General features: G+C 36.9%; 3 protein-coding genes and 1 long non-coding RNA gene across 5 annotated transcripts; 2 read left to right on the forward strand and 2 right to left on the reverse strand.

The window, feature by feature from the left end:
• The first annotated feature begins 11365 nt into the window (after positions 1–11365).
• On the forward strand, positions 11366–61597 carry LOC134733455 (uncharacterized). 2 transcript variants are annotated; one of them, XR_010116914.1, is made up of 4 exons: positions 11366–11652; positions 37612–37699; positions 49712–49875; positions 58780–61597. It is a non-coding gene; the product is annotated as an uncharacterized lncRNA (long non-coding RNA). The 2 variants fall into 2 exon arrangements; XR_010116913.1 differs by lacking the exon at positions 11366–11652 and adding an exon at positions 34882–34977.
• Positions 41612–232236, reverse strand: PARP8 (poly(ADP-ribose) polymerase family member 8). Its single transcript, XM_055254311.2, is given in 28 exon segments — positions 41612–46124; positions 53023–53107; positions 53981–54050; positions 55177–55250; positions 58067–58136; positions 59659–59731; positions 59970–60082; positions 61204–61252; positions 63021–63088; positions 65594–65659; positions 66660–66785; positions 72591–72683; positions 97242–97337; positions 97443–97493; positions 99054–99618; positions 100124–100249; positions 106973–107039; positions 116800–116890; positions 117316–117376; positions 130517–130611; positions 131857–131934; positions 133396–133466; positions 134026–134115; positions 143937–143974; positions 230805–230859; positions 231779–231880; positions 231968–232023; positions 232025–232236. Coding segments are annotated over 28 exon segments (2673 nt in total). The 5' UTR covers positions 232066–232236; the 3' UTR covers positions 41612–46021.
• LOC129468573 (basic proline-rich protein) lies at positions 232131–235085 on the forward strand. The gene is made up of 2 exons (XM_063622656.1): positions 232131–232521; positions 235024–235085. Exons 1-2 carry the CDS (start codon positions 232131–232133, stop codon positions 235047–235049), a joined length of 417 nt encoding a protein of 138 aa, XP_063478726.1. The 3' UTR covers positions 235050–235085.
• Positions 235086–269932: 34847 nt separating this feature from the next.
• On the reverse strand, positions 269933–270442 carry LOC134733624 (peptidyl-prolyl cis-trans isomerase A-like 4C). Its single transcript, XM_063624005.1, has one exon. It carries the CDS (start codon positions 270440–270442, stop codon positions 269948–269950), a length of 495 nt encoding a protein of 164 aa, XP_063480075.1. The 3' UTR covers positions 269933–269947.
• Between the last annotated feature and the right edge of the window lie 17916 nt (positions 270443–288358).

Consider the following 288358-nt stretch of genomic DNA (forward strand, 5'->3'; position numbering starts at 1 on the left):
TATGTAGTCTGATGCCTGTCAGTTTAGGGGATATTTCACAGGCCAGTGGTGGGGCCTTTGGCCCTTGGTCCTTCCCTGCTGTGGAGCCCAAAGTCACCCCCTCCAACTTGCAGAGACCTGAAACTTCAGTAAAGACCAGAGATTGCAGCAACAGCCTAGTCTACCCACCTGCCATAACAATTAAAATTAATATATTTCTAGGAGAGGGGGCCCAGAAGCTCAAGGTTCCAGCTAAAAGAAACATAGGTATATAATTTCTCACACATTATGCTTCATTTATTTTAGATAAAAGAATACTAGGATTCAGAGAGGTCAAGTGACTCATCTAAGACTGTACAACTACTTATGAGTGGATCAAACACTAGAATATACGTGTTATGTTTTAAGTTATGGTTTCAGTGACGAGCCTTTTAAAATTCTGCTTGTTCTGTCTGTTAGCAGGTTTGGAAGGCTAGAAAGCAAATTCAAACTCATTCTTTATTGATGCCTTATATTTTCCTCTGTTTAATAGCATTCTGTGTTGCTGCAATATCTACAATTTGCTTGAATCAGTTCTATAGGTTAAAAACTAGTTGAAAGAGAGCAACAAGCAGTCATTATGGTTGGAAATAATCAATTCACCCCCTACCCTCCACCCCAACCTTCATTTGGGAACTCTATATAAAGTCCTTTATCTCAAGATAATGGCTTCTTAATGTTTTTCTGGTACCTTAATGATGAGTTTATAGGGGATAATAAATACTAATTGACTGAGGAGGAGAAAACCACTCTGAAAACCCAGTGCTGGAAAACAGTTATAAATAGGAGTCCAGCCTGGCCCAAAGGCCTGCTTCCCAGGCTCACGTGCCTCAAGCAGATAATAGCAGCAGCAAATATGGTGTCAGTTAACTATGCCTCTTGATTGACTGTGTGGGTTGAAGAATAACCTTGTGTGTGGAAAATAAGGAGCAAAGCTTGGGAGATTTCAAGAACTTCTGAATTTATTTTGAATCATTGCCATGGCCTGAGATGAGGCTATTATTATAGGATAGTGTTGTGACATGAAGTCCCACCTCCGGTTTGCCACAATAGACAGCACATGCTCAGGGACTAGCTCACAGGTCAATTTGAATGGAGTGGCAAGAAGAGGAAGGCCTCACTCAAGGGCCTCTATTTCCTGACATAATACTACCAGCTCCGAGAGGACACCTGGGCCCTGAAGAACATGGCAGTGGCATGCCACTTTCATTCTGCCTGTTTTTGTTCTGACTTCTCTGGTCAAAATCCCAGGTAAGTCAAGGTGCTCTAGACTTGGAGTCATAAAACCTGGGTTTCCTGCCACTGGCCAGCTGTTACTTTTAGCAAGAGGTGCCTCTTCGGCAAAATGGGCATAACAATATCTACCCCAGATGTCAATTGTAAGGATAAAATGAGATAATGGATAAAGAATGCTTACTCTGGGACCAGCAGCCTATAAAAACTAGATGTCACTAGGGTCACTTTGATGACAACGAAACTGATGCTTTGAGTGACTAGCAAGTGCAGCATCTTGAATTCAAACCCACACCTCCCAGACACCTACATCCATGGCCTTCACTGATACGCTATATTGCCTCCCCTGACATTTAATAACATTGTTTAAAAACCTCCACTCTTCTCCCAAAGAAATAACATTTATTCCATTTTATTATCAGCATTCAATGTAGTCTTTTTTAATGGGAAAAAAATTAAATAACATTTATAAATGTTTCCAGCAGCATTCCTGATGCCTTTTTAGTATTCTAAAATTTTCCTTCTTTCCCCTTCTCTTTCCTTTCTCTGTCTCCCTGTCTTCCATCACCTACTAACCTAGTACACTTAGTGCTTAAGCTGTCATTACGTCTCCATATTTCTACAGAATGTATAGAGATTGTGGTGCTAGCAAAAAGAGTAATTCAAAAATATTGAACAACTCTGATTCTATAGTAGAGGTTGTAATTTCACAATTCATTTTCAAGCCTCATTCATGCCTTCAGATGGCACTCTAATACGCACAAATTATATCGCAGAAAATAAGTTGTCTAGTTTTTAAAGCATAATGGAGATAATCTCAAACACACTTTGTCTCCTTCAAGGTTTTCCTAGGGCTAGTCCTAGACTGTCCTCCTAATGCCTTATAGGATAGCCTATAAGGAATTTTGTTTCTCCAGTAGAAATCTTGTGTCTGCATTTCTGTGCGTCCACTTTTTTTCTTTCGACTCCTCTACCACACTCAGATTTATGAAAACATAATGTTCCATTACCTGTCAAAGATTTAGGTGCATTAATTATCCTCCTTCTTCCACTGCTCTCACCAGCTTTTCACTTTCCAGGCCTCTATCGGTGCAATGCTGCTGCTGGTCAGAGCTTCAGGAAGGTTTCCATACACGGGGCACCTGGAATACTTCAACAAACACAAATCAGATTTTTGACAATAGCTAAATTGCTTCTTTCCAATGCTGAGCCACTGACGTGTACCAGAGACATGTTTATAATGACTTTTGGGTCCCATACTTCATAGGGGAAAGATTCATTTCAGCACACTTCTTTTTAAATTCTTGCAAAAAAAAACAAAAAAAACCCTGCTCTTTTGAAATTTTGTCTTAAGAAAGTTGCTCATTTGTACTTCAGGTTATAAGAAAGATTGAAACAAATGTTGATTTATAATAAAATACATATAGACAAAAACTCTAAGCATAGGGAAAAACGAAATGAATTATCTACTCCAAAATATTGTTTGGGAATGTTTTTGAAGGAGGAGGAGAACAAATGAAACATAGTCATAGCTTAACAAAATACTGATTTCAGACCAAGAAAAAAAATCACATGAATCAAATCAACTTGCTCAGATGCTTCACTTTATAAATGAGCAAATGAGGTCCCAAGAAGGTGACTAATTTAGCCAAGGCCACCTGGCCATTGAGTGACACTTATTTCTTTTTTTTTTAATTTTTATTTTTATTTATTATTATTATTATTATACTTTAGGTTTTAGGGTACATGTGCACAATGTGCAGGTTTGTTACATATGTATCCATGTGCCATGTTGATTTCCTGCACCCATTAACTCGTCATTTAGCATTAGGTATATCTCCTAATGCTGTCCCTCCCCCCTCCCCCAACCCCACAACAGTCCCCGGAGTGTGATGTTCCCCTTCCTGTGTCCATGAGTTCTCATTGTTCAATTCCCACCTATGAGTGAGAACATGCGGTGTTTGGTTTTTTGTCCTTGCGATAGTTTACTGAGAATGATGTTTTCCAGTTTCATCCATGGCCCCACAAAGGACATGAACTCATCATTTTTTATGGCTGCATAGTATTCCATGGCATATATGTGCCACATTTTCTTAATCTAGTCTATCGTTGTTGGACGTTTGGGTTGGTTCCAAGTCTTTGCTATTGTGAATAGTGCTGCAATAAACATACGTGTGCATGTGTCTTTACAGCAGCATGATTTATAGTCCTTTGGGTATATACCCCTTCATGTCTAAAACACCAAAACCAATGGCAACGAAAGCCAAAACTGACAAATGGGATCTAATTAAACTAAAGAGCTTCTGCACAGCAAAAGAAACTACCATCAGAGTGAACAAGCAACCTACAGAATGGGAGAAAATTTTTGCAACCTACTCATCTGACAAAGGGCTAATATCCAGAATCTACAATGAACTCAAACAAATTTACAAGAAAAAAAACAAACAACCCCATCAAAAAGTGGGCAAAGGACATGAACAGACACTTCTCAAAAGAAGACATTTATGCAGCCAAAAAACACATGAAGAAATACTCATCATCACTGGCCATCAGAGAAATGCAAATCAAAACCACAGTGAGATACCATCTCACACCAGTTAGAATGGCGATCATTAAAAAATCAGAAAACAACAGGTGCTGGAGAGAATGTGGAGAAATAGGAACACTTTTACACTGTTGGTGGGACTGTAAACTAGTTCAACCATTGTGGAAGTCAGTGTGGCGATTCCTCAGGGATCTAGAACTAGCAATACCATTTGACCCAGACACTTATTTCAGAATAGTGCATCTGAATGTAAAGCTACCACTGTGCTGTATTCTTTTGCTACTATTTGAAAGCAATTGCCCTGGAATACAGTCCTTTTCTCTTACATGACTGCAAGGTTCCTTAAGCCTAACTAATTATTAGTACTAAAGGGATCACTATAATACTGTAAGAGTTAGCTAATGTTCAGGGGCTCACTACCATCCTCATCTCGTGGATGCAAATCTTTTTGTTTGTTTTTGTTTTTGTTTTTGAGACAGAGTTTCATTCTTGTTGCACAGGCTGGAGTGCAGTGGTGCAATTTTGGCTCACTGCAACCTCTGCCTTCTGGTTTCAAGTGACCCTCCTGCCTCAGCCTCCTGAGTAGCTGGGACTACAGGTGCCTGCCACCACACCTGGCTAATTTTTGTATTTTTAGTAGAGACGGGGTTTCATCATGTTGGCCAGGCTGGTCTCAAACTCCTGACCTCGTGATCCACCTGCCTTGGCCTCCCCAAGTGCAGGGATTACAGGTGTGAGCCACCGCACCCGGCCGGATCCAAATCTTATCCAGTTGTATCTTGAGGTCTCTAGGTGATACTCATCCATCAGTCTGTCAGCACCATTTTCCTTTTGTTATCTACTGACCTGATCCTCAGTCACTTCCAGGTGTTCTTGAACAGTGCCACCACTCACTGTGCCCTCCGTTAGAGTACTGGTGTCTCCTCATGGTGGTTCCACATTAAATACAAAACTACCTTCCTCCTCTCTAGGTTACCCTTTGTCACCGGCAACCATAGGTGTACCTCCTGTGACCTCAGGTTTCTAGTGTATCAGTATCACTCTTCTTTATCCCTCTCCTGACCCAGCTTTTCCTGCTTTCCTTTTACTTGGCAGACTCTATTGCTGTGACTACAGTGTAACTGTTTATATGATTGAGTTCCATGCAGAGACTTCCTGAGTGTTCTGGAATTTCTTCAATTCCAGATTAACAGGAAAGAAAATCAAAATGACCCATCTTAAGTAGGATGTCTACTCCAGGTTCAAAGGGATTCTATTATACAAAATATCTACAGGACATCTACCTCCAGGGGAAGAGTAGATTTCAAAGAAGGGGAAATGGACAGTGCGACTTGTTATCCGTGGCAACCTCAATTCTGCGGCAACCTCAATTCTTGCCTCCTCAGAAGAAAGAATTTGACTGAAAGGCATACGGCAGAAGGAGAGATCAAGGCAAGTTTTAGAGCAGGAATGAAAGTTTATTAAAAAAAAACTTTAGGTCAGGAAGGAAAGTACACTTGGAAGAGGGCCAAGTGGGCAACTTGAAAGACAAGTGCGCAGTTGGACCTTTTAACTTGGGGTTTTGTACCTCGGCATACTTCCGGGGTCTTGCTTTACTTCTCCCCTGATTCTTCCTTTGGGGCGGGCCATCTGTATGCACATACTTGAGCACACTTTCCCAACTCCTGAGATCTTATCAGGAAGGTGCTGATCACCGGTTTCAGGTGTTTCATCTGTTAGGAGCCTGCCTTTCCCTAGAACCAGCTGTGACCAATTATTATCTTACAGAGACAGTTAACAACAGCCTGACCATCACCTGATAGTCGCCCGACATTCCTGATGTGTGCCTGTGGGCCGGGGGCAGCCCTCTTCTGCCCTGCTCATGTCTGACCTGCTACTTAACCGTAACAGACTCATTGTGAGACACATATCTGGGTCAGATATTATGATGCCCATCCCAATTCCCTCCCTTTCTTTTTTGCTGCACAAAAACTTGCTCCTGTGATAATCAACAAATGTAAATGAATAGATGCCACCCATTTTTTCAACTTGTCAGATAATCCTGAATATCCACCAATGAGCTGAACATGAGTTCAAGCTCACACGCATAAATTAGCCTCTCAATATTTAAAATAATAATTGTACAGTTCACCCAGAAAACCTCATCCATTTAATAATTTGAATTTATAATAATAGAATAGTTTGATGGTTTAGATCTCTTGCATATCAGAGAAAATACCGCAAGCCCATACTGACTGAAAGTCAGGTAATAAAAGTGTCTTCTGCCACACCTTCTCCACTGTGCAAAACCTACCTTAGAATTCTTGTCTTTGAACAACACATTTGAGCCATAGCTCTTCTTCCTGTCCAAATACTTCAAATATCCAAGTGTAATTTTATACACCAATGTGTAATTTCCTATAAATTAATTCTCTCATTTATTTACTGACAAAACACGGTAACTCATTTTCATAGTTCTAGAAAAGAGAAAATCTTCCCTTGATCTCCAAATTAGTTATTCATATAAATGGCATATTCCATTTATTAATCGAATCAGACCTCTTTCGGTCCCCCCAACCCAGAAGACACATGCAGGGCCGTGCTGCTACAGAACAGCAAAGCTCTCATCTGAGGTGCCTGGCTCTGGCCTTGGGGATAGGCTTTCTCAAGCCAAGTAGTTTCTCCAAGAGAAGAACAATTTGGAGAGAAATTCAACTCATTTGTTGTAAAACATGAAAATGCAATTATGTAATTTGCAATGAAAATGAGGCTTTCAATCTTTAAATTTAAATTGCTGAATCTCTTAACTTGGTGCTTACATCTGGCCTTATATATTTTGTATTTCCTGAGATTATATCTCCTTTTCCAAGTGATGGCAGAGACCATGCATTAAACTCTTTACATCCTCCACAGCTATTTTTATGTTACCTTCTGCATAATGACATCAATTGCCTATTGACTTAAACTGGGCATAAAGCACTTACATTTTAATTGCATTTTTTAGATTAAATTGAATCCTCCAACTGAACACTGAAGGGCATAAACACAATGCTATTTACCATTCTTTATTTTGTGGAGAGTCTATTTTGAATTTTGGATGATCTTTATAAAATATTAAACCTTCAGCTTTCTACTAAATCTAAAGTATTTTAAGTAAAATAGAAGACAAAATTGTATCAGACCTAAAGTAAAAGTTGCAATCAGCAGTCCTAGGTTCTGTTGCCAGCTTCACTTGAATTTATCCCTTCCTCTGAAACAATTTTCCCTAATCGGAACAATCTTCTCAAAGGATAAGTGGGAGTACCCACCAAAAGATGCTGATCCAAGATTCTTCTGGGTAAAGCTGTTAAGGTAAACACTTGGTCGATACTGTGTCCCTGAAACTCTGGTTATCTGCTCAGGGACATTCTCTTCCTGGGACTTTACTCATCACAGAGCAACCTGGACCAGGCCAATAGTCTATCAGCAAGAGGCAGAGGGAAAAGCCAATGTCTTCCCTACTGAATCTTTTATGTCGAAGAAGTTATTAAGATGCATCCATTTGCTCCTTTTATTCTGAGTGGGAGAGTGTCAGATAAGGGCTCAGTGTTGTTCTGCTGAGCAGGAGTGGGAAAAATGAGGGGGCCATGACCACCAGGGCATCATTACACCAAATGTATCCCTGATGTTTGAGGTGGATGTCAGTTGCAGATAAAGGGTCATTATTTGGACCATCCTCCAGCTTAGGCCACTAATAGAGACCTCTAAAATTTGCTTCTTGTCTTCATCCATTTGTAATATTTTCCAAGGATAGCTCTGATTCTTGGCACATTCCTTCTCTATAGAATACTTTTTTTTTTTTAATTCTACGTATCGAGAAATCTACTCTTCAATGACTAGTAAGCATCCCATATTTTCCGTGGCATTTTCATTAATTAAAAGAATTAAAAGACCTTCCTTCCTTCCTTCCTTCCTTCCTTCCTTCCTTCCCTCCTTCCTTCCTTCCCTCCCTCCCTCCCTCCTTCCTTCCCTCCCTCCCTCCTTCCTTCCTTTCTTTCTTTTCCCTCCGTGGCCCAGGCTGCAATCTACTCGGCTCCCTGCTGCCCCGCACCACGGACTGCCTGGGACTGCCCGCGCGCGCCACCACCGCTGCCTGCTTTTTCTCTGCCTGCTTTTTCTCCTTTGGCTGCAGGCGCGGTTTTGCCATGTTGGCCACGCTGGTCTCCAGCTCCTGACCCCGAGTGCTCTGCCTGCCTCAGCCTCCCGAGGTGCTGGGACTGCAGACGGAGTCTCGCTCACTCGGTGCTCGGTGTTGCCCGGGCTGGAGTGCGGTGGCGTGGTCTTGGCTCGCAGCAGTCTCCGCCTCCCAGCCGCCTGCCTTGGCCTACCAGGGTGCTGGGATTGCAGCCCCTGCCCGGCCGCCACCCCGTCTGGGAGGTGGGGAGCGTCTCTGCTCGGCCTCCCTTCTGCCCGGCCTCCCCATCTGGGAAGTGAGGAGCGCCTCTGCCCGGCCGCCCCGTCCGGGAAGAAGTGAGGAGCGCCTCTGCCCGGCCGCCCCGTCCGGGAAGAAGTGAGGAGCGCCTCTGCCCGGCCGCCCTGTCTGGAAAGTGAGGAGCGCCTCTGCCCGGCCACCCATCGTCTGGGAAGTGAGGAGCGCCTCTGCCCGGCCACCCATCGTCTGGGAAGTGAGGAGCGCCTCTGCCCGGCCACCCATCGTCTGGGAAGTGAGGAGCGCCTCTGCCCGGCCACCCATCGTCTGGGATGTGAGGAGCGCCTCTGCCCGGCCGCCCCGTCTGGGAAGTTAGGAGCGCCTCTGCCCGGCCGCCCCGTCTGGGAAGAAGTTAGGAGTGCCTCTGCCCGGCCATCCTGTCTGGGAAGAAGTGAGGAGCGCCTCTGCCCGGCCGCCCCGTCTGGGATGTGGGGAGCGCCTCTGCCCGACCGCCCCATCTGGGAGGTCTACCACGGAGGCCAGAAGCAATGTGGGGGCTGGACGTGGTGGCTCACGCCTGTGGTCCCGGCACTCTGGGAGGCCCAGGCGGGTTGATCACTTCGGGCTAGGAGTTCGAGACCAGTCTGGCCAACATGGCGAAACATGAAAAATACAACGGACAAACCAACCAACCAACTCAGTGACGACAAAACAGGTCTACCATGGAGTCATACTCTAATTTTTTCTATTTTCCTCCCTTTCTGATCCTTTATCCCACTTTCTTTTTCTTCCTCTTCCTTCTCCTTCTTCTTTGTCAAATAGAGGATTGAGTTATTATCACTGATCCATATAAAGTCCCTCTCTCATTTATTTTAATTCCCACCCCCCATTTCTATTCCCCGACTTCCCATGTGCAACCTTCCTAATATGTTTGATACGCATCTCTTTGTTTGTATGTATTTTTAGAAAATGTTTATTGTTTTTGTGTGCAAAAAAAAAAATTAATAAAACCTCCTACATGGAAAAAAAGAAAAAAAAAGAATTAAAAGAAACCCCTCCTATCTCAGCATTGCTTATTATGTGTTCTGTGAGAATAAATTATATTCCAAAGGACATCATAGTATAGCTGTGTATATACATGTCTAACCTTCCCAGTTAGAGTGTAAACTCTCAGCAGGTGGGAACCAGGTCTTAGGTGGTTTTGGTTTTTTTTTGGTGTTTACTATAGAGTCTGACCCCCTTGTATTTAATAAATAAATATTTCGTACTTGCAAAATGTTAAACTGATGTAACATACACAAATTTCACTAAGATTTTTAAAAATTAAAAGGAATAACAAACATGCAGGGCAAATTAGTGTTCTTTCAAAATTCCTTTCTGACTGTTAAAATGCATTTATGTACAAATTTCTTATTTTCAGGAACCAAATACAGTTCTTTCCCTGGATTTTGAACCATAATAACATTTTTAATAGAGTAGATGGTTGGAAGATAAGATTTATTTTCAGAAAACTGAAATATTGCTTTGCAACATCTTCCATGCTGTATGTAGCAGATAGCATGAGAAATCTTGCTCTTATTTCATTCACGTGAACATTATTGCCACAAATTCTATAAATAGAAAGGCCAGGATATAATTTTTAACATAGGAAAAAGAGTTGCTCAGGAAATCTTATATAAAAGGTAAATATTCAAATCATTTAGGAAGTATTAAAATAGCCATATTCTTAGGACAGGAAAAAGAGTAATCCAAGGAAAACAATCTGAAACCTTAACGTATTATGTACTCAAAAAGTTAGGGGATTTGGAGAGTTATTCAGAGGGGGAAGAAAAAGTACTGTGCTTCCTTATCTGTGTCCTTAAATTCAACTTAATCTTACAGCCATATTGGGTTACTTTAAAATTCTATTCTGCTGACAAAGGGCTAATATCCAGAATCTACAATGAACTCAAACAAATTTACAAGAAAAAAACAACTCCATCAACAAGTGGGTGAAGGATATGAACAGACACTTCTCAAAAGAAGACATTTATGCAGCCAAAAGACACATGAAAAAATGCTCATCATCACTGGTCATCAGAGAAATGCAAATCAAAACCACAATGAGATACCATCTCACACCAGTTAGAATGGCAATCATTAAAAAGTCAAGAAACAACAGGTGCTGGAGAGGATGTGGAAAAACAGGAACACTTTTACACTGTTGGTGGAACTGTAAACTACTTCAACCATTGTGGAAGTCAGTGTGGCGATTCCTCGGGGATCTAGAAGTAGAAATACCATTTGACCCAGCCATCCCATTACTGGGTATATACACAAAGGATTATAAATCATGCTATTATAAAGACACATGCACACGTATGTTTATTGCAGCACTATTCACAATAGCAAAGAGTTGGAACCAACCCAAATGTCCAACAACGATAGACTGGATTAAGAAAATATGGCACATATACACCATAGAATACTATGCAGCCATAAAAAAGGATGAGTTCATGTCCTTTGTAGGGACATGGATGAAGCTGGAAACCATTCTCAGCAAACTGTCGCAAGGACAAAAAACCAAACACCACACGTTCTCACTCATAGGTGGGAATTGAACAATGAGAACACATGGACACAGGAAGGGGAACATCACACTCCGGGGCCTGTTGTGGGGTGGGCGGATGGGGGAGGGATAGCATTAGGAGATATACCTAATGTTAAATGATGAGTTACTGGGTGCAGCACACCAACATGACACATGTATACATATGTAACTAACCTGCACGTTGTGCACATGAACCCTAAAACTTAAAGTATAATAAAAATAAAATAAAATAAAAAATAAAATAAAATAAAATTCCATTCTGCAGGTGATCTGGGGGCAAAGACCAGGAACCCAGGCTAGATAAAATAGCCAGTATATATCAAATGGGTATATATCAAGTGACAACTCCTACACCCCAACCCACACATCTGATGGAGGAGGTGCCTCTCCCATTTCCTCATTCATTTATAATGCCAGAGATACTGTGAAAGACACTGCTAGATACTGGGTATACACTGCTGAATGCAAAGACCCACCACCTACCTTAGTAGAGCATTCCAGTTTTAGTGGAGCCAGACAAGCAATAAAAAAGCAAATGAACAACTATAAATAAAAACTGTGACTAGTTCAGGCCAGGAGAGTATTTCTGCTTAAGAATATATGGAGGGGTTCTATGTAAGGCAGTGTGGTCAGAGGGAGTTTTGTTGAGGAAGGCACAGTTAAGTTGCTGCCTGAAGAATTAAAGAAGTCAGACACATTGATGATGATGGTTAGATGTGTTCCAGAAAGAGGTATAAAAACTGGGAGACGAGCACAGTGTCTTTGAGAAACTGAAAGAAGACAGTGGGCTGATGCATGGAATCTGAGGATGTGATGCAGATCTAGGTGAAGTCACAGAGATAGAGAAGAAGAAATTACGTAGGATTTGTCTAAGCCATGGTAAGTAGCTTAGATTTTCTTTTTTTTAGCATAAGATGAAATGAGAAGTTACCAAAGATTTCAAGTAAGGGAATAACCTGATTGTTTATATTTTCAAAAGATTATTTGAGGCTGTTTTGCTGAGAACAGAAAGAGGGGAAGGAAGGATGCAGAAAGACATGTGGGAGGCTGTTGAGGTCGTCAAGGTCTAGGGGAGGAAGGAGGGTGGTTTGGGCAAAGAGCCATGGGGTCAGAGAAAAATGGATGAACTTGAGATATATGTTGAAGGCAGAAGCAACAAGACTTAGTGGTAAGTTCACTGTGAAGGGTAACAAAGAGATAAGAATAAAGGATTATGCTTAGGTTTCTGATTTGATAGCAAAATCATTTCTACCAGGGTAGGACAAACTAGATAAGGAAAGAGAAGGAGATTTTGAAGTGAGATTAAATGTCACTATGCTTTTAAAACTTAAATGTTCTTTTTTTTAAATAGGAATGTTATACAGTCAAAATGCATGCAAAACTCCTATTTCTCTCTCTTTCATGCATTCACTTTCTCTTTCCTACACAGACACTTGAAACAACTACAGATTTAGCACATTTTGAAACTCATTCTTCAACTGGTAGCAGGTAGTAAATGCAGTCATGATCTCTTGGATAGAAATTTGCACACTTTCTCAGTTCATGGTTTCTGCTATGTTCTGAATGTTTGAGTCTCCCCAAAATGTATATATTGAAACCCTTATTGTAAAAGTGATGGTATGGGAGACAAGTGATTATTCTGTGAGGGAAGAGCTGTCAGGAATGGGATTAGTGCCCTCACAAAGCAAGCCCCAGAGAGTTTGTTCCCCCTTCTATCATATGAGCACACAGGAAGAAGGTGCCATCTATGAACTAGAAAGCACACCCTCACCAGGTACTTGATCTGCTGGTGCCTTCTTGATCTTGGACTTCTCAGTTTTCAGAACTGTGAGAAATAAAGTTCTGTTGTTTAGAAGCCACCCAATCTATGTTATTTTGTTATAGCAGCCCAAACAGACTAAGATGGTACCCTTTGGTGTCTCAAAAAATATTTTCATATGTGTGCACACATATACTGGAGACAATTTTACTTTATTTCATCCTTAACCAATACCATTTACTAATGGGTTGCATGTGTGCACCTCTTGGGCACTTCACAGCTTCTCAAACCTTGTAAGCAGATTGGACACCGCCACCTTTATTTCCTCTTTTAAATTGAATTCTGCATGCTGCTTGCTTTTTATCACAATGTCCTTAAGAAAAGTCAACTTTTCGAAGATATGATATTAAGAGGAATATAGTACAATTCAGTGATGCAACTGTGAATGTTTTTAAGCTAATAATTTGCTTGCATCTGATAGATATGGTCTTGCTTCCCTTGAAAATTTAAAGTATTCGCTGTTCCCCTGTGAATTTCCTGAGACGCCCTGGGACCCCTTGGTGATGGTACGGGAAATGCACCTCACTGAGCTGCTAGGAAAGCATGTAAACCTTAACCTGTGTTCTTCGGCAAACAGCATTCGGGGACAACATTAGCATAGTCCAAATCTTTCCTCATATCAACTTCTCCTCACTCTATGGTACCAACTTTCCAAAATTATTTATTTCTCCCGAGTCATTTCCATTATAAACTTCTCATACTCATGAGCCTCCAGTGGATTCCATTCGTCCTATTGGATTTCAGTGTCAAGTTTGGACTCTTGACTGGAGATCCTGCCTCAACTGACCGTCTCTATCATCATTCTCCCAACTCCTTGCTGTAACGCCCTATGAACACCTCAATTCAGCCCAGGAAGTCTTTTCTCCACTCTTTCTCGCACCTTTCTCCTTGAGGGCTTTTGCTATTTCTCATTGTGTAATCCTTCTTACCTTTCTACAACCTGTCCATGCTCCCTCAGTGACTAAGAACCATTTCATCCACAGGCTTCACTGAGAAAACATGGGGTGCAGCATACTCCATGCCATCGAGTGCCTGAGCATGGAGTTTCTTGCCAGACTGGCTGCATGTTCATCCTGTCTCTCCATGTATCAGCAATACAGTCTTAAACTACCAAACTTCCTATGCTTCTGTTTCTTGAGCTGCAAAATGGGGAAGAATATTATGTACCTCAGAGGGTTGTGGGAGGGTTAAATAATTCATTACTGTGAAATACTTAGATCAGTCCCTGACCCAGAGGAAGCACTTGGTAACTGTTAAATAATGACTATTATAGTTGTTGTCTTCTTTATTTTAGTTACAAATTAAATGTGCTTGTTTTTCTGTAACTACAGTAAAAGGTCCTCCTCAAAGATGAACAGCACAGTGTTTCAAGTTCTGAAATTGAACTTGACTGGAAAAATAAATCATTCTTCTAGATGATTGTAAAATGATCATGTAAATAAGTGCATTATTTATATGTACTTGTTTTTCCATAACCACAATAAAAGGTCCCCTGAAAAATAAACATCACAGTGTTTCAAGTTCTGAAATTGAGCTTGAACTGGAAAAATAAATCATTTTTCGAGATGATCGTAAAATGATCACATAAATAAGTGCATTATTTAATTAGCAATTTGAGTTTTATGTAAATGAAGTTTTCTCAAACTGACTTTTGCCCGTACTGTACACTAAAAACTTTTTTTTAAAATGTTAACTCATCTACTTGGAAGCTTTCTAGTATACTCCTTTGCTCTCTTAAAGAGAGGCTACTGACTGTAAATTAAACTAGTTTTGAGTCATTATTTTCAACACAAACAACCATCACCATGCAGTGACTCTGTCTAGTGAACTCCCCACCTGTGTCTCCTCTGCCATTTCTCTTCTCATCATGTTTCCCTGAAACTATCGCTTCCTTTTAGTCAGAGAGTGGAAGACCCAAGAGGCTACTTCATTTGTAGCCTTACTTTCCAAGTAAGAGGTTTGTTTACCACCACAACATGTGATGGCCTGAGAAGGCACCTAATTGGGCTTGGTGAAGGATAGAAGAATAAATTGTGACCAGTGAGGCCACACATGATGGCTGAAACAATGACGTGTGGGTTTATAAAGCAGTTTTACAATAATGGTTTCAAATTATCAGAGAAAAGTTTGCTTTTTTGTGTATGGTTTGGTTCTGAAGATTTGATATTGCCAATATGTGAAGTACAGGAAAACAAGGTCTTTCCCTGTTTTTACAGTATGGTGTTTTAAAATGGTGGGGAGGTAGGCCCAGTTGTGAAGAATCCACTTGCACCAGGGCATGGTTGGTGCTCCATTTCATTGCTATACTTCCAAACATTTCATTTGAAGGAAGGGTTCAGAAGCCCCCTATTTTGAAAATGTGAATCCACTACTTTAAAATGATGATGTGGCAGAAATCACGTCTTCAGTGATACACAATGGATTCAAAAAGCCAGACTAATGCAGGAGGCTGTGTTGTGTGGTTCTGTGCCTACAAGAAGCGAGCATTTAGTATGCATATCCATTCTTTGTGTATCCTTCCTGGATGCATTATGTAGCTAGTGCATGTAGAAGAGATCATTATGGTACCAATTATTTCCACATTAACATGTCAGACAACAGATTGTCTGACATTGCTACCTTTATTAGATGCTTAGCAGTGGTTAACTTACAGCAAGAACATGAGTGATGCCCTTGGACAGAGTGTCACAATGAGTTGCCACCACTGTATTGTAAAATCCACTTTTGATGGCTAATGTTATATTTATGTCAACTTGGCTAGGCTATGACGCCCAGTCGTTTGGTCAAATGCCAGTCTAGATGTTGCTGTGAAGGTATATTTTAGACGTGCCTAAAATTTACATCAGTAGACTTTCAGTAAAGTCCTCCAATCAATTGAAGGCCTTAAGAGGTCCTTTGAAGAGAGAAGGATTTCTGCCTCAGTCTGTCTTTGGACTCAGGACTACAATATCAGTTCTTCTTGAGGTCTCCAGCCTGCCAGCCTGCCAGCCTGCCTCGTACGTTTTGGACTTGCCAGCCCTCACATTCATGTGAGCCAATTTCTTAAAAGAAATCAATCTCTCTCTCTCCCTTTCTGTACACACACACACACACACACACACACCCCTTATTGATTCTGTTTCTCTGTAAAGCCCTGACTTATATAACACCAAACCTAACGGATAGCTACTTTTGATCTAGCTTCTTCCTCTGATTAAGAGTGAATGTTTCTTTCCAAATATAGAAGCCAATAAGCTGATGTGTTGTCAATGGCTTCCACTTGAGTTACTTCATTCCAAAATATTATTATTATTATTACATAAATCAAAACAAATCAGAACAGTAGCACAGAATACACGGTGCCCTCCAGGATACAGAAAAGTGCTACTTCATCCTAGGACAAAGGGAAAAGCTCTTCCAGGTTCCTGTGATAACACCACTCTTGCTACATCCCAGATTTAACATCCCAGTGTTTATATGGAGAGAAAAATGAGACCCCACTGGACAACATCCATTGTTGCTACCAAGTGAAGATTTCACCAAAAACATAGGAAAGCAAAAGTCTTATTTAAAACTCTACTTCTCTAAAGCAAGAAACATTTTTCTTGTGACCTTTTCAACTGATGGAATATTCAGTTGGATGCACCTCATCTTTTCATTCTCTAGACTGCATTTCCTTAGAACAATGAGGAAGAGGAGCAATGTGGAAAGAAAGGGTGATGCCTGACATAAAGCAGCAGATTGGCCAAAGGAAGGTAGGAATTTTGTGAAGGAGAGGAGTGAAAAGAGAAAATAAAACTGGGAAATCAAGATAAAGCTGTAAAAGGGAAGCAGTAATTCATTTCCATCCCAAATCTAGACACTTCTAAGAATTTGCAACACTTGAAGTAGTTTTGTTTTGTTTTGTGTCCGATCAGCAATTGAGACCATATTTTTTCCTTTCAAAATAGAACCATCAGTGTTGTTATAATCTCCAAACTATGCAAATAAATGGTTGGATGAATTTCATTTCACCAAGTAAGGGTTTATGCTGAAATTTACTTCAGGAAGAGAAGTTAGATGCATAAAGATATGTCAAATTCTCCAGGGGCTTGTGATGAATTCTTAGAGTGTGAAACTGCTCCCCACTGTTGTTTGTAGATAAGGACTTTTCAAAGTGGTCTGTGGATTTGAGAAATAAAGTAAATGGAAAATTTCTCCAAGTAGGGCATATTTCTGATGACTAAGATGAGTACATTATATCTGTTCCAAGCTAAGTGAATAATGAATTGTTCCCAGATAAGCATACAAAAATGGATTATATGTAACTTAGAGCAGAAAGAGCTGACATTAATTAATTAATTTAGTTCACTATAGAACTGGTCCAAAGAAACAAACAAAAAACTCCCAAAATACCTTCAAAATAACTGACTGTGGTAACATGAGTTTCATCAAGTGATTTCATTAAGGTCATCAGTAAATGCAGGACATGACAAACTCATTCCAGTTTCTGTGGAACAGCAAACAGTGTGGATTCTGAATTCCATAGTGCTGTTGCTCTTTCATGTTTTCTTGTTTTCATGATCCAAGTGAAAAAACTGAGCACTCATTGAATGATAGGAGAATCAGACTATAGAGTAGGTCATAAATTTGGACAGAACTGGATTAGAAAGCACATTTTGAAAGAGGCATCACTGTGACTGATGAGAAAAATCTTTTAAAATCTTTGTAAATCATTTTCCATTGAAGATTTTTAAACCTTATGATTTTGTTTTTAACAAAATAGTGACTTGTTTTAAAAGGGTCTCAAAAGCTAGGTGTTTAAATGATAGCTTTCCTAATTCCAGAGAAATTGAATTCAAACAATAATTTACGTGGAATTGAAATCAGCATAGAATGTCCCTGTTTTGCCTCCTTCCATGGTAAACTTATGACAATAGGATCACGCATTTTTCTTTACATTTTAAAATTATAAATATTTGAAAATGCTAGAGCTTTTCAAAGTATAATCAAACCTATAAAATTGAAGTGAAAATGGATAGCTTTTCTCTCATGAAAATGGTAATTATAGCTTACTTGAAGCTTATTTCACATGGAATATATAAAATGCTTATACAAGAAAAGAGAGGGAGGAGGGAGATAGATTCCTGGAGAAGAAGATGAAAAGTGGGCCAGAGATGAAAACTGACATGTTCTACCTAAGAGAATTGTTTCTCCAGGAAATACTTCCTTTTGTAAAAATATATTCCTAGAACACTTCCTAGAAGTGGAAAGAAATCCACTCTCCTGACTGTAAAACAAGGAACCCAGGTGGTGAGTCAAAATCCTTGCATTAGGACTTCATGTCTAAAACACCAAAAGCAACGGCAACAAAAGCCAACATTGACAAATGGGATCTAATTAAACTCAAGAGCTTCTGCACAGCAAAAGAAACTACCATCAGAGTGAACAGGCAACCTACAGAATGGGAGAAAATTTTTGCAACCTACTCATCTGACAAAGGGCTAATATCCAGAATCTACAATGAACTCAAACAAATTTACAAGAAAAAAACAACCCCATCAAAAAGTGGGTGAAGGACATGAACAGACACTTCTCAAAAGAAGACATTTATGCAGCCAAAAAACACATGAAAAAATGCTCATCATCACTGGCCATCAGAGAAATGCAAATCAAAACCACAGTGAGATACCATCTCACACCAGTTAGAATGGCCATCATTAAAAAGTCAGGAAACAACAGGTGCTGGAGAGGATGTGGAGAAATAGGAACACTTTTACACTGTTGGTGGGACTGTAAACTAGTTCAACCACTGTGGAAGTCAGTGTGGCAATTCCTCAGGGATCTAGAACTAGAAATACCATTTGACCCAGCCATCCCACTACTGGGTATATACCCAAAGGACTATAAATCATGCTGCTATAAAGACACATGCACACGTATGTTTATTGCGGCACTATTCACAATAGCAAAGACTTGGAACCAACCCAAATGTCCAACAACGATAGACTGGATTAAGAAAATGTGGCACATATACACCATGGAATACTATGCAGCCATAAAAAATGATGAGTTCATGTCCTTTGTAGGGACATGGATGAAACTGGAAAACATCATTCTCAGTAAACTATCGCAAGGACAAAAAACCAAACACCCCGCATGTTCTCACTCATAGGTGGGAATTGAACAATGAGAACTCATGGACACAGGAAGGGGAACATCACACTCGGGGGACTGTTGTGGGGTGGGGGGAGGGGGGAGGGACAGCATTCGGAGATATACCTAATGCTAAATGACGAGTTAATGGGTGCAGCAAAACAACATGGCACATGGATACATATGTAACAAACCTGCACATTGTGCACATGTACCCTAAAACCTAAAGTATAATAATAAAAAATAAAAAAAGTCCTTGCAATATGGCTCTTTATTGCTAGTGAATCTACACGGGTTGTTCCACATCTCTATGCCTCAGTTTTTTAAGTTGTCAAATGGAGAGAACATCTTGTCTAAATATTTTATTGAGTCGAGGAAAAGAAAACTGAAATGCTATACACGAAAGACTCCTTAAAGTAAAAATAAAAAAACTGCTTGACTGCAATATTTTATTGCTTTGATTCCTCTACTTCAATAGCTTTTTTAGATCTTACAGTTTTCTTTTTTTCATTCCCAATCTCAACAGCAAAGCAAACGTTTCATAAACTCCAGTGGAGAAAAGAAACCACTTCTGACAAGCTCCTGAATTTGTTACTCAATCATGTTCTATCACATCAAAGTAAAATTGCTTTTGGAAATTAGTGGTCCCATTAAAGAGAGTACAGCCAAGTGCTGGAGAGAGATTCAGGTTAGAGGGCTGTATTCAAATGTTGAAGAAACACTGATCACAAATAGAGCACAAGAAAATTCTCTCTGAGTCCTTTTCACATAAGATCTGTGCATGGCTTCCATCTCAAATTCATTTGAGGTCCTTCCTTAACTCACAAAGTACAGAACAGCAACAAAAAAAAATCACATTGTCTTAGTAGGAATAACACATTTTCTTATGAGGAGCCAATGCTCTCTGTCAAGTTATGGCCGAAAGGGCCCTCAGGAATCACCTGAACAGGTGGTTTCCAAACTTTTTAATGCAAACTTTCTTTCATCAAATGAGGTCTTACTCTGAACACAGGTACATAAGATGGCATAGAAGTGGCTCTGCTTAGTTGAATTGGGGGAGGATGGAGTTACCCACTCAGTCACTTCACTTACCCACTGGAATGTCACATTTTCAGAGTCCTAAAGCTCTGTGGTATGCAGTTTTAAAATAACTCATCTTTTCTCTCATTTTACAGAAAAGGGACATTAATTTGTGTCTCTGGTGGAGGGACCAGAGCCCACACTTGCTAACTACGTCTAGTGCTCTTTCTATTACACTAGCCCTTTTCCTTCATTTTCTTCCAGTGTCATATTCTGCTGAGCATAAATGAGTTGGTTAAACCCCTGTGGGTGCGCTCTATGAGGGAGCCTGTGGGTGGTGGTGGGGGGGGACGTATCTGGGTCTGTGAACAAAACAAAAGAAAAAGACATAACGTGTGCCTCATAAATAAGATTCAGTCACTCAGAGGCAAAATAGAGAAATAAGGAATTAAATGAGGGTAGAGGAAACAGCAACAGTTCACCAACTTTTGGTTGCACTTTAACGTGTTCCAAATTATTGATGATTCAAAAAAGCTTTGGCTCTTGTGGGTTTTATTTTTTTATGTTTACCTAAGAAGAACATGACTGAAAATTGTAAAATATTTATTAATTTATTCATTTAAAAATCATGTCAATAAACTGTTATATATTAACATAAATAAGATAGTTTAAAGAAAAATAGCTATTTTCCAAATAAAAGATAGTGAGAAGAGTGGCATTGTTTTACCTATTTGCAAATTTCTTTAATGCCTGACTGAGAAGAACACAGCTGGATTTTCATATCTGCTCTGCTTTTGAGCTGATATGAATGAAATCAGTTGATCTGAGTTATCACACACCTTTCAGCCTCTGGGCAATGCCACAGTAGGTTCAAAAGAGCATGAGAGTACAAAAGGCAAATGACACCTTAGTAGTATTATGTAAATAATTTTGACCCTACAGACTCCTGAAAGGTGTTCAGGGACCCAGACGGGTGCTTGGATCACACTTTGAGGACTGTTGGTTTAGAGAGACCAGATATATCATGGAGATAAGCCAAATTAGATAAGAAAGAAGACAAAGATAGCACTTTTCAGTTGATCTTTCAGCAGTGATGTCTCTACTTGGAAACTGATAAGAAGTATGAATCAAAGCCAACAACAACAAACACTAAAGTGGTATTCGAAACCCAAGGTAGCCCAGTTGATTTGCTCTGGGAACTAAAAATATGTAAGTTGGACATTTACTTTTAGACTGTGTAAGGAGAGTGAGGAGTAAATATAAACATTGTTTCAATTAATTAAACAGAAACTAAACAAAGGGCAGAGTTTATTGCCACCACTCTACATGAAATGTAGAAAGAACCTGCAGTTCTAAGACAGGCAAAATTTCTAGAATTTCAACATGCAGTTTCTGGGTACAATATTGTAAGAAATGTATTCTATGTGGAGAGAAACTAAACTCTTTAAGAACCTTTGTAATTTGTTATAATATCTGGTCATTTTTATGTACTCCGTGCCAAGCTTGTAGAGTTTAAGATCATCTTTAGAGTGACTTGTAAGTGTTTCCATAGGGACGCTCTGAACTGAATGTTAAACCTTCTACCACTGTTCTCTTTCCTTTCAAATATTTGCTGCATGCTGAGCCAATCCACTTGTCACCATTATCTCAAGTTTCTTTTGTATGCTCCCCACATCCAAATTCTCAAAACTGTACAAAGCCATGTGCCCACGAGACAATCTGAGGAAGTCCCCACAGGGGCACATGTTGTGAATGACTCAACCTGAAAGTGCTGGCTCCACCCTTAAGCTGCTCCAGGCTTGGCCTCAGGCTCTTGATTCAGGAGAACACCTATGAGGCATTTTTAAATCTGAAAATGTAGCCTTTATTTCTCTTTTTTTCTGAGCGAATGGCCGAGAGAATGATAAGAGGAACGGTGCTGCGTTAGAAATTCAACTCATGGAAGCCTAGGCAAGAAAAAAATCAATCTTACGAAAGCAAACATATTTGTCAACTTTGCCTTTTCAATATACTGCAAATGATACATTCAAAGTATTACAAATAATACCTTGTTGAGAGAAAATTGATAAAAAGAAATAAAAAGGAAAGAAGAATGAAATAAAAGTAGAAATTGGAGAAACTGCATGGACAAAAACTTCCCTAAATGCAATCATTTCTTTTGCTTCTATCCACTCTCTGTGAAACTCACTTCAGGCCAAAAGAAATATGAATGTATTTGAAGGGGAAAACAGATTATAATAGAAGTATCTCTTTGATTACTTTTAGAGCTTCAAGCCTCCACTATTTATTTTTATTATTTGAATGTTATTGTAGCAGATACAACATTAACACTTGCAGAATCTGATAGAGACACCAACAGTGGAATAATGCAATTGCATGCAAATAGAACGTCCCAACAAGAAGAAAGTGTCAGGTGAATAATGACACATACTAGAATCCTGCTGGCATTTAGGGATTACTTTAATATGGAAAAATAATGAGGCAAGCAGAAAAAAAAATACATAGGTGAATGTTTCCTAGATAAATACTGGTCTGGAAAATTTATGTCAGCCTTTTCATTTTTCTAAACTAAAAATACATTGTGTAGCCTTACTGGAAAAAATTGTGTGCATATTTTTAATAAGAGCCTCTGGTTTGCCATGTAAATTACCCATCAGGGAACATAAGAAGAAAGGACTGGCTATAGAATTAAAATGACCTCAGTGGAAGCTGACACAACACAGAGGTGAGAATTTGTTGTGTTCTGTCATTGGTGTCCAATGATCGGTACCAGAGGACTGTCCCCCTTTGGGGTAGAGACTGGAGCAATGAAACCAGAGTGGTTTTTCCGTATGGTATTTATGCAACTAAGTGTAAATACATTAAACCTTACTTGAGCTCAAGGAAGCAGAGAACTTGTGTTCTAATTCCTAGCTCAGTTGTTTTAGCCTGTGGCCTTGGGCAAGTCTGTGTGACTCCTTATCTTAACAGTGACATATGATGACAATAATAATGCACTCAGGAGCACCAAGTAAGACACGGGGATGTGAAGTCTTTCTTTTTGAGTTGCTGCCAATCTTTTGTCTTCTCTTTCTTCTGGAAGGATCGGGTGTTCTGTAGGCATCAGTTCAGTGCCATCAGTTCACACACCAATATTCACAAGTCTTTTTAAAGAACTTCAAGACTTTTGCCTAACAAAGACTTGTAACAAATAGGGTATTTGCTCGATAAATACTAAATAAACATATAGCCTTCATATTTAAGATTCTGTCCACATATACATACAGATTCTTCAAGAGGTACTAGAAAAGTCTGCATTAGTTGATTTTCAGAGAGAGTGGATCAATGTCTATCCAGAGACCTGGGGACATGACTGGGACTTTATGTCAAACATTTTTTCTCCCATTCCTTCACCTCTACTCTTTCAGCTTCTGTTCTTTTTTTATACATTGTTTAACCTTCCTTTGGTTCCAGGAGGCTTTTCCCTTCTGTTTGCCAAATATGTTTATAACCCCCACCCACCCTGCCTTGAGGGTGTGTGTGTATGTGTGTGTGTGTGTGTGTGTGTTGTGTGTGTGTGTGTTGGGGCAGCACCTGTGTTCATCTTCATTTTTATGTACTACTTATGAAGTTTCTTTATTTCTTTTGCAACTATTTATATAGTTTCTGTTTCCAACTTGCAAACAATACTTGTGCTTGCTGTTTCTTCTGTGAAGCATGAAACTCTCTTGCCCCGGAGATACACAGTGGCCATAGATTTGCCTTTGGTCTGCACCAAAATTTGCCTTCTAGAGAATAGAATCCTTCTGGAGTTTTCTTCCCAACTAATTCTTGGCATGGTTGAAGGCCAAGAAATTGGCCCCAAAGAAATTCTGTCTACTGAGTTTCCTGGCAATTGCCTCTGTGAAAAGGACACCCCAAGGAAACAAATCTCCCCTGCTGATACTTTCTTTTTTTTTTTTTTTAAGAGACAAATATTTAATGTTGTAAAAAACTTAAACAACATGATTTGCAAACTTGACCTTATTGAGTTATTTGAACGCTGTATACAGATATACATATATACTTAGCTGTATCTGTATATACATACATACTTATCTGTATATACATACAAACTTTTTTTTTTTTTGAGACGGAGTCTTACTCACTCTGTTGCCCAGGCTGGAGTGCAGTGACGCAATCACGGCTCACTGCAACCTCCACCTCCTGGGTTCAAGCGATTCTTCTGCCTCAGCCTCCCGAGTAGTTGGGACTACAGGCATGCGCCACGATGCTTGGCTAATTTTGTTTTTTGTAATTTTAGTAGAGATGGGATTTCACCATATTGGCCAGGCTGCTCTCGAACTCCTGACCTCATGATCGCCTGCCTCAGCCTCCCAAAGTGCCGGGATTACAGGTGTGAGCCACCAAGCCCGGCCTACATTCTTATCTGTATATACGCACATATATACATTCTTTTTTTTTTTTTTTTATGCTTTAGGTTTTAGGGTACATGTGCACAATATGGATACTTTCTTGTTTCATTGGTTTTAAACATCTTTCACACAGCTCAGAGACAGCAGCAGAGGGGCTGCTTTGGGAAGTAGCCGAAGCTCTTTTATCTTGTAGTCTCCTCAATCTGGGCTTTGCTTATAAAATAACACTGAAATTTATAAAGCCGTATAACATTTGATTTATTTTTAATCCACTCTTGGGTTGTGTAGCGATAAAAATCCAGGCAATGATGAGGCAACCTTCAATAAAACAATATTTTATTGCCAGAGAACTAGCTCACGTAAGCCCTGCTCTAAAATCAGCTGGTGTGTAACTCCGGGGAACAACAACAAAGAACAGACACCGAGGTAACTCTCTCCTTTGTAACATTCCCCTTCCTTAATTAATAAAAATTGTAAAAATGAAATTTTAGGATATCTTCTAAATACTCAATATTACATAAGGTATAGAAACAAATAGAAACAAAAATCACTTGCAAGTTACTACTACCATACTTTGAGTTTATTTCCTAATATGGTGAGCACATTATTTTGCATCTTGATTTTTTTTTACATATTGTATCCCAGAAATCTCTTCCATATTTCTACGAAGTCTTTATATCTGTCATAATTAATATTAATATAGCTTTTTATCTTACTTCAACAATGAGATTTCCTTTTGTGACTCCATTTCTGAGTTACTCTAGTTGATACAGAGTTATGAGTTCTCTCTTCTTTACTTGATGCATTAAGCACAGAAGAATTGCTGTTTTACTCAGTCTGTGGCTTTAGTGAAGGCTTAGAAGCACAAAAGGTGGGGTGAGGCCTGTAATCCCAGCACTTCGGGAGGCCGAAGCGGGCAGATCACAAGGTCGGGAGATCGAGACCATCCTGGCTAACTCGGTGAAATCCTGTCTCTACTAAAAGTACATAAAATTAGCCAGGCGTGGTGGCGGGCGCCTGTAGTTCCAGCTACTCGGGAGGCTGAGGCAGGAGAATGGCATGAACCCAGGAGGCAGAGCTTGCAGTGAGCCGAGATCATGCCACTGCACCCCAGCCTGGGCAACAGTGCAAGACTCTGTCTCAGAAAAAAAAAAAAAAAAAAAAAAGGGTGGGGTGAGGGGCCAGGGAAGAAGCCATGGCAGGGAGCTCTAAAAGGTTTATTTCAGTGCTATGCCTGCTACTAGGAATCTCTTCCTGGTGTTTCAAGATGACAGCACCACACTAGTCCATTGGCATCTGGGAAATGGTCATAGAGTCCCCTGGCTTCCAAATAAGTGGCAATGACCTTGGTTCAGGCCCAATACAGACTAATACAGACTACTGTTCTTAATACAGACTAACACTTGTCAGAGAAACCAAAGGAGCCATAATATGCACCTGTCTTCCAAATCTTGCTTGAAATTGAATCAAGGTGCTTGAAACAAACCACTTTGTTAATATTTCAGCAGAGCTAACTTCTGTTGATGAGCTTGGAATGGCATGTCGAATAACAGGTGATGTGGCACGATGCCTTAACCAATATCCTCAAATGGTCCAGATCACAACATCACTCATCATTTACCATTCACACAGGCTTCTCAGCTTGCCCATTTTCCTATGGTGCTAAAGCACATTATTGAAAGCTCAGGCAAGTCTACTTCCCTATCATCCCCATCATGATCTGAGGTGAATGCAGATGCATGTTTAGAAAGTACTGATGTTAGTCCATGTGGGAAGTAAATGTCATGGTCTCTTGTTATTGCATCAAGATCTTGTACTGGATTTAGGATATTGGGAAACATTGTCAAGTCTTTAATGCAGTCAGGAATTCCTTTCCTAAAATCATAGTCAAAAAATTTTCACTCCTGAGACGACATGCCAAAATTAATTTTAGATAGATGAAATGGTGAAGAGTAAAAGAAAATGATAAAGTCATTTTTAAAATCTAGAAGAAAATGTGGACAACTGTTTATCTGATATTTGGAGGAGAGACTTTTGAAGCTTTATGTAAGGGAAAAATCACAAAGGATTTGACTACATAAATATTAAAACTTTTATATATCAACATTATAATTGAAATTCAGGTGCATCAAAAAGCTGGTAAAATATTTGCACCAATATGGCATTGTTAATAGTCTTAAACAATAAATAGGTAATGAAATAAAAAATAGCAATGATAATTCAATAGTTAGAAACATAAAGATCTTAAGGAGAACATTCATGAAAGAATAAACACAAAAATCTTTTTTGTTTTTTTGAGACGGAGTCTCGCTCTGTCGCCCAGGCTGGAGTGCAGTGGCGTGATCTCGGCTCACTGCAAGCTCCACCTCCCAGGTTCACGCCATTCTCCTGCCTCAGCCTCTCCGAGTAGGTGGGACTACAGGCGCCCACCACTACGCCCGGCTAATTTTTTTGTATTTTTAGTAGAGACGGGGTTTCACCGTGGTCTCGATCTCCTGACCTCGTGATCTGCCAGCCTCGGCCTCCCAAAGTGCTGGGATTACAAGCGTGAGCCACCGCGCCCGGCCCAAAAATCTTAAAAAAATGAGAAATCAGTGGACTTCCACTTCTAGGAAGATGAAGTAGAACTATTTTTCCTATTTCTCTGCTAAGTACAGCTAAAAACCATTATCCATAAAACAAACATAAGAAGTCTATGAAAGGTGGACAAAAGATGGCAGACTGGCTAGTGACCTGGGAACTCAAGTGACAAAATAGTGGTGAGTTCTCTAGGATTTGTTTTTTTCTTGTCTATTCTGGTTTGGGAGCTGAAAAAGCTAGTAACCTGGAAACATCAACAGACACAGACAAATGAAGCCCAAACAAAAGCCTGTTCTCTGTAGTCAAAGGACCAAGAAAAAGGCAGCTTAGCATGAAAGAGAAGTTTTAGATAATAATCACTCTATCCTTGACAGGCACATGCCACAGACCTTGTGGGGAGCCTATACTTCATTCTCATCTGGCAGACATGAAGTACCCTTTCTACTTCATGTCTGAAAGGGTACTTTCAGACATGAGTGGCATCCAAGGACACATAGTAGAGTCAGGGCTTCCATTATGGCCCAGTAATGGTGAGGAAAACACCCCTCCATGGTGGTTTCACTGAAGGTTATATGGAAAGCAGTAGCAAGGCACTATTGTCCCTCTCAGCCAGGGAGGCATCTGTGGAGGCCTAGTGAGAGCCAGAACTACCTGCCTATCCAACAGTAGCTAGAAGTCCAGCTGCTCAAGTCTCTATGGAGACTGAGTGGGCAACCTGAATTTCTATCAGACCTGGCACTAAATAGGTAGCACCCCTCATTCTCCAGCCAAAGATGTGGTGGTGGGGGGGTAGGGGGAGGGGCAGAAACAGCTAAAAGTAAAATAGAAGCTTTAGCTAAATCCAGAACCTTATGACTTAACACCCAAAATATCTATGTTTCAATTAAAAATCATTTCTCATACAAGAACCAGGAATATCTCAAACTGAATGAAAAAAGACAGATGTCAACATCTAGACGGCAGAGAGAGTAGAATTTTAAATAAGCAATTATAAAAATGCTTCACTGAGTACTTATGAACATGTTTGAAACAAATGAAGAAGTAGAAACTGTCACAAAGAAATAGAAAGTCTTAGCACAGAAATAGAAGATATTTAAAAAAGAACCAAAAGGAAATTTTAGACCTGAAATACAAAACTGAAATAAAAATCTTAACAGCAGAATGGAGGGCACAGAGGAAAGGATCAGTGAACTGAAAGATAGAACAATAGGAAAGATCCAATCTGAATAACAGAGAAAATAAAATGGAAAAATGAACAGTGCCTCAGGGACCCAAGAGACTATAAAAAAGATTTCACGTTCATGTCATTGTGGGTCTCTGAAGAGAGAAAGAAGATGGCAGGGTTGAAAAAGTACTCAAAGAAATAATGGCTGAAAATCTCTCAAATTTGGCAAATGACATAAACCTATATAGACATCAGAAGTGAAGTAAACCCAAAGAAATCAGTACAAGATATATCACAATTGAACTTCCGAAAAGCAAAGGCAAAAAGTCTTAAAAGTAGCTCAAGAGAAATGACACCGGATCTGTAGGGAAAAGCAATTTGAACGACAATGGACTTCTTATCAGGAGTCGTGAAGCCACATGGAAGTAGCAAACATTTTCAAGTGCTGAAAAAAGGGAACTCTTAACCCAGAATCCTTAGATATCCACTGGAAACAATTCATGAACGACATTCTCAGATAAAGGAATACTAAGAGAGTTTGTCACCAGCAAACGTATCCTTCATTTTGTATTAATGCTTTTGCGCAAGCATTTCCAGATAGCATAGCAACCAAGTGGGGTTAGGGTGATGGTGGACACTCCTTCTGGAGTAGCAGTGCAAGTTTCCTATCCAACATGGATCCATGGACCTCACAAAGTTGGTTTATGGTTGGACTTTAGAAAGGTCCATAACTTCCCAATATTGTATGCACAATTTGTTCCCCATGTGGATTTCTTTGAAGTGACAGTCAAATGCTTTCATCAGATTCTCAAGAGATCCAGGACCTAAAGATATTTAAACCATGGTAATATCCCCAATGATACAGTGACTTACGTTGATGCCATATGCTGAATTAACTCCTTTGAGAAGTTTTGTCCTCATTTAAGATGGGACATGGTAGATAAGCTAGAATAAAGATACATTCATTTAAGAAGCTGGAAGTTGTATTATTTAAATTCCTTATTAAGTATTCTAATGAGGAAGCTGAAATATAGTGGCATGTATAGCTGATCAGGAGCCAGTGAGGAGACCCCAGGGACAGGTGGCTGAAAGGATTTAACAGCACAGAAATTGTATACATCAGGGTCCAGGAGGTGAAGGAGATCTCTTTACATGAACAGTCTACAGAAGTCTTGAGTAAGGCTTTGGATTTCCACAACGCATTGACCTAGGCATTTAAGCCAATCATATCTAAAATTCAAATGGTAATAAAGTATTTTTAAAAATCTTTCGAAGTAGGTAGTGCTACAATCTCTGTGCTTCACAAATCCAAGTTACCATTATTGGCTGCCACTCCTCCATATGCACAGGCAATAAGTCAGGTATTCCTTCCAGTAATTGGGGCTATAAGGTAAACTTAACAAAGCTTCCAGATTAACACAGTTGTAAAAACAAGGCTTCCTAATAACCTGTCATCTGCTTTCCCAATTTCTCTATAATTTTAGTCTGTAGATGACATTCTTGTGGAGTTTTAGGTGACCGTCATATTGCAGCCATCTGGCAGCCTGCTTAAGAAGCACAACTCTGACATTATAAGATGATGCATCAGTGGTTAAAAACAAAACAAAAGGTGGTTGATGTTTATTGTAATAGAACCTTATAAAATCTGAGAGTATTAACTAATTAGTATTTATAAAAGCATCTTCAAACTGAAATATCCATTACCATTGAAAATCGTTTTAACTAGATAAGATATTTCCCCAAGTTGTTTTTTTGTGACACAAAATAAAATAGTGGACATTCAATGATTATAAAATGCTTGTTTTGCTTTTAGAATGGGCATATGATGGATATCAGGGTTTTTTGTGTGTGCTTATGTAATTTCCTTGTTAGTAATTTTTCAATAATTCTGCATGATAAATCTAAACTCCTTAGGTTGACATGAATTCTTTTGTAGTCTAAACCTGATCAACTTTTAATTTAACTCCCATAATACTCAGACAGTAATTATATATCCTACTTGTGAGGAAATACTGAGTAGGGTCCCGAGCTCTCATACCTTTCTCTTTTTTGTCTTTTTGCTCTGATTCATGTTTTCTGATACTTGAAAAGCATTGCTTGTTGTTCACCTGAAAATTTCTTCTTCAAAATTCAGATTTTCCTAAGTTCTCAAACACACCAAGAATTTTTTTCTTCTGTGTTCCTGTAGTGCCTATCCATTTAATCATGTATAATGTATATATATTATAATAATCTGTACAACTATTTCACCCCATTTATCTATTTGTTCATTTAAATATGTGTTAGGGCAGGGTGTGGTGGCTCACACCTGTAATCCTAGCACTTTGGGAGGCAGAGGCAGATGGATCACTTGAGGTCAGGAGTTTGAGACCAGCCTGGCCAACATGGCAAATCCCCATCTCTAATAAAAATACAAAAATTAGCCGGGCATGGTTGGCTGCACCTGTAATCCCAGCTACTCGAGAGACTGAGGCAGGAGACTCGCTTGAACCTGGGAGGCAGAGGTTGCAGTGAGCCAAGATTGCACCCCTGCACTCCAGCCTGGGTGACAGAGTGAGACTGTCTCAAAAAGAAAAAAAAATTATATATGTGTGTGTGTGTGGTAGACTCACAAAAAAACATGTGGTAGACTCTGTTCTAGGCACAGGAAATACAGCAGTTATCTTAATCAGGGTCTAAAATAGAAAGTATTTTGAATATTTACAACAGAGGGGGTTTAAAGTGGAGTATTGGTAATTCAGGTGATGGAGGAGACTAGAATCCAAACAGGGCCCATGGAAGCAGCCAGAAGTTAATAATAGGAAACCAGCAGCATTCCAACTGGAGAAGCTGAAAGAGGTGATGCTGCGAGAACCCAGGAACTGTGGTCGCCCTTCATAAACTGGAACCATGACTACCTGCCTGTGAAGGCTACTAGCCCTTGAAAGCCACCTGAAACCATGTGGGAGAAAGAGCTTCTATCGGAGAGGCCATCACAGGAGCAAACTGAGGGAGAAACACGCTGGCTGCTCCTTTCTCCTGTTCTTCAATCAATTAGTCCTTTCTATTGTTATTAGTTAATTTGGAAGCCTGCAATTAAAAAAGCCTGAGAAGTGTCATCTGTAGGTTTGTATCTCGCAGTGGCACAGAGCACAGCAGAGGAAGAGTGCAGAATGGATTTTAAGGCAAAAATGCCCAGGATTGGAACCGTGGTGAAAAATCAGAAACATTTTCTCGGCCTTCACAAAACAGTCTGAGCATTTCATTCTATCTCATTTCTGTATTCCTAACTCCTTTTGTGGCAATTGCACATGATAAGTGGCCAGTATACATCTTATTACCTTAATAGAGAAATGAAACAGGTAGAAAATAAATAATCATTTTGATCTCACGGTTCTTTCCACAACTCTGACAAACTGCTTCACAGGAAGACACTTTGAATGGCAGTTTTATCACATGATATCAAATAAGCAGAACATAGCTTTCACTTCCCTCGTGGGCATTTGAGTTCTCTATACATATTGAATTTTCTCTGGTGTTTTGCTTTAGGCCCCATAAATCTGATATCATTCCAAAGCTTCAAAGTCTTGAGGATTATCAGTGTCACTGTATTCCAGGTGATGTAAATTGTTGTGACAATTTCCAGGTTTCATTCTGTTGTATTTTGCAGGACAGAGCCTGTCCCAACAGCCCTTCTTGCAGATGTTGCATTCAACATTCTGTGAGAAGATCATTGGATTTCCCTTGTGCAATCTGGGCATGAGATGGGCATTGGAATTGATCGCAACCTTTTCTGGAGCAGACATTTCCAAGATTCTGTTGAACTTGTTGGCAAACTCTCTAAGTGTTATGAGTAGCATTTAGATTAGCAGCTGTTTCTCTTACTCCTATAAGGATTTTCTCCCCGGCCAATGTCTTTTTCTGAGCCATTCTAAATGCCGAAATTAGTTCAAAAAACATGGATGGGGAGATTGTATGAACACTGCATACAAAATGATTCAGTTCAGTAAACATTTTGGCATGTGGATTCTGTGCTTGGAACTGTGCTGAGCAGAGGGTGAGGGAGACAAAATCACAGAGCAGTTAAAAATGTGAGCTAGAATTAGATGGCTTTGATTCCACTGTTCACTGAATATGTAACCTAGGGCAAATTGCTGTCTTTTTGCATTGGTCTTCTAATACATAAAAAGGGGATAATAATGGTATACACCTAAAAGATCATTTTAAATATTAAATGAACTAAGGCATGTGGAATGGTGAGAACAATGCCTTGTACATAGTGTTGGTCATCATCATCATCATCCTTATTTAAAAGCACTGCAGAGTTTGCACACTGCTGAAGGGCAAGGATTGAGGCGCCTCCACCTTTGCATCCCCCCAGTGCCTAGCGCAGTACCTGGGCCACAGTAGCTATTCCCATTTTTAAAAATTATTCAGATGCAGTGAAATGCTTCAAATTGCTTATTATATCCTATTAGAACATGCCCTAATTTTCATCCCTGATTCATTCAGTCAGGAGAAATGAGCCTTTCGCCCAGCATCCTGGCCTTTAGGCTGACTCTCATTCTCTGTCCACCTTCAGTTTGCATTTCGAGATAATTGGAGTTCAAGAAGAGAGTGGAGACAACAAGGGAAGCCACCAGTGATGAGAAAGGCAAATACAAAGTAAACACAGTGCACTACAGTAAGATGACACAAATCCTGGCACCAAAAAGGAATAGAATGAATGGAAACTATACCCTTTCCAAAAGCTTGCGCACTTTAAAGGTTTCCACTCTCTTGAAGGCTTTCAGGTAGGTCTCATTACTTAGAACACCTGCCCCCTCCTTCCTCCAAGCATCCACATCCTAACTATCCTTTTTAGTCCAAGGATGTATTTCTCCTGGGGCCCACAGGAGTAATTTCAATACATGACATAACCTCCTTATAGACGTGAGTAGGTATTGCTTAGAGGCCTCCAAATTTGATCTTGTTTTCACTTAATTTATTTTTTCACTGGGTAACTAGCTCATTTATCAAGGTATATTGAGTGCCTTGTCTGTATCAGGCCCTGGGCTAAAGCACAAGACACAGGTGAATAACTCCAGTGCTTTGATCTCACAAAACACAAAGAGACATCATTGTATGAACAGTTACATTTGTGAGAAAACTTTAAGCAGAAGTATACATGAGTGCTGTGTGGGCAGAGAAGTAGGAATGACTAAATGTTTTTATTATAGACATTTTTTGGCTACATATCCAGTCTTCCTCAAATCCTAACTTTCTCATTCTCTTAACATTCAATTAGCTGGTCAATTCAGTTTGCTCATTCAATAATTATTTATTGAGTTCTTGCTGTATGCTGACCTTTGCAGAAATCTAAACTATAAATGATATTTCTTTCCATGTAGGACTTTATAAAATATTAGGGAGAGAAAATAAAAACTCACAATGCCTCTCTAAACAATAGAGGTTATAGTTTAAAAAGAATACACGGAGGGGGCGGACCTTAGCTTGGGCCTGCAGGTATTTACAGAAACCTGGTACCTGGAGGACAGAGGAAGAGGACCCTCTAAGCAAGGAAGATGACTCGGAAGCCTCCTGAGAGTGAATGGGCCCATGTTGTGTTGAGAAGACATATAGAAAAAAGGAAAATGATTCAATTCAGGGAGTTGAGAGGGAGAGGTGATAGGAGATAAGGTTGGATTGATGAGAGGGATCAAATCATGTAGGGCTGAAAAATCTTAGAAAAAAACTGTATAATTAATTAGAGTATCTCATGCATACTCTGTGCCCAGCACCCCATTCTACACCTTCCAGGAAAACAGAAGGCGAATAAATGAATTACAAGTTTTCTTTGACAAACTGAATACACTAGATAGTTCCATTGTGAAGAGAAGTTGCTGTCTTGTAGCCTGAACTTAATATTTAACTTCTTGTCTTTGCCACCTTTATTAAACGTCAGCCGCCGTCACTGCCTTTAAACCTTTTCACTTTGATTTCTCGGCTGTTGTGGGGTCTATTGGTGGTCACGTAGAAAATCACGCTGGTTGCTAGATTCCTAAGCTGTGCTCACACTGCTTGCCTTTTGTCTGCAACTCCTGAGATGGTGACACCTTGTCAACAGTGTCACAATCCAATATGGGCCAACCTTTTACCTTGTCACCTTCCAGACTGATGTTTTTGAAAATGTGTCAACAACACAGATGCTTGCAGGGCAGTTGTGGAGGTGAGGGTGTGGGTAGATGTGTGGTTATAGTCATGCTGAGGAAAAAGCTTATTTATACAGATAAATAAAATGAAACATCACAGAAAAATAAATATGTAATTTTTTTTGACTTGAATAACTAGACAATTTCAAAGGAATAAAAGCAGCAGAGCTTTGAAGACAACCAAGCAAGTTACTAAGCATTTAAACAAAAATTGAATATTTATACAAAGTAGCATGAAAAATAAGCATGGAATAGAGTCAGGGTTCCTATGGGGCTTCTAAGTAGAGGGCTGAGAAATGAATTTCTCTTGATACTCTTCTTGGTTTCAAAGGGTGCCCAGATTATCCCAGAGGCCTCCATGTGCTCCGTCTCTGTCCCTCTCACTGCTGTTTTTGACCTGGGCTTTCCTCCTCTGTTGCCTGTGTGACGAATAAAATTCAGGCTTCTACCCTCCCTCAGCTTCTCCCCTCACATCAGCAAAGGAAAATACATGGCTGCTCTTCTAGGGATTTCCAAGGGCTTCTCCAATCATGCCCTCAGAAAACTCCAAAAGTTTTATTCTCCAAGAAAACTTCAGCCTCTTGGGTTGGGGACCCCATCACAAGACTCTTTCTTTATTCACCTGCAGAAGAAAAAGTAGCCACACACGGACTGAAATATCCATTTTGGTGAGTCTCTTGAGGCTTTCATAAAGGAAGCTAAAACAGGAAGTTTGTGCCAGTGCAGATGAGGACAGGAGTCAGCAGAGACTGCAGGCCATACAGCTCTCCAGAAAAGGAGTCTCAGGGTTTAGCTTCTCCTTTTGACTCTCACTTTCTGTAGCCAACAAACATGTTAATTTCAACCAGGCCAGGCCAAGCTTTGCTGTGAGGAAGGCATCAGACAGCTGTATGTCCAAGGCAAAATAGGAAACATGAAGAACAATCAGGATCTCGGGTTGAGGTTCGACGTTTTTCCTTTTTTCTGTACAAAAGGCAGCCATTTTCCTGTATTCAATTTGTAAAACAGAGTTTAGATATATTATCTGTCCTCAGATTAGTTTGGTACCGTTGGTGTGGAAGGGCAGAAACCACATAAGAATGTGATGATGGCATGCAATAATACTACTTTGCCTACAGAGTTTTCAGATTACGTTTTTAAAGTTTATTCACTCCAACATACTTGCTGATAACATACTACTTATCTGGGGTGGTGGAGGACACCAGGAAAACAAAAATATACAGTTTCTTACCCATAGGAGCTTACAGGCTTGTGGAAGAAATGCTGGTGCTGTTACTCACAGCAGATGTCCCCCAGACCCAAGATACATTTGCATTAATAGCTATGAGATTGCAAGGAAGAAAGATTGTGCCTGGTGAGGGGCTTCAGACAGGAAGTTGGATTTCCTTTGAGATTTTAAGGAAGGAGAAGTAAAATCAACTCTTCTGACAGTGAGAATGGGTAGAATGATTCAAATAAAAGGGAAACGGAGTGAGGAAAGGCGTAGAATTAAGAGAGTCTATAGTTTGTAGATTTGGAATTAGTGGGAACTCTGGCTTGACTGAAAATAAAAGGTATATGAAGTGATTTTGTCACACATTTTAAAAAAGATGGAGAACAGTTTAGTTTCTTCATAAAGGGCTTACATACAAGGATGTGTAGTCTTTATAGCAGTGACAGCCACAGGATTTATTGCACAGGATGGTACCTTGACAAGGTCTTTAAGGCTCAGTGAGAGGTTTCCTTCCATGTACCTACCCTACAACATCATGCATCATACTGGATTGTAACTGCTTCTCATATATATACTCTTTTATAGACTAAAGATTCTTTTTAAGGCAAGAACTACTTTTTGAAAGATGAGCTTTTAGAGAATACTAGTTAGAGCTTCGTACATATCATGGACTAAAAAAGTCTTTTGAATAAATAACTGAGGAATATCAGAGCTGACAAATATTGTACCAGTCCAGGGAAGTCAGGGGTATCTTGGATAAATACTTCACAGTTCCTGGGGGCTGAGTGGATGGGGAAGGCAAGGAAATGGTTTTCAACCTTGTGACTTTGGATGGTGGTCCTTGGACAGAAATAAAATAGTAAGAAATTGTCACTGCTATTTTGATGGGAAAATGTGCTGGCACACTCTTCCAAACCCTCAAAATACAAGCTAAAATAGCATGCCCAATCTCTATAAATGGATGACATCAATTATAAAACTAAATCAATATGCTTATGAAATTTAATGTTTGCTTGCACATATATTTTTTAAACTTCCATATATTAAAAGGTAACCTGTGCATCTGTCAGATGTTTTCTGAGTGTCAATATGCAACTTAATATCTTGCCTCAGGTCCAATGAGAAACCAGACGATTTTACCCCCCAAAATTTAAGAAAACTCCCATAGAAAGGATGAAACAAAAGTGGTGGATCTGTTATTCATTAAATTGTTATAGTATGGGGCTCAATGGTAGCTCTGCCCTGTTACTCCGTACAAATCATCCTGGTGGTGTAGAAGTGGAGATATTATCAAAGAAGTGAAGAGACTGTGGTTGCCTTCAGTTCAGTGTCTGGACTCACTGTGTCACTTCCTTCAATACTACTAACTGAAATGTAAAATGCTATTTAATTACAAGGTTTTAAAAAGTTAAACGCTGAATATTTAACAGGTTAAACTTACAGAATTAAGCATAACATTAACAGAGAGAAATTGTTAGTGGTGGTAGGGCGTTATGTTCAGGAACGCAATTTTTTACAAAAAGAGCCCTAGAAATAGTGATAGCTATAAATCAGTGCTCCAGGAGAGCTACAAAATGTTTCAGGTATTTGGAGCAGAGAGAGATCTTTTATAGCTAGATGAAAAGTACAAGGATTCATGTACTCAGGAGTACATGAACTTGACCTTGAATTATGGGTAGATTTGCAACAGGCAGCAACTCGAAGAAAAAGAATCCAAATAATACACTACAGAAAACTATTCCACTCCTGAGCTGCTGTTATTAGAACTAGAAAATTGACTATGCTGTAAGCCTACAACTATTAAGAAATGTGTATCCCAGAAGTTAACCAGGAAACACATAAAGAATAGAAATGTTCCCAATTTCAGGGCTGCAAAAATTAAGTTGGATGTTGACAGAGAAAAATGTGTAATAAAATTCAGATTAGTTACAATTTATACTATGTTAGAAGAATGCAATTCCCTTGGAAGAAACTTTATTTTCCCATTGACTTATAGTTATAGATGTGATTAATTCCATCACTGATTTATTATTACTGGTAATGAATACTAGTACTATAGCTTAAAGTAGCTCTCTTTCTTGTACGTCAAGTAGTTAATGACCTGTAAATGAACTCAAGTATGTTAGGGAAGCTCATTATTTAAGGTAATTATTTAGCAAAGCAATGATCCTTTGGTTATGCAAATTACTGACATTAAATTATAAATTTGTAAGTATCTAGTTTTATGTTTCATTCTGGGCCCTCAAAGCGACCTTCCAATCCAGGTATTGCTTGCTCTAAAGTTAAAATGAAAATATATACTTCAAGAGTAAGAGAGAGTGTAGATGTTGCCAACATTATGAGATTCCTACATTTTCCTGCAGGTGATACAGCTGGAAATGATGCCCAGGATGATAGTGATGATGGTGATCAGAACAGTGATGGCCTTGGCTTGACATGTACCCACCACAGGTATTTATTTAGATGTATGAATCTAGTATATACCAATAGAAGACATATCTAAGATTTTCAGCTTTAATGCCACTTTATTTGAAGACTGTTTTTCTCAGATAGACATTTGTAATATTGTGTATGTGTACACCCACTTAAGTCCCAAACATTTAGTTGCTACTGGAAATAATCTGTGCATGGTGGCATGGAGGAAGGGTAGCCGGGGGGGAAAAAGCAGGCAAATCAATAAACCTTTTCAACACTGTGTGCTAAGTGAAATAGATGAACTATGGCCAGATACTTGGAAAAGATCCAGAAGGACCATTTGGTCTAGACTGGGAATAAGTTGAGAGTCAAAAGAAGTATAAATTGGAAATGGTGACTGGGGCAGAAAGAAAAAGCAAGTGAGAGGTGGGAGGCAATGGGCTGTTCTTGGAACTGCCAAGAATTCAGTGGGGTTGCAATGCTGAGTATAAGGTGGTGGTGGAAAATGAGGCTGGAGAGGGATGAGAGGGAAGCAGGGGCTTGACCATGAAGGGTCATGTGTGAAAGGTTTGGTAAGAAATTTTTACTGAGTGAGAAATTGGGAGATATTGAAGGGATTTTAAGCAAAGGAATTATAAAATTGGATTTTCATTTCAGTAAGATCACTTTAGCTTCAGCATTAAGAGAGGGCGAAGGGTCAGGAAGGAGGTAGAGCCAGTCATAGCCTATTTAGCAGGGGGCAAAGTACAGGAGAAAGGTCCTCTGTGTGTTAAGCTAACATTTTTGTTGCTGCATCTGGGCAATATGGGACTGGATGTCTATTTACTAACATACAGAGGCATTCAGTATTTTACCAATCATAAGTGTACTATGTGCTAGCTGAATTTGTTGCCAGTAAAGGGTACTGGATTCAGTCAAGGAAAGCTGCCTGAAGGATATTGCTATAACCTACATGAATGTTAGCAAAAGAAGTCACAGGAGAGAACGAGATTGTCGAACACAAGACACTCAACAAGAAAAATTAACAAGGCTTAGCTATTTATTGGAGGATGGGACTGGGTGAAAGGGAGGGGGATAGGGGATAATTTATCTTCTCACTTGGCCAAACCGGTGGAAGGTGTGGCCATTCTTTGGTTCAATGATAACAGTGCAAGAAGAGGAGTAGAATGGTGGGGGGTGGGGACATTGGTTAGAGTTTGTTTGAGGTGTCCTGGGAACATTGAGGAAGAGATGTTTGTTTGGAGGTATTTGATCATGTAATTTTGAAGCTCAAGGGAAAGATACAAACGAGCTGCAGATTTAAATGTCATCAGACTCATCAGACTACGGGTCGGATTTGGAGCCATTCACAGTGGGTTGTGTCTTTCAAGTTGAGTGTAAAGAATAGGATGCCACCATTCTGGGTGGTGAGTCCTAAGTGTTCCCCAGGCTAAAACGCATCTCTCTCTCTCTCTCACACAGACACACACACACACACACACACACACACACGGATAGATCTTGGAAATAATAAAGCACATTAAAACAGACATGAGATTTACTGCACTACTGCAACCATTCTCTTACAGATCTCAGTATTTAGTAAGCCTGGTTTTACAGGTGTAGGGGAGATTTGTTCTCAAACATGTCTCCATGTGATTCAGAATACTCCTCTCTTCTTTCCCTTCACATGGCTGAATATGTGCTCACAGACTTCTTAGTGTAGAGCCAGCATAGCCAAGTCATTTGTCTTCAGTCAGTCCTTCTTAGAATACTAAATGCTATGGGAGAATCTTAATCGATCTCCAATAAAAAATTAAGAAGGAAATTATTCTCAATTTATATTATAAATTGGATCTCTTGTTTCCTACAGCTTTTTCCTATTCTTAGTTTCTTATATCCATCCTTTTTCTCAGTTCTTCTCTAAGCCTTCATTCCTGTCAGAATTACTACAAGAGATATATAATATTTCTTCTTGCTTTCTGTCTCCCTCTCAGAAATCCTTTCTGCATACAGATGCCAACATGCTTCTAAACCCCCCCTTTCATGTCACTCACCCAAGGGCTGACAATGATTTTTCCATTGCCAATTACATCCAGTGCAGACTTCTTTCCTTCCAAGCTCTCCAGAATAAAATCCCACCCAGCCTATACAATGGTATTTCAGGTTTCCCTGATACAGCTTTTGAAGGCAGTCAGCACTCTCTCTTCATTGACTCTTCTCACTAGTCTCCTATAATTCTTACCTTTGCTATGAGTTTCGCCATGATGGGATCTCAGCAGTAACAAACCTGGTTTATTAGAAAGCTCAGGGATGAGACTCAGAATCCCTGACGCTAGCTTTGGAGCGTAGTGACCTCTTTGGAAAGTGATTAGCTTCTCATCCGTGATACCAGGATACCTACTAAGGACATTCTACATTGTCTTATTTTTGAAGAGAAAATAAGACAATCTATGTGAAAGTGTTTTCTAAATTATAAAGTGCTATATAAAGTAAAAACTGTTTAATCAAAACTTTTAACTATCTGAAAATGAAGAATACACGATTTTTTAAACTATATATATGTTGGATATCTTTGAAAAGATCAGTCTTATTAGATCCATATTACAAGTCACCGTTATTTGAAATAATTAAAAAGAGCGACCCAGAAGTTGGGAACAGAAAGAGAGGCCAAATAAATTCAGACACTTTAAGTAATTCTTAACATTGGCTTTCCAATAAAGCAGCCTGTATGGTTTTTAAAAGCACAGGTGATTTTATCAGGCTAGCTAGTGGTCATTAAAAGTGGGGGGACTAGGAAAGGTAAATTAAGTTAACTGGAGAGTTAGAACTGTGCTCTGGCCAGCTTCCATGAGGAGGACAGATAAGTGTCACAGGAGTAACAAACATCATTAAAAATTTAAAAAATCAACAAAAAATTAAGTGCTAATATATGTATTATCAACAACAAAGTATATGTCTTGATTCCAATCACTCTAGAAATACTTGTTAAGAGCCTAGGATGCATCTTGACAGTCAGTACAAGGGCCAAGAGAATATTAGATTTTGTTTTAGAGTTGTGAAGTGTCTGGTGAATAAGTAAATGAAAATTAATAATATTAACAACATTACTCATTAGTACTAATTTAAAGATTCAAGATATTAAGGGTGCAGTTTTCATTTCAGTGAATGCAATGGTTTGTTCTTTCCCCCAAGTTTTGCTTGCATTTGTCTTTTCCATTCTGCGTTGTTCATCTTGTACTATTCTAGAATTATTTCCAAATGTGTTTGCTTTCTTTTCACAAAAAAATTGAAGGTTCCTTAAGGGCAAGACAAAATCTAATGTTCTCTACTCCTTATACTTACTGTCAAAAATGCATACTAGACTCCCAACAAGTATTTCTAGAGTAACTGAAATCAAGTCTAACAAAAGAAGTTTGCTATCTAAAACTTCTCAGTTATGAATATATCATGAATAAAAAATTATTTTACTTATTGTAAGAATATACAGTAAGCTCATAATTTTTTACTATTAATGGGTTTACTATTTATTTATGGACTAAGATCTTATTCAGTTAATAAGATGTATTTTATTGGTGCTTTAAAAATCATTTTCTGATTACTTATCAGGTCAAAAATGCTTAGACAATTCAGGACATTTCATTTGAAATACTCCTTTAGATATTATGGCCAGATGTTACAAACTGACACACGTACAAACATACAAGAATCTTTTGTTTCAATGCTATACTTCTTGACAGAATTTGAAATTAAAACGGCACTCATACAATCAATTTAAATCTGTTGAAAGTACATGGGGGAATACTGAAAAGACTTTCTTTTTTTCCCTCACTTTAAAAACAAAAAAGGCAACATCATTTTTAGAGTTTCTTGAGACCTTCAAATACATAGTCCCTAGAAGCAAGATTCATCAAGAGGAGAATCTAAAGCCTAACTGAGTTTTCAAAATACTGCCCACATATACCGTACTTGTTGAACAAATTCAGATTTATTGAAAGTAAACATTTACATTGGCTACAATGTTGGAACTATTACAAAGCTGGATAAAAGAGGCTTGAGTAGCAATAGAAAGCAGGAGCAATAAAAAGTGAATAGAGAAAATATTTGGCCTTACTCATCTCTTGGCAGTATTTACATTATGTACATATTGTTAAATATTTATAATAATTCTAAGGCACCAAAGGCTAAATAGCAGGTTGCAATACTATTCTGTGCACAAAAATCAAGAAATGTATTGTAAAGAGGCTGTATAGTTAAAGAAACATAGGCATATCTTAATGTTTACATAAAGGAGTGGCTGCATTTTTAAAAATCTCAAATGATACATTAAATATTGGGCAGATCAAAGATATTATTTTTAGAACATCAAATTATATTGACTATGTAAATAAGCACTATTTTTTACTGACTTGCTGGTAAATGTGAAATGTAATCTATTCGTCAACACAGCTTTTTTCACACTCATGGATATGTTTTGTCTAAAAACTACTTGAAATTCTTCTGACCTACAAAAACTTATCCTAATATTCCATAATGTATACAAAATTCCCAAGAAGAATTTACTGGGTAATAATATACATCAAATCTATATATAATCACACAAAAATTTAGCAGGCATTAAATGCCAAAATGCTTGAATATTCAGTCTGCCATTCCAGTGTAGCAGTTGGGTGGTTTCATCCAGTTGGGTGGCTTTAGGTAATGGACATAAAATTGGCCCATGTAGAAAATCGATCTCAAAATAGACTAATTAATTTCAAATTTTGCAACCTAAATTGTTTCAAATAACTCATTGGGTGTTAATCCTGACATTGTTACCAGTGACTGAAATATCCATGTTACCACATTGTCCAGAAGTAACTGACAACATCTGTGTCCAGTATGGTCTTCCTGTTGAATTATTTCATGACTTCTATTTGCAAAATTTTATTTGTTCCTGACATTGAGAACCCAATTTACCTTACCAACAGTTTATCATTTGTCTTGAGGTAGTGTTATAATAAAGAATACAGCAAGACAATAGAACATCATAATGTTTGCAAAATGTGCTTCAAATGCCACCATGAAATCCATATTTATTTAGATGGTAGATGACCCAATGCTGAGTGGCCCCTTCATGACATATTAAATTACCATCTGATGAAGTTATCCAGACTCTTTAATGAGGATGATGAGTTTTTCGTTAAAACTTTCTGAAACCCCATGCTCTAAGGCAAGTTATGGTTTAAAAAATATTTTTATTATACAAAGTACTGCTAAAATTCTTTCAGTTATTTAAAGATTCATAGACTTACATACTATAGATTTTCTTTCTTTTAGCAAAGGGGAGAAAAATGAAGGAATTTCTTCTCTAAACTGAAATATTCAAAGAAAAACATTCAGAGCATTAACAATAGCTTGGGTTGGTTTTTTACATAGTACTTAACAGTAACTTTTACAATGTGGCACTTTTAAAATTAAACTTTAAATAAAAAAAAAAAAAAACAGCTTTAAACCCAACGTATGACTGAGATTTACTGAGCAACAAGTATAAAATTTATTCCAACATAGTGCACTCAAAGACACCAAAAGTGTCTTACTATAATGCATTTTATAGCACTAGATTATTTGTATATTATTACTTTTTTCTGTTCTCAAATGTTCGTTTTCTTCTCCTTTTAATACAGTGAAAGAGAACAGATTATTCATAGTAAAATGTTTATAAAATCAGCAATGCAGGAAAAAGTAGAACTAATAAATTAATAATTTTCTTCCCCTACTTCAAGGATGAAAATAAATGACTGCCTTTGCTCGATGGGTTACTATCTAAGTAGCAATGGCTACACAATTAATAAAACCATTACAAAGCATTGGTGAACAGATTTCAAATAATTATAAAAACACAATACAATATCAAATGTTTGGAATCATCAAATAAGTGAATAGATAATATTTTAATGAATGACTGAATTAAAGCATGATAACAGTGTTCAAATCTCCAAATTGTATGGACCTGCTTGGATTTTGGAAGCACATTTATATGTTAATGGTAGTAATTGAAATTAGATTCTTTAGAAATACAGAAAATCATCTTTATCAGTTATTATAGTATCCCGATTTCAAAAAGTTCAATTAAAAAATAAGATTGATTCTCCTTAGAATATTTGCTTACAAAGGTTCTGACGCAATTGTTTGAAACAAAATCTGTCATTCTACATCATGATACAACTCAATTAACTGTCATAAGAAGACATCTTACTTTATTATCATAAAAGATGCCTAGCATTAAACTATCAACTACTTAATTTCCTCAGATAGGTGAACCTACTCTTAAGTCACCAGAAACAGTTTTTTTATGCCAACTTTCCTTAAACAGTCTTTCTTGAGTCCTACCAGTTACTGTTCCAGTTCAGACTCCAATACTATATTCTTTACAGATCACTCCAATATTAAGTAAAGCCATAATGGATTAGGTCGGTGGCTTTTAAATTATGCTGGAGGCACTCTACAGAGTTTATTGGAGGTGCCTCAGTGGTCCTAGTTGTCAAACAGATGGAGTTCCAAGATCCCGTCTCCCAAATCTTGGTATTAGATCTTCATGTTTGTCATGTATAGACTGTCTAATGTATAGATTAATTTCAAAAAAATAATTATGTTGCTTAAAAATGTTTTAAAAACACAGTTAAAGTGATTTGGGAGACTGCGATGTCTTGGCAAAAAAATAGCAAGGTCCTCATGTCCCACACTAATCTCCAAATAAGTGGTCATAAAACACTGGATAGGATATTATATCTTTGCCCTAGCCCAGAGTTCAGAGCCACAAGTCAAAACAGATCAATGCTTTAAGTAGATACTATCAAAATGATTAATATCCCAACCACTTCAAGCCTGTTTTTTCTTGCAGAAATAAGTGGCATATCAATTATTTGCAATATAACAAAACAAATGATTAGAAAATACTTCCTAAACTGCAACCCTTAACAACATGTATGACCTTTTTCTCACCTTTTATGCCAGACAAAGGAAATAAACACAGCAGTTAATCACATTATACTTGCAAATGACTATACATTTTTATTTTTTTTTTACATAAATTAAAATCAGATAGAGCTTTGATTCAGGGTTTGAATAGAGTGGCAGACTCACTAATTAAACTGCTTTCATGAATGGCCTTGTTCCAAAGACAACATGTGGGAAAATAAACACTGTCAATTAAAACTTGATGAATAAGAACTCTAGGACTCAAAGAATAAGAAGTAATTTTGATGAAATATGACTCTTGAAAAGGAAATGCTGAGAGCTGGTGTTACTGTTCTCTATAAACTTATTTGTGGTCTTTTAATATAAAAGAAGCATCAAAGTTTGTGTTCTTTCTCAATATGAAAAAAATAAGCAGAGGTATTAGATGAACAAATATAAAAATGCTGGTGTGGCATAAATAAAATTGTATAATGTTTTCTTGTAGTAAATAAAAAATATATATGGTTCCTTTAAATTCCGAGGTCTTTCTTTTAAATACATAATCATTTGAATATAGATTCGGTCTACCAGGCCATGTATGTTCCCCAAATTGTGACTTTTAGATAACATTTTAAAAGAGCTGAATTTCTTCAGACAAACAGAAAAATTGTCTGCAAATATTTTCAGTGAATGAATGGTGGTAAATCTGGCTCGCATCTTGATTTATGTCCAAATTTATTGCTTACTAAATATTATTATCTTCCTTCCATTAAATGAGGATAGAATTGTGAAGCTAAGCCATCTTTCTGGTCAAAACATACGTATGAATATACACAAATATATTCACAACCACACATTTTGATGCATGAATGTATAGATGTGTGTATTACATACTTTCCGGCAAAGCACTGCTTCTAAGACCTACTTGTTTTTTTATGAAGAAAAATAGAAGAATAGGGAACATCCCTTCCAAAACATTAGAATGCCCATACTACTAATGATATAGCACATCAGAATGTGCAAACAGTATACTTATTGCAAAGTATCTGATAGATTTAGATGCCATTATAAAATGTTCTCAATTCTATTTTGGTAACCTAAAATGTCGGTATATAATACCAAATATCGAGTTAAAGAGTTTAGTATAAAAATATCAGCACAAAACAGTTTTTTCAATCTGTTTATTGTGTGAGCAACCCAAACTTCAGTTTAAGTGCTGTTGAAATTTTATTACTAGATTCCATAACCCTACAATTGATAAATCTTATACCATTTTAGGTATTTAATGAGATACTTAGAAATACTAAGAAAAAAAATCAGTATTCAAAGGGTTAATTTTGTTTATAATAACAATAAATAATTTTATAATCTTCTTCAGTTCAAAATCCAGCTTTGAACCCGAGGAAGGCTTTCAAATCATGTTAATTAAATGGTGGTCCTTTAACCAGTAGCAGTTTGATTACCAATTACTCGGAGGATCTCTTTGTGAATGCCTCCTTCTTGTGTATTAATATTTGCATCTCCCACTTGGCCATCTTCATAGCTGAAATACAAAATATAAAAAGATAAAAACATTTTAAAAGATGGCAGCATTTAAAACAGCTTAGAAATGCTATTTGATACCTAAAATATAGCCCAAGAGAATCAAAAGCAAGTTATGTGGTTGTTTTTCAGGTGTATTTAACAATGTGTTCCCATTGCAAAACACAGAACAGCCCATTCTATGTCATGCCTAAATTTTCCCCTTTCTTCAATTTTTTTTTTCATCCCCGCATAAAAGACTGTCTGAGCTGCAAGAAGCTTCTCAGTGTCTTTGGCCTTGCAGGCATTTCCCATAGCAGCTGCTATGAAGTCTACTATAAAAAAATATAACAGCTTCAACTTTATGTTGCTAAGATTCCAGACTTCTTAACTCTATTCCTACTTCGATCATTTCTTTATTTTCTGACTGATGACACTTCACTTTCTACCACTGCTTCTTTGCCATGCCTGCCTTCTAATAATTATTCAGCCATAATCAGTGCTGCCCTTTTTCTTATCACTGGTTGCACTATTTAATCTGACTGTAACATATTCTTATTTATGCTGGCACTTCACAAAAGAATGCAAGCCTGCTAAGTTTACTTTAGGAGTAGAAGGGAAAATATAATATTAAAGAACAGCAATTACTAAGTTCTTTAAAAAGAAATAATTACATTGTAGATGGTAATTCATTTTTCTTAAATAAAGTTACTTGGGCAATAAGAATTTCCTAAGAATGAATTTTCAAGCTTTCATGATCATATTCAGAGGGGAACAAGTGACAAATTAATTTTACTTCATAAAAATGGCTTCAAGACAGAAGCTTTAGAAAAGTGGTAATTACTTGAAAACAGATAACCAAGGATATAAGCACAGCGTCTCAAAGATTAATACTAGCCACTATCTTTTCCTGAAATAGCAAAATACAGGAAAATGAAAAGATGACATACAGCAGAGAGAACTTGGCTCCTTATGTAATCCACTGCTTAACCATCAACTGATAACTGCATTTGTACCAAGTCTAAATTCTTAACTAAATGACCCAAGGTTGTCTATTTGGCTAATTCTTATCACTGTTTTAGATATACTTAGCAAGTTTCAACTTACATATACATGGAAATGACACCTCACGGTGAAACATTACCCTAAGAAAAAGAATGGGATATGTGGTACACAGCCCAATTACAGATATTTTCTCAGGACAGTAAGCGCTCTGTTACTGAGATTAATTCTCCATCACTTTTATTGCATCCTCTTCCTTGGCCTCTCATTTCAATGATGATTTTATATATGAATCACACCTCAGTTTTCTCTCTTCTCATGATATGCAAAATCAATGATTTCAGCCCCTTTCAAGTTTTAACTATCACCTACATGCTAATTCCTAAAGCTCTACCTCCGATTCTTAAATTTTTCTCTCTATATAACTTTCCTACAGATAACACAAATCCAGTATATTCAAAGCCCTTATTTTTTGACCCTAGGACTGCTACTTTTTACGCTATCCATATCTCAATTTGATGTACCGTCATCCAGCAACACAAAATCTTTAGTCATTCTTGGCTGTTCTTTGTGCCTAAACCCAATTAATCACCAAGCTGTCTTGCTTCCATTTTCTTAAATCTTCTCTCTACCTTTGTTTAGGCCTCCATTGTCATTCATCTAAATGAGTGGTTTTCAAGTTGCAGATTGTGTATAACTAGTGGGTTTTTAAATTAATTTAGGTTGTCTAGAACAGCATTTTAAGTGACTAAGATAGAATCGAATTGAATCGAATCAAATAGAGAACATTGACTTTACTACAGATAGAAGGAATTATTTTTTTCTAAGTCACAATGTCAAACACATTTCTTTTTGTGGTAAGAAAAACTGACCTAGAATGTTGTTATAACATTATAACTGATCTCTCTGTCTCTACACTTATCCCCATCATCTGTCCTACAAGATCTACTCTCCACCCTGCAAAAGTGATAGAAAAATGGCCTTTATCTCACTTACAGAACAAAATCCCAGTTATTGGCAATACGAGTTCCTTCGTCATTCAAATACAGACTTCCTCTCCAGTCTTGCCCCATCACTCCCCCATCACTCTTTTCAGTCAGATAGAAGGGTTTGTCTACCCAAATATTATATGTACCCTGACACTTAAAAAGCATTAGAAGTTAGTGGAGAAGATATGAGACTCAAATTCTTTGAATAAACTATAATAATTTAAGACTGAAAGAGCACAGAGGAAGAGAGAGCAGAGAGCAAAAGTGGGAGTGAAGGCAAGAGTGAGAACTACAGAGAGAGAGAGAGAAAGAGAGAGACAGTATGCTTAAAAGTATTAAATAAAATGCATATTTTTCTACTGTCTAGGAAACCCACAGGAAGCACAACAGTTGTGTGTTGAAGGACAAAGTTGACCAAAGGCATTCAGGCGTTTTAAATTTGATGCATATATAATAATCCAGAGAAATCAAACATCCATTTAATTTGGGCAACTGGCAAGGCTTAGATACATAAGTTGCTAGTGGCATTAGAGTAGTTATTACAATAGGGTATACAGAACATGTCACAGCTATTTATGATTTAAGAGTAAAGTTCTTTTATGTCTGGAAAGCAACAGAATTTAAAAGAAATAGAACATGAATGATACCACTAGGGAGATGATACATTTGACTGGGTTTTGGTAGAATGAAAAATGAAAACGTCTAAAAGGAGACAAGACTTATTCATATTCTCAGGAGTGTAAAAAGATTACTAAAATTTTAACGAAAAATTAACCAATTTGCTTTAAAATAATAGAAACTAGGATATTAGATGAAACTTAGCTGCCTGGAAATTTCTTAGGTATGTCAGGACATTTCATAAATAAAAACTTTTGAAATTATTGACAATTTGGTGGGAGGATCACTTGAGTCCAGGAGTTTGAGATCCACCTGAGTAACACAGCCAAGACCTCATCTCTACAAATTAGAAAAAGGACAAGGCAGCCTGAGCTGTCCAAACATAGGGTGAGCAGAATTCAGAGAAAAGACAGAATCATTTCAGACTGGGAGGTCAGGGAAGGTGCCAAGGAAAAGAGCATGTTTGAATGAGCCTTGAAAAATAGGCTAATGGTCTAGCTGGTAAGAAGGCCAAGGCATTTGGATTGACTGAGCAAAGGCACAATAGTGGGAAATGCAACTCCAAGTTGTTTTTAAGAAACAGCTTGGACAAGAATTTCACTTAATCAGTGGTTTGTGCATGTAACTGAAGTAAGGTAGAAGCGACTCTGTATGTTGGAGAATGCCATGCTTCTATTTAACTATCAGCCTGTCTGGGCAGTGACTAATCAAAACACTGCTTTAGGGAAATGAATATTGTACAAATAGTATGATCTTAGAATTTTAGATGCATAGGAATGTAGGCTGTACACCAAAAGATTAATCCTAGTTAACTCTAAATGGGGATAATATGGAAAATTTTCTCCTTTTTTTGGCTTATCTTCAATTTCTGAATACTAAAGAGGTATATCACTAGTGTAATAATGGGAATGTTTAATGAGTCTTGCATTGCACAAAGGAGGCTAAGAGTGATGAAGAAAGTAGAAGCAGGGAGAACTAATAACCTTTTGATATACTCTAGGGGAGAGAATAATATATCCATGGGAATAAAGGCATTGGGACAAAATTGTGAAGAGATAAACTTGGGAACTGATGACTACAGTGAGCAAGGAAAAAGAAATGGAAAACTTCAGCTCAAGTTTCGAGTCTCTTTGATGTATAAAATTACTGCACAGATTGGAGAAGGTGAGATGTTGGCCGGGGAATTTAAATAATGGGTTCCTATTTGTATATTGATTTTGAGGTATTAGCCCTTTTTGACGGCAAATACTCATCAAACAGTTATAACGTGAGCATTTTATTCACTCCTACATTCACATCTCCAGCCCTTTTGAAAACAGCTTCCTAATTTCTACATATGGGTCTTAATGTCCTAGTACACATGCGTTTCAAGGTTAGTCATGTAATCAAGCTTTACTCAGTTTCTAGAAACTAGGAATTGGCTTGGATCTGTTCATAACATCTGAACTATTACATTTTGCCTGGAGCACTTATATTTAATTAAGTTTCTTCATTTTGGAATTTTCCAACAAAAATTTTTTGAACTTCTAATTCTCTTTTTCTTTTTTTTAATTGATATCTTCCTTTAAATTTTTACTTCCATTTTTTTTCCGATATACCAGCCTGTTCCCTAAAATTTCCCTCCAATTTTTCTCTCATTCTGTGCTGCTTACTTGCTGGAAAACATGTGATTAGCATACTATGTGACTGTTTTATCAACTCAACTGTGGGAATCAGATTAGCATGGGAGTTATTTTAATTTTTAATATTGTTACCTGATAATAGATTTTTAAAAAAGGTAACCATGTTAACTCATATCCTAGTCCTTAGGCAAAGCTCCTAACATCCAGGATCACATAATGTATCAAAAAATTAAAATAAAAAGAACAGAAATTAAGTTTTTGTCTTATCTTCATTCTCATCGATTTATTCTTCTTCTAGGTGTTACCACGCATTAGGGAGGCTCACTACTAGTAGAACTCTGTGATCATTTTATACAGAAAGGAACTGATGGTTGTAATTAGAATGTACATTAATGAAACAGATTCCCCTTTTGATGTGTTTTGAATTTATCAATTTTCCTTAATGAGTCTCTTCTCTCCTGAGGGTGCAGAAAGGATGAAATCTCATTTGTGTTCATAAAGCAATGAAAATTATCTTAATATGATAATATGAAATTTTTCCTTGTATTATTTAGGAAGTATCTGAGTGTACTTCTCTTTTCTTCACATGATTTATCCTCAATTTTTGCTTATGAAATACAGAAATTCTTTTCTCCAGTAAACACCCCCTGCAACATGTATATCCCTACAGATAGGCTTTATGTATAATTTATCTAAAAGTTCAAAAGAAATAATACTAAAAATGGTACTGCCTATTTAAATATCTAAGGCTGTTTATTTGGCTCAATTAATTTGAATTTTAGCAAGATGCAGAAGGAGCAGATGAACTAATTAGATGACAGGCTAAGGAAAGTACTCGGGAGTTACTTTTCAGCCAAAATCCCAAGATTTCTCAGTGAAATAACTTGGTGACTGAAGGCTTCTTTTTGGAAGGCCAAGCATTTAATAGTGGATAACAATCAAGATAGTCAACAAAGAAGAGAGAAAAAAATATTTAGTAAGCCTTTCAGTGGCCAAGACATGCATTGTGCTAAATTAATCCTCATAATAAACTTTACAGGCACTGTGTGCAGTTAGCTTCTCTAGGAACCCCCAGGATCGTCTTGGAGTCTTTCTCTGCCTTCGTTCTGCCCCAGGAGCCTGACCTGTAAGGACTTTCTCCATAAGCTTCATTGTTCTCTAGCTTCTGGCAGGGTTTGGCCAATGGGGCTTCCCAGCAGGACTGCTTCCTATCTGTGTCCTTTTGTACCTGGGAATGTATAACAGCTCTGGTGCTAACAGATCCAGGTTACCACACTGGACCTGTGGTTTCCTTATAATCATACCCTTGTAAATAATCTAATTGTGGATGACCCAAACATATTTTTCATGGGTCATCTGTTTCCGTTTGGATTCTGACTGATACAGGTATATTATTATCATTTTACTGATGAAGCTTAGATGTGTTATACAACCAGGCAATATCACCTTACTAATTACCATTCAGCCAGGATTCAAACTATCTGATCAAAAGCGGGCTCTTTCTCCTATACTCACTGCTACCTCACTGTTAAGAAAGAAATCTATAGCCAGTAAATATCTATCGTAAGAACGATCACAGTTTTCAAAACATCCAAAAGAAAACCAGGAAGCTCCTAAGTTTCACTGTGAATAGTCTGTCAACAAGCCAACAGATCCAATGCTAAATGCACAGGGTACTAAGGATATACAGTATACTGAAGCAACCTTAACAGTTCCATTTTTCAGTTTCTTTTAAGAAAACTACATAAAGTACAAAACAGATATACTCAACTCTTCTCTGAAATCCTTTCTGTGACAAGATCATGGATAAGGTGGGAACAGCATGGGAAACAGGTTGGAAGCCAAGGGTAGAGTGAAAATTAGACTGGTCTACTGCACACATTATTTAGGAATGAAAAATAATGCTTTTATATTTTAGTGCAACTCTTACGATACAGCCGTGCCAAAAAAAACCCCACATCGACATGTACTGCATTTCCAGCCTGTATTATATGGAATGTAGATCAATCTTTTATAGCACAGACCTTTTCATTATCGTATTCTTCATCCCAGTTCTAAATTTTTAAAATTAACAAAAGTATATGTGTGTATGGAGGTGTATAAACACATGTATACATATATACACACAGAGAGATGGCTAGAGAGACAGAGATGATGATTTTCTTTTTTCTTTTTCTTTTTTTTTTTTTTTTTTTTTGAGACAGATTCTCCCTCTGTCACCCAGGCTGGAGTGCAGTGGTGCTATCTTGGCTCACTGTAACTTCCACCTTTCGGGTTCAAGCGATTCTCCTGCCTCAGCCCCAGTAGCTGGGACTACAGGCATGCACCACCACGCCCAGCTAATTTTTGTATTTTTAGTAGAGATAGGGTTTCACCATGTTAGCCAGGCTGGTCTCAAACTCCTGACCTTAGGTGACCCACCTGCCTCGGCTTCTCAAAGTGTTGGGATTACAGGTGTGGGCCACCGAGCCCGACTAAGATGATGTTTTTTTAGTTGTAAGTTAAACAGCATTTAAAAATTATTTAGATTTTTTAATGGCTTATTGAAAATAAAACAAAAACATTAGTTGATGTTAAACTCAATTACCTGTTATATTTTGGCAGCTAAAGAGACCAAACGATAATTCAGTCACCACTAACCCATTTGTGGCAAAGACAGTAATATACAAATTTGAGCATTTCCACTTACACAAAAAAGAATCGTGTGCAGACATGGTCAGTATTGGGGACAACCCATATCTCTCCATGTTTGTGCAGGTCCGGTGAGGTGATCACTGTAAGTGGAAAATAAAATTAAAGAACTACTTTATTCTAAAGGAATCCTAGTCCATTCCGAATCGATATATCTCTTCTCTTTGAAATCTAAAGCAAAAAGACAAGCACTAATGAACACATAAAAATTGTTTAGCCTGTCTATGAAGAAATATAGATAAAAACAGTGAAAGGCCATGTAACAACTTTATAATTTCAATAACAATGGGAATAACAATAAAAAGGGACCCATCTAAGTATTATCAAAAGCAGACAGGTCCTGACTTAAGAACTATGTAGACAGCAAGTTCATGTCCTATACAACTACCGTGTGTTGAAAACTTAAAAGACAGTAAAAACTCCTAACACAAGAAGAAAAAATGAATTTTTAGCCAAAGTCATATTTTAAAGCAAGAACAAAGAAAAGTATATCATCTTGCAAATCACCCATCAATTTTTCTGTCCTGAGTACAGAATAATATAATAATTTCAGTGTAGGAACAGAAAGACCTAATAGGTTATCTTCTCAGTGCTTGGTTCATCTTTCACATTTTTCATCGTATCACGTATTATACATTCAAATACCAACTTTAAGAGGAAGGTAGCACATTAACTAAAGAGATAAGCATTACTTGATCAGAAAGATATAATTACCATTCTAGAAATATCTGCCAGAAATAAAATATATCACTGTCTGAATTCTTGCCAATTCTGCAATTTGGCTTGAACCTTTATGATCTCTACGGTACCCGTTTTTGCATTTGTGCCCTTTGAGATGATCATAAGGAATAATGCTTTCCCTATTCCACCATAAGCACTCTGTAAACATACTTATATTTTTAATTATAGATGAGCTAGGAACTAACACTATGAGGTTCGTAAAACTTTCAACTTACCTTCACATAAGGCTATGCATTTTAAGTTACGGCTTTGCAGGAATTGGGATTGCTGTCCTTTTTTCTGTGACTAAATTCCAAAAACAATTAAAACTTAGAGTTAGAATGCAACACTTTGTGAAAAAAGCTGTTCATCATTAAAAAGTAATAGTCACTAAGATGGCTCCAGGTAAAAAAAAAAAAAAGCTTATCTAGACTAGCATCAATTTCCTTGCACTCTCTTAATATTGTTTTTATTTAATTTCTGTACATCATCATTGCTAAATTATTCTTGAGATAAGTGAACTGAAAAATGCTAAATTAGGGTTCAATAACCTCACAACATGGAATTAGAACTCAAATTTATCTTTACTAAAAGCTTGGCCTCTTTATTTCAAGGTAAACAAAATTAAATTTGCATGATCTTTTCAAATATCAAAATCAATTATTTCAGATCATCTACTCCAAAACCAACCCATTTTTTAATAGCATCATTTACTAGGTCACAGAGGTTACAGAAACATTTCATGTAGAAAAACTGGGATGTTTTTGGTTTTTTGTTTTCAGATATTAGATTAGCTATACTCTTTTTTTTTTTAATTTAAAGTCACACTACTTATCAGATGAATTTTTAATTTTCCCAGAATATACTTGTTTTCTCTGAAACAACATGGGATTGATGGTCATTATACTCTCTGCCCAGAATGTTCTTTCTCCTAGAGTCACATGGCTCATGCACTCATCATCTGGAGGTCTTGACTCAAATGTCACCTTCTCAGAGTATCCTTTCCTGACCATCCCATTTAACATTCATACCAGATCCCTCTTCCACCTGACAGCATTAAACGTCTTATTTCTCTGATTTATTTTTCTTCATAATATCTAGCATTCTATCTATCTAAATATGTATTTAATTTATTTATACCCCTCAGTAGGATGTTGGCTCCAAGACACGGAGTATGTGTCTACTTTTGGCCATCACTACACTCTACTGCCTAGGAGTATCTGGTGTTATAGTGGGAGATAAATAAATATCTGTTATTAATTATTGTATAGAGGCAATTCAGTTACTGCATTTCAGAGTGAGTTTTATTCCTTTGTAAGTAATGACCACATTAAATAATTTTTCAGACTTAAAAAGCCTATTTTTCCATGCTCTGTTGGCTAATGAGTCCACAGTTCACTATCATAAGCAGTCACTAAAGTCACTACAACACCTGTGTTGCATTGCTGCTTTTACTGCTTGAAGCTGGCTCGTCCTTGGGTGACACCTTCTGTTTCTTGTTCATCCCTGAAAACATCAGCAAAATAGTAATTTAGGGACAAAGCTGTCTGATGCAGCTCAAAGTACAATTCACCTACTATGCAAAGTTCCATTCTAGGTAAAGGTTTGATCACATTAGGCTAGAGACAGTAACAGAGGGCTGTGCCCTTAGCACCTGAGGTGGAAGATCAGTGGGTTTGGGAAGTCCTGGGAAAGTTATTTTTTTGCATTGAAAGCAAGAATCGAAAATTCTTCTGCATAAAATTAATATAATTTAAAAATTCTTAAAACTTGATTTTAAAAGGCTTTTAGCACCTAACTTTCATTCCTACTATCTGTCTAGGAGAAGGAGAAAATAAAGGGTGGGAAATGTGAACAATGTCAGAAAAATATTTTTACTTTACAACTGAACTTCTGTTGTTATTTGTTCTTAAATTCTATGCAGAGTTTAACATTTCTTCTAATTAAGACAAATTATATAAGTTTTTTTGTCTGTAATATTCACAAATTTTAGCTTACTCTGTAAATGCCATAATTTCTTACTGTGAATAATTTAGAAAAGCAGGACTAAAATACAAATCTGTTTTAGAATAGGTAGATTTGTATCTACACTTTATTAGAAAGTGTTCATCTACTGTTACACCAGAAGTTGAGATAGGTGTTGATTTTTGTAGTTGTGTCAGCAAATGGCTTAATAAGAAAGGGAAAAGCCTGTTTACAAACTTGCAAAGTACATTTATCCAACTTTTCCAGGCCTTCCAAAAAGGTGCAGGGGTGGATGGGGACAGGTTGAGGAGAAGGCCTTGGATTTCAAATACCAATTCTGAACAAAAAGCAAAGGGTATATATGCAGAGAAGCTGTCCTATTCTCTTACCCCTACACTTTCAGCCCTCAAAATCAACTACAGATGCTACGTCATCTTACTGTAGTGATTCTTACATTTGTTTTAGATCAAGAGCCCTTCAAGAATTTGAGGAAAGGTATGTACTCCCTCTCCAGACAAAAGCACATATACACAGACAAATTTTTACATCCATTCACATGGTTTGTACCTTTCCACAATTCTTTCCATGTACCCATCGAAGGAGTCTATATACCAGTATAAAAAAAACAGAAAATCACAGTACTTGATGATTTGCTGTGTTTTTTCTTTATGCTGAGAATGTATTTATTTATTTCAGCTGGTTTCTTAGTTTTTTATTTTGTACTGTTTTAGCAAGATTTAGAGTCTGATTGTAATAGATTTCTTCTTTGTAACTCCATTTCCTATCTCTACAGTATCCTACACTTCCTGGTATTTATTTTCTTAGTGTTATTTTGGCATATTGTATTTTCAGAGATCACTGAAACAGTATTTCTTTGCTAACAAGAGATGGAGTCTAATTCCCCAACTCTTGAATATGAGTCAGGCTGTCTCAGGCCTGCCAGCGCAGCCCATCCATCAGCTGAGTGGCATTCAGCGGATACTTCAAGGGGCTAAAGAATCACTTAGCCAGGTTCCATCCTAGATTCCTGCCCCAAAGAATCTATGAGCATAATGAAGCTGTTATTTTGCCCTAAGGTTAAGGTGCTTTGTTGAACAGCAATAGTTACTTGAATAATTATGTTTTAATTTTTCATATATTTCTAATTTTTCTTTTTTTGTTAACATGCAACCTTCTCATTTTTTAAAGTTTTCTTTTCATCAGCATTTTACCATTTATCAATGTTGCTGTTTTCTTTTATTATTTCTAATTATAAACCTGGTTTCAAGCGTTCCAAGTTTCCTAACATTGAGAAACAACTTGTTATAGCTGGAAGAACATGAACTTTGGTAAATAAATTAGGTAGTTCTCTTTAATGTTCACCTAGTTATCAGACCTCTCTAAGTATCCTTTCCTATAATATGAGGATATTAAGACTCACCATTCAGGCACCATGTGAATGACATCTCCTAAAACGTGTAATGTGATCACATAATCACACACACACACACACACACACACGCATGAGCACACAAGCAAAACTAATTACATATGCAGTTATATGTATATAAAACCACTTGAAAGTGTGAAGGAACATACACAGAACACAGAAGCTGCAGTAAAGGAGAGAAAATTTTCATCTGCTACTTCAAAAATTCTGTGTAGCTTGAATTTATACAATGAGCATAATTATTTTATATTTAAACCAGAATAGGTTAGTTGTTATATGAATCATACTGATCATTGTAAAATATTCCAAACATTTTTTAAGTGCAAAGAAGAAAACATCACCAATTCCACCAAGGATAAGTAATGCTAACAATTTGGTGATCGTTCTTTCTACATTTTGAATTCACCAGGCTCCTGCACAGGAGCCAATTTATTCCAAAGTATTTTTTCCCACAATCTCACCAAATTTACAAAAAGTTGTTAACAAGAAAGATGATTTTGAGGGTGTTTTTCTACTTCTGATGTTTCCATAATGTTCAAAGCTTCTTTATGAATAAAATAATAATACAAAGATAGGAAATTAGCATGATAGAGAATTACACTTAAAGATATTATGTATGTGTACTTCTCAGTGCCCTACATAGTGCTTTCCCTGTACTATAGTCTCAATATTCATTTGTGGAAGGAATAAATGTAAGGAATATTAAATATTTTTTTAAATTGATGAAACATATATTCCATCTTGTACACTAGGGAGAGTATTATAAATTCATCTTGACACTGGGCTTTGTTTTTGCTTTCAACATTTAGCAAATAAATTTAATAAAAATATATCTAATAAGGCACAATAGAAAGCTGTGAATAGAGTATAAACAATAAGAAAATTAAAACCTAATAAATTTGACTTTAGAAATGACATACAGGATTACCTGAGTAACCAAATGATATGCTTGACATTGGACTAAGATAGATTCCACTTCCATACATTGCACCATGGAGCTTAGATGGGAAGAGTGGGAGAGAGAGAGAGAGGTCTGTTTATGGTTTAAATGTTAATATTTGACAAAGCAATCAGTTTCATGTCAGAACATTCAGTCTTACAAAAAAATGACAGAGCTTCTATTCCAAGGTCTAATTTGAAAACAGTACTAATATCCTCGTGCTTAAAACTCAGTTTATGTAAGAATAATGATATCCAGAGGAAAAAGATTCTTGATAAGTATTTTCCATCCTACCATTAATAAAGGCAATCACTTATTATAAAGTACACTAGTAGGCCTTTATTTTAATAGATCTAAAATTTTAGAAACTAAACTTGCCATTCTGGTTAGGATTTATATGTTAGTGTATAAACAAAGCATTCTGCTCAGATTTTCATTAAATAACACTATCTGTCATCCTGTTCTTATCCTTTGTTACATTTTTCAGGTTACATAAGTTTCATTAACTGAAACTATACTCAGCTCAACTAAACTTCTTTCTTATTATCTCTGTGTTCTGGTCCCTCACACACTATTAGTATAAATTGAATACTAAACACATATAACATTTAATTGAATCATCTAAAATGTCACCATAATATGAGATCTAGCTCAAGTGTCTGGGTTAAGCATCTCATTTCCTTATGTCTTTATGCTGTCAGATGAAAAAAAATTCAGCTGCATGAGAGTGAAGTGAAATGTACAGGATGAAAGGCATAAATAAAGATGAAGATAACAGCCATGATATCCTGCTAACACCAAGTATTGTCCTGGAGGCGGAAAATCAGGTATCAGACAGCTCTCTGGCATGCAATCTCCACTTATTTCTACATTTTATTCTCTAAAAGCATTCATATTGAGGCCCAGTACTCTAGAAATGTACACTGAATTAACAGAATGCCTGTATGATTTTACTTTGTGCATGATAATGTTTTTCTACTTAAGTAAAAAGTGGATTTGTTTTACTGTTTTCTCAGAGGGAATTAAACCCTCTTTTCTTTTCCTTTTTTTTTTTTCTTTTTTTGTTGTTGAGACCGTCTTGCTCTGTCAGCCAGGCTGAGGTACAGTGGTGTGATCTCAGCTCACTGCCACCTTCACCTTCATCTCCCGGGTTCAAATTATTCTCTTGCCTCAGCCTCCAAATTAGCTTCGATTGTAGGTGTGTGCTACCGCGCCTGGATAAATTTTTTTTTTTTTTTTGTATTTTTAATAGAGACAGGGTTTTGCCATGTTGGCCAGGCTGGTCTCAAACTACTGGCCTCAAGCGATCTGCCCGCCTCAGCTTCCCAAAGTGCTGGGGTTACAGGTGTGAGCCACTGCACCCATCCTTTCTTTTTCTTTTCATTGTGTGATCCATTTTATGTTTACATCATTGTGTACAGATCAGTTCTGCTTCAGTTCTACTATGCCTACTAGAAATTCCATATAATGTTTGACTCACATGCTTCCTCTTTTGCAAGTTAAACCTAACAACAGGGTTGCTTACTGAATCTCAGTTCTGAAGAAGAATGAAGTCTTGTTAAAGCATTCAGAAAATTTACCTGCAATCGTGTATTAGAAGCAACAACCAGGCCATTCCTCAGGATGGAGTGCCAGTTTTCAATGTGTGAGCCACTAAAGAAACAGATGGAAAGGAAAAAGCAAAACCAGAAAATTAATTATCTTCAAAGTGGTCAAAACATAATAAGTCATGGTGCCTTCTGAAGGTTCTGGATTGCCAAATCAAGTATTATGTAGTTGACTACATGACCATCTATTGAATGACCATTTACTGAAAGACAGTGATATCTCCCCCATATATTTCTGGAAAACTGGGTGGGGCACACCCCCATTAACATTAAGCCTTACTCACTGAAATGCAAAGGTGCTTCCAAAGAGTTTTTTAGCAGCTCTAAAATTGGATTCTTTGGCTGGTGGACTGCTGAGAAGAAGGAACTGATGTGGAGTATGCATAAACTTCAATTGCTGCCGTTTAAAATAAAGACAAACAAAAACATGTAAAACAACATATATTCAGGCTGATCACAATTTCAAATTTTATTGGTTTAAGAATTCCCACTTCCAAACTATAGTAATTTTACACTAACCACATTAGCAAGCTAATTTGTATAATGTTTTTAAAAGTCTACATAAGTGATAAGTCACATGGAATTGCAAATATGAAGAACAATTCTTTGGGCAAATGGGAAAGGAACAGGAAACAGACAATCCAAAGCTTTGGAATACAGTATGCAATCATGTTTAAGCAGATCTGCCTTCTTAATTACATTTCTTTTAACACTTATATTATTGAGTCCCTAAGTATATACTAGCTGCTCAACTGGGGAAATATTCTGGAGTTTGCTAAGCAGAAAAGAAAAGTTTATAAAACTGCAAAAATTATTATGATACTTTATTTGCATATATTTATAAAATTGAGAATTTTTGCCTACATTCAAATATAGTCTCCTCCTTGGTCAGGGAGAGAAATGAAAGCAGAATCTTTTGGATTAATAGCTTGATAACATCTTCTAAGTGTTTCCCTTTCTCTTAGGAATATAGTTATACAGGAATATAATGCACAGGAATCTACATTTAGAGATTCACAGATGGCAAAAATGAGATTTTTAGGTACAGCTCTTAGGTGATGATCACAACTGAAATCCAGAGTCTATTAGCTTTTTACAAATTACTATTTTTTAAGCTTTCTAGGCTGATAAATAAGTTGTCTGAGGTCAATAGCTTCTCAGCTGTAGAAAAGTGAGAATGTGCCAACATGAAACTGACAATGATTACAAAGCACATTAACTTCTTTCTGGTCAATCTCCATATAATATTTTTCAATTGCTTGTGGAATAACTAAATGATTTCATATTGATGTTTTTATTCACTTAAAAAGTCAGGACAGCAGACTGAATTTGAATTTGTTATCTTGGAAAGGTTTGGAGCCAGTGAACAATGGCTATTTCAAACTAAAGAATTAGATTTAACCTGGGTTTACTTCAATTCTTGGAGAGGCTGGCTAAAAATTACAAGGTAGGTTCTCCCAACTGATAAGTACTCCTCCCATTTCTGTATGCATATGTAAAAAAAAAAAACCAACTTACCCTGTTAACTGGCAGTTTCACAATATGTGATCTATTACTTGATATAACCCTGAAATTAAAATGATCCATTAGTCACAAACATATGCCAAATATATTTAAAGTTCTTTTTCTTAGTTGGCAAGTGATTAAAACTTATTTTTGCTGTGCCATAAACTAAACTTGGAAATAATTTCATTTAGTTGCATAATCTAGGTTTGTTTCCTGAAACAATTTAAAGAGCTTATGTAATAAAAAAGGTAATATTTTAATCTGAGAAAACACACTAGGAAGTTGTTCCCTAAAACTTAAGATGTAGTTTTTAATAAGCACAACCTCAAGCATCAGCAAAATGAACATTTGAACATTTCTGAATGTACTTTCAAATAATGATAATCCAAATACAAATATGAGCAGTGAGTCATGGATCTGCTTCTTTTATTCCTCTCTTACATTGCTTAAATTAAGGATAAGTTCTTATGAAGATTTTTTTTCTCTAAATATTTGAGGATCTCTTTGAGCTGATATATATACAACGGTTTACATACAAAATCCAACATACGTAGACACTGCAGTTGAAAAAAATTAAATTCAAGCATCTGAAAGGAACTGCTCTATAAGCACACAAAATAATAAGTTTGGGTAGACTCTCTTCATCTTGAAAGAAGAGTGACTAACAAGCTGAAGGAAATGATCACAAGAATTAAAAGTTAACCATCTGACTACAAGGAAAAAAAGAAAGCAACTAGATATATGCAATTTTTACCTTCAATCTGAATATAATAATGAGAAAAATTTAAAGGTTACAATGGAAATTTAGTATTATTGTACTTAATTGTGTCAGAATTTAGTAACAGATGATAACAGATACAAAGAAGGAAGGCTTCCATACCTAATTTTTGTTATAATCTTGTTAGACTAAATTAAATGTGTATTATAAAATTTTAATGAAGTGAAAGTTAAGTAATCAGAATCTTGAGGAAGCCAGATTCTTTTGCATCTGCCCACCTTTACATATTTTTTTAAAACTTCCTGGTCATAGCACAGTATAAGTGCTCATTCATCTCAATCTCTTATAAGCCTTACATTTGTATTACTGTATGGTAAATCTCACGGAGTTGGAGTTTTCAAAGTTAATTCAAAGAGATGTGTATAAAACCCTTATAGGGGATGCTGAGTAGAAACTAGTGTCTTCATTTTGCAAATGAGAAACAAGAGAGGAAATTATTAGAAGTAGAAGAGGGCAAATTATTTGAAATGGGCATCACAGCAAGGTGACTTCTCTCCTCTTCATAGTCTAGCCCTCCTTCTAGAATTCATGCTGGGATAACACTACCTCCCTCACCAGGCTCACTCTGAAACTGTGCATCTTCTGCACTGAGCAAGCAAAGAGTTAATCATATTTATACTGCCCTTGTTAAGGGAGCAAAATATAAAACATTTATTTTATATTAGAAAGATTTCAATAATAAAGGTTGAAACACTGAGTTTGATCACTTAGTCCTCACTGAACTAGAAAATTAAATGAACCAAAATGCTTCTGCCACATAATCTAGTTAATCACATCTTTTAAAACTATAGGCAAACTGCTGTCAAATGCACTATTTATCCCTGGTAGTGCATGTGACAGCATTCTCTACCCCTTGTGATGTACAAGTTTTAATTAAAGTGAGAGTCATTAAGGACTCTTAGGTTGTAAAATCACCAGGTCTCATAAGCTTGTAGAACGGTGGCATTGCAGGGCTTGTAAGACAGGTTTTTTTTTTTTTTTTTTTTTTTCCTTAAAGCAAGCAGTAGAAAAGGATACTGATTTAATTAAGAGGAAAACTAAAATTTTATACCATTGCAGTAAGGGATGAGCAAGGGGGTCCTGTTTATCCATCTGCTTCTTGATTTCCAGATACGGTGCCTGAAAAAAAGTCATTATACTTCTTGATTTTTCATAAAAATTCATTTTTCCGTTTTCACAAAAGGAAAATCAGACCAAACAATATGCCTAATCTAGTAAGACTTAAAAATTTGTGGACTTAACATGGGAACAACAACAATTGCCCTAGTCTTTTCTCCCAAGATGATGGGAACTGTGAACTTTCTTGCCCAAACACTGTGTTAAAAGACTTGTCCAGATTTTAGCCTGGCTTCCATTTACACTAGGCTATGTCCCTAAAGATGACCACTCTCCAGCTCCCTGTTGAGTTTCTGCTCAAGAAAACGTGATGCTGCCATACCACAAAATGTATATGGTACCAACCCACTTTGCCAAACCATTTTTGGTAATTCTCCACTTATCCCCTTCTGTAGCTTTCCATTTTTACATAACTCCCCTAGTCCCATCTTCTTTTCCTTGCCTTTTCACTTACTTGTAGTGCCTTTTGCTTCCTCTCCTCTGCCTTTAAAAACCTGGATCACCTTTGTTTTAGTTGAAGTTGAGCTCAGTTTATGCTGCAGTCTCTCTCCCCCACTACAGTGCTCTGAATAAATCTGTCTTGCCACCTTTACAAGTGTCCTGTAAAGTTTCTCTTTCACAATGACCATTTTAACCAATAACTAATATGAAAGCAAAGCTTGTGAGGGCCACTACTAATGCTCATATCTCAGAGTCCAGACTTAGGTATAGATCTTTACATTGAAAAATTGGACACAATTTACGTAAGATGAAGCCTTCTCTAAAAAGTATTTAATGGGATTTACCCAGACAATCATTTCACAGAACGAAGAGCAATCTCTCTGTGACGATTTAGGGCTATGTATAGGACAGTACATTCTAGAAAACAGCACAGTATAATGTTGTATTTATTCAGAAAGGTTTAAAGAATTTGACACAATAAAACCTAAAAGCTTCCCTATGAAGTACACACCAAAAGAGGGTGCAGCATTACTACTTCCACCTTGACAGTGAAGCACCAAGCAATTAAGCAACTTGCCCAAGGTCACAGGCCACATTCATTGATGAGCCAGTTATACGATTTTGGCCTCTTAACTTCCTAGGCTGACGCTCAGTCGTCTACGTTCCCTTCTATTAAAATAGCTTACACATGACCCAGAATAAAGAAAGCAATTTTTGGCAGAGAGCTGATTCCAGAGTCAGAGTTTGTAGCTATTTTTAAATCCAAAAATAATCAAGGTCTAGGGTATAGTATAAATACCTTATACCAAAATCTTTTTCATGACTAAAAATGTTTATATGACTTTGTATAAGATATTCCAATATGTTCTTTTTTCCCCTAGGTGGAAATACATTTTATTGTTTTCTTTCCCTATACAAATAAGGAGTGCTTGTCTGAGAAAGAATTCGGATAATATAGAAAGGTACTGGCATAGAAAAACAACCCGAAGGGATGGTGATTTTTTAAGCAAATAATAACATTTGTGAATTAAAGGATCTCTTGTTTACTCTTTGCCAGACACACACTATTTATTGAGTGAATGAATGAATATTTGACTACATGAATAAATGATGATCAGAAGAATCAAGAATCAAAATGGAAATGCAAAAATGTACTTTTTGAGTACTGTCTTCCTACAGAGGAGTAGAGATAACTCTGGGGGTTGGTGGGGGCAGGGAGAAAGCAGCATAGCAGCTTAGTGGGCCCTGGGACAGGAGGGTTCCCCTATTCCCTCCCCAGAGAAAATAAAGGACCCAGGGTAATACTCATTATAAGCCTGCAAGGGTCTCTAGGGTAGTGCAATCCTTGAAACCACTACATGCAAGCTGCACACATAATGTGTGTTGTCAATCTCGGATTATTAATTTCTACTTACAATGATGAGTTTTAAACCTCTCTCCAAGCTTTGGCAGTGGAAAGGTCTCAATAATTCAACAGTGTGTGCTTTTCCAAGTGCTGGACTATAGCCCAGGGATGTGTTCGATTCTCCTAACAAACCCTGATCCGTGCTCATCAAACTATTTCCACCAAAGCCTCCCTTAATGACCAAAAACATAAACCCATACTCTCAGGGAGGCTGGCATCTTCCAAAGTGGTTCTGGGATTTTGCATTATATAAAATATTTATGGAAAATTTCCATTTTAAAGAACATTTCTGTTTTTATTTTAATACTCAAATAATGTTTTGAAATTGCTACCATCAATTAAAATTGACAGTCTAGGAAGATGGTACCAGATTTAACCTTTGCCTTAAAATACCCCGACATACCTACATGTACCCAAGCTCTTGCCCGAGTTTGAGGGCAGAGTATTAGGAGTAAATTATCTTATAATTATCCACTTTCCTGAAGTCACAGTGTTACATGCTAGTACACTGATGTGATTTAATTAAAACATCTTAATACCGCACAAATTTTTAAATGATTTTAATTATACCCTGTATAATAGAGAAGTCTACATTTCACTACATAGCTAGAACTCTCAGACATTTAAAAAATACACTGCACAAGATCAGATGACATACTTACTTGTGTCATTTCTCTGATAGAAGTTATGCTATCGAGTGCTTTCATTACTCGATCATAGTTCTTTTTCTGTTTAATGAAAAAGTGATGTTAAAAAACAGCATTTGCTTATAAGCTGTTGCAAGTCTGTATATCACTAGAGAAATATATTATTTCCATATGTGAATTTTCCATTGGGGTCAATTTGAAAGCAATGACTGTTTTGTGTACATAAAAGGGAAGACTATAATAAGATGGCTCCAGGACTTCAGTCAGAGAAAAGAAACAAAGAAAACCATGGCAATCCTTCTATAAGCCATGGGGGAAAAAATCTAGAAACACAAAAAAGTTATGGGGCTCCTGATTCAGGCTTTCACCACTAAAACACTAAGCCATAATGAATAAAGTCAACATAGAATCCTTCTAAAATACAAAAACCCACTTCAAATCTCACAATTGCTTTTATTTTATTTTGAGTTGAATATTGTTAACAAGAGTATGGCTGACAGTATGCAAATGATAGCATACAGTCACGTAGCTGACAATTCATTTTCAAGCAAGATCTAAATATGTGCGCTGTTGCCATTTATGAAGAAATAAAGTTCTTCCAAGAAAATTGTATACAGTTGTTTCTATAAAATTATTTCAAGCTTAGTAGTAATAGAAACTGAGACAATTTCAGCTCTTATGCAATTTGAAAGTTTTGTACTTTCAAAAGGATTCTGCCTTATCTTCAGGAACATTTATAAAACTGCTTCCTTAAGAAAGGCAGGTCCATTAACAGTATGAACTAAACTTTCACTAACCTTCAGACAGCTGGGGAGGAAGAAGGGAAAGAGGAAAGGAGGGTTGAAGTGAAAATGCAGAAAAGAAAGGAAAACTTGTCCCTTCACCCATGATCTTTAAAATCAAAATGAGGTTACATAAGTCAGAATCCCCAAAAATACATGATGAAATTAAAATACTCATGGATATGCTTGATGAGATAGAGATTTAGATAGAAAGAGGAAAGCTAACGAGACTACAATCTCAATGTTGGTGTTATTGTTAAAGAAAACTTTGTGATTGGTGTGCCAGGATAACAACTTACCCTGGGGTTGAAGGCCAGCATCTGAGGGTCATTAGGGTCTACCACAGAAGGATATGGCTCGAAAATCACAACTTTTCTAGGAGATTCCAACGCAGACCTACACATGGATACTAGTAGATCTACCACCTTGAAATATACACATAAGATAGTTACTACCCTCCAGGTTTTATCCAGTGCTTTGCCATTGTTTCTCCCTCTCAAGGTAGCATAAGTTAATGAGGAAGATCAGGACTGCTACCAATCTCTCAAATGCGTAATTCAAGACTTGAGACCACATTTGACCAAACTTTACCATCAATTCAAAATAACAAACGTGTGCTGCCTCTCATTACTTACAACTTAATATCTCTTTTTCAAGGGCACACATTATATGCTAGTATTGTTCTAGACCCTATGGTACGACAAGGCACAAGACAGACAAGTCCCTGCTCTGGTGCAGCTGACAGTCTAAGGGAGAAGACACAAAATAAAATATCAGTTAAGCAAATAGATGCTTCAATAGAATTTCTGATACTGTTAAATGTTACAAAAAATAAAGTAGGCACTAGAGAATAATGCAGAAAGGGACACTGTTTTAGAGTGGCTAGGAATGGTGGTGAATCTCAACAGAGACCTGTATGGGGTCAGGAAGGAGACATGCGACCATCTGGGGAGAAGCTGTTCCAGGGGAAGAAAGCCCCATGTGCAGGAAAAGACTTTGGCATGCTCCAGGAATAGCTAATTGCCTGACAACATCTTGCCTCTTCCTATTCTCCTCTATCCAAGTCCACTAATGACCTTTGATTGGCTAAAGACAATGGCTTTATTCCTGTTATCCTATGATTCTTCTGCACAATCTACCAAGAGGCAGTACTATATAGCAGTTTGATAGCATGGCTCCCCTTTCCAGTCCCCAAAACAATATATTCTGGCCACTGAATAAAGAAAACTGATACTGTCTAAATGGTCGGAGTTCACCTGAACAGACATATCTACAGTGTGAACACAAATTACTTAATAAGGAAGCATATATATATATATATCTTTATAGGGAAAGCTATTTCTAGAAAGTCTTTAGACAGGCATTTAAAAAATGCACAGTAAGAGGGGGCCAATTTTTGATTCTCCTGCTTTTAAGACAGGAGTATTGTGACCTAATGACAGCAGAGCTCACTATGTTGTGTGGGTACTCACAAAACACACCCACCCAATTTCAAGTGACCTAAAATAATCAGCAACGCTCAAGACACCAGACATAACATGCCCCGAGTACATAGACATGCATATCCACAAGACACACTCAGAAGACATTAGAATGGAAACAGCTAATGTTCCTGACACACTATTTCACTTATGTGTGCGTATGTAAATACATGCATACATATATATAGATATATGCAAGAAGTTATAGTCCAAGCAATAAACATAATAAGGACATAATAAAACCCTCCTTTTTGCCTTCCTCTTCCACCCTCACATTCCTTCTACCCTAGAGATGCACGTTAACCCTGATACAGATTGTTTTCAGCATTATCTGGTCTCTAATGAAAACCCAAACAAGAACTGACAAAGAAGAATCAGTAAGATAAAATAGCCTTGTTGGGCGCAGTGGCTCACGCCTGTAATCCTAGCACTTTGGGAGGCCAAGGAGGGAGGATTGCCTGAGGTCAGGGGTTCGAGACCAGCCTGGCCAATGTGGTGAAACCCCATCTCTACTAAAAATACAAAAAATTAGCTGGGCATGGTGGCAGGTGCCTGCAGTGCCAGCTACTCGGGTGGCTGAGGCAGGAGAACTGCTTGAACCCAGGAGTTGGAGGTTGCAGTGAGCCAAGATTGCACCACTGCACTCCAGCCTGGGTGACGAGCAAAACTTCGTCTCAAAAAAAAAAAAAGAAAAAAAAAAAAGATAAAAAATGGCCTTTTCTGAGACCTTGTAGGGAGGAGGGGAATGACACAGATGGATATGCTCTCATTAAAACCCTTTAAAAATTATGTCCTACTATGTAATTGAAGTTTTATAAAAGTCCATGCATTTTTGACCAATATTTTTACTAGTATATTTAAGTAAATTGTAATAATGGGTAGCAAACTTAATTGGTAGAATATTTCTGTTAATATATGTCCTAGCCTAACTTCAAAAAAAAGTGTAACTACTGTGACTCAATTACATGGGATGCACCAAAGTTTCCAACTCCTTGCTCACTTCCAGGACACAGTGCTAATACCTGGAAGCAGCTGCTCAGCAAGGGACATTTTCACCTTCTCGTCTGAATAAGGTCTTACCACTAGCTTTCACCAGATCATCAGTGGAAAGGGGCTGAGCTGATGCCAAGAAAGGTACGCCTTCCTCGCTTTCTCTATTACATGGCATACAGTAAAGACAGCAGGGCCACACGATCGGAGGGGTCCAGTGCCCCCAGTGATGCAAAGAAAGGTACGCCTTCCTCACTTTCTCTACTACATGGCATACAGTAAAGACAGCAGGGCCACACGATCGGAGGGGTCCAGTCCCCCCAGTCACCACACAGAAAGTGGCCCATCAAACATTCTAATTGGAGTGCGTGAATGACAAAGTGCTACCATGTTAAGCTGCCGTGATTTTATGGTTTATCTGTTATAGAAGCTAGCATTAGACTTTTTAAGAAGAAAAGCATTTATAATACAATTTGGATTTATATTCCTTTGCATATCTTAATTTTTCTAGGTATCTCATGGACTAAAACATCCACTTTAAAAAATAAAAGGCTGGGTGTGGTGGCTCACGCCTGTAATCCCAGCATTTTGGGAGGCGGGGGTGGGAGGATCACTTGAGCCCAGGAGTTCAAGACCAGCCTGGACAACACAGTAAGACCTTGTCTCCAAGAAATAAATAAAAATAAAAATGTAAGAGAGGCTGGGCATGGTGGCTCATGCCTGTAATCCAAGCACTTCAGGAGGCTGAGGTGGGAGGATCCCTTGAGGTCAGGAGTTCGAGACCAGCGTGGCCAAGATGGCCAAATCCTGTCTCCACAAAAAAATACAAAAATTAGCTGGGTGCAGTGGCGTGGACCTGTTATCCCAGTTACTAGACAGGCTGAGGCAGGAGAATCGCTTGAACCCATGAGGCAGAGGTTACAATGACTGAGACTGCACCAATGCACTCTGGCCTGGGTGACAGAAAGACGCTCTCTCGCGGGGGGCGGGGGTTGGGGGGGGAGAAAAGAAAGAAAACAAAATAAAAAATAAAAGAGAGCACACAACTATGACTTCTTTTTTTTTTATTATTTTGTCTTAAATGATATATTTCCCCACTCCCAACATTTAAAATTAAAGATTCTAAATAGAATCTTAGTATATATGATGCGTGCTATGGACAACAAGTTACACACATACATCTGCCTTCTTTGACTGAATGATATAATTGAAGAAGCAATTTGGCAGTTGACTAAGATACTTAGGATGGAAATGCAAAGAAATATTAGGTTTAAGCAAGAAAAATTAGGACATTTGATAAGTGAAAATAAAAAGGTCTGTGAATTTACAGAATCAGGTGCCTCCAAAGGACGCTACATCACACAATTCAACTGGCAGAGCAACCCTCCCCACACACACCCCCTTCAGGCATGAAAGAAAGGCCTCCAAGCTCTTGCAAATGAGACAAATTAGGTCATTAGTCTTTAGTCATTAGTCTTTTACTAACTGGAAGTCCATGTGACTAAGAAAGGCACCTACAGGAATAGCCTATGGGTATACAGTGTAGTCTAAAAAAGGAAGCAGATTCAGAATCATAAACCAATCATTGTCCAATGTTGCAATAGTAATTTAAAAAAAGTCTTAGATGTGAGCCCAATATCTAAACAAATAAAATGGAACTATTCTGTTGAAGTAGTATTTGGGGCGCTGGAACAGCAGCTGCTCGGACCACGGGGCACTGTTGGTCCAGGCGAGTCCCCTGCAGTGGTCCTGAGGAATGTCTTTGCAGCCCCCAGAGCACCATTTAAAATGCGGGGGTAAACTGAGGCAATGACACCCTGAGGTGGTTTCTTTTTGTTTAGAAAAAGAAGTGATTTCCCTGTAATCGTTAGGATTATGACAGAATACTGGGGCACCTGTTTTGAGAAATAGAGTATGAAAAAAATGCTGTCTTTGGGGTAGAATTACTAAACTTTCTGATCTTTTGATATTGATTTTTAGAATTACATCACTAAATTGAGCTGATCAAATACATGTGCTTCGTATCAATCATTATATAATTTGAAATTCATTTCTATTCAAAACCATTAATTTTAAGATGTAACAATGATTTTAAAAGGCTATTATTCTATCAACATACCATACTGTTAGCATATTACTTTTCCTTCTAATTTATAATTTACTATTTCTAGCCTTTAATTTCTTTTTTAAAGGGAAACTTGCATACGGTAAAATGTATGAATTTTAAGTATACTACTTGAAGAATTTTTAACATATATGCACATACATAAATCAATATAAATATACATGTGAGCATATTCATACAACATACCCCTTTAAGATTTTAATTATTTTTACATAGCTATAAATACCATACATATTAAAGTGCCTTTTTTTTTCCTTTTAGCAATATTATTTCCAAGGGACAAGAAAAACTTTCACATTTAAAAAAGAAGGATGGAAAAGAAAAAGGCTCTCCATAGTCAGATATATTTTAGTAACCCTCTAAGTATAGGCTTGCTATTTCCTTAGTTTTAGGGATGCTCAGAACCGTTAATATGCAAATATGTGCATGTTGTGTGTGGGGGAAATACGAAGCTATAGTTTGGAAATTTATTTTAATCATGGAATCATTTTTTTCATATCATATAAGACCGACAACATTCTACTGTTTGTATTATTTGTTTCATTTATAATTCAATTATATGAAAAATACTGCCCTAAATATTTCATCAGGTGGATGCAAAATAGTTTTAGTTAATTAAAACGACTAGGCTAAGGGGTGTGTACATTCCTAAGCTCTAGGCTACTATCTGTATTATTTAACTGTTGTGCCTTCATAAGCCTGATAAACTGCCTCAGGTCGTGCATGTTCAATTTTACTCACCCATAGTTTGCATTATTAAATAAGTTTTTAAAATTAGGTATTTGTCAAGCTATCTGAAATTTGTTTTTGCACACAGTGTAAGGTAAAGCACTAAACCAATTTTTCCCCGTTACAGGCCATTTGTTTCTACTTCACTTACTAAATAACTCTTCAGTAAGTGAGGAGATGAAACCTACTTTAACATACATTAAATTTATTCATAATTTGATTCATTTGGGGGATAATCTGCCACTGATCTGCCATGCTATTCTTTGCCAATACTATATTTTGTTAAAACGTTATAGCACTGCATATGTTTCTGTATGTGGTTGGTCTAACCTCTCTTAACTAATGTTCATTAATTTTTTAGAGTTTTCTTTGATTTTTTTTCTTATAGATGAATTAGTAGTTTAGTCAGGTTCTTTAAGTGGGAAAAAAAAAAAAAAAACCTTGAAATTTTGATGGAATTGCTTTTCTTCCCATCTCCTAAACACTGCTCTGTGAAACTGAATGTTCTCTTTCTACTACATACTCTGCCTATCATCTTTCCACCTAAGTTGTAAAAATAAATTGGCTTCCATTTTATGGCAGTTATCTTTATAAATACATTTTACATAAAGCATGCACGAGGGTTTCAGTTTCTCCACTTCACCGTGTAAGAAGAAATTAGAATTATTTTTCATGCAATGGAAAGTTGGTTTAATTTCTCTCCTTGGCAATCACAAAATGATAAAACACACATTAGATGGAGAGATAACATTTAGTTTACATATAAAAAAAATCAAATGCCAATTTGCCACTTAACTAGAAGTTATCAAATATTTTCCCCAAAGAATAGCAGAATGAAGATAACCAGTGGACTGGAACAAATTTTTTAAAGCAAAATAAGAAATAATTAGTATCCTGTGTTATACCTGAGCTCCAGTTGCGATTTCATCAGCAGCTTCATTCATTACTCCCAGGGTTTGAAAAGCAAACACACACAGCTCCCGTTCACACACAGTAGGCTACAAAAGAAAAGGGAATCAGTCACAAAACTTTTTTCCGACTGTCAATATCAAAATTAAATTCATGACATTTCACATAATAAATAGAAAATGCAAAGTTTTAGTGTTTTTTAAAAAGGAAATCATACCACTTTAATAAGAAATAAATTCTTAAATTTAGGTAACAGTAAAGAGTCATTTACTAATACAGAGTAAAAAATATTATAAAAAAGGTTCTTTTCAGTTAGTTTTAGACACACTCAGAACAATTTAGTGGTAAAAATATCCTTAAATAGGAAAATTTATCTCTCACGCTTTCATATACATTTGCACAAGAGATGCACAGAAAATGTAAATACCTAAGCTGGTGACACAACAATAATGAGCTTAAATATGAAAGCGGTATAAAACAAACATACAAAGGAGAATTCCACTTTTTCCTAGGAAATTTTGTTTGAAAAAAAAAATAGCATGATTCTGTTCTTGAAAGAATCGTTTCGTTGCAAACACTTTTGATTTCAATAACCTCATGAAGTCAACAGCACTGAAATATACACTCTACAATTACTTTGGAAGAGCTCTCATCTTTCAAATCTAATATAGTGTCATCCCTCTGATTTATCTTATCTCCCAAGTTACATTGCATTAGGTAGCTGATGAAGCCTAACACGATGCAATCCACGGTGCCTCTGCACAGCAGACAAAAGGCATTTGTTAGTGCCACTGCTCGTATGCTCACTTCTTTCAGAGGCCAACTTGGTCTACTGCTTAACCAGTGGGGATGTATGGCCCCATTCCGAACATCATTTATGTTCAGAATGGGCCCATATGCGTGGCTTTATAGATAGAAAGCCTGACCAATTACAAAGCTTTCTGGTTGACTTTGCTCCAAAAAGAATTTTAGGGAAAAAAATGAATCTATATATTTCCTTTGTCAGACTTAAAAGTGCATTTGATTCCATTTTCAGAAACTTCAGAACCATGAGAGGAAGTAGAGAAAGTTCTTCATCCAGACTCAAGCTATACACTCTGCAATATATATTTAGATATACATAGAGCAAACTGTTCAATTTCAACAACTTTTCCTTTAACTTGAGTGTTTATTTTTAATCTTCTCCAATTTTTTTGTGTAACTATATGTGTATATGCTTTACCCTCAGTTTTCCCCATGGATATTATGTTGCTTCTTTTGTTCATTTTCTGGGGCTTAGAGCATGGTATGATCTGAAATAAGAGTGGCAACCACTTACTGCATATTTACGATAGTGTCAAATGCTATTCTGGTGCTTCAGTACAATGAAACAGTACACAAACAAGAATCCAAGGAGAAGACAAATCTTAGATATCATGAAAAGCCTTGGGAATTTATTCTTGTATCAACTACTGAGGAAGTAAACAGTGACACAAAGGGCCCTTTGTTTTTAACAATATTCTTTTACAACAACCATCACATTTATATGATTAAAATCCATCAATCCCAAAGGCTCATTTACTGACATGAGTTATGACTAGTTTTTATCTGAACCTTGAACTATGCTTACTTTGTGAGGATCTAAATATGTATATTTGTGTGTTTGTGTGTGTGCATGTACATATACACACACATTCCAGGGAATATAACAATAGACATTACTTTTTCAGTACCAAATTGTGTATCTCAAAATAATAAGAGCTATTCATAACAAACCCACAGCAAGTATCATACTGAATGGGCAAAAACTGGAAGCATTCCCTTTGAAAACTGGCACAAGACAGGGATGGCCTCTCTCACCACTCCTATTCAACACAGTGTTGGAAGTTCTGGCCAGGGCAATCAAGCAGGAGAAAGAAATAACGGGTATCCAATTAGGAAAAGAGGAAGTCAAATAGTCCCTGTTTGCAGATGACATTATTGTATATTTAGAAAACCCCATCGTCTCAGCCCAAAATCTCCTTAAGCTGATGAGCAACTTCAGCAAAGTCTCAGGATACAAATTCAATGTGCAAAAATCACAAGCATTCTTATACACCAATAACACACAAACAGAGAGCCAAATTATGAGTGAACTCTCATTCACAATTGCTTCAAAGAGAATAAAATATCTAGAAATCCAACTTACAAGGGATGTGAAGAACCTCTTCAAGGAGAACTACAAACCACTGCTCAATGAAATAAAAAAGGACACAAATGCAAGAACATTCCATGCTCATGGATAGGAAGAATCAATATCGTGAAAATAGCCATACTGCCCAAGATAATTTATAGATTCAATGCCATCCTCATCAAGCTACCAATGCCTTTCTTCACAGAATTGGAAAAAAGTACTTTAAAGTTCATATGGAACCAAAAAAGAGCCCGCATTGCCAAGACAATCCTAAGCCAAAAGAACAAAGCTGGAGGCATCACACTACCTGACTTCAAACTATACTACAAGGCTACAGTAACCAAAACAGCATGGTAGTGGTACCAAAACAGAGATATAGACCAATGGAACAGAACAGAGCCCTCAGAAATAATACCACACATCTACAACCATCTGATCTTTGACAAACCTGACAAAAACAAGAAATGGGGAAAGGATTCCTTATTTAATAAATAGTGCTAGGAAAACTGGGTAGCCGTATGTAGAAAGCTGAAACTGGATCCCTTCCTTACACCTTATACAAAAATTAATTCAAGATGGATTAAAGACTTCAATGTTACACCTAAAACCATAAAAACCCTAGAAGAAAACCTAGGCAATACCATTCAGGACATAGGCATGGGCAAGGACTTCATGACTAAAACACCAAAAGCAATGGCAACAAAAGCCAAAATTGACAAATGGGATCTAATTAAACTAAAGAGCTTCTGTACAGCAAAAGAAACTACCATCAGAGTAGAATAGGCAACCTACAGAATGGGAGAAAATTTTTGCAATCTACCCATCTGACAAAGGGCTAATATCCAGAATCTACAAAGAACTTAAACAAACTTACAAGAAAAAATCAAACAACCCTATCAAAAAGTGGGCAAAGGATATGAATAGACACTTTTCAAAAGAAGACATTTATGCAGCCAACAGACACATGAAAAAATGCTCATCATCACTGGTCATCAGAGAAATGCAAATCTAAACCACAATGAGGAGATACCATCTCATACCAGTTAGAAAGGCAATCATTAAAAAGTCAGGAAACAAAAGGTGCTGGAGAGGATGTGGAGAAACTGGAATGTTTTTACACTGTTGGTGGGAGTGTAAACTAGTTCAAACACTGTGGAAGACAGTGTGGCGATTCCTCAAGGATCTAGAACTAGAAATACCATTTGACTCAGCGATCCCATTACTGGGCATAAACCCAAATGATTATAAATCATGCGACTATAGAGACAAATGCACATGTATGTTTACTGCGGCGCTATTCACAATAGGAAAGACTTGGAACCAACCCAAATGTCCATCAATGACAGACTGGATTAAGAAAATGTGACACAGCATAGAGGTGGAGCCAAGATGGCCGAATAGGAACAGCTCCGGTCTACAGCTCCCGGCATGAGCGACGCAGAAGATGGGTGATTTCTGCATTTCCATCCGAGGTACTGGGTTCACCTCACTAGGGAGTGCCAGACAGTGGGTGCAGGACAGTGTGTGCAGCCCACCATGCGCGAGCCCAAGCAGGGCGAGGCATTGCCTCACTTGGGAAGTGCAAGGGGTCAGGGAGTTCCCTTTCCTAGTCAAAGAAAGGGGTGAGAGACGGCACCTGGAAAATCGGGTCACTCCCACCCTAATACTATGCTTTTCCAATGGGCTTAAAAAACGGCACACCAGGAGATTATATCCTGCACCTGGCTCGGAGGGTCCTACGCCCATGGAGTCTTGCTGATCCCTAGCACAGCAGTCTGGGATCAAACTGTAAGGCAGCAGCGAGGCTGGGGGAGGGGCGCCTGCCATTGCCCAGGCTTGCTTAGGTAAACAAAGTAGCTGGGAAGCTGGAACTGGGTGGAGCCCACCACAGCTCAAGGAGGCCTGCCTGCCTCTGTAGGCTCCACCTCTGGGTGCAAGGCACAAACAAAAAAGTCAGCAGTAACCTCTGCAGACTTAAATGTCCCTGTCTGACAGCTTTGAAGAGAGTAGTGGTTCTCCCAGCACAGAGCTGGAGATCTGAGAATGGGCAGACTGCCTCCTCAGGTGGGTCCTTGACCCCTGAGCAGCCTAACTGGTAGGCATCCCCCATTAGGGGCAGACTGACACCTCACATGGCCAGGTACTCCTCTGAGACAAAACTTCCAGAGGAACGATCAGACAGCAGCATTCGCGGTTCAAGAAAATCCGCTGTTCTGCGGCCACCGCTGTTGATACCCAGGCAAACAGTGTCTGGAGTGGACCTCTAGCAAACTCCAACAGACTTGCAGCTGAGGGTCCTGTCTGTTAGAAGGAAAACTAACAGAAAGGACATCCCCACCAAAAATCCATCTGTACATCACCATCATCAAAGACCAAAAGTAGATAAAACCACAAAGATGGGGAAAAAACAGAGCAGAAAAATTGGAAACTCTAAAAAGCAGAGTGCCTCTCCTCCTCCAAAGGAACACAGTTCCTTGCCAGCAAGGGAACAAAGCTGGACGGAGAATGACTTTGACGAGTTGAAAGAAGAAGGCTTAAGATGATCAAACTACTCCGAGCTACAGGAGGAAATTCAAACCAATGGCAAAGAAGTTAAAAACTTTGAAAAAAAAATTAGATGAATGTATAACTAGAATAACCAGTACAGAGAAGTGCTTAAAGGAGCTGATAGAGCTGAAAGCCAAGGCTTGAGAACTACATGAAGAATGCAGAAGCCTCAGGAGCCAATGTGATCAACTGGAAGAAAGGGTATCAGTGATGGAAGATGAAATGAATGAAATGAAGCGAGAAGGGAAGTTTAGAGAAAAAAGAATAAAAAGAAATGAACAAAGCCTCCAAGAAATATGGGACTATGTGAAAAGACCAAATCTACGTCTCATTGGTGTAACTGAAAGTGACGGGGAGAAAGGAACCAAGTTGGAAAACACTCTGCAGGATATTATCCAGAAGAACTTCCCCAATCTAGCAAGGCAGGCCAACATTCAGATTCAGGAAATACAGAGAACGCCACAAAGATACTCCTCGAGAAGAGCAACTCCAAGGCACATAATTATCAGATTCACCAAAGTTGAAATGAAGGAAAAAATGTTAACGCCAGCCAGAGAAAAACGTCGGGTTACCCACAAAGGGAAGCCCGTCAGACTGACAGCAGATCTCTCAGCAGAAACTCTACAAGCCAGAAGAGAGTGAGGGGCCAATATTCAACATTCTTAAAGGAAAGAATTTTCAACCCAGAATTTCATATCCAGCCAAACTAAACTTCATAAGTGAAGGAGAAATAAAATACTTTACAGATAAGCAAATGCTGAGAGATGTTGTCACCACCAGGCCTGCCCTAAAAGAGCTCCTGAAGGAAGCACTAAACATGGAAAGGAACAACCGGTACCAGCCACTGCAAAATCATGCCAAATTGTAAAGACCATCAAGGCTAGGAAGAAACTGCATCAACTAACGAGCAAAATAACCAGCTAACATCATAATGACATGATCCAATTCACACATAACAATATTAACTTTAAATGTAAATGGACTAAACGCTCCAATTAAAAGACACAGACTGGCAAATTGGATAAAGAGTCAAGACCCATCAGTGTGCTGTATTCCGGAAACTCATCTCACGAGCAGAGACACACATAGGCTCAAAATAAAAGGATGGAGGAAGATCTACCAGGCAAATGGAAAACTAAAAAAGGCAGAGGTTGCAATCCTAGTCTCTAATAAAATAGACGTTAAACCAACAAAGATCAGAAGAGACAAAGAAGGCCATTACATCATGGTAAAGGGATCAATTCAACAACAAGAGATAACTATCCTAAATATATATGCACCCAATACAGGAGCACCCAGATTCATAAAGCAAGTCCTGAGTGACCTACAAAGAGACTTAGACTCCCACACAATAATAATGGGAGACTTTAACACCCCACTGTCAACATTAGACAGATCAACGAGACAGAAAGTTAACAAGGATACCCAGGAATTCAACTCAGCTCTGCACCAATCGGACCTAATAGACATCTACAGAACTCTCCACTCCAAATCAACAGAATATACGTTCTTTTCAGCACCACACCACACCTATTCCAAAATTGACCACATAGTTGGAAGTAAAGCACTCCTCAGCAAATGTAAAAGAACAGAAATCACAACAAACTGTCTCGCAGACCACAATGCAATCAAACTAGAACTCAGGATTAACAAACTCACTCAAACTGCTCAACTACATGGAAAATGAACAACCTGCTCCTGAATGACTACTGGGTACATAATGAAATGAAGGTGGAAATAAAGATGTTCTTTGAAACCAACGAGAACAAAGACACAACATACCAGAATCTCTGGGACACATTCAAAGCAATGTGTAGAGGGAAATTTATAGCACTAAATGCCCACAAGAGAAAGCAGGAAAGATCCAAAATTGACACCCTAACATCACAATTAAAAGAACTAGAAAAGCAAGAGCAAACACATTCAAAAGCTAGCAGAAGGCAAGAAATAAATCAGAGCAGAACTGAAGGAAATAGAGACACAAAAAAACCCTCAAAAAATTAATGAATCCAGGAGCTGGTTTTTTGAAAAGATTAACAAAATTGATAGACCACTAGCAAGACTAATAAAAAGAAAAGAGAGAAGAATCAAATAGATGCAATAAAAAATGATAAAGGGGATATCACCACCCATCCCACAGAAATACAAACTACCATCAGAGAATACCACAAACACCTCTACGCAAATAAACTAGAAAATCTAGAAGAAATGGATAAATTCCTCGACAAATACACCCTCCCAAGACTAAACCAGGAAGAAGTTGAATCTCTGAATAGACCAATAACAGGCTCTGAAATTTTGGCAATAATCAATAGCTTACCAACCAAAAAGAGTCCAGGACCTGATGGATTCACAGCTGAATTCCACCAGAGGTACAAGAAGGAACTGGTACCATTCCTTCTGAAACTATTCCAATCAACAGAAAAAGAGGGAATCCTCCCTAACTCATTTTATGAGGCCAGCATCATCCTGATACCAAAGCCGGGCAGAGACACGATAAAAAAAGAGAATTTTAGACCAATATCCTTGATGTACATTGATGCAAAAATCCTCAATAAAATACTGGCAAACCGAATCCAGCAGCACATCAAAAAGCTTATCCACCATGATCAAGTGGGCTTCATCCCTGGGATGCAAGGCTGGTTCAACATACGCAAATCAGTAAATGTAATCCAGCATATAAACAGAACCAAAGACAAAAACCACATGATTATCTCAATAGATGCAGAAAAGGCCTTTGACAAAATTCAACAACCCTTCATGCTAAAAACTCTCAATAAATTAGGTATTGATGGGATGTATCTCAAAATAATAAGAGCTATCTATGACAAACCCACAGCCAATATCATACTGAATGGGCAAAAACTGGAAGCATTCCCTTTGAAAACTGGCACAAGACAGGGATGCCCTCTCTCACCACTCCTATTCAACATGGCGTTGGAAGTTCTGGCCAGGGCAATTAGGCAGGAAAAGGAAATAAAGGGTATTCAATTAGGAAAAGAGGAAGTTAAATTGTCCCTGTTTGCAGATGACATGATTGTATATCTAGAAAACCCCATTGTCTCAGCCCAAAATCTCCTTAAGCTGATAAGCAACTTCAGCAAAGTCTCAGGATACAAAATCAATGTACAAAAGTCACAAGCATTCTTATACACCAATAACAGACAAACAGAGAGCCAAATCACGAGTGAACTCCCATTCATAATTGCTTCAAAGAGAATAAAATACCTAGGAATCCAACTTATAAGGGATGTGAAGTACCTCTTCAAGGGGAACTACAAACCACTGCTCAATGAAATAAAAGAGGATACAAACAAATGGAAGAACATTCCATGCTCATGGGTTTGAAGAATCAATATCGTGAAAATGGCCATACTGACCAAGGTAATTTATAGATTCAATGCCATCCCCATCAAGCTACCAATGACTTTCTTCACAGAATTGGAAAAAACTACTTTAAAGTTCATATGGAACCAAAAAGAGCCCACATCCCCAAGACAATCCTAAGCCAAAAGAACAAAGCTGGAGGCATAATGCTACCTGACTTCAAACTATACTACAAGGCTACAGTAACCAAAACAGCATGGTACTGGTACCAAAACAGAGATATAGATCAATGGACTAGAACAGAGCCCTCAGAAATAACGCCACATATCTACAACCATCTGATCTTTGACAAACCTGACAAAAACAAGTAATGGGGAAAGGATTCCCTATTTAATAAATTGTGCTGGAAAAACTGGCTAGCCATATGTAGAAAGCTGAAACTGGATCCCTTCCTTACATCTTATGCAAAAATTAATTCAAGATGGATTAAAGACTTACATGTTAGACCTAAAACCATAAAAACCCTAGAAGAAAATCTAGGCGTTACCATTCAGTATATAGGCATGGGCAAGGACTTCTTGTCTAAAACACCAAAAGCAATGGCAACAAAAGCCAAAATTGACAAATGAGATCTAATTATACTAAAGAGCTTCTGCACAGCAAAAGAAACTACCATCGGAGTGAACAGGCAACCTAAACAATGGGAGAAAATTTTCACAACCTACTCATCTGACAAAGGGCTAATATCCAGAATCTACAATGAACTCAAACAAATTTACAAGAAAAAAACCAACAACCCCATCAAAAAGTGGGCAAAGGACATGAACAGACACTTCTCAAAAGAAGACATTTATGCAGCCAAAAAACACATGAAGAAATGCTCATTATCACTGGCCATAAGAGACGTGCAAATCAAAACCACAATGACATACCATCTCACACCAGTTAGAATGTCGATCATTAAAAAGTCAAGAAACAACAGGTGCTGAAGAGGATGTGGAGAAATAGGAACACTTTTACACTGTTGGTGGGACTGTAAACTAGTTCAACCATTGTGGAAGTCAGTGTGGTGATTCCTCAAGGATCTAGAACTAGAAATACCATTTGACCCAGCCATCCCATTACTGGGTATATACCCAAAGGACTATAAATCATGCTGCTATAAAGACACATGCACACATATGTTTATTGTGGCACTATTCACAATAGCAAAGACTTGTAAAGAACCCAAATGTCCAACAATGATAGACTGGATTAAGAAAATGTGGCACAGATACACCATGGAATACTATGCAGCCATAAAAAAGGATGAGTTCATGTCCTTTGTAGAGACATGGATGAATCTGGAAATCATCATTCTGGGCAAACTATCGCAAAGACAGAAAACCAAACACCGTAGGTTCTCACTCGTAGGTGGGAATTGAACAATGAGAACACATGGACACAGGGTGGGGAACATCACACCCTGGGGCTTGTCACAGGGTGTGGGCATGGGGGAGGGATAGCATTAGGAGATATACCTAATGTAGATGATGAGTTAATGGGTGCAGCAAACCAACACGGCACATGTATACATAGGTAACAACCCTGCACTTCGTGCACATGTACCCTAGAACTTAAAGTATAAGAATAATAAAAAACACCCAATGGAAATAAAATGAAATAAAATATCTTACTACACGAGATTGAAATTTCAAGTAATTTTCAACCCAGGAAAAGTTTCAAAGAAAAGGAAAAGTTTCAAAGAAAAGGAAAAACGCGATAGACACAGTTATTATTATAAATCTCTATCAACACACTTTATCACCAATCCTAGGTATTCATGTGTCATTCTGGCTTTGTCGCAAGTGATTTTTGGCAATTTCACCAAGACCTCTCTATTTCCTATCACGAATAACAAACAAGCAAAATTTCAGTGCTTATTATAAAGCCTTTTTCTGCATTTCTGTTTCAATGTCCCCCAACCCCGGTCTGTTTATATTCCAATCTTGAAAGTTCTAAATCAACTTTATTGACTTGTCAACTGACTCATTATTTTAAATAATACACCTGCATTCCTCAGGATGAAGCTATGATTTTATTACTTTATGGAAACACTTTTCTTTCCTGCATGTTTTTGGTTTAAAAGTAACCCTCTTCCATACTCAAGTGAATAAGGCAGATTTCTAGGTATATTCTGCTACTCCAGTAGTTTGAAGAGGGAAATCAGACAGAAATCAGGCACCCTAGAAAATCTGCTTTTTGGAAACAAAAACCAAAACACTTTGACATCATACTAAAAAACAAGAAGTAAAAGTAAGGAATATGTTCTTATAAAAATAATTTTATCTTTCCTTTTTAACACAGAAACTACAAACGTCATAATGTGATTAATTTATATACCATGCACCATACTAAGTAAATGCTAGTAAATTTTTAAAACAACAATTCTGTATCTCTTGTTCATTTTTACTAGAAGGTTCAAGTAGTATTTAAGATGCAAGACGTAAATGACTTTAGTTTTGAGGTGTTTGTATATTTATTTTTTGTAGAGTAGTAATTCTCCCTTTTCCTTGTTTATTCACACTTTATTTCCGAGAAGTTCAAAGTGTCAACACAAGATGCTGCACTAACAGAAAGTTCTCAAATTACACGAAGTGATTAGATGTCTCTTTTGCTCACAGAAGAAACATCTTATTCAAGGAAGAGAAACTGAATCACTCCCTTAAAGACACACAAGTAGTTACATTGTGGGCTAGCCTTATCCTATTCCCACCCAATCCTCCACCCTGACAAATTCTATGACTATGTTATTTACACAGAAAATGCTAGCATCAATTCAAAATGCACATAGTCATTTTAAGAGCTATTACCAGTTAAATGTATTGCTATGTTTTATTGTACATAATTTAATACAAAGTATGTATGCCTAAATAAAACCAAGGGTTATATTACTTATTAATTCATTCTGAGTTTACAAAAAGACTATTGGTCCCAATTTGTAAAATACTACCTATTCTTAATATTATATTATATTGCCCGGAAGCAATTAACCACTCTAATTTAGACTGTAAAACCATAGCAATTCCCTCTATTATCAACATGTACATATTTGCTATAAAATATTCATTAGGCACGATTTAAAAGCATGAGGAACATATTTATATATGTTCCTAAAATAAGATATATTTTAGAAGTTTTCAACAAAAATGAATACATTTTTTACTTTATTTGAATCAAAGCAATTTAAATGTGATCAATAAAAACATGTTTCAAAAAATGTTTTAAGCCCTGAAGAATATTTTAGAACCTAACTGTATTTTAAGAAATTTATGTTTTCCATGCATTTAAATTACCCTCTACTGGTAATAGAAATAATACAACTCTAAAGAATCTAGCTATGTATTTATGTAGCGAAAAGCATGGTGTAGATCCGTGGTTTTCAAATATTTTTGCCATGGTCTTTTTGTTTCAACAAAATATTTCACATAAGTCCAATATATAAAACAGATAAAAGTGGAGCTTGTTCCTGTTGGAGCACATGTGTACAGTTCAGTTCTCCTATCTATAAAATGGGAATAAAAATAATATCTAGCTCTCAAGTTGATAAAAATACCAAGTGAGATAAGGTTTAAAAAATACCCTTGAGGTATGGAAAGCTGTTTAAGTATTAACAGTATAAGGGAACCGGGAGAAGCTAGCTCCACTGCCTTAACTCAATGTGTATACAAAGATAAGTATTTAATAAAAAATAGCTTTCTTTGAAGCATATTATGAAGTAGCATTTTTATTTGTATATCCACTGTTTAAAACTATTGCTGCAATTTGTCTTACTAAAAATGAAATAAGCAGAGTAAACATAAATTCCTATTTAAAAACCAGTATTGAAAAAATGCAAGAATAATTAGATGAATATCTTCTAGAACTACAAACTTAGAAGCCTTTCTCTGTATTTACAGTTTTATAGTCAATGCTTTGGGTTCTGTTTGTGGTCAAGCTACACATTCAGGGTGAGGAAAGGTGTACTGTCCATTACGGGAGAGAGAATCCCACAGCAATTAAGGCAGATCCACAGTAAGATACAGGATCAGGTCTAATTAGGCTTAAACACGCAGTAGTCTCTGTTTGTCTCATAAAACTAAACATGTTATTTGAGTATTAAAACTAATTTCTATTCAGTTTGGATTTTTTTTTAAACCATATTTTTGAACTAAAAGTTTTTTGGCATAATTATTATTTTAGTTAGTATTTCAGAAGCTGATATCTGAACTTCCATGTTGAAGGTTAGGGGAGGGTTTTAGTAGGTTGTGCTTTTTCATCCATTCTTCAAATATTAAAGTCAGGTCTAAATACAAGCAGACCTACCTGTTTTACTCTTAGAAAGTAAAATGGGACAGACCTAGGTTTATCCTCATGCTCAGTTTCTCATCTTCAAATATTAAAGTCAGGTCTAAATACAAGCAGACCTACCTGTTTTACTCTTAGAAAGTAAAATGGGACAGACCTAGGTTTATCCTCACGCTCAGTTTCTCATGAATTTTCATGGGAATGTCTTTGTGAAAGAAAACAGAATCAAATCTTGGGACTCCCAAGCTCACTATGCCAAAAGGAAAGTTACATTTGGGAACTGAGTCAGGCCACACTGCTTTCCTTTTGTTTCCAAACTGATAGCTGTAATTTCACAGCTCCCTGTCATAGCCTCACCCATGAGACAGGTTTCCACAACAACAGAAGGTCACACATCTCCCCAGATATCCTCCCTCACAAGGAAATTCCTTGAAGCCCCCAAATCTTTCAGGAGACATACCCACTATAAACTAGCCCTAAAACCAAGTTCTGCTGAATCTCGTCCTGACAATGTCAATTATTAGCTTATCTTCACAGGGCGAGAGCAAGGACCAAGACCAGAGACATCCTTGTGCCTACCCTGTGATTAATACATAACTTTTTCCTCTACTCTCTCTTTTCACATATAAAATGTAGATTTACTAAGGCTAATCAGAGCCTCATAAGAATGCAACCATTTGCCTCACTGCCTGCCCTTCCTCTTCTTCCCTCCTGCTTGCTCTTTCCCCTTTAAATACTGAAGTTCCCAAAATCCCCTTTGGAAAAGAGTCACAGACATGTTTTTGATCTCCCTGGATCTCCCATCCTCAACCGTGGCTAAATAAATCTTTATTGACTGAGACCTGCCTCAGTCATTTTTTGGTTAACACCTAAAACTGTACCAAGTTATAACTGGGTGTTGTTAATTTCACTTGGAAAATAAGAACCTTAGTTACAAACATCTGTTTAATGCTGGATACACAAAAATATAGATTCTCAGGTTTCTCAGTGGGCTTTCCTTCAGTAAGAATGAGCATTACTCTAAGTGAGTGACAGACATGGCAAACATATTTGGGAATCAGCAGACTAGAATCTCATGCCTCATCAAACCACTCAGAGCAAGTAATCCAGGACATTTCACATGATAGGAGAAGAGAATGAGATCATAATTCTCATATCACATGTTGATGTGGGAAATGAGAAAGTCTATTAATCAAGGACACATAGAATGATTGCCAAGTATGAAAGACAGAAGCCCAGCTTTGCAGGAACTGTTATTCACATAACCATACGGTTTTCTCTAGCAGAGTTCAGCAGTTCACACCATTATACCAATCCCCGATTGAGGTGATTAAGGTGAGTATAACAGAAAAGGGCATTCGGAATTTAGAGGCTGATAAAACTGGCATTTCTGACAATAAGTCCTTGTTTTACTATTTTTCAAAAACAACCTGAAGACACAAACTACATTTAAAAAGCATCTCTAAAACACTTTGCTACATTAACACTCTAGTTGATTCCACAATGGAGAGAACTATGCATTTGGTTTTGGTTTGGTTTTGTGATGAGAGTATAAATGACACTTTTAAATTGAAAATCCAGGGCTTCCTGAACAATTCTTGTGATGTTAATGTGAGCGTTATGCAGATGCAAAATGTTATGTGTCAGGACTCAAATCTGAGAGTGACATTTATAATTTTTGTAAACAAAAGCAAAGAAGGAGCAGCAGGGAGTTTCTAAGTAAGTAGTTTAGTTCCCTGTATTGCAGAGAGTGTGACATGCTAACCTAGACCTCTGAATGGAGTGACAGATAGTATAAAAGCAGTGACTAAAATTTTAGGACTTTTGGAGAATAAAGGTTAAAGAGGATTTATGTCATCTAAAAAACAATCAGGCTTAAAGAAAAAAAAAAACATGGGACAGTCTAAGTTTGGAAAGCGAGATCTAACAAATGTAAATGTAATAAAATAGAACGGGCATAGAATTCTATAGAAACCTGAGTTTTATTTAACCTGTTTAATCACCAGTGGGTTATAACTTACACTCTTTATGTCTCTGGGACTTACTACAGACTGTAATGTGTCAGATGAGCTCAATAATGGTCAATGAATCAGTTAATTGGTTAATATCCCATAAGAAATTATATATTATTTTTATACATTACTCTTGAATTTACAGCAAAATATATTGCAGTGTAAATACAAGTAAGATATAGAAAAAAATGAGTGGGACCAACTTAGGTAAAATATCTGTTTCACAAAATCAAGAGGTAGTTCTTCCCGTGTCTATCTCTCTTCCTTTCAACATGAAAAGTTTCTTTAATTTTCATTTCCTGATCTGATTTCCTATGTCACTTATCTTACTATTTAAGAAAGTTTTCTGATTTCCTTAGGTATCAGTCTGCATCACAGCAACAATAAACCATCTGATAATCATCTGTATTTATTTAGAAAATGTTTTCTCTCTTGCTTATAAAAAAGCACAGCCACTTTTAGAAAAATTACAGCAAAATTCATTGTTGCAGATATAAAGTCAAACAAAATTTGGAGTGAGGCACCAAGAATACTAATAGTAACTATAGTATTTCCACTACTTACTATAGGAATGAACTGCCCACAATTAAACCACAAACAGTGAATTCCCAACAATGTGTGTGGTACATTTCCAGAACATAAATGTAGTCAATTCAAGTCCACAAATCAAGAGTAAGAACCTCTGCCTAGTGCCATTCTGTCAGTATTAGAATACTATCTCTATTACTTACTAGCACAGTCACACTGAACAAATTACTATTTTCCTCACCATAAAGTGAGAATAGTAATAATATATACCTCAGAGAGTTATTAAGAGGATTACACTTGAAAATCCACATAAAGAACTTTGAACACCCAGATCACATAAAAAACATGCAAAAAGCATTTACTTTTGATGACATTACTATTATCTTTTGTGGTAGAAATGGCAATGCAATTGCCGAACAAGCAATAGATCAATATCAACAGGTGAGCACCGACAAAGTGAAAACACAGCATCTAAGTGGGGCAGGTTGAGATGACCAGAGAAATCCCCCTATTCTCATCGTAAGGACACATTTCCCTGTAACAAATGGAAATGACAAAATTGCAGTTATTTCATAATTAAATGCTGATTTAGTTGATTTTGGTTTCAGAATAACATATCTCTGAGAGAAAAGTTGACTGGCAAAAAAATAGTACACGGATTGTTTCCCTTAAGCAAATAAAATATCTGACAGATGATTGTGTTCTTAAATGGCTACAAGACACGTTTTTATGAAAGTATAAATCTTGAAATACAGAAAAGTTCTAAGAAAATTATTGCTTTCCAAGTTTTGTGTTTTATCTTTTCAAACATATATTCCAAAAGGCAAGACAGGTTTCTTTTAAAAAGTGTAACAGAATCTAGCATGGTGCCTTCTACTTATCAAATACTAAATTAAATGTTTGTGATGCAGTCTTAAAGTCAGAGAGAATTAGGTTCAAAGTCAAACTTCTACCTATATTTTCTGGGTGGTGTTTAACAAACTGCTTAACCTCTATAAATCTTAGTCTCCCTATTTGCAGTATGAAAGCAAAAGTACCCAAACCACAAGAGTTGTGTGATGATCAAATAAAAAAAAATATGCCAAATATCTACCCACAGTGCCTGGCACACAACCCTTAATAATCTTTCTTCTGTTAACTATGATAGATATTAGCTCAATCATTATTTTCATATTTATCTATATTTTATTATTTCTTAACTCAAAAGCTGGACCTTACTATGCAGATATGGTACAAGGAACTTGCTTGTTTAAAACTTTGAAATAAGGAATGATATCAGCAAAAAAGCTGAGTGAGGAACCCAAACTTCCTCCTTTCTATAAAATCTTTAAAAGAAACTGGCAAAAACGGCCTGAGTCAACTCTTTTGGTATTCTGGAAATTAATTTTAAAACTTGCAGCAACCCAAGGAGTACTTACTCAGGATCAACAGCTGAATCTTGGTAAGAACCGTAAAACTTGTGACATTTAACCTTTTTTCCGTTTTGGAAAAAAAAAAGAAAAGGTGCAGCTCGTTGCCAGCACTTATTTAATTCTACATAAACGCACTCTTTGAGGCTGAAGCAAATCTGATTTTCTTTTTTTTTTTTTTGAGACGGAGTCTTGCTCTTTCGCCCAGGCTGGAGTGCAGTGGCACAATCTCGGCTCACTGCAAGCTCCGCGTCCCGGGTTCACGCCATTCTCCTGCCTCAGCCTCTCCGAGTAGCTGGGACTACAGGCGCCCGCCACCACGCCCGGCTAATTTTTTGTATTTTTTAGTAGAGACGGGGTTTCACCGTGGTCTCGATCCCTGACCTTGTGATCCGCCCGCCTCGGCCTCCCAAAGTGCTGGGATTACAAGCGTGAGCCACCGCGCCCGGCCACAAATCTTTCAATCAATGTGAAAATAAAATATAAAAACTGTTCTCGGAGCTATTTCTAAACAGAACTAACATCAGAATCGTCTGAACCATTAGAATCGTCTATTTCTGAAAAATCAGATTCATCAAATGAATCCTCAGCCAACAGAGTTCCAGAACAATGTTAACATTACGCATACAAATGCTGTATTTTCTAGGATCTGACATTTTCAGTGATCAGGAATTACTACTATATTTTGTAAATGGAAATACCACTACTAAAACCAAAATGCTATAAGTAGAATGATGCATTTTGTTTCCAAAGTAGATATACTAGAGCCATGCAGAAATAATAATAAAAGCGACAGATTTCATGGCAAAGTTATCTCCGGGTAAACACTGTAGCTGCAAGTGCTGCTGGCAAGTATTGTTGGGGCAAATGGGAAAAGAGTTAAATTTACCCTAATCCAATCTTCCATTCGCCAGCTCAGTGGTAGCCTTAAAAACAATACCCTGTAGGCCGGGCGCAGTGGCTCACGCTTGTAATCCCAGCACTTTGGGAGGCCGAGGCGGGTGGATCACGACGTCAGGAGATCGAGACCACGGTGAAACCCCGTCTCTATTAAAAATACAAAAAAATTAGCCGGGCGTGGTGGCGGGCGCCTGTAGTCCCAGCTACTCGGAGAGGCTGAGGCAGGAGAATGGCGTGAACCCAGGAGGCGGAGCTTGCAGTGATCCGAGATCGCGCCACTGCACTCCAGCCTGGGCGACAGAGCGAGACTCCGTCTCAAAAAACAAAAAAAACAAAAAAAAAACAATACCCTGTATTTCCAATAATAGAGGGAGCAGAATGGAACAGATTCACAAAGAGCTGTCTGATAGTTCTCTGGAAGACACGCTGAAAACACTTGTCTTTATTTCTGCCTGACTTGGAACTCACCCAGTACTAAACCATTACCTGGAGTGGGAATTGAAAACATTTACAGTAAGTGTTTTAGTTGTGTGAGGCAACAGATAACAACTGAGGCAAACAACAGAATAATCAAAAAGCTTAGAAGAAAGGATTGGGAAAAGAGATGTTCATAAGGACTACGAAAAACTCACATATATTCCTGGAAATCCAGAAGGCCATATGCTTGCCCATGACTGTGTGCATGCTCAAGAAAGACTTTAGAAGGCCTTAAATCTCACCTCTGGCTGATCTTAACACTCTGTACAAGCAGGAATGAAGGCTAAGGCCTGCCAAAACAGTTTGGCGGAGATCTAAATCCCAGAGTTCCAGCATTATTATACTTAAAATGTCCAGTTTTCAATAAAAAAAATAAGGCATGCAAAGAAATAAGAAAGTAAGACCTATTCACAGGGTAAAAAGCAACTAATAGGAAAGGGCCCAAGGAAAGCACAGACGTAAAATTTACTAGACACAAACTTTAAACTGTCTATACTTAAAACGTTCAAGAGCTAAAGAATACCATATCTAAATAAATGAAGAAAAGACAATGTCAACAAACAGAGAGTATCAATTTATAGAATTTATAAAAATAAAACAAACTCTGGAGTTGAAAAGTACAATTACTGAAATAAAAAATCAGATGTGAGCAAGCAGAAAAAAGAATCCGTGAACTTGAAGATAGGTCCATTGAGATTAACTAATCTAACGACGAGGAAGAATAATAAAATGAAAAAAAATAAACAAAGTGTAAGAGATCTATGGGGCACCATCAAGCATACATACAGATAATGGAAATTCCAGAGAAAACAATTAATCTACACTTCCAAGAAACCCAATTAACTCCAAATAGGACAAATTTAAAGAGGCACTTAGACACATCAAAATCCAGATGCCAAAAACCAAAGACAAAGAATAAATCTCAAAATCAGTGAGAGAAGCAATTCATCACATAATAAGGAATCCTCAACAAGAAAACAGGTCATTTTTCATGGGAAACCACAAATACACAAAGGCAGCAGGATGCCATACTCAAAATGCTGAAAACAGCACAAATCCTCCTCCACCACACACAGAAATTTTCAACCATGAATTCTATATCCAGCATAACTATCCTTTAAACAATAAAGGAGAAATTAAAACACTCCCATGTAAAAACCAACAGAGTTCATCATTTGCAGAGATTTCCCACAGGAATTAATGAAGGGAGTTCTTCAGATTAAAATGGAAAGGACACTATATAGTCCACACAAAGAGATAAAGAGCTTGGGTAACGGTAACCATACATACAGGTAAATACAAAGGACTGCACACAAATATATATTTTTTTAAATTTTAAACATAGATATAATACATTGATACATTTGACTTTGATTTTTTTTTCCTGATTTTTTCTGGTTTGGAAAACAACTGCATAAAGCAATAATCATAAATTTATGTTGATGAGCACATAACATAAAGCTATAACTTACATATTTATATATAACAGCATTTACAGGTACTTCCACTTTGGGAGTGGAGTTGAAACTATGTAGGAGCAAAGTTTTTATTTATTATTAAGGCTGGGTACAGCGGCTCATGCCTATAATCTCAGTACTTTGGGAGGAGGGAGAATCACCTGAGGCCAGGACTTCAAGACTAGCCTGCTCAACATAGTGAAATACCATCTCTACAAAAAACTTTTTTAAAGATTAGCCAGGCATAGTGGCTTGTGCCTCCAGTCCTGGTTACTTGCGAGGTGACGCAAGCAGGAAGATCACTGAAGCCCAGAAGTTGGAGGCTTCAGTGAGCTATGATCAGCCCCACTGTACTCCAGTCTAGAGGGCAGAGCAAGATCTGTCTCTTATTCAAAAAAAATCAAGTTGGTATTAATCCAAACTAGATTTTTAGAAATTAGGATGTTAATTGTAATCCCTAGAGCAATCACTAAGAAAACGAACTGAAAAGCTACAACATGGGAATTAAAATGGTACACTAGAAAATACCTATTAAACACACAAAAGAAGGCAGTAAGGGAGAAGCAGAGGAACAAAATAGATATAATACAAATAGAAAATGAATAGCAAAATAGCAGAAGTCTTTCCTTATTAGTAATTATGTTTAAGTAAAAAGATTAGCAAGGATTTAAAACCAAGATCAACAATTTGCTATCAACAAGAGATTCACTTTAGTTTTAAAGACATTAATAGGATAAAAACATAAGCATGAAAAAAGATATTCCATGCAAATAATAACCAATAGAGAGCTGCAGTGGTTACACTAATCAGACAAAATAGACTTGAAGACAAAAATTGCTATAAGAGACAAAGAAGAACACGAAAAAAGAGTCAAAACATCAAGAGGATAAAACACTTATAAACATATATGTATCCAGCAATAGATTTCCCAAAATACATGAATCAAATATTGAAAGAACTGCAGGTAAAAACAATTCAACAATAATAGTCAGAGCCTTCAATAACCCCACTTTCATAATGGTAACAAAGAATAAATGAATCTGAAAGATAAAATAGAGAAATTCAATGAAACGAAGAACCTGTTCTTTGAAAAGGTAACTAAAATCCACAAGCCTGTAGCAGGACTGACAGAGAGATGATACAAATGTTCAACATCAGGAATGAAATAAAGAGTATCACTAAAACTCTGCAGACATCAAAAGGATAATAAGAGAATACTAATAAATTACTGACACAAATTTGACATCTGAGACAAAATGGACCAATTCCTCTAAAAGCACAAACTATCACATTTCATCCAAAATAAAATAGATAATTTGAGGCTGAGCATGGTGGCTCACGCCTGTAATCCCATTACTTTGGAAGGCTGAGGCAGGCGGATCACCTGAGGTCAGGAGTTTGAGACCAGACTGACCAACACGGAGAAACCCCGTCTCTAATAAAAATACAAAATTAGCCGGGTGTGGTGGTGCATGCCTGTAATCCCAGCTACTCAGAGGCTGAGGCTTGAACCTGGGAGGCAGAGGTTGCAGTGAGCCGAGATCATGCCAGGGCAACAAAAGCAAAACTCCATCTCAAAAAAAAAAAAAAAAAAAAAAAAAAGATAATTTGGATAGCCCTATAACTAATAAAGAAATTGAATTCATAAATTAAAAATTTTTCACCAGGTGTGATGGCTCACACCTGTAATCCTAACACTTTGAGAGGCTAAGGCAGGAGGATTCCTTGAGCCCAGGAGTTCAAGACCAGCCTGGGCAACATGGTGACATCCCATTTCTACAAAAAATTTTAAAAATTAGCTGGGCATGGTGGCATGTACCTGTAGTCCCAGCTACTCAGGAGGCTGAGGTGGGAGGATCACTTAAGACCAGAAGGTTGAGGTTGCAGTGAGCCATGTTTGCACCACTGCACTCCAACATGAGTGACAGAGTAAGACCCCTGTCTCAAAAAAAAAAAAAAAAAAAAAATCTAAAACAGAAATCTCCAGGCCCAGATAGTTGTTAGTGCTTATCAAAAAATCAGTGTAATACACCATATTAATAGAATAAAAGAAAAATATAGTAATATCAAGAGACACAGAAAAACAAAAACCGACAAAAATGCTTTCATGATTATAAAACCACCTAACAACTAGGACTAGAAGGGGATTATTCTCAACCTGGTAAGTGGCATCTATGAAAAATCCCCAACTAACAGTGAAAGGCTGAACACCTTCCCCCTAAATCACAAGATAAAAATTTCTTTTCTTGACACTTCTAATCAGTCTTGTATTGAAGGTTCTAGTCAAGCACATTAGATAAGGAAAAGTAATAAAAGTCATCCTGATTAAAAAGGAAACAGTGAAACTCTATTTGCAAGAGACATAATTTTATATAGAGAAACAAAGAATCCAAAAATAACTTAATAGAGCTAATAAATAAGTTCAGCAATGTTGCAGTATAAAAGATTAACATGGAAAAATAACTCCTATTTCTTTATAATAGCAAAGAACTTTCTGAAAATGGAATAAAGCAACTTAATTTACAGTAACATCAAAAATAATAAAATGCTTAAAAACAAACTTGTCCAAGGAAGTGTAAGACTTGAATGCTGAAAACTACAAAATAGCATTGAAATAAAATTTTAAAAGCCTAAATAAATAAAACGATCTGGTGTACATGAATCGGAAAGGTTATTATTGTTAAGATAATGTCTTGGTCTATTCCGGCTGCTGTAATCGAATACCATAGGCTGGATGTCTTATAACAACAAATATTTATTTCTCACAGTTTTGAAGGCTGGGAAGATAAAGATGTCAGGAGATTCAGTGCCTGATGAGGGCCCATCTGCTGATTCATAGACCAGAGTGACAGTAAGGCCACAAATTGATCTTCTTGCTGTGTCCTTTCATGGTAGAGGAGTGAGAGAGCTCTTTGTGCTCTATTATAAAGGCACTATTCCTGTTCGTGAGGGCACCACCCTCATGACCTAATCGCCTTCCAAACAACCCATCTCCTAACACCATCACATGGGAGTTAGGATTTCAATGTATGAATTTCAGGGGGAACACATCCAGTCTATAGCCAATGGCAATAGTCTTCAAACCAATTTACAATTCCAATGCAACCCTATCAAAATTCCAGCTGCCTTTTTGCAGAAATGGACAAATGAACCACAGAACTGATAGAGAAATGCAAGAGACCCCAAACAGTCAACAATCTTATAAAACACAAACAAAGAGGATTTGTGCCTCTTGACTTCAAACTTACTATAAAGCAACATTAATCAAGACAATGTGGTACTGGCCTAAGGACAGACATGCAGATCAGTGGAAAAAGACTTGAGAGTCCAGAAATAAACCAAAACATCTATCGTCAAATAATTTTCAACAAGGGTGCCAAGATCATTCAGTAGAAAAAAAAACAGCCTTTTCAAAGAATGGTGCTGAGACAACTGGGTATCTACATGCAAAAGAATGACTTTGGACCCCAACCTAACACCATATACAAAAATTAACTCAAAAAGTATTGTGACTTAAATGTAAGACATAAATCATGAAATTCTTAGAGGGAAACATAAGCGCACTGTGTGACTTTGAATTAGGCAATTACTTTTTAGATGCAACATCAAAAACACAAGTAACAAAAGAAAAAATTGATAAATAAGACCGTCAAAATTAAAAATGTGTGTGTCAAAGATTACTATTAAAAAATGAAATGACAAACTACAAAATAGAAGAAAATAACTGCAAATCATATATGTGGTGAGGATAAAGTATTCAGAATACATGAAGAACTCTTACAACTCATGAATAAGAATACAAATAACCCAATTTAAAAACATGAAAAGGGTTTAAACAGGCATTTCTCCAAAGACATGCAAATGGCCAATAAGCACATGAAAAGCTGCTCAAAATTTTTTAGCAGAAAATCAAAATATTTTAGTATCTTTTAGTCAGTCATCAGGGAAGTGCATAAGAAAACCACAATAAGAAACTAACTACTTTGGCCGGGCGCGGTGGCTCACACCTGTAATTCTAACACTTTGGGAGGCCGAGGCTGGTGGATCACAAGATCAGGAGATCAAGACCAACCTGGACAAAACAGTGAAACTCTGTCTCTACTAAAAAAATACAAAAAATCAGCCGGGCCTGGTGGCGGGCACCTGTAGTCCCAGCTACTTGGGAGGCTGAGGCAGGAGAATGGCATGAACCCAGAAGGCGAAGCTTGCAGTGAGCCGAGATCGCGCCACTGCACTCCAGCCTGGGTGAGAGAGCGAGACTCAGTCTCAAAAGAAAAAAAAAAAACAAAAAACAAAAACAAAACCAAAAAAACAACAAAAAAAAACCGCTTCACACATACTAGCATGGCTATAATTATTAAAAATAATAATAAATAGAGAATAATACGTGGGGAAGATGTATAGAGACTGGAACTGTCATACATTGCCAGTGGAAATGTAAAATTATGCAGCCACTGTTGAAACAGGTTTGGCTGTTCCTCAAAAAGTTAAACAGAGTTAACATATGTTCTAGCAATTCTATCGACTGATTAATGGATAAATAAATGTGGTATATGCATAAAATGTATATTAGTCTGCCATAAAAAGAAATAAAAGTACTGACATATGCTATATGGATGGGCCTTGAAAACATTATGATAAGTGAAAGAAGTCAGAAACAAAAGCCCACATACTGTACAATTCCATTCATATCAAATATCCAGAATGACCAAATCCATAGAAACAGAAAACAGGTTCATAATTGCCAGGGGACGATAGGAGGCGGAAATTGGGAGTGACTGGTAACAGAATATTTCTTTTGGGGATAATGGAAATTCCATTTTCTGGAATTAAATAGCGGTAATGGTTATATAATATTGTGAATATATGAAAAACCACTGATTGTATACTTTAAGTAGTGATTTATATGTTATATTTTAGCAATAAAAATTGCAAAAAAAATCATTTTAAAATCAAATCGTTCTCTCCAAAATGCACATATACAACGATTCTTATTTTCATACTCTTTTGATAATGTCCCAAATGTGTCAGGATGTTAGCATCTTTGGAAATCTTTATTCTGATCCTCTCTCTACTACTGTGTACCTCTGTACCTCTTTTAACTGGCATAGGACCAAGTCTCTCCTCTCACATATTCAGCATCTTAAATTGTGGAGTTTTGAAGGGACACTGCCTAAGCATCCTTGTCACATAACCTTGTAAACACCGGTTCTTCAAAATTCCACAATTTAAGATGCTTAATGTTGATATAGGGGTAGATGGATAAATAGCTGTTAGATAAACACATGTAAAAATATAATAAGAAACATTTTCCTAATATTAAACTAACTGCTCTTTCACAGGCTACTTTAGAAGTAATACTAATTCATTTTGTCAAAATTATATGTAAATAATTTGCTCAATAAAGAGTATTTGCTTTAAACTGCATTTATTTACTTCTTTTTATATTTCAAACCTTTTCTATATTTCTATATTCTAAACCAACACTAACATTCTATCAGCAAGAACTTACCCTAAGCATAGGGCCATTTTGAAACACATGTGGCTCATCACAAACCACACAGTATTCATTTAATACAGGGATCCGCTGCTCAGCAAACTCAATTGTCTGAATAAAACAGTAAGGAAAAATAATTAAGACAAGCTCATAAATGATTAAAAAACCCAGTAAGAACTAAAATATTTCTACAATGGATAGAGTTTTGGCTCATACCTGCACCAGGAAGCCACGGTCTCGTATTGGAATGCATTTTGCACCATTTGGCTATAAAAAGCAAAGTAAAAAAAAAAATAATAATTTTTATAAATTTAAAAATGTATAAATTACAGCCTTTTACTCTTTGCAATAGTGAATACAAAAGTGATCTAAGATCACATGAAATATGAATTGAGTCACTGATGACCTCAAAATTAAAAACTTTTTTATTCACTCTATTATAAACACCCTTTCTACCATTACTAATGCAATTTTTGCCTACAGTAAATGAACAGCACTGTTAGCTGCTGATCCTCTAGCAAAAATTACTGGCATCTTTACATGATCACAAAAACTCATTTGTCTGTTACTAATCAGCAAATGCTCATACCTCTTCATTAGGGGACTTCAGTCTTATTTGACAATCAGATACAATTATTCCTCCAAAGAAATATTAGCTACTGAAAGTGTCATAACAGAAAACTATGTATTATGCTTAGCCATATCGGAGGTTATTAAGGCATTTTCTTTTACAGAATGTCTGAAATGATCTTTCTTGGATGAAGCTAACATGGGAAACATTCCACCGTGCAGTTATTCTACATTATTTGCTCTGTGTCCTTAAAACGTATGTTTGAGTAGGAATGGACTTCTAGGATGCTCACGTGAAATTGACAACATGCTCAACTTTTCAGAAAATAAATATACAGTATAGTTTATAATTTAATTTTAGAAGTAAACCTATATAAGAATAACATTACTTTCCTGAAACAGATCTTATTTTTTTCAATTTCATCTCTTGCTGAGTGTTTACACATTAATGGTTAGAGCTAAACACACACCCCCAACATACACACATATATATTTAGCAAAAGGAAACAAAACTTTTCATCAACTATTTTGAATATGTTAATAATATACATAAGATAGGTCTATGAATTTATCACTAGCATGTACTTGGCTATCATGCCAATCATGCTAGTGATAAATTTTGTGTAAGAGTTACTCTTGATAAATAGCATCAAAAGGACTTAAATTATTAAAGTCATCTCCTGGTCCCATGTCCCCGAAAAACGGCTCCAGCATAAAGTGACTTCAGTATAAAATGGACACGAAGAACAACTTTAAGTGAGGCTCTTAAAGTGGTAAATGTTGCCTCTCTCCACAGGTAAAAACATGCATGGGCAAAGTGCTCTTATATATAATTGAAAGGGAATTATTCTTAATTTAACCACAAGAAAAATGTGGTCCTCCACCATTCATGTGAGAAGACCAGAGATTACATACACCTACTTAATGAAACATTAAAATTATATGCTTATTTAATAAGTAAGGGCTTTGTGAATCCAATGCATTTCCTTCTGTTTTTAGTAGCATTTGTTACCATGACAAGAATTTGAACTGGACTTCAAATGAATAGCTATATTTATTTTTTTTTTCAGAACCAAAGCTTACATTTCAGTGGCCAGTTGCAAATGTATGGCATGCAAAACAATATCCAAAAAGATTTAAAAAAAGGTAAATTAAAACAAAGTTTTGCTTCTTTTCTCCACCAGATCTTATAAGAAAAAAAAATTCTACTGCACCTCAGCTAACATTTAAGAACTCAAAATGAAAATATTTACGCACAGCAAGCTGAGAAGATGAAGATGAAGATGGTGTTAGGATACCAATAAGCCCTGAGGTAAGAGAGAGCCTCCTGCCCTCTGCGTTAGGTTCCTTGAAAAGCTCCGTTTTGGATGACTTGGGGGCACTGGAGTAGGACTTGCTGAGCAATTTGTGATTTTTCAGTCCATACAATTCTTCCACTCTGAGATTACTAGAGTAAGACCTGCTTAACAGTTTGTGGGGCTTCAAGTTTGTGTTGTGCTCACATCGCGGATCTCCAGAACAAGATCGAGTCAATAGTTTATGCGACTTTAGGGTGAGGCATTCCTCTGACTTCACAGCTGCAGGGCAAGGACGATTCAAAAGTTTGTGCGATTTAATTGCTGTCATAGTCTGCTCAGCCCTGGGATCGCTGGACAAGGAGCGGCCAAAGGTCCTGTGTGACTTTGTGACACACACATCATCACTCTTGACCGTGCTGGAACAAGTCCTCCGCAGCAGCTTATGCGTTTTGGAGATTCCGTCCTGCTCAGATTTCAGTTTGGATTTGCTTTTGCCACAACCAGGGGGAGGATAACTTGGCGACCTTCAAAATTGAACAACAATTAATACAGGGCAAATCACAGGTATGGCAGACCACGAAGAAAGCTTGTCACGCTCAAACTCAACTTGACTGCGCTAATAAATATTCTACCACCTCATTTTAATATAGCCTACCCAGTTAAAACTGAAATCAAAGGGACTTGAATCCCACTTTTCCTGAAAAGCAAAAAAAAAGGTTCTAAGATATTTTTTCCCTCCTATCTATCCCAAAGCCCTATAATGAAACTAATTTTGGTAGGAAAAACTCTAGGTGATTAGAAAGCAAAGAATGTAATTTTAGCAAATGTAACCAATGTTAAATAAATATTAATAAATCTCTAAACATAGAAATGAATATGTTTTTGATGGAATGCATCTAACTCAGTCTTTTCTTAGAGGTTACAAAGAAAATAAACAGATGCCAACACTATAGAAAGAATGCCTTAAGCATGAACTACATCACACACTCAGCATTTAGTAAGACAATAACGAAGTTGCCTGTCACCAACCTGCGCAAAGTAGAAAATAAATGCAGGGGAGACTTCACTTTCTTCTCTGACAACTTTTTATTGTGCAGGCAACTGGATTTTTCCTTGCTCTGTTTCCACTGCTGCGTAACAAATGTCTGCATGATTCTGTCAATCCAAAGGTAATTCTGTTATCACCATTCCAAGGCAATTTCAATTAATGTTACTGTATTTATTATGTAGAAAATGCATTTATCAAATAAAAGCAAACACACAGAAATCAGTGAGATGCTAATTTAGAATCATACAAGATTTTTCATATGTAGGAAAGCATCATATAGCGAATTACCAGAACTTTACTGTGACTAGTTATATCACAGTAAATGATAATGATTACTATTTAAATAATTAAATTACAATATTACCAGGATATGATAATTCAAATGATAGAAGAATAAAGATATAAACAGAATTATAAAGATGGCCTTCAGGATCAACAACTTGAGCTGAAGTGGCAAAAAAATCTAAATTTTTTTTTGGTGCTAGAAAATCAATTTTTAAGAAAATTTTTGTTACTAATTATAATGCTATTTATTAAGATAGAAGTAAAGCCATTTTCTTTTTACTTGACTTGCTTCGATATCTTCTTCATGAAAAGGAAAGCAAAGCTATAAAATCATACATAAAAAGAAAACACGCAGAACTGGCTCTATGTAGAAATATGTGGTCAGCAAATTATATCTTCAACACAGCCTGTTCACCTTTGAATATACTATACTAAATTTTAAAAACTGGGTATCCTTAAATTTGTTTAGTTAGTATCATAAGGCAGAATGTTGGTAACTCCTAATCTCGATATTTTCTATGTCAAAATCACTCCATCAGTGCTTTATGGTAAAGAATTCCGGAATGTCAACTGCGGACTTGGACACAGTGTTCTTATCTGGGAAAGGTCCTGGGCTTGGATGGCTTCTCTGTATCTCCATTTTCCACATGGCAGTGGCCCTCAACACTAATACTTAAGCAGACATGAAATTTTACAATTAAACATCAAGCATGCAATAAATTAAATGTGTTTTTTTTTCTTCAAAAATAACTTCAGGATTGTCTGTTTTTCATGCTCTTTTCAGTTATTTCTAGCACATTGCTTTGGGATCAGGAAAATGATACCAATATTTGTTTCCCACTTACAATATGTCACGGAGTAAAACAGAAATGTTATATGCACATTTTTCCCTCTAATTTTCAGAGTACCTCCAGCAAGTAGCTGTTATTCCACACATTTCACAAATAAGAAAATGAAATCTGCCCAAGTTAGCATAGATACAAGTGACAGAGTAGTAGTACGTATATTATCAAATATGGGTTTTGATATGTATAACACATGTTATTCAAAAGGGACAGATGTGACTCTTAGCACAACGCCAGTTACTAAGTTCTCAGGATCCTTCAAGTCTTAACAAACTAACTCAGATCGCCAGAAAGTATATCACTTAGGCTTTTTTCTGCTAGTTTTGATAAATTCAGAAGAATAAACAGTTACATACTCAATTATTTTGGGGTCCTTTTAGCAGTGGAAGTGGTGAGAATAGGGGAATAAAACTGCAATAAGTGATGCCATGATTCCAAATTCACAGTAAATTCGCTCAGTCAGCACGAGAAACATTTTATTCATGTGTGAATTTTTTTTTACCCAAAATTTCAGCAGGATTTAAATGTAATAATAAGATCATCATCTCTCCCTCTACCTAATCTGAAATTTCCACTGACACAACCCTTTGTATTAAGCAGATTTTCTTCCCATAAAAAATTGCTACTCCTGTGCACCATTCTCTAAGAAAGATGGCAAGTGCTTGCCTAATCTTGATAAGCTAAGTGGAACAAAAAAACAAACAGGTCAAAATGGCTAAAAATTTTCCCACTTATATATTACATTAGGTTTCAAAGTGTGATTCAACATCTAAAATCAGTAATTCTTAAACTTGAATACCCAGGTACCTGGTTGTTCTTGGATGCAAAAGAAATTGTTTTCTAAAAGACGTTCAATGTTGTGTTTAATTTCAGGGGTAATCTGGAGTTTACATATGAGCACATTTGGTATAACAACCACCTCCTCATAATAGAGAGCCATGAAGAGACTTCAGTATTTACATCTGAGTTTGTGTTTACTATTGTGCTGGCACCAAAAGGAACTACTACCATTGCCAGTGATTGGCTGATGGTAGGGAAAAAAAGAAAAAAATTTCAAGGTAAAGTATACATTTGCATTGCGTCAAGAGCAGATGATGTCACGGCCAACTATGTGAACAAAGGTTCCGGGGCAGTGGACAAAAGCAAGTACATAGGGATGACATCACACTGTTTTACATGTTGATTTCAAAAAACTTGCACTAGAGCAGTCAGTATTATATTCTAATTGTGGCGGTGAAACAGCTTTAGCAAAATAATATCATAAACCAAATTAATGGTATTAATTTGAATTTCAAGTATTTTATTTTGATTTGCACTTTTAAGTTGTAAATTGAATTTCATTTTACAAATGTGGAGCTCTACATACGAAAAATTTATACCTAATTTTATGTTGCACATAAATTTAAGGGAAAACTGAAGATCTGCAATATTTTCCCCCCTTAAACACAACTAAGGTTTGATCAGTGCCGACTCAACATAAAGTCATACAAAAGTCGAAGATTATTTCCATTGTCTGTGATATGCAGAGCCTTTGAATGATAGGATGCCCTATACAAGACCAACCACTATATCTGTGATATCTGTGTCAGGTCAGCCATGAGAAAATACGTAAATATTTTTTCTTTTAGGCTATTTTGACTTCACATTCTCTCAATATTCATTCAATGCCAAACACATATTCCATGTCTCATCTCAAGCAAAGGAATATCTAGGATTATATGAGACGCAGATTAGTTTATGGGTCGTAAGGACTGGTTTGGAGTCAAATTCTGACTCTATCACTTTCTCGCTGTGTGACCGTGAACAGGCTGCTCAACCTCTCTGGGCTTCAGTTACATCATCTAGGAAATATGAGAGTAACAAGGCCTGTTTCACAGAGTTGTTGTAAAGATTAAATGTCTTATTATATGTTAAACACTTAGAATAGTGCATGACATATAATAAGTACTGCATAAGCCTTTGCTGTTGCTATTGTTGATAAGATTATTCTGCTGTCTGAAACCACCAGAAAAAAATTTTCCTGTGAAAAAGTTATTCAGTAAATAAGAGTGTCTTTTATTTACTGAAAACCAACTGATAACAAGGGGCCTAGATTTTAAATTTGCCTTCCTAACTTGATGTATGTTTCTAAGAAAATAACCTCTTTATATTTAGTTTCTTTTTATAAATTATTGTGAGGATGAAATTAGATTGTTAAAATTATGGGATTTTAGGCTGGCAGTGACCTTAAGGATCATAGCCAGATCTACTTATTTATAATTAGGGAAACAAACATATCAGACCAAAATTTCTCAAGGATCATAAAAAAATTCTAATCTATATTAACAAACTTTCCACATAGCTAATATTTATCCCTAAAAGCAAGTAACTCTTTGAAAACATTAATCACTTGGATAGGGATATTAATTAAATATGTTATATATGTTACTAGGTACTTAAACAGTGAAAAAGGCACATAGCTTTCTTTAATTTCTCAGAGTTGAGATTATATCCACAATTTCTTTTGCTGAGCCTATGTAATGTACCCAGAAGCCATTTATTCCTAGACCTGTGTACTTTTGTAAATCTTATCTTATTTTGATCAGCTCCATGCCACTTAAAAATAAAAGTTCGTAAGTGGCTTGCAAAAGTACACAAAGTAGAACAGTATAAAAACAAGGGAGGAAATTGAGTGAGGAAAAAAGCCATAGTATAAAAACATGTGTCAAGGTGAAATGGTACCCAACTTGGATAATGCCATCCATGCACATCATGGAGGTAGGCTCCAGGCTCATCTCCAAGACATGCAAGATCTGGGCACAATGCAGGAAACAAAATCCAATCACAAAACACAAGCAAGTGTCCTGGGAAAGCACACCTAACCCTAGAATGGAAAACTGAGAAAATTTATCCTGTGTGTCCTCATAAGAGAACACTACATTATACAATGTGCTAAACACACATTGTAAATTGAATTTAGTCTTAGAGAGGCAGAATTCTAAACATTAAGGGTTTATTATCTAATTTTTTTTTTTTTAATTATACTTTAGGGTTTTAGGGTACATGTGCACAATGTGCAGGTTTGTTACATATGTATCCATGTGCCATGTTGATTTCCTGTACCCATTAACTCATCATTTAGCATTAGGTGAATCTCCTAATGCTGTCCCTCCCCCCTCCCCCCACCCCACAACAGTCCCAGGAGCGTGATGTTCCCCATCCTGTGTCCATGAGTTCTCATTGTTCAATTCCCACCTATGAGTGAGAACATGCGGTGTTTGGTTTTTTGTCCTTGCGATAGTTTACTGAGAATGATGTTTTCCAGTTTCATCCATGTCCCTACAAAGGACACGAACTCATCATTTTTTATGGCTGCATAGTATTCCATGGTGTATATGTGCCACATTTTCTTAATCCAGTCTATCGTTGTTGGACATTTGGGTTGGTTCCAACTCTTTGTTATTGTGAATAGTGCAGCAATAAACATACATGTGCATGTGTCTTTATAGCAGCATGATTTATAGTCCTTTGGGTATATACCCAGTAATGGGATGGCTGGGTCAAATGGTATTTCTAGTTCTAGATCCCTGAGGAATCGCCACACTGACTTCCACAATGGTTGAACTAGTTTACAGTCCCACCAACAGTGTAAAAGTGTTCCTATTTCTCCACATCCTCTCCAGCACCTGTTGTTTCCTGATTTTTTAATGATGGCCATTCTAACTGGTGTGAGATGGTATCTCACTGTGGTTTTGATTTGCATTTCTCTGATGGCCAGTGATGAGGAGCATTTCTTCATGTGTTTTTTGGCTGCATAAACGTCTTCTTTTGAGAAGTGTCTGTTCATGTCCTCTGCCCACTTTTTGATGGGGTTGACCTAAAACCATTAAAATCCTACAAGAGAACCTAGGCAATACCATTCAGGACACAGGCGTGGGCAAGGACTTCATGTCTAAAACACCAAAAGCAATGGCAACAAAAGCCAAAATCGACAAATGGGATCTCATTAAACTAAAGAGCTTCTGCACAGCAAAAGAAACTATCATCAGAGTGAACAGGCAACCTACACAATGGGAGAAAATTTTTGCAACCTACTCATCTGACAAAGGGCTAATATCCAGAATCTATAATGAACTCAAACAAATTTACAAGATATCTAATTTTATATTTGCATATCTTTGAACTCAACACTGGGAATTTATAGGAATGTTTTTCCTTTCAAATGTGGTAGGCACACAACTCACATTTGAGTAGTGCTGCCTCAATTTAAGTCATAAAAACTTGAGAAAATTCTAGAGCTCTGTAATACGTACAAAATCCTAGATATCATATATGTGGCTTCCTACATCAGGCAAAATGACCTCAGTAAGTTCTCTATTTCATATATCAAATATAGTTTCAATATGTTTTCTCTTAGAATATTGCTCAGTATGAAGCCCACATGTGATGCCAAATTTAAATCCATTAAAATAAAAGTGATCATATAGACTGCATCATTATGAAAGGCCTAAACCAGGCTTTAAGCATACAATTATCTAATGGTCTTTCTTGACAAATTTACGTTTAAGCTAAATTTGCAGATTTGGAAGAATAATCCTCTGGGAATTCTCCATAAACACAAATTCTTAAAGCTGATATTAAGTATAGAAGTTATTGTTTATATTCTGACCACGGCAAACTGAGGTACGTGCCTAAATTTTAAAATTCAGTTCAAATGGGGTGGCTTTATGTCTTCTTATGAAATCAAGGCTCATCTAGACTCTATGTCTAAAGAGAAAGCTGTATTCCCTCTATGTGGAAGGCTGGTGAAGGAGACCATGTGGATGGTGTCGTTATTTTCTTCAGGGAAAACCACAACAAGCCCTCTGGATGTATACCAAAACACAGGCCAGTGGGTCCCAAAGGTCTGTGCCTTAGATCACATCAGCGATCATCTGATTTTAGAAAAATCTGAGAACCAATTCTTGTGTCTGTAATTTATCAGTGTTCTCTATTTACTTCTAAGATGCAATTTTTTTCTTTCTGGTGCCACTGTATCCTGGCTTTATCAGTGTTTTCTTTTTCTGTTTTTTTAAAAATAGATTTTTATATAAAATAGACTTAAAGATCATAAAACAAAATCAAGGTCCACACAGGAAATAAAGTGTTTAGTTAAAAAACCAGTGTTTCAAAGCGGTAGGAATGGCAAGCGGGATAGTGCAGGAGTCCAGGGCCGGTGGCTGCTAAACTGATACCACCTCTGGGCCCCAAGGAATGAGCAGTGGCAGCCCTCAATAGAGCCCAGTAAGAGAGAAAGTCATGTACACGTTGCAGCCTGGAGCCGAGCAGCAGGCTTCGGTGGAAGGACTGGTCGGCTCAGGATGACCTCCTAGGAAGGAAACCAGAGCGGTAAGTACTTCCATCTTACTCTCCCTCCTCCCTCTACTGGTCACGTTCGGGACTCAGAGCCTGTGTCCACACAGGTCAGCCTCCCCAGGTAGAGTGCAGGGTGCTGGAGGAAAGAGAGTGGACTGGCAAAGCAGTAGGACTAGCCCAGGTGGAAAAGTGAGCCTTGCTAATAAATGATCAACGCAGCTCTTAGCATCATGATGACTTCCTCTCTTGAGGGGCTTGCTTCAAAAAGTTCTTATTGAATAGAAGGTTTTTGTTTGCTTTAATGAACAAAATGAGAACTCAGTTCTCTTTGGTAGAAATTTATTTTTTGCACTTTAGCAAACTTACTTTTTCAGCTGATGTCCCAATCCAAATCGCTCTTTTGTGGAAATCTGAAAGACATCAACAGTGGGCACTGGAAAGGAAAAAGGATCACAGTTACATATTGACTTGAAACTGGAACTCAACCATCAGCCAGAAAAAGGCTGAAACTGCATTATATATGTGCATATACACATTTAAAAACAGTGTACATGCAGTCCTAAACAATGCTATTTATGCTATATGCACATAGGAGATCATTATTGGCCATTATATATTAATGTATAATATATATTATACATTATAATAATATAATGTATAATATATATCATACACTAATATTGTATAATAATATACAGTATAATGTATAATATATGTAAATGTAAGAAAGAATGATCTCCAAATAAGCAACAGCTGAACTGGCCACATGTAGGACAGTTAGTGCATTATTTTTTAAGTGGAAGAAAGACAACATGTTTGCATCTACATACATCATTTTCAGAATAAAACAATGGGAGATGAGAAGGCACAGGAGATTTCCTTTTCACGTGGTTTGTACTTTTACCAGGTATATATATATATGTTTGTATATATATATATGTACATATAACATACATACATATATACAAATATATATATGTTTAAATCGGTAACTAAATGTATAAAAATACTAAACTAAATATATAACTAAATATATAAAAATATATGTTTAAATCGGTAACTAAATATATAAAAACACATATATACATATATTTCTTTAAATCAGTAATTATGCTAATTAAATTAATAACTTCTCTCAGAAAAGTCGCTCATTTTTCATCATTCACTGGTTTAAGAGTATCTCTTGCACTCATTGCTCTAGTCATTTCGGACGCAAGAGTAAAAACACACCCATGAAGATCCCTGCACCCATGAAGTCTGAAGTCCAGTGGGAGAAGGAAGATGAAAAACAGATAGAAAAGTAGATACAATGCTAGATGGCAATAAAGGCTCTGGAGAAAATATGGGGAAAAATATATGGGCTGCAGCCTATGTGGGCTGAGGTTTAAATGTTAGATAAGAACAACCAGGAAGAAAATGTCCCAGCCAGAGCAAAGAACAAAGGCAAAGCCTCTGAAGAGAAAATATGCTGAAATATCCTAGGAACAGCTGGAGAACAGTGTGGGGAGAGGACTGAACAAGGTCTCATGTCAGGAGATGAGAGCAGGGAAGGAACGTGGCGGAGCTGTGCAGGATCAACTGGTCAAAGAGCAAAGGGGAAAACAGGAAAACCAGTCAGGAACTTACTGCAACAAGTGAGGCAAGATATATAGAACTTGCGTCCATGGAGGTGAAGAACATTTTGGATTCACACTTCTAGGAGAGTGGACAGATTTTGCGGGTGGACTGGATTTGAGGTGTGAAAAAAAGAAGAGTTAAGGATGAATCCAAAGATTATGGTCTGAGCAACCAGAGGGATGAAATTTACCAATTCCTACAATGTGAAAGACTGCAGGAGAAACAGGTTTGAAAAGGCAGATAAGACTAGTTATTTGACCAAATACTTTAAATTTGAGATGCTTATTTCATACTAAAATGGAAACGTTAAGAAGGCAAATGGAGAAGCCCAGCATTTAGGCATTAAAGGTGAGAGGAATGTACTAAAGATATAAATTTGGAACAGTCAGAGTATATATATATATATATATATATATTTAAAGGCATGAGGCTGGATGAGAAACCACTCAGTGAGTCTATGTAGGTGGAGGAGAGAGAAAGTCTGAGGATTAGGCCCCGAGCCCAGCTCAGCAAAGAAGGCTGGGGAGGAATGGCCAAGCGGATGGAAGATTCCAGAGTGCTGCTATCTAGACACAAATTCAAAGAAGTTTTTCAGGCCAGGCATGGTGGCTCATGACTGTAACCCCAATACTTTGGGAGGCTCAGGCAGGTGAATTGCTTGAGCCCAGGAGTTCAGGACCAGTCTTGAAAACATAGGGAGACTCCATCTCTATTTGAAAAAAAAATTAGCCAGGCATGGTGGCATATGCCTGTAGTCCCAGCTACTTAGAAGGCTGAGGTGGGAGGTTGAGGCTGCAGTGAGCTGTGATAATGCACTGTACTACAGCCTGGGTAATAGAGCAACAACCTATCCGAAAAAAAAAAAAAGATTTTCAAGGAGGAGGTAAACAACTGTTGTGAAATACTGCTAAGTCAATTAAGATGAGTACTCAAATAGGTTATGAGTCATTTGGCAAGAATGAAGTTACTGATGACATTGACAAGAGCAGTGTTTGAGAAATGATGGGACCAAAACCTGACTTGAGTGGATTCAAAGAGAGAAAAGAAAAAAGAAAATGAAGTAAGCTAATAGAGACAACTCTAATCAAGGAAATTAACAGTCAAAAGAAGCAGAGTATTAGGATCCCAACTGAAGAGGGATTTGAAGTCAAGAGAGTTTTTTTTTTTTTTAAGACAAGAGAAATATTTGCTGATGTGAATCTTCTAAGAGAAAAAGAGAAATGAATAGTACAGGAAGGAGGAGGAGAACTGAATTGCTGAGATGGTGTCCTAATTATGTGAAAGGGAACAGAAACTAGTGTGCAAATGAAAAGATGACACGTAGGAGCTTAGATAGTGCCATTCACAGCAAGAGGTAGGGCAGCAGATAATTAGAGCAAAGACTGTGTTGCTCATAGGAACTTCTCAGATCACACATGCTCTACATTGTAAGCCAAATGGTATCCCCTGTTGGCCACTACTCTGGGACACAAATGCTCCATCAATCAAGGAAAGTGGGTGTTTGTATCACCAAAAAATTAGTTCCTTTTCTAAGAGCTCCCTAATTCTTGTACAAAGAGTAAGGTATAGAGTAAACACCACTCCAATCCCACTTATCCTAAACCCAAGGCTATCAAAATTCAAAAGTGAATAAAAACATTCTAACATCTTGAAAACCTCAGTGGAATTAAATGAGAAAGCACTGTATTTTCTCTAAGAAGATTTAAGAAGATACAGTCTCTTCAGAGGCAGACAGAAGAAGTGGGAAGATGAGGGCAGAGAAACAAAAGAGATCTAGCTATAAAAATGTAGAAAAATCCGAAATGCACTAGAACTAATGCCTTTACCAGAGAAAACTGGGTATGATACATAACGTAGAAAGAGAGAAAGAAGGATTATATAATACTAGACACAAATGTTTATTCAGAACATACAAATTATTCCTATAAATTAATACAAACACCAAAACTTAATCATACTATGCATGACTAGAAAGTGTTAATATTTATCAAAATAAATTTTCTAGAAAAATATAAATTTCAAACATTGACTCAATAGCATAAAATCTAAATGACCTATAATTTTGGAATACACTAAAAGAGTTCATAAAATTCTAAAATTTCCAGAATTCATAATTTGTAATTCATAAAATATTCCAAAATTCAAGTTCTAAAACACATATTATTATTAAAATAAATGTAATTAATTATATTCAATATACTAATGAAAGATGTTAATAACAGAGAAACAGGGGTTTGGAGTGTATGGGACCTCTGTACTAGCTGCAATTTTTCTGTAAATTTAAAACTTTTTAAGTTGATTTTTAACAATATTTTAAAAAATTAATACTTTCTTGATAATCAATAATGAGTTAGAAAATAAAATGAACTACAAAAGTTTAATTATGCAAATAAGTACTCAGGAATAAACACAGCTAAAATTAGTGACCTAAGCAAAAAGAGCAAACAAAAAACAACAACAACAAAAATCCCCAGAACTGTACTGATACATAAAACTAGGAACTACAAATAAATGTTCTTTTATAAGAAAAGTAAGAACTTGACAGAAAGTACTAGTGATATATTTTCATGTTTTAAAAAAAGGTCAAAGTTATTCAATGTTTTCTTATCTCTCATATAACTGCAGTTAGGAAGTGAGGGCTGCCCAAGATATGTGGAAATTATTCTAATGCACTGATCATGCAAGCACAGAGGTACCAATAATGAGATGATATGCACAGAAATCATTTTAAAGTAAGGTTAGTTGTTTATCATTTTCAACTAAAAACAGCTTTGTCCTTGAGATGAAAAACTGCATCTCTATATCAGTAATTCCAGAAAATACACATTATCATAAAAGTGATAAATTATAACATATCTTTAAAGTATATTTCCCCATATATAATACAAATAATCCTTATCTTTAGTTTCAAAGTGGATAAGGAGGTATATGTCTTCAATTCGTATCACTCCTGTTCTCTCACAGATATACTGTCAGATTAGCTGTAGCCAAATACTGATGTTTAAATAGCTGTTATTTATACATTTCCAAAATGTAGGAATAAATCCTTTTCAAAAAGAACTGTTAAGTAGGTCAGTCTAAATCTTGAATTAGCCATACATTTTTGCAACTTCATTTTACTATAAATGCTGATACCTTCCAAAGACACATTGCAAACACTCTTTTTAAATCACTGATTTTTTAAATCACTGAATTTTGTTATTTCAAAAAGTTTTCATAAAAGCATGAAATATCAACTTTTCATAAATATCACTGTAAAAGACTTTTGCATGAATTGAACCCACTAGCTATCAACAGCTAACATACTAAAGGGATTTGTAAGATAAACAATAATAAAATTCAAAGACAAGAAACACATTCGAAAAATAAAGGTTTGACAAAGCAACATAGAGAAGGAAAATTCTAAATGGTTAACAGATATTTGGAGAAATTCTGATGAGTAAGTAGAGCCATGCAATTGAAATGATGATGAGTATGTGCTCTCAGCTCAGATTAGACCAGCCCATGAAAATTCCACTCTTCATAAGTTAACTGTCATAAAGTCCATGAAATAAGTTCTTTAAGGACATTCTTTGCAGCACTGATTATGGCATCAGGGATCTGAACACAATGTAGGTGGCCATCACTAAGAAAGCAAATATGTAAATTGTAGTGGATCTATACTGTAGTATATATTAGTATACATACAGCAACAGGGCCAACAATTCTGTTGCTGTCTTAGCAACAGAAGTGGTTAAGAGAATAAAATCTAGAGCACGATAGCATTTATGTAAATTAAAAAATGTCTAACAGCACTATGCATTTGACAAGGATATACACATAGGCCATTGTGTTTTGTTTGCTCTCAAGTCCACCTTTAGGCTTCATTTCCACAGGTCCCTTGCCAACTACCTTCCGGTTAGGTTTGACCAATGGAAGCACCGGTTGGACTTGAGGAAGAGAAAGAGAAAGAAAGAGAATCAAGGTATTATTTCCCTTCTTCTTTCCTCCCTTCTACCCCATCTCCCTTCCCCATCTCCCCTTCCCTCTTCTCTCTTTTCCCTCCTATTCCCTTATCTCTCTTTGTTTCTCCTCTCCTCTCTGTCTTATGTGGGCATCTTTTAGCAGTTGCCATATCTTCTCCATGGTTGCAGCTCTTTACCAGACATGTCCTATTTCTGTGGCCCTAACTCCTACAGAGCAACTCCTGACATGGTTCCAGAACCTGTAAGATTTCCCTGATATTTGGATTCTGCCGCATACCATCCCTTTCCCAGTGTCATTCCAGCCCCAAGCGACTGTAGTGATCTCTTGCTGTCATCTTCCCTAGTGGTCTCCTGCTACCACTCTCTGATGAGCTTCACCATCCTGTTTTCCTTCCCAACTTTTTAGCCACTGGATTAACTAACTCCTTATGTTTATTTTTTTTACCTGAGATACTAGAGTGATTTGTTTTCTGATTGGATTCTAACTGATGTAGTATCAGATATTGGGAGTGGTCCCAGGCAACACACCGTAAAATGGGATACTGAGATTGGGCGGTTCATCTGCTTAACCTTAATAAGGTGGTAACTTCTTTACAGATGGAAGCTGAAATAATGGTATTCTGTGACAGGCAGAGGCATTATGGGCACAGCACAAACACTCTTCATAAATAATTTCTTTTTTATTTGCTAGCAATAATCCTAATCATAGGCTAGAATAAAACCTAATTATTCTCCTGGAATAATAAGTTAAAGATTCCTTTTTAGTAACACTGTCTCCAGTTCTATTCATATATTATACATTACTGCACATTTTCAATCATATTTTCCTCAAATTTTCAACAAGAAAAAAAATCTCTTAGGGAGTTTACTAGTAAAATGGTAATGTGAGTGAATACTTTTGCACAAACACAATCATAACCAGTGCCTAACAGAAATAGGAGAAAACCAGTGAAAAGACCAGAAACTTGGAGTAATGCCATCCCCACGTGAGAAATGCCCAGCAAATTTTGCACAAACAGAGCAAATGGAATCAATCTTAAGGGGCCCTACAGGATGGATGCAAAACTCTCCATTCTATGAAAGAGATAGATGCTATAATACAAGTCAACCACTGCTGACACCTCTCAAAATAGGGAGCAAATGAACCCTAAGGCACAGAGGACACGCCGGATTGGTCTGGCAGGGCTTCCTCCCTCAGCAGATGCTGCCTTCTTCTTGACCCTGGACCCACCATCCTTAGGTCAAGTTCTCTCAGAAGCAGACCCTGAGTGCAGACAAGGGGCAAATAATGTATTCGGAACTGTTCTCAGGAGGAAGCAATAAGAACAAGTGAGAGGGGGGTAGATAGGAAAAGAGAAAAAGCCAAGCAAGGGTACAAATCCAGGGAAAGTTCTAGTTTCCACCCCATCTTGTAGGTAAAACTGGAGCATGCATTACAACTTAGAATTTGTACAGAGTTGAAACAGAGTAGCTAGGCCACTGTACCCTCACACTAGTGACACCTAAAGAGTGAAGGGAAGATAAAAAAACTGCCAAGTACTTACCTGCACTCCCCAGGAAAGAGAAAGCTTATTTGTCTAAGGACAAGCTACTGAGGGTGTCAAGTGGAGCTGTTAGCAGCCAAGGGTGCAGAAATGGGGATGGGAGCAAGACCTGGGAAAGGGGACCCAGGGGAACAGGGTGGAGCACTAGCAGAGCTCGCAGCCCTCCCCTCCAGCGGGCAGATCTCAGAGCTGCCGACTCTAAAGTAGGGTCAGTGTGGAATTCTCTTTCTTTCCTCTTCTTAATGGGAGAAATTGTTCACACATCACACTAATTTCCAAAAGAAGAACAATTTCCACTCTTGCTTGTATATAATATTGAGGAAAACAAAACTCCATCTATAGGAATAAAATAATAAATCTTTGACAATTACTGATTTATATTCACAACAAAATTCAAAACAACACCAAACAAATAAAACGAAAGTGACTGGTGATAAAGAGGAAATAATACGGAATCAGTAAAGAATGCGGCCAAATTAAAAATACAATGGGAACATTAAATTTAAGATGAAATGACTAAAACAATTCACTCAGTGGAGCAGAAGATAGATTGGAAAAAACATATAAGGTTTTCAGATATGAAGGATTAAAGAATTAGAGAAATGAAAAACATGGAGGACAAAAGAGTTAGATCCAACCAGCATATTGGGATTAGCAGGTAAAGAAGGAATAATCAATAATTACATAAAATGTACGTGAGGTGAATTAAGACTCAGGTATACCATATAGAAATAAATATAGAAAAAATAGTATCAAGGAGAAGAAGAAAAAAACAGTCCAAAAAGTACACAGCAAAACACAAACAAATCAAAACAGATTTCTTGCAAATAAAAAAAAGTTAAAATACTTCAGGCACAAATTGAGAAGTTTCTAAAGCATTTTTGTTTTTTGTAGGAGGAGAACTATCATGACCTCGCTAATTTTACTTGGACAAGTTTGTCTCATTCACAAAACAAAAAGTCATTATCAGGTATGAAAAAAGAAAACATAACCCTCGGGTTTCCTTGGTTTCCAAATTGTTAAATATATAAATCAACCAATACAGATGAAAGAAAGAGCAGATGAGTTGTGACGCTAAAGGAGTTGTACTGAACATTAAAATAATATAACCATGAGTTAAAGTGAGTGTTAAAATATTTATAAAACCATGCCAATGTAAAAAATCTTTAAAGAGATATTGTGAAGGAAAAATATCTCCCTTACATTCAAGGTTATATCAAAAAATAAGTATCAGAGGTAAGATTACATAAAAGCATGCTTCAGTATCATCTTACACAGATAGGGTTTGGGTGAGTAGAGATTAACCAGCCCAATTTCATTCCTAATCCTAAACAAAGTTCAGACATAAGGATTTCCTTTTCTTTTAACCACCATTAAAATAAAATCAAATTAGTACATTTCAAATCACTAAAATGAGAAAAAAGTTAGCCATATGGCAGAATATGTGGGGAAGGAGCAAGAACACATACAACTATAGGCTGAAATATTCTCCATACATTACAAATTATTCCCTTATGGCTTATTTAATGACTTGAAGACAGTCTCATGACTTAACATTAAGGTGCATAGCTATTTATAAAACTCATTGTCAACTTTATAAAAATAAATCATATACACATAGAAAACAGAAAAAACACCATGCCATTTAGCTTTCTCATTACAAGAATTGAGAAATTCCTTTTCTTATTACATATTTATATGTCTGAAATTATCAGAATAAAAATATTTTAAGCATTTATTTTTTCTTGTCCAGCATTAAATCAGTTAGAATATGTAATTTATATTATGCATTAATTAATTTAAATAGAATGTATTATGCAAAGACAGAAAACAAGTGACTAACTTTAAAAATGAAAGATTTTCCTGTATTTTATAAATTTGAAAGAACAACTATGTTTCCTATGTGAAAACAAACAGTAAATGTATATTCCCTGATATGCCTAAAGGAAAAACATGCAGACATCATAGTAACATGTGTGTCAGATTAAAGATGCCCATGATTTCACAAGGTGCTGTCTATGTTCCTGTCCCTTGATTCTGGGTGGGCTCTTCAACTGCTGTGATCAACAGAATACAATGAAAGACTCACTATGTCTTTTCCCAGTAGCTTCTACATCCTGTCTCTTGCAACGCTTGCATTTGCATCCCAGTCACCATGGTACAAGAAGTCCAAACCACATGAAGAAGCTATGTGTCGGACAGGCACTCTAGCCAAAAGCTTCAAGTGAGTCCCGAGATGACACCTGCATCAACTGCTAGCCATTTGAATGTCCAGCATCGTGTGTATCCAACCCAGTGAGGCCTTGATTTGGCCCCAGACCCACCCACACATGACTGCAAATCATGGGAGACTGCAAGCAAGAAGTGCCCAAAGAATAGTGAGAGATAAGTTTTTTTAAGCCACTAAGTTTTAAGATTTTTTTTTAAGTTAACACTACATAACTGGAACAATATAAGTAGATACAATTGTGTGTGTGTGCATGCGTGTGTGTGCATGCATGCGTGTGTGTCTCTGTGTGTGTGTGTGTGTGTGTGTGTGTGTGGTAGTAGGTAGGAAAAACCATTTTACCAAGTAAATTTTGGCAAGACTTATGATAGGGTCCTTTGTTGTAAACAGCTATCAGCTGAAATATGATAGCAACACTGTTCCTTAAAGATTCAGCAAACAAATACACTATTATAATCTCCATGTTCAAAGATAGAAATATATTGCATTAAAATTGAATCTCAGAATCAAAGAGAGAAATAATTATATCTAAGGAAAACCGAAAATATATATATTTACTGGGTTTCTACTACATGCCAAGTACTCTTTTGGGTTTTTTAAATGTTTGTGTCTCAGAAACTTGTCAGTTTCTTAAAATCTATAAAACGAAATGTTATGTTTCTGTTTCCATAAGTTATATTGGCAATAAACCGTCTTTCTTAGAATGCAAGCTTCTTTAAATACCATTATCAAGATATTTAGCACTTTTGCTCAGAACTGACAAATGAACACGCATTTTGCTTAAGGCATAGTGCACAGCTAATTAATATTCAAAATAATAAATAAAGAAATAAAACTAACCTGGGCCATTTAAATACTGTGTAAGTGAACAATGTAGTCGAACAATTATAGGTTCTGTTCGAATTACTTCCCAAGCCACAGCAATCTCCTCCTGCACAAATATATTTAAAAGATGAATTAATCATCTTTTAGAGTTCAAAATGAAAAAACAACACACAAACTTTTAAAACTTGTGTTCACAAAATGCATATAACATGAAGGCCTATAAGTTATCTCAAAACCCACTGTTGTGTGAAAATATTGGCCTTCTATGTATGAGAACTAAAAATGAACACTTAAAATATAACGTATTGCAAAAGCCCATAAATTTCAGAGACCATTAGAAAAACCAATGCAAATATATATGTTTATAAAATCGCCGCTTCTTTGACAAGTCACAGCAATTCTTCACAAAGCACCTTAACAGTCAATATGTAACTAATAGTATTATAAGACAACTGAAAATTAAATTTCCTCAAAAAATAAAATAAATGTATTTTAAATGCACCATTCATATTACATAAAATTGATACTTACATCAAGAAAGCTAACATCAATATGCAGATCAATATCTACATCATCAATGGCTCCATATTCCCTGAAAGCAAAAATTAACATTTTTTTTTTCATTTTAATGATGCTTAAAAGATGGTGTGTGTTAGGTTATTTTATTTAAAATTTTAAATCACTAATTCTCATCCTTGATTTTGACAAATAGCTCACATCAACTGTGGATATGAAATAATTAATAATCTAGTTGGCCTGTCATTTTTCTGTTTATACCACAGATATCTTTCTATTGTCTTGTACACGCACATGCATACATAAAATCAAGAGTTGCTTGGTTCACAGTTTTAAATATTCCCTGTTTTCTGTGGCAAATAGTCAATCTTCCCATATGACCGCTTTGTTTTCACTACACTCTCTGAGGATAAGGAGCTGCTTCTGAAGACAAGAAAGGAGTTTATGACACGAGGAAGGAGTATAGGGAAGACACACAATAATGCGCCCATAATTTTTCCTTCTAGTTAGGCATCAGCGGTTCAGAAACCAATCCAAGTGTTCTGCCACTTAAATGTCAGTGTTTTGATGGGCAGCTCTAAAAGTCTGATATTAAAAAAAAAAAAAAGGAACTGTAGTATATTCTACAGGAAGGAATTATGAAGAACAACTTTTGTACAGCACAGGTACTGTCACAAACCAGCATACTTCTTAAGCAAATTAAAGAATATAAAAACAAGTTTGAATATTCTCCATATATACACATCTGTATTTTTGATATTCTTATAAAATTCTGAAGTTACAAATGCTATGCATAGTGAGAGATAAAAACCACAGAAATAACTGAAATGATAAAAGTTAATGACCAATATTTACTCAGCACTGATATGCCAGAAATTGTTCCAAAGATCTTACATACATGTAATAATTTAATACAGTACTCACAAAACACCTAAGGTACTACTGCCATCTCCGCTTTACAGATGCATAAATTGAGGCCCAGAGTACTGAAGTAACTTATCAATCATCACTCTATAGCAGAGCTGAGACTTGAATACATGTATTTTAGTTAATATTCAAGAAACTAGCATTTTGTGTTGGAAACCAGGTCAAGCATTAATGGATGATCTCATTAGGTCCTCATCACAGCCTTGTGAGGTGGATAATATTACAACATTCATTTTGCAGATGAGAAAACTAAGATTTAAAGATGGGAAAAAAGTTGCCAAATGAAAAATAAGTTAGTGGGGAAGTCAGGAAGTGAATATATGTCCAACTCTAAAACTGTGTAAAGTATGGTATCTGGCATATAGTTAAGTACTCACTAAAAATTTATGTCTATTATGTATTCAAGTAATAGAATTATAATACATAATTGTGGCATTTTATAGAGTTCAGAGAAGAAACTTTTAATGATTGAAAAATTTTATGTGATTTAATGAATAAAGGAATCTACGGGATCTTTTTCTTTCTAATATAAATGACAAAAAACCAAAGCATATTAGAATATAAAGTAGCCTCTGTGCTTTCTCCATTCTCTCCTTTAAAAATACATTAAAACATTGAGCACATTTTCAACTTTTATGAAATTATACTCTTATTCTTTCGTGGTAATATCTTTAAATGTTACATAAAGAAAGGGATAAAAATGATTCGCATAGGTATTCCTTTTTAAAGACCATCAAAGCATCATAACATCTGTGCTTTGCAAACTATTTTCAAACTATTCTAAAAATCTGAAGAGGAAGGAATTCTTCCAAACTTGTTTTACGAGGCCAGCACTACCCTGATACCAAAACCAGACAAGGAAACAACAACAAAAAAGAAAACTACAAGCCAATATTCTTGATGAACACAGATGCAAAAATCCTCAACAAAATACTAGCAAACTGAATTCAATAGCCCGTTAAAAAAATCATACACCATGAGCAAGTAGGATTCATCCTAGAGAGTGCAAGATGATTCAACATATGCAAATCAATAAACGTGATACATCACATTAATGGAATCATGAAGAAAATGTTATGATCATTTCAACAGACAAAAAGCATTTGATAAAATTCAACATCACTTCATGATGAAAACTTTCAACAAATTAGCTATAGAAGGAACATAACACAATAGAAGCCAAATTTATAAACCTACAGCTGACATCATATTGAATAAGGAAAAGCTCAATGCTTTTCCTCAAAAATATGGAACAAGACAAGGATGCCCACCTTCACCACTCTTATTCAACCCAGTACCGGATGTCCTAGCCAGAGCAATCAGGCAAGAGAAAGAAATAAAGGATATCCAATTAAAAAAGAGGACGTCAAATTGTTCCTGTTTGTGGATGACATGATCATATATATATAAAACTCTAAAGGCTCCACCAAAAAAACTGTAAAACTAATAAACAAATTTAGTAAAATTGTGGGATACAAAATCAACACACAAAAAAATCAGTAGTTTCTGTACACCGATAATGAACTATCTGAAAAATAAATGAAAAATCCTATTTACAACAGCTATGAAAAATAAAATATATAGGAATAAATTAAACCAAGGAGGTGAAAGATTTCTACAACAAATAATAAAAAATTAATGAAATAAACTCAACAGGACACAAAAAATAAAAAGATAATTGCTTGTTTATGGATGGAAGAATATTATTAAAACATCCATACTCCAGCCAAAGCAACCTACAGATTCAATGCAATCCCTGTCAAAATATCAATGACATCCTTTACAGGAACAGAAAAAAAATTCTAAAATTCACATGAAAGCACAAAAGATTCCAAATAGCCAAGGCACTGAGCAAAAAGAACAAAGCTGGAGATATCACACTACCTTACAAAGCTATAGTAACCAAAACAGCATGGGACCAGTGCAAAAATAGACATGGAGACCAGTAAAACAGAACAGAGAACACAGAAATACATCCATACACTTAGAACCAACTGATTTTTGAACAAAGGCTCCGAGAACACACCTTGAGGAAAGGGCAGTGCTAGGAAAACTGTCCCTGCACATGCAAAAAAGTGAAACTAGACCCCTATCTTCATATACAAAAATCAACTTAAAGTGGATTAAAGATTTAAATGTAAGACCCAAAAATATAAAATTACTGGAAGAAAACAGGGAAAATGCTTCATGGCATTTGTCTGGCCATGGATTTCCTGAATAAGAATTCAAAAGCACTAATAACGCAAGCAAAAATGGACAAATGGGATTACATCAAACTGAAAAGGAAACAATCAACACAGTGAAGAGACAACCTACAGAATGGGTGAAAATATAACTGCAAGACATGCATCCCACGAGGGGTTTATATCAAGAATATATAAGGAACTCCAACAGTTCAAGAACAAAGACAAACAAACAAAGAATCTGATTTTAAAAGTGGCAAAAGTCCAGGTGTGGTGGCTCATGCCTGTAATCCCAGCATTTTGGGAGGTCAAGCCGGGCAGGTCTACTGGGTCAGGAGTTCGAGACCAGCCCAGCCAACATGGCGAAACCCTGTCTCTAATAAAAATTCAAAAAAATTAGCCAGGTATGGTGGCACACGCCTGTAGTCCCAGCTACTCGGGAGGCTGAGGCATGAGAATCGCTTGAACCCAGTCGGCAGAGGTTGCAGTGAGCCAAGATCGCATTATTGCACTCCAGCCTGGGTGACAGAGTAAGACTCTGTCCCAAAAATAAAAATAAAAATAAAAGGCAAAAGACCCGAATGTGCATTTCTCAAAAGACATACAAATGGCCAACGGGTACATGAAAAAATGTTCAACATCACTAATCATCAGGGCAATGCAAATCAAAACCACAGTGAGATACCACTTCACTCCAGTTAGAACGGCTGTTAGCAAAAAGATTAAAAAATAAAAAATGCTGATGTGGATGTGGAGAAAAGGGAATCCTTTTGCACTGCTGGTGGGAATGTAAAGTGGTATAGCCATTATGGAAAACATATGAAGGTTCCTCAAAAAATTAAAAATAGAACCACCATGTGACCCAGCAGTTCCACGATTGGACATTGAACCAAAGGAAATGAAATCAGTCTGTCCAAGAGATATCTGTGTCCCCATGTATACTGCAACACTATTCGCAATAGCCAAGATGCAGAATTAACCTAAGTGTCCATTAACAGATGAATGGATAATGAAATGTGGCACACATACACAATAAAATACTGCTCAGCCATAAAAAATGAAGGAAATCCTGTCATTTGCAGCAACTGGATGAACCTGGAGGACACTGTGGTAAGTAAAGTAAGCCAGGAAAAGAAAGACAAACACTGCATGATGTAAATCATTTGCAGAATCTAAAAAAAGCTGATCTCATTGTAGTACAGGGTAGATTACCAGAGGTTGGGAAGCATAAAGGGAAAGATGATGAGGAGGAGAAATTGGTCAACGGGTACAAAATTACAGTTCAATAGGAGAAATAAGTTATAGCACAGTAGAATGACTATGGTAAACACTAGTATAATATATATTTCAAATTAACCAGAAGAAGGGATTCTTGATGTTCTCACCTTCTCACCACAAAAAGATCAATGTTTGTGGTGATGGATATACTAAACACCATCATTTGACCATTACACAGTGTATATATGTATTGAAACATCACACTGTAAACCACGAATCTGTACAATTATTATGTGTCAATTAAAAATAAAATTTTAAAAATTGTGTAAAGCATAGTATCTGGCACTAAATAAAAATTTCTATCTATCCACTACTCAAGTAATAGAATATAATCCCTTTTATAGGGTTCAGAGAAGAAATTTGTACTGATTAAATGGTTTTATGTAATTTAATGAGAAAAGGAATGTGGGAGATTTGTTTGCTTTTTGATATCTATGACCAAAATAATGTCAGCATATCCAAATATAAGGTAGCCTGTGTGCTTTCTCAGTCCTCTCCTTAAAAATATATTAAAACATTGGTCGGGCGCAGTGGCTCACGCCTGTAATCCCAGCACTTTGGGAGGCGGAGGTGGGTGGATCACTTGAGGTCAGGAGTTTGAGACCAGCCTGCCCAACATGGTGTAACCCCATCTCTACTGAAAATACAAAATTAGCCAGGCATGGTGGCAAATGCCTGTAGTCTCAGCTACTCGGGAGGCTGAGGAAGGAGAATTGCTTGAACCCAGGAGGTGGAGGTTGCAGTGAGCCAAGATCGTGCCATTGCACTCCAGCTTGGGCAACAAGAGCAAAACTCCATCTCAAAAAATAAATAAATGAATACATTTATTATATATATGTGTGTATATATGTGTGTGTATATATATATAGAGAGAGAGAGAGAGCACATTTCCATTTTTAAGGAAATTGCACTTTTTATTCATGGTAATATTTTTATAGATTACATAAATAAATGAATAAATATTTACATAGGAATTAATTTTTAAAAACCGTCAAAGCATCAATAATGTCTGTACTACATGATAAACATTAATCTGAAAGGATAAGATTATGTGCAAATTTCGATAAGAAAGTATACAGAAACTATGACAAGAATAAGGGCCAAGCAAATGAACACTTTCATGTCTGCCTCTAGTTCAGGGTACAGCAAGCATTTTCTGTGAAGGTGAAGACAGCAAATATTTTAGGATTTTCAGGCCACATACAGTCTCTGCTGCATTCAGCTTTTCTTTTCTTTTCTTTCTTTCTCTTTCTTTCCTTCTTTCGTTTTCTTTCTCCTTTCTTTCCTCTTTCTTTCTTTCTTTCCTCTTCCTCCCTTCCTTCCTCCCTCTCTCCTTTCTTCCTTTCCTTTTCTTTCTTTCTTTCTCTTTCTTTTTCTTTCTTTCTCTTTCTTTCTTTCTTTCTTTTTCTTTCTTTCCTTCTTTCCTTCTCTCTTTCTTTCTCCAACCCTTTTAAAAAGCAAAACCGTTTATAGTTCACAGATCTGTTCAAAACCAACCTCACAGCCCAGTGGTCATAATTTGAATGACCCTGAACACTGGCAAATATTTAATAAATAAAACTGTGAGGCATGTAAAAAGAAAGAGCCACTAAACTGAATGATGAGGAAAGATGATGAATGATGTTCAAGAAAAGTTTCAGGAGTGTGAAGGGGCCCTGTCTACAACCACACTTCGCTCACAGAAGTTAATCCTAAGAGAATAATAACAAATATATTCAAAGTCTTACCTACAGCCATGTGTGTAAGAGCAGAAATTGAGAAAATAGATATAGAATAATAAGGAAACAGTTAAGTAAACTATAGCATGTTGACAGGAGAAAAAATTGCCCATTAGTGAAGGAGTCGATACAAAAATATTCATATCCTGGGGGAAATGTTGCAAATATACTGACAAGCAGATTACCAAAAAAGCACGGAAGCTAAAATGATATTTTTAAGAAAATAGAAACAGGAAAATCAAGAGTAAAAACAGTACTTATATATCAACTCTAAATTGTGTGTAAACTTATTTTATGAAAAATGTTATGTATTTTCTAAAAACATATGCCTACTTTTTCTGATTAAAAAGGTAATACAGGCTCATTATATAAAATGTGACAAATTTTTAAATGCACAAAAATAATCTGTCTTATCACCATACAGAGATGATTCTTTTTGCTTATATCTCATTCCAGTCTCTTCCATGTATACAAGAATTATACAGTGTAATATATAAAGATTGTGGTTCTGTTCTTTCACTTCTTCTATCATCAGCTGTTTTTCCCATATTGCATTATATTTTATATAATACAATACATAATTTTATAATATAAAATATAATATAAAATTATGGATTTTGTATAATATAAAATTTTATAATGTAAAATTTTACAATTTTATACTTAATTGTATAATAAAATACTTCCTTTTTATTTTTTTACACTATAAATATTGGTAAACAGCAACTGGGTAAAAAAAATCTATGTGCATCTGTCTTCTCTTAGAATAACTTCTTGAATTACTGGGTTAAATAAACATTGTAACCATATTTGGGATTCTTGATGTATGTTGTTTAATTACTGTTTTAAATGGTTATAGCAACTTCTAATTACACCAGCCAGGTTATCACAGTGACCTTTTCCTACATTCTCATCATCATCAGATATTTTTTTTCTCCCATCTTTGCCAACTTTATGGGAGGAAAACAACTTTTTTTTTTCTTTTGAACTTATTTACATTGGCAAAACACTGGTATGTTTACAGGCAGGAAGATTAAAAAAAAATCAGTGCGATCCTTATCTACAACTGTTTTCTCCATAAATAGTTTTTCAGATTACTTCAACAGAATTTACCATAAAGGAATAATCAGAATGTGCATAACCTCTTGTGAATTTCTAAGTATTTTGTATATGATTTCTTAAATGACGTTTTGGTTAAAAGTATCTTCCCAATTTCTAACACTCCAAAAAAAGGAAATAAAAGGTTGCAAGTGTTCCTCTTCTTCACCATAGCAGAGCATGAATAAAGAATTTTAAGGAGGCAGAGGCCCTAAAGGTTTGCAATTAACTGGATTCTGCAGGTGTAGATCTATAAATAGTTATACTTTTGTCTTTGTATGCCAGATTTCAAAGAACTCACAAATGACGCTGTGTATATGCAAACCCATTTCCGTTGTGATGCCCTTTTTATATAATGCCAGTAATTTCATATTTCCCACTGAGAGATTACAAAGCATGATTACAGTTTGTCCAGATGCAGCGACCCAGTCATCAGGATTGCTTCTATATCTGAATAACTTTCAGTGGCCCAGGATCTCATGAATAGCAAATGCAGAATCAAGTTGAATGCTTGAAATATGACTACAACTTGAATTGTGAAGCTAGATATCTGATTGTGTCCTGAATGCAGTATTCGGTATATAATAACTCAAAATAATTTCACATGCTGCCTATATTTATTCACCGTGAAAAGATCACATCAAATTGATGAATTCGAATAACATGAGGGAAACAATATAAAAATGATCTAATGAAATTGCTTCATCCTGGTGTGAAAAGAATGCCTCCACAAATGTTCTTTCCCGACATGTAGTGACACTTAAATTCAGGGTGAGCTACTCTTTTAATCTACATTTCCTGAAATCTGGTAATTTGATTTTGGATATTTAAATGTGACTTAGTTCATTTAAACATATACGTATAAAGTTTTTTTTCTCAATGAATATGGACTTTTGAGCCACTGTGTTAGAATTCTTAGCAATTTGTTCTCCTATTTTTAATGGAACTACTCAAGACAATATCCTCACTCATGAGACACTCACATACACACTTACAATAGATTAAATGTTGGAGCATCTACGTTGGTCCTCTTTTATCTATAAAACTTTAGCTTATTCTTTACACTGTTATGATGTTTTATAATGCAACCTGATCAAAATCAGCAGTCACTGTGTTGGTTATGAAAATATATTTCAGATATCTAGCCTTCCCTTATTAACTGTGAGGGAACACACACACACACACACACACATATATATATATATATTATGTATATACACATACATGCATGCATGCAACTCTACCACATGTTCCTAGGAAGTAAGCCTCTATTGCTACTTGCTTATTTCTTCTTTCAACAACTGGATGGTTATATTTTGAGAAGACAGATATTTTGTGAAGATACATACACCTTCCCATGTCATCTGAAACTCAACAGCTTGCATGTCTATCTCCGCATGCCTACTCAATGTGTGGTTTTTGCCCAGCGTGGGAGAGATGTTTGTGAATGGGCCAAGAAATATGCAAACTCAGTAATCAGGAAGAAATTCTGGCAGATTAAAGCATTTGCAAGACTGTGTCCAAGGTAGCTATAAATTTCTCTAAAGAACAACAGGGCTGAGAAAAATTTAAAAATTAGATCCAGATAAGAAAGGAAGCTCATGTAAAATTGTGCATAAGAGGTACAGTATAAACAACTGCTACAACTCTGCAGTCAGCTTAAAAATCCTCAGTTGTGCTAGGAGAAAGCCCTTGCGTTGGGAGTAGTGGTTAGCATCTAGGATCTAAGCACCTGAAGCTTACACCTAGATTATGTCCCCATGTTTTGGGAAAATGCTCTCTCCTTCCTTTCCCCTCTGTGCCTCCTGTCATCACTTCCCTGATTTTCAGAGTCAGACTGTTTTTATTCTTTGGCTTGGAGGCAGAGTGTGAAGACTCAATATGATAGAAAGGAGATTACAAAACATTCAATCCAAGATCTTTTTTTGATGAATGATATACATCTATGTAGGCTAAGGTATGTTGTGGTAATAAGCATTCTCAAAATCTCAGTGGCTCAAAACGAAAAAAGATTTATATCTCACTCCTACCTTATTGTTAATATAGAATTGGGGGTTAGGGAAGGGCAGCTCACTGTCGTCACTAAGGGGCCCAAGGAAGCAGAGCTGAGGGGACATGGGAACTAACACACTAGCACTTAGCTCACATATGACTGGCCAAAATTAGTGATATATCCATGCCTAACATTAAAGAGTGCGAGGAAATACAATCCTACCATAAGACAGAACAGGAGAACCAGAAGATATGTAAGCAGTCCTACTGGCCACTACAAATGAGAATCCAGAAATCCAGAGAATTTAAAGCAGTGCATTCTGAGGTATGCACTTTTTTCTTTCCTTTCATTTACCATTTTTGTTTTTTAAAGGAGATATATGTTTGGTGGATATGAGTAACGTGATACAGGTTCCTCAAGCCACCCCAAATCCTCAGAATGCTCGTTTCCCAAACGTTACCCTCAAAAGGCCCAATTACAATTGTCTGTACACAAAAAGTGATCGAAATAGTCACAACAGTTGACTATTCACAATAGAACAGTCACAATAGAACAGTCACAATTTTAGAAGCTTCCAGCCTACATCAAGCATTAGTCACAATAAAAAGGTTAGACTATTACTCATACGACTTAAATTTTCTAAATGAAAGATGGCATGATCATAAGGCAAAGAATATTTTATATTAAATGGAAGTTTTAAATTTCACAAAGAAACTATCAGAATCATTTCTTTCCTAAACAAATATGAATTTTCTGATCTGTAATTCCCTTTCTAAAAATACCAATTTCAATTTATTTTCCAATGACACTGATCAATTTTATTTTCATAAATATATAGGGAGGTGCATTTACAATGAAAAACATAAAATGTGTTTTGTTGAATGATTCAAGATGAGACTTATTCAGACTGATCATAAAGTTCATGTTGCCCCAAGACCTAACTCACTTCCTATACAAAAGACTATAAATCAGAATTATCATCAATGTTTACATGTATGATTCAACAGCCAGTAGTAGGCTTTTGGATAGTATGGCGAGGTAGAATTGTCATTACCTACTTCAGTAATATATCTATCATCACTCACTTTTTCTACACCTTCTTTCAGCCTTCTTTAAGAGAATTTTGCCTCAACAATCTCAGGATTTTGCCTAGGCAATCTCAGTTACTTCTATCTCTTACAGAGAACGTAGATGTGGTTAGCTGCCTTTCTCATTAGACGTTGCTTTAAAAAAAAAAATTATTCCTAATAGCCTGTTGTGCATATTGAGTTACTTTTGCTCTTCAAACTTCATTAAGTTCTTGTAAGCCCCAATTAAGTAAAAGAACAGCTAATTAGAACAGTCTGTTTTCAACACACTTAGAACTTTGCAAGGAAGATGATTTCAAGACCTTCTGCCTAACTACCCACCTCTTTTCCCTTGAATCCAAGCCTAAAGTATTTGAGACTAGACAGTAAATTCATTCCCATTTAAGTAAATCAAACTAGTCCTGCTCTGATTCACCTTTGTACCATGAAGACTATAGGAAGTTATTTATTTTGGAAATATCCTCTACAGCTAGAGAAAATCTAGAGTAGGCAGGAACGTGGCATACATTCATTAAGATTTAAACTGGATCAAAACTATTACAAGTGAAAAAGGTAAGGGGAAAAAATTCAAAACACTGATACGACTTTAGATACTTCATTTGACTGAATTTCCAAATATTTTTTAATCTAATTTCAGCAGCTAACAATTATCACTAACTTAATTAATAATAGAAAATACTAATACAGACTGTCATAGGTACTTAACAAATGCTTGGTGAAGAAACAAAAAAAGACCTTCATCTATACATGGCAATATGACTGGGGCCTAGACAGCATGGAAAGATGTTTTAGAAAAATATTTAACTATAGAAGAAATCAACATGTGCTAAAGTTGTCCACTAAACAAAAATATTTTTTTCTTTCTTTCTTTCTTTCTTTCTTTATTTATTTATTTTGAGACAGAGTTTCGCTCTTGTTGCCCAGGCTGGAGTGCAATGCCACGATCTCGGCTCACTGCAACCTCCGCCTCCTGATTTCAAGTGATTGTTCTGCCTCAGCCTTCTCGAGTAGCTGGGTTTACAGGCACCTGCCACCATGCCCGGCTAATTTTGTATTGTTAGTAGAGAGGGGGTTTCTCCATGTTGGTCAGGCTGGTCTCAAACTCCCAACCTCAGGGGATCTGCCTGCCTTGGCCTCCCAAAGTGCTAGGATTACAGGCGTGAGCCACTGCGCCCAGCAAGCAAAATATATATTTCAAATAAAAAGAAGTTGAAGTCTATGTTGTATTATGATTGTTAGTTATATCCCATAGACATATTTTGGTGTATATAGAGATGTAGATTATTGTGCTTAAAATTAAAGTTTTAAGCTTTCAAGCAAAGTTCAATTACTGTTAAAAAAAAAATAAAGAAAAAAAGACAGCCATTGTTTTGGACTATGTATTGATAGTCCCAATTGCCTTCTTCATATATTCATTCTATAACACTTATAAATATGCATATTACCTAATCTGGAGCCATAACAGAGATCAATGTGAAATTATTGCAGCTAATTTGCTAAAACTTTGAAGTTTGCAAAGACTTGCTTTTCCAAATATAATCCCAACACTTTCACTCAATTGTAGCCTAATATACCTACATGAATAGAACAGAGACAGTCTGGGTACACAATCCCAGTTTATCTTAGGCTGCAGATGGTAGGGAGTTTCTGTTTCTGCAGTTAAAATAAAATGTTTGGCAATTATAAATTACAGCTGTGCTGTACTTCCCAATTAAAATTATTTGTTTGCCCTCTCAAAATATGCATATGTCCATTGAAGAAGTTACAACCAGATAATATGAATGTCTTTTTTCAGATGGTGCCACTGAAAACCATCAGGAAGCCGGCAGCCTATATTTCATGCATGTCCCATGCTACACTAGGTACCAGAATACATGAAGAATTAAAAACCAAACCAAAACAAAATGAACGAGAAAAAGCACTGCCCAACCATTCACTGAATTCAGTCTAGAGGGAGAGACGTAAGCCAAATAATTAAAAGACATGAGACGAATAATAAGCAAGGTTAAGAGCCAAATGTGATGGGAGTCCAGAGAACAGAGTAACTTATCTGCACTGGAGATTCCAAGAAGGCTCAGAGAGAAGCTGACCCATGGACTGGGGCTTAAATAGAGACAGCAGTGGGATTTGAAGAGACGCATTCCTTGATCAAAGAATTGCTTATGCAAATGCCCAACGTGAAGAGGGAATATGACATATCTGGGTAGTCTGGGTGCATAAAGGGGCCATACTGAGGTCAGGCTACGAAAGGGGTCTGGAATTCCATGGAGACTTCGAGACTACACTGTAGGCAAAGAATGGAAATCTGAAGTAACCAGAGCTGACTCCTGGAAACTATTATGGTGGCAGAAAAAGCTTTTTCTTACATTAAGGAGAAAAAAGAAAAGTAAGGATGGTGGGGTCTTCTGAATTATTAAAAGCAATAAAAATGATGTGTAAATTTATCACCAAATAATATATTAGGTAACTACAGAATAAAATACATTATCATTCAAACAAGTACTGTGCAAAGTCACATCTTTTTTTTTTTTTTTTTAGGGACCAGATGACAATGTAATTTGGATACCAGTGGGTAGGCATCATTTACTTTTATCCTTCACAAGCATGTGGCCATGATTTACGATAACAACATGGGCCCACCTGGCCAAATCTATTCTAGGAATTAATTATGACACTACTTAAGATTGATATGTCTTCAAACTAACTCTCCAAAATAATTTTTAATGCAATCAATGTAATCTTAAACCACATGTATCAAAAAATAGCCATAAATATGTCATTTTGTATAAGGATAAACAGTAGACTCTTTCTAAAACACTTTAAAATACAATTAAAACCCCAAATTTTTCCTTTAATTTAAATTACTCCAAAAGTAAATTTCAATGACTTACCATAAAACTTTAATTTTATTCACCAGTGATACTTATTTACCTGAGAGAAACTGCATGTGGCCCATATAGCTCTCTAACTGCTGACAAATCAGCTTCCAGTTGTGGGTGCTTGTACAATTCCCCATCATAGTTCACCTGATGAAAAGGGATAATTTAAAAGTGTCTCAGAAGTGAAGAGAATCAAAAACTTAAGCAACCTTTTGAGACAGGTCTCCCTGTGCGTTTTGCCATGGGCATTTTTAGCTTCATTAAAGTAATATATTCACTAATATCCTTAGGTTCACATATGACTAGAAAAATTGATTACGGTTGGAACTTAAAGTTAGTTTATATTAATACAAAGAAAAAGCAAATGTAAAAAACTAGTGAAGTGTCTGGCAGATAATCTAAAAAACTTCTAGAATGAACATCAAGACTTAAGAAAAGCATTTACTTCCCCTCTGTAAGAATTAGTTGTGCAAACAAAAATCAAACAGGAATGATTTTGCGTAATGTTAAAATGTTATACTGGTAAAGGAATCATTTCGTTGGGAAAACTATCTCATTGCTGGAAAAGCATTCCTGGAGACAGGAAAACCCGTTTTATTACATCCATCTCTCTGTAGCCTTGCACATGCTTGACTGACAAATTACTGATTTTTCATTCTGAATAAATAAATTCACTTGCATTCTTTTACATAATTTTGGCTTTAATGTCCTTCTTTAACATATTACCCTTCCATTATACTATCCAACTCATAAAGCACATTTGCTTAAGGAGTTTATAGAAACAGAACCACATATTATACAGCCACACCCTAAAATCAATTGCTCAGTTTTAAATTTTAACGTTATCCTGAAAAATTCTGATGAGTTCTTTTATATATGTGGCTAGGCTATTCTCATATATTTAAATTATGATGATTCTTCATAACAATTTTTCAACACCAAGAATTCAATGGCAGTGAATACAAATAAACAAATGATGAAGATGCTCAGTAATTTGGGCCCATCAAATTTAATAAAGGTTAACCAGCTTCTATTTAAAACTAACAATATACACTTTTATTACAAGTGTCATTATCTCAGAATAGTGACCGAACACAACATGCTTAAGAAATTCACGTCAAAAGCATAATAAAATACTATCTGCAAAATTTCTGTAATGAATTAAGATGACTTCAATGTAAATAAATGATTACAATTAAAAGGACTGCAGGGGAACCTTAATTTCTAAAAATAGGTAGAAAATGTACAAAGATAAATTATATAGATTTTCTAGTTAGTTACAGAACCCTGAACAACACACAAGTCCCTTAACTCTCAGGCACAGATTACCACTAGGACAACATGGCTATTAGAACTTTAGGACTAGGTATTTGGAAGACCAGGTTTCCTTACCTGCCCTCCGTAATAAAATTCTTCAGAATCATTGTCACCTTCAGAATCTTCCTCCACTGTACTATTCTGTCTTGACTCCTTAAAATAATAAAGAAAACAATTTAATGGTCAAATTATTTTACCCTTCTAAAATAGCAAGTGACTATAATAGGCAGGTCTTGAGCATATATTATGGATTTTATATATAAAACATTCTTGGTGCAGTAAAATCCCAAAACAAAAGGTAGTGGGAGACAAATGGCTTTGTAAGTGTATTCAGCAGCACATCTGTTTTAAAAGTTCTCTTTCACTGATTTTATAGGAAATGCACAATTCAATATTTGATGTATATTAAAAACTTATGTATAATCAATTATACCTTCAGTTTTGCTCTGATAAAACATTTGGCAAGCTTATACTAATTCAATTTTATTAAAAACCTCCTCAGCATTATTTGTCCCAGGCTGTTCTCACTTCCCCTGCCAACTCTAAACAATGGTATGAAAAAAAGAAACTTTAAATGCACTAATATATAATCAAATTATGAAAATAAATGTGAAACATATTATGAGAATTTTGATATACAGAAATTATTTGTTTCAGAATTCAGATTTCAAAAGGGTATTTAATTTAATATGCTTCAACTTGAAGTTTGAGTTTCTAATTAACTGAGCCACATCTGCCATGTGTCTGAAGTACAAACAATGAAAATTCATGGGGGTATTCCTATCACTGGCCCTATTAACACAGGAGAAATGTAGGTATTTGGACACAGGAATCCATTCATCCAGTGTTTTGTAACCATCCCGAAACTTCTACACTGAATTTCAAGTTCTTAAGGAAAACAAACAAACAAAAAAATATGCAAAAGGAAATTTGGGTTTTATAAGATTCTAACCATTTCTAGTTTCAGCAATCCTTTTGTTCAACCAATAATTCTCAATGTGGATAAAGAAGGGAACAATGAATGGGGCAACACTAACAGGAAGAGGCAGGTTGGATCAAATGCGTAATTTTGAAAGCAAAGAATTGCTGGTCCCATTGCACTCATTTTGTTTGTTTAATATCCTGATATTTATTTATAGATTCAAGTAAAGTCTTTGGAAACGGAGAGAAAAGATGAGTTTGTGTTTTTAAATACTGACAGAAAATAAGACTATGTACAACCTCAGTGTTACTTTGGCTAAAGAAATCATCTTTTAAAATTTTAAGGATCTCATCAAAATTACGTATAGCCATGTGCTATATATATATCAGTTACATAATGTTCCTCAGCTAATTACAGTGCTTGATGAAAGAATACAGAATAAATTAAGCTTTATATACATTTTATTTAGATTTAAACCAGACATTTCTTTCTTTGATTTTAAACGGAACTTTCTTCTCAGAGTTAATTTTAGGCCACTTCCTACCATACCAAACACCCCTGAGCCATTAGCTTGAGTTTCATTCACCATATACCATTTTAGTCTCACTAATGATGCTATTAACTACAAATACCCAGTAAATTTTAAATATATCTATACTGTTCCAAGAAAATAAAAAATATAATTTACATACCTCCCCATTTTCCTTTTGTAATTTGGATTTTATTGATAAGCAACAGTTAATGTCATTCGTTTTTCTTAATTCTGAAAGAAAGTTATAATTAAAAAAATATTATGGTACTTAGTATGCTATTTACCAAGCATTCATAAGTTTTGGTATAAAACCACCCTTTAGGTGATTCCATCTTCTTTGAAAAAGAATTAAGGGATATTTTGAAATCATGTCATGTTGAAGAGTTACACAATACGCAAGCTATTCTGATTTTTCACTGTGCAGAAAGATGTGATTAAACTAAACCACCACTTTACAAATTCCTTCAGCTCTCACTCTATATTTCATGGTATCTTCATTGCTGTAAGTGTGGTTTTAAAATGTTCAGTCTGTCACTATGAAGGAAAATATTTTTACAACAGCAATGTCAGCATAATACATTTACACAGAATTTTTTTACAACTACTTTAAATTTATGCATTTACAAAATTGTTAAAAAATATACTTTAGACAGAAAATTTGTATGGAGACTGGATTTATAGATACGGAAGACAAATACCTGTTACTGGCTAAATGAAACAAGCAAACAAACAAACAAGGATAATGCAATTTAAAAAATTAACCTAGTATAAAAAATACTACTACTATTACCTGTTGCTATTCTATGAAAAATTACTGGTATTGGCTCTGTGGTAACTAGCACATCTTCATCATTCTCTGAACTTGACACATATGTATTATCTGCAAAAAAAAAAAAAAGATAATTAAACGCATAAGTTTAAAAAATACATCCTTTACAAAAATAATAGCTAATTTATATGCATATCACTTTAGTTCCAACTCTCATAAAGCACACACTACTGTTTGATTAAACTCAAAAAATATGATAAAGTAAATTGCAAATTTATGTGTGAAATAATTGTAAATAGTCTCTTTAAAGACATTTGTATCTCCTGGTGAAATACAGATTTTGAATAGACTATCCAGGTACATCTCTAATATCCCTTATGGCAATGAATCGTTTGGATGCAACTGGGTGCCTTAACTCACTGGACAGGGTCCTTCCCAATATCAGCGTCTACTATAGGAAGCAGGGTTAGTGAGTGCAGAGAGAAAACTAAAGAACAGCATTTGTTGCAATAAAAAAAAATTTATTAGTGGGCCAGGCGCAGTGGCTCACACCTGTAGTCCCAGCTCTTTGGGAGGCCTAGGCAGGCGGGTCACTCAAGGTCAGGAGTTTGACACCAGCCTGGCCAACATGGTGAAACCCCCATTTCTAAAATAAAAAATAAAAATAAGGAAAGATTCATTATCAAATCATTCAAAAATTTGTGCTGAAGACTTTGTTGTAAATCATACCTTCCATATTGCTCTAATACATATTTTTAAATTGATAAAGTCTCATAATTATCATTCTTCCATGAATTAAATTAGCTACATGCATTATACAAGTTGAGTGCACAAAACACTAAATTAGTCCACAGGGTCCTTAAATTTCTTATTCACTATTTGTTTCCTCTTTAAAAAAATAACACTTTTATGAGTTTAGCACTCTTTCCCTAATGAATACAGGTCTCCAAGTCTATGGTAATACAATTCTTAGGTATTTATTTTTCTTTGCTCATTGATGATTGCAAGGCATCTCTCAGAAGAGCTTTTTCACCCACACTTCATCAATTCATTAATAATGGTCCTATAATGCACCCATCAATGACCTACTAAATAGTATAAAATAACATGAACACATAATAGAAGAATGGATCAATTTCTGCTAGGAGAAATTAGTTGTTCTTATGACACAGGGAATGCACATTAAAAGATATTTTTGAGTCCAGTTTTCATAATATTGTGTCGGTACAATGAGAACACAATTTTTAATTAATACATCTCTAAGTCATTATTTCCAAAGAAACATCTGTAGCATTCTTAGCCTCGAGTAATGAGTGAATGATAGTGATCTGTATGTACAGGTTAGCTGCAAAAGATTCTCAACAGACCTGAGGCTTTAACAGTCAGGGAGCTAAGCAAGAGTGGATATGAATTAGATTTGAGACAAAAGATGTTTGCCTCATTATTTGGATTAGTGCAATCACAAATTTTGCTTTATTTAGTTTTCCAATATTTTCATGGAGGATGTGAGGTTTTCATGCTTATCGAGTGGGACCACAGATTAAGAAACTGGTTTAATATAAACTTAATTATTATCTCATTAGATGAGACTTTGATCACTTATCTAGAGTCTCTTCTGCCAGTAACCTCACACTTTCAGTAAGTATCAAAAATGCCTATTAGAGTCAATTTCTTTTTATTATGTCTTAAACCCTCACTCAGAGTCTCACTGATTTGAAGTCGGTTGCTACTTAATATAAAACCTAATTATCTGTTTTCCCTGTGCACAATAGATTCCCTGGAGCTAATATTTAGGAGAAAAAGAGTATTCGAAGGCAGCATTAGAACAACAGAAGCAAAAGCTGGCCACCAAGTAGAAGGGAAGATCCAGAAGAATCCATCAGATGGATAGCATCATGCAATTTCACAGTATCATGGAATGACGAAGATTTTACTAAAACACCAAGAGGCAAGTAAATTAAGACATTATGTTTAAGAAAACAGGGGAGTGAATAACTAAATAGAAAGGATTTTCTATCAAAACGGCTTACATAAAGTGTCAACATTGGGAGACAGTGAGATTTGATTCAAGAGAATATAATTTGGTAACTATAAGTTGCACAGGCTAGACAGCATTATGCCTTCAAACATATTTTCTGAAAGATTTTGTATAGTTTGTATTTTGATTAGTGTTCTGGCATTAGAACACATGTAATTTCTTATTTTGGCTTAATTTGCCCCAAATAAAAAGGTTTCCAGGTTTTATGACATTATTTATTAAATTGCCATTGTTACATAATAGGCTGGATCAGATCACAGAGATAGACCCAATTCATGATCAGAAACATAGAACAGGAAAGAAAGCACATCAAATCTAGAAACTGGTTCAATTATTTGAAAGAATTCACTTCACTCTGAATTCAAAGCACTCTGTTCTCTTTTTGGAAGATTTTTGATTGTTAATTTGATCTCCTTACTGATTATTGGCCTGTTTTTTTTTTTTTTTATGATTCAGTCTTGATAGGTTGCATGTCTCTAGGAATTTATCTATTTCTTCTACTTTACCCATTTTAGCAATCCTTTTGAGATCCAGAGGAAATGGAACCAGTATCTTGAAGCGGTATCTCCACCACCATGTTCATTGTGGCATTATTCACAATAGCTAAGAAGTGGAAACAACTTAAGTGTTCATCAATGGATGGTTGCATAAAGAAACTGAGGTACACACATACAACAGAATATTACATTCAGCAACTGAAAAAGAATGAAATCCTGCCATCTGAAACAACATGGATGAACATGGAGGACGTTATGCCAAGCGAAATAAGCCAGACAACACAGAAAGATAAATACTGCATGATTTCACTTCTATATGGAATCTAAATAAGTTCAACTAGTATAAGCAGAGAATAAGAACAATGGTGGCCAGGGTTTGGGGGACACAGCGAGATGTTAGCTAAAGGGTACAAACTTTCAGTTAAAGCTATAAAATGAACAAGTTCTGGGGCCTAATGTATAACATGGGTGGTGATGGATATGTTAATTAATTTGATCATGGCAATCACTACACATGTATACATATATCAAATAATCACGTTGTATACCTTGAATATATTCAATCTTTATTTGACAATTAAATATTTTAAGATTTAGAAAAATCTAGACACTACTGCCAACTAGCTATTGATCTCCTTTAGCCTAAGCCACAGTTTTAGCTATAAAATGAGAGGTTTCATCATGATCTTTGATGATCACCCCATCTGTATGAATCCATTCTGTTGGCTCTTTGTTGTTGCTTAATTACTTCTAAATCTTCCTCAAATTATTTTGATATTTGTAAAAATAGCATATTTGTTTAGAGGAGAATGAGGAGCGTAAAAAGGGTTAAAGAAAGGACTTAAAGTAACAGAATGAGTCAGTGGCAGAATAAGAATGGGATGTATCTCAAAATAATAAGAGCTATTTATGACAAACCCATAGCCAATATCATACTGAATGGACAAAAACAGGAAGCATTCCCTTTGAAAACTGGCACAAGACAGGGATGCCCTCTCTCACCACTCCTATTCAACATAGCATTGGAAGCTCTGGCCAGGGCAATCAAGCAGGAGAAAGAAATAAAGGGTATTCAACTAGGAAAAGAGGAAGTCAAATTGCCCCTGTTTGAAGATGACATGATCGTATATCTAGAAAACCCCATCGTCTCAGCCCAAAATCTCCTTAAGCTGATAAGCAACTTCAGCAAAGTCTCAGGATACAAAATCAATGTGCAAAAATCACAAGCATTCTTTTTTTTTTTTTTTTTTGAGACGGTGTCTTTCTCTGTCCCCCAGGCTGGGGTGCACTGGCGCGATCTCGGCTCACTGCAAGCTCCGCCTCCCAGGTTCACGCCATTCTCCTGCCTCAGCCTCCCGAGTAGCTGGGATTACAGGCGCCCGCCACCACGCCCGGCTAATTTTTTGTATTTTTAGTAGAGACGGGGTTTCACCGTGTTAGCCAGGATGGTCTCGATCTCCTGAACTCGTGATCCGCCCTCCTCGGCCTCCCAAAGTGCTGGGATTACAGGCTTGAGCCACCGCGCCCGGCCAAAAATCACAAGCATTCTTATACACCAATAACAGACAAACACAGAGCCAAATCATGAGTGAATTCCCATTCACAATTGCTTCAAAGAGAATAAAATACCTAGGAATCCAACTTACAAGGGATGTGAAGGACCTATTCAGGGAGAACTACAAACCACTGCGGAACAAAATAAAAGAGGATACAAACAAATGGAAGAACATTCCATGCTCGTGGATAGGAAGAATCAATATCGTGAAAATAGCCATACTGCCCAAGGTAGTTTATAGATTCAATGCCATCCCCATCAAGCTATCAATGACTTTCTTCACAGAATTGGAAAAAACTACTTTAAAGTTCATATGGAACCAAAAAAGAACCTGCATTGCCAAGTCAATCCTAAGCAAAAAGAACAAAGCTGGAGGCATCAAAACTACCTGACTTCAAACTATACTATAAGGCTACAGCAACCAAAACAGTATGGTACTGGTACCAAAACAGAGATATAGACCAATGGAACAGAACGGAGCCCTCAGAAATAATACCACACATCTACAACCATCTGATCTTTGACAAACCTGACAAAAATGAAAAATGGGGAAAGGATTCCCTATTTAACAAATGGTGCTGGGAAAACTGGCTAGCCATATGTAGAATGGATCCCTTCCTTACACCTTATGCAAAAATTAATTCAAGATGGATTAAAGACTTACATATTAGACCTAACATCATAAAAACCATAGAAGAAAACCTAGGCAATACCATTCAGGACATAGGCATGGGCAAGGACTTCATGTCTAAAACACCAAAAGCAATGGCAACAAAAGCCAAAATTGACAAATGGGATCTAATTAAACTAAAGAGCTACTGCACAGCAAAAGAAACTACCATCAGAGTGAACAGGCAACCTACAGAATGGGAGAAAGTGTTTGCAATCTACTCATCTGACAAAGGGCTAATATTCAGAATCTACAAAGAACTCAAACAAATTTACAAGAAAAAAACAACCCCATCAACAAATGGGCAAAGGATATGAACAGACACTTCTCAAAAGAAGACATTTATGCAGCCAAAAAACACATGAAAAAATGCTCATCATCACTGGCCATCAGAGAAATGCAAATCAAAACCACAATGAGATACCATCTCACACCAGTTAGAATGGCGATCATTAAAAAGTCAGGAAACATCAAGTGCTGCAGAGGATGTGGAAAAATAGGAACACTTTTACACTGTCGATGGGACTGTAAACTAATTCAACCACTGTGGAAGATAGTGTGGCAATTCCTCAGGGATCTAGATCTAGAAATACCACCTGACCCAGCCATCCCATTACTGGGTATATACCCAAAGGATTATAAATCATGCTGCTATAAAGACACATGCATACGTATGTTTATTGCGGCACTATTCACAATAGCAAAGACTTGGAACCAACCCAAATGTCCATCAATGATAGACTGGATTAAGAAAATGTGGCACATATACACCATGGAATACTATGTAGCCATAACAATGATGAGTTCATGTCCTTTGCAGGGACATGGATGAAGCTGGAAACCATCATTCTCAGCAAACTATCGCAAGGACAAAAAACCAAACACCACATGTTCTTACTCATAGGTGGGAATTGAACAATGAGAACACGTGGACACAGGAAGGGGAACATCAGACACTGGGGCCTGTTGTGGGGTGGCAGGGGGAGCGGGGAGGGACAGCATTAGGAGATATACCTAATGCTAAATGACGAGGTAATGGGTGCAGCACACCAACATGGCACATGCATACATATGTAACGAACCTGCACGTTGTGCACATGTACCCTAGAACTTAAAGTATAATAAAATATATGTATGTATGTATGTGTGTGTGTATATATATATATATATATACATATACATACATATATGAATGTTTTCAAACTCAAATTCCTTCACTGGAATTCTCCATCTTGACTTCTAAGCTCCCTTTTTTTTTTTTTTTTTTTTTTTTTCTGAAAACCTCTGAGGACAGTTAGATTTTTAATGTGTATGTTTTATAGAGGACCTACAGATCTTTGTTAAAGCTGTTAACAGCAACATATTTTCTCTTCACTTCTCTAACACTATGCAAAGCATTACCAGAACTTTCATGAACACTTGGGACTTGGGGAGAGATGAATAGAACTGTGGAAAAGTATTTGTTAAACGGTTGCTTTTATTCTGCTCCAAATACAGCATCATTTAAGTCAAGTCATTCCATCCCTCACTGATGTAACTTAAGATAAATAATAATTATAACTCTAAAAAATAATTATATTGATTTCATGTTACATTCTGGATATTTTTGCTGAATTTTCTACATAATTTCACCTCATCCCCTATAGCAGTCAATTATTATCCCTATTTTAAATACTAGGAAACTAAGGCTCAGAGAAATTAAATACTATTAACTAACTATATACTAGTGAGTGGTAAAACTTGAATCTGCCTGAATCCAAAAATCAATGCTTTGTCACTATACCATGTGCTTTTTTAAATATGGAAAGTATTGTCACTAAAAAGTTGCAATATCTTATAAAATATAAATGCTTATTAGGTACAAAAACAATTATGTTTTTGGGGCTATAATTTGATATAGACTGTATAGGATTCTAATTCTCACTTAAGAGGTTTATTCACAAGCTATACCTAATGCTCAAGTATATCATGTAGGTCAAGACTCTTTGGACTCACAGGTGCTAGAGGATCCAGAAAGTATCCCTTCATTCCTCTACTAGGGATAAGACAGTCCACTCCCAACAGTAGGTAAGCCTTCCTAATTAAAAGTGGAAAGAGAAAATTAAAGAACTCTGCCATTATAGCAGAGCCAACCTGTGACTTGTAATATACACAACTATTGTGTAATTCATTCTCTGACATTAAAAAAAAACTGTCTTCAGTATAAAATCCACAAAGAAGTACAAGTAAATCAGAAGGCCTCTCTATTTCTTCACTTAATCATGAACAGTCAACATATCATTTAGTATTTCATTTATATACATGCTATTATGTATGCTGACTCAACAAAGGCCCTCTAAATTTTCATTTCACTAAAACTATGAAATAAATTTCAATAGATGGCACAAGTTAATTAATAGATCACAATTATAAAAGGACAAATCTGTTCCCAGGGACATAAGCTAGAATGATGTAATCTTGACTTTGGAGGATAATACTGATATATTTTCATAGAGCAAAGAAAATTTCATATGTTCAAACTTAGATGATTACTTAATAACTGATCCAAATAATCCAAGAAAAGTAGGCGGAGGGAAAGCCTAAGGTATATTATTAGAAGGAATTCATAAATGTAGTATCGAGATTACTGCATTTAGAAATTGAATGCAACATTAAAGAGAGCTATTTGTTTGAAAGAATCTTTTAAATGGGCAAACTATTTGGAAGACAAACCAGTGGAGGGAAGAACAAGAACAAATATGAACAATAAAAATGGGCCAGGAGAAATAACCAGAGACATGGAAGATTTTTACAATTACGGACCAAATACTATACTTTTGCTAAAAAATTTGGACATTTCACCAACATAGAAACTTTCAGTAAGAAGACATATTTTAAAATGACTAAGAAATAGGAAAACAGAAGAGATAATAATCACGACAGAAAAATAAGACAACTGCCCCAGAACCATCCCTAAAAAGCTCAGACAGATTTGTTTGCAAGTTCTAGTAAATGCTCAAAGAGTTGTTTAATTCCTTCAGCAACTTAAGGTCTTTAATATTAAAGTATATGACAAAACACATAATTCTCATAGATCAACATTGAGTTATTTGCTAATATAATTTGCTACTTTATTGTTTAAAGGAAAAAGTATATATGACACCTCAACAGATGCCAAACAATAGTTTGATAAAGATTTAATATTCATTTTTTTAAAAAAAGCTTGGTAAATGAGAAAAAGAGTAATTTCCTTTCTGAAAACAACTGGAAGCATGCTCACTAATTTTGAGAAAAGGGACAAAGCTGCCAACTTTCATATCTATTATTAAAAATTATTCCAATGCCAATAAGAGCAGGTATAAATGTTGGAAAGGAAGAATAAACACGTAAGTTATAAAACAAGATGTCTACCTAAAAAGTCAAGCATATTAACCAACAACTCTTAGTACAAATAAATGTGGATTAAAATTTAATAACAGGGAAAACATTATTATATTAATGTTCACTGTGAAGAAAGCTCCATAAAAATACTAACACTACTTCCCCAGAGGCAACGGGAATCAGAACTGAATTACAGACTTGATTTTATCACCAAACTACATGTTTTAGGAAAATGTTATTTAACACTTACCATCTCTCAGCACACTTCTCTAAGTATGAATTTACTTATAAACTGCCCTGTTCTGCCTTTCATACAGACTGGCATTGAGAATCAAATGAAATTATGTATGTGCAAATACTTGGTATACTGTGCACTGGACAGTGTATTTTGATATACTGGTTACATCAGCCAACTGAAAATTCTGCCCCAGTATTTAAACCAGAATGTACTAATCTCTGTCTTCTGTGATCGTTATTTTATTGCAGCATAACAACCTACTTTCACCAAACAGATTAAATATATATACTTACACTCCTTCCTTTTGGAAATGAAGTTATATTGAAAATTCATTGCAAACTTGCTCCAGTTAGAGAATTCAGTAAAAGGAGCACAAATGATAATCAATACTTTTTTTTAGAATTTCAGTGTTTGTATATTGGCATTTCCAGATGGGGCTCCCGTAAAGTGAAAAAAAGCCCAAGTAATACCTCTTGGCCACAAGAGGGAGCTAAACACTTGGCCCAATTGATTAACTGAGGGCATCTTCTACCACACATCCTGTGCTACAGATTAATTCACTTAGTGTCTTCACCTTGGGCTTTAATTTGTACTATTATTTCTATTACCTTGACTTAAAGTCCTGTACCTCTCATGGTTGACATCTCTATGATCTGCCTCAGATGAAAAGCACATTAATTTTTATATTTACAATAAATAGTGGGGCTTTTATTTTCATAACATACTTGGCAAACATAGCATTAAAAACATGCTACACTATCAGACACAGCTGATTGCACAACCATCTACAAAAAGTATTTTTCTTATAAATACTTCTTGTATGGGTTCTTCCAGTAAAATTTCTCTAGAACACTTTTTGTATTACTATTAAAAATAGGCATAGCCTTAATGAATAACTTTATTGTATAACTGTACAATAGTTTTATAGAATACTATGCTTAAAACATATGGAGAGCATAGCAAAATAATTGTAAGGAAGTTTGTGATTTAAGAAAGTATTTTCAAATGTAACGATCTTATAAAATGGTTAAATGCTTAATGCAAACTGCCGCAGAAAATACTTAAATGCTCAACAAGTAAGTTTCACATTATCTCCATGCCAAACTATGAACTAATTACTATTTTTTAATACTAAAAAGAAAAAATAGATACACACACACACTTAGAAAACTGACTGAAACAAATAAGTGTTACCTATTATTTTTACATTATGAAAGGCCAAATGATGTTCAAAACTAACAATTAGACCATTGATCTCTTTATTTTAATTGTAATGATGTAAATGTACAGGCTGGAATTATCACAGGGATCTTTAAAGAACTTTTCATTGGGAAATTATTTTGATTCTGCACTGTGTCTCAGAGTAAGACATGTACTTCTTACAGTACATGTAAGCAGAATTCTTCTATAGCTTTAAGAATTCTGTGGGAAGCAGAATTCTTCTATAGCTTTAAGGCTTCCTCTACCAATGTTTCACCACTCGATATATTTATATGCGTTTTACATCTCCAGAAGAAAAAAATATTCAAAGGAACCCTGATATGAATATCTGTAATAAAACGAGAAAAGCATACCTGGGTAATCTTCAGATACATGTACTGAGTAGGATACACTGTTAAAACAAAACAAAAAGGCTCAAGTTACTGCTAAGGTAGGCTTTTATAAAAGACAAACCAAACCCATGTTACCCATTCAGTTATACGATATAAGTATAAACAGGAAACTTCCAAAACAGATTAGAAAACCACTTTTATATCCGCCATAAGAAACTTACAGGTTTTTAAAACATACTTTCCATTAGTCTAAATAGGTCTTAGTCTAGTAGTTTTGAAATATCTTTCTTCCAGCAGGGATATTTCTTTTAGTATAGACAGGTCTTTTATTTCAGCAAGGTCTATTTTTCCTATTACATGATCATTTGTTTTCTTTGCTCAGATTTCATCAAATCATCTTTTCTTACCAAAAAAGTATTTCTCTTATTTAGTACAGCACCCAAGAATTTAAACATTTTTAATAGTTTCCCCAAAATATGAAGTACTTTTGATAATGTTGATTTTTTTCTAAAAGTATTAACAAAATATAATGGAAGTATAAGTAATATTATCAATCGTTCATCATGCACACACACACACGTATATATAAACTTTTTTTCTATTTTCATAAGGATTGAGTTGTTTCAAAATAATTTTTAAATTATATTTTAACAACTGCACAACTCCCTTCTCAGTAACCCTGCTGCCTCTATGTACTTATCTCATATGACACATGAAAATTGAACATATTTATCTGTTCATTTTTCTATCTCTGTCAACTAGATAGCAAGCCCTATGGGGTTAAGATCTACGTCTATTTATATTTGCAGTGTCATCATTTACTTTGGTGCATGACACACAGCCCATGTTTAACATTCGCTATCTGACTGCATCAGTGAAGCTGCCACCTGCCACAGAAAGGTCAAATTTTAGTTTGCGTTCAGCCAATTATCTGCCTGTTAAGACAAAAAAAAACTAATTATCTTTAAAGGAACATACAGAAGACAGAATCTACTCAAAGCATCATTCATAGGGTGAATCCAATATAATCAGAAATCACTTAATATATGTACAAATAGAAAAATGTAACCTATTTTCAAGAGAAAAGAAGGTCCAAGTTAGCCCACCATAATGTTAAAACAGTTATCATAAGTATACTTAAGGATGTAAAGGAAAAACCAATCTGAAGAAGACAGAAACAAACAAAAACTGACTATCAGGGACTTATGGGGCACTAGCAAAAGAGCAAACATTTGTATATTAGAGTTTTAGAAGGCTGAAGAAAGATGCAGAAAATATCAAGAAGAGCTGAAAATTTCCCAATTTGAGTGAAAGACAAAGATGTGTTGAATAAAGCAGCTCAGAAAATCTGAAACAGGAAAGCACAAAGCAATTACACCCAGGTACATGCAGTCAAACTGCTTAAAACCAAATGTAAGGAAACATTCTAAAAGAAGTCAGGGAAAAATAAAACGACACATTACACACAAAGAAACAGTGATAAGAACCAATGTTGACTTTTGGGGAGGGGAAGAGACAATTGTCCAGCCAGAATTCTCTATTCAGCCCATATATTATATACACGTATCCACCAAAAACAAAGGAAAAATAAAACAACTTTCAGATAAAAGAAAATTGGAAAATTGGTCCCCAGCAGACCTGCAGTATAAGAAGTCCTAAACAAAGCTCTTCTGGATGAATAATACCAGACGGAAAGTCAAAAGAATGAAAAGCACCGAAAACAGTAAATATAAAACACTATTTTTTTTAATGTTTTAAAAATACATTTGACTGTTAAAAAGTAAAATTATAGCACTTCACATACATATGATTACAGCATTGTAACAGGGAGGGGTAGGATGGTCTTAAACAGTTGCAAGGTCCTTGCATATTACGTAAAATGAAGTTGCAAAATCCTTACATATGATGTAAAATGATATATTAACCCTAAATAATAACTATCAGAAAAGTTAAGGAAATATCCCTATAGCATGTACACATACACACACACAAACTGCTTAAAAAGCTAACAGATATATTACACAATAATTCTAAAAATCATTTTGGATCATTTAATCCAAAAGAAAGCAGGAAAGGAGGAACAAAAAACAGAAGGAACAAATAGAAAACAAAAAGTAAATAGAGCCTGAATCTAATCATATCAATAACTGCATTGAATGTTAATGGAATAAGACACACTGAATAAAAGGAAAAGATTACCAGAATAGATAAAAAACAAGGTCTATGCTATCTTTAAGAAATCCATATTTAATATAGAGACACATACAGATTTAAAGTAAAGAATGGAAAAGATATACCATGCAAACAATAAGCATCAGAAGACTGAGGACTAAAGATATAAAGAGATCATTCGTAATGATAAATGTGTCAGTTCATCAGGAAGAAGGCATACCAATCATAAATGTGTATGTACCTAATAACAAAGCTTCATAATATATGAAGCAAAACCTGACAGAAATAGAGGAAAAACGAACAACTCAACAATCATAATTTGAGTAATTAACAGAACCAGACCAAAAAGAAAAAAAAATTAAAGACACAGAATATTTGAAACTGATTTTCATAGAACACTATAACTGCAGAATATCAAGATAGATCATATACTGAGCTATAACACAAATCTCAATAAATTTGAATGAATGGATGAACATGAGTCAGCATAGCTTATACTCTGGGTTCCCTGGCTTATCTTGCCCTTATGACATTTGAGTCTTAAGTCCTTGAAAAGAGTTCCTAACTCCACCAGTCAAATCCCTGGCATGCTGCTCAGTCCTTGGAAAGAGATTAGGCAGAGACAAAAAAAAAAAAAAAAAGAAAAAGAAAAACCACAACTGAATAAGTAGACGAGTAGAAAAGAAGTATGATTAGTAATCAGACCAAGTTTGATACATTTTTATTTCATAGAGCAAATTTTTTCAATTTAAAAAAAAATTTTTTTAGAGATGAGGTCTTGCTCTGTTGCCCAGGCTGGAGTACAATGGCATAATCATAGCTCACTGTAACCTCAAACTCCTGGGGTCAAGCAACTGCCCCCTGCAGCCTCCTGGGTAGATTGGACAACAGATTTGCACCACCACATACAGCTAATTTATTTTATTTTTGATAGAGACAGAGGTCTCGCTATATTGCCCAGGCTGGTCTCAAACATCTGGCCTCAAGTGATCTTCCTGCCTCAGCCTTCTAAAGCACTGGGATTAAAACCATTAATCCCAGTATTAATTTAAGGAGCACTTTTTGGTAACCTGGTATGAGCCAAACATTGTGTTAACGCCAAGTAAGATTTAAACAGAAAAAAATATATGTATCAGAGGCAACACCTTTGGATGGTTTAGAGGGAACCAGAGAATATGATACATAAATATGACAGACAAAGGAACTTGAACATTTTAAAGCACAGTAGTATTTTTTTTAACTTTTTATATAATATAGACTCACATAAAGTTGAAAAAACTGTACAAAAGTGTCATGTATATTACCCAGTTTCCTCCATTGCTTACATGTTATGTACCTACAGTAGAATATCAAATCCTAGAAATTGACATTAGTGCAAAGTTTGAGTACAGTTCTATTTTATTTTATCACATGTGCATCACATACCCATTACAGCAAACAAAATACAGAATTATTTGATCACACAAAAATTTCCCTTGTGCTACCTTTTTTAGAGACATATCCATCTCCCTTCACCTAAGCATCCTTAAGTCCAACAGCCACTAACCAGTTCCCTAGCTCTAAATTTTTTATCATTTCAAGAATAATATATAAATGGAATCAGAGAGTATGAAACATAATAGTATTTCCAGGTAGATTAGTATTTTGAACAATGTACTCTGATAGCTAATATTTAGGACAGACTGAAGAAAAGAGAGATCAGATTAAGAAGCTATCATAGTAGTAAAATATGAGCAAATATCAGTGAAAACGTATGTATTGGGAATAAGAATGCAGGAACAAATGGCAGATGCTGGACCCCAGCCAATAGAGCAGCTTTGGAAATCATGGCCCTGAATCAACATGCCAAACATTAGAAAATAAAATATCCATGACAATGGTGCCCCAAACAAGCTGGGGGAAATGTACACTATGACCCCATATGAATTCATTTTCCTGTGATCCATTCCTTTATACTGTCGAATGGTACTATGTAGAAATAAAACTGATGATCAAGGCACCCTTCTGATCTGGCAGTGCTATGTGACAGAAGCTTGGCAATGCCAGAGATTATACAATGCCAGAGATTATACTCAGTACTAAGCTGAATTAATTCCCAACAGCCTACCATCTCAACCAGTGGCGACTGGCTTCATTTTTCATCTAAATCAATGTCTGAATCCAAAATGAGGCCTTAATTCATTCCTTTGTCTACCTTCAGTTAGAGGGCCTGTTGTAGTTCGAGACAGACAAATAGAAGTCCAATGCAGCTTTGAGGCTTACTAGCTGGGAGGCGTAAGAAAAGTTAGTTAAACACTCACAGACTCAATCTCTATTTAGTAAAATGGAAGAATCCATACCTACCTTAAGAGCCTGCTGTGATGATTTAATGGCTTAACAGGTGCAAGGACCCCAGGACAATGCCAGACACATAACAGCAGGTGCTGAGTAATTTTAGTCAGCTTCCAGTACAAGCAATTAAAATTTATAGGAGTGAAATTTACATGAATGAGTGTTCTCTGGGGAACTCAATTTGCTAAAAAGTACAATATATTACATTTATCTGAGACCCAAACCAACACTGATTATTTTATTTTATGGTCGTATTGTCCTCATGATATTAGGAAACATTCCCATGTTCGTGAACATACCTAATTTTTCAAATAGAAAATAGCAAACAGAAATCCTGCAAAATGATTCATCAGCCCCTTGTGCGACAGCATTTTCTCAGTGGTATACCAGAAGGAAAATCACCAGGACTGTAAAATCCTAATCAGTTTCACTTTGTGGCTTACAGAGGTCTAAGGGAAACAATCTAGTACAAACAGACATGGATGATTGGCTCAAGGATCTAATGGGTAGTACCAAAAAGATGTGGAAAGAGCAAAGCTTAAGTAGATTGCAGAATACTGTTAGTACGTGCTGTACATAATAAATACCATGTAGCAGGCAGAAAATATGTCAAGAAGCGTAAGTGAAAGTGAAAGAAGGTGGACATGAGAAGAAAGCAAAATCTAGAGCAAGTTCTGAATTCCTTTTAAAAGTCATACTCATCTTTTGTCCTCACATCCCTGGAGCAAGCTCTGAATTCCTATTCAGAGAAAAAAAAAGCCTTCAGAATTTGGGGATATGCTGACTTAACAATTAATTACATTGAGGTGCTTTGCCAGAGAAACTCAGGTCAGTCAAATATGTGTTTGGTATATATTATATGAACAAGTGTGATGCATGGTTCTTAAAGTCACAACTTTGAAACCAGAATCTAAAAATTATTTTATTGCATCTCAATAATTTTCTAACAAAATGGTTACTTTCACCTCTTTTTCCTCTGAAAGCATCTGGCCCAACCAAAGACATCTCCCAATAGCCAACAACTTCTAAAGGAGTTCCCAGAGCAGCCGTCAGTTGTTCCATATCTACCTAATCCTGTATTCTGTTCATATATTTGTTTAGTCCTATAATTGAAACCATTTAATAAGGTCATTCTTGTATCTACACTCCATTACCATCCTTTTCCTTCTGAAATGTCTGCAATGAGCTGAGAACAGATAGAGTTTGGTCTGAACTCCCAAGTTCATGGATCTAAGAAGAGTCTTTCAAAAGCAGTGGAAGATGGTAGTTCTTATGTAATAAAGATTGGAACTTAGGCTTGAACATGAAAGAATTTTAGACTTAAAAGACTTTTTCGATGCACCAATTCATTATCTGATTTTACAAGCAGGGCCCATAACTGCCATCTGTAACGTAAAACTCCGGATCCTCAGTTCATGCTTTTTCAACAACACCCAGAGGTTTTGACAGAACAAGTAAAAACCAGTATTTTATTGCACATTACCTTTTTACTTACCCACTAATATTTAAAACAATTTATCCAATAAACTACATCCTCGTATCATTTATCCCTTCCAGCTAGATCACACTTTAAGAATTTAAATAAGAAAAAGCAAAAGGCAGAAACAAAAAATTGCACGTGACAAACAATCCTCTACCCTAGCTAAGATGCTTAGGAGTACAGAGCTCAATTTTATTTAATCAATTAATTTTTAATTTTATTTATTTATTTGTGTTTTGGAGACAAGGTTTCACTTTGTCACCTAGGCTGGAATGCAATGGCCTCAAGCCTCCCAAAGCTCTGGGATTACAGATGTGAGCCATCGTGCCTGGTTAGGTCTCAGTCTTTGTTCACTTGCAAGTCAGCAGTTGAAACCTGAGACCACATCTCACCCTCAGACATACTGGAGCTTTCTAGAAGACAATTCACTACAGCACCTATTAATTCTGTCTTCCTTACTCTTCAAGTGCTGCAGAGCGAAAGAGATGCTGTCCCACTACCCACCTCCAGACCCAACTCTAGTGTCTCAAGCTAGAAGGTAATTTGGGGCATGCTAGAAGCTCACCTTTGCTACTTTAATGCCATTCAGTTCCCAAAACATTCACTTTCATGTTCATCATCATTTCACCCTCCAAAAACATTTTCAAATTGTGCAGGTCAATCAGCTACAGCATCCTCATTCTTCACCACTATGAGCTACAATCTTTTTGTCATTCATCCAGGGTTGGGGAGCTCTAGGACCTTCTTTTCCTCTTTACCAAAAATCTTGACATCACTCCCATCCATTTGGACAACGTTAAGCTGCATGTAGTTCCATGGCCTCGTTTCTCTTACCTCTAGCTCACCAAAGCTCCAAATGGCTATACCTTGAAGCTTGATTTGGAGTGAATGGCTCCCCTTCTAAAATCTCAAACCCCCATGTCCCACTTTCTAACCACAATTTTATAATTTTCCAGCTCTCACTCCTTTCCTCCTACTTCTAACATCCTTAAACAATGCATTCACTCTTTGTGTCTTTACCAGTCCCTCTGAGCTTCATTTTCATCTTCCCATGATTTTAGATACCTAACTGCTCTCTCCACAGCATCTTCAACTCCTTCAATGTGCAGCCCCTATCTTGCCCCTGCAGACTACCTGATCCTACCAGCTCCAAACTGCAGATTAGGTCCTATTTGCCATGCTCAGCTCCTGGACCTGGGCTCTGAATGCTGCTGGAAAGGACAATGAAACTAAGGGGCCTGGTGCCCTACAGACACGTGGTTCTCAGTATCATCTATTAACAACTCTGCTCAGTAACCTGAGAAACCCATTCTTAACAAACCCCCTTACTTTTTCTTCTTAGTTGTTTTTGCAAATTTTCATAGATTTCCAACACCCTATAACAATCTACCCTTTCACTCTCATCAAAATGCTTTCTTTCCACATTAAGAGAGATTATCATATGGTTACTTCCTCAAGGCATTCCCTCTATTCTGTCTCCCACCCACCACCCACAAGCTCATACTCCTCTCCTTGTACCCAGGAAGAAGGAACTATCTGTCCTTGTAATCTAAGATTAATCCATCTACTTGCTGCACAGAACTCATAAACCCACACTCCATTTGGGGCTTTGTTCTATTAATTTAATCTAACAATTTCACAATTTGAAATCTATCAAACATATGTAACTATGTGAGTGGGGAAAAGAAAACTAGCCACAAAGGTATTAATGGTAGCATTATTTAAAATAAATAAATGTATTTGTTTTTAAGCCAAATTGCCAAAAATAGGATTATGTGAACTACTGCACACAATATCTGCCCCCTCCCTTCTTCGGAACCACTCAACATGAAGACAAGAACACTAAGTTCTCATTCTAGAAAATAAAACGCAGACAAGGGCGGTGGCTCACGTCTGTAATCCCGGCACTTTGGGAGGCCAAGGCGGGCGGATCACCTGAGTTCTAGAGCTCGAGACCAGCCTGGCCAATATGGCAAAACCCTGTCTCGACTAAAAACAGAAAAAATTAGCCAGGCGTGGTTGTGTGCACCTGTAATGTCAGCTACTAGAAGGCTGAGGCAGGAGAATCACTTGAACCCAGGAGGCGGAGGTTGCAGTGAGCTGAGATCACACTATTGCACCCAGCCTGGGCAACAAGAAGAAATTCCACCTCAAAAAAAAAGAAAAGAAAAGAAACACATCTTTCTCACCTATGAAATAAATTACGTATTACCCTTTCCTAAGGTAAAAGGATGAAGACTCTTGCCCAACAAACATTAAGTCAGTTTCTCAATAATATATTTTCCTATTTTCAAAACTTATTTTGTAATTTTTTAAGTTATACTTTCAGCAAGTGAAAAGTAATGTTTTTGTTTGTTTGATTTTTAGGGAAGTGGCCAAGTCAGCAACTTCTATGCTTAAATATTACACTATAAGTTAAATGTTTGGACTTCTAAGTAAGCTATTTTCTCAACAGGGAGGAACCTGAGAGAACTAAGTCTGACATTGATTAGTAACATTGATGCATGCTTTATTAATGATATTTTAAAAAGCAAGTGAGAAAAATGGTTTTTTACACCACCTTAGTTCCATGCAAAAGACAACAACATATTTAAATAAAGCTGTGCTTCTTTTTCTTTACTCACGACTACAAATAAAAGGACAAAAATACAATGCCAATAAAATATGAATAGTAGATAGAGCATGTCAAGTCATCAAACACTAACACCTCGATTAAATTAATTATATAAATATTATTTCCATATTGCATCCCGAAAGTTTAATATCTGAGCTTTTCTTTACTGAACACTTTGTAACTATAACTAATTCAGTATTCTTTTGATAAATATTCACTAACATGTAGATGTTTTACCTTCACTGTTTTATATCTAAGTTCAAGTTTTAAGTGGTCATAAAAAGTTTAAAGAGGCTATAAATGATCTGCACAGCATACCAAAAGGGAAAAACTAAATATGACTGAATAACTCTATAGCTGAATTAAGGCTTTGTCAAGGAAAGGGAACAAACACTATAAATACTTAGCGAGAACTTCGATAGTATGATACAACCGTCAGCATCTTAAATATTTCAGGCAAATAAAATAAGTTCTTTCCAAGTTAATTTCTTGTGGAATATCAAATATGTAATCTTATTTTTTTCTTTTTTTTTTGAGAAAAGGTCTCACTCTATCACCCAGGCTGGAGAGCAGTGGCGCAATCACGGTTCACTGCAGCCTCGACTATCTGGGAACAAGTAATCCTCCCACCTCAGCCTCCCAAGTAGCTAGAACTACAGACCCAAGTCATCATGCCTGGCTAAGTTTTAAAAAAATTTAGTGTAGAGATGAGGTCTCAGTATGTTGCCCAGGCTGGTCCCAAACTCTTGGCCTCAGGCACCTCCTAAAATGCTGGGATTACAGAAATGAGCTGCCATGCCATGCTCAAACACAATTTTAATAGCACCTAAAGCCCCCGCAAGACCTTCCCTATCTATGCGTCTCATCTTTGTCTTGCCTCACTGTTCTGTGTTCTCTCTATGCTCCAACAAAAAAGACTCCTTTCAGTTCTTGAGCATGTTGTGTTCCCTCTGCCTGGAATTCTCTCTTCCCTCCTCCTCCTTTTGACCTGGTTAACTCAATCTCATCCTTCAGTTCTCAATTCAGATGTCATCTCCTAAGAAAAAACTTTGATGACCTTTCCCAGACTTGATCAGATCTTACTACGGAGCAGTTACACAGTTTGCAAATATGGCTGATTGCATGACTTATTAATATTTGCTTCCCCTGCTAAATCCATAGAGTAGAAGGCACCTGTTTTCTTCTCGTTGTATTTCCAGCACCTACCATCTACCTAGCACATAGTGGGAACATTATAAATACATGTAGAATGAATGCTTACTAAAAATATATAAACCCAGGCCAGGCACAGTAGCTCACGCCTGTAATCCCAGCACTTTGGGAGGCCAAGGCGGGTGGATCACAAGGTCAGGATTTCAAGACCAGCCTGGCCAAGATGGTGAAACCCCGTCTCTACTAAAAATACAAAAAAATTAGCCAGGCGTGGTGGCGGGTGCCTGTAATCCCAGCTACTCGGGAGACTGAGGCAGAGAATTGCTTGAACCTGGGAGGTGGAGGTTGCAGTGAGCCGAGATCCGAGATCATGCCACCTCACTCCAGCCTGGGCGACAGAGCAAGACTCTGTTTCAAAAAAAAAAAAAATATATATATATATATATATATATATACCCATTGATCTTCCAAGTCTAAATAACCTTCCTTACAAAATTATTGTGTAAATAAGAATTATTTTACAACCAGGAGAAAGAGCACAGACTTTAGTATACGATAAGCTTGAATTAAATTTTGCCTTTACTACAATATAAACCTCAGAAAATTAAATTGGCTAACTCCTTTCTGCTTATTTGGATTGATAATATCTACTCCCCTGGTGTTGTGAAGAGGATTACAAGGAAGATGATATATGGAAGAATGCAGCTTATGTAGCGAGGAGATGATCAACAAAAATGATTTCTCAACTCCCTCCCCACCCCCACCCCCCCACAAAAAAAATTAAGGAATGAGTAAGAGCAGAATAAATCTGTAATGGACATCCAAAGGCCTCCTCAATATCCATTCCACTCTTTCCTCTCCCTCTTCATATGGAAGCCCTAAGGTTTTCATGAGGAGAGTCCCTTCTCCCAGGTGGAGAGGAAGACTGAATGACTGGATAAGCCATTAGGATAACAGATCCCCCTGCAATGGAAGGAAAGAGGAGTTACCTAGCCTGTGTCCTATACTTTGGCCTCAATGGTTGTTGGTTCAGGGTGCTCCATTCAGAGTAGAGCTTGGGATTTTGATTCAATACCTGTGGGAAGTCTCTTGCTCCTCCTAGATGTGAATGAGGAAGCAGACAGCTCTGGTCTCTGCTGGTTAGCCTTCTCACACCCACAAGCAAGCCAGTCTAGGAATGTGCTTGATACAGAAAAATGTGGAGCTTAGAAAATGTCAGAGACAGAGGGAGAGCCCTGATGTAAACTAAGCCTACGTCTCATTATCAATAATAAATTTTTTATTACATGAACAAATAACTATCCTTTTTACTGTTTAAGCCAAGCTCATCCAAGCCGTGGCCCACATGCGTCCAGGATGGCTTTGAATGCAACTCAACACAAATTCGTAAACTTTCTTAAAACATTATGAGGTTTTTTCGCTATTTTCTGTTTTTTGTTTTTAGCTTATCAGCTATCTTTAGCATTAGTGTATTTTATATGTGGCACAAGACAATCCTTCTTCTTCCACTGTGGCCCAGGGAAGCCAAAAGATTAGACACCATTGGTTTAAGCCAAAACAAATATTTTTGTTTCTTACAACTGAAATCATCCTAATTTTAGGCAGACCTATTAAAGTGCTTGAGATGTTTCAATGTAAGCATCTATAAGCTATTTGCATTAAAAACTGAATGTAAACATATAGCTTTTATTTAATCTTATGATTTTTACCTGATTATTTTAATGTAGTGAATACACACTAGTGATTTGTTTAGCGTTTCAAGTAATATTCATAAATTTTATAGAATAAATTTTAGGTCATGACCTAAAAACAATTGTAATAAATTAGAAATTTATACATTACACAAGAAAAAACTGCAAGCGCACAGGTTTTAGTTTTTTTCTGCTCGCCGAAGATAAAGTCATTTTCTTCATGATTTAACAATTTTTCCCCTAGTGGTTACATGCTATTTCAGGCCTTCACAGGCACTGATTCATTACTTTGTTTAAATACTATATGTATGTAAAGCTGCATTTGGAAAGCCCTAGTCCTACCCACTGCTTTTCTTGTTTCTTTTTGGATGCAGCCTTTTGGGAGAACGGCAACTAAAGAGGGCAATAGTAATACTTTTATAGACTCCAGAATGGTATCTCTAAATGGTTCCTAAAATCTATTAGCCTTTCACTATTCATGAAGCTTTCAGAAAATGTTTTGTTCTCACAAGATTGTGTAAAGTATAATTATTTGAATTATAAGGGCACTGTGCTTAAATCTGACATATTTTAATGACATATTTTGATTAGTAAGTATTTAGTTAGCAAATGCAACTCATTCTTAAGCCAATGAATACGTAACTAAAAGCCTCAGTTACAAAAATCTAAGACAGCTGTGTGTATGGTTTTACCAAAGTAAAGGTGGCAGTTTAACAAGACAGTTATGATTACAATGCCAATTTTGAATATATGCCCAAACTAAGCTCTAAATGTAGATTTTTCATATGGAAGCAGAAGACAGAATGTTGACCCAAGATCCAATGAAACAGGAACTACATAAGATTTAAATAACCGGTGAGGGACATTCAATTGTGGCTATTTGTCTAGATACTGTCGATATTGTTTTAATATTCTATTTTCTAACATATATATGAAGAAGTTCTTTTTAAGCTATATTTAATTCTGAATTTTGTGGACACTGCTTTTCTAAACTAAAATAAACATTTTAAAACAGCATATGATTCTCACTAATCACTCCAGAATTCAGAAACTCCTAATCAGTGCCCTTATTCTCACGGCAAATATAGTTATTTTCACAGGTTGAATAAGAATCTCGCTTCTTTTATTACCAGAATGTCATTGGATAACTCTATTTGATAACCAAGGCTATCCTTGGAGTATCATATTTAAAATAATTTTCATTTAATCAGGAATAGCAAGCAACTATTAAGGAACAAGGAATGACTTTATATGTAGAATAAATGCCTACACACCCCTCCCAAGAAAACTGGCCTAAGAACTAGCTGATAGGTTCCCAGACTTATAGATGGTGAGGAAGGTCACTTTCTGGCAAATGGGAATCTTAGCAAATTTTGAGAGCCTCAACCAGAAAGAAATTCGCCAATTATATACATAAGTACTGAAGATAAAAATCAGGTGGAGAGTGTTTCTTCATTTTGCTTTTCTAGCCTCAGGAAAGCACTTTTTAAAGTCAAATCCCATCTTTCTTATGAAAATTTCAGAGGAAAAGTTAATTTTATTACCTTGATCAGTAGCTGCTCAAAAGATCATGGTTCTAGATTTGCAAACTCCAGGAAGCCTATATGGTTAATGAATACTCTCACTGCAGGTTTTTTGTTTGGTTGGTTTTGGATGAAGAATTACCTTTGGAAATTATTTATGATCACAGGAGAGAAACTCTAAAGGAAAAACTGTAAAAACCTTGAAAATGGGCAAAAAAGATCTTGGGTGTTTTTCCATTGGAATGATGGGCATAAGTTATAGAAAACTGGTAATAATGTAAGTGATTCTTGTTCATGGCATTACAAATAAATTTTGTCTGCTAAAGAATATGTATCTCAGGCCAGGCGCGGTGGCTCACCAGCACTTTGGGAGGCCGAGGCGGGCAGATCATGAGGTCAGGAGATCGAGACCACAGTGAAACTCCGTCTCTACTAAAAATACAAAAAAAAATTAGCCGGGCGTGGTGGTGGGTGCCTGTAGTCCCAGCTACTCGGAGAGGCTGAGGCAGGAGAATGGCGTGAACCCGGGAGGCGGTGCTTGCAGTGAGCCGAGATTGCGCCACTGCACTCCAGCCTGGGCGACAGAGCGAGACTCCGTCTCAAAAAAAAAAAAGAATATGTATCTCAGTAAGTTAAATGCCTGTACCTCCAATGCTCATTTGAACCATCTTTATTTAGTATGCAAACATAAGCAAAGAATCTTTGGAATCCATAAATAAATGTCTCCTTATTTCAGATTAATTTAGGTGCTGAACTGATTAGGTCAACTTTGTAAACACAGTAGACTTTGCTTAAAATACTTCTGGGTTTTGAAAAGTTAGAGGTAACTAAAATGTTCACAAATAGGCATTGGTTAAGTAATAGCATATCCATTACAAAGATGCTGCACCATTACAAAGATGCTGCAGCCACTAAAAGAGATATAAAACTGGCTTAATGAGGCTATAACCCCATCTCTGTTAAGAACAATGCATACTCAAATGCATACAGATGCACAAAAAAGTGTCTCTAAGGACATAAATCAATGTGTCACAAATTACTCTCTATATGGATTTATAATTTTAACTTTTTTTGCAGGGTATGCTTTCAGTGGGTGGGGGGAGGTTTCTAGGTTCATTGATTGTTGTTATTGTTGATGGTGTTTGCCTTCCTTTTCTTTCTAATTTTTTGGGAATTAATTTTATTAATAGTGATCAAACATATTTACAGGGGGAACCACTAGATTTAATTCAAAACATAAATTCCATCTTTCAAATAGGAATACATTCACTAATAAAAGCGGGGGGGGAATCCCCTAGATCTCCTGGCTTGATCCTACTCATCCTTCAGGTATTAGTTTACATTTTTACTTTCTTAAGCCCTCCCCCAGCTTCCACCCCCACTGCCCTACTTGACCTAGATAAGGTTAAATCCCCTTCATAGAGCCCTATACCACCCCACCTCTAAAATTTTTCTTAGTTGTAATTTGGATGAATATCAGATTAATACTTCTTTCTCCCACTAGATTGTATTTCTCTATGTATCTTATTCACTGTTGTGTCCCAGATGCTCAATATTATGCAGGTTGCATCCTAAGAGATGTTCAAAATATATGTATAGCTCCCTTGTCAGGGACATTGAGTGACTCTTAAAAATGACAGAATAAAAAGTATTTTATGTCTTATCAAAGATAAACAACCTGAATCCAATTAACTTAAGTCTGTTTATAAGTCTGATTTTAGGAGAGATGGATAAACTTGTCTTTCACTCACAGAAACAGATTTTCAGCATATATAATATTTTAAGGGTTAGAATTTGGCCTATGATGTGTCTGCATGAAACAAATCATTCTAAGAGAATTTGATTGTACCATATAACGTAAAATTAGAACAAAGGAATCACATTGTCCATGTATACATTATGTGCAGAGCATTCAAGTGCATTTATCTATAATTCAACAAGCCCAAAATCATGAAAATATTACACTTGATATTTGCAACATTGATTATAAAATCTGAACAAGCAGCAAAGGGCACTTCAAAGTCTTGAAATGTCAATATTTGTAGGCCATGCGAATGTGTTTAAAATATGTTCTGTTGGGGGAGCCACCCAGAAGCCAAACAAAAGTACACCAGAATCCTATTATAGTACAGTACTAATACACAAGAGAAGCAAGCATCAATCTATCTTACAAAAATGTTATTCCAGTCACTACATATCCTACATTGCCCACGATGAATTTCTATTATAGTAATGTTATTACTAGATATTATAACTATGTATTATTCTGCATATTTTAATATTAATTGTTATGATTTGAATTTTAGGATGGGCATAAATATTCCACCGTCTCAGCTTCCCTTTCTAGGTACCGCAGGTTAAAGAGTAAATCCATGTCTTGGCCTCCTTGATTTTGGCACTATGAATTCACTGAAGAAAATGAGAAAACTCCAAAACTCATGAAAAATTCACTTCTCTATCTCTAAAAATAAACATACCTTTGGCTGCAGATAAGTCAATGAAGAAATTTCTCAGTGTATAGACTTCAGGGAAAAGCAGACAGCAAGAGAGAGCACTAAATATTTATTTGATCAATCAATTTGAGATAGAAAATATATATTAGCCATCCTGGAGACATCTGCAATTTAGATGAGAATTATATAGCTCTAAAGACATAAAAAAGGAAAAGAGACTCAATTTTATATACCAGTAAATATATTACTAACAAATTAATTTGTTTGAAATGATTATGTCTTTTCCAGCAAAGCATTCACCTACATCCTGCCCTTTGTTATCATGAAGGAATAATATATGATTATCATGACTTTAATCTTCACGACTTTAGTCCTCCAGAGACAGCCCAAAGCAAATGAAGAACTGGACACTCCTACACCATCACACAAACCTTTCCTTCTCCTTTTCCCCTTTCTTTTTCTGAAAAGGGCTGGGGAATCATGAAGAGAAGGAAAAGATAAAATTTCCTTCATCAGATTTCCCAACGCTCATCCTACCCCCAAAAAAGAGATCCATAATAAAATACAGATTTCACATATACTGACAAGAAGATAAACATCCAAATGGGATCTGAAATAAAACCTCCATAAAAAAGGAAGATGGAGCTCAATGTTAAAAGCCTTTTTATCACTCTTTCAATATGTTTATATTTAACAACACTAAATCATAGGATTTTCTAAATGCTTCCAAAAGTATTTTTCATAACAAAGTATGTCACTTAAATTCATCTTCCTCATTAGTAAAGTTATCAGTTACTGTTCACAGTATGAAGAAAATAAGGAAATGCTATACATAAGACAAGACAACTTAAGTTATGCTTTTGGAGGGAAATGTGCAGTATTTGAGAACATACCAGAAACAAGTAAGTACTACAGATTAAAGGAAAAGATGGACAAGTGGGGAAACCAGATCTGTAAGAAACTGTAAGGAATCTGGCTTGGTAAGAAAGAAAGAATCATATTAAATACTAAAATGAAGCCTCACATGACAAAAAAAAAAAAGTTTGAATATGATGTAAAAACATTAGATTCTACCATATATATAGAAAAATTGCCCTTTTATACAATTTAATACAACAAATTGTGAGGTTGTGAGTCAATAACTGAATAACTATTTTCTAAATTATTCAACCACGATTTCTGTCCCTGAGTATAGTTTAGTTGACATAAATACTGCTATCTATAGCTTCATGTAGTTTTTCAAATTTGATAATTTAAAGGTATTTAGCTAAAGTCAATAGATCAAGAAATCATTTAGGAGGCTTTAAAAAACTACTTCATCAAGAATTCTAAAATGAAAAAGATTTTTTAAGAGAAAAAAGTATTTTTAAAAAACTATTGGTACTAACAGTTTGAATTTTCAGTTTTTAAAAGTCAAGCTGCCCATCAGAGACTCGAATAGGCACCATCTGTTAGGTCAGAGCAAGTTTTTCGCCCACTTTTTTTTTTGTTTTGGTTTTTTTGTTTTTTTGAGCCTGTCGCCCAGGCTGGAGTGCGGTGTGGCGTGATCTCGGCTCACTGCAACTACCACCTCCCTGGTTCAAGTAATTCCCTTGGCGAGTAGCTGGTATTATAGGCACAGGACACCATGCCCGGCTAATTTTTTTGTATTTTTAGTAAAGACTGGGTTTCACCACGTTGGCCAGACTGTTCTCAAACTCCTGACCTCAGGCAATCCACCCGCTTTGGCCTTTCAAAGTGCTGGGATTACAGGCATGAGCCACCGCGCCCGGCCTTTCACCCATTTTTAAAGTCATCTATGACCACAGATGAGAAATAAAAAAGCACTGTTACGTGAAAACTATTCACAGTTTCATTTCCTACAGTTAAAAGATACGGCTGCACGCAGTGGCTCACGCCTGTAACCCCTGCACTTTGGGAGGCCAAGGCTAGCGGATCATGAGGTCAGGAGATGGAGACCATCCTGGCCAACACAGTGAAACCCTGTCTCTAATAAAAATACAAAAAATTAGCCGAGCATGGTGGCGGGCGCCTGTAGTTCCAGCCACTTGGGAGGCTGAGGCAGGAAAATGGCGTGAACCCGGGTGGAGGAGCTTGCAGTGAGACGAGATCGCGCCACTGCACTCCAGCTTGGACCACAGAGCGCGACTCCATCTCAGAAAAAAAAAAAAAAAAAAAAAGGAAAAAAGGAAAAAAATACAATCTGCTCAGTCAAAGCTATTGCATGTCATTTACATTATCATTAAAATAACAACTTTTACTACTTTGTTCTCAAAGCCAAATTAGTCAACTGTATACTAAATGTTTCCAAAGAAGTGCTTTAATTAGTTTTGTATGCAAATATCAGTCGGTATATCTACTATTTCTATTCAGACTTTCATTGAACATTTTTAGCAAATATTACAAAATGTTGTTTGCATTTATAACTTAAACAGAAAACTGGTTTTAAAAATTACAAGTAATATACAGTAATTTCTACAGATAATACTATCATATATTTTGTGCTTGTTAAGGTTCCCTTCCATATTGTATGTAGTTCATTTTTCCAGATTCTAATTCCAACCTTTCTTAGAACCACTCACTAAATTACTATGTATTGTATTGTATTTCTACTGCCAGTGATAATGAGAAAGAAACCAATGTTCTCATGTTCACATACTAATTCTTTGGGAAAATTTATGATGATGAAGATTGTCATTATCTGAATCTTTAATTACCATCAGTTTGTGATATGAAACCCTGGTGCCCAAATGTACTTCAAATTTCAGAAATTTCCTTTTTTAAGAAAAGTAATCGAGGGCATATTTTACACAAAACCCTCAGTGAGAAACCGTGTCATTAAAAACAATAACATATCCGTAGGGAGATGCATGAACACTCCCACTATGTGGCAAATGTATGGGATATTTATAGAGAGGGCAAACTTTATATAATCTCATGTCTGTTCAAATAGGTTTACTGCTAAATATGTTTGGAGCAAATTTACAAAATAACCTGGCTTGAATTTTCAGAGCTTTTAAGAATCAGAAATTCTGGATAAAGAACTGTATCCAACCTATATATTTCAAGTTTTAATACCTAAGAAGATTACTCATGAGACTAAGTTCTGTAATTAAGCAAATGCATGACTGAGTATAGTAAGAAATCTATAAATATATACTTAAGTGTTGAGTCCTATATCTCATGCTTTCCCAAGGACTGCATCCAAAAAAATAACATTTCCCATCATACTATGATCAGGATGAAAATATCTTTACAATGGAAATAACAAAAAGCTGTTTAGCGACCCTTTACTCAGGGTACAAGCACATCTTTCTTCTTTAGCATATAAATAAATTTAAACTCTACCATATTTCCCAGATTTAGATGAGCCAGACCTATACAAGCAAATGCACACTGCCATGAATTTCCTATTTTACATTTTCATTTGACTCAAGTCCAACAGACCAACACACTCATTCTTTTGGGCAGAAGAGCTAAAGAGAACTCAATTGAAAAAAAGAAATTCAAAATTGAGAGATGTTTGATTTCACTCTCTAAAGGCCAAAGAATAAAAATTTTGGAAATTTGGAAAAAAAATGTACACGTGATCTTGATTTCACAGAATGTTAGGTTGGAACAGAAGTCAGAAATCACCCAGTTGCACATCCCTTATTTTACAGATGAACAAACATAAATTTAAAGAGACTCATTCAATTCCATGTGGAACCAGAAGCAGAGCCAGGTTTTCTGACATTTTCCTCTACGTCACTCAGCCTCTTGTGATTTTTCGCACTGACCTTTTTTGCTTATGGCAAGAAACTTCCGATTAGTTTGTGACAAGATCTAATCTTTCTTGCTCAAAGTATTCCTGAACATACAGTCAACAGTGTAAAGTTACTGCCCTGTGTGAGCCAAACTTCACTGGGTAATCTGCCCTTGTACATTACTTCCTTGTCTTCTGATTAATATGCCTAAGTTTATGCAGTAATTTCTTCATCTATTAACCCCTACCTTTGATCATTATTAACAAAACAACTTATTCTTATTCAAAAAGTATAAAATTATTTTCAAAGGAAATCACTTAAAATATAACAAAAATATCTCAATAATCTCTGGTTTTCAATAAATATTCCATCAACTAATGTACTGGTTCATATTAGCACATAATACATTCAGTTGCATCATATCAGCTCTTTTTAAGAAATAAGAATTGGTTTGTGAAATGGTTTGGCTGTGTCCACATCCAAATCTCATCTTGAATGCAGTTCCCATAATCCCCACGTGTCATAGGAGGGACCCAGTGGGAGGTAATTTAATCATGGAGGTGGTTAACCCGATGCTGCTGTTCTCATAATAGTGAGTGAGTTCTCTTGAGATCTGATGGTTTTACAAAGGGCTTTTCCCCCTTTTGCTCAGCACTTTTCCCTCCTACTATCATGTGAAGAAGGACATGGTTGCTTCCCCTTCTGCCATAATTGTAAATTTCCTGAGGCCTTCCCAGGCCTGTTGAACTTTGAGCCAATTAAACCTCTTTCCTTTATAAATTATCCTGTCTTAGGTATTTCTTCATAGCAGCATGAAAACGGACTAATACAGTTTGACACTTATAAAATTACAGATTAACAAAAAAAATTGACAAAATTTAGACAAAACCAAATCCTGTTAAAATTCTCCTACAATCTGAACTGAGAGCTCAATTAAATTACATGGTTTTTTTAAAATCTACTTCAATTTTAGAAGAGGAACTATACAAGGTGCTTCCTAATTAGTAGTACACAAGCAAAAACACTTTCTAATATCTTAATGTATTTCTGTACGTGCTCACTTTAAGAAAGCATTTAAAATGTTTATTTGACAATGCTTGCATTCTCAAATGCATATACCGCCCTTCTTTTCTCATTCTGCATTGCAAAATGAATTCTGTTCAGCTAACCGACATTTAATAAAAGATAGAAAATGTTTCAAGGCCAAGCTTCATAGTCCTAATGTATACTTTTTTTCCTTTTAGAACCAATGAGTATTTTTATGTTTAAAGTCTGCAAGGTGACAAGAAGGATACTGAAGCTGTCATCAGTGTCAAGAAGGAGTCCAAATTTATCAGTAAAGAAGAGAAGGAAAAACATTTGAGACAGCTAATCTTGAAGAGATGGATGGAAGATGCCTGAGGGGATATTCACACCTAACTGAAAAGAAATAACTCAGAAAGAGTAAGCTTTCTGAACGGCAAGAAAAACAAAATTTATTCCCAGAACACTCACAGACCTAGAGTTACAAAATGGACCATCTATCTGTTCCTTTTATTTTACAGGCAAGAATATTAAGGCCCAGAGAGGTCTATCAATTTGTCCTAGTTACACAGCACTTGGTCCAGAATGTAGTTCTCCTTTGGTCCAAATACCTTTCATTACATTTTATCATTTCAACAATTGCTCAATTCAATTTGTACAGCATATTTAGCAACTCGTCAGAAATCCACTTAAAACAATTATGCAATGTATTAAACAGCCAAGTGTGAAGAAAAAGTTTTTTCCCCTGTATGCTCTTTCCTTAGCAAAGCAACTTCTGTGAAAGGAGGCATATCTCACTCCATGTGGCATTACTTTTGCAAATTGATTAGTTATCCAGAGTTCCTATAACAATGAGATGACCCTATTAAAAACTACTTTTACTTAGTTCATAGTCATCAAAGCAGTATGACAGCAAAAATTTATCTAGTTTTATTTTGTTAGGTAAATGAGATTTTCAATTTAGAAGAGGAGCAATTTTGAACAACTGCACACTAATATGTTCCATAAGACTGGACCATAAAATTATCACATATCTAAGTAAATTTATGAGAAAAAATGTTTAACTCTCAGTCAGTTCCAATAAAAATGAGCTAATAAGTTGCCTTTTTCAACATCAACAAACATCTTTGATTTGTCTCATCACATTTTTAAGTATTTTTCAGGTACATATATATATATACTCCAATATAAAATATGGAAAAACTTAGTCTAAAATATTTAATATACAATTTCATTTTAAGAGTGACATCAAAATTATACTTTATAAATTATGCAACATTTTAAACTTTGATGGAGAAGCTATCAATTCAAAAACAGCGAACTTCCTTGATATTAAAATACTTTAAATATTAAAATATTAGTTTCGCTTTCTCTTTGGGAAGTATTTCTAATATCAAGTAGTCTCAAAAAAGGAAAGGAAAGACAACGAATTCTGGGAGAGCAGTAACTGACTTATTCGGGTGCCAAAAAAAAAAAAAATTCTGTGTAGTTCTTTAGGAACTGAGGAAACTATGGGACTTTAATTTAAAAGTGTGGATTCCTGTGAAAACAAGGGCCCACCATAACAATAGATAGATTGATAGATAAACTGCAAATTAAGTTGCACTCCGAATGTCATAGAGACAAAAAAATGAAAATGATATCAATTTTAAAAGACTGCCAAGGTAGCGCCACTGCACTCCGGCCTAGGCGAAAGAGCGAGACTCCTTCTCAAAAAAAAAAAAAAAAAAAAAAGACTGTATAAAAATAAATCAAAATGCTATTAAAACCTTCTCAAAACTCAAAATGTTAAGATCAACAGAATCATTTTTATGAGCTAATCACAGATAAATTCAAGTCAGTCTAATTGCAATAGCATTAATTCATCACTTATACCTAACTCTAAAATTACAATATCAATGAAGCTTCTGCATTGGATGTTGTCAATTAATAAAGGGAAGAGGGTAACGCCTTAGAAATATTCATTAGAATTGATAGGAAATACTTAAGCCATCATTTACTTCTACCTAGAAAAATGACACAGAAGTAATCAGTGCTGGCACTCCCAAGGTCTTGGCACTGGCAAGAATTCTGAATTCAAAAATTAACTCTCACCAATCATTAGTAGTTGGAACTCACACATTCATTCAACCAATTATGGAGTAAATGATTATTGAAGACCCACTCTGTGCCAACACAGGTTGAAAGTAAAAATAGACAGGGGCCTTGAATTCAGAAGTTTCTAGTCCAGCAAGAGAAAACACAATGAAAATATCACCCAAATAAATGAAAATTATAGTTGTAATTTTCAACTCTGAAGTCGGACAACACCATGTACTGTGGCATCACATAAGGGCCCATAACTTGCCAAAGGGTACCAGGAAAGTTTCCTGCAGGATGCGATGATAGGAAAAAAATATGTGGATGAGTAAAAGAAAATAATTGGGGAATTTGCATATACCATCCTCATTCTTCAAAATTTTCACTTTTTCAGCCTTATAGCTCCAAATTAAATGTAGAATCCAAACCTCCCTTTTGCAGTTATTGTATTTTATTTCTCTATGTAGCCCCTGGCACAGTGGAAAGTATAGACCATAACTGACCTTCACACATTCTGTCAAAATTAACTAAAAACAAGCCTACAACCCATGTACATTAACAGAAGTATTTTACTTTTGAACAATATAGTCCACACGTACTCTGGCCAAAAGCTGGATCAAAGCAGTTGACATAGTACTTAAATAAAGAACAAAAATATGAAAACAGGCACAAAGTTTGAGTGGATCCATGTCCATCTTTTCAAAAGAACACCAAGTCCGGGTGGGAAGTGGGAGCAGGAACGGGGACTGGGTACACTCCAACAACAGAAGGGAGTAGTTGGCACGCAAAAGCCAGGTCTGACTCACAACGTGTCTAAATGTGCCTGCAGTTCTTAGTACAAGGAAGTATCTGAAATGTTCATCTAAAGAAGGGTGAAGGAAATCATAAAAATACTATAGCCCACTGATAGGTAGAAAACTAAAGATAAAATGATTACCAAAAACTATTATCAGAGCTATGCCCTGTCCCTCACAAAATACTACTATACAAAGGAATTGCCTGTGTTTTTCTCACAACCTTCAAAAAGACCCTGGAAAATCTCAGATGGCTTTGATTTATGACTATAAATGTCATCTTTACCAGATAGCACGAGATGGCCTAGTCCTCAAACGAGAGAGTAGTTTCTAATGACACAATCTTTGGGTTATTTCCACAAAAAGAATTAATATAGGAAACAGAGAGATGTGTTATTCTAAAATACAATTTCCTCTACGGTATTTCCACCCAACCTACCAAATAAAGGAGTCTTCCTTTAGAGGCAAGCAGAATGGCCTGTAGCATGAGAAGAGAGATGATCCACAGTTGACAGGCCCTAGGCAGTCTCCTTTGTACTTGCATATGACCAGCCTGCACAATTCCCAGTGGTTTTGCCCTTCTCAGAGAATATTCAGGAGCCAGCAAGTCTACATGAGACCAGTGTGCAAAACAGCTCCCTTGTGGGATTTCCCACACTGGAGTAAAGGAATTTCCTCAATCATCGCTGTGCTGAAGCCAACTTTGTTAAATGGGGCTTTGTTCCCAGTGGATTTTTAATTGAGACATCATTGGCAATATACAATATGCTTTACAGTGGTTAGCGATGCTAATCATGTGGCTAAGCAAGAAAAAGCAGCTTCCCCTCTTAGAGTTCGTGATCAGATCTGAGGTCCCCCTACCAATAAAAACATATTTGTAAAATGGGGGAAAAAAAGTAAAGCTTGAAAAGTAGCTAATGAACTAGATTACACATACATCCTCCATTGGATAGATTTTTACTGAACATCTTTTTTGTACTAAGCACTTAATGACGTCATTAAATAAAATACCATAAATTCACTGTTACTGTATAGTAGAGGAAACAGACTCCCAAGTTTAGAAATGCTCCCAAAGTCACTGTGCTACTAAGGGAATTAAAGTGAAGCTTCAAACCCAGGTCTGTTTGACACACAGCTAAAATTAATAAAATAAAAAAACAAAAAAAAATAAGTAGGGAGGAGGACGACTTGTAACAACATGGCATAAGCTGTGGAATAACCACATATAAAGCAATCAAGTTGTCAGCTTTCAAAAATGAGGCACCACAATACCATAGGAGTAGGTAGCATAACCATAAACAGCTCAGGCTCTACAGGATGTGTCTCCGGACACGATTTGAAGGAAATCTTGTGTATATGCATAAAATTAGAAAAACGAACTTTGTATACTATCTAAGCAGTATTGCTTACAAGCTGATAATGCCAACATTAGCAGTGTCATTTCGAAACACAAAAACCAACAGAGAAGAACATACTGATTATATTTTAGAAAGACTATCTTAAGATCCAGCAGATCTACTTCTATTGCAATTTAACTAAACTACAGACAGTTGCCTGAGCACAAGTGTTGTATACTGTATAAATAATGGAAACTGTTTGCCATGAAAAAAAAATCAGCAAATTTAAAAAAAAAATCTTTTAACCTCTGTTAGCTAGCCCACTAATTTTGCTTTAATTAACAGCCATATTAGCAGTGAACACATGAAATATGTTTGAATTTCACAGATACCCTGACCAAACATGCATTCATGTCAGGGAGCAATATTTAGCCAATATTTTCCTAGATTAAAAGTGAGGATTTAAACATAAGATTTTTATTTGAACCTGTGTATAACTAAGTATCTTGCTAAAAGTACAGATGAATAATTCACTAATTGCCTTTTCTTACTTTAGACATTAGCCGTCATTTGATGCAACACAAACATGTAAGATGGTTCATGAAAAATAATGAAATTTATTTTACTGGTATTAAACTATTACATCGACAAAAATTAAAAGGCATTTAAGTACTTTAAAACAATACAAATGTTAAATAAAATATATTAAAGAGTATCATAATATATTGTGCAACCAATCTAAGTGCCCATCGACTAATGAGAGCATAAAGAATATGTGTTATATATATATAGATACATACATATATATATACATATATAGTATACATACATATATATATACATATATAGTATACATACATATATATACATATATAGTATACATACATATATGTGTATATATGTATATACACATACACACACAATGGAATACTACTCAGCCACTAAAAAGGGACAAAATAATGTGCTCTACAGCAACATATATGGCACTGGAGGCCATATTCTAAGTGAAGTAACTCAGGAGTGGAAAACCAAAAACCATACATTTTCACTTAGAAGTGGGAGCTAAGCTATGAGTACGCAAAGGCAAACAGAGTGATATAATGGATTTTTGAGACTCAGAGTGGGAGGGAGGAAGGGATCTAGGGATAAAAAACTACACAGTAGGTACAATGTAGACTACTCAGGTGACAGGTGCACTAAAATCTCAGAATTCACCGCTGTGTAATTCATCCATGCAAAAAAAAAACCACTTGTACCCCCAAAGCTACTGAAACAAAAACCAATAAAAAGAGAGCATCATAATATAGTCAAAATTGTAATACGTATTGCTTTTACCAAAAAAAAAAACCAAATAACATAATTATAATACATTCCTTAATAAAAGAATAAATTGTAGACAGATGGCAGAAGAGGAAAGAATTATCTTACATTTCACCATACATCATAAGCAGCCATTTCTGACAAATTGTGGAAACTCATCTACATATCAATTCATGTAGCTGCAATTTTTTTCCCTGAACCAATCAACTTCTGCTTTCAGTAAAGAATAACCAAACTGATTTTTTTTTCTTTTGCTGTGCTGGCACATACACTGTGTCATTTAAAAGAAATAAAGCAACACATTTGATTAGCTATAATTTATTTTAAATGCATCTACTGAAAACTTAGCAATTTGCATGCTTAATGAGGTAGGTAAAAGTAAAGAATCAATTTTCACATATATAATATAATTTCACTGAGCTATATTTATTTGTTCATTCCAAAAGCAGAAAGGAAAGGCATATCATGTAAACAGACAATCGTATTTTCAAGAATTTCTACAGCTGGTCCTGAAGAATATTTATAGGCATGTCATTTTACAGTTAGATGTTTGAAGGAGGGGATGCCTGTAGTCCCAACTACTCAGGAGGCCTAGTAGGGTGGACCACTTAAGCCCAGGAGTTTGAGTCAAGCCTGGGGAATGTAGCAAGACCCTCTTTGTGAAAACGATTTTTTTTTAATTTAAAAATGAATGTTTGCCTAAAGAGAATAATTTCTCCTGGAGGATTTCAAATTCTCTACTTAATATTTAAAAGGAAAACTAAATTTCTCATCAACAAATTTTAGAAAATAATTTCAATGACTCACGAATTTAAAACTTTGACCAAGTAGAAAACTTTTTAATAATTCTCACCTTCCTCCTAAAAGAATTTTTTTAAATCTAATAAAGAATAGTAAAAAGCCTGTTTGGCGAAATCTGAAAATATTCCCCACTAATACATACTTTTTTCTTATGTTTCCTTTTTTGTCACTTAGTTTTGTCTTTTGATGTTCTTTCTACATACCTGCAAGAACTTAGTTTTTCCTCTAATTGTAAAAAGAGGTTAAGAGGTTTATCTAATGTCACACAACAAGGTGACACAATTAGCACAAAAATCTGTATTCATCCAGAACCAAACCTACCTAAATGAAATTAAATACAAATCAACCACACACACAAAAAAATCACTTCTTTTAGAAAAGAAAGGCCTCTTCTCATCTTTGACATCCAAACACTCAGTCATATTAATACTGTAATTGCCATCATCATAATCATCATCACCAAAGTCTTGAGAAGGCAACTGTTTGATTTAGAAACTGAGAGACAACAATCTAGACCTAGTAGAGAATACAATGAATTAAACGCTTGAGAGATATTTAATACCTTTCCATTGCTTCCTAAGAAAGACAGGACTTCACTCTGGAATTCTGGAGTGAGTTTTGTAAAACATGAGACTTTTGATGTACACAATTATAAATATTTTTTAATTTATCAAAAATTTATCATTCAAGTCATCTAAAAGTTGATTCTCAACAGAAGAAATGTTTAGCTTACTACTAATATTTGCATGTAAAGGAAAAGCTATTATCATATGTAAGAGGCAAGAATACATTTTAACATTCACCAAGTGAAAAGGCTGGGCAAGATTTAATAACTCTCATCTTTAATCAGCAAATCATTTCAAATGGCATCTGATAACTGTTCACTGCTGCCAAGCTACATTACAGATCATTCCAGTAAGCAGGCTATAAAACAACACAATTAGAGAAGTTAATTATCTGCTGCAGAAAGATTCATAATGTAGAGTGAACTGAAGTATCTTCTTGATGCTGGACTATCCCAAACACTCCTAGTGAGTACACAACTCGCATCACATTACAGGGTGAGGAGACAGCTGGAATCATACCAGATGCATAGAATCTTTAAGTACATATAACATCCACACATGAACATTTTAACAAAGTATCTGTCAGAGACAACACTCTATCTTCACCAAATCCCATTTCTATTTCCTCCAGGGCACACAGTTGGATTCCACGGCCCAACGGTCTGAGAAGCAGATAGTTTTTTGGAACAATTCTTACATGACATTAGGTAAATACTATAATAAACCTAGATTTCAAAAACTTAACACAATACAGGCTGACTTCTTGTACACATCATATTATATGAGGAAGAGTGGGGGACTCAGCTCCATACAGTCACTGAGGGACCCAGGCTGACTGACTGTTGTGTCCCACTATCGGCTAAGGCTTCATCCTCCTCTGCAAACTACTAGGGAAGCTGGGAAGTGGAACACAGCTGTGCCCAAGGGGAGAGGGATTAGTAAACACTTAGAAGTATATACCATATCTTTTGCCTTAGTCATACATTTGGCTTATTATAAAATGCCTGAATATTTACTTGGAAAACTCTTTCCTTAACTATCGAACTTCGGTTTTCAGCGGCAGTGACACAAATGAGAAATGAATGGCAAAGAAAAACAACTATATATAATTTTAAAGCAGATCTCCATAAGCCTTAAAACTTTCTCAAAAACAACTGTTCAGTCCAGCTGTCCCTCATCCTTCAAATATTATAATAAAACATTCACTAAGAAAACTGTAACATATTTTAATTGGACACACAAAAAAAGGGAACAGCTTGGGCACACAAAATAAAATTTGGTTCATCTACTTAGTCATGTTTCTTAATATTATTACAAAGCTACAACATTTTTAGGGCATGATATAGATACAGGAGAACATAAAATATAAAAAGAAGAACAGAGTATCTTACAAGAATTACCTGTAAAAAGAAGACAGAAAAAATCAGAATTGCTTTAGCAGTTTTTTTAATCATTACGTTTTGCGTACAAAGGCATGAGTTCTTACCAACCAAAAAGAACTTTTTCCTACTAATGAGAAAGCTCTTTTATTAATTCACTCACCTTTTCTAGCTAAATAAGACATTAGTATGTTTAAAAATAAAATATAAAGAGTTACCAAAAGGGAGACAGGTTCAGCCACAGAACATCATCAATCTCATTCTGACAGTTGAGGCTGTTGCAGCTATACTCCATCCACTTGAATTAATCAGCCACAGAAATGAAAGGCACAGAACAATACAATCGGTTATTTAGTAAGTCACAGGTCCTTGACTTTTGGAATTAAGAAAAAAATGGGAGGGGAAGATTCACTGAATTGAATATTCTCTCTCTCAACTCTGTCAGTTCTGAACTCTGAGATAAATTACAGAATACATGGACTACAACAGAAGGCACAATAACTTAATGCTTCTTAAATAGCTGGCTAATTTTTATATGCCAATAAATCATCTCAAATATGGTAGCATTACAAACTCTACCTGGGGTGATGGGGGATGAAACTGTAGTCTCCTGCACCCATTGGTGTTTAAATGACATGTTTTCTCAGAGGAAGCACTCACAGCTGCAGCCTCGTAATGAAAGCTATACGCAGGTGAGACAGACTTTTCTTAAGATCAGAAATGTTGCCATTGGAAAGTTTCACACTGAAGGCTATAAGATGACTGGAAATACTTTATCCCATCTCAGAAATATTTCATACACACCCCCTAAGGAAGGTTAAAAAAAAAAAAACACACACACAATTATTTTAATTAGATCATTAGATGACTCTTCTCCTGACATGTAGCAGAGGACACATGAGATGTATCAGAACAAAGAAATAGGCCTGTCATGTATGGCCCTGCAGACTTGGAGCACAAGGGCTCCAAGCTGAAGGTTTCCCAGGAAGTGGCTATCTAAGTTGTGTTCTGCTCAATAAGACTTGCAACCTAGCACAGGTTGGTCTGAAAGAAGAGAGGCCACTTTCCCATTTTCAAAGATTCCATGTCAAACAGTTATGGTGAGGGGAAGAGGAGGAGCAAAGGTCAGCTCAAAAGCATGGTGTACTTCATGGAAATGCAGGCTTTTGTGGCGTCAGGAGTTGGATGGTATGGCAGATACTGTTAGTTGACCCCAATATTTATTTACATCTTTTTCTATAGAAACCTGATGTTTAGCTTAGAATATGGTGCACTGAATCAGGACTGTATATCCCAGACTCCTCTGCTTTAAAGAATTATGATATAATTAAGTTCTGGCCAGTATGGTACAAGCAAAAGTATTCTGCAACAGCTTCTGAGATCTTCCTTTCAGAGGCAGCTGGCAGATGTCTCTGCCACCTTCTTCTTCCATTCTTCCCTTTTGTCAGAAACAGGATCATAAGAAAGAGGTGAGCTGAAAGGGGACTGAGGGTCGCTGAACAGAGTGATCAAACCAGGCCTGAAAAACCTAAAGCAGAAGGTAAACACTTCTTATTCAGGGTGATGTTATCACCAGCTTTTTGTTGTTATAATTGCCAACAAACTGTGATGTGCAGCTTTAAGAACTGAGAACACACATAAGGAGGTAAGGGGCCCAAAACGTACTACTTCCCAAATCCCCACTGAATGCAAACTGCTGCCATGAGTTAGATCTTGACAGTGATAAAACAAATGTCTCTTTTCATGTAAGCAATGCAACAACAATATAAGGATGCTTTCATTATATAAGAAGAAATAAAGGAAGATTTCCTAAACATATTGCTTTTGAAAGGTTCTCCACCAATGAAAATTAATATATTGTGGTTGGTGGGACTCAGAACAAGGATAGAAGCATGTCAGACTTTTTTTTTAATTTTGCCTGAGGATTTTATGCTTTATAACAATTATACCTGACAAGATACTACAGGTTCTCTTAAGTCTTTTAGAAGTTCAACTAACAGCATAAAACTAATCTAGGATAGGCTTTGACTTGTCATAATGAAAATCATTTCTGAAGATGTACTGTGTGTTTTGTTACCAACGGGTATTCTTTCTCTGGAGAAGCTGTGAAAATATTTCTTTTTATAATTTCTCTCTTTATTCTTTTAAACTACCAAACTTCTAACAGAAAAAGGAAGCCACACATTTTAACATGATTCCTCTTAAAATCTACAACACAGGAGCCAAAAACACCGCCAATATTTGGATGGAATAGGGAACCCAGAAATAAATCCATGCATTAACAGTCAACTTATTTTTGACAAAGGTGCCAAGAACATACATTGAGTTAAGGACAGTCTCTTCAATAAATGTTGCTGAGAAAACTGGGTATCTATATGCAGAAAAATAAAACTAGATCCCTATCTCTTGCCATACACAAAAATCTAAACGAAATGAATTAAAGACTTAAATCTAAGACCTGAAACTATGAAACTACTAGAAGAAAACACTGAGAAACACTCGAGAACATTGTTCTGGGCAAAGATTTCTTAAGCATAGGTAACCAAAAGCATAGGTAACCAAAGCAAAAGTGAATAAATGGGATTATATCAAGCTAAAAAGTGTCTGTACAACAAAACAAACAATCAACAAAGTGAAGAGACAACCAACAGAATGGGAGAAAATATTTGCAAGAAAATATCTGCAAACTACCCATCTGACAAGGGATTAATATCCAGAATATATAAGGAGCTTAAACAACTCAATAAAAAAAGTCAAATAATCCAATTTAAAAATGGGTAAAAGGTCTGAATAGACATTTCTGAAAAGACAACATACAAATGGCCAAAAGGTATGTAAAAAAATGCTCAACATCCCTAATAATCAGAGAAATGCAACCCAAAACTACAATGAATTACCATCTCACCCCATTTAAAATGGCTTCTATTGAAAAGACAGGCAATAATTAATGCTAGTGAGCATGCGGAGAAAGGGGACCCGTGGTACATTGTTGGTGGGAATTAGTACAGCCACCATGGAAGAGTACAGAGGTTCCTCAGAAAACTAAAAATACAAATACCATATGATCCAGCAATTCCACTGCTGGGTATATACTCAAAAGAAAGAACATCAGTATGTCAAAAAGCTATCTGCACTCCCATGCTTACTGAAGCACTATTCGCAATAGCCAAGATATGGAAGCAACCTAAGTGTCCATCAATAGACAAATGCATAAAGAAAATGTGGTACAGATACACAATGGGAAACTATTCAGCCATAAAATAGAAGGAAATCATGTCATTTGCAATAACATGGATGGAACTGGAGGACATTATGCTAAGTAAAATAAGCCAGACACAGAAACGCAAAGACTACATATTCTCACTCATATGTGGGAGCTGAAAAAAAACTGAACCAAATTACTGTTGGCATATTTTCAGGGGGAAAAAAATTACATATATAATTCTATATATATATACACACACATGTATACACACATACATACACACACATGTGTGTATACATATGCTTTCTCCATGGTTTTAAAAGCAGTTTCTATTTAGTCAATAAGACATTTACAATTTTTATCAAGAAGTCATTATGCAAGATTGCTTCTTAGAAAGAAGTTATAAGGTTAATTTACCTGTATTGTTTAATAATTTCACGCTAAAATTGTTTTATCAAAGCTCTTACCTAATGTCAAACTCCCAGAATATGAATTTTCAACTGGTCACAAGTGTGTAATTCCTTGATGATTATATTCTCACCTCTTCAACTTCACTTGTGAAATTTTTAAAAATTCCCCTTATTTCTTAGATCATTTCCATTAGCTTCCAAACATACTCTAGTATAATCAGCACTCCAGTATAATCTATTTTCTGATATAACCTAGTATAATTTTTCCAAGCTACCAACCTATTTCTCTGTTCTACTTCCTACGAACGTTTCTTGAAAGAGTCCCCATACTCGCTACTTCCATTTTTTTAGTTTCCATTTTCCTTTTAAACCAATCAAACTGGGCTTCTGCTTGTGAGGATAATCAACAACCTCCATGATCCTAAATCCATCAGTCACTTCTGTCTCCCTGTCACAGCTGAACTCTCAGTAGCATTGAGTAGTTAATGATTATGCAAAATTGCTTCATGAAGAGAAGGAAGTAATGAGGTCAACTTACCTGTATTACTTTCAAAATTTAACGGGCAAAGATTCGTTGTTTTATCAAAACACTTTTGTTGGCTTCTATGACACCATCATCTCTCTTAGTTTCTGTGCCTATGGTCCTTCCTTAGTTTCAACTGCAGAACCCATCTTCTTGCTTAGCCTCTAAATTATGGGAATATTCCAGGGTTCCGTCCTGGGACCTTTTTCTCTACTTGCACAGATATTGTATCATCTACTCTTGGGCTTTAAATGCCATCTCTATTGCAGTGAAACCCAAATCTACCTTCCCTATACACTAACCTCACACTTGAACTCCAGACTAGAAATCTAACTTCCGATTTGACCTGCTGATTCCCCACTCCTGAAATCTGTTCTTCCCATACTTCTCTATCTTTGGCATCTGCATACTTGCTCAGGCCAAAAACATTATTCTCATGATTGGTTCCTTTCTTTTCTTTACCCCGTATATCTGTCCATTCCATCGTAAGTCTCATGGACACTACTTTCTGAGGCTGCAGCTTTGCATTTCCCCTTTTTTAACCCCAACTCAAGCCACCATCATCTTTCCCCTGGACTCCTTTAATAGCCTCCCCCCAGACTGTTAACTTCCTTTGTTTCTCCAAATAATCCATTGCATGCAGAGAATACAGAGTCTTCTATTTACAAATTATATAATTCAGTATATATTTATAAATTATGTAACTTTCCTATATTAAATCTTCCAATGGCTTCCTTCATAGTTAGAATAAAATCCAAATTATTTAATATGCTCTACAGATTCTTTCCCCTGCCTACCTTGACTTGTTCATTGCTGTAAACACAGCATTGTAAACACACTGAACAGTGGCTGATACATAATCGGTGTGCAATCAGCATTTGTTAAATGAATGGACAGAATACATATAAAACACATACTAAACTTACAGTATGTTTATTCAAACACAGCTTACATTCACTAGTAGGAAGAAACTAAATATTTTACCACTCTTTTAATCTGAGACTCTTAATGTTATGTAGGCATTAGCTCATTTAATCATCAAACCCTTTGATGAGCAGATTAAAGATAATATTCACTGTATTGACACAGGTATTAAACCATGTTAAAGAAATTTCCTACCACAGGCCACTGTTTTGGACTAAGCTCCTGCACTAAGCCCAAAGACCAGACAAAACCAGAATGGAGTCATTCATGCTAGCTGTCACATAAGCTGAATTTTAAAATGGGCCAGTTTTCAAAATAAAATAGAAGATTCCAACAGAAAAGGGCCTAGTCTACCTGAGCCAGCATGATAAAGAAATCCCCTCTGTTTTTACCCTGTAGGGAAAGTAACTTTGAAACAATCAATCTGCTTTTTGTTCTTAATTCAGTCCTTTTCTGCCTGTAAAGCCAGCTCCCTCTGCTCAGCTCAGCAGAGCACCTTCCTATTTCACAGAGGAGAAGCCACCCAATCCATGAATCAGTAATAAAAGCCAATTAGATCATTAAACTCAATTTGTTGGAACTTTGTTCTCTGACAATCAGAACTACCCTATATCATATAATTATCTCACTTGTAAAACTGTACGCCACATCATAGTCATCTTCCTTTGTAATTTAACTTCCTTTGTATTCTAATGTAAGGAATAACCAGCCTCTTCCCTTCTCCATAGAAGGTTCCAAGTTAACAATTCTCAGCCTCTATGTGGAAACATGGGGATATAACATGATCATTTGAATCACAGCAAGTTTTTGGAAAGAATTACTCATTTCGATAAAGCATAGTAAATTTGGGATTCTTGCTACAACATCAGTTTTATTCATTCATATGTACTTTGTTCAAGTGGGAGTTAAAGAGGAATGGAATTACAATGAGAAAGCTGGGAACTGAACACTTCAAATAAGGATCCAATATAGTGTTTATCTTTACCCATTATGCACGAAGAAGGTAGTATTTAAAAACAAAGGTTATATTATTCTTGAGACTGAACAAGGAGACAGAAGCTCTGGACATAAGTGTTTGTAAAAAATATAATAGTTTCTGGTCAGGCGCGGTGGCTCACGCTTGTAATCCCAGCACTTTGGGAGGCCGAGGCGGGCGGATCACGAGGTCAGGAGATCGAGACCATGGTGAAACCCTGTCTCTACTAAAAATACAAAAAATTAGCCGGGCGTGGTGGCGGGCGCCTGTAGTCCCAGCTACTCGGAGAGGCTGAGGCAGGAGAATGGCGTGAACCCGGGAGGCGGAGCTTGCAATGAGCCGAGATTGCGCCACTGCACTCCAGCCTGGGTGACAGAGCAAGATTCCGTCTCAAAAAAAAAAAAAAAAAAAAAAAAAAAAAAAATATATATATATATATATATATATAATAGTTTCAGCTGCCAATTTCATACAAGCATAGAAATTTGCTAACATAAGTTAAAAAGTAAATATACTATGTATTATAATTTAAACACTAAAGTTTTTTATATTCTCTCAATATTTACCTGTTCCCCTTGTTACTACTGTCTGTGGTGTAGAGGTCTGAAAAATAATTGTTTAAAAACACAAATTTTAAAATTTTGATTAATCATGTTATCTGTTAGTTATTAAATGACCAATTTTGGTCATCTTTATGTGCAGTAATCACAAGCTTTTATAGTAGATCCTCATGAATACCATGACACTCTGACATACACAACCCCCCACAAAAAGTATGCACTACAATTTCCCTTCTCTCCTCAAATATGAGGAAGGAGCTCATGAAAGTATAAATAAATTCCTACAACAGTTATAAAAATATAGGTGAATTCATAGGAACTTATCCAAAATATGAAACATATCCATCATACATATTTTGACAGAGTGTGGAGGAGCATTTTGCCTCCTACCTACTGTTCTACTGTATGGAAAGGTTACTAAAGAGCGATAACTGTGGGTGCTTTCATAAAGACCACGTGAGACGCTTTTGCACTGCGGTCATGTTGGGTCAATTTATGTCACTGTTTGCAGCAGTCTTCTGAGAGTGCTGAAGTGAGAGGAGGCACTGCCATCGGTCAAAAATTGATAAGTTGCTTGAGTTGGGAATAGTTAGCTGGCCACTGATGACTGTTTCCTGATGAACTCTTACTAAAATTACAGAAAATGAAGGGGGAAAAAAAGCATAAATTCACAAAGACAGCAAGAATGAAAGAGGAATCCACGGAAGACAGATTTCTACCATTTTTAGAAAAAGACAAGTGGCTAGAAAAACGTGAAGTGATCTAACAGTGTGGAAAAGCTAGTGGTGGGCTTCTTATAGGAATGACAGCCAAGGATAACAGAAGCAGTGGCTGCCTTAAAGACCCTGGAAAAGCCCCAGTCTTGTACACACAGTCAGCTGCAGGAGGGAGGCTAAAATCAGGGGCTGCTTGGAAGGCTGCACATAGAGTTGTAAGGCCCTGCTTCCTTCTCTGGGTGACTGCTTCCATCATAAAGCCTATCAGTCCACAGCCCTGTGCACACCCCACAGTTTCCAATAATCTTGGCGATAACTTAATCCCCCAGAACACATGCCTTCCTTTGTGACATGGAAATAATGCCTATTTGCATTTGTTTTCTATTGATACTGTGAAAAATCAGTGGCTACCTAATGCATGTGGGGCTTAAAACCTAGATGATGGGTTGATAGGCGCAGCAAACCACCATGGCACATGTATACCTATGTAACAAACCTGCATGTTCAGCACATGTATCCCAGAACTTAAAGTAAAATAAAACAGAAAATTAAATAAATAAATGGTTAAAAAAATAGAAAAGAAAAACTGTAATTCTGTTCTAAGAGGATTATGGAAAGACAGTGATAGAATTTCAATGTCTTATTTCCTATCCCTTCTCCCTAGCTTGAATTTATTTGTCTATGTTGAGCCAAGCAGCAATCGGTGTTGGTGAGCTGTTGTGTGTAAGGTATTGAGTTCCAAAAAGTCTTGACAGAGAAGAAAATGTGGGCTCTTTCCAACACGGGTTAGGCATTGTTCTGAAAACCAGACTCAGATACCCTCAAAATAAACTTTGTGCTTGATGAATTCTGGGAAAAAAAAAAAAAAGAAAAAGAAAGAAAGAAAAGAAAAGAAAAATCGCCAGTGGCTTAAAATGCCACAAATGTATCATCTTACAGATCTACAGGTCAGAATTCCAATTAAATGGGTTCAACCAGACAAGAATCAAGATGTCAGGGGGGCCACATTCCTGCCAGGAGCTCCAGGAGAAAATCCATTTCCTTTTGTTTCCAGGCTCGAGAATCTGCCCACATTCCTTGCCTCATGGTTCCTTCCACCTTGCTAGGCTGCAGCACAGCATCTTCAGATCTCTGACTCTATCCCTCTGCTTCCTTCATCCCATCTCCTTCTCTGACTCACCTGCCTCTTCTAAGGATCCATGTGATGACACTGGGCTCAACATAATTATCAAGGTAATCCCCCCATCTCAAAATCTTAATTTAATCATATTGGCAAATTCCTTTTGGCCATGTAAGGTAATATGTTCACAAGTTCCAGGATTAGGATGTGGACATCTTGGTGGCCATTATTCTGTCTACCACATTATATTATCAGATTAATGAAAAAATTAAATGAGATTATCCAAATAATAATAATAGCTGGGTGTGATGGTTCATGCCTGTAATCCCAGCACTATGGGAGGCACAGGGGAGCAGATCACATGAGCCCAGGAGTTCAAGGTCAGTATGGGCAACAAGGCAAAACTCCATCTCTACAAAAAATACCAAAATTAGCCAGGCATAGTGGCACATGCCTGTAGTCCTAACTACTTGGAGGGCTGAGGTGGGAGGACTGCTTGAGCCCAGGAGGCCAAGGTTGTGATGAACCAAGATCGCACCACTGCACTCCAGCCTGGGCAACAGAGTGAGACCCTGTCTCAAAATAATAATAATAATAATAATAATAGCTAATGTTTATTGAGCACTCAATATGAGCAAGCACTCTTGTAAGTCCTTTGGATAATTAACTTATTGAAACATCACCACAGATCTATGACATATAGATGACTCTCACAGCCATTTTATAAATGTGGAAAACAAAGCACAATTAATATACCGAAACCTAATAACACAGCAAATATCTGACATGAGTGGTTTTGAAAGTCAAGCCATGTGGCACTTATACTCACTCTTTTAATTGCCACAGAAACACTGAATAAATTTTAGTTGTTATTATTACATCTCTGCATTGAGTTTATTATAATACTTTACCTCATGCCACTAACATAAATAATTAAAAAAAATCTACTAAACACAATAAAATCAAGCCTAATATTAGCAACAAAACTTAAAAAAAAAAAAGACCTTGTTCCTCCTTCTTTCCTGTTGTAAACAGTCGTTATACCAAAATATCTTTCTCCTTCTCCCCACCAGATCCATACTTGTCTCTTTCTCATCCTACATGCTCCGTGGCTCCCTGCACTTATCTTGTCACTTATGACATTATATTAGAATGTTTGCTGCCTTATCTCATCCCTGCTCTGTGAATGCCTTCAGGACAGGGACTCTTCTATATTCAGGGTGGCCTGCAGAGCCTGGTCCTCAGTGCTTACTGAATGAGTGAATGAGGAAATCATGAACTACAATAATTTAAAAATCTGGTCACTTGTTTTGCCAAGAATCTTTGCAACTTTTACTATTTTGTACATTTCTTACAATAAAATGTTGTCTGATATTAACATAAAAACAACATGAAGTTGAATAGATTCTAAAAAGCTCCTGTTAGTTTCTGCCATCAACAGTACAATAATCGAAGCATGAAAAACAGGAACAATTCATTTTGTTGTATTATAGGTGCTCCACAAAACAGTACATATTCATTGTAGAGAAACAGAAGATTTCCCAGAAGTTGGGTTTTTTAAAGTATAAAATGCCAAATATCTATTTCTAAATATATAATCCTGGGAGAAACCTACAAAATGGTAACCAACAGCCAAAGGTCAGCATATGCTGTTCTTATTATTTTGGACATAACATAATTTAGTTTCTGCCATTTCACTTTGTAATCTATTTCAAATCACTTTGAATAAAGTGAAGATTAATAAAACTTACTACTCTTAAAATTGATACAGAAGAAAATTATATTGCACCATAAATATCTGTCAGAAATGGAAGAAGTAATGAGGTCCTTCAGGATGCAGATAAATCAACTTTGCAGAAAAATCATTTAGATTTTTGTTTCTCAGAAGACTTATTATTACCACAGTAATGCTAGATAAATAGCCTGGCCTATGATTTACTCTACTAGCTTAAAAGAGAAAAGAGAAGTTAACAGATGTTAATAATCACTATGGAAAACAGAAATAAAAGGTAAAGCAGTGATGTGTCCCAGCAATAATGCTTTTGGCTGCAACTGTCAAAAACCTACACTGAATTGACTTTAAAAATAAGGACCTTGATTTTCTTATATAAGTGCAGAAATGTATATTGGATTATGGGCAGGAGGGTTGGGGCTAACTTCCTGTGTGGCCCACATGATGGGTGCTGCAGTCCCAACATCGCATCCAGACATGAGAATGAAAGTCGGCCCCAGAAGCCACAGAGCAAACTCCTCACATTTCAGAGGCCAGAGAGAAGTTCCTAGACAGCCCTGAATCAATCAGTTAGGGGAGGAGGGAGAAGGCAGGCCAGAGGGACAAGTCACATGACTGAATTAAACTAATAGGCTTTTATTCCCGAGCTGGAGAGAGGGCCATGCATTTTCACTAAGGTATGATTTCTTGAACAACACTGGTGTTCCCTTTGCATGGAAAAAGGTAGTAATGCATGGCTGATAGACAACAATATTTAAAACAGCAAGACTGTCAGAAGACTTAGCTCTACAATTGGCCTAATTCCCAAGCTCTGAGGAGGTAAAACGAGAGAGGAAAGTTCCATAATAACGTAATTGCGTTTATCACAGGAGGAATCAAGATGCCATTTTACAGACGACTAGTAGCAACAAACAATTCAACACAAGGTAGTTAAACACACTAATATATGCTGAGGCTAGGAAAGCATTCAAATATACACATTTGATTGTATGCACAGGCACATATGTATATGTGTTTATATACAGATAGAGACATAGATATGGATAAATGATTGACAGTTATATAGCTACAGATAGAAACAGACACACTGCGGCTAGGTAACAGGTCATCAAAAGCAGAACCTGTTAGATATAAAAATTTTCAATCATATATGTAGGTTGCAGACACAGAAACAAAAATTGTGTTCTTTTTCAAAAGTCTACACCAGAGTTACACTGCTAAATCTGTTATATTTAAATATTGATACTTTGAAAACGGAGAATGAAGTCCAAGAAAATTCACACAACAAAAGAGCATCCATACAAAAACAAGCTGATCCTTATTTCTCTCTAAAAAGGTTCCTACCAGACCAGAAATGAGAATTAGCAGGACCCAGTAAGATCTAAGTACCATGATACTATCAGGTGTTGAACCCATTCTAATCTCTGATTCTTCTAAATAAAAAAGGTTTATTTAATTAAAAAAAAAAATTTTAAAGATTTCCTTCTAAATAAAAAAAGATATAAATAAGAAGCATGAAGCATGTGAATACTTCATTACTATTGCTGATAAAGTTCTAAGGCAAAAGCAACCATTGCCTCAAAACTTACCTCAAAATACAGATAAAAGTCAGTGGGAGATGGATTCTAAGAAAAGATCCATGAAAGTACAAAAAAAATCAATTTATATTTCAGATTAAACCAGACATGCAAATGGATCTCCCTATGATAACGGTAGCAGAAATGTGCATTAAGTAATGAACTAATGGAAGGTGCTTGTTTCATCACCTTTAAATAACTGAGAAAATACATCAGGAGCACAAAGATGTAATAAAGTGAAAGCACAATAACTAGCCCCAGAAAAAAATTATTAATATGAGTTTTCCCTGTCCAAAATCTAAACAAAGTTTCTCTTTATTAAAGGGTCATTAAGCACATTTCACAAACATCTCAAACATACATATATATGTGTGTGTATATATACTCTTTCTACCTCATATTCTCAGTCTCTCCCCCCAACACACACACACACCCCCCAACACACACACACATACACACACACGTACACCACGTACACTCAGTCCATCCATCCATTTGTCTATTTATCTCTCTTTTGGTTCCTTGGTCTTTTTCTTTTCTCCTTTTTATATTTTTGCAACAGTACCAGGGCTTAATAACACTGGTATTTTTTTGTGGAACGAGCAAATTTCATCTCTGGATGAGTCAGAGTGAAGACACTGTAAGCCTGTGGCTACTGCACTCAAGAATTTTACTGATTATCTCCTACCATGATGCTTACATTATTATTAAAATATGTTTCCCACTACCTTACTCTTAAATGTGAATAGACAGTTGAAAGATCAGTAGACATTTGAGAATTGAGAAAAGCCTACAACATGAATATGAAAGACAAGAACAAATACAAAAATGACACTTGGAGGAAACAGAAGCAATGAAAGGAACAGAAGAAACTTAAATTTACTTAAAAGAAATATAGCCGGGCGCGGTGGCTCACGCCTGTAATCCCAGCATTTTGAGAGGCCGAGGCGGGCAGATCATGAGGTCAGGAAATCGAGACCATCCTGGCTAACACGGTGAAACCCCGTCTCTACTAAAAATACAAAAAATTAGCCGGGCGTGGTGGCGGGCGCCTGTAGTCCCAGCTACTCGGAGAGGCTGAGGCTGGAGAATGGCGTGAACCCGGGAGGCGGAGCTTGCAGTGAGCCGAGATCGCGCCACTGCACTCCAGCCTGGGTGACAGGGCGAGACTCCGTCTCAAAAAAAAAGAGAAATATAGATAACCAGAATATACTTGGCACATGAAACAAGAACAAAATGCTCTGAAAAGCATTTTCAAAAGAAAAAGAAAAAAATGAAAATTTAAAAAGAGCCTTTGGAAATTTAAAATATGATGTCAAAACAAAAATGCAACAAAATGGTTGGAACATAAAAATGAAGAAATCTCGAAAAAGCAGAATAAAGAGATGAAGAGGTGGAAAATACGAAAGTAAACATAAGAAACTGAGTATCACTACAGGAGTTTCAATGGTAGACCCCAAAAAAGGAGTAGAAGGAGGTAAGAGAATATTATCAAAGACGTAATACAAGAAAATGTCCTGGCCTGGCATGGTGGCTAATACTGGTATTCTTAGCAATTTAGGAGGCTGAGGTGGGAAGATTGCTTGAAGCCAGGAGTTCAAGACCAGCCTGGACAACATATTGAGACTCCCGTCTCTACAAAATAACAAATAAAAAATCAGCCAGGCATGGTGGCAAGTGCCTATAGTCCTGGCTACTTGGGAGGCTTGAAGCAGGAGAATTGCTTGAGCCCAGGAGTTTGAAGCTGCAGTGAGCTATGATTACGCCACTGCACTCCAGCCTGGTTGATGGAGTAAGACACTGTCTCTAAAAAATAATAATAATTTTTTAAAAATTTCCTAAGACAGGAGTCTCCACAGTGAAGGGCTTTGCAGTAAACACCAAGCCTGATAGATATTTTTTATAAGTCTACATCAAGCTATATCAATGTGAAATTTCAGAACTTCAGGGATGAAAAAGAGATATGATAAACTTCAAAGATATACAAAGGCAAGTTACATACAAAGAAATTAGAAAAACACTAGATTAACCAGCAACACTGCACAGTAGTAGGATATTGAGCAATCTTCAAAATTATGAGGGACAATGAGTTCTAACACAGAATTCCATACCCTCTCACTCTCTTAATTAAAATGAGGGTAAAATAAAGGTATTTTAGACATGCAGAGATTAAAAAAAAGAAAAATGACCTTTGATACAACTTTTCTTTACAAAGAATAGTTTTCTTTACAAAGAGTGTTATGTTTCAAGAAAACAAGAAGAATACGGCATCCAGAAAAGAGAATATGACACACGACAACAGATGTGCATCATACTCTCAAAGAATATGGTTCAGACTCAAGAACAAAGGAGAGCTCTGGGAAGGTCTCTAGGGTGGAGGAGAAGGCAAAACTAATTCGTTATTGATAATTTATTTGATGTGTTAGACTATTTAGGAAAATTATTGAGAACCATGACTAATGTTCTTAAATTATTAGGGAAAAAACAATAATGGATACACAGCAAAATACAAGCTAATGGAAAAAATCATAAGCAATTTTTAACTCTAGGAAAAATAAAAAGTAGAAGGAAAAAATATACACTTACGGTGTAACAGTACAGTCATTGTAATATGCCGATTAGTGATGCAACCAAAAATTCTGAAGTGGCTATGGTGAGACACTGTGTGGTAAGAAAATCTAAGAAGGATAAATACTCACTAATATAACAGGCATTCAATAGAAACTGTCTAAAACTTATGTCAATAAAGTGCAACTCAAGCATATTGTTTTAAAATACGTTAAATACGGTTGATATAAGACTCTTAGTACTCTTTGGTTTTGTAATCAAATATGTGCTTACTTGAAGAAATACATAAATTTTTGCCTAACTCCCCATAGAAAACAAGAGGAGATCAGGCAACTGTATGCCAATAGAAGCAAGATAATACTGGCATTTTCTCTCTCTCTCTCTCTCTCTCTCTTTCTCTCTCTCTCTGTCTCCCCTATCTCTATCTCTCTATCTCATATCTCCTTGGAATATCTTCCAAAGGGTAAATCTTCAAATCATTCAATTAATTACATTCAGATTTTAAAAGGTTAGCTTTAATGACTTAAGAATTTTAATCAAACCTTCACAAATTTCCCACTGTTTTTGAGAAAAAAATTATGAATTCTAGGTAGCTGTCAAGTCTACTTAATTGTTGCTGTGAAATGAGTATAAAAAATAAAAAATCTAAATTTAAAGCTCTACAGAATGCAAAAGCACTTTAGGAAAATCATTAAACGTTTTAATTTCTATGTATCAAAGGGAGTTTCTTTCCTGCAGGAGTTGAACCTTGGGAGATAAACTACTGACTGCATATATATTTATGTTAATTAAATGACGAATTATATACTCTATCTAAAGAATTATGCTTACGTTATATATAAACAACAATTTACACTGATGCACGTCTGAAAAGCGTCTGATTTATTAAATCAGTAAATGTTCTTATGTGCACAAAAAAGGTTTTATATCAGTTTACAAAGAACATATTGATTTAGTAAGCTACATAAATATATGCAAATCTAACACTTAAACAAGACTACCCAATAAAAAGGCAGCTATATAGATTTTTGTGTAAATTGTGAAACCCTTGAGTAATGATTTCATAAGCAAGATATATGCATGCCAGTATATGAAAATTACAGAAATAAATCACTGTATGCTAGCATCATAATGCACTATTACAATCTGAATTAGGTAATGCTCAAATTAACCAAGTTTTACTTAAGTAAAAGCACTTTGGTAAAAGGTATCTGTTTTCAAAAAATGAACATACTTGGTGCTATTCTCTTTCTTCTTATTATTACTTCAAACTATTGTGGATACTGTCCCAAGCTCTGTGGTGTTTGTACATGTGAGTGTGTGCTTATGTGTATTATAACATACTGTTATTCCTATTCAGAAATTGGAAAGACTACATAACTACTCAATTACAGGTATAATTTGCTGCGAAAATAGTCTTAAATGCAAAAACAAAAAATAAAATAAATAACTACCCAAAATGATGAAGATCTTGAACTCAAATCCAAACTTTTGAGCTCTTAAAATCTTAATCACTAAAATTACTGTTAAGTAGGCTTGTTTCTGACATTAACAATCCTAAGAAGCTTACAATCAAAAGGCTCCAGCTATAGTCAAATGGGACAGGAAGAGAATTAAATAATTTTTCAGGCTAGAAAAGTTGATACCAGACATGAAAATTTCTACATCCCAAAAACCAACCATCTGAAAAACATAAAGGTTTCCTAAAAATTACTCAGAAAAAAATATTTAAAACTCAATAAAATATACATAAAAGCATACGAAACGTCACAGAAATAAAATTCCAAACTTTCAATAAACTGAAAAAACCCAAACTCACTAATAATCAGTAGGTACAAATTAAAATAACAATGGGATATGATTTAACATATAACACTGATACCAATTTTAAAATATAACATCAGTTATTGGCAAGAATGGGGGAAACAGTACCTTTCTGCCTCGAGTATAATTTGATAGAACCAATTTAGAAAGCAATTGTTAAGCATGAGTATATCTTAATCCAACGAGTCCATTTTAAAACCTACCCTCAGGAGAGTCTAGCACAAGTACACAAGGAGACACAAAGATTCTTACTGAAGGACTGTGCATGATAAATGGGTGAAAACCTAACTGACCCTCCATATGGAGAATGGATACATAAAAGTAGCAAATTGAATGAACTAGATCTACATGAAAGTCTTAGACAAATCTCAAAAAAGTAGTAAAAATGCAATTTGCAAGAAAATATACAATGCAAAAGGGTTGATGTAAAAATTAAAATGCACACTCAAGGCAATATTACGTGTTGTTTATGAATACATGTGTAATCAAAGCATAAAAATGTACTCAGAAATGGTCTTTAACAACTTCAGGACAGGGATATCCTGAAGAGAGAAAGGGAGCTGAAGTGATGAGGGCGTGGGTTTTACTATCTGTAACACTTCTTAAAGAAAAAGACATCTAAAACATGAAAAAAAAACCTACTTAATCTCAAAAGTGAGGATATTATTTTCAATACATTATTTTTCTGTATGCTTGAATTTTTTGAGAATAAACAAAATAAAAAGAAACTATCTCAAAGAGTTGTAGTTATAAAACAGTAAGATAAGTGCCTATCCTAACTTGAAACAACCATAGAAGGTGGACAATTCTACTACAATGAAATTGACATAAGGTCATCCAATGGCTTGAGTAGATACACATCATGTTTTATGGAATAGATTTGTGTTTCTGGTATGCTGTACTCAATACATGTGTTTAAATTGGGTCTTCATTTCAAATATAAAACCAATTCATTAATGAAATTCTTCAAATAACACACTCCAGTACTTTGAAACACACCCAGTATTACTAAAGAGTTCTTTTATGTATATGCAGTGAAGAAATCGCAATGTAACTAATGATTCCTAATTGATCTGTTTTACTGAGCATCAGGGCCTTGAATTAATACAGGTCCTATATCTAAACTAAAAATCAAGATGTTGAAGGTTAAAAATACTTCTCTTGCCCAAATCCAAACAAATATATCTCAAAGATTTAAAATTCAGCAAATCTTAATAATTTAAATATTCCAGAAGTATTTGCATAACCTAAGCTCCTACTACCTTCTTCATGGTCCTTTTTTTAGGACATAAAAAAGTACTTACATTACCCACAGAACACAAGCTCTTCAGTTTTCAGTGCATTTGCATATGTTGTTCACTTTTCCTGAAATGTTGTATCTAATTCTCCTGCTCAGGTCTACCCACTCGTCTTTCAAAATCTTTCTTCTTGAAAACTTTCCCAAACTTTTCCCCCCCTGAAAACCAGCAGAGCTCCTCTGTTGAGGCTAGCTTCTTCCTTTATTTCAGTAGTTACTATTTTCTATTGCAGCTATCTGTTTACATGTTTGATTTCTTTAACCAGACCATGAAATTATTAAAAGCACAGATGCTGTTTTTATTTATCATTTTATGTATCAATACATGGCCTCAGGAAATTTAAAACAATCACCTTAATACTGTTGAAACCATAAATATAAGTCCATCCAAACAGGTTTATAATAGGAATATAGGTTGGTGTTATTATTATTATTGCCTGCACACCACTACTACTACTATTATTACCTCCGTACTATGGCCCAGTAATCACTCTGTTTCTTCTTTTTTTTTTTCTTTTTTTTTTTCGGGGACAGGGTCTCACTCTGTCACCCAGGCTGGAGTGCAGCGGTGTGATCACAGTTCACTGAATACTGGGCCCAGGTGATCCTCTGGCCTCAGCTTCCTGAGTAGCTAAGACTATAGGCAGGCACCATCACATCTGGCTAATTTTTTAACTTTTTGTAGAGATGAGGGTCTCAATATGTTCCCCAGGCTGGTCTCAAACTCCTAGCCTGAACAATCTTCGTGGCTTGGCTTCCCAAAACACTAGGATTACAGGCATCAGCCAACCACACCCAGCTGATTTAAATTTAATATAGTATCTATGAAAGCTGTTCCAACCACCAGCAAGCAAAGGATTCTAACAATAAGCTTGATTATGAACACTATGACGATCACCTCTTAAAGGCCACACTCACTCATAGTGACCAACCCCACTGAGCATCAACTGAGTCAGTCATACGGTAGCAGTTACGAGAGTGGGCTCTGGAGCCGGTCTGACAGTTCAAATCCCTGTCTGCCACTTCCTATCCATGTTACCTCGACAAGTCACTTAATCTGTGTGCCAGTTTCCTAATCCATAAAGTAGAGGTAGCAAGAGTACTTAATTTAGTTAACTAATGTACTAAATAATTTTAAAAGTTTTTATACTGTACTAAATAATTTAATAGTTTTTATATGTAGAATAATTCAAATGCCAACATATAGTAAGTACTCATCAAGTATTACATGTCATTATCACATTTCTATTTTGTCTATGCATAAAGTTTGCCTTACTTATTTTAAAAGTTAGCAGTACTACCTGTCAGTGAAATATATTAAAACGTTTTTACGGTAAGCAATGTTGTTGCCTACAGTGTGCCTCTTCCTTTCTGGAAAGAAACAAAATCCTGTTTTTTTTTTTTTTTAAAGGTATACACTTCTCTCTCTTTCAGGACTTAAAGTAATACAGTCCCATCCCTAGGTCCAATGAGAATAAAGGAGAGGATCTGAATTCCTGGCTTGGGTGACAGATTTCTTCTTATACCTGCTGTTGAACCTGAACAAGGAGGCAAACACAGTGTCTATTGTGAACCGCAGTCATCTTGAAAACAAGAGCAAAGTAAGCCTTAGGACAAGGCCTGCATAACCAGGTTCCTGACGACATCGCTTAAGCCCCTGATTTTTGCCCTGACTACAGCTTACTGCTGCTGTCTTCTAGTCATTTGAGATAATAAATGTCCTTCATATTTAAGCCAGCTTGAGTCCAGGTTTTCTATTATCTGTTGTTAAAATATCATAGAAGCAAAGGCCGGGCATGATGGCTCACACCTGTAATCCCAGCACTTTGGGAGGCCGAGGCAAGTGGATCACTTGAGGTCAGGAGTTCGAGACCAGCCTGGCCAATATGGTGAAACCCCAACTCTACTAAAAGAAATACAAAAATTAGCTGAGCATGGTGGCGCATGCCTGTAGTTCCAGCTACTCAGGAGGCTGAGGCAGGAGAATTGCTTGAACCCAGGAGGTGGAGGTTGTGGTGAGCCAGAATCTCACCACTGCACTCCAGTCTGGGCGACAGAACGAAACTCCATCTCAAAAAAAAAAAAAAAAAAAAAAAAATATATATATATATATATATATATATATATGTAATAGAAACAGTGTGTATTTTGCAGCACAGGGTAACCTGGCTGAGACAAAGATACCATCACTGATACGATCACTGCATACTCCACCACCACTGTAAAAAAAAAAAAAAAAAGACCTGTTTCATTTAGGGTTAATATTCCTATGTGCTGTATATAATGTTGCAATTACAAAATAGGAAGAAAAGACTCGCTTAAGCCTGAAGACTGGAAAGTACATTGCCAACATCTTAACTACTGACAGAAATAGTTGGTCCCAATCAGCAATAAAAAAGTACTTTGTAAATCCCAATATTATGCTGTGCATGGCTGGTTAGAGCTGTATGTTATACCAATCGATATGAACTTGTACTGCACATTCATTTTACTCATTGCTGAAATACTTTACATGTAATCACATGTCAAATAAAAAAAAACTTAACCAGATATATTCTGACATACCTTATAAAGGTTCTCACACTTTAATGTTCTCAAGATTCCACTGAGAGGCAAGTTAAAACACAGATTTCCAAGCACTGCACCCAGAAATTGTGATTCAGTTGTTCTGCAGTGGGATTTAGAAATTTGCATTTTTCTGTGCACTTCAATAATTCTAATGCAGCCTAATCCTGAAGCAGATTTTTAAAAACACTGCCCTAGACCAAATTAAAAATATATATCAAGGAAATGCAGGCAAATGGCAACAAATCAAATTGTATAAGTAGTTTATGATGAAAGTCAAGTCCTAGCCCAGACCCATCAACCCCCTTTTTTTTTGGAAACAGAGTCTTGTTGTGTCACCTAGGCTGGAGTGCAGTGGCTCAATCAGGCTCACTGCAACCTTCGCCTCCTAGTTCAAGAGACTCTCATGCCTCAGCCTCCTGAGTAGCTGGGATTACAGGCACACGCCACCATGCCCAGCTAATTGTTGTATTTTTAGTAAAGATGGGGTTTCACCATATTGGCCAGGCTGGTCTCGAACTCCTAGCCTCAAGTGATTCACATGCCTTGGCCTCCCAAAGTGGGATTACAGGTGTGAGCCACCACACCGGCCCCATCAATTCCTTTTAAATTTATTTAGTTTTAGCTCCTCTCTGGTTTTCTCCATATCATTTATATCTTCTTATTTTACCACCTTCACATTGTTTATATATAATATAGACACTATTATTTTTAATCTTTCAACTGTTTTGCACCTTGGTGACTTGAAATAATATACTTCTATCCCCATTTCTTTGTCCACCAATTTTTGTCAGCAACCTGGCTCACCTCTTGTCTTCACAGCAGAGCCAGATATTACAGAAAATAGTTTCTAGATGTTTGACCAAAAAGCATTAACATGTTCTTTTTATCTTTTACTCCTAAAATCACATATTCTCTTGAGCCATCCTGCCTAAAACAGAGCAACTGTTTTAAACAGTAAACTATTTTTGAAAGTAATAAAAGTACTTACTTTTAAAATTTCAATCTATATTGAGCAGATAATCTGGATGGCAATGAAGACACTGCTTTGTCCAGTTTGAAATTTGCCCATTTGTAAATGTCATATTCCTCCCACATGCAATATTAAAGCTTTCACTTGCTTTACAAGGAAGTAAATTATTGACCATGAAGTAGTTCTAAATTTACACATTACACTGCTCTAGAGTAATCTTGCAACTCTTCAAATAGATCAACGAATCCAGGCTTCCAAAACCATTTTGAACATTCCATATGCATTCCTATTTTAAAGCAGTACTGTCCAAAAGAAATATATTGCAAGCCACATTGGTAATTTTAAATTGTCACATTAAAAAGGTAAAGAGTAGATGAAATCAGTTTTAATAATTTACTTTATTTAGTGCCATATAGCCAAAACACTATCATTCCAATATACAATCAATATGACAATGTTCATGAGATATGTTACATTCTTTTTATTACACTAAGTCTTTCAAATCCAGTGTGTACTTTAACGCTTACAGCACATCTCAATCCAGTCACATTTTAACTGCTCAAAAGCCCTTTTTGGCTAGTGGCTACCATTTGGGGGAGGGCAGAGTAAAGAAATCACTTTCAGAAATCAAATGTTAAAATTATCACTACAAGTGTTTAGAGGTGAGCATATAAGGAGTGAAGATTCAAATAAGGTAAGTCAGCACATGCTCACTTAGGTAATTATATCTTGGTCAGAGTAGTTTTCCAAAGACGGCAGAAAAATCAACAACATTTTCTGATTATGACCTGACAGAAGATAGTTAAGTGGCCTTTTTGACTGTCAGATTGGTGACCAGGATCTACATATACCAAGGAAAATTGTGAGGATATCTATACACACAAGAGCTAGCCACAAGAAGTAATAAATATCACATCTCTCAGGACTTAGAAGTGCCTCAAGTTTCAAAGGGTAAAGGAAGCTAAACTCTCCAGCTTAAGGCAGATTTGGCAAACTCTCTGCTAGTGCACAAGCTGGACAATTTCTTACTGCAAAAAAAGACTGAATGTGAATTAAGAAAACAAGCTAAACAAATGTCAAATACACCTCAAAAGATTAGCAACAATAAAATAGATCATAATAAGTAATCAATTAAATTTTATATCTTGCTGTATATAGCAGGTACTTTCTCCTACAAATCATGTTTAAATATGGAAAATTCATGTTGGAAGAATGAAATTTAAAAAAAAAAAAAAAAAAAAACAGGGTCTCATTTTATCACCCAGGCTAGAGTGCAGTGATCACTGCAGCCTCGACCTCCTGGGCTCAAACAATCCTCCCACCTCAGCCTCCAGAGTAGCTGGGACCACAGGTGCACAACACCACACCTGGCTAACTTTTAAATTTTTTGTAGGGATAGGGTCTCCCTGTGCTGCCCAGGTTGGAAAACGAATGTATAGAGTTAGACCATTATACAACTGAAGGGCCTGGAAAGTGGGTTTTATTAAAACAGTAGAGAACACATGCCAAATTCACTGAGATCAGGGGATTTCACAGCTTTGTTCTCCCAAGCGAGAATAGAGGCTGAAATATATCAGGCCCTCAATAAATATGTGTGGAATGATGAATAAGCTGTGGCAGTAATAATAATCATGAATCCTTCAAGGAAGAAATCAAACCCCTCCAAGGAGACCTCCAAGAAATGATCTCATCGAGCAGGACAGTTCAAATATCATCTCTCATATCCATACAAAATAAATGAAAGACAAATTATTTCTTAATCAGAAATAGCATTTACCAGTGTTTATGATATCATCATGTTAATCTGCCTTTATAAGACTTTTGTGTGTGTGTGACACAGTCTCACTCTGTCAGCCAGGCTGGAGTGGAGTGGTGTGATCATGGCTCATTTAGCCTCAATTTCTTGGGCTCAAGCGATCTCCCCGCCTCCGCCTCCGCCTCCCAAGTAGCTGGGACTTACAGTGCAGGCCGCCACACCCCTCTATTGTTTGTGTTTTCTGTAGAGATTAGGTTTCGCCATGTTGCCCAGGCTGGTCTTAAGCTCTTGGGCTCAAGTGATACTCCCGCCTCAGCCTCCCAAAGTGCTGGGATTACAGGCATGAGCCACATCACCTGGCCTATAACACTTTTTATCTTCTGTAATTATCTGGTTTGTTTGTACAACTCTCTGTCTGCTGGTCCCACTTAGATGCCAAGCTCCATGAGGACAGGGTTCCAGGCAGCCCTGTCACCACTACGGCCATGTGCCCAGCACAGAGGAAGCACTTAAGGAACGATAGGAGAATTAAAGACAGATATTTTCCTCACCACTTCCTCTTCTGTGTAACGGACGTGTTCACCTAATGGTTGTTTTTGCACTAAGTACTATGTGATACCTCAATTACCTCTACAGGAGAATTAAAGAAGGCTGACACTACACTAATTAAAAAACACAATTTCTACTATGTTTGTTAAAGTAAGTAGAAAATGAATCTAAGTGGAGGGAAAGAGCAGTGTTGCAGCAATGGAATTATAGATTTTATACATTTTCTAGCAGTGCTAAGACTAAGATGTCAAAAGCAAGAGCCTCATCTTCTAAGTTCTAAGTTTTGAGTGAATCAGGGCATTTTGACTTAGAATGAATTTAAAATACTTTTTAGAAAATAAAAATGCCTTAGAAAATCACATAACAAAATGAGAAGCCCTGAAAATCATCATTTCAGACTACTTTCAACTCTCCAGGCAGGTGTGAGTTTAAAGGTGGTAGTTTCCAGAGGTCACCTGTAAAACAGAAACATATTTATCCCATCAAAGGATTTTTCTACTGTTATGCTTTATCAGGGATCACAGATCAAGTTATTTATTGTCACATGATAAGTAAATTACTGCAATTATGTGATCAACTGTGATGTAATACTTATCTTTTTTAAAAAAAACTTAATTTATTGTCCTTTCTTAGTGAAATTAAAAAAGATTTAATTGATGTTAAATGTTATTTTTTAAAAGTTAAGAGAAGATGTTCCTTTTATTTCTAAGGAAAAAGCAAACGAATACTTACATAAATAGTACAAGGAAATAGGAATACATTTTCATCAGTTTTTAAATTACATATTCTGCAGGAAAACTTCATGTCATTTTATTAAGGTCAGTTGTCAAAACAAGAAAAATGTAATAGTTTATGTTTCCAAGCTAAAACAATCATAACTCCCCAATTACGCCCATTATTTTTGTGAGTCAGAACTATAAGAACTAGGTCAAATTCTTGAAGTTTTTAAAACAAAATTATGATACAAAAGGATCTTAGGTTCTAAATAAGAAACGAAGAATTTCTAAATGCTTGTATATAACCATGTTACTGACGAACAACAACAAAAAACTCAGCAGGTACCCTATCTGAAGCCCCTTGAGTGAAGCAAGATTTTTGTGGGATGTAGCTATATCTATGCAGAAAAGCAAATAGTTTATTTTGTATATATTAATCAACATTCTTTAAATGGCCTTTCCAAACTAACTTTATCTCTTTAACAACCTCATGAATTTTCCAGATTTTAAAAGAGCCAATCTTATTAGCCAAAGTCACTTCTAAAATAGTTATTCAAACTGTAAATGGAGTTACATAATTAGAAATCCATATATATTGCATGCCACTTATGAAAACTATGCAAAGGAGAGCAAATAAACGTTTATAAAGAGAATTCAGATAAAAAGCATTTTCTTTTTGTTTGAAGAATTAAAAACTTTATTCCCAGATAACCAAATTCACTATGCTTTGAGCTTTGTTTTATTGATGTACCATGATCCGTATCCCACACATCCAATCAACACCAATTCCTGATAATTTTGCAGTAAATGTTTCTTCAATCCATCCACTTATACATATCCTTATAGCCACTACCAGAACAGTCTCCTATTATTAACAATAACTATATGAAACCCCTTCCATTTTATCATTCTTTTAAGAAAAAGAAATGAGTGGAGAGGGAGTCAACAACGTGGGCTGTCAAATCTTTAATCTGTGTTCATTAAGGACTCCAAGATTAAAAATCTGTAAAGTCAATTCACATCTGGAAACCATATTTAAAATTAGAAGAGGGTACTCAAACAATGTAAGATTTGAATATACATTCTAATAGAAGAAATTCTCTGTGGAATTTCCATTGTCTCACAGATAAAGAAATTCAGAAAACTCCAATAGCATCAAGAAGTGTTTTAATGGGTACTCAGATGGATCTGGAGTGTTGCTTGGAGGATTATCTATTAACTACTTCAAGTATGACGGTGAGGATTACCGAGCATAATGATTATCCTGAGAGAAGGCTTTTGCCAGATTAAAAAAAGACATGGAAGTTTATGAAAGAGTAGCTGAGTTAGCATTACTACATTAATATTGTATTCACAGGAAGAAAAACGTAATTTTGAGTAATTATGCCCCAACACAAATATTCAGTTATTAAATATAAGCAATAGTCAAGAGACTGCAAACACAGTTAAAATAAGAGAAAACCAATCCAATTCTTACTAATTTAAATACTTGCCTTAAAGCATTGTTTAGTAAATTTAGATCACAGTATGTTTATTTCCTTGTAGTTGATCAAATTAAGTCTCCAATTTCACTGCATTACAGATTTATTCCATAGAGCACACTTGTGTTTTCATTATATCGATAATATAGATGGCTGTAAATAATTTGGGTGACCCACAATAGTGGGATCAAACAAAAATTTACGATTAGAAACCACAGGCTACTCAAGGAAAGAAGTTTTTATCTTTAAACTTATTATCTTGTCTCCCAACTGTAAATGAAGTTATCTACAGAATAATCAATAGTTAGATGAAATTTGATTTTCGCTACAGAGCAGCTTTATCCTCTCAGAGAATTTCAAAGAGGAAAACCATTTAAAGATAAGTTCACTTTTCAGCATAGTGGCAACAGATAAAAAATACTACCTTTTCACCCCTAAACCAGTGCAATTACTTTTTCCAGAAGTTGATTCTGGCACTTCTGGGCCTTGGTATAAGGGAAAGAGGACAAGTAATGATTTAAGACTTAAATCCCACTATTTTCTTGAACAAGTGAACCATCAAAGACTAATGTTTCTCACCAGAATGCCTAATATTTGGACTTTTAAAAATGGATGACTATTTAGTCTAGTTTACTTCACTAACTTTAAAAGAAGACAGGTTCCATGAGTCATGCTATCTATCCTTTTTGCAAGTTAATGGAACTTTTACTCATCCAGTGGGTGACGATGTTATCCTGTCAACAATGTGTCAGGCAGAGTAGAAACCAATGGGCCTCAGCTGCACCGAGACCTCTTATGCCCTAGCAACTTGATGTTGATACTCAAAATATGGTCCATAGTCCCGCCGCAGCATCAGCTCACTTTTAGGAGCTTACTAAAAATATGTCCATCCCATCTTGGCCCATCTCAGATCTTTCAATAGATCTGAATCTGCATTTCAAAAGAGGCCCGTATAATCACATTCAAGCCTAAGATTTATTCCATACAGCACACTTGTGTTTTCAATATATTGATAATATAGATGGCTGTAAATAACTTGGGTGACCCACAATAGCCTCTTTAGGAATGCATGTGGGAGGAGCCTCAAGCCAGTGATAATATGGTAATGAAGATGGCTGAGTAAACCTGTTTCCTCTGATCTCACCACCTCTCTACACTAATCTGCTCAAGCCAACAGGGAAACTGAGGTAGCTAGCAAACAAAAACATATGAAAGTGTTACATACAAGTACTTTGAAAATGGTAAAATCTTAAATAACTTCTGGTATTGCGATTATTTCTGAAGATTCCAATACTGTCAAGATCCATGTCCTTTAGGGAACGGACTTACGTAACAAGGGAGAAATCCAAAGAGTCAATGAACCCAGTGCTCCTTTCCATGCTCCAGTGCTGGAGGCCCTTCTCAATTTTCCATTCACTTGGGCAGTCATTTAACACACACTTACTCAAAACTATCTATGTAAGGCCATGTTATAGTGAAGGTACAGTCGGTGGAGAGTGAGAGAGACAGGACCCCACTTAAATGGAACTGAAGTCATCATGACTGTAGGACAGGTTTTAACCTTTTCCAAGAGGACAATCAAAACCCAATGACACCACTGTGTCCTCATTTCCTGAACAAAGGGATGTGGAAAATTATCTTTTCACTATAGTTCAGAGGAGGCAAGGTTGGAATTTTTTTCAAAATAAACTTTTCTTTTTTGTAAAACAAGGTAAAATCCTGCTCTAACTCTTCCATAGGGGAAGGGAAACAGGTCTTGAATACATTTATTTGGTACATTTTTAGCTAACTAATTCAAAGTTAAAGATCATTTTGGCTGGCATAGTTTATTAAACATCTACTCTTCTAATCCTTTTCATTCCCTGAACACTTTCAAGGAACCACTGGTCCCATGGCTTCCTTTCGAGATTTTTCTGGTTCACTTTTAATTTTTCCAGTGGGTTCTCAATCCCTTAAGAGAAGGGATAAAGGTACTATCTCATCAGGATAAAAGACTGATTATTCTTTTATTGGGTAGTGGCCCTTGGCTTTTTTCCTGCTCTCCACTGTGCTTTGGGGGAAAAAAATTTGTATCATCCTATTTCCACTGAGATTCTGCTGCATTTAAAACTCTCAGGTATAAGTTCTGGCTTTATATAAAGCACAGGGTCATTTTATCACAGTAATAAGAAGTAAAAAGATGCTAAGGAATAAGAAGGGGATATGAAGAAACTGCTGGGAGAGAAATTCATTCCTAAGTATTTCAAATTATAATATTCATAAATCTTCTAGGATTCTCAGGTAGCCCTGAAAACAATAAGGAATGCTTTAGATTAACATGAACACTTCAAGTACAAAGGTCATGTTGAATTCATCATCTGCCAGAGTGGTAGACACATAAATCAATTAGGAAATATTATACATGTTTTGTTCTCTGAGGTTTTCTTATCTAAACCTCCAATTTAATTGTAAAGCCCAAACTCATTCATTTATTAACTCGTGCATTCAATTGAGAAATATTCCATGAGCACCCATCTACATCCATGACACCAAAAGTCCTCATGAAGGTCATATCTTCCATAGTCATATATCTGTCAGGCCTCTGAGCCCAAGCCAAGCCATCGCATCCCCTGTGACTTGCAGGTATATACGCCCAGATGGCCTGAAGTAACTGAAGAATCACAAAAGAAGTGAATATGCCCTGCCCCGCCTTAACTGATGACATTCCACCACAAAAGAAGTGTAAATGGCCGGTCCTTGCCTTAACTGATGATATTCCACCATGAAAGAAGTGAAAAAGGCCGGTCCTTGCCTTAAATGATGACATTACCTTGTGAAAGTCCTTTTCCTGGCTCATCCTGGCTCAAAAAGCTCCCCCACTGAGCACCTTTCGACCCCCACTCCTGCCCGCCAGAGAACAAACCCCCTTTGACTGTAATTTTCCTTTATCTACCCAAATCCTATAAAATGGCCCCACCCTTATCTCCCTTCCCTGACTCTCTTTTCGGACTCAGCCCGCCTGCACCCAGGTGAAATAAACAGCCATGTTGCTCACACAAAGCCTGTTTGGTGGTCTCTTCACATGGATGCGCATGAATCTAAATGTGTAAAACTGCAGTTGCAATGGTCTGAGAAAACTCCAGTAAGGAGATTTAACCTAATCACAAGGAGAGAGAAAGAGACAGAAGGCTTTTCTTCCTGACACTGAAGACATAACCTGAAGAATACAAAGGAGATGAAAAAGGAAGTGGTGCCACTGGACCAGCACAGGGGTTATTTTCATTATTAGCAAAGTTGACTAAAGTAACAACAGTGTATATGCCATATGCTGAAACACATTATTGAAGACAAATGAGAATATTACTTACTTAAAAGATACAGCTTTGAATATCCTCCATCTATTACTATCAACATTTTGGGAGGCCGAGGTAGGAGGACTTCTTAAGGCCATGAGTTCAAGGCCAGCCTGGACAACAAAGCGAGACCCTGCCTCTACAAAACATTTAAAAATGAGCCAGGCATGATGGCATGTGCCTACACTCACAGCTACTCAGGAGGCCAAGGCAGGAGGATTGCTTACGCCCAGGAGTTCAAGACTGCAGTAAGCCATGATCGTGCCACTGCACTCCTGCCTGGATGACAGAGCAAGATCTTGTCCGAAAATAATTTTAAGAAAAAGAAAAGATAACGATAAATATAATTTGGATTCTTTCTGAAATTGATAAGCCTCTTAATTTATGAACATACTGATTTAAGTACTGATTTTTTTCTTTAAAATCCTGCTGCACAGGATTTGAAATATGAGATAGGATTTTCAGATAAGATTCTGGCATTCTAGTCATTCAATAACTTTCCAAACACCTGAGAATTTTTTATTCCGAAGGATATGAACTTGTTTCCAGACTCATTCTTTTTTTTTTTTTTTTTTTTTCCGAGACGGAGTCTCGCTCTGTTGCCAGGTTGGAGTGCTGTGGCACAGTCTCGGCTCACTGCAAGCTCCAACTCCCTGGTTCAAGCGATTCTCCCGCCTCAGCCCCCTGAGTAGCTGGGATTATAAGCATGCCCGGCTAATTTCTGCATTTGAATAGAGACAGAGTTTCACTATGTTAGCCAGGATGGTCTCGATCTCCTGACCTCGTGATCCACCTGCCTCGGCCTCCCAAAGTGCTGGGATTACAGGCATGAGCCACCCCGCCCGGCACAGACTCATTCTTCTTAATGTCCTAGCTGAGTGGCAGGTGGTGTTGGGTCCCACTACCATAAAGGAGAATAAGAACACCCAAGGCAAGAACAGTTAAATCCAAGGGCACAGAGATAAGAAGGTTAAGTCCTGAGGGGCTGACAGCAGCTACATTTGTAAAAAAAGAAATTCCAAAAGCTACAGTCAATTAAGAAAGAAGCAACAGATTAGGGGGCAAGCAGATAAAGAAGTACAAATAGAGAAATAGAGAAACCTGAGAAGTGATCAGGGGTGGGGTGAAACAAACAGAACTAGGAGAAAGTGATGTCAGTTAAGTCAAAGGAAAAAAAGACTTTTCAAAATGAAGATGCAAAATAGAAGGTGGCCTATCAGAGTATTAAGGACAAAGGACAGATATCACAGCAAAGGGAAAATGAAGAGCATGAAACGCTGTTGCAGAGGGAAAGAGCAAGAGAAGTTACTGGTGGGTAACAGGATCCTACTTTGTGTTTAGATAATATAATTATGGCTGCCTTATCATTTTTATCTTTCCAAACAAAGATTATGGGCTTCTTGAATGAGGATTATTCAAGAAATTTAATGTATACTTCCACATACAATAAACTATGGTACCTTGGATGGCCAAATTTAATTTAAAACTTGGGACAATTTTTCAGTTACTCAAGTTTACACTAAACTTAGCATAAAACTTTTAGCTTTCACCTAGGTAAAGATTAAATAAATTCTGATTTAATGTATTTTCTTTTTGCTCTTTCCGTAAAACAGCCCAAACAGTCTAAAAAGTGATGATACACTAATAAAAGATAGATTAACCCACAGAAAGAGCTATGGTATAGTTTGACTCGCCTTAATCCTAGGCTACATTATGTATCTAAGATTAATTAGATGTAACTATTTCTCTTTTCTTGATTAAAAGCAAAATGTTTACTCTCTCCTTTATAAGCATTAAATTATACATTTCACAGTGTTGGTGTACCGATTTAAATTTTAAGATTTACATAATTCCTAACAATAAAGAGCATATATTTCTTTAGCCTCAAAATCATGTCTTTGTTAAAAAATTAACAGTAAACTCAACTCAAATATATCAAGATATGCATAGTGAAGAATGATTTTGAATTCGTCCAAGTGAAAAATTTTGAAATTTATAATTCCCATAGCAGCTCTAAATCACAAAAACATTGTTCACGTACACTAAAGCTTGAACTTTGCATATCCAAATGTAAATCAAATTGCAGTGCTTCAAGGAATAATAACTCCACATCTGATGAGTTATTTTTAAATCGAAATAATTTATTATTAGAAAAAAATTTAGAAATAGTCCATTACTGAACTATACAATGAAGCAAGGATGCAAATATTAGAATGAAATTGAAAAATAATCACAGGATATAAATGACCATATTTATTTTTTAAAAGAGCCACAAAAGATTAGTTTATATAACTGTTTTGCCCTTTTATTGACAATAATCATTAATTAGTGCACATTAGTACAAATTACGGCTTTTATGAAGTGTGTCTAATAAATACTCAATTAGGTAAGCTGGTCAGACTCCAACAATCATTTACAACCTAGTTCATTAATTTAGGAGGCCTGAATGACTAAGCATGAACCTGCACTAGGTTGTTACTTTAGTAATTTTCTAAGCATTGGGTGTGCTACATCAGGTAATGGTGACACCTATGGTTCAGATCTACATGATGACTGACAGTTCAGTATTATTACCAAGGCACTTGCTACAATGCAATATTTTCACTCCATTTCTACACTTGGGAGCTGATTACTTCATAGATTCTACATAGCCAGTATGATGGTTAATATTAAGTGTCAACTTGATTGGATTGAAGGATGCAAAGTATTGTTCTTGGGTGTGTCTGTGAGGGGGTTTCCAAAGGAGATGAACATTTAAGTCAGTGGACTGGGAGAGGCGGACCCACCCGACTCAATCTGGGTGGGCACCATCTAATCACCATCTAGCACGGCTAGAACAAAGCCGACTTGCTGAGTCTTCCAGCCTTCATCTTTCTCCTGTGCTGGATGCTTCCTGCCCTCGAACATCAGACTAGAACATCAGACTCCGAGTTCTTCAGCTTTTGGACTCTTGGACTTACACCAGTGATATGCCAAGGGCTCTCAGGCTTTCAGGCACAGATTGAAGGCTGCACTGTTGGCTTCCTTACTTTTGAGGTTTTGAGACTCAGACTGGCTTCCTTGCTCCTCAGCTTGCAGACAGCCTATTGTGGGATTTCACCTTGTGATAGTGTGAGTCAATACTCCTTAATAAACTCCCCTTCATATATACATCTATTAGTTCTGTCCTTCTAGAGAACCCAGACCAATACAGCCAGGTACATGTGATTCCAGTTTCTAGAAGGTAATATCTCAATTTGCACTGTCAGGCTCAGTTAAAACTGAGGTTCTTAAAGCCACCCTAAGGAAATGCCACAAAATTTATAAAAGCAGGGCTGAAACCCTTTCACAAGAAATATGGTTACAAGACCCCTTTAGTAAATGTTAATTAAACCTAGGAAAATAAAGTAAACATAAAAACATGTTTAAATCCATTATCAAATACATGCAAATTAAATAAATGCAAATTAAATTAATAAATCAATTATCAAATAAATGCAATTTAAAACTATAAGGAAATTCAACTTTGTGACTATGGAACTGACAAGGAATTAAAAAGAATTCTAATATCCCACACTAAGTCATGAGAGTGCTGGCAGGAGTTGATGTCACTTCCATAAGGGCAATTTCACAACATGTGCCACAACACAGAATTTTCACTTCTAGTAACACAGTATGAGTAAATAGACAAGTGCAAAAATATATAAGTACAAGGATCTTTGTTCATTGCAGGATACTGGAAGCAACATAAAATGTTCACAAATAGGTGTTTAAAACATAAAGAATGGTACAGAAAGAGGGTGTAGACAATTATTTACTGCTACTGTTAAGTAAAAAGTCTACTTGCAAGACACCATTTAGGGGTTTAGGATAATCCTTCTTTATACATAATAAATAAAAGTGTGAGAGTGAGAGAAAGCAAATGTGTGTGTGTGTGTGTGTGTACAGAAAAAAGGGAAAGGACGTATATCAAATTGTTAACACATTATCTTTGGGTGCTTATAATTATATAAATTAATATAAACTAATAATTGATTATATAATTTCATCATACAATTAATCCACATAACTCAATCATATAATTAATCCACATAGCTTAATTATATAATTAATTTATATCATGTGATTATACGATTACATTATATAATTCAAATGATTAATTTACATAATTTAATTTACATGATTGATTTGTGTGATTTAATTATATAATTAATGTATGTAATAGATTAACATAAATTATATAAATTAAGTGCTTAAATTATAGGCAGTTTTACTTTCTTTATATCCTTCTGCATTGTCATAACAAGTATGCACAATTCTGAAATCACGGGCAATGTAGACATGAATATAATTTAAAAACCTTAGAATCAGTCTATATTGCCCTAGATGCTAAATTGAACTTATGCTTCTATAAATGTTATGTTCTATCTTGAGATAGGGTCTGACCTCCTAAGACAATAGACACAAGCAGTAACACCTGGAGAGGTTTAATTTCCTAAGGGCTTCAGAACAAGGCTTAGATTCAAAACACTGGCTAAATATCATTCATTCTATGCCTGGGAATCCTCTGACCTGCAGTACTAAGGGTAAGAAAAGGCTGAGCCATAGTAGCTAATTCCCATGCTAATTCAAACTTTACTTGAGGCAGGCCATTTAAAAATTGGTAGGGGAATCTATGGCCAGTTGGTATAAATAATTAAGGCAAGAAAAAAAGCATTTAAAATACTCTTTTCAGTTATCAACTGATAACTTGGCTTAAAAATCTTCCTTTGGCATTTTAGTTTGGTAATCATTTTGAGAACTTTGACGTTTAACTTATATGAAGAAGTCCTAAGGGAGGTCCTCAACACCCTTATCATGAAAATGTTAAGAGCTCCTTTCCTGAGCTCATCATTTGGAAACACAGACAAAAAAATATAAAGTCCTGCTTCAAAGAACTCTCTGTTGAAGTTTCTCTCAGTGAAGAGATGAATGAATACAGGCAGGAAAACCAATAATTATACATAAATAATTGTTTTAAGTGCTGTAACAGAAAACACAAGGTGCCAAGGAGGTACAAAGTGCCTCAAAGACAGGGGAATGATGAGCCGGGTGGGACTACTGAAGCTGAAATTTAAGAGAGTAAGATTTAGTCTAACGGATTAGAGGGAAAAAAGGTATTATTTTTTTACCAGGCTATGAAATCAAGAAAAAGAAACCACAGGGACAAAGAGAATTCTCACAGGTAGGGTTGTCTAAAAGAAGTCCCAAGAGCATTCATTCCTTCATTCAAAAGCCTTGAGTGAGTACTTCTTTAAGTCAGACACTGTACTAAGAAAGAAGAAAAAAAAAAAACACTGTGCTAAGAAAGAAGACAAAAAAAAAGCTTCTTTCTGCCTTTAAAGAATAAAAAAGACAAAGTCATAAATAGAAACTTTTAATCATGTGATCACTATCCCCAGATGACTAAGTATTAGGGGCTATGATAGCTCCTAGAGGAGATGTTTAATTTTGAGAGTCTAAGGGAAGACTTCCACTGAAATAAACAAGAATATACAATGCAAAATAAAAATATATTAAAAATTATAAATAATATGATAGAGATTAATGAGTTAAGGCAGGAAAGGTCAAGAGATGCCAGATCACAAAGACATTTTTGAATGACATGACAAAGATTTTAGATTTCACTCTGCGGTCAACAGAATAACAAGGAAGGGCTTTAAGCAGATGAAGTAATATGATCAGATTTATATTCAATAAAGATAATTTTGCTATGGGTTGAATGCAATAGAATGAAGCAAAACTGGATAAAGAGAGACTAATCTGGAAAAGGCTTTTGAATAGTCAAAGTAAGAAATGGTGGTGGTGGTTGGAATTAAGGTAGAGGAAGTTGGAATGGAAAGTAGCCACCATTCAGTATCAGCCATTTGACTGATATGATAACAAATAGTTAAAATCATTAAGAATGTGGTCATTAATTATAAGTAGGGGCTGTGGGAGATGAAGACATCTTAGGTGCCACCAGGTTTTTGACATGGGTAATATGGGGAACTAGTGGAGTCAGGCACTGGCATGAGAAACTTGAAAGGTGGGTAGATGATGAGTTTCATTTTTAATATGCTGAGTTTGAAGATTCTTAAACTGTCCAGTTTGTGATGTCTAGTAGGCAGCGGATACACAGAACATAGATCTGAGCTGAAACACAGATTACAGAAGAACAACAGAGTTACAAGGGGTCAGGAATTTGGGGGATCTCTGGGATGTGGTCTAACCAACACAAGGTTGATAGAGATTTCTGGGTGTATGGAGTGGGTAAAGACGAGGAAACAGAAGGTGTCATTAAATTACGCTGTCATTTAAATTATTTAAATAGCAAGTGGAGTTCTATAAAAGGGGCCTAGGAATCAGAGATGTGAGGCAAAAACCAGGATTTCATCACAGCAGCCAAGAGAGGAGCACACTTCCAAAAGGAGGGCATGACATTCCACCAGTGAAGTAAAATGAAAGCTGCTTCAGTGGAGTCCTGGAGGCACTGGCAGACTGCTGTGAGGCTGAAGAGAAAACCTGAGGATGGACAGAAAAGAACCTAAACACTTCCATCTGAGAATCTGGTTTTGGAGGGGAGGAAAAGAGGAGCAAAGGGCAAATGGGGAAACCAGAGAGGTTTTACTTGTATGTTTATCGAATTTTGTATGTTTTTCAAGACAGAAAGAAGTTAGTGAGAAAAAAGTAAGTGAAAGGTAAGTCATGCAATGGATTTGCGGTGTCAGGCCTCAGCCAGAGCCTCCTTTCCAGTGAGATTTGAGTAAAGGAAGAAACGATGATGATGACATGTTAGGGTTGTACGTATCTGGCAAGAAGTAGAAAGAGCTGCTACCTTTTGGATACTGACTTCTATATGAATTCCGATGTCATTTTGAAGAAGGTAGAGAAATAAGAAATTTGAGAAATGTAGAGAAGGGAAGTAGAAACAGCATAGAAAACTACTATGGATAATAGGGGAGAGAACTGAACAAAGAAACAGAGTGTTTCTTTCCCACTATTTAACATTATTTATACCATGTACGTAGTGTCTGATATATGAGCGTTTGTTTGGGGATGGAAATCATGCATTTAAGAATATCAATTGCCACCGTTGAGTTTCTATCTCCAGAAATGCTATCAGTCTTGGCATAGGATTGGACTAGGTGAATAGATCTTTAGACATAGTTTTGCTAGATGGGTCCAATAAAAGAATAAAAGAACAAAGAAGCCGAGCTGCCATTGGCAAATGATGGAACACAGCTAAAAAAGGAAGAGGTAAAATTGAGAGGAAGTTAATAGCGTTAGTTGGAAGACTTCAAACTCGGCATCAAAGTCCTCAAAAAAGGAGGGAAAATAACCAAGAGTTTGGTAAAGACCAGCAAGAGGGAAGAGAGAGACGGTGGCACAGCAAAATAGAACTTTAAAAGAGAATTTTGCACAGGATGAAAAATAAAGCAGCACTAGGGATCTCTCTTCCTCCTCCATACCTCTTCACAGTGGCTTTTCCAATTTTTTCTACTCTTCTTAAGTTCTCTAATTCCTCTACCTTCTTCCAAAAAGAAATGGAGACCATCCAGTAGGAATCCCTTAACCTTTTTACTATCATACATAATTCACTGATCCTAGCTTCTAGTTGTAAGGAAAAGGGGTATGAACTTAGGAGGAGCCCTCCTGAGAAGCTGCAGGAAGAAGAATGGCCTCAGGCACAGCCCAATCTTCACCTAAGGCTCAAACCAAAAAGCTGGAGTTTGTCTACTGGATTGTTTCCCATGTTGCAGAGGAGAGAAAAGTCTCCCTTGTCCCCTTGGGTTCACAGAGAAGTAGAAGAGCAAGGGAATGAGAGAACAGAAATAGATGGATGATCAAAGAGCTTTAGCTATTGAGTAGGAACCAAGAATGGATGTGAGGTACAGTGGAATGTTTCCAAAAATGCCAGTCCCAGCAGCCTTGGGCTGGAATGATAGTATTTCCAAAAGAGTCCTCCAGTAGAAAACACCTGCAATCCAGGTGCATGGTGGGACCTATGCCTCATTTAGAAGTTACCTAGATCTGTGGATTCCAAGAGACCCTTCTACCAACTGAGGAGGAAGACAAGAAAATGAATTAGATCCCATCAACCTCACTAAGTGTTCAGAAACTGCAACATTTTCTGAGTCATAGAAAAATACAGCATGGGTGATAACGTTCACCAAATATTCCTTTCACTCCTCTTCACTGCAACCCTTACAGTCAGGTATACATGACTAACGTGAGTCCATGAAACGTGAGAGGAAGCGATGTGTGTCACTTTTGGGCTGAGGTAGTAAAAGACCCAAATAGAATTCCCCATTTTCCCTCCTTCCCTGAAATGGAGATTAAAGAGGGAGTGTTTCCAGATGTACATACAAGATGGTGGTTCTTCAATCTGACTCCCCAAGCGATTAAATGGGGCAGAGGCTTCAACCAGCTGAAGATGGATACAGAGAATAAGAATAAGAAATAAACCTCAGTAGAATTAAATGGCTCTAATTTCACAGCTATTTGTTTTTTGCAGCATAGCCTAGGCTACAGTTAGTAAATGTAGAAAACTTCCATGTTGACCAAGAAAATCAAAGCTGTGACAGCTAACAAGAGTGGATGGTGTGGAAAAAAGGACAGAGAACACAGTTTACAGTTTCAAAGGGCCCATTCCTAGAAAATCACACCTCAAATAACAGGTGGATTAAGGATCTCTTTCCCAGAAAGCCAGAGGGTCAAAACAGCAGCTTAAGAGCCCCCAGGAACACTGCAGCATGCCCTAAATAACTCATCAAAAAAAAAAAAAAAAATCATTCATATTTAAACGTCTTCTCAAACCGCCAGCCCATTTTCTGGCACAAACAAGCAAGCAATTCTCAGTGATACTATCTGTCCAAGATCAAGTGCACTCAAACCATCATTTGCTCGTCTGAGTAGCTTGGGCTACCGCTCAACCAATAATACATCATAATGTTCTTAATTTTCTAAACTGACAAGGCTATATAATAAAAGGCACAAAATGTATATAACCACTCATCATAGGTAAGTGGCAGGTTTCCTTTCAGTAAAGAATTTAAATACTATAATACTTCAAGAGTCAAGCTAGACTTACTTTCTAGGTCTTATATTAATGTTAATTGAGAAATTTCATAATTCTTATATAAAGATGAGAATTATCTGACTTTGAATTTCTATCAAATTAGTATATACTTTAAGCCATATATGTGAGTTTGAAACCTACATCAATAATACCATATAAGTTCTAAATGAATTGTAGAATATTGTCCAAAAAATTAAAATATTTATATATCATTATCCCCACCATATGCATTGGAAGGAGGTTATTCATTATGACATATTCTGGTATATTTCCCAGTGAATCTCTATCTCTTGTGAAGTTTCTTCTTATGCAATGCCTGCTCACCAGGGATCTGTGAGGTTCATGATAGAAATACTAATAACAGTTACTGAAGTCTGAGCTGACTTGTGTGTTGCAGATGCTGTGTGTCCGAGTGAAGTATTCTTATACAGTAAAGTACATTTACTTACTTAACTCCAACTATTCCCTAGTTTTCCAAGGTCGAGTAAAAAAATGAGTTACAGAATGGGAACGGAAAAACTCTCTCTGGTCGGCTTTGTGGTTATTGCACCAATATCTATTTCTTAGAAATTTTCCTGCTAGCCAGGTACAGTGGCTCACACCTGTAATCTAGAGCTTTGGGAAGCCAAGGCAGGAGGATCCCTTGAGCCTAGGACTTCCAGACAAGCCTGGGCAACACAGCAAGACATCATCTCTACATAAATTAAAACACAGCCAGTGTGGTGGCACACACCTGTAGTCCCAGCTACTTGTAAGATTGAGGTGGGATGATCATTTGAGCCCAGGAGGCTACAATGAGGCAAGATTGTACTTGATATGGTTTGGCTGTGTCCCTATCCAAATCTCATCTTGAATTTCCACGTGCTGTGAGAGGGACCCTGTGGGAGGTAAATGAACCATGGGGGCAGTTCTTTCCGGTGCTGCTTTCGTGACAGTGAGTAACTCTCAAGAGATCTGATAGTTATTACACGGGGGAGTTTTCCTGCACAAGTCTTTTTGCCTACTGCCATCTACGTAAGACGTGACTTGCTCCTCCTTGCCTTCCGCCATGACTGTGAGGCTTCGCTAGCCACGTGAAACTGTAAGTTCAATTAAACCTCTTTCTTTTGTAAATTGCCCAGTCTGGGGTGGTCTTTATCAGCAGTGTGAAAACAGACTACTACAGTAAATTGGTACCAGTAGAGAGTGGGGGCTGCTGAAAAGATACCCAAAAATGTGGAAGCGACTTTGAAACTGGTTAACAGGCAGAGGCTGGAACGGTTTGGAGGGCTCAGAAGAAGATAGAAAAATGTGGGAAAGTTTGGAACTTCCTAGGGACTTGTTGAATGGCTTTGACCAAAAACCTGATAGCAATATGGACAATAAAGTCCAGGCTAAGGTGGTCTGAGATGGAAATGAGAAACTTGTTGGGGACTGGAGCGAAGGTGACTCTTGTTACGTTTTAGCAAAGGACTGGCAGCATTTTGCCCCTGCCCTAAAGGTTTGTGGAACTTTAAACTTGAGAGAGATGATTTAGGGTATCTGGTGGAAGAAATTTCTAAGCAGCAAAGCATTCAAGATGTGACCTGGGTACTGTTAAAGGCATTCAGTTTTATAAGGGAAGCAGAGCATAAAAGTTCAGAAAATTTGCTGCCTGACAATGTGATAAAAAAAGAAAAACCCATTTTCTGAGGAGAAATTCAAGCTGGCTGCAGAAATTTGCATAAGTAACTAGAAGCCGAATGTTAATCCCGGAGACAATGGGGAAAATGTCTCCAGGGCATGTCAGACGTCTTCATGGCAGCCCCTCCCATCACAGGCCCAGAAGCCTAGGAGAAAATGGTTTCATGGTCCAGGCCCAGGGTCTCCATGCTGTGTGCAGCCTAGGGACTCCATGCCCTGCGTCCCAGCCACTCCAGCCCCGACTAAAAGGACCCAAGGTATAGCTCGGGCTGTTACTTTAGAGGGTGGAAGCTCCAAGCCTTGGCTGCCATCTAGTGTTGAGCCTGCAGGTGCACAGAAGTCAAGTTGAGGTTTGGAAACCTCTGTCTAGATTTTAGAGGATGTATGGAAATGCCTGGATGCCCAGGCAAAAGTATGCTGTAGAGGGCAGGGCTCTCATGGAGAACCTCTGCTAGGGCAGTGTGGAAGGGAAATGTGGGGTCAGAGCCCCCACACAGAGTCCTTACTGGGGCACCGCCTAGTGGAGTTGTGAGAAGTGGGCCACTGTCCTCCAGACCCCAGAATGGTAGATCCATTGACAGCTTGCACCATGTGCCTGGAAAAGCCATGCAGACACTAAACACCAGCCTGTGAAAGCAGCCAGGAGGGGGGCTACACCCTGCAAAGTCACAGGGGTGGAGCTGCCCAAGACCATGGGAACCCACCTCTTGCATTAGTGTAACCTGGATGTGAGACATGGAGTCAAAGGAGATCATTTTGGAGTTTTAAGATTTAATTGTCCTGCTGAATTTTGGACTTGCAGGGGGTCTGTAGCCCATTTGCTTTGGCCAATGTCTCCCACTTGGAATGACTGTATTTACTCAACGCCTGTACCCGCAATGCATCTAGGAAGTAACTAATTTGCTTTTGATTTTACAGGCTCACAGGTGGAAGGGACTTTCCATGTCTTGAATGAGACTTTGGACTGGACTTTTGAGTTAATGCTGAAATGAGTTAAGACTTTGGGGGACTGTTGGGAAGGCATGATTGGTTTTGAAATGTGAGGACATGAGATTTGGGAGGGGCCCAGGGCAGAATGGTTTGGCTGTGTCCCTATCCAAATCTCATCTTGAATTTCCATGTGTTGTGGGAGGGACCCAGTGGGAAGTAATTGAATCATGGGGGCAGGTCTTTCCCATGCTGTTCTTGTGAGAGTTTGCTGCCATCCATGTAAGATGTGACTTGCTCCTCCTTGCCTTCTGCCATGATTGTGAGGCTTCCCCAGCCACATGGAACTGTAAGTCCAATTAAACCTCTTTCTTTTGTAAATTGCCCAGTCATGGGTATGTCTTTATCAGCAGCATGAAAACAGACTAAGACAGTACTCCAGCTTGGGCTACAGAAAGAGACCCTATCTCTATAAAAATAAAAAACGTTCCTGCTATTCAATACTATATCATATCTTCCTCAGGATAGTTCATTTGGGAATCGCTAAGTTTACCTGCCTCTAGGGATGGGACATGGAACTTACACCTAAAATAATCAGCTTCTGAAAGGATGTCCCCTCTCTGGATATGGAAAAGGAAGAACTGCAGTAGTTGTATGCAGCTGCCTTGCAATCCCGTGGGAAACAATGCTAGCTCACAGGAAGGCAAAAGCTGACTGCTGAAAAGAAACCGTGTCCTTGAAGACATTGTTAGGCCCCAAACCAATGAACCCAGAAACCCATTTACCACTGAATCTAGAGTTAAATAAGCAAGAAAATCTCCTTTTATTTAATCCAGTCTGAGTTGGGTATTCTGTCATTAGCAAATGAAGGCATCCTGACATGTGGGAATATCAAGACACACAGGCTTTTGTGCAGTTTTCCACACATGGGGACAATGCCCTGGCATTCCAGAAATCCTGGCTTACTTATCACCACTCTCTAATCAACTGCAAATAACATTTTTAAACTAAATGCAAAGAGAATGATCAGGAATATCATAAAATCTGCATTTCTTTAAAAAAAAAAAAAAAAAAGGAGCTTACAGCGAAGTAGTCTCAAGCAACTGTTTTCTAAGCAGGACGGCTGAAGCAAGAGACCTTAAATCACTTGACCGTCTCCACAAAACAGAACTGAAGCAGAACCAGAAGTCCCCCGATAGCCTTTCAGGCACATCACCTACAAATACACCGTAATCCCTCATACCCCACACGCCACTTCGGGGAAACAGACATGAGGCAGGAATACAAATATATACCAGCTGTGACACTTCCTAAGCTCCTGGCTTCAGAGTAGCCATCCTGATAATTATTTTTTTAAAGTCCACAGTATAAATATGCACGTTAAGTGAGTTATGGAAATCATTCCAGATACTAGTTCACCAGTAACATCAGTTTAGCCCTAAATATTGTCATAAGTTCTCTGATAGGCTCATGTGATTTAAGCTGGTGCTCTGTCGAGACTAGACTTAGGCACTTTATCCTTTTTATGACATTATGTATGTTGAAGAGAATATATGAATATATTTTATATATATGAATATATATAAAACCTTCATTATCACATTATTCTCAATCCAGCATTTTTTCAGCCCCTGATTTTCATGTTAGTTCGGCATTCTTACGTCTTTACAGATTTTCATCTAAGACTACATTTCTATTGTTTTATATAATCAGCCCCCTAAGATTAACATGTCCTCATTTTTTGGCAAAGACAAAGGCTACTGATTTCAGGACCATTATTTTCCTTTTTCAAAAGCACAAACCCAAACTGAGAAATAAATCAAGAGAAATTCTCCTCTTTTCTATGCTAATTTAGAAGTAGAGTCTTTATTTCTTTTCAAACCCAAAGAGAATCAGACATACAATATGAATTTATCTACTTTCACTTGCTCAGACTGAGATGAAAGATTAATATTTTCAGGCTGTTAGTCAAAACTGTTCATTCAAATATTATTTAATAAAATCCAAGGACCAGCTAAAAAGCCACTTAAGCTAAGAAACCTTCACCAGCCTCATAGGAAATTGTGTACGGTTTTCTACTAGAATAGCCTATAAATGCTTACTGAAAATGTCTAAGTTCATATCTTGGTAACTGACATTTTAATTCAATCTGCAGAATAATATATGCTTCTTAAGTGCTAAGATATGAATATTAGAGGCTTTCTTTCTTAAAATTTCTACTTAGTTATATTTTCACAAATAACTATATAATGTTAAAATTCTGCATGTGGCATAAAACATACTTTAATGGAGAAGGTAATGTGTAGGGAGTTTATTTGTTTGCTATTAGAACTTGTGTTTTTTCTTGGTTAAAAAAACTGCACTGATTACAATATAGAAAAAAACAAAAGTATGTTGTATATCTCTTACAGTAGAAGATAAAGAGTAGTTCTAAATTTAGAAAGGAAAAATAAATATACACAGTGAAAGTATGTGTCAGTGAGATGTTAATCAAAGATCAACTATTGCTGAGATGGGCAATATTAAATCCCTGCACAATTACTCATATTATAATGAGAATTTTAAAGAGAAAATATGAACACATAACATAATGAGGGCAGAAGTCACGCTCATCCTTCATCTTTGTATTCCCAATTCAGGAAGCTGGTACAGTGTCTTCATTATACCTACTATTCAACAAACATTTGTAAAATGAATGAATAAGGAACGAACGAGGAGAAAAATGATAAACATCTCCCTCTGTCTCCTGGGAGTTAACTGCACTACTTTCTTTTAAACTTAATTAATCCTCAATGTCCTTGTCAAATAGCCAAAAGGAAAATGTATTTACATTACTCTGAATATTGATGGAATCTACAAAAAGGGTTAAACAACTTCCTCAAAGTAAATAAAACGCTCGCAATCCAGTTAGGATAAAAGGATTTAAATCATTTCCTAGGTAGAGGGCTTTCAATTAGAGCCCCTGCTTCATTAACCATGGGAACTCATCTCATTCTCTTCATGATGGAGCTGAGTGTTGCTGCTAATCTGTATTCTACCATTCTAATGCTTTTAAGGTTCCTTTTCAGCCCTTCCTCCTCCTTATCCACAAATACCGAGACCAAGGCATTTTTTTGGGTCAGTCCTAATTTCAAGCATTCTATCCTGCCCTCCCCAAATGTACTCATACTTATTAGACCATATGTTCCTATATTAGTTCAGGAAGGGGGAAAAAAAAGTTAATCACACTTGTATATAAGAGATCATAGGAAAAACAGTTTACTAACCTGTGAAAATACCATTCATTCTCTGTTCACCTCTGGTCCACAGCTAAGCAATCAGTAGGATATAAATGTACCCTATCTTCACTATTCAGTATTCATAAGGATACTACTTATGAATTGGAAATCTGACACAACATTTACATGACCTAATTTTGAAAATTTAAAATAGTGTAAGGCCCCTAGGCTTAATTTTACAGGGGAAAGATTAAAGGGACACAAGCAAGCATATATTCTCTCTCTGTGCTGTGGGACACTGGTAATTTTTTTTAACTTAAAATATTTGATACTTAAAATGTCAAACTTCTACATTTCTGCAGTAACAAGATAGTTATCATATTGAATACCATTTCTTTCCCTCCAGTAAGTAGAGTTAATATTAGCACATGAACTGAAAATATTAAGTGATTATAAAAAAGTCCAAATGAATTCATTAAAATTTAGCTTGGCAAAATGTTAGTTTCATGTTCTTGGTAGAAGTCCTTTTTATTTATAGTCAAATGAAATGAACAATTTACAAGCAAAGGAAATGGCATCAAATATTTGACACCCTGCCTCCCAAGGTGTATTGATTCACGCTTTTTGCTCAGATCTAGGTTTCTCCACTCAGGAAAATTGGAGAATGTACCCATACTTGGGAAAACAAGTTTCCAATGGCACAGCTTTGATCAAACAGCAAAATTCTATCCATCTATGTATTGCCATCTGCCAATATGACAAATGGTCCCATGTGCAATATTCACACTGCATTGTAGCCAAACCTGTAAGTCAAAGGATATGAAATAATAGTAACTATACATTAAGCACAGGAGAAAATGAAACAAACAAAAAGGTTTTAAACCAACCAAAAATATATCTTATTTTGGATGTTCTATACGTTCTTACACTCTCTCAGGTCTTTTGTGTCATTATGAACACAATTCTAACAAGCTTGATTATTTTATTTCCATTCACATATTACAAGCAACAAGCTGAAAAAGTAGAACAGGGTGTAGGGAGACAGGACAAAGTAGAGATTAGGGCTTGAAGTGCCTCTGAGCAGTCGACAGCAACCACATGGAATAATGACTCATGTGCATTAATGATCACACTAAATGATATTTGCTTTTTTACCTAGTCCTTCAACTCATAGCTTAAAGAACTTCAGGTTGGAAGAAACCGTGTTCTGATTCTTGAGTCTCCTCTACAACCTCAGAGAGGACTTCCATTTTATTTTGCATCAAATGCTCTACAACTAGTTGAAACTGGAATCAAATTTTATATGAAGTTCCTAGATGATTTAAAGCTGTAAGAAGAATAATAATGAATCATAAGAAAACTTGCTGCTACAGATATCAAAAAGGAATGTTACCATCCCTCATGCTAATCTTTTTCATTTTAAATAAACAGGATCTAAAAAAAAATAATGCTTAGAAGTCCTAACCACATCAAGAATGCCTCAGATCAGTGACCCAAGGAACCTTCCAGAATGGATGAAATAGACCCAAAGCTGAATTCACCTAATTTTAGGGCCAAAAAACAAAAGAAGACCAAAAAAACTTCAGATACTGGGAGAACAAATATCAATTGCTCAATTGTATCTTATGAAAACAGTTTTTCAAAATAAAACAGATATTTAAGTTCTTGTCATTTAAAATTTTAAGAAAAATATTTTCTAACGGAATTACATATATTTGTATGATTCTTCTAGTTATATCCATGGTAATAAATACTCTTTTTAGTTGGAAATAAAACCCATTTGTGCTACATTATTAGGGAAAATATCTACATAAATTAGTTTTTAAGATAACTAAAGTCTATCCTTTTGAATTCATAAGCATAAAATCTTAACCACTTGCAAAATTTCTAACACACTTAAGGTAGTCAGATGCCTTGTCAAGTAGGGTAACAAAAGTGATTTTCACCTGTTTGTTTTAATAACAGTGCATCGATTTTATGAAAATCAGGCATGCCCTCGGGTCCTAACAAAGTATACAAAGCTGAATGGATCTATGCCAAATATGCCAGATTATACTTTCTTACTTCAGTCTGATTTTATACTTCTGTCCTCTTTCTTACCACATGGCTTCCAGCATCACTTACACACTAACCCTTAATAAGGAGAAGGCTAAGTTACTAACGTTTGGAAAGCTTATGAAAGTGAAGCATACTTATGAGCCAGCAATGTTTTCATTTATGGTGTGTGCAAACCATACACTTAAGCAAGCTTTGGGGAATGAGAGTTGGGGGGAATCAACTCTTTTATTTGCTAATTCGTATTTCCTTTAAAAGACAGATTTCCTTCAGATTTTAACTGTGTTAATAGTTTCTCTAGAAAAATTGGAGATTTGTGTGCATATATTTTATGTTGTAAGCAGACACACACCCAGAGACACTGAGAGAGACAGATAGTAAAATAGAGGAGCATTAACCACAAACGGTTTACAAATGATCTCTGTGCTCATTCACCTGTCTGTTCCCCACCTTGCCTTTTATAGCAACTGTACCAACAGCCATGAGAGCCATTGTGGAAAAAAATAACATTAAATTAAAAAATCCTGGAAGCTTGTAAAGAACGTGAGCAAAGGGGAGGAAGTTGTGAAAAACGAATAAAGGGCACCGATCCAGAGTATTGAAGAAGGCAGAGTGGAGAGCCTAGCAATGAGTATCTGGTACCCTAGTATCCTCTCCCACAGAATCTGCACAGCTTTCTGTTCATGACAGTTCAAACTTAATTTAAAATATCAAACAGACACCTTCCTCAAACATATAAATCATGAAGCAGTTCATTCAGGCTGTATGTATAAAGTTGTTCCAGCCACCTTTTTCTAACGGGTTCTCTATATCTTTTACATGGAGACAATGAGAGATTTGCTTAGGACAATTTGACCATAATTTAGAAGGAGGAAATGGGAAGTATTTGTATCTTCTTTGCCTAACTCACATTAGTTACTCAAGTAAGCATTTCTTCCATTATTGCATTTTCTTGATTACAGTTTTATGTTTTATCTAAAACGCATATCAAAAGAAACTTCCTAAGCAGTATGCGGGGGAAGCCATGACATTTATCTGCCACTGTCAGCAAAAACATGAACTTAGCCCTCAACAGAATATTTCACTTCATTCTAGTGTCACCTCTGCGTCACCTGCATTGGAGTCACCACTTGCCTGTTGGGTAAAACCAGGATGCACCACTGAAATAAAAAAGAGTCAGACAATATAAGAAAAGCCAGTAGAAATTGCCAAATGTATCAGAACACACACAGGCTTTCTAAGGATATGGGAGGGTGGCCCAAGAGAAAGGCTCTAGAGCTCACCCTGAAACAGGATTTTTTGACTTCACAGAGAAATTATTTAATTTTCAATAACACAATTCAACTAAAGAAAGGGAAATACAAGGCTAAACACATAAGAAATGAAGACAAAAACCCAACCTTTCAAATCTAAAGAAAATAATCTGTTTTAAAGACACAAGCGAAGATCAGGAACCCAAAACAGGAGAAAGGAAAAGCAATTAATGCTGGCGTCTGATAATAACAAAAAGTATGGAGCCTGGAGAATCGCTAGACTCTAAAAATTATAAAGGTTTAGACTTGGACTTTGTACACTGAAGAAAAGAAAACTGCATGCATTTATATTGATCAGTGTACACTATTGCTGCTTTTTAACTTTTGTGTATATATAGGGTAGATTTTTTTTTTAAGTGAAAGCAAGTTTATTAAGAAAGTAAAGGAATAAAAAGGTGGCTTCTCCATAGGCAGAAAACTAGTGTAGTTTTTTATTAGAAATTGTTATTCAATAATAGTACATGTTACAAATAAATACCATTTTAAACTGAAAAAATTGTAGACTTTCAAATCAGTTAGGGTGGTCCCCCTACAAAAGGGCATTTTTTTCCCCCTTAGTCTCCTTGTTCATGTTGCTCACAACAAGAATTGGGCTAATGCTATGAATAATAATGACAAACACTGACTTCTGTCAGGCCCTGTGCTGAACACTGTCTGCATATGTATAGGAAAGGGTTAACTCAGCAGGCCTTGTTTGCTCAGACTCTGTACATTTCCAAGAAAGGTCTGCCTTTAGGACTGGTCCTTGGCCAGCTCCTGGAGAATGAGCTCTCAGGTTTTAGAAAATTCTATCTGGTAAGAGTAGTTTTGCATGTCTCTGGTCTTGGGCCACAAAATATCAGTTCAATCAGATAGTTTATGTTAACAAGTGTGATTTATGGCAAACATAGATCTCTAATCTCCATTTCTCTCTTATATATCTGTATTTATCTATCCATATATATGTACCTATATATATCAAATATGAATATGAAGATATGTTTATAGCAATTGTATATATATAGAGAGTACGAAGAGAGACATAGATATTCTTCATTTCAGAATGTTATCTTGGTATGTTTAAAAGGAAAAGCTTAAGATGTGTTGCAATTATAGTATGAGTTTCAGGTATGTACATGTTATGTGTGTGTGAGAGAGACACACACAAACACATTTCAAACATGTTTTATGTTTAAGCTCAATATTCAAACACAGAAATATAACATAAATTCCTTAATATGTTTTGTGTAAGTACTACAGCAGCATTATTAAATATTGTATTTCTATGGTGATTGAAAATTAGTAGGCAGAGAATTTTTGTAATGGTTCTTAATAATTTTTGTAATAGTAAATAATTACCTTTTGTTTAGTATAGTTTTATAATCTATATATGAATAAAGTTGATATTTCTATTCATATAAAAATGTGATTTACTCTCATGTACTTATCTACATGCTAAAACCATAAGTTATCAATTTTAGTTCTGTGCCAAGGCACTTTTGCTGAATAAAAACAATCAGCTAATTTTATATTTTCCTGATTCAAATTTGTATGCTTGTGTAATGTACAGGGTTTTTTTTTTTTTATTTCTGTAAATCAGAATATTCAGATGTTGAAAAAGTCTTTGCCTTCAGAAAGATACCTTTGAAATGTAGCATATCCCTAAATGCAACCCAGAGGCTGGCAATGTCAACATTTTTCTGTTTTAAAAAACCTCTTATGAAAACTATTGCCATACTAAATTTTTTACTTGGCAACGACTTACAGCTGGAAAGGATTCTGTACATATAAGACATCAAATATTGAGGATACCGCAAATTTTAAATTAATGGCACAGAAAGTCAACAAAGGAAGTTCATATGAAATCAAACTAGTAATATGATTACAAAAAAACAAGTTTAAAATTTTTCTTGGCCCCAGTCTCATCATTTCTGAGCCAAATACAATTCTCACTGAAATCACCTAAGTGAAACTGAAATCACCATTCTAGGCTGGTTTTCCCATAAAGATGGACTGCTCCAAAAAGAAGAATCAAGAAAGAATTTGTCTCACAGTGAATTATTCAAACTTTGTCTTAGTTAACTAAAAATAAAATCTGACTGTTAACTATAGAAATCATTTCAAATTCTGTGGTGATAATAAAGTAATGACCGCTTTTCAGCTGGAGGGACTAACTTTTTTTTTTTTTTTTTTTTGCTGCATATCTAGCTGTGATGCATTTTAATGAGGAATGATGACTGCATCAGCTTATATCCATGGAGCAGATTTTAGCACTCAGCTTGGGTCTCCCAGTCAATATCTACGAGTCTCTTCTTAAGGAGATCAATGACACAGATACATACAGACCAACAAATGTGATACCAACAATCAAGAATTCACTCAGTTAAGATTTTGCACACTGATTTCCACACAAGAAACCTAGAATTTACTAGATTCTTGTGCCTGTGAGGCTCCACTCATCTCCCTGAATCACAAAAGCTACAGAGTATTTAGACAGAAATATACCTACTCTTAACATGAACCATTTTAAATATATATATTACGGTGTCCACAGCAGTACACTTTAAAGCAGGGACTTCACTCTTCTATCTCTCCAATCATGTGTTACCTAAAGTGGCATGTGGTTCCCTGAAGCTTAATAACTGACATTGCCTTAAAAAAGGGGTTTGCTTCCCGACTAATGTGGAAAAAGTCTGAGAAATGATTTTAAATCTTTCACTAAATTTCTCATTTGGTCACATGGAGGAAAATGATTTCACCAAATAGATACTCTCATTGATTTTTTAATGTAATTTATCAAAGAAATGAAATATTTAGATAAATTCCAGATTTCCCCCACCACGAGCTTCTCCGAAAGTACACTCCATCATAAACTGCTCACTAAGAAGCTCTACTGCAGTCAACGTGACAGAATTTAAGAGGACATAATGACTACTTCTGCTACACAGAATCATTATCCACCTCTAACACTTCCCTATGAGATGGAAGACGGACTTCTAATCAGGTACCAGAGAGGGCTCTGCCAACTTCAGGGCCTTGATGAATAAGAATGGCTGAGAGCCCTTATCATAAATGAATTCAGTGTAACTAGTGAGAGAGTGAGAGAACCAGAGAAATACATCCTTATGTAGAAAAGTTAGGGGCATGAAATGCCAAATGCCGGTTAACCAAAGCTTTCTTTGTCATAAAGCAACTTCTATAAAAATTGCTGAAAATAAATTCTTCATGGCTCAATATGAATCAGTAATTTCCATTTCTATTACACTGTTGTTTACCCAAAAACTATTTTTAATGAATAAGACTCAGAGTTTGCCAAAGTGTTTTCCACAAAACAACCGTTTTGAGATACTCCAGATCTGTAATCAAGTAAGTCTGAAAAACCCCAAATACTTCACTCACCTCTTGGATATGCATAAAGCACACTAATATATAACGTTCTAAAAAGCCAATCATTAAAACTGTTTTAAATTGTTTAAGCATTTCCTAGACATATTTGGCTACAAATCTAACATCTAATTAAACAGTCTGAGAAATGCAATCACATAATGTAGGAATATTGCTAGTCATTTAAGAAACTAGAAAATATTTACTATATTCTAGGCAGTTGGCTAGGAGTTGGAGTTCTAGTCTCTAAACAAAACACTGACTTATTTCTGCGACTTTTTTTTTAATGTGACATCACTCTTTTAAGCAGCTCTGTGCTTAACAATTTTTTTTTTCCTGGTTTGTTTTCCATTTTTGTCTGTACTTTATTCCTTCACAGATGTGAAAGGCTAACAAATGTGAACTAGTTATATTAATCAGCGTCTGCCTCAGTTCTACACTTCAAATACAGTATATATTCTATCAACAATTCTTGGATAATAACAACCTGTACTTGTTTTTTAAACAATAAAACAGGCCAGGCGCCGTGACTGGCTCACGCCCGTAATCCCAACACTTTGGGAGGCCGAGGCAGGCAGATCACCTGAGGTCACCTGAGTTCGAGATCAACCTGGCCAATATGGTGAATTCCCGTCTCGACTAAAAATACAAAAAAATTAGCCAGCCCTGGTGGTGCGTGCCTGTAATCCCAGTTACTTGAGAGACTGAGACAGGAGAATCGCTTGAACCCAGGGGGCGGAGGTTGCAGTGAGCCAAGATCACACCACTGCACTCCAGCCTGGGCAACAAAAGCGAAAACTCCATCTCAAAAATAAAGTAAACAATAAAACAATGATGAAAACACAAATAACTACAGCACTTCAGAGTTAGTTGACAAATCCACCTTTTCAATCTACATTTCAAAATGTTCAGAAAGACACCATTCTAGGGGAAGTCAACCAGCAGCAACCTCTCTGCTAATTTTTGTACACAGAAACTTGACCTGACTGCACAAAGGTTTCAATAGATGTCTCCCTCTAAAATTAATATTGAATGATTTGTCATCTTCCATTTAATACCAAGAAGGTATCAGCCACAAACTGAAATATCACTCATATGCAAATAAATAACATTCAAGACTTTTATCGTCATGGTTATTAATCTTGGATAGATACAAATCTATTTACATTCTCATCCTATCCTCAAATTTCACTATCCGCTCCTCTCATTCTTACTTTGTTCTACTCATATTCTCACTCTATCCTCCTACGCATAAAACGTTATGTATTCTAATGAACAGAGATGCCATTCGTGGGCAAGGAAAAAATACAATGAACTGCTCTTTGTGATAAAAACCATGATCTTGACACAGATGTTATCAATCAATAAACTTTACACAGCTTTACACTAAATTAATACAAACTGCTGATGTGTGGGCGGGGGGTGGTCACTAAGCAAACAGAAGCATGTAGGTGTTAGGAAGCATGAGAAACATGTATCAGTGGATAGGGAAGGCAGCTCTCAAAGGCCAAGAATGTAAGTTTTAGGTCTATATGGAAAAAGCTGTGGTCACATTTGAAGGCTTCTGAACAGATGAATGATTAATTTCATGCTTAAAGAGTTCAGGTGTAAATAAACTGGATGGATAAGAAACTCAAAATCAAGAATTTTAAGACACTGGGTTAAGGTGATTGATCTAAGTCAAAGCCAACAGGGCATGGGCTAAATGTTGACATGGGATGGGATGAAGAGGCCAACAATGTTTCAAAGTAGAGGTTGGCGGAGCTTCAGCAACCAGAAGAGGAAGACTTGAGGTGAAATCTGAAACCGTAATCCCCATACCTGGCTCAAAAGATGTGATACTGACTAGGAAAAGGCTGGAGACAGAAGCTTCTTTTAAAGAGGTAAGAAGGGACTGTTTTGATATGCTGGGGTTGAGGTGAAAAGGACAAATATTCAGGTGGAAGTGTCCAGCATTCAAGTAGGATAACTTGGAACAGAAAGCCCAAATTACATCATGGTGAAATGAGGATAGTAAGTCTTATTGATAAAAACACATGTTACTAGTCTTTCCTGGGGAACATGAAAGATGGAATTTCAGAAATTTAGAGAATGAAAAAGGAAAGATTACAAGGCAATAAGTTGATTAAAATAGACTAAAATAAACTAATCAGTGGCAGCTATCTTAAAGCAAGATATATCTTCTACAGCACAATCTACCCAAACACAAACCTGGGCAGAGAATTACAAAATATTTTTAAGATTGATAAAATTTCAGCTATATGTCTTTTTAAAAATGCTGCAGAGAGAAATGATGGGAAATTTAGATGGATTGGCCAAATATTTGCATAAGGATTCCACAGCCAACGTACATAACTTTCCAACTATTATGGTTAGCACTGGGCTCAGGCACTACCTTTGCCAACCAGTAGATTTTCAGTATTGCCCCTGGCAGACATCCCATTAGCAATGTCTCCCCATTCCCAAACATTCCCAACTATTCTAGTCATGCCAATTCAACCAATGTCCCTTAAGTCTTACATAAACATTGACTTACACTGAAATGTATCCTATGGCTCTTACTAACTGTAACTTACTTAAATCACCCAAGCCTCTGTTTTTCCTGCTATAAAACGTAAAACAGCTGACAAAATACCTAATTGTGTTTTTTGGAAACACGGGATAAAGCAAGGCAAGCAAAGAGAAGAGCAGAGACGATGCTTAATAAATATCACTGGTAGGATCACCTTAATCCATGAAGAAAATGGAGTTTAATTTTTTTAATACAAAAAAAACTCAATAAAGTTATACTTATGTTAAATTGGTGGTTATTTTAGGTCAGTGGTTTTAAAACTCAACAGTGAAACTGTTTTCAAAAAGAGTTGTTATACAGAACAGAAAAAAGCAGCTGCAATTTTAAAAAAGATATGAAGACCCAAATTCTCACTAACTCATTCAGCTCCCTTCACACTACATCCCCACAGCCACCCCAGCTCCTGAGGCAGGTTCCCAGGGCTCCAAGGAACACACTTTAAAAAAAATCAATATTTTGAATATATAATAAGTGATGTAACATAAAAGTATGGTGAGAAAGTCCCATTGCTAAGAGAAACATGTTAATTTTTTATTTAAAAAATCATCCTTCTTTTCATTGTGACATCTTGAAGAACACTGAATGGCTTCAAAATAACTGTATATGCCAAGATTTCTGGAGTGGGCACGTTTGATCTTTCATAATGAAAATTGACAAACCTTTCTAAAGGGATAGTATTGCTTCTTCACCCTCCCCCTCCTCACCCCTGCACACACATACACTTCTCCTTTCTGGGGAACTCCAAAGAAAACAAAGGCCCTTTAGCAATCAAGTAGATTGTCTCTCTTGATGGCATCCCATGAGCTATGGAGTTACACACTGTGGGCCCAGGTGGATTAGGGCCCCTAGAAAGTTTGCTTGATCAACAGAGTGCTATTGATTTTTTCAACTGAATTAATTACTCCTGGAGTCCAAACTCTCCAGTGTGCCACAGTCCTCATCACTCCCTAGTATCTTAAATATTGCATTATCTGTCCCCTAAAAGTATTTGAACATGTGACCCAGAGAAGAGGACTTATAACTTGACTAGGCAACTTCTGTCACACTGGATTCATATGAAATTCGACTGCAAGTGACATCACCAGATTGGGGACCCCGAAGTGTTTGAGCATCTTCTCCACATCTGGTCATTTAGGCTAGGAAATTCCTGCTTGTCTGCCAGATCTTTTAGCATTCATTTTGTAAGTCATTCAACACCTACTTACTGAGAAGGAATACTGGGCTAGACAGTGTGCTAGGGGCTGGGGAAACTGCAAAGCATAGGAGAGAATTCCCATCTCCAAGAGGCTCAAAGTCAGACAGACATAAATGGGCGATTACAATATACTGTAACAACATGGTTTTAGAAACACCTAGCAGAATCATACAGACGAAGATGCCAGGAAAGGCTTCTCAGAGAATCTGGCTTAGCAAATATCTCAACAAAGAGGGCTGAGCAGGGATAAACCAAAGGAGAGGATGGAAAGCAGGTTATGGGTGAGTTTTCCAGGCAGCATGTGCAAAGGCTCAGGAGAAAGAGGAAGGAGCCTGTGCTTTGAGGAATATTCGATTACTATTATCAGTGTCACACTTGCTATTTATCTAGACAGAAGCTCCTGAAACAAAAAGGATACACTTCAAAAGATGCCAATATATCCATGACCACACAAAAGAGTGTCTAGTCATATAATAAAGGGTGTACATATGCAGGCAACTCACATCCTGCCAAATATTAAATTTCTAATTTTATTATAATTTCTAATAAAACATTAGCTTTATTATTATACAGAGTCATACTCCTTGAATGGGAAACTCTCAACTTAATAAACATTCTTTAGTCTCATGTCTTTTCTAAATGAAAGAAATTAATGTTATATTCTTGGGTGAAAAAAATGTGAGGTCTCAAAAGAGTATAATACAATTTGGCGATGCATATATATTTTATATGTGTATAGACACATAAAAATCTAAAAGAATAAATTTTAATATGTTAACAGAAGACAGAAGTCATGTATTTTTTACTTTCTTCTTTTTGGCATATTTCTTTTTCTAACTTTTTTTTTTGTTACAAAAAACAATTCTTATTTGTGTACTTTTAAAACCTCACAGTAATATTTTCACAATACATTCCTGGCTGAAAGTTCACACTCGGAATTCCAGAGCAGTCCATGGCCAGGCCCACTGGGGTCCCCTTGCTCTCTCCTTGGCTTTGGTAACCACTGGCCCCAGGGACTCAGCCTGCTTTCCTATCCATCCCCTCAGTAGCTGTCACCACGCAGGTTACCCCTTCTGTTTCTTCTACCACTAACTCCATGTCTGACTGCAAGTGAAAGGAACAGAAGCACAAACCTTTGGGTTTTAAGGAGTTTATTGCTAATCAGTAAAACAGAAAGAGACAGGAGATAAGCATGACAAAGTATAGGGAAGAAATGACTTTTGCCTAAACTTCCAAATTGTATACAATTGAAGCCTCTACTTTATAGTTCTTAGCACACCTCTCAAATAAGAAGGCAGTACTGGGAAGGCTCTGAACCTGTGGCAGAACCACTGATAGCTGTGGAGCTATTCCAAGGAGTCTGGAATCAGGGGGATTATCAAGATCATTGTTAGAATAAATTAATCTTACCGTATATATAGCACAAGTTTTCAAGCATATGTAAATGCTACTAATAACCAAATAATTACACCTTGTTTTTCTTTAAACTGTAACTCTCAAGTATGTCTCTACATAATTTTTTGATGGTAAATTGTCTGCATGCTCAAAAAGCTTGAAAACACTAGTGGAGAAGGAGGTCTCAGGAGTGTGACGGAACAGGTTTACATGGCAGCTTCATCATTTAATTGGTGAAAGTGACTATGTGTCTTAAACTCTCTGAGCCTCAGTTTGCACATCCAAAAGCAAGGATATAATTCCATGAACCTTTCTACCTCAAGTCCACAAAGCAGAATAGCAAGATGTTAACTGCCACTCTGAGGACAACCACATAAAAGGACAATTTATTAGGCTACTTGCCAGCATGGACACAATTGCCTCTTGGCATTTCTTATTATCCACAGAAAAATTAAAAGTATAAATGTAGGACAAAATTATTGTATTTTTTTTAATAGTAACATGTAAGATCAATCTTTGTCTTTAAAATACCATGTATCTCATTTTTGGAAAGCGTCAAAAAGAAAATGGTATAGTAAGTTTTATCTACAACTTGATTTAAAATTATTCTTGAAATATGTTCTTAATGGTTTGATGAAATGGTAATTAAATACAAATAGAGATAATCATATACTCTCTCTCCATAAGGCTCCCACCTCCTTCAGTGAAGTCTAGTTCACCTAAAATGACACTATTAATTCAATATTACAAGTTGATAAGCACATTAAATCAAAATACAGCAAGATTATTTTAAGAGTCTGACTGAAATGTCAGGATGAGAAATAGATTAATAAATATTGGTTTATAATGTCAGTAATGAAAACAAATACCTTATTTTCAGAAAATAAAAGGTCTTCCCCATTAGGTACAAATCATAAAGGGATTATCTACGGTTACTACACTGTAACAACTTTTTACATATTGTATTATAGAACAAGCTTTTGAGAAAACAAGGCAACACATCAGCAGTTTAACCAATTGTCTTTCTCTTTTAACAGGCTGGTCTACATTAGATTAGATAGATATAAAAGGCCCAGGTATACTTGCGCTCGATCTTAGCCAAATGGCTGAGAAACATCCAGGTACATTTAAATCAGTGACAAAAGAAAACACTATCCCTTAATACAATTACATAAAATAGGAAACATCTCTTACTTTAAGAGCAACCATGGTACTTGTTCCTGTGGTGAAAATTGATGCTATCTCGATTAGTTAATTACTCATCCCAACACCTGGCCTTGCTCCCTTTTCCACCTCTAGCTATGTTAACACTAGAGTTCAATAATTTGCTGATAAAGAATCTTAACTGCAGTATCTAACAGATCTTAGTGATTAAGCATATGATTTACCTTTTGATTTTACAGATAAGTAAAAGAACTGAGGTATCTTATTAAAAATCAGAAAGCTAGTTAGTTGAAAAGCCCACCTGTCCTTCCTGTCCACATGTCTCACCAGAAAAACAGCAATGGTGAAAAGTCAACTCTGCTTTTAATGGGCCACTTTGTATATTTTAACTGTTAAAATAATCCAAGAGGATATTAGTCATATTCGAAGATCCTTTAGATATAATGTGTAGGACCAGCGTTAAGTTAATCAACCAAGTCTCCTCTCATTGAATTATTCATAATTACAAAGATGACATTACAGTAAATTAAGAAACACTGTAATTTCATTCTCTCCCAAAAAAGTATACACTGAAGTTTGGTGATTCACTGTTATATTTTCAACTAGTAAATCAATGTGCCAATTTTGGGGCTTAGGCATATTGTATATACTGGAGTGATATTCACTTTAATTAAATTTGTTTTGAGATGTAAAATGTAATACAGATCCTACGTGTTTTTAAAAGTTTACATCAATTTCAAGCTTTTAAAAATGTACGTACACAAGAAAGCTTCTTTTGCAATTTATATGTTTATAAATGTTTCCATTAGCTAAGATATATTTTGGAATGTGATCAAACAATATTGAATGTCAAGTCTTAACAGCAGGGCTGGTCTAAGGAATTCCCTCTAAGCTAAATCTGATACTTCTCCTTTGTGGCTACTGCTCTTTTAAACTACTGTGTCCCTAAAGGGCTAAAAGGAAGAAAATCCTAACTTAACAAGTGAAGGCAGCAAGGCATGGTATTTGAATGGCTACCTTTCATTTTAACTCTACTTCCTAAATTCAAAATTGGATTTGGGTTTGTTTCAAGTTGTTCACAATTTACTAACGAAATGTGCATCTCTCATTCTTCCCCCAAAAGAAAGAAGTCATCCACTCCAGCTACATATAAGTCTCCAATTTCTTTCTTACAAACTATACGTGAAAACCGAAATACCACTCATTGAAAACAAAAATGTACAGAGAATTGGCAGGCTGCATGCTTATGTGAACCTTCAGAAAACATGGAAACACGCAGCCCCAACTCACCAGGAAAATCAACACTTCTGATCAAACTATTTTGTGACATTTTATGTCTTTTATACATTTCACTTCATATCCAGTATTCCAGTTTTGCACCGGCTTGCCCGTATCAACCTCAAATCGCCTGAGAGCAATCTAGTACTGTAGCAGAACAGTTTCAACATGAAGAGCTCTGCTCATTGTCTGTGGCGTGGTCTTCGAAACACCTGAATCAAACATTGATTCCCCTCCCCCTGCTATTTAAAACCGAGGGACGTCAGGCTTGGGTAGTAGGTAAAGAAAAGCCACAATAATCAAACGAACAAGCAACCAAAATACCCGAACACGGAACACGCTAAGAACAAAGGAAACACAAGAGTGTGAACAGGAAATGAAGCAACTCTATACACATAAATACCTTCTGGGGCCGCCAACGTAGGTAAAAGTAAAGGTGGAGTCTGAGTATCTGAAATCTGAAACAGAAAGTCCTGTCAAAAGCTACCCCTGGAGTGGATTTGTTTTAACCCCGATCAGGACTTGGGCCCCCCGTGTGGTGGTGTCAGGGTAGGCCAGGCCGGGCGGGAGGCGAGGGCTGGAGGGCCGCGAGGTCCCTCCGCGCCGCGTCCGAGGGGATGCGGCGCGCCCCCGACTGGGTGCAGCCAGAGGCCGCCCCCCGCAACAAGTGCCGGGTGCCATGGCAACGGCGGGAATTTCCCGGTCGGGGAGGCCGGAAGCAGCCCCCGCCGGGCTCGCGGCAGCGAAAGCAAAATCCGATCTCTGTCCCGGGGGAGCAAAATGGACGAAAGGCGACCCCTAGGCAGGAGCGCTGGGTGCCTTGGGAATCCGAGGAATCCCTTCTCTTTGCCAGTCGGAGGGGACTAGAGGGAGCCGAAGGGGCCGGAGATGGGCCGAGCGCTACCCCCGGGGGTCCTCGGCGCCGGGCGCAGCTTACGAACGCAGCGCATCGCAGCGCAGCGCAGCGGGCTCCATTCCCGGCCGCCGCCACTCAGCCCATTGCGCAAACCCGGCGGGTCCAACCAACCCCGCTCTGCCGCCGCTGCTGGAACCCAGGAAGCGTGCTTGGAGGCTTCGGGCACTACGCGGGGCTGGAAATACCACGCATTGCCCCTTCGCCTAGACCCCTGCTCGGGCCACGCGGGTTCTGCCCTCAAAGCTGGTGGCTGCCCCAGACTTGGGGGTAGGGGGAGGGGAAGGGGAGAGGCTGGCGCCCCCTCCCCCTTTTGGCTCCCGCGCTCGTTGCAGCAGCTGTTGCCAAACGAACCCCAGAACGGGGACGTGCAACCCTCCACCCCACCTCCAGCCACGCACGTCGCGGTCAGAAAATTGGGAAGGGGGCGCTGGGTCCGAGGTTCTGGAAAAGCAAGAACTCACCTGCAAACAGGCAGTCCTTCTCAGCTCTGGACTTCTGGATCACGACGTCGATATCCTTCTGAATTCGCTCTTGCCTTGAACACATCCCCATTAAATAAATCCCTGGAAAAGAAGCAGCCGCTATTTCCACCCCACCCCACCCCCCTCGCACGCTTCCAGCTTTCGTAAATATTCAGTTAAAAATGAAACCTCTGGCCGAGGCAGGGGCTGAAGGCGAAGTGGTTTCGGAAGTGATCCTGGGTGAGAGGAGGAGGTGGAGGAGGAGGAGGGGGAGGTCGGCTTTGCATTCCCAGATGTGACCGCCCAGCTGCTGCTCGCCGCTGCTGGATTCCAATTTCCTCCCCTTCTGACAATGGATGGTGATGACACCGAGTCTCACTTTCTCCCTCCCCCGCCCGGACCAACGGCCGTGGGGGGCCGAGGGTGCCGGGGAAGGCCGGAGAGCAATCACCGGCTGGGCGGCGGGCGCCGGCGAGGGGCGAGCCCCGCTCCGGCTCACGCGCGCACACCCCTCACGGCCCGCACGCCGGCCTTCCACACCCGCGCACACTCGCGCCCGCGGGCGGCGGCAGCCGTGCCCAGGCTGCTGCAGCGCCGCCCGCCCGCCGCAGACCCTCCGCGCCCGCCGCCTAGTCACCCGGCCCGGCCGCGGACCGCCGGGGCTCGCAGAGTATCGGCCATCCCGGGCGGGAGCGGCGTCTCCCTACCCCGACCTCCACTGGCGCCGGGAGCTGAGCGGCAGTGTGGGTTCTAGTGAAGACTCCCGGGGCTCCCAGCCTTCCCTCTCCGCGCCCCTCCCCCATCACTTTTATGAATTCGACTCCACTTTCTAAAGAAATTAGGAGTCTTGTGGCAAACCCAAACCGGAGTGGCTGGGAGGGGAAAAAGGGGGGAAAAGAAAATCTTTAAAAATTAAAAAAATAATAAAGCGAACAAATCTTTCCTTGTTGCCACATCACATAACACGGAAAAAGCCTTGAAATTACTCCAGACGTGCACCCTCCCCTTCCCTCAGTGGCTCTTTTTCCTCCAGATCGAAGTAGTTCAGCCCTTTTGGGGCGCCGTTTACGAAACACAGCCCCTTTTGAGGGACTTCCTCCTCTTGAAAAGACTCACCAGTTCTCCCTTCCTAGGTGTTTCTGTTCATGACAAATGGTCAGAATCAACTGGCACGTTCCAGGGTCTTCCTAAAAGATGGAAACCTGTTTGGCTTGATTTTTAAAACCACCTCCTTTGACAGTCAGTCAAGGGAAAGCTACAATCCAGGTGTTGAGAAATGAGATACTGCTCTGATTCTCACTTTCTGTTCTGCCTAAGGACACCTCAGGCTGACGTAGCTGCCCCACCTCTATAGTGGTTTATGCCCTAGGAGAGGTCTCCAGCAGACACTTTTCTTGTTGATCTTTTCTCCGCTGAGAAGGCTCCCGCCAGGAGACCATGACTCCTTTTGCTTTGCATTCTCAGTGCCATGTACAGTGCCTGGAATACAGGAGGGTGGCCTAAATGTTGGCTGAATGCATGAATGGTCATTTCTTGCAGCCTCTTTTCATTACCGTGTCTCATCAGCTTTCTTATCAGCATAAGTGCCCAAGAGTTGCCAAACTGTTTCAGACCCTGAATCAATTTAGTTCTGATTCTGACCGTGACAACATGATGTTCAGCACAGTAGGAATGACTGCCATCCCTGAAGGAGTCTTAAGATTCTGTAGAATCAATGAAAGATTCTATGTTCTAACTCCTTTATCTTTCAGGAAAGAAATTACAGAATAGTTTCGTTGTCCAGTCATATTCACTATGAGTTATAAAAGGAAACATTCTACATTATCGAGATCCACTGCAGCCTTTGATGTAGTAAAGTCCCAGTCACAACAGGCTATATCTTCTGCTCAGTCCTCTCCTGAAATGCTTCCTGTTCAGGGTAGGACAGGTTCAAGCCCTTTGTCCCTCCTGGATATGTTGCTTTGTGTAGGCCCTTTGGCTGCCAAAAACGCTTTCTTCTCTTCCACATCACCACTGAGAATCATGAGTATTTCTTCTTCCATTATGTGTTTTAACTTCTCTGAAAGGCTGAAAGTCTATTAACTCACAAGAATTTATTTTATAGTTATCTAGCCACAAGGCTTGCATCTTCCAAGTAGAACCCTTACTACAAATAAACGTGAAATAGTTTTAAAGCTACCAAATATTTTTTTGTCCGGATCAGCTCTTAGTTTACTACTCACTCCTTAAAATAGACCCTCTTGTGACTTGTCCTATATTTGATTTTTTTTTAAGCTTCGCGGGCTGCCCTGTTTTGGTTAAACAAAGCTAACCTCACCCTGTTCATGCCCTTAAGCTGTGATATATTTAATAAATGTTTTTACATGTGAAGGAGTAAGATTAAAAAATAAAAACTAACCTTTCTATCTAGTATGTATTTCTGCAAGATAAATTTCTCTAATTAAAAACTATACCAACCTAGATCCTTCCAAGGATCTTCCAGGCTAGATCCTTATGGAGCAATTTGCTCCAAGTAAGTCAGCCCACATCCAGGATCCTTTCTTTACCTTGCTCCATCTCCGAATATTTACGTTTATATTACGTGTGCTCAACATACTTCCCTTATCAAAAACTATATGCACCTTTGAGATGAAACAGTTCTCTCTCTCCCTAAACACTCATGAGCATACAACACAGACACACACATGCATTCAGGAACGTGGCACATAAGAGGTCCTCCACCAATTTGTTAAATAAATAAAATCAATATTTACAGTGAGGGAGAACTCAGGTGGTATCCCAAACTAAATTGAAGATAATAATCTACATGTTGGATGATAGACTCTACTGAAAAAATTCCACCAGTTTAGAATAATGATTCTAAGCCAACAGATATAATTTATTAGCGAAAAATATAAATTTTTTGCCTGTGCCAAAAGGCCCAGCTGCGGAAGTGTAAGGTAATGGACATGCGGCATTAAGTTCAATAATGTGATGTGGGTATTAATAGCTAACATTTATCCAGAACTTATTATTAATATTTATCCAGAACTTATCCAGAATTCATTAACATTTATCCAGAACTGGTAGAAACTGTTCTAAAAGCTTTACATATAGTAACTCATTTAATATTCACAATAACCGTATATACTAGCTGTTATTTTTCTTATTTTACAAAAGAGGAAAGAAACAGGCTCAAAGGGGTTAATTCATCTAAGGTGAGACACGGACTACAAGAAACTTTTTTCCCTCTCCAAACCTTTCAGCAATTGAATTGAACTTAAAGGAATAAATATGTACAGAAGCCACACTAGGAAGTAAACCGCCCCGCCAATGGCTGCAGGCCAGGAGTGATGCCAACAAGAAGCCCTGTGATGGATTTTGAGGAGGGCTAACGCCTATGGACTCTCAAAATAGCCTCTGCTAGTGGCGGTTATATTTCCCTTTCTTGCATTCAACTTCCTTTCCCAAATGACCCAGCCATTAGTACAGTCTTAAGAAAAGTACAAGCCTGGCCTCTGCTATTCCATGGTTTTTAAGAAGAGGATGGGAGGCAGGATTAGCAAAAAGGGAAACAGCCTTCTTTGCCAAATGCATGATAGTGTCATCAGTGGTAAATGCCCATGGGAATGCCTACCATCCTTGTTGGGATGTGGAAACAGCACTGGGACAGTTTGCTTTTGTGGCAGAATCAGTGAAGGAGGGACAAGGTAGGGGCCGAGGCATTGCTGTGAGAAGACACCACAAAGGGCCTTTAAACAAGGGTGAGGAAGTGGGATTTCATCTGAGAAAAATGGAGAGCCACTGGAAGGAAGATGACCTGAAAAGTTCTTTCTAATTATTAGATTGATATAGCTTCTCCTTGAGGTGGTTCTGTAATGGAAAGAAATTCATAAAATTCAAAATGCCTCCTAAGGGCCCAACTACCTTCTTCTAAGTAAAGGGACGTGTGCAATTCTTTCCTTATAAAGCTGCTTGGCTGGCGTGGCGGCTCATGCCTGTAATCCCAGCACTTTGGGAGGCTGAGGTGGGAGGGTTGCTTGAGGTCAGGAGTTCAAAACCAGCCTTGGCAATACTGCAAGACCCCTGTCTCTACAAAAAATAAAATAAAAATTAGCTGGGCGTGTGGGTGAATACCTGTAGTGCTAGCTACTTGGGAGGATCCCTTGAGCACAGGAGTTTGAGGCTGCAGTGTACTGTAACTACACCACTGCACTCTAGTTGAGATGACAGAGGGAGACCCTGTTTCTTAAAAAAGAAAAAAAAAAGGCTGCCTTTGGAAACTAATCCTACTTTTCTGACCTCTTCTGATAGGTCTACTGTGAGAAATCAAAGTCAACTTTGAATAAACTTGACAAGCTGAGGGAGAACTTTAGGTGATGTTTTGTGGAATTTGTCACACTTTGGTTCTTACCATACCCCCGTTAGGTTACTAAGGTCAAATGTGACAGCACAGGGGTGGTGTTGAGGTTTTATGGCCCTTTCTAGGATCTTAACTAACCTAAGTAATACTAAAGCTACAGCATGAAACCTTAACTCTTCTTTCTAGTTCCAAATTTCACTTTAATTTAGATCCATTTTTCCTGTAAAATTTTAATTCCCCTTTCTACCTAGAAGCATTCTAGACCAGAATTAGATGAGATGCCTCACTGTGCCATGCAAGCAAACTCATTCTTAGCTTGTACTCACTCATATTAATTCCTTCTTTTGAATACCTCTTTTTCTTTTTCTTAGAAAGTACATAAATACTATATGAATATATTCTCAGCGCAAATGATTTAAGACATATATTAGTACATAAAGTAAAATGTGAAAATTCTTTCCTATCCTGACCCCTAATTCCACTCTTCATCGCAGAGGTAACTAGTGTTAATAATTGTGTGGGAATGTCTTGCATTATTGCATTCTCATATCTTCACACAGATGTACACATGTTGACAGATTTATACATATAAATTTTAATTTAGGCTGGTCATGGTAGCTCATGCCTGTAATCCCAGCACTTTGGGAGGCCAAGTTGGGTGGATTGCTTGAGGTCAGGAGTGCGAGACCAGCCTGGGTAATGTGGCGAAACCTAGTTTCTACTAAAAATACAAAAATTGGCTGGGTGTGGTGGCATATACCTGTAGTCCCAGCTACTCAGGAGGCTGGGACATAAGAATTGCTTGAACTCAGGAGGTGGAGGTTGCAGTGAGCCAAGATCGGGCCACTGCACTCCAGCCTGGGTGACACAGTGACTCTGTCTCAAAAAATAATAATAATAATTTAATGGAACTACATAATATATATTGTTTTACAACTTGATTTTTTTTTTTTTTTTAGATGGAGTTTTGCTGTGTTGCCAGGCTGGAGTGCAGTGGCACTATCTCAGCTCACTGCAACCTCCACCTCCCGGGTTCAAGCAATTCCCTTGCCTCAGCCTCCCAAGTAGCTGGTACTACAGGCATGCACCACCACACCCCGCTAGTTGTTTGTATTTTAGTAGAGACGGGGTTTCACCATGTTTGCCAGGATGATCTCCATCTCCTGACCTCGTGATCCATCCCACTCGGCCTCCCAAAGTGCTGGGATTACACGCATGAGCCACTGCGCCTGGCCACAACTTAATTTTTCTACTTGTCTTGAAGAGCTTTTTTCTTTGTCATGGAAAGAGATCTAGCTCATTCTGTTTAGCCACTGCAGAGAATGATATTGAATGAATGCACTATAATAAGCGTTAACCATACTTCTGCAGTCATGATGGCTTTTGCAAAATGTTTTGTGATTACAACAATTTACAACAAATGCACAACTTTTTGCACAGTTTCAGCAGTTTCTTTGGGAAGTGAATTGACTGGATCACAGGGAACTGGCAATTTTAAAATTTGATAGATACAAGGAAATTGCTCTCAAATTTACTTTATTATTTTATACTCCACTGTTTTTGAGAATACCTAATTCCCTGCAACATTCCTAACAGTATATACCATTCGTCTTTAATTTTTTTCTAACCAGCTAGGTGTAAAGTATTCATCTTGTTTTTGTCTGTAGTTCCCTGATTATTAGTGATATTGAGCATTTTTTCAAGTGTTTATTGATAGTTTGTATAGCCTCTGTATGATTGCCTGTCATTTCCTCTATTTTTTAATTGAATTTTTTGTTTGTATTATTTATTTGTAGGAAGTTTTTACATATTCTAGATAGCAATTCATTTTCTGTTATAGATACTCTTTACTTACACAAAAGCCTTAAATTTTTATTTGTTAGAAAATAAAAAAAATACACTTTGGAAGGCCGAGGCGGGCAAATCACTGAGTTCAGGAGTTCGAGACCAGCCTGGTCAACGTGACGAGACCCCGTCTTTACTAAAAATACAAAAATTAGCTGGGCCTGGTGGTGGGCCACTGTAATCCCAGTTACTCGGGAGGCTGAGGCAGGAGAATCACTTGAACCTGGGAGACGGAGTTTGCAGTGAACCGAGATCACGCCATTGCACTCCAGCCTGGGTGACAGAGGAGACTCCGTCTCAAAAAATAAAAATGAAAAAAAAGAAAGAAAAAGAAAAGAAAAAAATTTTTAAGCCAACTCCAGACCAAATGCCACCTTATTCAAAAAAATCTGTCTTGATTTTTCCAACTCACTAATCTTCCCTCATCCTTGAACTCCCCATTTCTAGACTATAAGTTCCTTGCATGCAGGAACTGTTTTTATTGATCTTTGTAACCATGGAAGAGGTTACCATAGAGACTGTCTTAACACACGAATGGTCCGCAACTTATGATAGCTCGACTTTAGATTTTATAACTTTACAGTGGTGTCAAAGCAATACACATTCAGTGGAAACCTTACTTCAAGTGCCCATATGATCATTCTGTTTTTCATTTTCAGTACAGTATTCAAAAATTACATGATATATTCAACACTTAATTATAAAATAGGCTTGGTATTAGATGATTTTGCCCAACTATAGGCAAATGGAAGTATTCTGAGCACAATTAAGGTAGGCAAGGCTAAACAATGATGCTCAGTACGTTTGTATATTAGATGCATTTTGTCCTTTTGATATTTTCAACTTATGATGAGTTTACTGGGACATGACCCTATCATAAGTTGAGGAGCATCTGTAATGCACAAGAGGGGGTCTTAATTATTGTCTTTTATTGCTGTAGTTTTTAAATTCCTTGAGACTTGAATTCTGCCTGCTACTACTTCTTTGTTTTCACTGCCCCTAAATAGCCCATAGAACAACGTTTAGTAGGTTGGAGGCACACAGTATACATGCATTGATTGATTGATTTTAATTTGCACTCACTTTCAAAGTTTCGTGTTTTCTTTACAAAAGAGAAGCATTTCCCCAAGAGTGTTTTATAGGATGTTAATTTCATATTATGTAGTGAGGTTTTCTCCCAAAATGGATCTAGGTCCAAGTAAGTTTGAAGGAAGATAGATTAAATAAAGTTAAATAAATTTCTCTCTTAATAATTTTAAGCCTGTAATATGCCTACTATGACATTTCACAAGGTGGTTTTTGTTTTTGTTTTTTTGAGACAGGGTCTCCTACTGTCACCCAGGCTGGAGTGCAGTGGCACAATCATGGCTCACTGCAGTCTCTATCTCCTGGGTTCAAGTCATCTTCCCACCTCAGCCTCCCAAATAGCTACAGGCACAGGCCACCACGCCCAGTTAAAAAAAAAAATTTTGTAGAGACAGGGTCCAACTATGTTGCCCAGCCTGTTCTCAAACTCCTAGGCTCAAGTGATCCTCCTGCCTTTGCTTCCCAAAGGGCTGGGATTATAGGTGTGAGCCTCTGTGCCTGGCCCCACAAAGTTTTAATTGACTAAACATTTGAGTTTGTTTAGTTGGTTAGTTGATTTTTGCAGTGCTTACTTAGGAATAGGATTCCGTGTAATTTCAAAAATATATTTTTAAAATTCAGGTAAAAACTTCTGTATTATTTTTCTTTGTGATATTAATTGTCAAAAAATTTTAACACTTATCTCAAGAAAGGCTTGTGGAGACTGGGATCTGTAGTAAACAGACTCAACTTCCGACTTTTACTGGAGTAAAACGAACTGCAACTCCTAGATATGTGAACTTGGGCAAGCTACACAATTTCTTACTACATAAAACCTCAGTGTTCTCATCTGAATAATGAGGGGAACAAAGGCTTCTATCTCTTTATAGTTGTAGAAGAGAATTAAATGAGATAAACACAGACAAAAAGAAATATCTAAGTTGCTTAATAAGAATTAATTATTATTGGCCGGGCGCTGTGGCTCACGCCTGTAATCCCAACACTTTGGGGGGCCGAGGCAGGCGGATCACAAGGTCAGGAGATTGAGACCATCCTGGCTAACACGGTGAAAGCCCGTCTCTACTAAAAATACAAAAAATTAGCCGGTCGTGGTGGTGGGTGCCTGTAGTCCCAGCTACTCGGGAGGCTGAGGCAAGAGAATGGAGTGAACCTGGGAGGCGGAGCTTTCAGTGAGCCAAGATCGCACCACTGCACGACAGCCTGGGTGACAGAGCAAGACTCTGTCTCAAAAAAAATAAATAAATAAATAAATGAATTAATTATTATTAAGGAGCTACTTTTATTCTCTCCTTACCCTTCTATACAATTGACTAATTCCTCCTTTGTTTCCCCAGTTTAGCTGGTAGTTTTCTATCACGTTTTTTGGATTCATTTGTTTCAAGTAAATGGTAAGTCCCTGCATAGAGACTTCCTCTTATTTCTGCTTGTAAGCCCCATGGGCTTGGTGACATCTGGGAATGCAGACAGATTTAAGGCAGAGAGAGAAGCTTGAAGGAATAGCAGAACAAGTGCCTCCCAGGAGGTACATTTTCTTAATTGGCAGTCACAATCCAGTCTTGCCTCCTTGAGGCCTCATCCAGGGTCACTGTATTTGTCAGAAAACATTTGGTTGCATGACATAACTGTAACTCAAACCAACAAAGACAAGATACAGTTTCTTGACTGCTACAATGGTAAAGCATGCTTGGATGGCCTAGCAGCCAAAGCAAGAGCTGGAGGACCCAGGGACTCAGGGAACTGAACAGGGAACTCAAGCAGAACTTTCTCTTTTCCATTTCTGTTTGGCAGTTTCTTTTCTTTTCTTTTTTGGTTTGTTTTTTTTTTTTTTTTGAGATGGAGCCTTGCTCTGTCACCAGGCTGGAGTGCAGTGGCACAATCTCGGCTGACTGCAACCTCTGCCTCCCGGGTTCAAGTGATTCTCCTGCCTCAGCCTCCCGAGTAGCTGGGAGTACAGGCACCTGCCACCGTGCTCAGCTAATTTTTGTATTGTTAGTAGAGATGGGGTTTCACCGTGTTGGCCAGGATCTTAATCTCTTGATCTTGTGATCTGCCAGCCTCGGCCTCCCAAAGTGCTGGGATTACAGGCATGAGCCACCCTGCCTGGCAGGCAGTTTCTTTTAAGTAACAGAGAAAATTGTCCTTTGGTAATCCCAAATCTGTGACATTCCAGTTTAGTAAACTCAGCGGGGGAAGGATAAGTGTTTTTTTCTCCATACTCTAAATATTAATCTCAGGATAAAAATGATACCATTCGCTACCCACTTTGGATCAAGGGCCTATCTTTGGGACAAGCACTGTTGCCAAGTGGATGAGGTAGTAAGATTTGCTGAGCCCAAGTCAAGTACCCATTCCTGTGTTGAGGGGCAGCATGTGGGAAAGGTGAAGGCAATATCTCTCACTGGTCTACTGCTAGTCTGATTAAAAAGTCCTTCGTTACACCAATTCACTGCATTTCACTAGGCTGGATCTGACATAGCCACTCATCTTTTTGAGGGTGAATCATATTTAAAAAAAAAGGATGATTTTGTTCCTCACAGTTTGAATTTCTTCTAATTTTACTCTCTCAGTGCAATAATTATAGTTGCAGGCTATGCTCCATGTTGGTGCCCGTCCTCTGTTCTTAGCCCAGTTATAGCACTTACCACATTTACTGTTTGTCTGCCTTTGTAAGAGGCTAAGCAAATGTGCTTGAAGCCTGAGTAATTTGCTCTCTTCAGCAGTGTTTCTCCCAGACATAAGCTAATGTGTGAAACACAGAGTACCCAATACGTACTTGTTAAAAGAAAGAAAGATCAAAACCTTCCAAGGTGCAAAATAAAACACAGACAAGAGGCGTAGAACTCAGATTGAATTGGGGTTGGAGGTCTGGGGGTGACAGAGTTGCTGAGTATGGAAGGAAGAGTAGGTGTGGAGAAAGTAAAGAACATTCTAGGTAGTAGGGAGGCATAGAGACGGTGGTGCGCTGCAGCTGGCTCACATGTACTTGCAAGAACACTCGTGCACTTCCCTTCCCAACCTCACACTCAGGGATTTCACATTGGTAGGTGGGTGTCAGCCATGGTGGGAGCATTTACACCACAGAAATTGGAACCAGTACAAAGCAAGGCTTCTGTTCTGTTGCCAGAGAGCTGACCATTAAATATTTGCCATGCCACCATATAAAAGCATGAAGGGGACAGGAATATTGCCATAGATGAGGCTATAAAGGTACCTGGAAATCAAATCATGAAGGGACAGTGTTAAGCACAGGCTGGGCGCAGTGGCTCACCCCTGTAATCCTAGCACTTTGGGAGGCCGAGGTGGGTGGATCACCTGAGGTCAGGAGTTTGAGACAAGCCTGGCTAACATGGCGAAAACACGTCTCTACTTAAAATACAAAAATTAGCTGGGCATGGTGGTGTGCCTGTAGTCCCAGCTACTCGGGAGGCTGAGGCAGGAGAATCACTTGAACCTAGGAGGCAGAAGTTGCAGTGAACTGAGATCGTGCCTCTGCACTCCAGCCTGAGCGACAGAGCAAGAGTCCGTCTCAAAAGAAAAAAAAAAAAAATTAAACACAGTAATCCGAATTTCTTAGCCACTGAAAGATTTTGAAAGGGAAGGCATGACATGACTTGATCAATATCTGCTGGCTAGCATTCTTCAACAATAGTTTTGCATGGCAAACTTGGCAGAAGGTGGCATAGTCACTTTATATTAAATGCTTGCAGTTCTAGGGAAGTTATTAACTGTCCTAGCAAAGCAATCTTATCCTACAGTTTACCCTAGAATTATGCCAGGCCCAATCTAAGCTTGATTCCATCAGGGCCAGGTGTGGCCACAACAGCAGCACCACTTTAAATCTGTGCCAGTAGCTCATATATTTTATATAGTACAAGTCTATTTCCTCATACCACCTGGCACACCAGCCTCCGTAATGTTGACATTAGCAAGCTTCCAACAAAAAGGTTGGCAGCCCTAGCCATATTTTTTCTTTTCTGTCTAGGTTATTTTAGGTGTGGTCCTGCCTAATACCAGAGGCATGAACTAAATAGGTTTTCACATTGCTTCCAAATCTATGAATATATATAGAGAAAAGTTTATTCATGAAAGAGAGAAGGGAGGAAGGAAGGAAGGAAGGAAGAAAGGAAGGAAAGAAGGAAGGAAAGGAGGGAAAGAAAGGGAAGAAAAAAGGAAGGAAGGAAGGAAGGAAGGAAGGAAGGAAGGAAGGAAGGAAGGAAAGAAGGAAGGAGAAAGAAAGTAAGTCCAGGGAGGGAGGGAGGGAAGGAAGGAAGGAAAAGAAAGAGAAAGACAGAAAGAAAATGAGTAAGAAAGAAAGAAAGAGAAAGAAAGGAAGGAAAGAGAAAGAAAAAAAAAAGAAAAAGAAAAGAAAAGAGAGAAAGAAAGTCAAGTCAGTCCAAGGACGGAGGGAAGAAGGAAGGAGGGAGGGAAGGAGAAAGAAGGAGAGAGAAGGCAAGAAAGAGAGAAAGAAAATCAAGTCAGTCCAAGGACGGAGGGAAGAAGGAAGGAGGGAGGGAAGGAGAAAGAAGGAGAGAGAAGGCAAGAAAGAAAGAAAGAAAGAAAGAAAGAAAGAAAGAAAGAAAGAAAGAAAGAAAGACAAGAAAAGAGAAAAGAAAGGGAAGGAAAGGAAAAAGGAAAGAAAAGACGCAAGGAGAGAAAGAGAGAAAGAAAGAAAGTTATAATGCTTTTAACAGGATGTGCCTCACCTGTTCGCAAAAGGAGCAGTGTTCTTCCCAGGATTGTTGAGATAGTAACTCATAAAATGGTAAAAGCAATAGCAGCACATGCAAGTTGGATGAATTGAGGAACTGCATTGGAGCACTCTTTTTTTTTTTTTTTTTTTCTTGAGACAGAGTCTCGCTCTGTTGCCCAGGCTGGAGTGCAGTGGCACAATCTCGGCTCACTGCAAGCACCGCCTCCTGGGTTCACGCCATTCTCCTGCCTCAGCCTCTCCGAGTAGCTGGGACTACAGGCGCCCACCACCACGCCCGGCTAATTTTTTGTATTTTTAGTAGAGACGGGGTTTCACCGTGGTCTCGATCTCCTGACCTCGTGATCCGCCTGCCTTGGCCTCCCAAAGTGCTGGGATTACAAGCGTGAGCCACCGCGCCCGGCCTGGAGCACTCTTTTCAAAGTCACTTTGTTGTTTTCCATTTAGAGTTTTGCTTTTATGAAAGCCTGAAGTGTTATCAGTATACGGGCTCTTGAAAACTTCTTACTTGACAGTACAGCAGTTAAAGTGCTTTCTCCTTCCCCAGTTGCTAATCTCAGTTGCCTTGAATCTGGCTCTCTTCTTTTGGAGTCTTTGGCCTTTTGACTGCCCCACATAGGGAATCTCTGTTTAAAATGATTTCTCTATCTGTTTAAACTTCTTATAGATTACTAACAAAAAAAATGTAATAGAACCAGGAATTAGAATGAATATTTCTATCACTAGTTACTACCATGGAAAAACATTTGTAGGCAAACCTGGTGAATTTAAACCCATTAAAAATGTATTTTTCCTTCCCCCTTCTTATGAAAGTGAGTGATCCATGAAAGAAACTGTCATAGGCTAATTTGTGCAAATCAAAATACTTCAAGAATTTACAAAACAGGCTGGATGCAGTGGCTCACACCTGTAATCCCAGCACTCTGGGAGGCCGAGGCAGGTGGATCATATGAGGTCAGGAATTCAAGACCAGCCTGGCCAACATGGTGAAACCCCATCTCTACAAAAATACAAAAATTAGCCCGGCCTGGTGGCGTGTGCCTGTAATCCCAGCTACTTGGGAGCCTGAGGTGGGAGAATCATTTGAACCCAGGAGGCAGAGGTTGCATTTAGCCGAGATTGCACCATTGCACCCCAGCCTAAGCAACAAAGTGAAACTCTGTTTCAAAAAAAAAAAAAAAGAATTTACAAAACAACAAAACAAACTTACGATAATGTTTGTATTGAAATAGAATAGATTATATTATTCTTCAAAAATCCTCTTTCCCACTAATCCGCATAGGAGAGGTGTACTTCTTACTGTTGTTAGATGTGAGACAATCTTTGACTTTGTGCCGGGTGGAGTGTGCATTGCTGCCCCTTACCTTTCAGCGTACTCATTGACTTTTTTTTTTTGAGACGGAGTCTCGTTCTGTCGCCCAGGCTGGAGTGCAGTGGCGCAATCTCGGCTCACTGCAAGCTCCGCCTCCCGGGTTCACGCCATTCTCCTGCCTCAGCTTCCCGAGTAGCTGGGACTACAGGCGCCTGCCACCGCGCCCGGCTAATTTTTTGTATTTTTAGTAGAGACAGGGTTTCACCATGGTCTCAATCTCCTGACCTCGTGATCCGCCTGCCTCGGCCTCCCAAAGTGCTGGGATTACAAGCGTGAGCCACCGCGCCTGGCCCGACTTGTTTTGATAAATAGGCTGTTTGCAGGTATGAAACAAGCAAAAGGGTGAAATGTGCTCACATGGTTGGACTTGCTTTCTTGTACTTCTGCTATTGCTATGAAAAAAAAAACAAACAAACATAATTTAGGTAATCTGGTTGTTTCCAGAAAAATGACAGACATGCAGGGCAGACCTGGATTCAACTAGCAACTTGGAGACAAGTCCATATTATTCCAGCCTCCATCAGGCACTGACACATGAATGAGAAGAAATGATTGTTGATTTTAAGTCACTGAGTTTAGAGTAGATTTGTTACTCAGCATTATTGCGGTAATTGCTAACCAAAAGAAATCAATAAAAATGATGCAAAGAGTTCACTGAAAACTTGCTGCTATAATTAGAGAACTTTTTCTGGAAAAGAAGACCCTTGTACAGAAATCGCCAACTTTATGCCTGCGAAGATGCCTTCATGCTTTCATGGTGGTGCCTTTCGTTATGCTCAGCTCGTGCCTCATAAGCTGAAGGTGGAATCTGCAAACAAACTTTTGTAAAGTCAAATTCTTGAAATCTGAATGTATAGTTTGTCTAGAAATTATATCAAAATGTTAAGAGTGATTATCTCAGGATAATAGTATTAGAAATGTTTTTATTTCCTTTTTTCTTATTTGTAATATTTCAATAATAACATAGATTACTGGCATAATTTTTAACATTTTAGTTTATTTTAAAAAGAACAAACTTAGGCTGATTTCCAAATTATAGATTTTAAAATTATCACCTATTTTTCCATACCGGGAATTTCAAAACTCAAAACAATGACCAAGAAAGAGAGAGTTAATACTGTTATACTTTGGCCGGGTGCTGTGGCTCATGCCTATAATCTCAGCACTTTGGGAGGCCAAGACAGGCGGATCACTTTAGGTCAGGAGTTCGGGAGCAGTCCAGCCAATGTGGTGAAACTCCGTCTCTACTAAAAATACAAAAATTAGCCAGGCATGGTGGCACATGCCTGTAGTCCCAGCTACTTGGGAGGCTGAGGTGGGAGAATTGCTTCAACCCGGGAGGCGGAGGTTGCAGTGAGCCGAGATTGCGCCATTGCACTCCAGCATGGGTGACAGAGTGAGACTCCGTCTCAAAAAAAAAAAAATTGTTATACTTCAAGAAATACAGTATTTATTCTACTTTTACTCTATTTTCTCTATTTTTAATAAAATATATTTAAAAATAAACTTCTATAAAATTCTATTTTGAGGGGCACATTTAGATATTATTTATCTGACATTGGAGAAAAGGTCTGTAAATCATAGGGTGTGTTTTACCAGGGTTCGAGGGTAGGATTTTCTCTTCTTTAAAAACCTGCCCCCACCTCCCCGCTCACCACATGCACACCCTTTTATCCAGTATCATTTTAGGGATGTCATTTTCCACCCCTACGGGCACAGACAGGAATCACTCGTGATCCTCAGGCACAATGCTGCCTGTGGTTCTGCACAGGGTAAATCTGCACAGGTTTCAGAGGGGAAGTTTAATGAGCACCACCCCTGGGGTTAGGCAACATACTCTGCTTATGCAAGAAAACAATGAGAGTGCTGATCAGGCTCAGCTCTCTTGGGCCTCCAGCAATACCTCTTGGTGCGGGTCTTTGATGCAATGCTCCTCATTCCTATCAGAGTGACTCTTTAAAAGTGGCTCTCTCTTTCTAGGTCTTAAATTTCTTTCCACTTTGAATATCTTCCCTCTCTCTTCTTCATTGTGATCCCAGAGGATTTTGGATTTGGGTTTGTTTTGTCAATTTTTTTTATAATAAGAAGATGAGGTGAAAGTCTACTCTGCTTCTAAATACCTTAAGTCTAGAATCCTCTTTGTTTCCTCAGGACTTACAACTTTAGAAACTACAGCCAGAAAACATTTTTTCTCTGCTTTATCTTGTCACACCCCTTCCCAGAGGCAATGAGCACAGAGTGGTCTGGAAAGTACACGAAAGCATTGGATGAGAAAAAGAGAGAATAAAAAGTAAAATAAATTAGTAGCAATATACAGAGGTAAACAGAGATATATGTTTAATAAATTAATGGGCATATTATCCCCTCATAATTACTTTTCTGTACTAGTTTTTAGAAGACAGTATTTAGCTTTCCTCTTCTAGAAAGGATAACCTTCCATCCACTAGCCTGCTGTTTCCCTGGCTGAAGACTATGGGACTACTGCTATTAACTATTTTAGAAAATGTGCAGTCAATATTAAAGAAACTATTATCAAATGATACTTGTTAAAGCATGGTAAGTGCAGGCCAGGCACAGTGCTCACACCTGTAATCCCAACACTTTGGGAGGCCAAGGCAGGCAGATTGGCTGAGGTCAGGAGTTTGAGACCAGCCTGGCCAACAAGGTGAAACCCCGTCTCTACTAAAAATGCAAAAATTGGCTGGGCGTGGTGGTGGGTGCTTGTAATCCCAGCTACTCAGGAGGCTGAGGCAGGAGAATTGCTTGAACCCAGGAGACAGAGGTTGCAGTGAGCCGAGATCATGCCACTCCACTCCAGCCTGCGCAACAAAGCAAGACTGTTTCAAAAAAAAAAAAAAAAAAAAGCATGGTAAGTGCTGTAGTTTGGATGTTTGCCCCCTCCAAAGCTCATGTTGAAATTTTATCCCTAATGTTGGAGGTGGGCCCCAATGAGAGATGTTTGAGTCATGGGGGTGGATCCCTCATGAGTAGAGTAATATACTCTGGATGGAGATGGAGAGTGAGTTCTCACTCTTTTAGTTCCCACAATAGCAGGTTGTTAAAAGGAACCTGGCCCATCCCCCTCTTTCTCCTTCTTGCTTCCTCTTTCACCATGTGATATCTGCACACTCCAGCTCCCCTTCACCTTCCACCATGAGTGCAGCAGCACGTGAGGCTTTCACCAGAAGCAGATGCTTGGGCCATGCTTCCTGTGCAGCCTGCAGAACTGTAAGCAAAATAAAACTCTTATTTATAAGTTACTCAGCATCATGTATTTCTTTATAGCAACACATAATAGACTAAGACAGTAAGGAAAACTTTATTCAGGACCATTGCCATAGGTATAGGGACCATGACAATGGCGTCTTGCATTGAAGAGAGATATTGGGCTCAACTCCAAATATGGCATGGGCAAGTGGGAATTTATAATCAAGGAGCAGTGTGGGGGTCAATGGATAGAAAATTACCAAGAGAATCAGGAGCAAGAGGGAGATTCTGGCTAAACCAGCCTAATAGGATTCTTGCTGAAGATAGGCCTGGGCCATCAGACATCACCTGGGGTATGATGAAGGATGAGAAGCCTGATCAGATATGGAGGATGATCAGATATTGGAGATGGGGGGTTTTTGCTAAACTGACTCAGAAAGGTTCTTTCTTAAAGTTGGATTTTGCAAGGAAGATACACACCTGACTGAAGTTTGGCCAAGCAAGGAATCTTTGTTAGTATTACTTCTTGTTTAAGGAAAGAACAGACATTCATCTTTCCCTCAAACAATATTAAGTCCCTTTTCTTGTTTGATCACCTTTTATTCATTAAGGACCAGTTGAATCATCTGTTGGGACTCGGTAGCAGAGGGTATTTCCTGGATAGTGTGAGCCACAGGCCTTTAATGTGGGAAGTTTAGTTTCCAGAAAAATAAAATTAAAAAAAGATTAATAGTTGGAAAGAACTATAAAGACAGTTTCTGAGTCCAGAGGGCAGCTGATCAATAAGGTTTCTAGATGCTGGGCTTGTAGTATCTTCAGTTGGAGTGAGAAGAGGCATTGGATTAGTGTGCACTTTGAATGCCATAAACATGGGCCACACACAAGCTGTTGTGGTAATTTTTCTGAAGCTTATGTCAAGTCATCCAGTTTAGTTTGAAGGACTTCAAGAAAAGGAAAGTTTATAATTTTAGTGATTCCAAGCCAGAATAGCAGGAAAAAAATAAAATATTAATTTGGAGTGTTGTAGCTAAATATTGTAGTAAACTAGAAAACTTGAGGATCTATTGCAGATTGCAGGTAGATAATAAAACCTCAGAAAGCAAAAACAAAAACAAAAAAAACACAGAGCTAGAATCTAATATTGGGTGCACTGCAGTTTTCTCCTGAAACATAACTTTTCTCTCTATATTCACTCTCATTTCTGTCAAAGATAATCAAAATCAGATTGATTTGTTTGCTAAATAAGTTTAATCTCATTAAACTTGTACTGGTTATGTACACAAGTGCAGTAAGAGTATTGATTGACCATTTAGGCTCTTTTTTTTTTTTTTTTTTTTTGAGACAGAGTCTCGCTCTGTCACCCAGGCTGGAGTGCAGTGGCGCAATCTCGGCTCACTGCAAGCTCCGCCTCCCGGGTTCACGCCATTCTCCTGCCTCAGCCCCCTGAGTAGCTGGGACTACAGGTGCCCGCCACTGCGCCCGGCTAATTTTTTGTATTTTTAGTAGAGACGGGGTTTCACCGTGTTAACCAGGATGGTCTTGATCTCCTGACCTCGTGATCCGCCCACCTCGGCCTCCCAAAGTGCTGGGATTACAGGCTTGAGCCACCGCGCCCGACCATTTAGGCTCTTTTAAAGGTTGCGTTTGTCAGATAAGAAATCTCAGATTAAGCTTTTTGTTTTTGTTTTTTTAGATGGAGTCTCCCTCTGTCTTTCAGGCTGGAGTGTAGTAGTGCGATCTTGGCTCACTGCAACCTCCGCCTCCTGGGTTCAAGCGATTCTTCTGCTCAGCCTCCTGAGTAGCTGGGATTACATGCGTGTGCCACTATGCCTGGCTCATTTTTTGTATTTTTAGTAGAGATGGGGTTTTCACCATATTGGTCAGGCTGGTCTTGAACTCCTGACCTCCTCATCCACCTGACTTGGCCTCCCAAAGTGCTGGGATTACAGGCGTGAGCCACTGTCTCCAGTCAGATTAAACTTTTAAAAGCCACTTGAGGCTGGGATACAAGCTCAAAACTTGTCATTAGTCTGCACCTGTTACATTTATAGATTTAGATAAATTTCTCTCTTCTTGAGGTCCCTAAAATATCCCAAGCTTTCCAGATCTGCCAAGAAGTGACATTCATTACTTTCCTGTAAGTCTGGGAACCCTAGAGCCAGTTTTTCCAAGATGGTACTTTATTGCTTCCATAAAGTCAAACTTAGTCCCATAAAGCCTTCTGGTCATATCTGAAAACATGATGTTTCAGTCAAAGCCTTGGTGATATAACCTGTGTTTCTAGTTTGTCCTGTTACAAAGACAACAGATTCTTATTAAACTTGTGCAAATAAATACATTGCCATAAAAATAAGAATATTCACAAATAGTTTCCAAATTCTGGAGAGATAAGTTAGGGAGAAAAAGTGAATGTTTCCATTTTGCACAAAAGTATTCTTTACTGAATTGGTGTAAGCTAGAGATAGCTTAAAAAAAAAGTTTTCTCAAATCTGGAAAACAAAACATTTAAAGAACTAGCAATGTTACAAACAAAAAGTCATTTTAAAAATTATTCTCATCAGTTCATTCAGTACCATGTAATTAAATCTTGTTTTGCTTGATCTTGGGTTACTAGTTACATGAACCCATTAGTTTTATTAGAGTTCTGGAAATTCTTACCAGTCCAATGGTATGATGTTAAAGTTGTTCAGAAACCTGTATTCCAGAATACTCATAAGAGTATTTTCCATAAATCTCCTTGAAGAAGAAGCCATTTTGGACTGTAGCCAATTTCAAATGCTTTTAGAGAACAATTAAATTAAAACAATAACTGTCTACAGATGACAAGGACTTAAAATGTCCATGGTTAAAAAATCCAATGAGAGTTCATTACAATGATGCAATTTATAAGAAAATTTGGTTAGCATGGCATACAGCATTTTAACATAATAACCAAAATTATGACTGATAACATACTAGATTTCTAGGAATCTCATACAATTTTTGTACACTTATCTCAATAATATATCCATAAATATACTTAAAGATGGCTTAGCATCACTTATTATTTGAATGCTACACATATAATTTAACATATTAAATAAATCTAATTAGTTTAATGTCTCTTTTTTGTTTTTTATTTATTTTTTATTTATTTTATTTTTTATTTTTCTATTTATTTTATTTTTTTAATATTATTAATGTCTCTTTCATGCAAAAAAAAAAAATATTCTTTGTGGCTTTCTGAGGGTCCAATATGGAGAATCTTTAGTCAATTTGAGGTCAAAAAGACTTAATTTAGAATGTGATTTTGGGAAGATTGTCAAAAATGTCAAACAGTTTAAAACATTAACCTAAAGTATAATAAAAAAAATTAAATATGACCATAGCTATGTATTTAATAAAAGCTCCATTAAAAGATTTTAAAGGCAAATTCAGATTACATAGCTGTGAACAAGGACTTAGCTCCTTTAATATTGAGAAGACTCACTTTTCTTAAGTAACCAAAAACCTAATAAAACAACATGAAACTCAAGAAATTATCTTGATGCAGCAGAGTCTGTGTTTCTGAGGCCAATTACTTAAAAGGAAAAAAATACTCTTTACATTCTCAGACCAACATTCCAAGAAAACTACCATTTTAACGGAGAAGATCAAATTCTACTTTTGAATCAATGTATTACTAAGTTTTAATAAAACCTTATAAATAAATCTACCCAATCTCAGTCATCTTAGACCATACAAGATAAGATTTTCACAATCCTTCTAGACATCTTTTCTTATTTACTTTTGCAACAGACATACACCAGGCAATTAAGCAATTTACTTTTACTATATATTCTGTTCTTAGGTTGAATTTATGGTCTTATGGCCTTAAACATCTAACAGTAACAACACAAAGTTGTCTAATCAGCAAAGCCAGGTAAAATAAGTGTATGCTGACAATTCTGAAAATGTTTCTACTTTTATTTTACCAATATTTTTTAAACTAGCTTTTATTTACTAAGAAATATCCTAGATTATGTGAACTTAAAAAAAATTGGGTCAGTTTCTACTTTTCTGAAAATTTTATACATTCTTATTTGTTTGAGTGCTCATTTATCCCTAGCCAATTTGGGTATTTTAGTTTGGTAATAACATTGCAGGTAGAAAAGTATCACATATACATAACATAATAACATAGATACACACATGTACACATACACAAACATAGACTGATGTAACCAGATCTTATGACTTTTCATTTAAAAAATTTTAACCAGGCCAGGTGGAGTGGCTCATGCCTGTAATCCCAGCACTTTGGGAGGCTGAGGCGGGTGGATCACCTGAGGTCAGGAGTTTGAGACCAGCCTGGCCAACATGGCATAACCCCATCTCTACTAAAAATACAAAAATTAGCTGGGTGTGGGGTGTGGTGGCGCCCGGCTGAGGCACAAGAAACACTTGAACCCAGGAGGCGGAGGTTGCAGTGAGCCGAGATTGCCCCGCTGCCCTCCAGCCTGGGCAATGAAGCGAGACTCTGTCTCAAAAAAAAAAAAAGAAAAATTTAACCATGAGGCAGTAAAACAGAGTAATACAAAAATACAAACTCACTGGTTTATCTCCACTTTATATTGTTATCCAAATTGTGTTTCTGATGAAAAAGGGATAAGTTGAGTTGACCTACATAACAAAGGCTAAAGCTTTTTACCAAAAAAAAGCTTTGGTAAAAAGCTTGTGGAGGAGGTTTTTTAAGATTTTTTTTTTTTTACTTTCTCAGTTTCCAAATAGTTTCTTTTTTTCTCCTATTATCAGCCACAGGTGCTTGTTTTTGAGGGGCCTCTGAGTCCCTTGAGAGCCCCCTCAAAGGAGGGTAGGATAGGGTTCCTGAAGTTCAGCAGAAAAGAAACGGGTCTGGCAAGAGTGGACAGAGAAATAGTCAGCAGAGACTTGAGAAGAGGGGTTTCAGGTGACAGAGTTCCCATGGGAGAAGCAGGATCCAATAGAGAGAAGAGAAAGAGCAGAGAGGTTTTATAGAGAGCAGGGAAGAACAATTTGTAGCCCAGGGAATCAGGGAATAACCCCCCACTCAGAAAAAGAGAGCCAGAAAGAAGAGACTTCCAGTCTAGGGACTCAGAGAATAGCCCACTCAGAACAAGAAGCCCACACGAAGACCTTCCTGCCCTGAGGATTCCTTTCAAAAGAAGCCTGGGGCTCTACCCCAGCTTCAGAGAGAATACTTATCCCTTAAGATTCGAAATCTGTCCCTAGCCATCAAAGGGCTTTTGTCTGGAGCAATGGCTCAGGAATCTAATTCACCAATGGATCCTTAATCAGTCAGAAATGACAACAAAGGCTTCAAAGGCATGCATTTAGGGTCCTGAGTGAGAGGCCCAGGATCCAGTGATGAATCTGTCCTATTTGAGTTTCAACACCATAATTGTTAAAGAAAAAATTATTCGGTGATACTTTAAATGCACAGTAAAGAAGACTTTATTCAGGACCATCACCATAGATACAGGAACCACTGCAACACAGTCTTGGAGCTGGGGAGAGAGATGGGCTTAACTCTCAATACATCATGGGCAAGTAGGAATTTACAGCCCAAGAGCAATGCAGGGGTCAGTGAATGGAAAATCACTAAGAGGAAACATCAGGAGTAAGGGAGATTCTGGCTAAACTGACCTAAAAGAATTCTTGCTGAAGACTGGCCAGGGTGATCAGACATCACCTGCAGAATGGTGAAGAACGAAGAACCTGATCAGATATTGAGAATGAGGGGTTCTTTGGTAAACTTGGCAGTGTTCTTTGCTAAAGCTGGATTTTGCGAGGAAGTGCACAGTTTAGCCTAGCTGAAGATTTAGAAGCCTGACTAAAGTTGGCCAAGCAAAGAATCTTTGTTATCAACGTATTCCATCAAGCCTCACATCCCTGCCTTAAATGATCAAACCATCCACACTCCTGTATGCTACTGTTCTCCATGAAAAGTTACTTCTTCTTTGTCTTAACCAAAATCCAGCCATTCTAGAAAGACACCAGAAGGCTTTCTGCAGCCTCTAAAATTTCCCCACATTCTAGACCCAAATCCTTTTCCTTTCCCTGCTGCTTTTAGATCCACATTGTGTAACCCTCATCGAGAAACCTCAGTTTCTTGGAGTCATTCTGTCTTTTTTTTTCTTTTTTGAGATAGAGTTTCCACTCTTGTCGCCCAGGCTGGAGTGCAGTGGCACGATCTCAGTTCACTGCAACCTCTGTCTCCCAGGTTCAAGCGATTCTCCTGCCTCTGCCTCTTGGGTAGCTGGGATTACAGGCGCCTGCCACCAGGCCTGGCTAATTTTTTGTATTTTTAGTAGAGTCAGGCTTTCATCATTTTGGCCAGGCTGGTCCCGAACTCCTGATCTCAGATGATCCACCTGCCTTGGCCTCCCAAAGTGCTGGGATTATAGGCGTGAGCCACCGAGCCAGGCCATTCTGTCTTTTTACATAATGTAACTTGTACTTTTATGTAGTAAGTTATCACAATGCTGTGAGACACTCTGAGGAAGAGTATTTTACTGTTTCATTCCCATTACCCAATCAGGAAGTCTTAGCAGGCAGATTTTAACAAAAATATAAGACACAACTGTGTCCTAGCTTTTCTCACATACTTCCTTCCTCACACTTCACACATTTCTTTTTCTCAGCACTCACTCTTAAGTAATAATTTATTTCCCCTGAATATTATTTACCTTCTGTGGGCTACATTACATATCAGCTGAAAGCATGATCAAAACAGTTATATTTGTGAATAATTTTATTTTGGTTTATTTCTTAGCAGAAGGAGGAGTTAGTAGTAACATTTGTAGGCTGGGCACAGTGGCTCACGCCTCTAATCCCAGCACTTTGGGAGGCTGAGGCAGGCGGATCACGAGGTCAGGAGATCGAGACCATCCTGGCTAACACGGTGAAACCCTGTCTCTACTAAAATACAAAAAAATTAGCCGGGCTTGGTCGTGGCCGCCTGTAGTCCCAGCTACTCAGGAGGCTGAGGCAGGAGAATGGTGTGAACCCGGGAGGTGGAGCTTGCAGTGAGCCGAGATCGCGCCACTGGACTCCAGCTTGGGCGACAGAGAGAGACTTCATCTCAAAAAAAAAAAAAAAAAAAAAAAAGAAAGTAACATTTGTAATCTCCCAGAGATTGCCAAGGAAAACATTCTCCTGGCTGAATTTATGTAGAGTTCATCATCTAAGCATAAAATATTTTATAAAGGAATGGGCCAATCAAATAACTGCTATGCAGTCGACACCATAAACCAAGTTAACTTAGTACCACTCTAAATAGTTGCTGGGAATATAATGATTTTCAAAGACATGATCTCTAGAAATAAATAACTAAAAGAGAAGCACAGGGTCATGCATTTATGCATACACATAAGCAGGGACTAGAGACCAAGAATAGAAATAAAGGAGGTTTTTACACTTGGGGTGGTAAGGTCGCAATGATTCATTTGGAGAGAAGGCAGAAGCCCTTCTTTAGTAAATGCAAAGCACCATGTGTTTAATGAAGATACATGACCTAAGCTTTGAAGATCATTTAACTAATTCAATAACCTTACCAAGTACCCATTACTACACCTCAACAATCAAATTTACAGTGATATCTTTGAGTTAAATCTCTCCATAGATGTCCAGAAACAGCTTAATTCTGTTAACTGCTGCCCATTGAATTATGCTTTATTTGGTTGTAGAATTTCATGTCATCTGTTATTCTCCCTCACAACTTGGGAGATGTTAATCCTGTATTGTCTGTTCTCATTGTTGATGAAGAGAAGTCTGTGATAATGTAATTGTCCTTCCTTTGCAGGTAATCTGCCTTCCATCTCTGGTTGATTCAAAAATATTGTATTAGGCTTCAGTATCTTGTATTTTACTGTGGTATGTCTACATATGGATTTATACTTATTGAGTTTGCTCAGAGCTTGGAGTATTTCCTCAATCTTAAAGGCCCTAGTTGTGAAAATGTTACTACAGAAAAACTTTCTTTTTTTAACTTACAATCCTTTTTACTGGGAAATAAATTTAAGATTATAGATAAGTTTGAAAATAAAAACATTGTTAGAACAAAAAATACTCATATGGCCGTTACCCTAATTTGTCTATTATTATTTTATTAAATTTAGGTTACCATTTGTTCTCTCTCTCTCTCTCTCTCAATAAATATCCCAATTTTCAGTCTTTAGATCTAAATCTTTCAGCAGCCTGGACTATCATGGCCCCAGCGTAATGCTTGGCTTTGTACTTCATGAGGGAAGAAATTTTTATTTTTTTAATCTTAAGTTCTAGGGTACATGTGCACCACATGCAGGTTTGTTACATAGGTATACATGTGCCATGTTGGTTTACTGCACCCATCAACTTGTCATTTGCATTAGGTATTTCTCCTAATGCTATCTGTCCCCCAGCCCCCCACCCCCTGACAGGCCCCAGTGTGTGATGTTCCCCACCCTGTGTCCATGCATTCTCATTGTTCAACTCCCACCTGTGAGTGAGAACATGCGGTGTTTGGTTTTCTGTCCTTGTGATAGTTTGCTGAGAATGATGGTTTCCAGCTTCATCCGTGTCCCTGCAAAGGACATGAACTTATCTTTTTTTATGGCTGCATAGTATTCCATGGTGTATATGTGCCACATTTTTTTAATCCAGTCTATCATTGATGGACATTTGGGTTGGTTCCAAGTCTTTGCTATTGTGAATAGCACCACAATTAACATATGTGTGCATGTATACATCTTTATAGTAGCATGATTTATAATCCTTCAGGTATATACCCAGTAATGGGATGGCTGGGTCAAATGGTGTTTCTAGTTCTTGAGGGATCACCACACTGTCTTCCACAATTGTTGAACTAATTTATGCTCCCACCAACAGTGTAAATGCATTCCTACTTCTCCACATCCTCTCCAGCACCTGTTGTTTCCTGACTTTTTAATGATCACCATTCTAACTGGTGTGAGATGGTATCTCATTGTGGTTTTGATTTGCATTTCTCTCATGACCAGGGATGATGAGCATTTTTTATGTGTCTGTTGGCTGCATAAATGTCTTCTTTTGAGAAGTGTCTCTTCATATTCTTTGCCTACTTTTTGATGGGGTTATTTGTTTTTTTCTTGTAAATTTAAGTTCTTTGTAGATTCTGGATATTAGCCCTTTGTCAGATGGGTATATTTCAAAAATTTTCTTCTATTCTGTAGATTGCCTGTTCACTCTGATGAGAGTTTCTTTTGCTGTGCAGAAGCTCTTTAGTTTAATTAGATCCCATTTGTCTATTTTAGCTTTTGTTGCCATTGCTTTTGGTGTTCTAGTCATGAAATCCTTGCCCATGCCTATGCCTTGAATGGTATTGCCTAGGGTTTCTTCTAGGGTTTTTTTGGTGTGGGTCTTACATTTAAGTCTTTAATCCATCTTCAGTTAATTTTTGTATATGGTGTAAGGAAGGGATCCAGTTTCAGCTTCCTACATATGGCTAGCCAGTTTTCCTAGCACCATTTATTAAACAGGTGATCCTTTGAGGGAAGAAAATTATTTCTAATATTTTAATCCAGCTATGTATGTAAAAAGAAGTCTTTTTCATATTTTATCTATTATTTTTGTATGATTGGAGTATGAGTCAAACATCTCAACATAAATAAAAAGTTACATTTCAGTAATTTTTTTTCTAAAATTACAAAACACTAGTGGTCAAAAACACTACTATTTCCAATTCTTTTTACTTTGTTAACATTACTTTTTGTACTTATGAGAGAAGAGTTTGCAATCCAAAAAGAGCAGGAAGGAAAAGAGATTTGAGATTTTTTCTCCCGCTTGCTCTATACATATAAGATATTTATGTATCTATATATCAACAGTTGACCTCTGAATAAACTATGTGAGTCCACTTATAGGTGGATTTTTTCAGCCAAATACAGATTGAAAATATAATATTTGTGGGATGTGAAACCCACATATGTGGAGGGCCAACTTTTCATATGCGAGCTCTGCAAGGTTGACTATGGGACCTGAGTATGTGCAGACTTCGGTATACGCAGGGCTCCTGAACCCAATACCCTACTAATACCGAGGGATGACTGTATAAGTCTCTATCTATCTACTCTATCATATATATATATATATATATATATATATATATATATATACACACACACACATACATACACACACAAATATGTGTATATGTGTGTATATATATACATACACACACAAATATGTGTGTATATATATATATACTTCCTGTATTACTTTGCTAGGGTTGTTATAACAATTACTGAAGACTGATGAGTTAAACAACAGAAATTTATTTTCTGGAGGCTAGAAGTGTGAGGTCAAGGCATCAGATGTGTTAATTTTATTCTGAAATTTCTCTCCTTGGCTTTTAGATAGTCATTTTCTCATCTTGTCTTCTCATGGTCTTTTTTCTGTGCACATGTATGTCTGTACCTAAATTTCCTCTTCAAATAAGGACACCAGTGATATTGGATTAGGACCCACACATGTGACCTCGTTTTACATTAGTTACCTCTTAAGAGTCTCTATCTCCAAATATAGCCACCTTCTGATATACCGGGGTGGCAGGAGGCAGGGTACAGCATATGAATTTGGGGAAAGGACACAATTCAGCCCATAACATATGCAATATATTCTTCCCTGATCTATATTATATAACTTTTATATATAATACATATATAATTTAATATAAATTTTAACCCCTTGATTAATTTTCTCACTGCAGAGAAAACAAGACGTAAAGAAAAGCTTCAGGTGATATCGTTTTTAAATGAGTAAGAATTGAGCCTGCCCTTAACACAAGAATGAAGTAGAAATAAACTGACTTAGGGAACAGTATAAAAAAGTTCTCTTATGAGTCAAGATTTCCGTGTGATGTCATCATTTTTTCCAGGGATTAAATGTAGAATATATTGCATGCCCATATTGAGGTGGAATCATAAACTTATTTCAGACTTATTATAATGTCTCATTTTCTCATGCCTTCACCACTGAACTTGTACTTAGCTGGGGATTGAGCTGAAAATTTGCCTTTTCTGTGTCTAGCATAGTTGCACCAAATCTGACCTTAATCCTCAATTTTCCTCTCTGTAATATCTTGTTTCCAAATATGAGGCTCACATGGAATTTTCTCTTGTTAGAAATATAACTGGCAAGGCCAATCAAAACCATTCATTCCATTCAGTTGCCTGTGAACAAGCTTGATTTGCTTTGTTATTAATACAGCTTCTTGGGGGTTAAGTAGAAAGTTCTTTTGTAAATATCCCTCAGTTTAAGTATATATAGTTTACATTTCCAAGCAAACTATAAATTCTCTGAGAAAGGCCCGGCGCAGTGGCTCAAGCCTGTAATCCCAGCACTTTGGGAGGCTGAGATGGGTGGATCACTGGAGGTCAGGAGTTTGAGACCAGCCTGGCCAATGTGGTGAAACCCCATCTCTACCAAAAATACAAAAATTAGCCAGGCATCGTGGTGCACACCTGTAATCTCAGCTTCTGAGGAGGCCAAGGCAAGTGATTAAACCCAGGAGGTGGAGGTTGCAGTGAGCTGAGATCGCACCACTGCACTCCAGCCTGGGTGACAGAACTAGACTCTGTCTCAAAAAAAAAAAAAAGAAATTCTGTGAAAAGATCTGTGATTTCCATTCTCCTTTATAGTAATCGTTAAGCACTCACAATTAGATGGTTATAACAACTATCAAAGAAAAACAATTATTTTAGTAAATATTTTTCGTCATTTTCTCCTTTCTAAGCCCTATGCTATGCACTAAAAACTGCAGAGGAAATCAACATATTCTCTACCTCACAGCAGATTTCTTGGAGAGAGATGGGGGTGGGGAGGGGAATAAGGGTTGCTAAATGTTGTCAACATTGTAATACAACTGTCAAAGGGAGATAGTTATTAGGGAGGCAAAGTGCTCAGGCTCAGATTTCAGGTTGCCTAGATTTGAATTCTGTCTTCACTGCTTCTTTTGTGATTTTCCCAAATTACTTAAGCTTTTTAAACCACAGTTTCCTCATCCTTAAGATAGGGATAATAAATAGAACTTACCTCATAAAATTGCTATGAATATTATAAGTGATTATGAAGTTGATTAAATTTCCCCAATGCTTCATACAAAGAAAGGACTCAAAGGATATGCTAGTTCATAGTAGGGGTGTAGAAGAAGATACCCCTTCTCTCCTGGGATATAGGGTATACATAACTGTCCACTATAAAATTGAAGATAGGCTAGAGAAAAGTTAAAAATGAAGAATCTAATAACTCTTGAGCCAAGAGAAAATGAAACATGAGGGAAAGGGAGAAGTTCTAAATGAGGTCCACATTTGTCGTGGGCCACTGAATGGTGGTGCCGTTCAGGCAGAGGAAACCCAGAAGGAGGAGTCATTCTGTAGTTAGAGGGCACTTAATGAGATAATATTAGAGATAACTGAGTTGAGTTGTTGGTACATATCTGGGTGCAAAGTCTCCATAGGTCCGGAATTTTGAATAGTTTTCTGGAGTCATCTGGTTATTGTTAAAGCCAAGAGAATTGGTGAGATCACAGAATACAATAATGATCAGTAAGAGGGAAGGGAAGAGAGCCAAGAATGGGACACTGGGAAGCACACACATTTAATTAAGGTTTGGTAAGGGGAAAGGTGTCAGCAGAGAATGTAAAGGTGAAATAATGGGAGAAATAGGAGGACATCAAGGAGAAAGTCATGTTTTGGAAAAAACGAAAAGGACACATTTTCAAGAAAGACATTGTCAATAGTTTAAAAGTCACAAAATAGTAGAGTATAATGACAATTTAAAAAAACAAAATCTATTGCTTTTGTTAATTAAATAACTAGTAACCTCGGCTGCAGCAATTTCAGTAGAGTGATGAGAGTTGACACCAAACTGCAGCAGTGGAGTGAAAATAAGTGGGAAGAAAGAGTGAGGAAGTGGAGGACAGTCTTTTTTTTTTTTTTAATAAAAATATTTTCCCAAACTGTCTTTTTTGGAACTTCCAACATGTCTGCTTAAGAGCTTGTCTAAGTTGAATTCATTCGAACTTCTTGAACCTAATTAGTTTCTTTTTGCTGTTTTTTTTTTTTTTTTTTTTTTTTTTGAGATGGAGCCTTGCTCTGTCACCCAGGCTGGAGTTCAATGGCGCAATTTTGGCTCACTGCAACCTCCTCCTCCTGGGTTCAAGCAGTTCTCCTGCCTTAGCCCGATTAGTTTTAAAGACGCTGCATATATTGGCAGGGAAGATCTAGAACACAAAGTCAAACTTCCAATTATCTCCCTTCAGTTCTCAAATGAAGAGTTCATTTGTTGCAAGGAATGGGGATCTGGGCTTCAGGGAGAAGAATAGAGTTTTAGGAGGAGAGTTCTAAAACTAAACGGAAGGAGGGTTCTTTGCGATACCAAGGATTTGCAGGACTCTATTTACAATGAAATGTTAGTTTCAGACAGCCCAGGAGGAATAGGTCTATTAAAGGAAAGCAAGAGTAGTTGGCCTAAGGAAACAACTTGCATTGGAGCCTGAGAGTGAGTATAGTAATGACCACGTGAGATACCCATTTGACTCAAGTACTTCAAAGCATTGCCAGTATTAGTCTTTGCTCCATAATCAAGTGGGGAAAAAGTGAAATGTCTTTGAAGAGCATTTCCTGTAGGTGGCGTTTGAGGAGGTCCTGAAAATTCCAAACCTACAAATATTAATGGCAAAGAATAAAAATTTGTTTATGTAAAATACTTTTAAAAATCTTTCTAAATAGCAAGACATTATATATTATCATTGTTAAAAGATAAATGAATTGAGAAATATCATTAGAATTATAGGCAGCAGATAAAATGGTCACTTTTTTTTTTGAGACTGAGTCTTGCTCTGTCGCCAGGCTGGAGCACAGTGGCGTGATCTCAGCTCATTACAACCCCCAACTCCCTGGTTCAAGTGATTCTTCTTCCTCAGCCTCCCGAGTAGCTGGGATTACAGGCACGTGCCGCCACCCCAGCCAGTTTTTGTATTTTTACTAGAGACGCGGTTTCACCATGTTGGGCAGGATGGTCTCGATCTCCTGACCTTGTGATCCACCCGCCTCAGCCTCCCAAAGTGTTGGGATTACAGGCATGAGCCACTGCGCTCGGACAAAAGGTCACTTTTTAAACTTAAAAATTATTAAGAAAACAGTGAAAACAATATTTAAAAGAGTAGAAGATAGGGAAAATTATTACACAGAAAAAGATAAACAACAGAGAAAGATAAATAAATTGCCAGTGAATATGTAAAAAGATGCTCAGCACCAGCGGTAGTTCAAATCTAAATAGCATTGAGTTAGCATTTTTTAACTAATAAATTGGCAAAACTTATATTTTGATAAAACCCAGTGTTGTTGACATTCCAAGAAAAAGGGCTATGCTCACACAGCCTTGGAGCATGTGCACATTGATGATTTTTCTGGCGTAAAAATTAGTGGTTTCTATGAAAATCAGCAATGTAATTCACAATCGCTAAGACATGGAATCAACCTAGGTGTCCATCAATGGTGGATTGGATAAAGAAAATGTGGTACATATATGCCATGGAATACTTTGCAGCCATAAAAAAGAATAAAATCATGTCCTTTACAGCAACATGGATGCAACTAGACACCATTATGCTAAGCGAATTAACACAGGAATAGAAAACCAAATACCACATATTCTCACTTAAAGCAGGAGCTAAACATTGAGTACACATGGGCACAAAGATGGGAACAATAGAAACTGGGGACTACTCAAGGGTGGAAGGAGGGAGGGGGTAAAGGTTGAAAAACAACTACTGTGCCTAGTACCTGGGTGATCGGATCAATCATGCAGCAAACCTCAGCATTACACAACATACCCATGTAACAAACCTGCACGTGTATGCACTGTATCTAAAATCAAAAGTTGAAATTATAAAAAATAAAAAAATAAAATCAACAATGCATATTTCTCTCACACAGCAATCACTATGATGTATTTCAAATAATATATGCATAAGGATGTTCATCGCAGTGTTGTCTGCAAGGGCAAAGTGAGAGCAATCTGAATAACCATCAATATGACACAGAGTAAGTAATTTTTGGTACGTCTGTACAATGCCTCATGCAGTCACCACTGTAAGCATGGGAAAGAGAGACATCTATTATGAAATGACCATTAAGACATATGAGTACATGATAAATGCAAGGTTCATGAATAAATAGTATGTATACTAGTATAGCATACTTCTTTCTAAGAAAGAAACTGTAACATATACAAGAATGGACCAGAAATTATTAACAATAGCTAACTTTGGTGATAAGACTGTAGGTAGTAAAAAGCCAGACTTTCATTTCTCATTTTAAACCCAATGAGTTATTTAAATCTAACCCTACTGCATTCATTATCTTTATAATAAAATAAATACGTGTAACAATGAAACATAGTTTTTAAGTATTTGGGATATAAATTAAGCATTAATATATTACACCTCTTAAACTTTGTACTTTAGTATCCCAATTCTCTGTGAGAACTCTGAAAGCTTCATCTTTCACAGTTTAGGTAATTCTTTGGTGTTTTATTTTATTATTTTCTTGACCTGAGATTAGCACTGTCAGATCTCCAAACTGCTAAGCTTCTCTTTGGCAGATCAAATGCTTCTTCTTAAAAAAATCAATTTTTTTAAATTTATTTCATAGGATTTTTGTTCTCTCTCTCCCTCTTTTTGTGCATATGTGTGTGTGTCTGATTAGTCTTTATTCTTTTAAAATGGTTAGTCCTGATAGACCTCTTTCTTCAAAATTTTTCTCAGTTGTTTGGCAGTTTGCTCTCAGCTTACAATTAAAGATCAATTTCTGACTTGTCTTGTTCTAGAAAACCTCAATGGAAATTACAGCAAGCTGAATAGGATATTAATTAAAAACATAAACCTGGTGAAATCCGAACATAGAGGCTCCAATTCAAAGATACTTCCAATAGTTGACATGGCCATTCATTCCTTAAAACCAGCTATTTTTCTTTCAAATTACATTACCTTTAATTCTGTAAATTGGATGTTATATTGTACCATGAAAACTGCTGTGAATAATTATAAGACTCATTGCTGAGTGATGTGACTTCTTCCTCAAGGCTATTTCTGAGGGAAGTTGTACAATTAGATCTTTAGGTATTGTGACTTGTTTTGGAAATCATGGTGGCCCTCCAGGGAGCTAATGAATCTTTAATTATTTAGAGGTTCACATGAGACCCCTTGCAGATATAAGCACATTAGCTCTGTAGCTAAGGGAACATTTAAAAACAGTAACATGACATGTGTCAGACATAGAGGAAAGATGAAGAATCAAGTAGAAGCTAATGCAAACAGAAGAGCTGCCAGGTCTCTGTGGCACTCTGTAGCTCTCTCTGTCAGTATTTGGTTGGCAATGTAGACATAGTGGATGAGTGCAATTACATATGTTAGGCTTATTCTGAAATGCAGGAGCCTATTAAATTTTCATGTAGAAGCCTGACAAGCAAACTGTATCTAGGATATACTTTGATAACTTTGAGTTGAGAGCCAAATTTTTTGAAGGTAAACCATCTCCCTGTTTTAAAGTAGTGTTTACAATTATAAAAATATTAATACATCTGTAATATAAAATATTTAGATACAAATACTACAAATGCAAATGAATTTTTTTTTTTTTTTTTTTTTTTTTACTTCTGCATTCAACTTTTCTCTTCTCCCTTTAGGGAAAACACTTTTGTGTAAAGGCCTCCAAAATATATCTAGAGGTGTGTATATGTTAAAAACATGTATACATATAATGCATAACCAAACAAATGAAATATCCTAAACATATGGACCTGAAAATTGCTTATAATAAATTTGGACTAAACATATGGGCATAAATGTGGTTCAGAAGTGTCCAGTTGAAGCAACTTCACTTTGTTAGGTCAACAAAAGTTGGGGACACCAAGATCTACTCCTCTGATTTTGTTCTAGCATTATCTTAATGGAAATGTTTACTGAAATGGAAATACATGTAGTGGACATCGTGGTGGTATCTCAAGCATTCAGTGTTCCCTGCTCTCACACACTCCTAACCAAATAATGAATTTCTCAGCTTCACAATGTTTAAGTGACATGAGTCCCATGCCCAATTCTTGGTCATTGTAATTGGTGCATGAAGGATCATACGCCTTCTGCTAATCAAATCAGAATGAAGTACAACTTTTTCATTCCATGATTGAAGGGGGAAATGCCTTCTTTCCAAATGCAGCAGAGGAAGCACCAGGTACTAGGACTGGAAGTTGTCTACTCATGATATGATATTTTAAGCCATAGAATAAAACTGAGACCTAATGTCATAGTCCTTTCAGGTTGCTATACCAGAATATCACAGCCTGGATGGTTTATGAACAACATAAATTTATTTCTTATAGTTCTAGAGGCCAGGAAGTCCAAGATCAAGGTGTCAACAGATTCAGGGTCTAGTGAGGACTTGTTTCCTGGTTCATAGACAGCTGTCTTTTTGCTGTGTCCTCACATGGTGGAAGGGGCAAGGAAGTTCTCTAAGGTCTCTTTTATGAGGGCACTAATCCCATTCACGAGGGCTCTGTCCTCATGACCTAATCACCCCCCGAAGACCCACTGCCAAATATCATCACACCAGGGATTAGATTTAAATATACAAATTCTGGGGGGATACATTCAATCTATACCACTTAAGGTAGAGTGAAGAAACAGGGAGGACAAGAAGCATTTATTTTTTGTCATTATTAAACTTCTGCATTAAACTATCTTGAGCCTATACTATTGTTCAAAATCTATTATACGAGCCAGTTTGAATTTTGCTTTTTATTGTTTGCAACCAAAATTAACCTAATAAATTAACATGTACTATAATGTTAGATCATAATTCGTCTGTACTAGTAGTATTTGCTAGAGTGTTTAGGGCAATACTTGCTTGTTAACTTTTTAGTAAATATAACACTCCATGTTCAAATACATTTGGAAAATACTGAGCATTTCACCCTTTTAGAGACTCAAAACAGGCAGCACATTTTTAAAAAATAAAAATAAAACCAAATAGCATTTCATTTGGAGAATGGTATAAAAAAAGGTAATTTGATAAACTGGAGTTATCAGAACTCAGTGGATACTATGTGTTAGACATTATTATAAGCCATTAAACATTTTACAAGCTTGATACCTGAGTTAAAAATTAATAACCCAAAGACTCATTGGAAGAGAAAAGTTGACATATTTTTTATTATATTAATGACATAAAAATATCATAGCAATTAACCTCATTATATACAACAAATGAATGAACATAAATAATATTAAATAACAATTAGAAAGTCTCTCTGATTAAGCGTAGAAATAAATAGGCAGTGCTTTTGACCAATAAATGGAGGGCATACATTATTTTCAAATACCAAGCAAAAAGATTCTAAATGTAAAGGTTTTAGGCCCAAAATATGTTAGTCAATTCATGACAGCAGAAATTCAGCAGGTCATATTTTTTGGGTAATGTAAATGGCAATAGAAATCATGGACTAAAGTGTAACAAACAAGTAATATCTAGGCAGGTGGAAATTTTATTAAGATCTTTTAAAATAACTTCTGGACTACAGCAAAAATTCAAACTAAAATTCATCAGGGAGTCAGGGAGTGTCAAATGAAGAAGCATGGGGATTGAGGCAAAAACCCTGAATTATACCAATATTATCGTTTTTTTGAGACAGGATCTTGCTCTGTTACCCAGGCTGGAGTGCAGTGGTGCGATCACAGTTCACTGCAACTGCGACCCCCTAGGATCAAGGGATCCTCCCACCTCAGCCTCTTGAGTATCTGGGACTACAGACCATCATCACCACCACACCCGTCTAATTTATTTATTTTTTGTAGAGATGAGGTCTCACTTTGTGGCTCAGGCTGACCAGTATTATCTTAATGTTACAGAAAAAAAGTAATTCTGGCCATATATAGGTATTATTCTTTGCAGTGGAATATCATTTCAGAAATTTGTGCCAAACATAAAATTAGTTTGCTAGTAGTAAAAAGTAATTAAACTCTATAAATTATTATTACCCCTAGTATACTGGGGAATGGGCGTGTGTTCCAAATGAAAAAACTTGGGATGTCTAATGAGATGCTGTTTTCTGTCGCAGAAAATCTATGTAAAATGTTTTTTCTCACGTGTACACTGTTGATACTTGAGACAGCACATGTTAATACTTCAAGAAGTAAAGTAAATATGTTGATTATATCCACAGTTTTCATATTTATTAACTATATATTTCATTTTTAATGTAATGCCTATTGAAAAACCTGTAAATAGTTGTTTCTTAAAATTGAAAAGTACTGCCTAAGATTTTTCTATATATTTTCATATTTCACTTTTCCTGTGAGGTTAGAATGAACACTGTTAGCTAAGACATTTGGGCCTCCAAATCCTAAACCTTTTAGAATGTTAGTTTATTATTTGTTTTTTACCTAAATTATTTTCTGTTTATTCAAGAACCTGAGGTCTATCTAGTTACATTTTTATTTTTTTATGTTGAAACAAAGTCTCCCTCTGTTGCCAAGGCTGGAGTGCATTGGCATGATCTCGGCTTACTGCAACCTCTGCCTCCCAGGTTCAAGTGATTCTCCTGCCTCAGCCTCCCGAGTAGCTGGGATTACAGGGGCATACCACCACACCTAGCTAATTTTTGTATTTTTAGTAGAGATGGGGTTTCACCATGCTGGCCAGGCTAGTCTCAAACTCCTGACTTCGGGTGATCTGCCTGCCTCAGGATCCCAAAGTGCTGGGATTATAGGCATGAGCCACCATGCCTGGCTGTATCCAGTTACATTTTTAAGACTAGCCGGGCTTAATATATCTTTGGTCTTTAGCTCAATTCAATTTGTTGAATTTTGTCCATTGTACTTCATGTGACACAGAATATATCTTAATTTAAAAAGACGTATGTTTGTTGAGCTATCTGTTACATTTGTATATCTTGGAATTTTAAAAAATATAAACCACAGAAGCCAATTATGGCTGACATTAACAATAAATAGGTTTATCACAGAAATAGTGGGGAACTTGTAGAACTGTTGAGAAGGCTAGAAAGGCAGATCAAAGCTAGGCAGCCAGGAAATGTACACCAAACCATGCTGTAGAACTTATCCAGGGAGGAAACCACTGTCACCACCAGCAAGAAGTAACGCTGAAGCTGCAGAGAGCAACAATTGCAGCAATTGCTCAATCCTAGGCTAACTGCAAAGCTACCAGCACCACTCCCACTTGTTCACTATGCAACAGATATTGTAGCAGCTGCTACATGGCCTCCACCAGAAACAAGAGAAAGCATAATTGAATCTGCTTCTTTTTTTATTAATTCCGAAGTCGAAATTCAGCACTGGCAAACAGATTGGCAAAACCTAAATCATATGCTTGTACCCTAGCTGCAAAGGAGGCTGAGAAAGCAAGCATTTGGCATTTTAACTTCTAAAGCAGGAGGTGGTTTCTTGTTTTCATCAAAACTGATAGGGCTGAGGAATTCCTCAAACACAGAAACAAACATCAAATAATAAATATTCATGCTTTAACTTGTTCAATATCAATATAAACTTTCCCTTTTGAAAGTAAACACAAAAGACCCAAGCTTCCTTCTAGCAGAGTGCAACTATTTCTCTAATAATTGAACGTGTACCTACAATCTTTTGAACAACGAAACAATAAAAAATTCTCAATCACAGCATGTACTCTGAGTCTAAGAATTCTGGGTCATGTCCATTCCTCTACAAAGTTCTCCACTATACTCTCTTGACATTCTGCCATATATCATTTAAAAATTAAGTTAATCACCCTCAATAAGCCCTATTTTAAAAAGAGGGATAAATGGAGAGGAAAGAAGGAAACTTGTTAAGATACATAAGTATGCACAAGACAGTACAAGAAAAACAATGTGTTTGGATGTCAAGGCTCTCCTTTCTGCAAGTGGCCACCAGGTCACTGTTGGCATCTATGGCCATGTGCCCTCAGCTAACACCTCTGCTAGTCAGGGTTTTACCTTGTGAGATGACCCAATATTCATTCCTGACAGAGAAATGTCCTTGATAATCTATTTGTGTGAGTGTGCCATGATCATTGTTAATTTCTTTCATTAAAAAAAATAGACTTTATTTTTTGAGCAGTTTTAGCTTTATGGAAATATCGAGCAGAAAGTACAGAGTTCTCACATACTCTCACCTTTATCCTACCCCCAGTTTACATTAGGGTTCACTCTTTGTGTGGTACAGGTCTATGAATTTTGCAAAACGCATAATGTCATGTACCCATCATTACCAAAGTATTTTCAATCCCCTAAAAATCGCCTGTTTTGGAACTATTTATCTCGCTACCCATCCCCAAACCCCTGGCAACCACTGATGTTTTTTTTTTGCTGTTGTTGTTACTTAGTTTTTATTTCATAGTCATAAACTTAACTCAACTCTGCAATCCAGCTAGCGTGGAAGGGAACAAGGAAAACATGGAACCCAAAGGGAACTGCAGCAAGAGCACAAAGATTCTAGGATATTGCAAGCAAATGTGGTGGAGGGGTGCTCTCCTGAGCTACAGAAGGAATGAGTCTGGTGTTAAAATAAAACACAAGTCAAACTCAGTAGAATTGTCCACAGTCAGCAATGGTGATCTTCTTGCTGGTCTTGCCATTCCTGTACCCAAAGTGCTCCATGGCTTCCGCAATATTCACGCTTTCTTTCACCTTGCCAAAGGCCACATGCTTGCCATCCAACCACTCAGTCTTGGCAGTGCAGATGAAAACCTGGGAACCATTTGTGTTGGGTCCAGCATTTGCCATGGACAAGATGCCAGAACCTGTATGCTTTAGGATGAGGTTCTCATCATCAAATTTGTCCCCATAGAGGGACTTGCCACCAGTGCCATTATGGCATGTGAAGTCACCACCCTGACACATAAACCCTGGAATAATTCTGTGAAAGCAGGAACTCTTATAATGAAATTTCTCTCCAGTGCTCAGAGCACGAAACTTTTCTGCTGTCTTTGGAATCTTGTCTGCACACAGTTTGATGGAGACGCGGCCCGAGGGCTTGCCGTCAATGGTGATGTCAAAAAACACGATGGAGCTGACCATGGCTAATAGTACAGGGCTCCCAGCGACGGCTGTGTCTCCAAAGATAACCACTGATCTTTTTACTGTCTTTATAGTTTGGCCTTTTCCAGAATGTCGTATAGTTGAAATCACAGTATGTACCCTTTTCAGACTGGCTTCTTTCAGTTAGCAAAATGTATTTGTTTTTTCTGTATCTTTTTGTGGCTTGATAGTTTTTTCCTTTGGGCACTGAACAATATTACACTGTATGACTATACCATCGTTTGCTTATGTAGTCACCTATTGAAGGACATCTTGGTTGCTTCCAAGTTTTGGCAATTAGTCTTCATTAATTTTTTTCTTAGTTTCTTTCTTTTTTTTTTTTTTTTTGAGACAGAGTCTTGCTCTGTCACCCAGGCTGGAGTGAAGTGGCACGATCTCAGCTCACTGCAACCTCTGCCTCCCAGGTTCAAGTCATTCTCTTCCTCAGCCTCTGGAGTAGCTGGGATTACAGGTGTGCACCACCATGCCTGGCTAGTCTTCATGAATATTTATAGGACTGTATAGAATTAGGAGCCATCAAAGGGGATCCCTGAATTCTTTCTGATTTTCTTACAAATACCAGTTTTAAGGTCAAGATTTACTACCTCATGCAACAGTGTAACCGCATTTTAAATTTTAAATTTTTGACTGTTTGTCTAAAGGTCTCAGGCAACCTAAAAGGCCAGATAGAAGTCTCTCATCCTCTTAACGAAGAATGGATGGTAAAATGGAATACTGCTGAGACTCTCCCCTTGGGTACCAATTCTGCAAAAACCTAGAATCTCAGAGATAAGAGACAAGTATTTGGAGTGGATCATTAGATGTAACGACAAAAGGAGTCACTTCAACATTCATAACAAAGATCAAAGATTGTTGTATTTTTTATATGGGAGACACCAGACAAGCTTATACTTAGTTACTAGTTCAGAGGATACACCACCGCATCCTCTAGCATGAGTACAACCTTATAAGCCATTGTCCCCAGCTGGCACTGTGATTGAGCCTTTAATAAAATATTTGCCATTCTATAAGAATAATAATTTTGGTTAGTGATAGGATAAATTGTGGACCAGGTGAGTCCCATGAATATCTACTTATTTGTTATACAACAAGTTATTTGAATAGAAGGATGTAGAACAGGATATTATGGCAGTATATATAAGGCATTCAATGTACCCATGGAGAGTGGTGATCAGAGAAACATGATAGGTAAAGCAAATGTAATTCAAGGATAAAGGTAGATTCCATTTACAAAATTCGTTGTTGCCTTTATCATAGAGGAGCTCCAGTAAAATCAACGAGTCTGACAAAAGGTGACTGGTTTATTCACCCAGGATATGTTATTGTGTGCTTAGCCTTGGTCCTTGTTGCTTGTGTGTTGGACACCTAATAGTCTTGACAGCTAAATAGGCTTTGGTAAGGGACAGTGGTAAAGTCCAACCTGTTGCTAAACCTATGTGTATTCTCTACTGCTACCACCAATGTTGCTGTTTATTAGCCTTCTGAGCAAGCAATGTAGTGCCTGGTGAAAGAGGTTGTTTCATACCTTCATATCTATTTGATAACCTTCCTGATGATAGTTTGGTGAGTATTCATATTAAGCACAAATATTCTTACACTCTGGCTCATTTTCTGTGATTCATCTACATATTTTTTCCCCAAAACTCATTGTCACCAATCCTTCAATCTTTGTCCTTCCAAGTCCCCAATTAATTTTTTTTTTTTTTTTTTTTTTGAGACGGAGTTTCGCTTTGTTGCCCTGGCTGGAGTGCAGTGGTGCAATCTTGGCTCACTGCAACTTCTGCCTCTTGGATTCAAGAGATTCTCCTGCCTCAGCCTCCCGAGTAGCTGGGACTACAGGCACACACCATCACACCTGGCTAATTTTTGTATTTTTAGTAGAGATGGAGTTTCACCATGTTAGCCTGGCTGGTTTCGAACTCCTGACCTCAGACAATCCACCTGTCTTGTCCTCCCAAAGTTCTGGGATTACAGGTGTGAGCCACCAGGCCTGGCTCCAAGTCCCTAATTATCTAGACAAATTATTAGCTGCCACATATAAATCAATAATATCTCTCCTTCTAGACATCGTGGACAACCAATTACATAGGCTGAATTTCTTTTAAAATTGCATTTTATAATGCCTAAGCAATCTACTTTTGGCTGTTGCTGTGATGTTGTACAGTGACTTCTGTAAATCAGGCTCAATTTTTCCCTCACTAATCAACTGGCCATAGAGAACTTCCCATGAAGACATAGGTATAGATTCTATTATTCCTACCTGCTGATGAAGCAGGATAGTTAATTGGAAAACACTTATTTCATGATAAGCAGCTCATGTTGTCATATTTTTTTGCATTGGTAAGACTTCAGTTTCTACAATGGTCCAGGATCAATCAAGAATTCTTTAAAGAAAACATTTATTTTGTCAAAGAAAGAAGCATTTTGTCCCAAATCCTAAGAACCATAGTAGTGGTGTGTCAGAGGCGCTATTGCATCTGGATATAAAAACAAAGGGGCACAATATTCCTGACCAGTTGGGAATTATTATCTTGATCTGAATCCCATCAAAAGGTGGCAGCATGACAAGTCATAAAGTAAAAGGACCAGGTGATAAAATGAGGTCTCCAAAATCCAAAGCATCAAAGTTCTCAATTAGTAGTCAGGGCTGCAACGTGCCATAATTTTTCACTTTGGAAGGTATATCTTGAGTATATTGAGTGTATGAGACAAGTTAAAAGGTCATGCAGCCGGGCGCGGTGGCTCATGCCTGTAATCCCAGCACTTAGGGAAGCTGAGGCGGGCGGATCATGAGGTCAGGAGTTCAAGACCAGCCTGGCCAATATGGTGAAACCCCGTCTCTACTAAAAATACAAAAATTAGTAGGGCACGGTGGCACCCTCCTGTAGTCCCAGCTACTTGGGAGGCTGAGGCAGCAGAATCGCTTGAACCCTGATGGTGGAGGTTGCAGTAACCTAAGTTGGCGCCCCTGCATCTAGCCTGGGTGACACAGTGAGACTCTGTCTCTTAAAAAAAAATAAAAAATAAAAATAAAAATTTTAAGTTTGTGATAAACACCTCTGTTAGCCTCTGATCTTTATAATAATTATCACACTCACACAAACCAAACACCACACATAGAGGAAACAGTAAAAGATTAAAGGACACAGCTAAAAATACATTTGTATTATTACTTCCCAAAGTTCTAAAATTATGAGAAGGGACTAGTGAATCTCTAAAAAATATTGATTATCCAACACTTTGTAATAACCAGTGTAATTGCACTGCAGGCTACTGAACATGCATATATTTCTAAAATTTTTCTGTTATGGTGTCTGGTTTGCGAAAGGACCAAAATTAAAGATAGTTCCTTGGCAATTTTTCCCTCTTCCACTCTACTCTGGCATATGTGCCATGTGTGTTTATTGTAAAATAGGAATAAGATTCAGAGGTCAAGAATCAAAGTGAGTCAGAGTAGGAAAAACCAGACTCAAGCGGAACAGAAGGGCAGAGACTGTCAAACCCCAAAATTAAAGGGTAAATTTAAACACAAGTAGAAGTGGTTCAAAAGCTAAGGGGATCCTCATAGTTCATGAAAAGCAAGTATTCACGCAGGTAGCAGACTCTAATCTACTGTAAGCCAATGTGCTATTCTCTTCGTGTTATTTATATCCCTCAGAATACCTAAAAGTTCCCAAGAGCAGTCAGTATTTAACTCTAAACTATATCATATATATGATATATTTATTATATATATCATATATATATTTATTACTATTTTTTTGAGATGGAGTTTTGCTCTTGTTGCCCAGGCTGGAGTGCAATGGAGCTATCTCGGCTCACCACAACCTCTGCCTCCTGGGTTCAAGTGATCCTCCTGCCTCAGCGTCCTGAGTAGCTGGAATTACAGGCATGTGCCACCATGCTTGGTTAATTTTGTATTTTTAATAGAGACGGGGTTTCTCCATGTTGGTCAGGCTGGTCTCGAGCTCCCATCCTCAGGTGATCCACCTGCCTCGGCCTCCCAAAGTGCTGGGATTATAGGTGTGAGCCAACGTGCCGAGCCAACTATATCATATTTTAATTGTGTAGTGATAACCCTCATCAAAAGAAGTATTCATTATGGTCAGTGTACTCTGCTTATTTACCACCGAAGCTTAACATGAAATTATTGAAATAAACATGCATATTGAAGTACTCAGCTAGCTATTGAGGTAATACAGGTTTCTAGATTTACTCATTTTTTTAACTGTACACACATGTCATGTGTGTCACGATAAACCCATGTGTGTGCATATATTGATTAAATGTTATATTTCTTACTTTTATTATTATTATGGAGAAAGGGTCTCACTCTGTCGCCCAGGCTGGAGTGCAGTGGCACGATCTCGGCTGACTGCAGCCTTGTCCTCCCAAAGCCCTAGACCCTGTAACATAACAGAATATGTATGTTTCTAATTTGTGCAATATTGAAGCAGGAATACTAGATAGAACTGTCATCTTTTCCTATTGCATTTATTTTGGTGTGGAAAAGTATAATAATTGGCTTCAGTCACTAAGTCTATTTCATTCAAGAATATTTAAATATAATCCAAACCATCTTAAGTACATTTTGTGATACAAGAGGATGGTATCTTCTATTTGGAAATATAAAATCCCAGGATCTCACAGTTTAAGTACACTTTCCAGAGGTATGTGTAAAACAAGAATCCCACTTTACAAAGCTAATAGAAAAAAAAATGCTAATTGGAAGTAGAGGCTACTGATTGAGGATAAAGTGGAAATTTTCACATACTGCTAATTACACTTCAAAGGAGTAAGAAAAAAAGAATTGGAAATAGTGCCCTATAAAACTTCTGAAATGAAATTACAGTTTCTCTCTCTGTCTCTCTTTTTTTTTTCTTGAGACGGAGTTTCGCTCTTGTTGCTCAGGCGGGAGTGCAATGGCGCTATCTCAGCACACTGCAAACTTCACCTCCTGGGTTTAAATGATTCTTTTGCCTCAGCCTCCCAAGTAGCTGGGATTACAGGCATGCACCACCATGCCCAGCTAATTTTTTGTATTTTTAGTGACCCACCATGCCTGGCTGTCTCCTCTTTTTAGAATTAGGAGAACTGATTTTTTTCAATGCTAAACTGGCACTGTACTATGTTTTCAAGGAAGCAATATGGGCCGGACGCGGTGGCTCACGCTTGTAATCCCAGCACTTTGGGAGGCCGAGGCGGGCGGATCACGAGGTCAGGAGATCGAGACCACGATGAAACCCCGTCTCTACTAAAAAATACAAAAAATTAGCCGGGCGTGGTGGCGGGCGCCTGTAGTCCCAGCTACTTGGAGAGGCTGAGGCAGGAGAACGGCGTGAACCCGGGAGGCGGAGCTTGCAGTGAGCCGAGATTGCGCCACTGTACTCCAGCCTGGGCGACAGAGCGAGACTCCGTCTCAAAAAAAAAAGAAAGCAATATGGTGAAATGAAAGAGGCTGGACAGCATGTTTTGTTAGCTGGCATCTAGTTCTTTAAGTTCCATGAGTCTCTTGTGTCCTCTCTACATCTCAAAAAGAAGAGAGAAGAAACCTGCATCTAATTACTGAAGCAGTTTCATTCAGCAAATGTAATTGTATCACAGGCATAGCTCAAATTAAAAATCTTCATCTTGGTCTCTGTCATTTCCATTTTAAACCGGGACTGAATAACCTGTTTTGCCACTCAAAATAATAGCCAGTGTCTCTTTCTTATTAAAAAATGTGATCTTTTGCTTGATTACCTAATTATGTCACCTGCACCTTACGTGAGGCAGATAGAAGAGTCTTCCAGTCTGCCAGAGCAGATCTACCAAACTAGACTGCACATAGAAATTACCTGGGGATCCTGATAAATTGCAGATTCTGAGTCTGCTTTCAAACAAGCCCTCAAGTCAAGCTGATGGTATTGGTCCCAGGATCCCTCATTGAGTAGCAAGGTCTTAGAATTAAAAAGTGGGCAAGTATAAGGCCGAGTGCAGTGGCTCACGCCTGTAATCCCAGCACTTTGGGAAGCCAAGGCAGGTGGGTCACCTGAGGTCAGGAGTTCGAGACCAGCCTGGCCAACATGGTGAAACCCCGTCTCTACTAAAAATACAAAAAATTAGCCAGGTGTGGTGGCACGCACCTATAATCCCAGCTACTCAGAAGGCTGAGGCAGAAGAATTGCTTGAACCTGGGAGGTGCAGGTTGCAGTGAGCCAAGATCACGCCATTGCACTCCAGCCTGGGCTCCAGCCTGGGCAACAACAGCAAAACTCCATACAAAAAAAAAAAAAAAAAGGGCAAGTTTATAAACATGGAAACGTGGACAATTGTAAGCAATATTAGAGAACTGTAGAAAACAATTTTTTAAGTGATATGTTTAACCCATTTAGAATAAAACCCATTAGGGTCCTAGGAACTTCTGGAACTGCTTTACTTGTGAGAAACATGATCCTAAGATGCCCATTTGTTTATCAGTACATCAATTTTCTCCTTCTTAAATTGGTATAATTATTTTCTTCCAAAAAGCCTAGCACACTTTTGTTGTTGTCACTGAAAGAGGGCGTATAAGGGTTATGGCTGCTATTTGGAGAAATGCATTAGAAAATAAAAAGCTTGAAAAAGTAATATTACTGAGAAAAAAGTTGAATGAAAATAAGAAAGATTAAATTGAAATAAATAATGAGTCAGTAAGGTATGCACTGTTAAACACTTGATGAGATTTCCCAAGTATTGACATGCTGATAACTTGAAATAAGAATGGGAGAAAAGGTCAATCTGAATTCTTAAAAGGTTGAAGGCTGGGAATAAGAAGTAATATATCACAGAATCTGATAGTAAAATTTTTATTTATTTTATGGGAGAAAATGGGAGACTAACAGACAGTAGGAATAGGAAAGAATTAATAGAAATAGCAAAAAGAAGTGTATCTGCAATTATTAATATAAGAGGAAATTGTGTAGAGATATTTAAAGAAAGATTGATGAAATTTAGATTTATGAAGAAATATCCTAATAAAGACATTATTTACAATCAACGGTTCATAATTATTATATAATTCTGACAGTTTTTAGGATATAAATGTAAGGCAGAATGATCTAATATAAAATGTATAAATGGGACAACATATAATTTTGCTTAGGAAATTGAATAAATAAAGTAGTGATTTAGGATTTGCATTAATATAAAAAAATTTAAAAAATGGTTTACATTTTGTTTGAAATGGATGATAAATAGGAAAAGAGTAATTTAGTACATTGAGTAATTTAGTACATTGGTCGCCAAACAAATACAAATTGAAACAATAAGATGCCTTCTCACATCTTTGCCAGATTTATAGGTATAATAACAGTGGTAGCTGTATTGGTTGGAGAACAGAAAGATGACACTTTCATATGCGGCTGATTAGAGCACAAATTTGTATCATTATTTCTGAGATGCAATTTGAAAATACGTACCATCAGCCTCAAAGATGATTATGACCATGTTTCACTACTTTCTTGGAAATCATTATTAATGCATGCATAGATTGATGTTTACTGCAGTATTACTTAATTTAGTGAGTTGAGTACAACCTTCACTTCCAAAAAACATGAGGTAGGGGTGAATTAGTTAAATATACAATCACAACAAGCTATAACAAAATGCAGTCACTTAAAAACACATTTATAAGACTATTAATGGCAATAAACATGATTTGATATAATGTTTTCAAAAATTAGGGGAATTCTACTTCTAGCATTGTGGTAGACTAGATTTGCTGAATCACTATCCTGCTATATAAAATCTACAAATACCAGATAAAATGTACGTGCCATTTTTCAAAAGTATATTACTGACTTGAATAGAAATTAAGGTGAACCACACAGGCCAAGCATAAGGAGAATACATAAATCCAGAGAGGTATCCAGACCCCCAAACCAGAGGCTTCCATAAGGACAGTCCTGGCCCTAGTACCCTGAGCTTCAATTTTTATGACCACTTGGGATATGGGAGACTGTGAGACAAAACCTAGTGCCTGCCCAGTTTAACAGTCTTACAGGAGAAAACTGCTGAAAGCCAGAGATACGAAGGACTATAATTTCAGTGAAAGGACAAACTACATAAAAACTTGTTCCTCGGGGGAGACAACCAGGAAATTTTCCTGCCTCAAACCCGGTGCTATTTAGAGGAAAAATTACAAGGCCATCTTCACATGAATTTGTGGTTTAAATTTTCACTGTAAGTATAATCTTTAAAAAAACCCACACGTCAAACTGATAATTTATTTTATAGTTATCCCATGTTGGTATTACCTCCAAACACAAGATGAAGGCAAAGTGTCTTTGGAGAAACCCACATTCACCCATGTCTCAAAGAATGGCCACAGGTAAAATTTCATCCAAAATGAGAAAAAAGTAAGACTCTTACAAAACTCATGAGGAAATAAACATCACGAGCAGAAACAGAATTATGCCCATAAAGATTTCAGATATTAGAATGATTATATAACTATAAAAGCTATGTTTAATATGTTTAAAAAGTCAATGAGGTGTGCCTGGAGTATAAATTGAGACAGTGTATCTTATATTAAGCAGCTTGAAACTGAATTTAAGGGATCTTTTAGAAATAAAAAATATAATGAAAATTACAAACTAAATGGACAGGTTAAACACAATATTGGATAGAACCAAAAAGAAAATAAGCGAGTTGGAAGTTAAACTAAAAAAATTATGCCGAAGACAGTACAGAGGAGGAAAGGAAAATGGATATGTGAAATAGAGGTTGAAAAATTAGAGTATCTAATCAGATCTGCAAAAGAAAAATTGAATTGGGGAAAGCTTATATTTAAGGTTATATTTAATATCTGAGGGCTTTTCATCATTGGAATTTATTAATGTTCAAGGAAACCTGCAAAGTTTTCTAACACATTAAAGGAACTTTAATTGTAAGTTCCAAATTCTTCTTAGAAGAAGAGAACCAGCAGGCCCAGACATTTTTACTGGTGAGTTCTATTAAATATTTTCAAGAAATGGACTATTTCCATTTTATAAAAACAACTCCAGAATAAAAAAAGGTCCATTTGTTAGTTCATTTTATGAGGCCAATACAACCTTGATACCAATGTTATACGAGAAATGTGTAAGACAGGAAAATTAGACCCCAACTTTCCTCATGAACCTAATGGCAAACATTTTAAATTAAAAGTTAGAAAATTAAGCTTAGAAATCTATAAAAAGATAATATAGCATGAAGATTGTGTTTATTCCGTGAATGCAAGGATTTCTAACAATAGAACAAAATTTATGTATAATTCATCACATTAACAAGTTAAAGGACGAAAAGCAAATCATCACTGAAGGAGAGACAAAAAGTGAATTCCATGAAATAAAATATTTAACTTTGACAAATCTTGTTTAGCAAACAAGAAATAGAAGAGCTTTCAGTGTTTGCTTATAAATCAGAAACTATTCTTGGTCTTTCAAGCAGAGGTGATTTAACACAGGTGATTGATTACACAAGTGATGGAAGCCAAACCAGGCTTGGTGAGTCAGCAGCTCAAGAGCAAGAAACCAGTACTGCCCCTAGGACTAGAAGGATAATGGAAGAAGGAGTTGTTGTCAGAGCCAACAGGCCAGGACTTCAGGCAGGTTGCTAGGGATAATGGGAATTGGGTCCAATGGGGGAGGGGCTATCTGGTGGGAAATAGCCCTACAGAGAAGAGGCAGGCTTTTATGGCATCTCCCACTGGATAGCTTACTGGGAAAATGGAGGGCAAAGGAGACTGGGAAATAAATGTTATTTTCCTGAAACATAGAAGAGAGTTGGAGAGTAATTTGGGAAGGATCTGGCGGCAAATTTGTTAGGACCCAAGACATGATTAAAGCAGGCAGGGAAAAGAGATGCTGGTCAAAGTAGGTGGCCTTTGCTGGTATTTCAAAGTCCTAGTTTTAAAACTCGGAGGTAGATACATTATTATCTTATTACTAATCAGATATTTTATACATATTTAATATATTTATATATTAAATATTTAATTATACTTTAAAACTTTTATGTAAGATATGCTTGTGAGAGAATATCATATACTTTTGAAAGCTAATGTCTTAACTAATTCGCTGTGAGCAAAGCTCTTGAAGACTGTGATGTAACAGAGATTCCTAGGTATCAGTGAAGATATGGAGATGAAAAAAGGGAAGTTGAAAAAAGAAGCTGAGAGGTAAGCATGGAAATCATTTTCCAACCTCATTTTTCCAATCTCCATTTTCCTGTATTGAGAAGTGAAAATACGTTTTCTAGAGATAAAGTTCTAGAAATGAACTCTGACATAGATATTTTAACACCAATTTCAGAAACAAAATAATATGTACACCTACAGTAGTTGTAATTTATGTCCTTTTGTCTGTCTTTATCCTGTAGTTAAGTTTCCCTTGGGATCCCTTTGGGAAAATGCAGTACTGCATTTGACAAGGCAAGACTTCAATTTTCTCTTTCCTTTTCCTTCTTTTTTTTTCTCTTTCTTTCTTTCTTTCTTTCTTTCCTTCTCTTTCTTTTTCTTCTTTCTTTTCTCTCTCTTTTTTTTCTTTCTTCCTTTCCTTCCGTCTTCTTTTCTTCTTTCTCTCTTTCTTCCTCTCTCTCATTTTCTCTTCTTTCTTTCTTCTTTCTTTCTTTCTTTCTTTCTTTCTTTCTTTCTTTCTTTCTTTCTTTCTTTCTTTCCTTCCTTCTCTCTTTCTCTCTCTCTCTCCCTCCTCCCTCCCTCCCTCCCTCTCTCCCTCCCTCCCTCCCTTCCTTCTTTCCTTCCTTCCTTATTTCCTTCCTTCCTTCCTCTACTTCCTTTCTTTCTGTTTTCTTTTTTTTTTTTTTTGGACATGATCTTACTTTGTCACCCAGGCTAGAGTGCAGTGATGTGATCATAGCTTAATGCAGCCTCTCTCTCCTGGGCTCAAGCAATCCTCCCACTTCAGCTTCCAGAGTACCTGGGGCTACAGGTGTGTGCCACCATGCCCAGCTAAAGGACTTGAATTTTCTTATATCTTGGCCCTACAGAGTGGTTCTCAACCTTAGGTGCACATGTCTATTACCTGAGAAAAGTTTTAAATAACCTAATGCTCAGGTCACACCCTAGACTTTAGGGGTGGGACAAGCATTAATATTTTTTAACTCTCTTAGAATTAAGAGCCACTAATGTTGTAGCAGTGCAATTCCTATAAAGAGTACAGATGTGAGTAGATTTGTTACAGTATTGTTGTATTCATCTGTTTTCATGCTGCTGATAAAGACATACCTGAGACTGGGCAATTTACAAAAGAAAGAGGTTTAATGGACTTACAATTCCACATGGGTGTGGAGGCCTTACAATCATGGTGGAGGACGAAGAGGAGCAAGTCACATCTTACACGGATGGCAGCAGACAAAGAGAGAGCTTGTGCAGGGAAACTCCCATTTTAAAAATGATCAGATCTCATGAGACTTACTAACACAAGAACAGCACAGGAAAGACCCATCCTCATGATTCAATTATCTCCCACTGGGCCCCTCCCACAACATGTGGGAATTATGAGAGCTACAAGATGAGATTGGGTGTGGACACAGAGCCAAACCATATCAATTGTCATTACTCAAGGCAGATGAGTATATAGAAATCTATCAGTTGTAAGGAATTGGACTAAGTTTAAGGAATAATAATTAAGATAGAAGAAATGTTTGGTCCTGCTTAAGGGCTAGGATAGATGAGGCACAATAGAATCATGTGGGGAGCTTTAAAAATGCCCAGGTCCTGCTCTGTGTCAATTAAATCAGAATCCAGAATCTCTGCTTGAGTGTGTCTAGAGTATTGGTAAAAGGACACAGTGATTTTGATGGGCAGCCAGTTAAGAGCTGGTATTCTCAAGGATCATGATGTGACACAGCTGTTTCAGAAGGGTCAATCTCCATACTCCCACTTTAGAAAAGAAGAAAAGGCAAAATGACAAAACAATCAAGCAAAAGGGCTGGAAGAGCTGGTAGATAACAGGGTGTCAACTTGAATTAATTCAGCTATTTGGTAAAGATTAGCTGGAGTAAAATTTTACTTAAAGAAATTCCAGTTAGTCAAATGGGATGAATGTCCTTTTATGGAAACCGTATCATGCTTTTTGAATGATCTGAGAAAGACTGGAAGCATTAGAAGTATATCCATTTGCTCAATGGGAAAAGATTTTGTTTTATTTTATTTACATAATGTGATATGCTTGGCCACCTGGAGTAGTGCCTGAAAGGGGATGTAAAATGGAAAATGTAGTCAGTGAGACTGATTAATAACCATGGGCAGAAAAATAGGCCAAGTGGAAAAACTTATTCATATAATTGCTTCATTTTGCTGACTGCAAAAGGATTTGTTTTGGAAGTGATTTCTGCTATTTAACCTAGTGGATTGATAGATCACAGAAAGGTCTTAGAAATGACATTACGTAATTTTGTTCATAACATGAAATTAGCTTGAATCAAAAAATGTATACCATTTTTTGTATCTACCTTCTAAGACCTTTGTCTTGAGAAATTAATGATTCTACAACATAAACAGTCATTGTGAAAGGAAGTAAAAAGATAACAGAGGGCTTTCATAATAATCATGGACTCAAGATTATAAAATTTTAAAAGACATACCTCATTTTCCTTTATTTAAACATAAAACAAATGAGAGGAAACAGAAATAGCTCATAATTTTATTTATCTGATAAAACATGCTGACATAAAATATAATTCATGCACCCAGTAAGAGAATAAAAAAATTAAATAAAGGTAAAAATGAAATATAAAATTCTCCTTCCTCTAGTCTCTTACCCCTAGACATCTAGAATCTCTCCTTAAGATAATCACTGTTGACAATTTCCTGACTATCTTTTTAAAAATGACCTTAATACACACTCCCCCGTATAGAATATAGATCTTAAACAAGTTAGAAAATAAAATTTTATCTTTTAGTATTACACAAAAGGATGTTCAGAACTGTGCTTTGTATTTTTGTTTTTCTAGAGACGAGGTCTCACTGTGTTGCCCAGGTTGGTCTCAAACTCCCAGGCTCAAGCAATCCTCCCACCTCAGTCTCCAAAAGTGTTGGGATTACAAGCATGACATAAAGTCTCACCCGGCCTAGGCTTTCTATTTTTGTTTAATAATTTACCTTCAAGGTATTCTTACTTTTAAAAACTGTATTGTGTAAATATATTTTTTATTTAAACAATAGGCTACCAATAACATTAATAACATATCTTGGTTTATGTATTTTACAAGATTCTCCATGTGATAAATTCCAACCTGACAAGTTGCTATAGAGCATATGAATTTAACATTTTTTAATTGCTGTGACCTAATATGATCCTAAAACATAGCCCTAGTTTATATTCCTATGTGAATGTCTAATACCTACAATCTTGCTAACATTGTTATTGCATTTTAAAGACTCATTAATTTGATTGGATTGATGTTGAACATCTTCTGTTACTCCTGGCCATTTGCATTTCTTCTTCTACCTATTAATCTCCCTATGTATAGTATTGCATTATTTGTCTTTTTTGTCTCATCGATCGACAAAGATTAAAGTTATTGGCAGTAGTGAAAATGGAGAAAAAAATCAAAATTCAAATACTGTACAGCATGATGTTTTGGAGAATAATTTGATTCTATATATTGAAGTTTAAATTGTTTTTAATCTTTGACCCAGTTATTCTATTTCTAGTAATTTTTCTACCCAAATAATAGTACAGGAAAAAAACCTTTACAGAGATTATTCTTATAATGTTTGTGATACAATATTTTCAGGCAACATAAATTCTCATCCAGAGATTGGAGTAAATATTATATAGTGTATCTGTAGAATGAAATGTACCTTGCTGTTTAAATGAACAAATTAGTTATTATCATAAAATAAATATCATGTAAACACATTTATTTTATGGTGTATACAATTAGAAAAACAAGTTATTAAAAATAACATGATTTTTTGTAAAATGTTTTTATTTTGTTTTTAATTGACATAATAATTGCACATGTTTATGGGGTGCAGTGTGATGTTTTAGTGCATGTGTACATTGCATAATAGTCAAATTTAAAAATTAATTGTATTGATAGGAAAAGTGTTTGGATATTTATATACCTAAATGCTAACAGTGATGATCTCTGGAATGTGGAACTGCTGGTAATTTTTCCCTTTTTCTTTTAGAGATTTTTGTACTTATTTTTAATAATAAACATATACTAATTTTATAATAAAAATAACAATGAAGTCCTTTCCATTTTGAAAAATTAATTCCAATAGAAAAATATTGTACTCGAGCCACTTTCCAGGGTTTTCTTATTCTTAGTGCTGGTATAAGGTACCAGTGATATTATATTTTCAGATATGTTTGGCTTTTCTGCCTTATGGTTGAAGATGAGCTTAGGAAGTATTGTTGCCTAATTTTCGGGCTTTTGAGCCAATGTTTGGTGCACAAAAAGCACCAGATCAACTTTGAAGAGAACACTCTGCTTCTTTAGACTGTATTCTCTACTTTTTATAGTATTTATTAGCACCAGAACTCTGTGACTGTTTCCCAAAGAACAAAAAAGAAAGATCAAGGAAAGTGAGAAGCAATGAAACTAGATTTAATTAATACTCTGGCTTTTCAGCAGCTTTCATGAAATATTTGTTTGTTGAAGAAGTTGAACCTATTAGCTTAAACAGGGATTAACTCTGCCAACTCTGACAAAGCATGCACAATTAGGATTTTATTGGAAATTAATTGAAAATAATACAGGGTTGTGAGATGGGAGGAAGATGATTTAAAGGAAATTATGCCAAGTGTTTTGAATCAGCCAAGGATAAACAAATACAGACTATCATTTGATGGAGGTATTATAAACTGATACCATGATTTGAAGTATAAGAATGGCAAATTGTGAAGAATGAATAAAATTACAGAGATAAATGGCAAAAATGTGAAACTAAAATAAAGAGGAACAGTGAGTAAATGGGGTTATCTGAGAATATGGTTTTACAGGACATACTTTATTCATTTATGAAGAAATTTCAATCCTCAAAATGCTACTCATCTTAGTCTGTGTAGGCTGCTGTAACAAAATACCATAAGCTGAGTAACTTACAAACAACAGAAATTTCTTACAGTTGTGCAGACTGGGAAGCCAATACCAAGGCAGATTCAGCATCTGGGGTGAGGTCCACCCTTCTGGCTCATAGATGGCAACTTCCTGCTATATCCCCATACTTTGGAAGGGACCAATGAGCTCTCTGGGATCTCTTTTATAAGGGCACAAATCCCATTCATGAGAATCTTGTCCTCATGACCTAATCAACTCCCCAAGGCTCTACCTCCTAACACGAGTACCCTGGGGATTAGGATTTCAATATACAAATTTGTGGGGACATAAACATTTAGTCTGTGACATGGCCATTTCGTCAGTAAGAATTTTCATGAACTCACTATTAAGATTTATGTTTATGTTTTTTATGCTGATGTTCTCACGTTATAATATTGTTTGTCTGCATAGTTTAAAGAAAAGGACAATGCCCAATTAGAACAGGAGGTGTCTTTTGTTGGCCAGCAAAATATTTTAAGACACCTTGAGTGTAAATACGTAGAGATCATTAAGGTAACATCATTTTGTTCTTGTTCTAGATCCACATGTTTCACTCAAGGTCCCATAGAGAAAACGTATGAAAACACATTAGAAGACAATAAACATCCTTACCATGCTAGCCAATGTTTATTATTGCTTTCTATGTGTGAGGAATTGTGTTAAGCACTTAAAAAGATGTTATCCCTCATAATTATCATAACACCTGAAGAAGTAGGTGGGGTGATTTTCTCCAATTTAGATATTATGGGAACTGAAACAACTTGCCCACTAAACAGGCAATTGAAAGAGACAGGATTTCTATAGAAAATTCCCAGCTCCACAGCTAGTGTTCCTATTCACATCATCAGTGTTCCCTTAGTGGTTTTGATATTACACCTAATACTATTTAATACACAATTAAAGCATCCACCCTATTCTGGGATTTACTGTCAAGAATAGAGCACTGAGCCTGATAAACAGTATGCACTTTGGAATGCATGTTTCTATCCAGCTACTTAATATGACATAAGTTCATTGGACATTAAGGCCAGATTTCTTGATATGCTTAACCCTCAAATTAACAAGTTTAGCTTATTCAATTGTAGACCTTTAACCCTTAGGCCAGATAGTATATGAGGCCTAGAGTAGTGGAAAAAGGTAACTGAATTTACAAAATTTGACTCATCAAATTTTGTAATAATTCAATATATTGAGGAAAGTTTAGGTGCATAGTAAAATTATAATTTCATATTGTTGCACAGACTCAGGCAGATGAAAGAGACTCCAATAGTGGTCAGGTAGCACCCAGACAGTCAGTTGATCATCTCTGTGCTGAAAGGATTTAAGAGTGAAGAAGAGTTTGCTCCAATGTATGTTTCAATATCTCGTTGTTTTAAAATAATACTTGAAATAATGTCTAGGAATCCAACTTACAAGGGATGTGAAGGACCTCTTCAAGGAGAACTACAAACCACTGCTCAATGAAATAAAAGAGGACACAAACAAATGGAAGAACATTCCATGCTCGTGGGTAGGAAGAATCAATATCGTGAAAATGGCCATACTGTCCAAGGTAATTTATAGATTCAATGCCATCCCCATCAAGCTACCAATGACTTTCTTCACAGAATTGGAAAAAACTACTTTAAAGTTCATATGGAACCAAAAAAGAGCCCACATTGCCAAGTCAATCCTAAGCCAAAAGAACAAAGCTGGAGACATCACACTACCTGACTTCAAACTATCCTGCAAGGCTACAGTAACCAAAACAGCATGGTACTTGTACCAAAACAGAGATACAGATCAATGGAACAGAACAGAGCCCTCAGAAATAATACCACACATCTACAACCATCTGATCTTTGACAAACCTAACAAAAACAAGAAATGGGGAAATGATTCCCTATTTAATAAATAGTGCTGGGAAAACTGGCTAGCCATCTGTAGAAAGCTGAAACTGGATCCCTTTCTTACACCTGATACAAAAATTAATTCAAGATGGATTAAGGACTTAAATGTTTGTTAGACTTAAAACCATAAAAACCCTAGAAGAAAACCTAGGCAATACCATTCAGGACAAAGGCATGGCAAGGACTTCATGTCTAAAACACCAAAAGCAATGGCAACAAAAGCCAAAATTGACAAATGGGATCTAATTAAACTGAAAAGCTTCTGCAAATCAAAATAAATTACCATCAGAGTGAACAGGCAACCTACAGAATGGGAGAAAATGTTTGCAATCTACTCATCTGACAAAGGGCTAATATCCAGAATCTACAAAGAACTCAAACAAACTTACAAGAAAAAACCAAACAACCCCATCAAGTGGGCGAAGGATATGAACAGACACTTCTCAGATGAAGACATTTATGCAGCCAACAGACACATGAAAAAATGCTCATCATCACTGGCCATCAGAGAAATGTAAACCAAAACCACAATGAGATACCATCTCACACCAGTTAGAATGGCCATCATTAAAAAGTCAGGAAACAACAGGTGCTTGAGAGGATGTGGAGAAATAGGAACACTTTTACACTGTTGGTGGGACTGTAAACTAGTTCAACCATTGTGGAAGTCAGTGTGGCGATTCCTCAAGGATCTTGAACTAGAAATACCATTTGACCCAGCCATCCCATCACTGGGTATATACCCAAAGGATTATAAATCATGCTGCTATAAAGACACATGCACAAGTATGTTTATTGCAGCACTATTCACAATAGCAAAGACTTGGAACCAACCCAAATGTCCAACAATGATAGACTGGATTAAGAAAATGTGGCACATATACACCATGGAATACTATGCAGCCATAAAAAATGATGAGTTTATGTCCTT

Source organism: Symphalangus syndactylus, chromosome 18 (assembly GCF_028878055.3).
Source record: "Symphalangus syndactylus isolate Jambi chromosome 18, NHGRI_mSymSyn1-v2.1_pri, whole genome shotgun sequence".
NCBI classification, from domain to species: domain Eukaryota; kingdom Metazoa; phylum Chordata; class Mammalia; order Primates; family Hylobatidae; genus Symphalangus; species Symphalangus syndactylus.

What these genes read in the sequence shown, in the direction of transcription:
- LOC129468573 (XM_063622656.1), top strand. Translation starts at nt 232,131, where the DNA reads ATGGATGGTGATGACACCGAGTCTCACTTTCTCCCTCCCCCGCCCGGA. An exon ending in GCCGGGAGCTGAGCGGCAGT is followed by an intron (nt 232,522 to 235,023) that starts GTGGGTTCTAGT and finishes CAAACCTTTCAG; the next exon opens with CAATTGAATTGAACTTAAAG.
- LOC134733624 (XM_063624005.1), bottom strand. Translation starts at nt 270,442, where the DNA reads ATGGTCAGCTCCATCGTGTTTTTTGACATCACCATTGACGGCAAGCCC.